Below are 288,358 nucleotides of genomic sequence, written 5' to 3' on the forward strand. Positions count from 1 at the left end.
TCTCTGGCCGGCCTCTCTTGGCCCTCTTCCTGCTCCTACCTGCAAGGCAAAAAACCTCGGGGTCATCTTCGACTCCACACTCTCCTTCTCTCCTCACATATCTGACGTCTCTAAGAAGTCACACTACCAGCTACACCTCCTCAGAGGTATCCTTCCTTTCCTCTCCTTCCCCCAAAAGCTCACTGTCTCTAGAGCCCTGGTTCTCTCGAAGCTGGACTACTGTAACAGCCTCTATCTAAATCTGCCTGCTTCTACTCTCCGCCCTTTACAACTCATCCAGAACAGGACTGCAAGACCTGTCCTTGGCCTCAAGCCCAGGGACCATATCTCTCCAGGACTGAAATCGCTACACTGGCTCTCAGTGGCTGCGAGGATTAAGTTCAAAACCCTCTGCATTGTCCACAAGGCCTTCTGGGGCCTTGGGCCAAACACCTTCAACTCTCTTTTCCAAAGTATCTTCCTTCTCGAGCTCTCCGCTCATCCGCCTCTAACTCTCTCAGGGTCAGCCGCTTCTCCAAGCAACGAGTTGGGGGTAGATCTCTCTCCGCAGCAGGGGCCTCCCTCTGGAACAGCCTTCCTGCCTCCCTTAAACTTGAGGAGAACCATCTCCGGTTCCGGAAGCACCTCAAAACCTTCCTCTTTGCCTCCGCTTTCTCTCCCCTTCTCCCCTGCTAAAATTACTGAAACTGCACTGAATCTGCTACTGGGCCACCCACCGAACTCGGTCCTTGGCCCAGCCACTCTCCCCTGCACTGCCTCCATGGCAACCCCTGCACTGTGGGACTGTGTCTGTATCCCTACAGCCCCCCTTCCCAGCACTTGTCTGCACTTACCTTGCACTTGCCACCAGCTGGTCCTTATTATTTATTTTTTGTTATTCTACTAACCATATACGGCACTTCCCCTCTCCCTTTCCCCCTTGCACTTTTTCCCCTCCCCTCTACCCTTGCACTTGCGCGATCTGAATGACACCTGGCCTAGTAGGATTGTTGTCTGTCTCCCCTTGTCCCCCCGCCTCGTCGCGCCTTGCAACACTTGTGTATAGGTGCGTTATAAATGCCATATCATATCATCATATCATATCATATCCCTTCACAGCACTCTTGCGAAAAAATAAATGCTTTATGTGGACTGAAGAAGCTGAAAATGCCTTCCAAGAGCTGAAAGCGAAATTCATGTCTGCACCTGTATTAAAGCACCCGAGCCCTGAACTTCCATACATAGTGGAAACTGATGCATCCAGTCTGTCCTGTCTCAAAATGACCCTGAAACTGGCCAGCTTCACCCAGTAGCGTTTTGGTCCAGAAAGTTCTCGGCATCCGAGTTAAACTGTGCGGTTACCGACAAGGAGTTATTAGCCATTAAATCCGCCTTCAAGGCTTGGCAGCACTATCTTCTCGGTGCCAGGCATACCATTAATGTGATCACCGATCATCGGAACTTACAGTATTTAAAACAGCCAAGGCCCAATCATCACGCCAACTCTGATGGGCATTGTTCTTTGCCGAGTTCGATTTCGTGATAACCTATCGACCAGGTTGTAAGAATGGTAAAGCAGACGCCTTATCCCAAATAGGGATGGGAGAGGCAGAAGTGAACCCAGAACCAGTACCTATAATTTCCGAACAAAGGATCCTTGGCATGACTACTCTACAGACACTAGAGGACATTCAGGTAAAGATCCAGCAACTCTTTGATCCTACAGCCCTGCAGGACTGGGTAAAGAAAGGCCCGGACTACTCAGTCACCAATAACCTGCCTTATTACCAAGGGCGGCTATTTCTGCCACACAAGGAACTACAAGAGCTAGTCATTTCCCGTTATCAAGATACCCTAATGGAGGGGCTTCCAGGTATTGCAAAAACTGAAGCTAAAATTAAGAGACAATTCTGGTGGCCCACCTGGCGAAAGGATATTAAATCACTTGTGGCATTTGTGCCCAAAACAAAAGTCAAAAGAAAAAACCAGCTGGACTTACAACCTTTAGACATTCCGCCTACACCATGGCACACCTTATTGTTAGACTTTATTACTGATCTACCCCCATGCAATGGATTTAACACCGTTCTAGTTATTGTGGATCTTTTTTCCAAGATGGCCCACTTTATTCCTTTAAAGGGATTACCTTACATGTTGTCAATTGGCGCAAATCGATGTGAGGTTAACGACCAGTCACCACCCCCAAACCGATGGTCAAATGGAGAGGACCAACCAGACTCTCGAACAATACCTGCGTTGTATGTTACATCAGAGTGAGAGTAATTGGAAAGACATTCTTTGGATCACCGAATATGCATACAATAATTCAGTACATTCTGGAACTGGACAAAGCCCCTTTTATACCTTATATGGGCACCATCCTCGAACCTCAGACATTGACTCACCCCAACACTTTGAAATGCCCACAGTGGACCATCTGCACACTACGATTACACAAGCCTTTAAGGAAGCAACTGCACATTTAAAACAGGCGAAAGAAAAATACAAGAAAGATGCTGATCGGCATAGAAGTGATACTCCACAATACCAGACAGGGGACCAAGTATGGTTAGCCACAAAACATATACCTCTAAAGGGAACACGGACCTTTAACCCCAGATATTTGGGACCTTACTCTATTAAGGCCATTATCAACCCGGTGGCGGTCAAGTTGGACTTACCTGCTGATATGCAAATTCACCCCGTCTTTCATGTGTCACTTTTGAAGCCAAAGCAACCAGGTACAAAACTAACCAAGCCACCAGACCCCATCCTTGTAGACGGGGAACCCGAATTTGAAGTTAAGAACATCCTGGACTCCAAGCTGATGAAGTCAAAACTTTTTTATTTAATTGACTGGAAAGGTTACGGACCACAGGAAAGATCATGGGAACCTAGTGACCACGTTCATGCACTCCGATTGGTGAAAAAATTCCACCGAAATTTCCCAGACAAACCGAAACCACAGGGAAGAACGACTTTAGGAGGGGCCTTGGGGGGGAGTGCTGTCATGGTGCCTACCCCCGGGGACCCAGACCAAGTCCAGCAACCCCGGAAGCAGGCATCAAATCATTCCAAGCAAGCCCAACAACCCCTGCTAGGGGCTATTTGGGTGCAGTCCTGGCGTCTATGGCGCCAGGCTCATATGGAGAGTCAGTCCTGGTGCAATAGGCGCCAGGCTCATAGATTAAAACTTACCTGATGCAGACCATGCTGCAAGAGCTCCAAGCCAAAAGAGGGACTACTTTACCTAGGGACTATTTTTTTACTCGGGTGGGGCTGGGAGGAATACTTACCTGGGACTACTTTGGAGGCTATTTAAACTACGCCCGAAGAGCAGCACACGCTTCCCGTTATTCTGCATCCAGCAGCGTAACGCTCACTGTTCCTGCAAGTCTGCATCCAGTCTTCTGCCACGCCCGCCTCGAGTCTGAGCTCCTAGAAAAAGGGAGAAAGAAGGAGAAAAGGTTAGAACAAGAGCAATACCTTTGATCCTTACCTGAATTCCCGATCCATCACGCCTTCGAGCTGAAGGAAGAAAGAAGTTATTTTATGTGCGTCGCCTCGCCTGCTGCAGCGCCGCGCTGAACTCTCCAGCCTTTGCAGCATTTTCACATTCCACCGCATCCTTCTGCATGTTCCCGCCTCACTCCGGCACCTAAGGGGAAGACAAGAACAGCAAGGTGAGCCAAGGGAATACACAGAGGCAATATTAGTTACCCCCCATAGACTTACCTGATTTTACCAGTGGGGTACTATTCCTCTTCACGGATCGGCACAGCTTCCACTGCATTCTCGCCGAACCCTGCCCCCTAAGGGGAAACAAAAGGACAGCAAGGTGAAACAAAGGGACAAACAAGGGGAAACCTCATCACCACAATGGACTTATCTGATTTTACTACCGGAGGCATTATTCCCCGAGACTTCATACTTTCTCTCAGCGCCTGAATAAGGGAGAAAGCAACAGGTTACATATTGACATTATTTTATCGAACTTTATTGGATAATACAAATCCTTACCTGAATATTACCGGTTGCCACGAGGAACTCTTCGCTAGGGTCAAGCTGCAACCTGCAAGGAATCGGACAAAGTGAAAGTCAGACATTTGAACTCTTACGAACTACATACTTACGGCATCGTGCCGGGAATCTCAGAGTCAATATTGTTCTGGAACTCACCAATTCCTTCGAGCCAGTGAAGCAACTGGTTATCTACGCGCCCCTGCGCTCAATGCAGGATGGAGAGCTCATTGTTTCAAACCATCAGATGAGACTATAAGAGGGGACATCAAAGTTGATCAGTGGGGAGATCAGCGGGAGTGGGGGGGTTAACACTCAACTCCACGGGTGGTTAATTCCCTTTCTCCATTTGCAGAAGAATATTTCTACGGGCCAAGCAAACAAAGCTAGGTGGACCAGTCCAGTCCATCATCTCGGCACTACGTGTCACATTGGTGGAGACCGCAGCTGTCCAGTTCAGATCGACGCCCCTGTGGGAGCCAGGTGAGTGTAACACTGCACTTACTTTTGACCTTGCCACCTGATGGCCATACTTTACCTATTGTTATTTATTCTATAATCCCATGTACCACACTGTTTCCCCCTCACTTTCCTCTTTCCCCTTCCCATGCACTTGCGCAATCTGAATGACACCTTGCCTAGTATGATCGTTGTCTGTCCTCCCTCAGCTTTCCCTCCCTTGCCTCGTCGCACCTTGAAACACTTGTGTCTAGGCACGTTATAAATGCCATATCATATCATATCATATCATGGGGAGAAGGCAGAAACACATTGGCTATTAAGAGTCAGTTAAGCACTGGAGCCAACGGAGGGGGTGGGTAGGTCATAGGCAGGAGACACCCAGTATATAAATGGAGTGAGTGAAGGGAAGAGTGCGGGTTACAAGAGTGAGGTCAGGAGGTGTGAAGGTGGACTGAGAAACCAGGCAGAGGACGGATGGGAGAGAAACTGAATGCAGAAGAGTTGGAGGCAGAGTTGAAGCAGAATGCAGAAGAGGTATTTTGTGTGAAGGAGTAGTGCCAGTTGTATGGGGTATAGTGTAGGGTGTGTTTGCGTATAAAAGGTGTATGAGAAAGAAAGACAGGTTGAGAGGGAGGAGTGTAGGGGAATAAGAGAGCAAGACAGACAGTATGGTAAAAGGTTGAGCAGAGCACCATATCCTTGGAAGAATTAGCAGGGCAGCACTATATCCCTGGGAGAGTTAGCTGGGCATTATAACAAAGGAAGGGTGAGCTAGGCAACACATCCCTGAGCACGGAGTGAGAGGAGGGGTGTGAGTGGTAGGGAGAAGAGAATATTTGCTTATTTATTTTTATGCATTCAAGACTAAAGAATATAATTTGTCTCCTCCTTTGCAGCCATTGAAATAATCATCAATAACAACTGAACCTACAAGTGAGGCTAATGTATGAATGATGTATAATGACATTGAGCCACTATTATGGGACCTTGGTGAAGGAATACATTAAAGGAATTTAAAGTGTCTGCAAAACTATTCCAACCATTAAAATGACTACAGATTGTACTATAAGGTACGAAAACAAATGACCCACTTGCCTGCTAAGAGGTTTCCAGAAACCCAGACCAGGAAGGTGTCCGTGCATTTGGAATTCCAATTGAAACCCAATATGATGCCTTGAAGGAAACAAAACCATCATTAGAGGACACTGATGATCAGGTTAAGATGATGCCTTTTCCACCCATGATGATAATCCAAGTAACAAAGTGCAGTCCTGCAATCCTACTGATAAGTGTTTCTTAAAAACGGGTTGTGGCAGTCAATTCAGCATTCCCATAATGATAATATCTGGCGATCGATGATTTTAGTGATACTGTTCCATAACTACTGAAAATAAACCCTTCAAGGATCAATTCACTCTGGACCAATTGCTTTGAATAAAGCCCAACAAATCCTTGCTACAGCTGAGTCTGATACTACTCCATTAATCGCAACAAATACCTATTTGTGCAGTAAAGTATGACCAGCTGTCTCATTAAATCAGATGAAGTGGATAGATTGGAAAAATGAGGTGTTTATACTATTAAGTTGAATAATTAACTGGTGTATATGAAGCACCTAAAGAAATCTCTTATCAATCAAAATATTGTAACCTGGGTAAACAACCATGCATTAAAATTGGATTATATTACTCAGCAGTAATCTAATAGTCTTAGATTTTGATATCTGATGCACCTGCTAAGGCGTATGTAACTACACATTCACTCACTGCTGCAATTGATAAACAAGCAGCTACAATCACAACTAGTATGTTTATATGTCAGAGAACCTGGAAATAGAGTAATTTATGTTATGTTATGTTATTTTGCATTTATATAGCGCCTTATATACCATTGGTATGGTCTGAAGGCGCTGGTAGGTTGAACGCCCTTGGGAACCGAAGTTCGGGTCAGTAATGAGAGTAGAGAGAGTCCAAAGGTGTGTGTGCGCACCAGGTATGTGTGCAGCTGGTGCGGAGTTCGTGTAGTAGCTGCTTCTTAGCGGTCGGTTTGGTGGTTGAGAGATCAGGAGTATGTGTTCGCTCTGACAGGATTTATCCAGACCGAGTGTGGTTGCGTTAGGCCTGAGGAGAACGCCTGGCTGGGGGGTGTGAAACCAGTGGTGTTTACTTAGAGTGATGGGGAGTGAGCGGGAGATATTGATATGAGAACAGTTATACCGAATGGTGTCATAGTATCTCTGTGTTCTAGTTGAGTGGTGGTGTAAAGAAGAGAGTAAGCGTGGGGTGTGGTATGATATATGCTCTTTCAAATGTTCACTGCATTCCAAAGCATATTATGTGCGTCACGCAATTCTATACAGTCAAGTCCGTTCTATGAACTTTTATTCATTTCAGGCGTTCAAGATTGCCCTACACACTCCTGTCAGCTCGACACACTCACGCACTCTAGTCCACCTTGCGTGCTCTACTCTATCCCTCGTTCTCCAGTGTGCCCCACGCATGCACTTCTGTATTCCATACGCATGCGTTCCTGTCTTCCCTGCGCATGCACTCCTGTCTACCCCGCGCATGCACTCCTGTCTGCCTGTGCACTCATCCGCTCTGTACACTCATCCGCTCTGTACACTCATCCGCTCTGTACGCTCATCCGCTCTGTACGCTCATCCGCTCTACACGCTCATTCGCTCTACACGGTCATCGATCTACACACTCATCCGGTCCACATACTCATCCGCTCAACATACTACTCATCCGCTCTACGTACTACTCATCCGCTCTACGTACTACTCATCCACTCTACGTACTCATCCGTTCAACACACTCATCTGCTCTACATACCCATCCGCTCCATACACTCATCCGTTCCGTTAAATCAACTAAACATTTCTAATCCTCCACCAGAGAGTATAAAAGGAAACGATTATGAATAAACAGCTAATGTTTTCTATAGGTGTCAGTCCCAGAGTTAAAACCGGAACATATGCATCTCCTGACATGCTGCTCAATCTGACCATTCATTAGATTAGAAGTGTATAGGGATGCCTGTCAAGTGATTTGGGCTTATATTTGTGGAGCTGAAAGATTTGATAACCATCTTCATAGCCAAAGATATTTTAGAAAACCCTTTTTGAGAGACCTATGGAAGATGGGCTCTTGAACATTATCACACTTTTTTCAACTAGTGGGTACTGACATGTACCTGCAAGCTTCATAACGTAATGACCACTCCTTTGTGGGTTCACAACACCTGTTAGCTGCTAGGTATTCATGTGTTTAATCTAATTGTAACCCATTAGTGGTTGGGCCTTTATCCCAGTTAAGGAGGACATTGACCTAGTCACCTTGGAACGACACTGGGCCCTCATTATGAGTCTTCCGGTAACCTGCCGGTAGAACCGGTGGATTACCGGCAGACCCACTTTAACGTTTGTGCACCAGATATCCCGGTCATACCAGGATATTATGGGTCCGGAAAGTTCCCATTCCTGTGGGGAATGGGAACACTGAAGCACCGGCACCATTAGTAACAGTGCCGGTGCTTCAGTGAAAATTCTGCCAGTAGGGGTCAGAACTATTGGCAGGTCAGGCCTGCCAGTAGTTAACAGCCACTACCGGCAGACTTGTTTGTCAGTCCAGAAAGGGTGGTGGTAACCGTTGTTACTGGCCCTTTTCAGGACCTGCAAACTTGTAATGAGGGTCCTAGTCTTTCCCCTAATAGAATTGGTTGCTGTGTGGGGAGAGGATGTTTTAAATATCGTATGACTATATATCTATACAAATGAGAGTGGTCCAACTAATACAGTACATGAAGCTAATGACGCTGGGATGTTGGGTAAATGATGAAGAGATTGTTGATTTTGTTGTAAAGAAAATTCATTTGATACTGGTACAGATTAAACCAGAAAGATTACTAAAGATAATTTAAAGATAAAAGGTGCATTTTGACTCATTTGATCACCAAAGAATATTGGGCCTCTTTACAAGTTTGGTGGTGTGCGAAAAAAGGAGGTGCAAATTCTGTTACTGCCTCTTTTACCACAATGCCAAAATATAATTTTTGGTGGATTTACTTCCGGCGCAATTACCACTCAGTAAATCTGCTGATTTTCATGGTAAAATTGGTGGATTCAACTCCAGCATGTTGCTGGAGGCACATTCTCCACTTTACCTCCAAAAACCGACAGATTTACTGCATGGTAACTCCACTGTAATATGCCAAAAATCCCCATAGAGTCCCAAGGACTCCAAAAATGGGGAATTACCACCAATTGTAATCATGTGGTAACTCCACTGGACCAAGTAGTGGTAACAGTAATTGAGTTTGGCAGTATGTTGATGGATGTACCACTGGAATACCACTAAACTCGTAATGAGGCCCACTTGTCCATACACGCACTACTCCCTCCAGCAGCAGGTAAGTGGCCATCCTAAAAGGGCATCCTGTGACTTGATTGGATGAATCAGTGTTACATGCTTCATTCTGATCCCCAATCATCCTACAATGGCCAGCCTGAATGTCCTCAGTTAAGTGCAATAAAGCTGTGGCGGACATCTATGGTACCTCTGCTTGAGCATGCTTTGAACATGGACTGAGGGCCTGCACTCATACCTCTCAGAGCAACCTATGCACGCCATGATGTTCCTTGCAGGCCTGAATACCTATCCAAATTCACACCTGCTCCAGTCTATTACCTTTCATTACAGAAAATAAAAACCAAAGCTTTAATCCAGGCAACTGCATACAAATAACCAACTGACATTTCTCTCCTCCACTGCCAAATACACCCATTGCATTCCTTTTGGATGCTCATTATGATTTTAATGCTATGCCTTTAGACATGTAGCTTGAATTGTGGATCTCATCACCAACAGCAATCCAAATATTCTATTTATCATGGAAATACAGGTTACAGCTGCTACATATGCCCTCTCTAATGATATTATCATGCACGTTTCCACCGATTTGCACCAGACTTACGCTCTCTTGATCCTGAGCACAAATGCAACACAAGGCCCTGCTGCAAAGGACCCTGCAACTGAGTCTGCACGTCTAATATGCCCAACACATGATAATGCAGCACCCAGAGAGACAGACGCAAGCAGAGTTGCCATCCTTACAACCTGTAGCTTCCTCCCTGTGGAGCTCTTGTATCATTAGGAAAATGTTTGGAGAATACAGTGTCAGTCATGGGGATCTTTGGGGCAGGTTATTGCACCTCTCTGATCTTGTGGGAGTTCCATAGTCCCTGTGGCCATCCTGTTTCATGATTCGTCTATACAAGGCCATGCACACTTTCTGAGCCCTGCTTAAGGATCTGGTCTATTCACGTGAATCCTTCTGCTTCAGTCCTAATCCAGATGCTAACTCGTATGCTCTGTAGCGATTCATATGGCCATTAGACAACATCAGACAATATTTGCCTTAATCACCAGGGCTGACTTTTGCTGTAGGACCACAGCCACTGAACCTGTGAAGAAGGAGATACACCGTTAAACCTCCACGCAGAGGTTTACTACTAATATTGTGAGGAAAAGAAAAGGTACTGATGCATGCAAGCTTGGGACATTGCTGCACACTTCTCATGGGACAAATAAGGCTAATACACAATTAGAGCATCCAAACAACCTTTGGACCATGCGCTATACTCCTTGGGACACCTGGACAGTAGAACCTGAAAACCTTATCCACAAAAGCCAGTGTAAGCAGGACTACACTTTTGAGCTGGCAAAGCCATTTGCTGCCCCTTATGCTGCTTCCAGCTGACCATTGCCAGATAAACCTCCATCTGTAGCCTGCCTTCACCACTTGACCCTACCCGGTATTTAGAGCAAACAGGGAAATGAGAAGGTCCAAGGGAGTACATTATCTCTTCAAGTGTGCAGGTACAGTAATAAGCATTCTCGCTTCTCGTTGCAGAACGTCTTCCGAGTTTATGACAACAGCATACACCAGATTCTGGAACACTGGTGGGTGTCAATCATCAGGAACAACACAAAGCCCCCGTTTTCCCCATTCGGTTTTCTCAACATTTTGTACCATATTACGTTGGGAAGAAATCCCATTAAAGGAATCGTGGGATCCATTTTGTCTGAGCAGGAAATCTCAGTTAAGGAATAACACAGATTTATGAAACAGATTGAGGCTTAACCATTACCCAAACAGCAACTCGAATGCTTACAACTCTCCGTTCCTTTTCCACCAAATAATCTAAAAGCTTGTCTTAAACTTTCATTCACGCAGCCTATCACCTTCAATAAGTATTTCAGTGACATATTTGCTGAATTCACACCGGTTGTCACTTTTATAAGCAACAGCAGAAGGGACCTATTATGAGTTTGGTGGTATTCTTGTGGTAAATCTGCCAAAATACCACCAAAATTGAATACTGTTACTGCCACTGGTCCCGCAGCATTACCACAGGATTACAAGTGGCGATAATTCCCCATTTGTAGAGTACAATGGACTCAATGGGGATTTTTGGAAGATTTACTGCTGGCAGAATTACTGTGCAGTAAATCCACACATTTTTGGAGGAAAAATGGAAGATTCAACTCCAGCAAAAAGGCAATTCCTCTTGTGGTGAATCTATTAACATGTATAATTTGGCAGTGTGGGGAAAACTCTGGTAATTCCATTACCACCCAAAAACCCTGGGGGTAACTGAATTACTGCCACTTTTTTGCCACATTGCCAAACTTGTGATGAGGTCCATATATATTGTAAAGTATTTTTACTGAATTTCAGGAGGGGTATGGTGATTTGATTTGCCTATATTTCGTTAGCCTCTTTAGCTAAACAACTTGCCTCATTATGTGTTTGTTGCAATTGGACACTTCCAAGCAGCCCCTGTCATCTCAATCACTTCCAAACAGGCTGTCTTTATCCATGTCCTTTGTCACAATGCATTGATGTGTGGTCATGCTATAAAACATGCTATAAAAATTTTACGTGAACGTTTTATTGATTTCCTTTTTCTTTTTCTTTAAGCCTGTTGGGAAAACCATCCCTGAGTTGAGCTACTTGCTACGAAAGGTGGTTTAATATTTAAAGATGATAAATGTATTTCTTTTCTTTTTCCTAACTTAACGGTAAAGTCCTGTGGTTTGATGGCTAAAAAGCGTGTCTATTCACTTAATGCCTGAAAATAATAATAACAATGATCAATTTCATGGTAATTTTCTTGTGTGGTGCTGCTTGAAATAAAAGCATGGACAAAGCCGTTTTTGATTATACTTTTCCTTTGCGTCGCACTGAATAATATGTGGACCTGCCTATTGTTAAAGGCTCATGTTTTATAAAGGAGCAATTAAGGAGATGAATTATAATTTGCTGTCTATTTAATTCAAAAAAAGCATCTGCTTTTAGGTAAAATGTTTTGTCTTCCACAAAATGAATTCAACCCAACAAGGCCGGGTAAATGGCAAAGGTCCCCTGTTCATACCAAATTAAACCTAACAAAAAATGTTTGAGGTTGCATGGAAATAGCTATTTTTCTTTAAAATAAATAAAATAACATGAATGCTGCGTATTGCAAAAAAAAGTAATTTGTGATAGTCCATAAAAGGGGTGCCTATTTATTTCTGGGTATATGCTTAGGTTACCTGGTATTGTGGTATCCAAATCCAAATGATTTCTTCTAAATCCAATTTCTAAAATATGTGTTTTTGTGCATCACCTACATTTGTATCATACAAGTTCCAGGACTCATTTTATTATCAAAACAGCACCCCAGATATGACAGTCTAAAAAAGGTTTATGTGTCCAAAGAGCTCTGCAAAACTCGCATTTAGCTCACTGAGCTATGATAGTGCTTTTGAATTGTGCTGCATTGTATTCTTCTCCGTCAAGGGCTTCCATTTTCACAAGATTTCAGTCCTGAAGTTCAATGATGCAGGCTCTAATAGTGCTACCAGCCCATTGCCCTCTCACTCATCTGAGGTGATGCTCCGTGTGTGCAGGGATTAAGTTTATCTTCCAGATACACGGCAGTGTTTTATTTTTATTTGGCTACAACACAAAACAAAGGGAATTTTAGCTGTGAAGCGAAAATCTCTGTAAATAGAGATGTTTATGTGCTGTGTTTATGCAGCGCAAACACATTTCTAAAGAAAAAGAGTGATGTGCTACAAAGGAATACATTAACAGAGTACAATAATATGGATACAATTAGACTCATAGAGCCTCATCACGGATTGGGTGGAGCAGTAAAAATGCAGCGGGTGGAGACCACCAGGGGGCGCGGACTGTGATGGCCGTGTGAAGCTGCTGCTCCGCTCGAGCCTCGTCACACTGGAGTTTGTTGGGCTCCACCCACGGCAGAATTAGCAGCAACGGGCAGTGTCTGAACCCCCCCCCCAGGGTTCTAGACGGGGCTAGGAGTCGAGATACCCCACACCTTAGCTGCCTTGAGCAGAGAAGCTAAGTGAATGCTGCAGCCGGACCCAATGTGTGCCAGAGCAGGAGTCCCACACCTCCCCCAAGGTGGAAGGAAAGCGGGTGAGAGTGGTGGAGGATCAGAGTCTGCGGCTGGTGGAGACCCCCCAAGGTGCTCGGGCCACGGAAGTAGTGGTGGACCCGGCACGAGGGAGAAAGAGGAACCCCGGAGATGATGAGGAGCAGTATTGGTGTGGCCCGGGACCGGGACACACAGCGGGAATCCAGCCACCCCACAATGAGAAAGGAGACGACACAGCTAGACGCGGACTAGATTGCAGGCAACAGGTGAGCATGAGGGTGGAGGAGATGCCGGGAGACACTCACCCATGTGCAGAGCGTAGCCTCTCCCTCAGCTGCACGCGGGGCGATAGGGAAGTCTTGGCATAGCAGCCCGCCCTCCCACTCCTGGTAGTACGGTGGCCTGGGGCCCAAAAGTACACGGAAGGACTGCAAAGCCGAGCCGGAGGGGCCCAGGCCCATCAGGATCCGGGCTCGTAATGGTGAAAATACGCCCCAACCTGTCAACAATAAAAAAAGAGGAGAAAAAAAGATGGAATAATAGCAGGAGAGGAGGGGAGAAAAAGGAGACCCACAGCAACAAGAAAACGGTGGTGCAGAGTGTGAGAGGAAATATAGCACACGCAGAGGCGACACTGGGCCCTGGTCCCAACCAGGGACATATACTGACCACGACAAGAAGTGAGGCACTGCCCTCACTGGAGGGTATAGGGAAGCCCTGGGGTGCTGGGACCCCAGTGGACTGTGGAACAGGGACCAGAGGAGACGCCCCAAAATTTGGCCTGTTGCAATGATGCAAGAAATGAAATGAAGTTAAATGAAATTATATTTTTTTATATCGCGCTCATGAATGAATGAGTGAGCTAGTACAGCGAGAGATATATATCTGATGGAAAAGATCACGGCTGTAATCCATGAAGGGAGGGCTGCGGTAGAGATGGAGTGGCAACAGTTCTCTAGTGTCTTTGGGGGAGGTGGGTAAGGGCAGAAGACTCAGGAAACGGGGCATGGCCCAGCTCGGACAAATATTAGTTGATGGACAGACAAGCGGAACGAGGATAAGTTGGGACTCACACCATAGAAACCAATTAGGCATTTTACTATTTGAGGGTGAATCTAAGAACTGGACTGGACCTTATGAATTCTATCTCGTCGGGCACATTTTTACACTGTTTATTGTTTCTGCTTTTACTGACTGGTGACCTTCATTGTAATACATTTTGCTCTACTACTCAGGAGCATACATTGTTATATCCCTTTGAATACTGGCTTGGGAACTCTGCTAGGCCAATGCACTTCGACCAATCAGTGTGCATTGTCCTGTCCTGTAGCACTTGGGTCTGCTATCTCTCTTGTTGCTCTTTCATGAGATCACTACTGCAACTCAAACACGGAAAATGGTTCGCTCCTTAGTCAATCACTACACAGCATTCAGTCTTTGACTTTGGGAAGTTGCAACTTGGAATGGTTGCTTCTTTGCAAAAGCCTGGCTAATGTTTTCTGCTGTGGGGGTGAGGATATGTATCCTTGTAAGGTGGCTAACTAGATTTTGAGGCCTTCATATACTGTGTGTTCAGTTTAGTGTAAAGTGTTGCTGTCATTTTTATATTATTATTATTATTATTATTATTATTATTAGTACTCTTTTACTGTTCTCTAACTAATGTTAAGTGCATCTGTTGTCACAACGGCACATGGTTATGTTCAGCTATAAAAATGAATGTGCAATGGGACACTAAAGCATTTATTTGTATTTATTTATTGTTTGCATTTATTTCAGCACAGAAAGCACTGAAGGATCTAGGCATTAGTTACAGAATGTGCATGGTATAGTGGTGAAATAGAAGAATAAACATATTGTGACAGAGATAAACATGGTGTGTGTATACACACTGGCAAAGCCTCACCTAATGTTACAAGGGGCTACATCAGGCAGCATAGGAGTCAGATACGTACAATTACATCTGACTGGCAGTCACATCTCATGTTACATGGGCAACATCAGGCAGCATGTGAGTCAAATAGCAGCGATTAGACAGACTGGCAAAGCCTTGCCTTATGTTACAGGGGCTACATCAGGCAGCATGTGAGTCAGATAGGTACGATTGCACAGACTGGAAAAGCCTTGCCTCATGTTACATGGGGCTACATCATGCAGCATATGAGTCAGATAGGTGTGATTACACAGACTGGCAAATACTCATATCATGTTACAGGGGGCTACATCAGGCAGCATATGAGACAGATAGGTATGATTACACAGACTGGCAAAACCTCGCCTCATGTGACAGGAGGCTACATCAAGCAGCATATGAGTCAAATGGGGGTGAGAACTTAGATTGGCAAAGCCTCACCTCATGTTACAGGGGACTACATCAGGGCAGCATATGAGTCAGATATGCACAATTACACAGACTTAGTTATCTATCTTTCACCATATGGGAAGAAACACACCGCGTTGACATAATATTTTGCAAATTCATCCATTGCTAACTCTTACCCTAGAGGTGATAGGTAGAAAAAAAACTAGAAAAAAACTCTTATGTGTCTAAAGCATTTTTCGATACTATAATTATAGAAACCTAATGAGGTAGAACTGTGTTTTACTTTTTGTGATACGAATAGAATGTATATACTATGAAATATGAATACATTGGTGTTGCATGGCTACCTGTTTTTTTGTAGATATGTGTAGATGTTATACAGAGAATAATGTTTGTGAAAAAATAATAAAAAGTAAAAACAAAAGATGAATAAGGAATAAAATACTTCATCTTGATTGTTTGAAAATCATTCATAAACAAGGTCTGGTCAAAAAAGAAGTTGACAAAGGTGTAAATTTCTGGGTGCACTTTGGTTTATGGTTATTATTTTCTCATTGCTACAGGAGTAGGAGGTAGCCTGGGTTCCCTTTCTCTCACATATGTCTATTACCATGATGTAACACAGACCTCCTGTTAAATAAAAAATAGGGTAAAACCTGTTGTATAGGCAATTACACAGACTGACAAAGCCTCACCTCATGTTACAGGGGGCTACATCAGGCCGCATATGAGTCAAATGTGTGTGATTACTCAGACTAGCAAAGCCTCACCTTATGTTATAGGGGACTACATCAGGCAGCATATGAGTCAAATAGGTACGATTACACAGAATGGCAGAGCCACACCTCTTGTTACGGGGGCTACATCAGGCAGCATACGAGTCAAATGGGTGCGATTACTAAATCTGGCAAAGCCTCACCTCATGCTACAGGCAGCTACATCAGGCAGCATATAAGTCAGATAGGTACAATTACACAGACTGGCAAAGCCTTACCTCATGTTACAAGGGGCTACATCAGGCAGCATATGAGCCAAATAGGTATGATTACAGAGTCTGACAGAGCCACACCTCACCGAGTGGGGGGTAACATCAGACAGGCACCCACACAGTCTGGACTCCGCGGGTACATGAAAATAAGCAGTGAGCATAGAGGGAAAGTCTCACCTACATGAAGGGCACTCTAAAGGATAAAGCATGTGAAACAGAAATGTCTGCACAGATGTAAAGTCTGCTGTGGATCCCAATCTATTGGACAACTATTGACCTATTTTTAATCTAACTTTGTTCAGTAATATCATGGAGGGTGTTATTACCTGCAAGCTCTGAAACCCTTTTGATTCTATTAATATCCTTCAGTTCGCACTGTGTGGATTCAGACCCAATATGAAGACAGACTGCACTATTGCCAACATCAGAGATGATCTGCTTTCATCACTTTACGCATGCCATCTGAAGGTCTTGATTCTTCTTGACTTTTCAGCAGCCACAACAATGTAGGTCACTAAATTCTAAAAGTCTGGAGCAGCACAAAGGTTTATCATACCTCCTGCATTGCCATACTCTCCAGCATTCTCATACCCCCCAACATTCCACTCTTTCATCCCATAAGGATGAATTTCTCTCTAAACTCTCTCTCATAATCTTCTTCCTCCCGTTGCCATACATAAACAATTCTAGGTATCCATATTTTACATGCATCTCTTAAGTCACCTTTACATATGGTATGATCCAGTGGGGTGCATTTAAGGAACTGGTTTTCCAATCTGATTTAGTGTTCATGTAGTAATTATCTGGGTCTGGTGGTGGTGACCAAAGGGCATCTGCTGGGCAACAATGCCTATTTGTTGGGTTCCCTCTTGTTTCTCCTACCTGTGGTTGCTTATCTGTTTGACTGTTTTCATCTTTCCAACGAGGAGTGACACTACCTGTCATAAGTGCAAGGAGGTTATGTTTATTTCCATGGGACACACAACACAGGTTATGATTATTTGATAAGGACACCAGAGTAGTATTAAAATAACAAGGATAGGAAACAAAACTCAGCAAAAGGTTATTAGTCACTGGGGCATCCATGATCTAAAAATCATTAACCAGTCATCATCCTTGACAATTCCTCCTGCTCTCTACATATCTATTGTTAACTTGATCATCTGTTTTATGGCAAGAGTCAAAGATCCAGTGTCTGCATCACTGAGAGGCACGTAGGTGCAGCAGGTGCTTCCTATGTTCCTGCGGACCCTGACCTCCATCGCTGTGAGTAGATCAAGAAACTTTCTATTTTGTAGTGCCACAAGCCTAAGGGTGCAAAGCTCTTCACGGACTGCATTGAGACCATTTTCTGTGGCATTGGATTGCTCCATCAAGTTTCAGCAGATAATCTGAATCCATTTTGAATTGCAAGCAGTCTGTATCTGTGGAGGTAACAGTCTTCGAAATGTACTAGTACCATGCTGGTACCTTCCCTAAGGCTTCATCAGCTTCTTTTGAAAAATATCCAGATATTTTCCACTTTGCACCTTGGGTGAGTTGATGTGTCCTACAACTGTTGGGGGCTGTTCATGGGACTGGGATTGTTCTTTGGGCAATTGTACATGCTTCTTGGACAAGCAAAGGTCATTTCAAGACAGTTTTAGGTAAAAGTAAGCCTTGGTTTCGTACTGCCATAAGAAGTCCATCATGGTGGCGGTGTCCTTGCTTAATGCTCGCATCTGGTATGTTTTTTGCAATTATTGTTGGTGCCAACAGACACACTCCATTTGCCTCTTAAACGAAATGAAGATCAAGTGAGTTTCTGTACTTTTACAGGTCGAACATGTTAATGCAGACTTGCCAATTTATTAACATACAATGCCCATACATGTATACAGCTTCCATCTGTTTACATTCATTCTTCTTCTGTAAATCACAGTAGTCCCTCAGCATTGAACACAGCCTGCCACTTTACCCATTTCTGGTTCCAAAATGTTGCACTATCTATAATCATCTGTGGTTTTGCACTTCCTCATATCTACCCATACCTTCACACTGATCTTTGGATCTCTTTTTCAGTTTTACTCGCACTGTGTACCCCTGAATTTACCCTTGAAGTCAGCAAATTATTAAATGTGCTAAGCACTGTGCGACTAAAGTCGGCAATTCCTAAAATAAGAATAGTCTGGTGGTGCCAACGGCATGTGGACTAAGCCCACATATATAAGATGATTCATTTACTTGGGCCCTGCTAATGGCTTTCATGAGGTTGTACCACACATTGATATCATCTGAATGATGTTCATCAAATATGTTATTAACCTCTTCACTCAGCTGTCATTTATGTCTGGTCACAAGGTTATTTCTAAGTGTGGGTACAGTCTCTATCTTTGTATTATTATGCTTAGTACCTCTATGTCCTACCTTTAATAGTTACATTAAAGAAAAGGAAAGAAGGAGAGAGAAAAATAGACAACATATCCCTATAAGTGTCACGATGCCTGCCCCCGGGAAACCAGGTTTGGCCCAGCTACCCCGGAAGCAGGCATCATGCCATTTAATGCAAGCCCATGAACCCCAATTAGGGGCTATTTGGGTGCAGTCCTGGCGCCTATGGCGCCAGGCTCATAAATTCAGAATCAGTCCTGGTGCCATGGGCGCCAGGCTCATGGTCAAGGACTTACCTGAAGCAGACCATGCTGCTAACTTACCTGAGGCAGACCATGCTGCCAGTGACCAGAAGTCAAATGAGGCCTAAGAGGGACTATTTTTCCCTACAAACTATTTTTTACTCGGGTGGGGCCGCGGAAGGATACTTACCTGGAACTACTTCCAAGGCTATTTAAACCACGCCCTGACAGCAACCCATGCTTCGCGTTATTCTGCACCTGCAGCGTAACGCTCACCGTGCCTGCAGCAGCTTCCAGTCTTCAGCCACGCCCGCCTGGATGCCGGAGCTCCTGAAAACCTGAAAGAAAGCAGAGGGAAGGTTAGAACCGGTGTTTTACCTGCAATCCTTACCTGAATCCTGAATCTTCTTGGCTCTGACCTAGAAGGAAGAAATCATAAGACGCGTGCCGCTTCGCATCCTGCAGCGCCGCGCGGGAACTCACCTGAAGCAATCCTCTGCCTTCCATCGCGCTTTTCAGCATCCAGCGGCCGCTCTCCAACACCTGTGGAAATAAAGACAATAAGGTGAGCAAGGGAGCATTCCCAGACAATAAAGGCAATCCCCAGGACTTACCTGATACCACAGGGGGTACTTACCTCATCTCGGGTCGGCGCGGCCTCCACAGCTTCTCCGCCGTACCCCGGCCCCAAAGGGGAAACAAAAGCAACACAAAAGCGCAAGTAGGGGAAACCGAATTCCGCTACAGACTTACCTGGTTACTGCCTGAGGCCGCAATCACCGGAATCTCCACTGATTCAGCGCCTGCAAAAGGAAAGGGTCACAGGTTAGACAAGGTCCTCATTATCGAACTGAACAGAATCCATAAACACTTACCAGCATCTTACTGGTTGCCACTTGGAACTCTTCTCAAGAACTATTAAGGCAACCTAGGGAATTTGGACAGAGTGAAGGACAGACATTTTTGAACTCTTTTTCAAACTATTTCCTTACGGAGTCAATACCGTTCTGCAACTCTCCAACATCCCACACCAGTGAAGTAACTGGTCATCTACGCGCCCCTGCGCTTGAGGCAGGATGGAGAGCTCCTCTTTCCAAACTATCAGGTGAGAACATAGCAAGAGTTCGGAAGTAATTTGTGGGAAGAGATCGCAGGAGTGGGGGAAGGTGGGGTTGGCGCCCAGTCCCCGCAGGTGGCTAATTCCCTTTTCTCCATTACAGAAGAATATTCATACGGGCAAAACAAGCTAAGCTGGGTGGTCCGGTCCAGTCCATCATTTCGGCGCCCCGTGTGTCGCTGGAAGAGGTAACAACAGCCCAGTTCAGATCGACGCCCCCGTGGACACCAGGTGAGCGTAACAATAAGCATATTCTTAACATGTCTACAATTATTTTCTTTTCTTTTTTGCATATCAATTGCTGCACTTGTTCTGTTGTGCCCAAAAGGCTTCATCCTTGTCTTATATTTATACTACAGTTTGATACTAATACTCAACTTTCATTATTGCTCTTTTCTGTGAGTCCCAATGTGTGTTGATCATCAATGTTGCAGTGCTATGCTGATGTCTTTGCACAGATCTGTAAGGTGAATCCAGGCGTCACGATATTTCAGCTTGGCTGCCGTTGCTGTTGCCTTTTCCACGTCGTAGGGACCAGTAAATTTAGGCTTGTTCCATCTTCTTACGTGCTGTATGGCATAGACTTGGTCTCGGGGTTGTAGCTGGAGAGGTTATTCTGTTGCTGTGTTGTGCTGATCAATTGGGGCCCTGTCGCTTGCTTTCATGTCTATCTGTGGAGAAATGAACTTTGCACAGGTTGACATATTCTTAAGATACACATTGAATTCCTCTCCCAATAGACCTGAACTTCGATGTGCATCAGACACTATTCGTGGGTGCACAGTTGGGGCATACATTCTTCTTCCGGTCGTGGGGTGGTCTTTACCAGGCTGATTACGCAGACTGAACAGGGCCAGGGGCAGGCAGTATAGCCTTCTCTTTTTGAGAGTGTCACATAGTTTAACTAGCTTTACTTTTAGCAAACAATTCATTCCTTCCACCACTCTATTTGCTTGTGGGTGGTAGGTGGTACTTAGCGTATGCCTTATTACCAACAGTCAGGAAACCTCTCCTAGCAACTTGTACCCAAAGTGAGGCTCATTATCAAATCTCAGAATCTTGCATATGCTCCACCTAGGGAATGCCTCCCTCACTAGAAACCTGGCAGTGGATTTAGCATCTGTGTTGACACAAGGTCCGGCCTCTATCCAGCGGGAATATGGGCATACTATCACTAGTACATACCTGTATGTAGTGCATCGATTCACCATATGGATATAATTGGTAAAGAGCTCCTTTACTGTCTCTGTGGACTGAGGCAATGTTGCCTTCAATGTCTTGAGTTTATGCCAAGGATTACATTTGTGGCATGTGGTGCAATTTGCCACAGACTTGTTGACTTGTTCAGCCAAATTAGGCACAAACCAATCCTCACTGATTTCAGAAGCAATGACCTGCTTAGGTGCATGTTTAGGAAAATGGAACTGTTCTAGGCCAATGTTCAGTAGCTCTATAGGCATTACTACCTTACCTGTGCAGTTTTGTCTCCATAAAATGTCTGTGGGTGACTGTGTACAACCTCTGTTTACCCATAATGCTTTCTCCTCTGCTAGAGCTCTCTCCTGAAACTCAATGATATTTTCCTTTGATAATGCACCATAAGCTTCGGGAAGTCCTCCTTGCTGCACTGCTGTGGCATTTGACTTTCCTCTGGAAAGGGAATATAAACTGCCTTCTTTGCAGCTGTGTTTCTGCATGAAACTAAATTGTTCCATTTGGAGTGTGCGGCGTACTTCACTATGGCTATGTGAAAAGGTCCATCCAATGCTTCAATTAGGCCAGCTAACTGGACTGCTTCATCCTTGTCTTATATTGTGCATGTGGAACTGGTGACCTATCTTCTCGCCTGTAACATCTTCGCTTCCACCTTGATAAACCTGAGTGCACTGTAGATGTCATGTAGGCAGAGTCGGTGTACATGGTAACATCTTCATAAGCAGATATGTCTAGGGCTTCTATGAGTACCTCAAGTTTTGCTATTTGTGCTGACTAATGTGTAGGTAATCGCTGTTGCATCACTATTTGGAATTATTGCTCTTTATCCTTTAAATATTTCACTACTGCTACTCCTGTATATCTCTGACCTCTCGCCTGATCTATGCTTGATGACCCATCTACATAATAAACATCTCCTATGTCAAGAGGGTCTTCACCCACTGCTGTATTCGTCTGGCTCTCCTTCATATACTGTACAGTCATGGACTTTGTCCTGAGGCTCAACTGGTGTGGCAACGTATGTTGCTGGATTAACTGTGTGACACCACACTATGATGATGACTGGATTTCTCAAGATTACCTCATACCCAACTTGGTCTCTTTGTGGTGAGTGTTGATTTATTGCCCTCTAAAATGGAAAGTACTGCATGCTTGACTTACAAAGTCATAACTATGGTGGCAGATTTCTGTACTACAAATGCTGCTGCAGCTAATGCTTGCTCACATGGGAAGTGGCCTTGCATTACTGGATCTAAAATACCGCTGTAGTATGCCAATGGCTTGTGTTTCTGTGATTATCGCTGTGCGAGTACTGCTGTCATGACCTGGCCATTTGAGTGTGAGAATAGGAAAAATGGTTTATTGTAATCTAGGGTTGCTAGTACTGGTGCACTGCTGATAGCTATTTTGAGATCCTAAAAGCATTCAGTCCTCTCTTCTGTCCATGCACAGGTGTGCCTTTAATTTGTTGTGCTCCTTTAAGTGCCTGCAGTATGGGTCTGACATATGTCGAGTAGTCAAATACCCATGTTCGGCAATAATTGCATAAGCCTAAGAATTGCTGCATCTCTCTGATTGTTTTAGGATGTGGTGTGTTCCTCGCTGCTGTGGCTCTGTCTTGGCTCATCTTTCCCCCTGCTGATATGATCTGTCCCAAGTACACCACTTCTTTCTGGCAGTATTGTAACTTGTCTCTGTCCACCTTGGACCCTTTATCTGCCAGTATTGTCAGTAGTTGTACTGTGTCCTTTCTGTTCTGTCCTTCTGTTGAGCTGCACACTAACAAGTCATCTATGTATTGTAGAACTGCCCTGGCCATGTTCATGTTTCCTAAGTCCATCTGAAGGACCCTGTTAAAAACACTGGGGGATTTGCAGTACCCTTTGAGAAAACAAGTGTGTTTGAAACCTTTTCTGCTATAAGAAAACGCTGTCAGGTATTTGGAGTCTGGATGCAGTGGTATGGTGAATAATGCATTCTTGAGATCTGTGACAGAGTGGGAAACTGCAACAGTGGGTATGCCACACAATATTGATGCAGGGTCTGGCACTAGCGTATATTTTGTGTCCACTATATTGTTCAGAAGGCAGAGATCTTGAATGAAACTCCATGATGATCCCTTTGCCTTCTTTAGGGGATATATGACTGAGTTTCATGGTGAGTCTGAAGGCACTATAATGCATTGGTCAAGTTGTGCTTTTGTGGTGTCATAAATTCCCTCATCAGCTTCTTTGGACAATGGGTACTGCTTTACTCTAGGGAGTATGGCGCCTGGTTTCAATTTGATTTCACTGCTCCAATGCTGGTCAGCAACCCTACTTTATGTGGGTCACTGCTCCATAATCGACTAGACACTTGGGCAAAATCCTTGTGTATCTGTGATGTTTTTGCTGCAGCTATCTGTATTGTTTGGGTTACTCCCTTATGCTGTATCATCATATGACAGGCTATGCTGATTTCAAACACTATTTCTCCGTCTGCATCCATGTTTGCAAACAGTTGTTCGTCTGTGATTGTGGGTTCTATGCATAGTACCGTTCTCCACTCCATTCCTTACTCGGCTGTGCCTAATATGATGACTGTGTCTTTCCTCATGATCACTGCCTAAATATGTAATGGGAAGACTGTTCCTCTGCTTCCTCATGTGGTACTGCTGGTCTAAAGAGAAATTATGTGGGCAGGCAAAATTATACATTTTGAACACCTGGTAATTTACCAATTAAAATAGTCACTGCATTATTTAATAGATCCTCATGTCATGGTAATGCTTGTATTGTGTTTGTGCTGCAAAGCACCTGTATGACTGTAGTTATTCTGTTGTAATGCATGTTTGGTGTTGAATACACAGTTCCCTTGTCAGTGAAAAGAAAAAGACATATTGAGCTTCTGCAGGAGCTCCCTCCTGAGTGAGTTCACTAACATTTCTGCACTGTAATATAATGGTGTGACTTTCTCTTGAGTTCCTATAGTGAGGGGTAAGTCTTCTGTGAAAGGAACCCTTACAGTTGCCCAGTAAATCCCAGAGTGTCCATACTGTTATTTGTCAAAGGAAACCATCCTTCCCTTATACAGGATGGGGAGGTTTTGGTGTATACCATAAAGGTGAACATTCTGTTCCCTATGTTCACCCCCACTTTGGGCTCCTTGTCTGTGTCTGAAGTGACTGAGAGAACTGGACACATCAGGGCTTGCTGTGGACTGTCCTATTGTGTGTGTATATATTGGACCCTTGTAGTGGGAAAGCATTGCTTCCTAAGACTCTAGCTCCAGTGTAGTGTGTTACAGTCCCATGTATGGTAGTGGCTTGTGCTGCAGTCTATTGGGTGACATTCTGCATCACATGTGGTTTTGGAAACTATATGGGCTGTCCTTGTGTAGGTGTGATCATTTGTAATTGGCCTATATTCTTGGGCTGTGCAAACCCTGATGCACACATTTGTACTGGGGCTGTGGCTTGCTGTGGGACATAAAATCCCTCTGTTGCCCCTTCTGCATATTACGAAGCTGGGGGTGCTCCTGGGTGATATTGCATGGGGGGTCTTTCTCGACAATCCTAAGGCATCTTTCCCATCTTCCTGTCCAGCATGCACCTAAAAATCGAGGTCATAGTCCCCCAAATCCTCCCCTCCTGTTCTGTGAGTTACCCCTTGCCCCTTGGACTCCTCCATTTTCTCACCTATTGCTATTATAATCCTATGTATTAGTCCATTCATGTGTTGATCGTGACTGCTGTTGCGCATCTGTAGAGTTACTACTGCTCCCTCCATACTGACTTTCACTAGTTTCTTTTTCACTAGTTTGCCTTCTGCATGCTGCACGTTTTCTTCTGCTGCTCTTTCATTATCATGCTTGTGCTTGCAAAAAGGCAATATGTGCACTGTATCTCACCCCACCCATTTTCTTCCATGCCTACAATTCTATCTGATGTCATTTGCACTTCAGTAGGAAGACCTTTTCGTAATACATGATAGAAGAATGGTATATTCTTTTCCGATGTTTTCCTTGTCTCTTCTCACCACATTTATTGCATGGACTGAGAATACAATGCAGTGTATTTGTCAGGTTTCATTGTGCATGCCATTACATCACCTACATCAGGTCTGTCAGGGTATGTGCTTTTTAATTTTACCTTCAGATTAGAACTTTTTTTTTACTGGGGTGGATATTATTATCTCGGAGTGTCCTTCACTCGGGAGGTTTCTTCTACCGCTGCGATTACAGCATGCTCTTGCTCTCTCTGCTGGAATATAAGGGGGGATATCAGCAAAAGATAAGCATATCTGGGCAACGGATGGGCCATGGGCCAATTAATTATGACAAAACAAAGACTTTTTCTCTCTCCGATCTAGGAGAGAGGCAGGCATTGTACGAATTAGCTACGCGCATGCTGAACTTTTCAAGTATGCCCCAACTCATTCTGTACTTTCTAGGGATATGCTGAAGGAAATCCGGAGACCTATAAATGCCTCTATAAATACTACCATTAAGGAAAGCCGGCTTAATACGTAGGAAGATGGCAATGACCCTGATGAGGATGCCCTTTTGGGTCTACTTGTTAATGCGAGATTTGCAGGAGCACACTGTAATAACATTTGTGATCTGTTGGAAGAAATGTCTCCTGATATTCTATGTATTACAGAGACCTGGTTTTCTGCCAGCTCTGATCCGGATGTTTGACGGATGCTGCCAGATTAAATAACCTAATCTGCCACCTGCGGGGTGGTGGCCTGGTTGTCATTCAGCAGGCCTAAGTGAAATGTTCTCTAATTCCCAGTGAACACTCCCTGCCTTTTGAACGTCTATTGGTGAGAATGCAGCCAACCCCCACCATATCTATCCATATTTTATTAATCTATCACGCAAGGTTTAGCCAATTTTGTTAATGACTTTTCGCAGTATACCATGGATTTGGCTTTGAAACATCTGAATCTGTTTCTTGTGGTTGACTTCAATGTCCACCCTAATGACCCTGCAGACTTCCATGCAGAAAATGTGGTGACTACCCTTGCTGGCGTTTTATGGATTTGCGTAATTATCTTCCCACACACTGGGGTAAAAATACGCTTCATATAATCTTTTTTTCTGAAAAAACACTTACTGCTACTTTTAGCCCACTCCCAATGGTATGGTCAGATCATTTCCTGATGCCATTTACTATTTGCTCACTAACTGGCCCCAGTAAGACGTCCAATGATCCTCATGAATGGCGGTTCTGGAGTAAAGTGGATCCCCTCATACTGGCAGAATGCTTCATGGCAACTACTAACCATTCTGTGGTGTATAATGATCAAGAACTGTGAAACGCCCTACTAAACGCCCTTACAGAAGTAGCTGATTTCTATCGTCCAGTAGAAACACGGTTTAGCCAGTTTAAGCCATCCTCACCCTGGTTCACTGCTAGCCTGCACTCCTGCAAACAATCATGCTGCCACCTTGAATGCAGGTGGCATACAGAGCATGATCAGGAGGAAGCGCGAATAGTCTACAATCAGTGATATGCTATCATAAAATGATTGGTGAGGCAAAATCAAGGTTTTATGCATATCATATTACCGATGCAGCATGCTCCACGTGGTAACTCTTCAAAATTGCCAAAGAACTTGCATCTCTCCCTCCAGTGAAAATGAATGCTTCTGGCTCACATATGAAATACAATGCTATCAATACTTTTTTCACTGAGAAGATTAGCTTAATTCGCCAAGCTATTGTTGATGAAAGTCAGACTTGTGCCGAGGATGCCCATGTGAATTTTGAACCGGTGGATGACACAATTGTGGCTAAGGCTCTGGGACAACATAAATCAGCATCCCTGAGTGATCGTGTACCATCATATATTCTTCAGGCACTCCCTCAGAAAGCCATTTCCCTGGTTACTTTAGCAACTTTTAACACTATTTCCCCTCAGGGACAATTCCTGCCCCATTGAAGCGCATGCTGGTCACATCTCTTCTAAAAAAGCCCCAATAGTTCCTTCTGCAGTGGGTAACTACTGGCTGATATCCTTACTGCCGACTCAAATGAAACTCATGGAGGCTATAATCACACCCTCTCTTTCTCATTTCTTGGAAACTAATGACTGTCTTCATCCCTACCAATTGGGGTTCAGGCCTTTGATGGGCACGGAGTCTGTCATGATTTCACTCATGGATGACTTAGCTATGCTTTGGGAGCATGGTGGGGTTGGAGTGCTGATCCTTCTTAACCTCTCTGAGGCCTTTGACGCTGTGGATCATGACATTCTCCTTGGCCATCTGGAACAGTTTGGATCTGGAAGGGTTTGCTTCTTTCCTTGCCAAACGTACACAAGCTGTCTCCTTCCAGGCCTGTGTTTCGCCTTCTTCCTCTCTTCCTTTTGGTGTACCCAAGGGTCGGGGCTGTCATCTTTTTTGTTTAATCACTACGTGCAACCTCTGGCTGACCTCATCTCAGAGTTTGGAGTTCACTTTTAGACTTACGTGGGCAACAACCACTCCACTCCCATATCTCAAACTTGCGGTGTTCCGCAAGGCTCTCTCCTGTCGCCGTTGAACTTGTATATCCAAACACTATTAGATCTTCTGAACAGCCTGGGTGTCTAGTATACGAACTACGCAGATAACACTCAGGTTGTCCTTCAGCTCAGTGGCCAATGCAAGAATGACGCCGAAACCCTCAATAACATCTACAGAGCCATCAAAAATTGGATGGCCTGTAACTCTCTGGTTCTCAACAACAATAAAACCGAGCTGATGATTGTCTCCACTAAGAACACTCGGAGCAAGCTAACATCAGACTACTCCAATTTCCTGATTGCAGACAATGTCATAACTGTCCTAAGGAAAGTGAAAACACTGGGTGTTAGCCCGGAGTATGAACCCGGAGTATGAAACATGAAGCTTCATGTTTCCAATACACAGTCATGCTGTGGACTCAATATATTCGACCTTTCATAGCTACTGACAACTGCGCTCTTCTGTCCACATCACTGATAAATTCCAGGCTGGACTATTGTAAAAGCCTGTTGACCAGCACCACTTCCACAAACACACAAGCACTCCATGTCACACAAAATAATGCTGTACACACTATCTTCAAACAATTGCGTCGCACCCACATCTCCTCCTTAAGGAAAAAGCTACACTCGCTTCCCCTAAAACAGAGAATAACACACAAAACGCTCACATTAGCACACAAATGCATGTCTCTATCAAGTCCCACATACCTATCAGAGCATATAAAGATCAAGCCAAAGAATAGAAACCTTTGTTCTACCCTAGCTATGGTATTTGTTCAGCCGAGATCCAAACGTACCAGGTTCAGAGGCACCAGTTTTGACTCTCAGGTCCCTATGCTTTTGAACTTACTTCCGGCTGCCATACGCAAAATTCAGAATTACTCTCAATTTAAAAAGGCCGTAAAAACGTATCTCTTTAACCTCGACTAAGAACATCTATCTTCACTCCTTTCTGCTTGGTTCATGTTTAGTATGTCTTGTCCCTTGTTCTGTGTGCGCCCTGAGGCCTGTGGGCATGTTGGCGCGTTACAAAAATTTAAATAAATATAAATATAAATAAAGAGATGCTGAGGCTCTGGCCTGGAAGTCCTGCTACCCTCATTACCGGGTACACACAGCAGGAGCTCTAGTACTCCCAAGAACCCTAGTCACTGTGGGAAACCAGGAGAGTGAGCTGTACTCCCTGCATCTTCTGCAAGGTATAGGCAAAGTTTGTGGAAGCCAGAAAGTGGAAAGAGGAGTAGTAAGAGTCCCATCGTGAGGGACAGCAAACAGAAGGGCACTGCCGTGTGCAACCGGTGAGTGGAAACCAGGGAAACACTATTACCGGGACTCTGAATACTGAACTTTGGATCAAGAAAGAAAGACTTTTGAAAACGAATATAAGATGTTGAAAAGCATTGCCCACAGTCAAAGGGGCGTCTATAAAGCTATAGAGTAACAGCAAGTAACTGTGAATATTGATCTGAATGACAACCATAGTGTTGAAAATAATGCTAACATTGGAAACTGTGTGCTTTGAGAAAACAAAAAATTAGCAAGACAAGAGCCATTGAGAACTGTGTGAAACGAGCACTGGGCAGAGCAATTGGAAACTGTGTGCTTTGAGAAAGCAAGGATTGGCAAGAGCCATAGAAGTGTGTGAAGTGGCTACAAATGAGAAGTAACCAAACAAGCAGTGGTAAAGCAATAAGGAAATTTAAAATACGAAGCATCCCTTAACATTTCAGGTGAGTAAACCAGGCACCACGATAGAAGTGAAGCAGTGGCATCGTGCTTACCTGAAACTGAAAAGACAAAACAAATAAAGTGTATCAGTTGTGTGACCTGTTATGGGTGGACCGTGTGGTCCAACAACTGCGCCCAGACCAGGCCACCCACCTACTGAAAAGACATGTAAGCCACTTGCTGAAAAACCTGTAATTGAATACAAAGGAAGTTTGATGTGAAACCGAAAGTAAGGAATTACATTGTGCAACATGTAAAGAATAGCCAAACCAGAGGAGCTGGGGAGTGTCCCTGGAAATTGTGTTGTGAAGAGCAACACGAAAGCTGGGGGAAGGGAACCCCTTGGCATTGTGAATGATCTTGAAACAAGGGGAAGGGAACCCCTTTTACAAGCCAGGAGCTGGAAGAAGTTGAGAGCTTTTCCTTTGAGCACTTATTCTTTTGACTTTGACAATCCCACAAAGTGTATATAAATAGAGATGAGGACAAGTGTAGGTTTTAGACGCACAGTTATCTTCTTTGGACTTCCTGACCCAGACTATCCTTAGTTTCATTTAGGTAAGTAAATCCCACCTTAGCACAGGGCAAGGTAGGCCTTTTTCCAACCCTTACCGAGAGTTAAAAAGAAACTTGTTACAAATTTTACTCTGTTGTCTGTGTCTAACTTCATGATGCCTTCACACTACCATGTTCGTTCCCAAATTGTGTTTGTCTGATTTCTGAGTGTGCTGGCTAATAGGCATTTCAGGTCTCCAATTGCTAAGGTAGCTTCTGCTGTAGGTTTTTCTTCTGCACTAATCCACTTACCTGCCCCCAATGTAACAGGTGGCAGCATTTTAACTACATTATTCTTGTTCACATGTGGCCATGGTACATATTGCGATCTTCCCACTCCCTTCTGTATTAATGGGAACGGTCTTCCCACTGTCATGGTTCTAGAGTGAGTCCTCTCTTCCTGATCCTCTTCAGTTTCAAAGTTCTCCTCACTTTCTTCCTGCTCGTCTTCACTTTCAATCACCTTCAGTTCATAGTCTACATCCAGGTGTTCTGGTTATTCATTTTCTACTTTTGTATCCTTAATTACCGCCTTCTGCAATTTCAATACTATTTCTCCCACTGCCCAGGTTTCTGCATCTACCATAGGGCAAGGCCACTCCCTTTTCCTTGTCGCTCTTCACAATTGCACTTCTGTCTTTGGTACTGCTGCTTATACATTTTTGCGTGCATTATTTTCTAATTTCACTATTGCCGGGTCTCGTCTGTCATGTGGTGCACTTGCTCCCCTGAATGGGTTTGTTTCTTAATACGCTGGTGTTTTATGCCAAGGGTTTGTATATCCTGCAGCTGGTTTTAAGGGATACTTTCCCATTACGGATGGGTCTGTTGGCTACACAGGTGCTGGAGCCTGTGTTAACTGGGTGCCTTTCTCTATGCTTGTCTGGGGTACTGACTATGCATGCTTTGAAGCCTGTGTAGTGTTTGTGCTGATTGACAGAGGTGGGTTAAGGCTATTTTCCTATCTTATTTCCCAACAGGATTTTAAACGTTGGCAAATTCGCTTCTTCATGAGTTTTTCTGAATAGCAGTAATTTATTCCATGTGATCCTTGCATTCAGGGTGGAGATCCCTACTTCATAAAGGACACAAGTAGTCGGCGTACTTTGGGGTATCTGAAAGATTTTCTTCCAAAAAAATCCTTCGCACCTGGACCATATCTTGTGGTCGCAGACAAACATGTTCTCCGCCCCGTAGGTTAGAATTGATGTAATGTTATTTTGATAACAATTTCTCACTGGCTCACACGTGAATTTCCCAAATTTCTTTTGCATTATGATTCCTTGTGAGTTTAGTTGTCTGCAGCTGTTTAAGATTTTTTTCACCAGCGGTTCGTCGTTTAAGCTGGAGGTGATCATTGTGCCCAGATATCTTGTATATTGCACTTTTTCCAGTTTCTTCTTCCCCACGAACCAACTTGTTCTGTACTTGAGTGACTTGCTTCCTCTTTTATTCTCCAGGACTAGGATTTCTGATTTAGCAGCATTTATCTCTAGTCCGAGATCTTCTGTATAGATCTTTAATACTGTCAGTTTTCTCTGTAAACCGATTTGTGTACGATCTAAGATCACCATATCATCAGCGTATAGAATGTGATGTAACTGGAATCCATTAATGCACGGCGGGAATGAAGTCACGTTTGCCAGGGCGTTTCCCACTTCTGAGATATAGAAGTTGAACAGGGTAGCCCCTAGTGGCCACCCCTGTTTTACACCTCTCTCTGTGGGTATTGGTTTTAACAAATTTCCTTCGCTGTCTAACCGTACTTGAATGTTGGTGGCGGAATAGAGTTCTTTGATGGCAGCAATTAAACTTTCGTGGCAGCCCCTCTCCTTTAATGTACACCACAGAATTTCTCTGTTTACTCCATCAAACGCTTTTGCCATATCAATAAATGCCAGCTAGATTTTCTGTAGATTTAGTATTAGGAGGTTCGTGCTACAACCCACTCCTTTAACAAACCCGGACTGGCGCTCATCATATATCTTTTCTTGGCTAATCCATGTTGTTAGTTGTTTGAGGAGCTGGGTTGTGAACACTTTTCCTACTACGTCGAGGAGGGCTATGGGCCAATAGTTAGCTGGGTCAGATCGCATTCCTTTCTTGAATATCGGAACAATGATCCCTGATTTCCAGGTTGCGGGGATCCTTCCTTTTTTTATTATTGCCTGGAATAGAATATCACAAAATTCCGACCATTCTTCGATATTTTATTTTAAATCGGCCTTGGACAGGCCATCGGGTCCTGCGGCTCTAGACGCACTACTCTTTAGTATTGAAGATCGAATGTCCACTCTATCTATTTCAATTTCCCATGGTACTTTTGGTTGGAACTCAATTGTACATGTGCTTTCCCTTCTTTTAAATAGATTTTTGTAGTGGCATTCCCAGTCGTTTTCTGTTACCATGTTGGTTATTATGGCCTTTTCTGAGTTAGTTGTTTCATTTATTATGGCCCAGAAGCCTCTGGAGTTCCTTTGATTCAGCGCCTTCAGAATAATTTCGGCATGTCATTGCTCCATCTTTGCTCTGTGTTGTTTACACCAATTATTATGTTGGTTTTTCGCTTTTTTTAACAAGCCTTGAATCATTGCACCTTTAGTCGCAAGAATTTCTCTTAAGGTTTTCCTTAGTTCTCTCTTCTTTTGCGCAACCTCCGGGTCGTACTTGTGTTTTAGATAATTTTAGTTCCTTGAAGAGATCTTCTTTTTGGTTTTATACATTTCTAGCAACTGCTGATATTCCATTGCCTCAGTTAGACCTTTTACCTGGGCTCGTTGCAGTTGTTCTGATACCACCTTGATATCAGTTTTCTTTAACCTTAATCTGTTTCTCCCTGGTTCCACTGAGATATCAAAACTCCACTGCTCCCTTTTCACAACTTTGTTCCATTTCCATTCCATCGATATAATATTGTGGTCACTTTGGTTATCTTTAATGACTCTAAAGGAGACTATTTCTTGCAGTAGGTTCTCAGAAACAAAGATGTAGTCTAATACAGACCGCTGGTTTCCTCTTTCCCATGTCGGCTTAGCTTGAATGTCTCCTCTTATTGCTCCATTAAGCATTGAGAGCTTCCTGAGTGACATTTCTTCTAGCCAATATTCGTTTTTGTATCTCTCACTACTGGTCTTCGTTGTATTCCGTTGCTCCAGTTCGATTAATTTCATATTAAAGTCTCCACACAACATAATTGAAGCCTTTGAGTCGTCTATTAGAATGGAATCTATGGCTTCAATAATGTCATCCTCAAGCTTCTGGTTGGATTTTGGTGTTGTGTTCCAGTATATATTTAGTATGTGCAATAGGTGGGGATACTTCTCTGATTGCTCCACTTGTTCTAAACAGACCACCTGAAGAAAGGATGACACATTTTGGGCTGATTTGATTCTTAGACCGCATGTTCTTTTGATTAGAATCAGTTGGCCCGACATTGGCCGCCCTTTTTTTTGTTTTATGGCTGGATTTATTGCTACTTCGAATCCGTCCACACATGGCATGTTAGTAACCCATGTCTCTTGCAAACATATCAAGTCAGCCTTTTTTAATATTTCTGGAGGGGCTCTCAGAAGATGTGAAAATCCTCTAGTGTTCCACAATGCTATCACCAAATTAGCTATCTCATTATGACCTTAGCTCTTCCTTGAAGTGTTTAGTGACTTTGCTAACCAGGTCCCCTTTTTCATCTCTTCTTCTCCCGCATTCAATTCTATGTCTTTGGGTCTCGCAGCACCTGCCTTTCCACGGTTTTCCACTGTTATTTTGATTTTCTTGTTTCTTATCTCATCAGGTGAGCATGGTGTTTCTGCATCACTGTCATCGCCTTTTGACTTGACATTAGTCTCGCGCTCCTGTTTTGAGCTTTTTTCGATTATTTTATTTGATAGTGGCTCTTTCTCCTTTGTTTTTGATTCTTTTGAATCTTTTGTTTTTCACAATCCTTGCCCCTTAATGTATTGTCTTCTTCGTACACTTGATATCCAACTTCCAGAAGCTGCCTCTCGCGCCTCATGATCAATTCTGCATCTTTCTTGTCATCGATGTGCAACAGCACAAATTTCTGGTTCATGTCAGCGATAATTTCCACGCGATTGATCCGTGGACTCTTTATCGCTCTTAACACCGGTATTTTTTGGAATATCTGTAGAATATTGTATCGATTCAGAGGAGTGTCGCTTTTTTTACTGTCAATGTTTTCGACTAGAATTCTGTACTGGTGATTCATTACTGCCGCTTTACTGACGACATTCATAGTGGTTTTTCGTGGCTTGACAGGCTCATCTGCGTTTTCCCTTGTCGCCCCTTCTTCTCTTGTTGGTTTCTTCCGATTCTCTTTCTGAAGTTCGACTTGCGACTGATTGTTCTCCCGCTCATCTGTTGAAGAGCCTTGTATTTCTTCCCTGTTCTTAAGGTTAGTTTTCAACTTCAGCATACTCTTTAACCTTTTCTCTTCCAAGGTGGGAAAGATGAGAGGGTCTTCAACCTTTTTCGCAGCTTTCTTTGATATAGGCAGGGCTTTTTTAGGTGTTTCCGGCCAAGAAATCACTCTTTTGCTTGGCGTTTCCTCCTCTCTCTCTTTCTCACATTCTTGTGTGGATAGTTTTGGAGTAATTACCTCTGGCTCGAGGACACCTTGCCCATTACAATTGGCGGCGTCTTTGGTTTTCCCCGCCCTGTTATCTTCCTTGTGCTCGTCAGCGTCAGATGTGCTGTAGATTGGCATATTCAACAGCTCCTCATCGTCACCTTCTACGTCCTCAGAGTCCAGCTCAACTACGCTCTCCATCTGCAGCCTATTGTCCCCGTTCTGAATTTCTGATTGAGTCTTTTCTCCCACATTTACGGGATCTTCGATCTTTTTTTTCCCCTTCGATGCCGATTGCTCAGATTTATTCACTGTTATATTCAATGCTTTAATATTCCTAAAGAAGTTTGCTGAACTCCGAGGGTTCTTACTCTTTTGGACTTGTTGATTCTTCATTTTTTTTTTACAATCGTTTTGTTTTGAATTGTCCCTCTTTGTTTTCATCCCTTTGCACATTCCCAATTGAGCTTTTGGGTGCTCAAATATATTGAACCACTCTCCATCATTCTTTTTTGATGTTATAGAAGCAGAACTGCTTCTTGTGGCCTTTATATTGGCGTCATTGGTTTTTTGCGCTGCGGGTAGGTCTGGGCGAGGGGGGGCTTTTTCATTGACAGCTTCTCGTTCATTTTGAGTTTTACTGAGTTCCTCCTCTTTTTCTGGCATTTTCATTGGTACCATCAGTGTGGGTGTCCTTGTTTTCTTTACTGTCTCGACGACCTGGGGATCTTTCTCTCCATAGTCACTATCGTCGGTACTAATTAATAGAACCTTGTCATAACAGCAGTTCTGTTGGGAGATCTTTTTCTCCTCCTCTCTCTTTTTCTCCTGAAGGTGTTTGTTTAGTCCGGATTTCTCTGACGTTTCTAGTAGTTCCGAGGTGCTCACTGTAATCGTGCTCGTTTGAACTTTCTTAGAGACTCGATTTTTGTTTAGGTCACTCTTACCTTCTCGTTCATTTTGTAGCAGCGTGAGAGCTTGTCTCGTCATTTCTGCTAGAAGTTTCTTGTCTTCAGAGTTATTTCTTAGCGTTTCCTTCAATGCTGTTAGCGAAATATCGTTCCCTCTTTTAGTCAGCAAGACCTCAGATGTCATTTCCTTTAGGTCTGTCTCTAATTTTATCATTTTAGAGTTTAATAAGGCAATCAGGGTTGTTTGGTCTCTGCAATACTCATTTAAGTTCTCATCCAGCTTCATCAGTGGGGCTACAGCTATCGATGTAGCTGACATCAGAATAGGGCTTAGCTTTGAGATTATAGTCTCGACACCAGACAGGATGCGTTGTAGGTTGTTTCTTTCCTTCTAAGGTATTTCATTAGGCTTCTGTGGACGTACTTTTCTCCAAATTATTCCGCCGTCCTCTTCCTCGGACTCTGAAGCTACGTTTTTGGAGGGACACCTTTTTGTTCTTTTGGGTGATAGCATCTCACCTGTTTTATTACTGCCAATTTTTCTCCTTGATGTTCTGCCTTTGAGTCGTTTGTTCAAGCTTCCCTCTTCGCTATCTGAACTTTCTCTTCTTCGACTCCTCTTTTGAGACACTGTGATCTCTTCATTTCTAGATTCAAATACTGGGGAGTTTGATTCAAGATTCATTACTTCATGAATGCTCTTATGCTTAGGATATTGTATCTCCGCTTGTCGTGGACTTCCCCCATTGAAGCTCAGTTGAGAGGCTCTTTGAGGTTGCATTGGGCTGGCATTCATCCTTGCTAGATCTTTTAGCACTTGGTCTGCTATCTCTAATGAGTTTCTTCTACCTCCTGGTTTAGTATTGTTTTGCGGTGCGATATTTGGCAATGCAGATCTTTTCATCCATTCTTCATGGGGTGACCATGTCTCTGCCGTTTCTTCCATTCTATCAGGGGCACTGAGGCTTTCTTTTGTTCTTGGGTAGACAAAGCATCCGCTCATCTCTTGCGTTGTCTTGGTAATTTGATCATCTCGTTTTCTCGACATAATCAGGGTTCCCTTTTTGTTTGCCTCTGGTTTGTGCATCTCGGCCACCTTTGCCCATGCCAATAATTTTAAAGAAGAGCTTGGCTTTATTTGCTTATCCATATTTTGAGCCTTCTGGTTGTTATTTGTGCCTCCATTCTTGCTTTATGTCATTTGCCCCAAGTCTTGTGTCTGGTCTTCATGCCTCGGCCTAAGGAGAGGGGATGTCAGGGAGGACCGAGCACTCTGGACCTGGTGAATCATTACAGCGCATACTTCTGCGCTCTTCTCTCCAGTCTGCTTGTCTTCCAACTCACTGCTCTCTCCGTGAGCGCCGCCCGCCTGTCCCCCTGCTCCCTTTTCCGGCGTCGAGATGGGTTTTGTTTTGTGTGACTCCAGGGTTCCCATTTGTTTGACCCCGATGTTCTTCCGCTCCTGACTCCTCATTTTCTTTCTCTCGGTCACGCCTCATTTCCTTCTCTTCGTCCTCATCCTGATCCTCATCGCATTCGCTCTCAGTGTCACTCCTTAAGTCTAGAGTTTCTATCGTATCATTAACATCCTTTTCTCTCCACAGCCAAGCCGTGCCCCCCTGGGAGACTACTGCCTCGGGCCGCTCGGGCGGCTCGTCGAGGAATTGCGTCCGCAAGGAGGAGGCAGCGGACACCGTCCCAGATCCACCATCCCAAGGAGCCGAGCTCTCAATGCCCACGGCGGCGGCATCAGAGGTATATTTTAAAGTTCTTGTATTTACGTTGAGATTTACTTTTGTGGTGCACACCGCGTTCAGCCTTTGCTTGGCTTGCGCACGTGTGTTTGCCTTGGTCGTAACAGCCCTCATTGTTGTTGATATTATTAGCACGGCGGACAGCACCTGTTCACGCGCGCTTGCGCAAGCTCTTACCGTGTTCCTTCTGTTGGTGTTGGCTCCGTCGCTTTTTCCCACGAATCCCACGGGACCACAGGATCACCGGTAACACAGGAAACACACTCCCTCACACTCCACTACGCTCCGTAGCAGTGGGAGTTTTTGTATGTTTGCTGCGCCTCCAGTCACAGCAATAGCAATGGCAAACAGACTTGCCAGTAACAGGAAACACACTCCCTCACACTCTGCTACGCTCCACTCCGTAGCAGTGGGAGTTTTTGGATGTTTGCTCCGCCTACAGTCACAGAAATAGCAATGGCAAACAGACTTGCCAGTAACAGGAAACACACTCCCTCACACTCCGCTATGCTCCACTCCGTAGCAGTGGGAGTTTTTGTATGTTTGCTCCGCCTCCAGTCACAGCAATAGCAATGGCAAACAGACTTGCCAGTAACAGGAAACACACTCCCTCACACTCCGCTACCTATGATTATTTACATTTCAACCAATCGCTATTTGAGGTGTGACAGTGTGACATTGAGATTGTAACCTAACATCCTCCCTCATTGACCTAAGAAGTTTGGCACCATTTTACCAGTCTCATCATTATGAACTGTTTATCTCCAGTACACGTTATGGCTCGTCATTGGAAACGTTATTTGCCTGGCTTCCTTTCTCATGATTTCATCTATTGACCTTTCATGGTGGGGCTTAGCTGCTTGCAAACCTGATTCCCTTACAATGATAAAGATATGTGTATATGTTTACATGCCTATATGTGTGTGTGTATCTAGATACCTTGTGATTTCATGAAGGTGTCTTCACTACTATTACTTATATGCTGCAAGGGTGTATGTTTGTAAAAATCACTGCCTCCCAATAAATTCTACTTCATGTGTAATATATGTGTTGCATGGCTTCTCACCTAGCAATTGGTGCTCTATTTGTGCAATTAATCCAACAAAGGGCAGTGCTGTACCTTTTCCATTCTATCTCGTCAGGCATGTTTTCACACTGTTCATTGTTCTGCTTTCACTGACTTGTGACCTGCATTAAAATACATTTTACTGTACCACTCAGGAACATACATTGTTATATCTCTTTGAATACTGGCTTGAGAACCCGGCTAAACCAATGCACTTTGACCAATCAGTGTGCATTAATCTGTCCTTTAGCTCTGGAGACTGCTATCTCTCCTGTTGATCTGATCTTTCATGACCTCACTACCGCAACTGAAAACCTCGGAACTGGTTTGCTCCCCTTGTCTTAGCCAATCACTACATGGCATTCGGTCTTTGACTTTGGTAAAATGCAACTTGGAATGGTTGCTTCTTTTCAAAGGTCTGGCTAATGTTTTCTGCTGTGAGGGGAAATTATTTTTATCCTTGTGAGGTGGCTAACTAGATAGTGAAGCCTTATTGTACTGTGTGTTCAGTTTAGTTTAAAGCATGGCTGTCATGATATTATTATTATTATTATTATTATTATTATTATTATTATTATTATTATTATTATTAATACTCTTTCATGTTTCCCTAACTAATGTTAAGTGCATCTGTTGTCACTACGTCACAGGGTTATTTTCAGCTACAAAATGAATGTGCTATGGGTCACTAAAGCATGGCTTCCCATGCTTTATTGGACCTATGCAAGTGAATCTCTTTGCATGTGTGTTGTTAAGGATTTCAATCTGGCAATAAACCCGGGTCTCGCCTAGCATGTAATGCACAAATGAAATACTTATTTATTGTGTTTATAGGTTCAATTTTCAGAGTGATATACCACTCATATAACACCCTCTGCAAAATACCCCCAGGTCACAATGGACCAGGAATCAGGCTGGTTGGTAAAGGTAAATATTTATTTATTTATTTAAAATTCAAATCAAACACAAATTAATATATGGGGAATCAATCACCAATGTGGTGACAAAACAATTCAGAAAGTAAGTAAGGCAATTGAATTCACTTGTAGCAATACAAAAGCAAAAACATAGGGAAAAGAACAGTTTTGGCTTGTTGAAAAGACAGCATTTAAGTTAGGGTTTCCTCCTCCAAAGTTCTAAATTGCCAAATGAGCAGTTCTACACAGATGTCAGTAAGCAGCAGGTATTCAGGAATGTAGAACAGTGTATAGAGTTTGAATGTAATCTTCCCTCCCTAAACAAGAGAGAGAAGCATTTTTGGAAATTTACACTTTAAAAATGACAGTTGAAAATGGCTTAGAAAAACAATGAAAAGTGTGCAAAAATCCTTGAATTGCTATAATTTTCTATGAGAGCAACACTAAACAGGTTCTAACAAACATGATCTACAAGATGAGCAAGAGAACACACTTTAAATCAGAATGGGAGTTTGGAAATACTTTGAATGGGAAAATAAACATGTAAAACATTTGCAAAATTGCGAATTCCCGTCTAAATTTCCCCATGCGATTTTTAATAAGAACTGGTCGAATACACTGTTTTGCGATGCATTCGTTGTGGATGTAGCTACAGGTTTTATGTTAAAGTGAGAGTTGAAATTAAGTCTCTAGCTATAAAATTGTAGAAGTTATTCAAGTTTGAATGAGAGGTGTTTTTGAAAATGAAGACGCAAAAATGAAAACAGAAATCAGTTTTTACAATGACAATTATGCTCTACACTAGGGTATTCAGGCTGTTTACCAGTTTGAAACATAGTAAGATCCAGAGTGGTGCACGGAAACCAACCCCAGCACCTCCCTGTACACCTTGGAGGACTCAGTCGGATTACTCGTGTGATGATTTTAAGGGTTTGGGATTTTCACAAGACAAAAAGGATTTTAAAGAAATTATACTATTACAAGAAATCAAAGCAAGGTTTTAAGACAGGTGTGACACTATTGCAAGTTCTTAGTTAAAGAGAGGATGGGTTGAGATTGGGGTAGGACCAGTGGCGTCATTAGGGGTGTGCCTGGGGGGCTGCCCCCCCTGTGAAACCCTGTGCCCCTCTTGTGCCCCCCCACCTAGGACGAGCAGTAACAATGTTCTCCCATTACTTTTGTCTGTGCCCCCCCTACTTTTGTCTTTGGCCCCTCTCTGCCCCTCCTAAATTTCATTCCTGGCAGCGCCACTGGGTAGGACAAGGCAAATATACTATGCGTTACTATGATCCCTGTTTATACTCACAGTCCACTATAAATTAAGATTGGACACTCAGGTTCTGATCATCACATATCGGGTCTACAGGCAGCAGGGCATTTCTGGCGGGATGGTCAGCTGGGCGGTTCTCGTCAATTGGACTGCACCTCAGATTGGATTGGATTGGATTGGCCCTTCTGGTCACTGGACACTGTAGATTAGCGGGATGGCAAGTTTCAGCAGGCAAGCAGAATGGTAGCAAGCCAAACGGGATCAGAATTATTTCCCTGAAGTTCTTTGGGATGGTTTCAGGATTTGGACCTAGTAGAAGAAGAGTTCAGCAAATGCTGGGCCTTGCTTTTGCAAAGTAGTCTGGATCAGGACAAGATGAAAAGTTCTGGAACAGGATGAAGAAGTCAGGAGCAGGGTGTCACACGGAAATCAGGATGTGGTCAGGAATCAGCGTGTGTGAGTGTTGTGAGGTTCCCATATTTATCATGCCAAGTGACATCACTAAGTTTATGGTAGGGGCAGAATTACAATCCACACCACTAAGGCTCTGAGTGGTCAAATGCACTTGCCTTTTTCTGGTTGGATGTGACTTGGGAACTCCCACAATTATTTGAACCACAATTCAACTTTCATACAAATACACATTTCTATAATTATGCCCTCTAATAAAATTAATAAAATCGGACACATGCATTACATATGTTGTGGGATATCTTTACATCCAATTCCCATGTCCCACGTCTTTCTGTGGAATTTTGTCAATTTTAATCATAAAGGTTTGGCCTAACAATTCCTAATTCAGTACATATCTGTGCAATCACCCCTACCACTCGGGTATATAATATTAGACTTACAGCATTAATAGGTTTGGCACAATCTGTGTTTCAGTATAACTTTGATTCCTTATTCAGTACCAGATTCACTCACGTCTTCAAATGTCTAGCTTGAGTTCAGATTCATAAGTATATATTTTTCACTCGTCTACTTATTTGGGTTGCCATGTTAAATGTCATGAAGTTCTGTGGCAAAATAAGCAAATTAACTCCAAAATCACAAGTCATGGTTTGTTTTTCTCTTTCTTCACAAGTGAGCAAATGGCCAGTCCTTTGAAGTTCACTGAGAAGCCTCGCCCACATCCTGCCCCTCCTCTCGGAGGATGGGGGTCCAAGCCTTCTGTTGTCTGTGCCTGAAGCAAAGACGAATGTATAATGAGGGTCTTTGTTCTGAGTATGCAACACCTCCCCATAGCAATTAGGCCTTTCCTGCTAGCAGTGAGGTGTTACCCATTCCCAGGCTGAAGCTGTCAAGCAGATTTGTAGTTACTCCAAACTGGGTTTTATTTTAATTTATTTGCCTACATCTTTCATTAAAACATATAAATGAACACAGTTTGTAGGTGGATTTTGACATTTAAAGAACTAGACCTTTCAACAGAAACATGCTTTTAAACAGGGGATTTTGCACTTTCTTCATGAAAAAGCACATTTTAACTGAGTCGTTTACATCAGATTTTCCTCTGCAGCACACACATTTTTAATTCAGCATTATTTCAGTCCTTGAGTGCTGGGATTTGTTTGCAATCTGGATGTAGGTATCCAGCCTTTGCTTGGAGTTCTCTCTGCACAGCTGAAATTGTTACATGTTGCCATTTTTAGCTGCATTTTTCCAATGGAACTGAAAACAATGTTTCTGGGCTGCCTTTTTCATGAAATACATTTCTTAGCTGCTGTCAGTCAATGAGACCCGGCTCATCTGAGCCCCTCTATCCAACACTGGATGATCTGTGACCCTTTTACTCTCAAGGATTCACTGGAAAGGAATGGATCTAGCACCAAAACAGCACTTTTAAGGTTGCAAAGCTGCATTTTAAAGGCATTTTTGGTTTTTAGCCCAATTCTGCGGTCTTGCTTCATGTTGAATGGATCAGAGCCCACTGGCATGCTCCTGCAGTGAGAATTCTGTTTCCACCCCCAGTTTGACTGTGTGGCAGGGGTGTGAAGCCTTTTGTGATTGTGACCCACAGGCAGTTTTTCAGATTTTTGCACGCACAGTGGTTAGCGCATCCATTTTTGGCTGTTTCTTTCCCAATTTGTAAAGTGGTGCAGTGGGGCATATCGGAATGGGTAAAAATATCCCACATAAGCCCTCTCCCGACTTCAGCTTGACTTCCAGTTGTGGGGAAGTCAGGCACGTTGGATTTTTCTTTCTGTCCATGTGGAGCACATAGGTTTCTTCGGGTGTATGTTCTTCTCCCATCAGCGATTGATGCAATGCACTCTCCTCGCCGGCTCTGGTTCGAATAGGAACGATACCCCCGTCTTCTCTCATGCTTTCTTTTCCAATGTGGAGCGACACTCTCGATATCTTTGGTTTTTCTTCCCGGGTCCCAAGGAGGTCCTCGTTGGTGATTAGGTACACTTAGTGCCAATACTAGAAAAAAGAACATTACCCAGTTATGAACATTTTCCCACTACTGTTCCAATGGGGATTTCAGCAGTGGGATAGACGCATGCATTCAGTGATAATTTACAATATTCCCTGCATGTATTTTATGATAATTTAACAATTTCCTAGGTTTCATCATTCTCTCCCTCTGGGTTTTCTGTAGACTCTTTGATTTGCTGCAAAACATGCCTGGGATGGTAACTGTTTAGCTGGTTTATGTGGACCATTTGTCTTTGAGCCAGCTAGTCACATCTGGGAATGCAGATTCTGTAGCTGAGGCCTGGGATGGTCACCTCTCCTCCATTTCTGAAATTCAATTTCCGACCGTAGCACTAGTGCTGACCGGAAGGCTTTCTTTAGGATTGCAAGGACCCTGAGATTTACTCTTCAGTTGGGACCGGGCTTGGCAATGACTGGCGTCCAAATTAATCTCAAGCTGGTTGAGGAGGTGACTGCTCATATAAAAGGTGAACGGAACATCTCGCACGACCCAACAATTATGTACTATGCTTTTCTTATCTCTAGAAATTTTGATCATGCAACTGCTAAGCAGAAGATGTTTGGAGCGGGGCATTTCCAGGCCCCATACCCATTGCTGCACTGACTCTATGGCGGGTAGGGTCTGGTATTTTGGGAGTTTCTTGAATAATACTTTGCTGATGAAGCTTGCTTCGCTATTCAAGTAAACTCAGGCGAGGACAGACTCCTTCCTGTCATTTAAGCTGTTCGCCATTCTTTAGAATGCCAGCTACACTTAGTGATGGTTTGATATCAATTTTGGCTATGGAATTAGGATTTTCTGATAGTGAATTAGTATAGAATTTCAAGGTATCTCCTTCCAGTGTGGAATGCCACTTGGGACTGGAAGGAAGGTTGATTTGCAGAAATGGAGAGGAGTTCGCATCACCAGTTTGTTGTCCCACAACTATGATGGTAATGTCGGGTATGTCATTGTTTTGAAGGTAAAACTTAATTTTGTCTGGTTGTTGTTCAACCATGTGGCATGTGCCATTTAGACTAACATGGTTGACACTTTGTTTTAATTTGATTGGCCTGTGAGTCTGGGTCCAAAGTACCTTATTCACACAGTCTTTAGGGGAGACAACCTTCGCAAGATGTCATTCCCTAACAGACAGTGGGTTCTCTCTGGCGCCACGACTATGACCAGGTGCTTCATTTTGTGTCGCCCAATTTTAATTTCCAGCTCTACAGACCCCTCGACAGGAATTTCCTTCCCATCGAAGTTCTGAAGTTGTCCAGCGGGGTGAGAGGGATCTGGTATCTCTCCCTCTTCCTGAATTTAGCTGTTCAAAGATCCTCTTTGACAGCAAAGTTGCTTGGGATCCAGTGTCCACCAGTGCTGGAATTGCACCTTGCCCTTGCACTTGGATGGAGGCGTAGAATCTACCTTCTTTCTCCTCCAATGGGCAAAGGTAATGGGCATTCTTGGTAAGCTGGATGGTCAATTTACGTATTTCTGACTCCGACACCGGGATAGTTGGGTCAAGAGATGGTTTTGGAGTTGGGGAATCTGACAAAGAATTTTGACACACCGCTCTTTGGGGAGTTTCGGGCTCCTCTTTTTCAGATTCTTGGCTGCCCTCCCCTTCTAGGAGTCGGTCCCCAGAATGAAGTTGGGTAGTTTGGGAATCCGAGCAGGAAATTTCACACTCGTTGATTCGAGGAGTCTCAGGCTCCTCCTTTTCTGACTCGGGGCTGTGCCCCCCTTTTTGGAGACAGTCCCCATGAATGGCTTTGGGGAGCTAGGGAATCTTCTTTCTCTGGTTCTGGGCCCTGAACCCTTTTTGGAGGCAGTTCCCAGAATAGGTTTGGACATGATTCTGTGTGGGATCTTGGGGATCTGCAAAAAAAAGGACAGTTGGATATTGGGGGAGTTTTGGGCTCCCCTGGTTCTGATTCTGGGCCGACCCCCCTTTTTGGAAGCAGTGCCCAGAATATGTTTGGGCAAGGTGGTTTTCTGGCTTATCCTTTTGGTGTTCAATGATGAGCGATTCTAACTCATCCCCCACATTTACCCATGCTTCCTTAGGATCTCTCGGGACCCATTTTTCTTCGGGAGGAGTTCCCCCATCTCTGAAGGAGAAGATCCTTTTCCCAGAGTCCTCTGAGGACCCCTCTCCTACAAATTGGATGACACTAACCTCCTCCACAAAATGGGTCTTTTTAGGTCCTTTATTTCTCCTACCCGCCCTCTGTTCCGTAAATTGCAGACTTTCGGGGGCAGGAGATTTTGGTTCCGATTCGTGGGTTTCCAGGGGCTTTTCACAAGTGGGGAAGGAAGCTTCCTCTAAGGCTTTACACCCCCCTACCCCCATGCCTCCTCCTTTGGAACCGGTGAGTTGTCAGAGTTCTCTCCCCGTCATTGCTCTGGAGTACAAGACCCTTGGTTTGTAGAGTTCTGAGCCTCAATGTTCATCTGAGGGTTCTGCTGAGCCCTCAACATGCAACCCAGATCCCGGGACAAGTTCCGGAACTGGCGCTCCATTAGGGACAACCGCTCTGGCTGGTTCGGGTGTCTCTGGTCCACCCTAGGTGGATCAGGGTAAGTGTAACTGTCCCTTCTCCCATAATACCCTGGGTTGGGATAGTTCTGGTAACCCTCAACCCTTGGCCTCCCCTCTCTCGGATTGGGCTGTCTGGGCTCAGGAAAGTGGGGAAAGAAAGGAGGGTTGTTTTGTGGGTTCAAGTTTTGTGGGTACCTCTGAAAGAAGCTCAGTCCGTCATTTGGGGGATTACTGCCCTCCTGGGGAAAGTTCGGAGGGAAGTTTCCTGGGGAGCTGCCTACCTGATTGGATCCTCCCCTTGGGCTTGGGGAGTCCACACATACCCTTGTAACTGGGGCTAATATAATCAGGGGAATTAGGGGTCCCATTTGTGGGATTACCTCCATGACTACCTGTCTGGGATTGGCCCGAGGGTCTTCTGGTTCTTTGGTTGTATAAGTTCTGTATAGGTGTATTTTTAGCCCCCCATCTCCAGATCTAAAATGGGGGCAACCTTCACCTCCGCCCCCTTAGCAGCAGCAGGGTTGTGGGCTGGTTTGGGGATTTTATTGGTATTTTTGTTCTCTACAGGTTTCTGCACTCCATAAATACGGGTCGCCCGTTCTATGACCTAGTCTAGTTATCTCTTCTTGTGAAAGTCCCTCACCAGCTGTGTGATGATGTATTTGGGGAGTGCATGGAAGAAGGTGTTAATGAGCTCCCTACTGTCTGTGCGCACCCTCCTGATGGTCTGTGCAAAGGCACGTTTAAGTACTTGCACAAATTCTTGTGGGGCCTGATCTTCCCCACACCGCAAATTGTAGGCTGCCTTTCGGGCCTCTTGGGGATTTCTATGGCCTGAGAAGTGTTTTAAGATGGCCTCCCTGTAGGTGGACCATCTTCTGTGGTTCTGATCCTCCAGCCCCACAAAGAAGCTGGAGTACTCATGGGAACATGTACATTTTACATATTGGATGCAACTCTGACTATCTTTCAGATGAAAAGTATCCATCATCTGTTTGTATAATTCCAGGTGTTCCCAGACTGAATACTTGGCATTTTTGTGATAGGGAGTTATAACAATCCTAATGGCCTTGATCTGCTTCAGGGGATCTTTTAGTAGAGCCTTCTTGATTTTGTTGGCGTTTTTGGTCTTAGTCCCTCGTGTCCACTCATCCTCTCACTCAGAGGCACTACTACAGGAGGTGGCTATTTGATCCTCTAGGCACACCCTGATTTTGTGAGCTTGAGAGGGGCTTGCAGTATGTAGGGGACTAGTTTCCCTATTCCTGTGGTGCTCATAAGAGTCTTCTAGCTCTCCCCTGTTTCCAGTATTGGCGGAGTGCCCCCCCCCCCCCACTGCCCTACCGGGAAGAGGTCTTGAGGATACTCTTTTTGGGCTTTATTTCCTGGAGTTCCCCACCAAATTTTACAAACTGATCCTTTGGTAGGGAGTATTTTTGAGGATCCAATTCCCTGACTCTCCCCTCACAGGAGTCTTCCTGATCAGAGAGAGGTTAGCCCTAACATTTGGTGATCTGTACAGAGACGCTCGCCCATCAATTTCTGGGAGGTGCTGATCTGTCAATCCCATGTTACCAATTCTGCTGAGGTCTACCATCCCCATGGCCCTTGGTTCATATGAGTCAGTGGACATGAAGGTGGCAGAGTTCATTGCATTGAAGGGGTTAGAGTCCCTGAGTACAGGGGTCCTGATGTGAGGATCATGGGTTTCGCTGTCCCTCACTATCTCTTCTCTTTCAGCCCTTATTCCCTGGTGATATGCCAAAATCTTAATCTTTTGATCCTCTATCAGGGCCTTACTGGTCTCAATAATTCAGTCTTGCATGGCGATCTGTTTGTGGAGCACATCATTATTTTCACAGAGAGCCTCATTGTCTCTCTGTGCTTCCTGCCTGGTTTGGAAATACTCTGCCAATTTCTGCTGCAGGAGACTCACCTCCTGAGTTTTATTATTGGTCTGGGTATTCTTTTCCAGAGCATCCTCCATCCGCTTGGTGTGCTCTAGTAGCTTCTCATATTCTGTTTTTGCTTCATGGAGCTCCCGGAGGGCCAGCTTTCTTTCCTCTAGCTTGGTTTTTAATTGGCTCACTTCTTGGTCTAAGGCATCACTCTCCTGACTTAGAGTGCCCCTCTGTTCGACCAGGTCATCCCTTTGTTTTTTTTAAATGCACTAGATTTCTGGCGCTCCTCATCCAATTCCTCTTGAGAGTGGATGTCTTTAATAATTAATTTATTATATTCCTATTTCAAATATTCTATGTGGTTCTGTAAGGTGACTATCTGTTCTGCGCGGACTCTATTATAATTGAATTGATGTGCCAGTTTCTGCATCTTTCAGTATTTGTAATTGGGTATCTTGCTCTGCCTTCTCTTGCTGTAGGAGAGCCAGATCTTCCTTTAGTTTTGTCAGATACTGCCTAACTTGTGTCTCTTCTGTAGCCTTTGCTCTGCAGAGTCCAGATCAGTCTGGGTTCTTTCTAGTGTTTCCACTTGATTCTTTGCCAGAACTATGTTTTCTGCATGCTTTTCCTGCATTACTCCTATGTGGAGGTACAGGTAGGCTGCTAAGTTGGCAATTTTATTCTGCTCCTTTTTTACTTTGGGGGCCATGTACATTTCACTAAGAGCTTGGTGTAATGGGCCCTTGTCCTGCCATATATCTAGGTCCATGGCAGTGACCTGTTCTTTGATTTCCTGCAGCCATACCTGTTCATTCTGTTCGGGCCACTCACCCCTGACAAACAGTTTGTGCAGGGGGTGTTCCCTAGCCATATTAATTTCTACTGGGATCGCCATTTTGGAAATATCAATTTCCTTATGACTTATTTTAGGATGAATTTACTTTTACAAACAGGCCTGATTTTGGAGAATTTATTTTGAGAGGTGCTTTTACAGTGTAGCACAGTACACCAACCACACAAGGTGTCTGTACCCTGCGAGCCCCCAAATCTGTTAAGTATTTCATTCTGGCAATGCACCCGGGTCTCGCCTAGCATGTAATGCACACATGAAATACTTATTCATTGTGTCCATATGTTCAATATTCTGAGTGATATACCACTCATATCACACCCTTCTCAAAATACCCCCAGGTCACAATGGACCAGGAATCAGGCTGCTTGGTAAAGGTAAATATTTATTTATTTATTTAAAATTCAAATCAAACACAAATTAATATATGGGGTAGCAATCACCAATGTAGTGGCAAAACAATTCAGAAAGTAAGTAAGTCAATTGAATTCACTTGTAGCAATGCAAAAGCGAAAACACAGGGAAAATAACAGTTTTGGCTTGTTGAAAAGATAGCGTTTAAGTTAGGGTTTCCCCCTGCAAAGTTCTTAATTCACAAATGAGCAGTTCTACACAGATGTCAGTAAGCAGCAGGTATTCAGGAATGTAGAACAGTGTATAGAGTTTGAATGCAATCTCACCTCCCCAAACAAGAGAGAAAATTGTTTTTGGAAATTTACACTTTAAAAATGACAGTTGAAAATGGCTAAGAAAAACAATGAAAAGTGTGCAAAAATCCTTAAATTGCTATAAATTCCTATGAGAGCAACACTAAACAGGTTCTAACAAACATAAGCTACAAGATGAGCAACATAACACACTTTAAATCAGAATAGGAGTTTGGAAATACTTTGAATGGGAAAATACACATGTAAAACGTTTGCAAAATTGCGAATTCCCGTCAAAATTTCCCTATGCGATTTTTAATAAAAACGGATTGAATACACTATTTCATGTTACCTTTAGTTGTGGATGTAGCTATGGGCTTAGGTTTAAGTGAGAATTTAAATTAAGTCTCTAACTATTGAATTGAAGAAGTTATGCAAGTTTGAATGAGAGGTGTTTTTGAAAATAAAGACGCGAAAATGAAAACAGAAATTAGTTTTTACAATGACAATTATGCTCTAAACTAGGATATTCAGGCTGGTTACAAGTTTGAAACACAGTAAGCTCCAGAGAGATCTGTGGGAACCAACCCCAGCACCTCCATGTCCGCCTTGAAGGATTCAGTCGGATTACCCGTGGGATGATTTTAAGGGTTTGGGATTTTCACAAGACAAAAAGGATTTTAAAGAAATGATTACTATTACAAGAAATCAAAGCAAGGTTTTAAGACTGGTGTGACACTATTACAAGTTCTTAGTTAAAGAGAGGATGGTTGAGATTGGGGTAGGACAAGGCAAATATAATATGGGTTACTATGATTCCTGTTTATACTTTACAGTCCACTGTAAATTAAGATTGGACCATCAGGTTCTGGTCATCACAGATTGGCTCTACAGGCAGCAGGGCAATTCTAGCGGGAGGGTCAGCTGGGGTGTTCTGGTCAATTGGACTGTACCTCAGATTGGATTGGATTTGCCCTTCTGGTCACTGGACACTGTAGATTAAGGGGGTGGTGAGTTTCAACAGGCAAGCATGAATAATAGCAAGCCAAACTGGATCAGAATTCTTTGGGATGGTTTCAGGATTTAGGCCTAACTGAAGAAGAGTTCAGCAAATGCTGGGCCTTGGTTTTGCAAAGTAGTCCGGATCAGGACAAGATGAAAAGTTCTGGAACAGGATGAAGAAGTCAGGAGCAGGGTGTCACGCGGAAATCAGGATGTGGTCAGGAATCAGTGTGTGTGAGTGTTGTGAGGTTCCCATATTTATCATGCCAAGTGACATCACTAGGTTTATGGAAGGGGCAGAATTATAATCCACACCCCAAGGCTATGAGTGGTCAGATGCACTTGCCTTTTTCTGGTTGGAAGACAGAAAGAGCTGTCATATTTTATGATGTGACTGTCACAGGTTTCCCCCCTTCTCACCTGTCAATGTTGTTTGTTGGAGTTCTTCGGTGGAGTCTTCTTCCGCACATTTTGGGTCTTGTACAACCCTGTGCATAGGTCCTCTGTTTCCAGCGTGTGTTCAGCGCCCCGTCTCCTGGGAACGTTCAGATATCCTGGAAACGGCGAAGAGCGCACTCGGAAAACGAGTGCATGGAGGTCCGGGATGCAAAAGAGTTAAAAAAAAGGGGAGGAATGATGGAGGAGGAAATTAGGGGAACCAGAAACCAGGAAACAAAGGATTTATCAAGCGAACTACGGAGCACACGTCTAGCCACGGCAATCGGTAGCGTTGAGACGCGTAGGGCCACGGTGGTGTGTCCGCTTTATAGAACGTAGTGCCTACAGTGCAGAAACTGGTAAACAGCGTTCCGCGTTCGACGGCCATGTTGGGAGTACTGCTGATTACAAGCCCCTATGGGTCAGGGACCAGGAAGTCCAGAAGGGGCACGTCCGATGGTTCATGACAGTGACTTGGGAACTCACACAATTATTTTAACCACAATTTAACTTTCCTACAAATACATATTTCTATAATTATGCCCTCTAATAAAATCGGACACATGCATTACATATTTTGTGGGTTATCTTTACATCCAATTCTCACGTTAGTGAGAACTGGCTTTGTCTTTCTATGGAATTTTGTCAATTTTAATCATAAGGTTTGGCCTAACAATTCCTAATTCACTAAATATCTGTGCAATCACCCCTAGCACACGGGCATACAATATTAGACTTACAGCATTAATAGATCTGGCGCAATCAGTGTTTCAATATAACTTTTATTCCTTATGCAGTACCAGGTTCACTCATGTCTTCAAATGTCTAGCTTGAGTTCAGATTCATAAGTATATATTTTTCACTTGTCTACTTATTTTGGCTGCCATGTTAAATGTCATGACGTTCTGTGGCAAAATAAGCAAATTAACTCCAAAATCGCAAGTCAGGTTTTTTTTCCTCTTTCTTCACAAGTGAGCAAATGGCCAGTCCATTGAAGTTCACTGAGAAGCTCCCCCACACCCTGCCCCTCCTCTGGGAGGATGGGGGTCCAAGCCTTCTGTTGCCTGTGCCTGAAGCAAAGACAAATATCTAATGAGGGTCTTTGTTCTGAGTATGCAAGGCCTCCTGATAACAATTAAGCCTTCCTGCTAGCAGTGAGCCATTCCCAGGCTGAAGCTGTCAAGCAGAATTGTAATTACTCCAAACTGGGTTTTACTTTAAGTTACCTACATCTTTCATTAAAACATATAAATGAACTCAGTTTGTAGGTGGATTTTGACATTTCAAGAATTAGGCCTTTCAACAAAAACATGGTTTTAAACAGGCATTTTTGCACTTTCTTCTTGGATAAGCACATTTAAACTGAGTCTTTTACATCAGATTTTCCTCTGCAGCACACACATTTTAATTCAGCATTATTTCTGTCCTTGAGTGCTGGGATTTGTTTACAATCTATATGTAGGTATCCAGCCTTTGCTTGGAGTTCTGCACAGCTGAAATTGTTACATGTTGCAATTTTTTGCATTTTTCCTGTGGAACTGAAAACAATGTCGCTGGGCTGCCATTTTCATGAAATACATTTCTTAGCTGCTGTCAGTCAGTGAGGCCTGGCTCCTTTGAGCCCCTCAATCCAACACTCGATGATCTGTAACCCTTTTACTCTCAAGGATTCACTGGAAATTAATGGATATTGAAGGTTGCAAAGCTGCATTTTAAAGGCATTTTTGGTTTTTAGCCCAATTCTGCGGGCTTGCTTCATGTTGAATGGAACAGAGCCCACTGCCATGCTCCTGCAGTGAGAATTCTGTTTTCACCCCCACTTTGACTGTGTGGCAGGGGTGTGCAGTTTTTCAGATTTTTGCGCGCACAGTGTTTAGCACATCCATTTTTAGCTGTTTCTTTCCCCATTTGTAAAGTGGTGCAGTGAGGCATATCGGAATGGGTAAAAATATCCCACAGTGTGTTGGTGCTGGCTTCCACAATGTGCGCTCATTCAAGATCATATACGATCATATACTTTCATCACTGGACGCATGCAATCTGAAGGTCTTGATCCTTCTTGACTTTTTTGCAGCCACACAACTGTAGATCACTAAATTCTCCTTAAAAGTATGGTGTGGCACGAACGTTTATCAGGTGTGTTCATTGAGATTGTAGCCAATAAATCAAAATTGTGACTGCAAGGCCATCTACTTTGTCACTAAAGCTAATTGGGTAAAACCCCTGACTTCCACTTCTGATTGGAAAAAAGTAAACAACTTTGTGTATAGTTAAGGTCACAGCACATCTAGAGGGCCCCTAAAAACATCAACTTGCAGCTTTAGGTAAACTGGAAGCCCTTCCATATACTTCAGACTAAACATTGCATGAAACTATGTAGAGACCCTGGAGAAACAGCTCCTGAAACTCTAAAACATCCAGAATCAATCATCCAGCTCGTGTTTGAGCATTAGGAAATCTGAGCTCATCACCCGGCCATTGGAACAGCCCCACTGACTTACAGTGTAGCTGAGAATTGCATTTAAAAACGTTTGCATTGTCTTCAGAGCATAAAAAGGGAACAGGGCCAGAATACTCCCAGAATCCATTCTATGACTTTTATCTCTGGCTGCAGTCTTCAAACAGGTAATTCAAACCTCATTGACCAGGCTATAACCAACGATAACAAAAGCAGTGGGACAACCATCAAAGTCATGAGGTCCTGTGACAAAATCAGTCCTCTACCTTTGTCCAAATGCTTGGTGGGGCCTCTGAAGCCAAGGAACACCACCCAACCTGGCAGTCTAGCCAGATCTGTGAGCATTCTGCAGGTGGTTCAGAGTGGGCACTGCAGAGTCTCAGCCCATCTTCCGGGTCAGACCCTGACTTAAGTGATGTACTTTCCAACTCTGAAGAAAGTGTTATACCTTTACCAGGTGGTCAAAAACTCTATTCCTTGGGATTAGGTGCAGGCCCAAGGGAGTGCATATTGAAGGTAAATTGCATGTGCTTTGCCATTGGTAGTGGCTCAGGAGGCTCGGAGGTCCACCTACTATCAAAGCCTGTGAAGGTTGTGGGATAGAGACTACCATCACGCAAAAGGAGTTCATCATCCCCTGAGAATGTTATAACTGCAGATGTAAGCCTGAAGTAATACATAAGAAAGTGCAGCCCCCCCGAGATGAAAGAGAGCGAGCATCCTCAGAAGGCAAGTGTCAGCAAGCACAAGCAAGTATGTATGCATGTATGTCTGGGTGTATCTGCTTGATTAAATATAGCATGTAACTAGCAGTGAAGCAATGGAGCACTGTACAAGTGTATACAAGTGGATACAGTGATATTACACAGCCACGCTAGTGGCTGTGTAGTTATGGTTAAGTTGCTGTTTCCATAGGAAGAGCACTTTTTGGGCAGCTTATAACTCCGCTCCCCCTGGACGCATCCACAACAAACTGTGCAGAAAAAAGTATATGGCCCACTGTGAATGTTTTTGCAAAGTTTGGTGATGTTTGGTCCATGGGGGGAAAAGTTATAGGGGGGTCCCAAAACGTCTTTTTGTCCCATAGACTGAATGGAGGGAAAACTTTGCGTACGCCTACAGCCCAAACCGCTGGACGGATTTTCACACATGTATGATGAAGGTTGGGTATTGATACGCATGTTCTGTTACGTTTTCTGACCAGCTACATTCTGCCGTACTGTGATTGCCATGGATTCCAAATGCCAAGTGATGGTTTCTTTCCACGCCAGATGCACGTACTCGTGACCGGCTGCCTAACCGTTACGGTTTTGTGTGACGACAGGCCCGGACCCATTTGTCCATATGCTGGAGTGGCCATTAGGAGTAACATAACATGTTTTATGGTGGTGTAGGCCGAAGTGCATGCCGACATCTTGGAAATCACTGTGCGACCGAAGCGGTTGCTTTATCGAAAGCAAAAACTTTGCGTATGCGAAAAGAACAACGTGTGCATCACGATTAACATTTTCGAAGACGACCCAGAAAACAAAGTTAATTGATTGAAAATGGGAATAGTCAGATGGTGTCGAATAGTTTATTGTGAAATAAAAGTACTTTACAAAATCTAAAATGTGAATGTTTTCTTTTACAAAGTAATTTATTATTTCAAAATGTAACGTGCTACGTTGTACGTTGCTGTGTGTTCATTTTCAGGTTGTGTGTCACGGCACATAGTTTTGCTTTTTGCAGGCTGCCATGGAAAGCGAAGAGGGGCCATGTATGGAACAACCGCCTTCCCTTTCTATGGTGGCCATCTTGGAAAAGGATTTTGTTTTGTAATACGGGACGCCACAGACTTCCCAAATTATAACACAAAATCCTATTTTTTAGTAGCACACGTTACTGCTTTGCAAATCTAGATTGTTAATTACAAATCTTATTGCGTCTATGTCCTTTACTGAGAAATATAAAGTAGATGGAGTACATGGGATTTTATTTTTAAATATGTGTACGCTGTGACAGGTGGTTCTTAAAGTACTTTACCAAATCTAAAATGTTAATATTTTCTTTTACAAAGCAGTTTATTATTTCAAAATATAATGTGCTACGTTGTATGTCGCTGTGTGTTCATTTTCAGGTTCTGCGTCACGGCACGTAATTTTGCTTTTTGCAGGCTGCAATGGAAAGCGAAGAGGGGCCATGTATGGAACAGCCGTCTTCCCTTTCTATGGTGGCCATCTAGGAAAAGGATTTTGTTTTGTAATACGGGACGCCACAGGCTTCCCGAATTATAACGCAAAATCATATTTTTTAGTAGCACACGTTACTGCTTTGCAAATCTAGATTGTTAATTACAAATCTTATTGCGTCTATGTCCTTTACTGAGAAATGTAGAGTAGATGGAGTGTATGGGACATTTTTATTTAAATATGTTTACACTTTGAAAAGTGGTTCTTACAGGAAAATGTACTTTGTTTACGGATGGCTTTTTTTTTTTTAAAGAACAGCTAATAAGGAAATTTGCAAACAGAAATGAGGAAAGAGGCACCAAACTGTAATATGGGGGGGTTGGTGGAGGGGGTAAAATGCTGTGTGTTTGTTATTTGTAAGGTAGGGGCAGTGTTTCTCATGCTCCTTTATTATAGCAGTGGTGCTGTTTTTTGGGGAGGAGGGATGGGCTTAGCTCATGTCATTTTCAAATAACTAGAACTTTTGCTAAAAGTATGTCATGTGTACTACATTGCTAATGGCTGACTACAAATAAGTGTTGGAACTGTGCAAGGGAAATGTTGAAGGTGGACGTTCCTACATCAATATAAGATGTATTTCCACACTGTCCACGAGGCATACATATTAGTGTTAAGTGTGTACGGATTCTCGGACACGTCACCGTCCTGTACGCCAGCATATGGTCATGTGGCATTCTCCGCAAGGTGTGCAATAAAGTCAGAAGTTACTTTACATTATGGTTACGTGCCATTGCTACAAAACAATGACCTTTAGCAAAAAAACGTTGTTAAAGGGACAGTATGGTTAAGTTGTGCTACTAAAAACCTGTGAAATTCAGTAAAAAACCTTTGGTAAAGGGACGTTATGGTTAAGATGCACTACTAAAATCCTATGAAATTCACTAAAAAAATTTGTTAACGGGACGTTATGGTTCTCAGTAAAATCGAAAAACCCCTGAAATTCACCAGTTATGGTAAGCTAAGCACCCATAACTCGCGCCACCACTGTGCACTGCTAAGACTAACACCAAGGAATATCAAAGATGACATCACAAATGTCATTGATGACATCGCTGATGACATCACATGTCTAGCTCCCTTTTTTTTGGTCACTGACATATCTAAGCCAGGTGGCTTTCTTCACTGTCAGTCAGGAAATAAAAAGTACTAGATTTGTAGACCTTAACCTTCTCATATGTTCTTACAATACTTCCTTAGGGTACAGTTACAACATATGATACATATACATAGGAGAAGGAGGATTCCTGAAACACAAGAATCTTTTCTGTGCATGAAGTTAAATAGTTTGGTCTGACATTAGGACTGAAGCTTGTGACCTGCAGGTTACACACAAATCTCTGCAGTTGGGCCGAAATTTGGGGATTCACCTCCAGCTGTGAGCTGGGGGGTAAATCCGCTGACTCTCCACCCATTTTTGGTGCAATTAGCAGTGCGCTATTAGCACTGTGCTAATTGCGCCGAAAATGCCCCATTGTCTCCAATGGACCCAATATAAATGGGGACTTACCGCCTCACTGGAAATTGGGATCCAGCGCTAATAGCGCCAGACCAAGTTGCGATAACGCTAATAGCATTGGGCAGTATCCCGGTGGAATTACTGCCGGGATACCGGCCACACATGATAAGGCCCATTGGCTTTACAGGTGCGTTTTTAAGAAATGAAAGAATCATGAGATCTTTTTAATAGTTGCTTTTCAATACAGTATCTGCCTTATTCTTCTGAAAGTGGTCTGTGGGTGGTTGCTAAGGAAAGTCAGTTCAACACAATTTGGAATTCATGTTCACGCTGGCAGCAGCCGCCGCATTTTGCAATTGAAAAACAATATGTAATTTCTGTTTCTATATAGAAACCACCTCCAATGGATTCATGTATTTATCTCCAGTACCTTGCCCAGTAAGAGCAAGAAAATAAATATGTAACTTAACAGATAAATTATATATCTGCTTAATCAATTTTGTATTTTACTGTATGTTTTGCTTGAAATAATGACTAACTTTGGTTCAGGTATGCTCACCCAACACGCTTACACGCCCTTATGTGCGACTACATAGCCATATGTGCCCTAATAACACACGTATGTCATGGGGGCAGATATGCTTTTCAGTATGTTGACTACAATGCATGGCTTGATTGCATTCTTTCCTCACAACGACAGAGTCCATAACATGTTACTGGGAACATTAATCCGATATGCGAATTCAATAAGCCTTGCTTTTTTACACAAAAACAAATCATTCAAAGGCATTTAATTAAAGGAAGCAAAGCCTTCTGTGCTGACACACCGAGGCAGCTTCCTCAGCAGGAAGCCGTTTGAGTAATTTTGGCACACGAAGCCCCGCAGAGAGATTCGGAAGAAAAACACACTTGCACTTTGAAGCACATTTCAGTTTAAATCGGCGTAAACAGGGCATTAACTAGGGGTTGTCTTCATGGATATGGCAGTAGCACTAGGCTTGCATGTGACTGCCTGTCTCCAGGACGCTTTATGTCTATTTGTGAACGCAAACTGATAGCGGCTGCCTTTATATGTCCCATTATTACATGGCCTGACAGTGACATTAAAGATGCAAAAAAAGAACATCTAAGGTTTGGTTACCGTGGACATCATTTAGGAGTTTCCAGGGGTATCAGCTGCTACCCCTGGCATTTCCCTTGCGCCCCCTGGCACTGCCTCTGGTACCCTTGTCCGCAGAGACCTTTCCACTGGCAGCAGGCCCAGTGCATTGCAAACGTCTGCAGTGCTTGTTCTCTGCTTGGCCAGCTGTTCATTACAAAAGAACAAGGGCGTTATTTTTTATATCCATCTCAGACGCCCCTTTCTTTCATTTGTGTATGCACTCCATGACTTCATGCAAGCACTATTTTCTGCAATATTAAATAATTATATGCACATGGAAATATAACACACACATGGAGTGTTGAGCTGAATAATCCATTTGCCAATTATCTGATTAATAAATACACTGTTGTATTGAGTGGTTGCATTAAGGGAACACTTATTGAAATACAGATCTTTACCCAGTATTTCAGCTCAGTACATCATCATGCATGCTTATCTGCATCCTTGGATGTTTATATCAGTGCTTGTATGTTCATTTTTTGTACGCTTCATACATCGGAGCACTAATAGGCATATAGTCGGGAGAATGTCTTTGCGCATGGTGGCACTATCTGGCATGTCATTATTTTTGTGCTGAGGCTGCACATAGCATACGTTCTCTGCTCCTGTGTCTATAAATATGTACCATTCAAATAAAGAAAATACTTGACTAAGGAGGCAGTACCTGGCACAGAAATGCCATTACTTCCGTATTCGAAGTTGCATTTGCCATATATTGATTACACCAGGCCATGTAAGACTCGAACGTGAATGTGATGGCTATATCTTGAATAGAAAGCTCTATCTGTATAGGATGACAGTATTAGGACATTTGGGACTACATTTGGCATATGATGGCTGTAACCAGGTATGTGAGGCTTCAACTGGCATGTGAGTCTATAATAAATAGAATATGTTATGTTAATCGGTCTTGAACCGCACACTGTTGCCACTTGTGTGGTCTCTTGGCACTCTGGCGGATCTGCAGTGGGAGGGGCTTGGGGGTTTGTTAGTGTGGTTTGAGAGGGAGAAGAGCAAGAGTGCTTTGACATGCTGTTGGCAGCTTCAGTTCGGAGAAACCGGTCACTAAGCGTTAGTGCGTTTTTCGGTCGGTAGCCATCATGTGGTGTTGAGGTCGGGCTTTGTATGGTTTGGTTTCATGTTCGGTGTTCTGAAGTTCATGCGGTTTGTGGTGCTATAGAGGTGTGGCTGTGTTTAGTTCAGAGGTTGAGGGCGAGTATGAACGTCATTGGGTATTTTAAGATGAAATTCTCATATGGTGGATCAACTGAGTATGTGAAGTTGTTCCATTCCTATGATGACTGCACCTGCAGTGTGAAACTCTAGCTGCCATAAAATGATAGTAAATGCCCATGTGAGGATGGACTGGCATACAGAAACAGTACCTCTTGTCTCTAGCTAAACTAAGTAACTAAACTTTTGCCTGCTTAAGTAACATTGTGTTTTTATCAATCATGGACAAATTGTACTTTCTGATTATGTCTGTGTTGTCCTTCCCTGTAATTAATCCTGTATGAATAAATGTGTCCAACCCTCAAATTACCAGAATTGTTACTGTATTTGAGTAAATAAGGTTTAGCTGCTATTTTACGGGATTTAGGTGAAAGATTTGGGTTAAGCTTATGACATTTCATGCTAATTAAATGTCGCTCTATATATGTTGTTTAGGAGGCCTGACCCTTTATACTGACAATACATACTCAAAGCAAACAAAAAATAAAGTTAATGGAATAGGTCCGAAGATCAAAACCTTTACTGCAAGGGATGCTCAAAGAAAGCAAAGTGTCTAAATGACTATACGGGGATTTTTCATTAACAGAGAAACCAAAATGTACTCTTTGTTTGCTGCTAACAAAGAAGTGTAATCTTTAAAAAAAAACACATGTACTGCAAAATTCACAAAAAGTAATTCAAATAAAAAATTTGCAGAGGAAGCATGTTTTTATTTGCATTACTTTGAGAAATGCACAGGTCACCTTATTCACAAAGGCTGTCTGCATATTTTCAGGTGGCTGTGCTGCAGCACAAATGATGCACTGGCGAGTGCCCTTGCATACATTAGTGTCAGGAGCATGCATGGCGCTTCCTACACCCATGGGTCCCTTACATATACGTGATATGTGTTTTTTTTCACCAAGAACAGACCTCAATACACTGAAATCCAACCTGACTAAATGGAAATACGTTAAACATTGTTAAAGACATTATACATGCTTCACATCTGTCTGACTCTGCTTCAGCCTAATTTGCCTTGCCATGCTAATGGACCTGAATCTATGGACTCTTCCTATGATCAAATACACAGCCTCTGTAGTCCTCATGGAAGCATAAACAGTAGGACCAAAGCTATTGCACCTCTAATGCATGACTAACTCTTCCCCAGCCCTTTAGGCTTTTCAGAGAACCATGTCTGTTATGAATTCCCTATATTGCAATATTATAAAACTAAATAATACACCATATGTCAAAATCTGAATGATGTAAAGCAGGCCCAGGAATGCCTGCCATGTTACCGACTCTGTGGTCTGACCTGCACCCTTACAATTACCTGCTTCAACTTTACTAATTTGATCAACTTTAGAAGGTTGAAAGCCTGAGTTATTCTGATCCAGAGTCAAACCTGGGATCTGCAGATCACACTTATATCCCTGCAGTGGGTGAATTAATTTACTGAGATATGTTACTGCAGCGTTTAATGTGCTGGCCTACTTGGATAACATTTAATGATTCAAAGGACTTGTTTTCTTCATGCTAACTCCCTCCCCCTCCTCCAACTTCATCCGATCCCTACATTTTCCCTAAATGGTCCCTCCTTTCCTGAAGCCTTTAAAGTTAATTTTGGTATTCTTTTCCCACAAATAAGCCTGGACCTGCCCACACCTCTCTCAAATTTCCCTGCTGATGTATGGCTCTTAACAGAGATTCAAACAGATTCGGGATGGAAGAAAAATCTGCGGGAACCGTCAAACCTACACAAATGTCACAGGGCAATTCACAGGAGCCTCACCTGTGGCGTCATCAGAGCCACACACCTTTTAAGATCTCTTATGGTAATACCTTAAGGGTCAAAAGCTCACATGATGCCACTTCCTGTATGTAATTTCACTACTGCTACCCCTGACATTTTGGTGAATTGATGTCCTGCTGTTTCCTCAACTGTAGGCAAATGTATTTACAGTACTTGTATTTTATTTAAAATATTTGTATAGTGTCACTGGTACATGGGATTAGCTGAGCGTTTTATACCAATTACCTCTTGTCATAGACAATTTGAAAATTTAAGTGCAATAGAGACATGATTCAAATACATATCGATGACTTAGAACATTGAAAACACCATTCTGGGGGTGTGGCTTGGCGCCAACGAGGATGGCCGCCTGAACTTTAAACTCCTGCCCATGTCCGCACTGACACTTCCCGTAATGCATTTTAGAATTTAATTTTTATCCATATTTAATCTTCCTTGCTGCACGTCTGCGCAGGAGTGTAGTGGTGAGGTCTTCTCTTGAATGTGTGCCTGGCAACAGGGACCATGGAGGCTCTAACCCTTGCAGCAGTCATCACTTTGGCATGTAACTGTCCTTGCTGAGGAAACACTCGGCTGCTTCCGTGACGCAATGTTGCGGCTCGTGGGAAGCGAGGCCTCACATCCATTTTCCCTGCCATCTAATGGACGAAAAAGAATAAGCAGAAGTAGGACATTATTTTCTTTATGAGGCAACACATTTCTTCACTCTATTGGCATGATACTATGATAGTACCTGGATTAAGGTGCCTAGGCCTCCATACCCTTACTACAGGCCTTTGTCTCGTATATGTTGCCCAAGTCAGCATATATATTTTGTGGCATCATTCACTATGGCCTCAGGCAAGGGTGGTCATAAGGCTTCACAAGTTACAGCAACGTCGTCCACCCTTAAAAGACCAAAAAGCCAGTGCCCTTCATTGCTCAGGCACTCAGACACTGGCATGGAGGTTCTTTTACAAGAAATAAGATTGCTTAAACCCTTCATTGAGGCCACAAATCAGAAATTGCAGCAGCTGGATGATAGGTGGAGTGCTTTCGAGAAAAGAATGATTGAAGTTGAAAGCAGAATTAGTGGTGTGGAAGACATATCACCAAGAGTGCTACAGATGGAAAATACTGTTAAAGATCAGCACAATGAAGAATTGGAAAACAGAGGGAGGCGCACTAATCTTTGCATATCAGGAAGGGAAATGATTCTATTACATTTCTACAAAAAATGCTTCCTGCTTTGCTTCATCTCCCATCTCATTTTGCTTTGAACATTCAACATGCACACCTCATTGGGCCCATGAAAGCTTCTCATTCATCCCATTCTACGCCACGCACTCTGATCTTCCTATTACTGGAGTACACTCAACTTCAGCTGATCATATCCAAAGCCAAAGACAAAAACAACCTTATCTGGCATGGTAGTAGAATTTTTATTTCCCAAGATGTGGCTTAAAGAACAGCTCAGCAAAGGAAGGAATTCCTGACATATCGATCGCCATTGAAACAACTCCATGCAAGATATGTTCTTTTTCATCCACGCACCTTTAAGGTTACTATTAAGGGAAGAACTGCGGTCTTTGATGACCCAGCTGACCTTAAGGCCTTTATCAGATCTCTCAAAACTGACAGTATGGGCACTCTGTTACCTTCTACTTCATCTGCTTCTGGCACTTAAGACCTCATGTGTACTCTTAATCTCTTGTTTTGCCTCTGAATTGCATTACAGTATTATTGATCCAAAACTAATTATTCACGTGTGTGGGGTACTGTTTGGGTGCCCCTCTTCTAGTGGATCCCTTTTTGGATCCCTTTTGGTGTTACCTAGTCCTCAGATTTGTTTTGTGATCTCCCCTTCTCTAATCTTGATGTTCTCTTCCATGTAGTGGCTGTTGTTCTACACTCCTCTTATCTGGTTTCTTATGTACTAGATTATTAATGTCAAGATTTTACTCCTCCTCATACTCCCTCTTGTTCTCTCCCTCTGTGTCAGTCCAAACTCCGAACAGGGTGCATTTCGCACTTGCAGGTAGCACAATATTTACAACTTTTCATCATCCTCATTTCATCATTATGGTTATTTATGCATTTATATATATTCTATACCTGTCTTTGAATTTGCATAATGGGATTAAATGTATGACATGGAATGTGAAAGGTATCAACAATCCAATTAAAAGATGTAAAATTATCACACATCTCAAAAGATTCAACCTCTTGGTCGCTTGTATTCAGGAGACCCAACTTTCTTTGGAAGAATCTGTGAAACTTAAAACACTATAGGTACAAGGTGTAATTGCTAGTCCTTCTTTAGGAAAACAAAATGGTATAACTATATTAATTATTATGGATCAACCTCATAAGATTTTGGGGCAGGGTAATGACAATGAGGGAAGATGGACCTGGGTTAAACTGCAAAATGGTCCTGATGTAATATCCATTATGAATATATATGGTCCAACCAGACCAGACTCTGGATTCTGGGATGTCATCTAACAAAATATATCACAATCTGATTTTACTAATCTTGTTGTATGTGGGGATCTTAATACTGTTTTAGAACCCTTCATGGATAGAAAATCCAAATGCATCTTCAAAGGCTCCAAATACCATGATTCATCTATCCGCTATATTAATCCATGAGGTTGGGATTATCTCTTCCAGGCTTTGCAATGGCATGGGCGTGGGAAGGTTTTCTGTACCTTGTTAAACTTCTGTATTCTGACCCCAATTAATGGTCAACCTTCAGCATTCTTTCCGCTTCAGAGGGGGACAAGACAAGGATGTCCCTTATTTCCAATTCTGTATGTTCTATCTCTTGAACCTCTTTTAGAACGTATCAGAAATGATATTCATATTCCAGGTGTAAAATGTGGTAAACATGAAACCAATATCGCAGCACATGCAGACAACATCCTTATTCTCCTAGAAAATCCTAAATACCTTATCCATAATTTGTTAAATGATTTCTCTTCCGTCTATGGGTACAAACTCAACAAAAGACAAATCTGAAATTTTACCCCTACATTCATTCTGCCTCAAACATGAAATTGACTCGTTTGGTTTCAAACGGTGTGAAACATCCTTCAAATATTTAGGACTTCTGTATGCCTCATCGATTAGTAGTACTATCAAAATAAACACAGATGCAATTCTGCATAGACTCAAAGAACTAACCTCTCTTTGGTCCCCTCTGTACTTGTCATGGTAGGGGTGTCTCAAAACTGTTAAGATAATGTTATCACCCATAGTTTTCTATTATATGCAAATGCTTCTGATCCCCCTTCACAATACTTTTTTTAAAGCCGTAAATTCTATTGTAATCAATTTCATATGGGGAAAGGGAAAGAATAAAAGGATTACCATTAGCAAATTGAGAGTTCCCTTTGAGGAGGGTGGTGTTAAAGTTCCTGATTTTAAGCTTTACTACAATGCTTTTTTACTCAGAAAAACACACACTTAGTTCACTCCATCTGATAGCAATGACCTTCTCTCGTGGTTCCACCTTGAAAAAGAATATGTTTCTCCCATTGACATCTGTGATTTGGTGTATATATTTTGACCCATTTCCGCTAGCTAACTGGTCCTATTAAAGCCTCCATTGCAGCTCTTAGGGCCTTCATTTTCCCTCTGTTAGATCTCCATCTAGGATGTTCTCACCATTTTTATGATATAATGATTCTATTATATTTAATGGGAGGCCCTTATATCGGAAGCTCTGGCTTAATAAAGGAACTAGATCTATTCATCAAATTTATCACAGCACCAATTGTAGATCATTTCATGATCTTAGACATGCCTTTGCCCTTCCTCTATCGGACTATAATTTTTACAATAAATTGGTTAATGCTGTATAGACAAATTCAACCACTTTACAAATAATGATCTCATTCCAGATCCAATTAGCATGCTATTTATGGCTAGAGCTTCCAATGTCAAGTCTGCTCAGTTTTATAGATTGCTGTGTATTATCAAACCTCCTAATATAAGATGGTCTACTCAATCTAACTGGGAAACTGACTGTGGTGGGGAGTTCGATGATGAGATTTTGGCAAATTATGGATCAAGGTCAAATGTATTTCTGCTTCGCCAAACACATCACCAAATCTATTCGTTTTTCTACATATAGCCTTCCTAACTCCTATGAAATTATTTAAAACTAAATATGGCCCAAATGGGCATTGTTGGTCCTGTGGAAATGGTCATGGCTCTTTTATGCATATGTTTTATGAGTGTCCATTAATCATTAATACATATATTTTGGCAAGGCATTTGGACTTTATTAGAAAGTATCTTTAGGATAAAACTCCCTCTTTCCATTTCCAATCTTCTGCTGGGCAGTGTCGCTATCAATAATGATGGATCTGATACCTCTTCCCTACTACGAACTGGAAATGCTCTAAAAATCTAACTTTTGAAGGCTGGTGGAATAATATCTGTGATATTCACAGACATGAGTATTGTTTGGATATACGCCTTAATATAACATCTAAACATGATGCTAATTGGAAATGTTTTACTATCTTGCCTTCCATAACATCACTACACATGGCTCGTAAATCTGTATCTTTTACTTGGATTTTTGTGGATGACTGTATATGTTCTGCAATGTTTTGCACCTAATTCACCATATATAAATGAAACAATCATAACACCTGCATCCTTGCCCCCTTGTCCCACTGTGTCGTGTCTGTTTTATGCCTCCTGTCTTTCCCCTGTTAGTTGTATTTCACATTGTTATTACCTAGTTAGATCATACATGCTAGTCGTTTACCATTTTGTATTTACGCAGTTGTATTATCTTCTATGCACACAGTACATGTTATACTCCTGCGCATATGATGCTGTTTCATTCATTAAGTTCTAGCTAATGTTGTTCTTTGTCCCCGTATTGGACTGATATACTGTTAGTTTTTGTCCTATCACATATGGTATATATTATCTGGGCTGTAATGATCTTTTTCTTTTCTACGCATTGTTAAATTTCAATAAAACGTATTGAACTGAAAACACCATTAAAAGTTAACATAATAATATAATAAGAAATAAGAACTGATATGGTTGTAGAGGTCTGTGGGAAAGCAGGAAAATCTAAGGTTCAAAAACATAAGAAGAAAAGCAAGTATAAACCGAGAAGTGCATTACATTTGAGGGGACAGTTAAAGAGAAGATATTGTAATTTTAAAACATATTAAATTTGAAATACCAATCAGATGGTGAGTTTTGCTCAGAGTGGAGTAATTGCCCTCTATGTGTTATTTTTCTACCAACTAAGAAGGACCAGAAGGAATTGACTTCAGAGTGATTGAGCATATTTTGCATTAGCACTCGGAAAGGGTGTATTAGAAAATAATCTTGTTTCATTTGCGGGCTGCATCTACTGGTACATGCCACATTCCAAGCAAACTGAGAGCCATTTCTGCAAACCCACACAGCCTGGCTGATGTGCTTTTCACCTCCCCCCTCATAACCCAAGAGGGTTAATTTTCCACTTACCTGAATAATGTTGGGATTTCTGCTCATCAGATGTTCCTCCTCTCGCACATTGTTACCACTGTGTAAAACAAAAAAGGACGAGGATGTGAGCTGTAGGGAACTACACTAAGCCCTGTAAATACAATAGTCCAAAGAAACTCTTACACACTGAAAGTTATAGTAAAAAATTATTTATTTTATATACGCAAGGTAGGTAAAACAATACTCTTATAGATTAAACAAAACACATAGGAAATATCAACAATACTTTCAATAGTGATTTCTTCTATAGTACTTGATGGTCACAGAAAATTACACTAATGACAGTTCTAACGTAACACTGTCCAATCACATACACTGACCAATTTGATTAGAGAAATTATACCCATCTCTAGACGGATGGGTCCCTGAGCTATAAAAGTCCAAACCCTTAGATTCTGGAAACATTCACCCATTCACTCACTCACTGACTGCATAACTGATGGAGGGGAAGAAGGAGGTAAAAGATAATTTATAACAATAGAGAATTGGATAGTTTGCTTTCATTTGGACCCATTTTTGGATTATAAGCAGAGCATTGCAAGAGAGAGTTAAAGTCCCAGGCCTTCCACAGTGGAAAATACAGCAGACAGACCTCATATTGATGGCTGATGCCCAACTGTCCATAGAGAGGGAGTCTAGACTTAGTCCTTAAGAGGGTGCCCATCTGCATGTGAGACAGCCAAAAGAAATTCCTATGTAAGTATAATGTCAAGGGGAAATATAACTCTGGTTGGAATAGGTTAAACCATGGCCGCTGTCATTTGAATGTACTCAGGGGCGGGGTCATAATCATTGACTATACATCCTGAGAAGTTAGGGAATATTTCAGAAGTGTATGTGCTTCGGGAATTATATATTTGATAGAATAGGTACTAAGGTGTGTAAACTTGTGAGATCTCCAGACTCCTTCTCAGTGTAATGATCAAACACAGAAGATGTAGTCTGGGGACCAAAAGGATATCACACTGTGTGCATACCTGGACAAATAAGATAATTTGAGTCATCTCCTGGTTACATTACCAAGCAGAGTCAAGTTACTGGTGCTGATCCATTCAAGACAAAGGGGAAAAGGTTATTAATTGTTAGCCATTTTCCATTGAAAATTAAAAATGAGCATGGTTACGTGGTAATGCAATAGACACACCACTGATAGAAATCTAGCCAACATATGTTTTCATTGTGTGAGTGATTCACTTGGAGGATTGTTAAGTAGTTTACAATTACATTTTCTAAAAGCTGTTAGAATTTCTGACCTGTCCATTGAGTGGGGGATGGTTACTTACAATGAATAAGAACTAGAGGGAATTAGATAGACAGGGATGTTCTGATTTAATTAGGTTTTTAACATGTGAACGCTTTATCCTCGACCCACATGCATTTTCCAACCAAGATGCATGTGTGCTCAGGGTAAACAAAAATGAATACATGGGGATGTTTGTGTGTTTACAAATGTCTGTTCAAATAAATGTACCATTAAAAATGTAGCTGATTGATACATTGATAATTCTTCATTCTATAGATGTGTGACGGTGCAGATAAGGTCAGCGATGCACAAGGCCACACCCTTCCTGTTCCCAAACCTGAACGAACAATTAGAATAAGAAAACTAGAATAAGTTAGTTTGTGTGTGCCACCACCATGTACAATGTAACACAGGTAGATAGAGTAAAGAGTTAGTTTTGCCACACTGTAGGGAGATAGTTTTCTACATTGTAGGGAGGAAACATGGTAACTGGTGGTATGCACTGTTAGGTAGGCTATATATGTAAATCAGTATAATACATGACAAGAGAAATGCAATTGTTTACTCTTTTAAGGCCGTGCACAGCACATGATTGAAGTTAAAATTGCTTAACAGAGATTTTTGTTGGTTCACAATGGCATCCAGACAATTGAAAGTGCCATGGCTGAGAGAAATGGAGGATAGCTGAAACTGCATGAGTAGGCCTTTCCCGTGGTTCCAGTTTAGATAACCAACAATTGAGTTACTTTTGTTGCAAGCACACATAAATGCACATAAATACACAAAGTTAATTGCCAGGTGCACACAGTAACCTTACCAATAACACACTAGCAAGATATACCCACAGCACCCCCAAAGCAGTTCAAAGCACGCACAAAGAACACATTAACAAGTTGAATACATTGACAGCAAGGGGTTTCATACACTGGCCTCACACTACAATGAATATGGTATGCACATCATGACCCAATTAGATCAAACACCTGCAAGCAGCAGTAAGTATCAATGGCAATACAGGACGAGCTGTCCAAAGTTGAGAAAACTGTTTGGGAGGTTGGGGCCAAACGTGGGACGATGAGATGGGAGTGAGTTTGCTAGTTCAATCTCTTCTTTCCCACCAAAAGTTAATTGGACTGTTGTAGGCAAGTGCAACATCTAAGGCCACATCAGTAACATGCACCAGTATTGTCAGCATGTTGAGTCTGAGCGGACAAAAAGATAATGATTATTCAATCAAAAGAAGAAATATATATAACAATGTAGGTTATTTTGGTTTAACAGCCAATAGTATTTTGTGGATATCGTATTTATGAATATGACAATGTAATATGTTTTAGTTATATTCCCTGGGCTATGAGGGAGTAATTTAGAACATCGATGGACCTTTACCGGCCACCTGGATTAAATTAAACAGTTTTCTCTGAGCACCTTGATTTGCTCCCTTATTTTGGTTGGTGTGGATTATTGGGGGCAGGTTTATGCTTGGAGGCCCAGCGAGATCCTCAGCATCCTAGGGAGGTCAACAGCTTCTAGCTGCACCTTTTGGGCAGTGGTGTTGTTCTGTTGAGACCATAAATACGTGTGCAAAATAACAATGTAGCATTTGCCAAGTTCTATGAGAGTCCTGCCCGATCTCGTGAACTGCATGCTGTACTGGGAGGATGTACAGGCAGTTGAGGGTGGTTCGACATCAGAGGAACTCAGGGATCTCAGAACTTGAGTATACCCATGCACGAAGAATGATAGCTGTATACATATGTATGATTTGTTGTTTGTGTAAGTGTTGAGCCCAAGAAGAAGATGAAAAAGAGATATTTCTGCTGAACTTGGGAGATATCCTGCTGATGTGATCCGGAAAGAATATGTGGTTGTAGAAGTAGAAATGATAAAGAGACATTAAAGAAGAGGATACACCTATTGTATTAAGGGAAGACAGCATTGCATAGATTTAGTATTGTGATGAAAGGAGGATATTCCTCGAGGGGGCAGGGCATGCTGAATAGTGTAGGACGGCCCCATATATGAGGAGAGGATCTGGTTATATACCACTGGTGTATTATTTGTATAGTTATTGATTATTGCGTTTTGGCAGAGTAGGATTGTTATTTTAAGGAGTTTTGAGGGTTGTGATTATGTATTGAGGTATATAAAAGCTGTGAGTGAATTGGAGCTTTGTTTTAAGTGCTTTTGTGGTACATAATAAAAAGGGGAGGGTTATTCGGGTAAGGAGAGCAAGATCTAGGTGATGAACGATGCTGGAACAGCATCAATAAATAAAATTGGTAAGTAGAGTGTATTATTGTGTATGATGGACAACCCACAGGCCCATATGTGGCAAACACTCCCCAATATCAGGAGGAAATAGTAACGTTTCATTCACAATATGTACAGGAAATGGCGAGTAAACTGTTTAAGCCATGGCCCAGGGAGGGAACACACACACACAGGAAATATTACAGCACATGAACATACATTTAACAGCCACGTATAAGGAAAAGAATTTAAAAAACTGACTAAGCATTCTCAAACTGTCGAAGATGTTTGAGGAAGAGGAGGAAATTAAGTCTGATTGTAGGAACATGAAGTGTAATGAAATAATTGTGTCGCCAACTGCTCCTCCTCCTCCACAATACTTTGCAGCATCAACTGTTCACGGACAGATCCCATTACAGGCAGCAGCAGGATATACCAATCCCCGATTTATGCCACCTGATGAAGACAGTGACAAAAGGACAGGATAGATAAAAGAGGACACATGAAAATGATTTGTGTTGTTGGTAGAGAATGATGCGTGGTAAAATAGAAGAGTAGGTGCGAGAAGCAAAGTAGGAATTAGAAAGAGAGAGGCAAGCAAGAAGAGAGGGGCATGGCATAGGGACAACTCCAGATAAATAGAGAGCAGGACAGATAATGTTCAAGATTGACAGCAGAGCTGTCAAGGACCCCCAAGTAAGACTGCCAGTGGAAGTAAATGCGCAGAGGCAAAGCTGTGTTTGCTAGAGATAGTAAATGACCAAACAAGGAGCAGAGAGGTTGCTTCGAGTGTGGAATGCACCCACAGTATGGATTATGATTTAGTGCAAGGGGACCAAGAAGAGGAATGGGAAGATGATGAAGATGAGTTTGACCATGTCCAGAGTGATAATCAGCAAACGGAAGAAGGGCTACCAGGGCCCCATTTCCTGTGCCCCAGTAAATGTAAGAAAATAATTAACAGGTAAAATGGTAAATAAGGTACCAACATGCATGGAGCAGAGTACACAGTTTCCCTAGTTACAGAAGGGAACAGATTTGGCTCAGTACATCCCATGGCCCCATACAGATAAGGCCAATTTAATAACTAAGTTGCTGTCCCTTACAGCAGGGACAGCCGAGTGGATTCATGAACTAGAAAAGAGAATGGAAGGAATAACTTTGGCCCTGGGAGATATGAAGAGTGTATTTGCTTTGATAGTAGAAGATCGGGTTGATGAGCTGTGGAAAAGGGCAGGATATGCAGGGGTAACAGCAAACAATAATCAGCATGATGGATCACCATTTAATATAATTGTAGGGCGAACATGTGGAAGGTCTTGAGGGTTATGTACCCAGATACATCAGACATGACATGCATAATGATGTGGAACATTGAAATAGATAAGTACCCAACACAGTATATCATGGAGATGAAAGAAAAGTGTCATTTAGAAACAAAGGAGGCATGGGACAAAAATATTCTTGTGTTTTGTCACATTGTATGCCAGGGCCTTCAAGAGAGCATGCAAACTAAATTACAAAAAGTATTAGAAATAGAGATGAAAACATGGCCCTAAATACAACTGCATATTGTCAATTTATGTAGGTTAAAACAGGACAAGGAAAGGAAGAAAGTAGAAGACAGAGTGAGAGAGGAAACAAAATGAGTGCAAAAGAAGTTGGCGAGAATAGCAGTAGAAGGGGAAGTGATTATAAATGCAGGACAGGAGCAATATCCTCAGGGCTACCAGCAGGCAGCACCAATGGGATTTAATGGAGGAATAAGAGAACAAATGTGTTATCCCAGATGGAGAGGGAACTCACAAAGGGGAAGGGTATGCAGAGTTGGACAAGCATATGGAGGAGGATCCTTTGAGGTAGACCTAGATTTGGTGGCTATGGGAATTTTGGAGGACAATGTGGGACATGTGGGATGACAGGACATTATGTAAGAGGATCTCAAAACAGAGGGATGACACCATATGGATTGGCACCTCAGGGTCACAGAGGAAGGGCAGCACAGGTTGCACCTACATACCCTCATAGCATCAGACACAGTTTCCTTATGATGCACCTCAAGCATAGCAGATGCCACTTGCCACAACAAGTGGCAACGGACAAAGCCATGAGTTCAACAACAGCAGCCAAATGCTTTGCAAACACAAGCAAAGCAAACAACACAACAGTGGGACCAAAGTTGTATACAAGCAGGTGTTGTCCTGATTTTTGGGAGGGCCTCAGAAACGGCAGGTAATCCCTTTTTTACCTACAGGCACAAGCATATATCCACAATAGGACAGCCCACAGGGGACTCTGATGTGTCTACTACTATTGGTAACTCCAGACCCAGAAGAGGAGCCGAGGGTGGTAGTGAGGAAAGGAAATAGGACATTATCTTTCTTGGTAGCCACAGGGGCGACTAGGTCCTGCATCACAGAGGGCGAGTTTCCATTGTCAGTCATGATTATGCATGCAGGAGGATTTTCTGGGGCTATAATAATGATTCCTTTTACAGAATATTTACAAGTTACGATTGGGTCACGTACCTTATCATTAGTTTCACTATACTCATGAAAAACAAACCAGTGAATATCTCAGGTAGAGATTAAATTAAATATGACCGTTTCATTTACAAGGCATCACACAGAACAACACAGGTTTGATCCCTGTATCCATACTTAGAAACCTCTGGGTATTAAGTATGCTAGAAATAACCAATTACATTACATAGTGTGTTCCACACCAAGTAACCATTACACGCATTACAAAACATTCATTCAAACATTTATTGGCCAGAGAGTTATAAGAGGAGTGCCACTTAATGCTGACTTGTTCTCCTATGAAGTGTAGGTATTGTAGGGTTGGGTCCCCTCAATAAAGTACAAGGTATTGTGGTAACCCACAGAGTATTTGTTTATATCCAAAGTAGCAGACATTTAATGTGGGGCAGACACTATGGTGCACTTGGAATCAGCAGTAGTGAGTGTGGACAGAGTGATTTTCCGTGCGATAGATGAAGAAGGTATTGATTGGCGTGCAGTTTGAGCCATTGATCCAGCGCTGCAACTGCCTGACATTGCCGACGAACAGTTGTTCCAAGATGAGGACAATGACAATGAGTTTATTTTTCAGACACGCATTCCAAAAGCACAGGAGCAGTTAGATTTACATTGAAGAAAGGAGCGCTATTAACCAGAGTAAAACAATACCCCATGTCAAGAGAGGCAGATGAAGGAATATACCAGACAATAGCTGTGCTGCTACAGCAAGGAATAATAGTACCATCAGAATCCCCATGTAACACGGCTGTGTACCTAGGGAAAAAAGCAAAGGGAGGGTCATGGAGAGTCATACAAGATTTACATCCCTTGAATAACATTGTGGAGTCAGAGTTTCCAATTGTTTGCAATTGTTTCCAATCCGGCCATAATTTTGTGTAACATATCTACTAGTGTCATGATTTTTACAGTGATTGATTTGAAAAATGCTTTCTTTTCCATTAAATTGCATACAGACTCAATACCTCATGTCGTTTATGTATAGAGCTAAACAATTTCAGCACACAGGGTTACCACAGGGGTACTGTGAATCCCCTAATGGTGTTTAACAGAGTGTTATAGACAGATTTGGCTAATATGCAGACTCAGAGCACAGTGATACAATATGTTGATGATCGGGTGGTGTGTAGCACCACGGAAGAGCAATATAGGAAGGATTCAGTGATGCTCCTAATGTTATTGTCAGAAAAGGGATACAAAGTTGACAAAGAGAAAGTACAATACTGTTATATAGTGTAAGGAACTCATGGTGACAACAGTAAAGACAGACACAAGTGATCACAGTTCAAGGGTGTTCATTGAACTATAAATGCAGGGTGGAAAAACCCCTAAACTAAACTTAAATCTAAGATGAGAGCAAGCGTTGACCATAAAATGAAAAATAAGCCATTCCTAGTGGTGTTGTGTCAAAATAAAAAGGACCTATACTAAGAAAAATCTATTGTCAATTCCTTACAACTAATTACAGAAAGAGTGTGGGATAGGGTATCAAAATAAAGAAGAAAGTGTTCACAAATAATAAGTCAGGATCTGATTGCCTCGAGGTCTCTCTTCCCCACGTTTTTAGCACGGGACAAGGTGGGACTTTGGAACACAGTACACACTGGAGCTTTCCCAGCATGAGCTAACAGTTCCATATCAGCTATAATGTTCTTCGATGGTTAAGTCTCTTTATAATGAAAAGTCTCTTGCCTTTGAGGCCTGATACTCTCAACAAACAAACACAAAGTTCTGTTCTACAAAACTTTGGGCGATGGTTTCACCCCTGGTCCACTCCTTCTGGGCGCTGATCCTTCAGAATACTTTGGGTGATGGCTTCACCCCTGGGACCCCTTTTCTGGGTACTGACCCTTCAGAATACTTGGGGTGATGGCTTCACCCCTAGGTCCCCCTCGCCTGGGCGCTGACCCTACAGACGTATTCCACAAATGAACAAGACAGTTCCTTTTTCAGCGAACTTTGGGTGGTAACTGTTCCACCCCTGGATCTCCCACGGCCAGGCTCGGGCCCCAGAAGACGAGGGGGGCACTTCCTTTTCCCTTTTCTTGCAATGTTCATGCTTTCATAAATCTAAATGTCCTTTTATCTAGGTTTTTCGGCCTTTGCCCCTGGTTGTCGGCTTCCCTCTGCCGGGGTTCACTCTCATTGACTTTTACCAACATTTCTCAAAGGACTTTTAGACTCCGTCCCTTTTTATTAGCATCCCTCACCCAGGTTCACTCTTGCTAATCCCATGAAACACAGTTCATGTGCTAATTTTTCAACAAGCAGGATTCACTTTCCTTATCTTTCACAGTTCTATGTTGGTCAAAGAATTTCAACAGTACAAAGGATTTGACAAGACCCCTGTATGACCACTTTGACTGTTCTTCATCTCTCCCGAAGGCCTTCTAGTTACGGTAGTCTTTTTACTGTTGGGTAATCACTCAGAGTTTCTTGTGTGAACACCCACGTTGTGCCAAACTACTCTGTATCTGGTTTTCACCCTTTTCCTCAATAGTATCCTTTTGCTTTTCAAAGTTCAATTTATCTTTCGACTACTTTTCATTCAATATAGTTTGGTTTGTTATTTACATTCCACTCCACTCACGGCTGTGATGAACTGGCTTTCTGATGTCTTGGAGTCAAGGTTTGTACCACTGAGACCAGCGTCTCTCCCCAGTTTGGTAATCAGCAGAGGAGGGTCTCGCGTACCGGGCCCATCTGTTGCAATACATGTTGGCTGTTGTCTGCAGACTTTTCGTTCCCGCTGTGGAGGTTCCATGGGCCTTGGTCGGAAAGGGCAAGGTCAACTCTCTCCTTGTCTCCCTCTCAGTCTGCGCCGTCTTTCTCCTCCTCTTGAGCTGCTGTGTTGAGTTAGCTCTTATGTCGTGTGGTCTGCCTTGCTCGTGCTCTTGTGCTGCACCTTTTATCCATGTGGGGAAAGTAAAGGTCCATCAGGTGTGTGTGATTCGGATTTAATTGCCTGACTCTGCCTGACCCTTGGTTTTGGACATGTCAGGTAAACAGTTTTAACATTAGTCATTTTTTCATCACACTGCTCAAAAGTGTTCGTATTGGAAAAGGTGGGGGTGAAATGAGCAATGATCTCCTTCGTCCTAGGGGTTTTAGTCAACTCAGGAGTGTTAGTTGGGTAGGGTTTGTGAAACCAGCAAAACTAACCAGAGTTTTTATCGTGATCTGAACAGGGCGAATTGTGGGAATGGTAGTGTGTTGTCTGAGCAGATTGAGAGTGCAGGGAATAATATTAAAAGGGATGGGAAGGAGAATGACTGGGAATATTGGGATAGAAAATCACTGGGAGAGAAGGATTCTGGGAGTTGTGGTTCTCAAGAGTAACAGGGTTTGGGCCCCTAAGATATTTGTCAGATTTGTAGGGGTTACAGAATTTGACTAAGAGAGCATCTCTGGAAAGAAGATAGGTAGATGTAGCATAACCAAGGAAAACCCCCGGGACTTTGTCCTCTTCACTATTCACTTCGGTATTATACCGCATTTAACCTTGGGTATTCCCCCAAGCAGAAGCTGGGCTCCCCTACCCAGGTGATCCTCCCTTGTGCTCTCCACCCCCAGGGTTAGGATCTGAGAGCACCAGCCCGTCACTGGCCACCTGAATAAGGGATTCCTTAGGTCTACCTGGGAGAATACCCTCAGGTTTCTCACAATAGTAATACTTGGATCTTGTGCGGATATAGAGATGTTAAGTTCAAAGGTGTAAATAAAAGTATATTTTATGCAAATGGGTAATTATTATGGTTTATCTAGGAAACATATTGATGCCAGTGTGTTCTACAACTGTAACTAATAAACATGTTTGGGTTAACTTACATAAACAAACAAGGTATGCCAACTAAAAAAAAAACATGTTTGTTAGCAGTTTAAATGATGTCCATAAACATGTGATGCAAGCTTTCATGGCCATACATGTTTTTGTTTACCTTGTTGCCCCACTCAGGTGCTCAAAACAAAATAAACTTGTTATTGGGTTCCCAGGGAAACCTATATCTCACCAAGTTCCCCCACCCTTCTCGCAAACGGGTGTTGCCTGTTTTGCTTGATTCTTCTACCACCCACTCCAGCCTACTTCTGCAGGAGTCTGTCCTGATACATTCTGGTTTCACCATCACCGTCTTGTGGCCAATGCTGGATTTGACTTTTATGGACTTCATTGATTCATGCTGTGTCAACCTTTCTCAACTCTCATACTGGACTTCCTTTGCATCTTGTACTCATGGTAGCCCTGAATCATGCTGTTCCCATCTTCATTTTGTATCCTGCAACATTATGGGCCTCATTATGACCTCGGCGGTAGCCATGCCGCTATTGGCGGCATGGCTGCCGCCGAATTCGCGTCCGGGTCCTCAGAATGAGAAATTACCGGGCCATTCTGAGTTCGGAAGGCCCGGTAATTCCTCCCTCCAAGGACCCGGACCCGGTCCTTCCCCATTCCCATTTCAGCCCCCATAGGGCTGAATGGCAATGGAAGAGGGAGCAAACAACGGGCCATTACGAGTTGGCCCGTTGTTTGCTCCCTCTTGCCCTCGCAGGACCCGGTTTGACCAGGCGTTGCTTCCTGGGTCCCGCAAGAGGACCTCGTAATGAGGCGGTACGGGGTAAACGGTGCCGGCACCTTTTACGGCACTGTTTACCCCGTACCGCCAGGGTCGTAATGAGGCCCAATGTGTTACTACTGACTTCTGCAATTGTATTCGCTCTCCCCTCTTGCTTCTCCACTTATTTTGACTGCTTACTCTCTGTTCTCTCCTCCTCTCCCTTTCCCCTTTTCCTATCTCCTCCCCCGTCCCCTTACTTTCTTCTATGCACTTACTCTATCAGAATTGTCCCTAGACCTAGTATTTTTCCTCCCCCCCAGCACTATCTGAAATGTCCTCAGGCCTAGTACTATAGTCGCTTGTTTTGTTCCTCCATTCCTTTTCTTCACCCCTCTCACTCACCTTTTGTTTTCTCCGGCTCTACCAGAAATGTCATCAGGCCTAGTACAGTAGTTGCCTGTCTGTTTCCATTTCCTTCCCACTCTCCCCCTCCCTTCCTTATCTATGTCTTAGCTCTTACACTATCTGAAATGTCATCAGGCAGAGTACGATAGTTAATTTCACATCCTTACTGTTCATGGCCTGTAAGAATATCATTGTATTTTCCCTTGTTCCCTCCCTTGCCTTGAAGTGCTTTGAAACACATTGTGTATAGGCGCTATACAAATAAACTATCATATCATCATATCAAATCAAGATTCCAATGAAGTGCATAAATACAGTTGTAATCCTGTTCAGATGAGAGATTCATCTTGGACAGGAGGGCCTATTTATTACCAATAAAGAAACGTATAAAATGCACATGTAGGCCTCTTCACCTCAGAATGGCAAAGAGTTGATCTGAACCCTGAGGCCCTCCTGATCGAGCCTTCTGCCAGCAACCATTTCAAGACTGGAACGGTTCTCCCTGCTCTGCATCCTGCTTTTGACTCTCCGCTCCCATTGGTGAGTGCCTGCAAAAACCAAACAATTTCTCGCACCACTTTGCGACTTCTTGGACTTCCAGCTCTCTCAGGCACAGCCTTCTGCCTGCTCCATGCCCCGGCAACTCTACGGGTTTTCAGAATCCTTCATGGGGCTTTGTTACTCGGGAAATCGTTGCTTCCAGCGTTAAGAAGCCCTGTCCTTTGATGCACACACTGCGTGCCTGCCCCTTGGCTGCCACTGTGACAACTACGCCGGCTCCCTGCCAACAAAAGTAGCCTATATCATCTTCATTGCCTTCACTTCAACACCACCAGGTATTCTGTGACAACTATGCCGGCTTCTTGTCGCCGCCGTATGCTACACCAATTTCTTTGTTACCTTCTCTTCTACGCCACCAGCGCAGTGCTTTGTCGGCCTCTCATGGAGCCCTCTCCTCGCTGGAGCACAGCTGCAACACTCCCCCTAGTGGCTTCTTGCCATGGCTGACCCCAGCTTGCTTCTTCTTCCCTGCTGACTGCTCCTACTTACTTGCCGGTAAGCAAGGGTACTGTTAAGAATTGATGTCAAGCAGGAAAGTAACATCAATATGGTTTATTAAGTCAGAGACACGGTGACAGCAGGCACTGCCCTCAGCAGCAGGCACCAACTGACTCCACATGGAATCCCCTCAAAGAGCAACACTCCAAAAAGGATTCATGACATCATAAAAGATAAGCACAGATATTAAACCAGTATGTAAAGGATTTCATGCATGGGTGCATATTAAACAAATGTAAACTGCTTGATAAATTAAATGAGTAAAGCAACATCCCAACACATCTCCTCCCATACAATGTTGAAAATCATTCAAGATAATAATCTCTTAACCAGAGAGGTTTCCTCTCCAAATTCACATTCACATTGTTATCCTCCAATACACTTTTGTTTGCATTTGAATTAGATGAATGATCATCATCATTGCTATCTTCAATACTTATGCGGTCCTCAACCAGACCATTGTTGTTATATTTCACCAACCTTGACATGGACCAACACTCTCCTCCCTCCATGATAGCTACATTACCTCTCACTACGGAAATTCTTTTTGGTCCAATGAATTTACTCTCAATGCACTTAGGAGACAATCTGGGATTTTTGACATAAACCATATCACCTTCCCTCCAAACTATGGCCTTGGACTTTCTTTCAGAATTCGCCCTCTCCTTGTATTCATCCTGAGCTTCTCTGATTAGTGTCATAATCTTAGTTCTGTCTACATACACACTCTTCGCCAAATCCAACCATCCGGGACATAGTTTCGTCCCTGGTTGCCTACGCTTGAGGGACATAAAGGGAGAGACTCTGGTAACAGTATGTGGGGTCATGCAATAATTCCACACCATTTCCCTTAAAGCTGTCTGCCATTTCAAGCCTGATGCCATGGCTAACTGTAGCCCCCCTTTTATAAACCTGTTCGCCCTCTCCACCAAACCATTTGCCCTAGGTTGGTAGAGAGCCGTTCTGTAATGCCTGATACCAAACCTCCTGAGAAAGTCCACCATTCTGTCAGAACAGAAATGAACACCATTGTCCGATACTAGTTCTGTGGGAAATCCCTCCCTATAAAATACCTCTTCAAAAAATGTAATCATTTGAGAGGTGGTAGCTTCTCGAATCGCCTTCCACTCAATCCACTTCGAGTGGTAATCAACAAGAACAATCAGGTATTTAAGGTCGTCTCCTAAATCTTGCAGAGGACGCACTAAGTCTACCGCAACTTTTTTCCAAGGCTCCCTTGGAACACTCACAGGTCTTATGGGAGTCTCTCTAATGACCTTACTCTTGTCACTCTTTTCACATTCTCTGCAACATCTCACACACTTCTCAACTTCGCTGTCAATTCCTGGCCACCAAAAGGATTGTCTAAGATGCCTTTTTGTGCCCCCATACCCAGATGACCTTGGTGTGCGATGTTCACCAACTTGGATCTAATATTACAGGGGGAACCACCTGCACACAGTAACCTTACCAATAACACACTAGCAAGATATACCCACAGCACCCCCAAAGCAGTTCAAAGCACGCACAAAGAACACATTAACAAGTTGAATACATTGACAGCAAGGAGTTTCATACACTGGCCTCACACTACAATGAATATGGTATGCACATCATGACCCAATTAGATCAAACACCTGCAAGCAGCAGTAAGTATCAATGGGAATACAGGACGAGCTGTCCAAAGTTGAGCAAACTGTTTGGGAGGTTGGGGCCAAACGTGGGACGATGAGATGGGAGTGAGTTTGCTAGTTCAATCTCTTCTTTCCCACCAAAAGTTAATTGGACTGTTGTAGGCAAGTGCAACATCTAAGGCCACATCAGTAACATGCACCAGTATTGTCAGCATGTTGAGTCTGAGCGGGCTCAAAGATAATGATTATTCAATCAAAAGAAGAAATATAAATAACAATGTAGGTTATTTTGGTTTAACAGCCAATAGTATTTTGTGGATATCGTATTTATGAATATGACAATGTAATATGTTTTAGTTATATTCCCTGGGCTATGAGGGAGTAATTTAGAACATCGATGGACCTTTACAGGCCACCTGGATTAAATTAAACAGTTTTCTCTGAGCACCTTGATTTGCTCCCTTATTTTGGTTGGTGTGGATTATTGGGGGCAGGTTAATGCTTGTAGGCCCAGCGAGATCCTCAGCATCCTAGGGAGGTCAACAGCTTCTAGCTGCACCTGTTGGGCAGTGGTGTTGTTCTGTTGAGACCATAAATACGTGTGCAAAATAACAATGTAGCATTTGCCAAGTTCTATGAGAGTCCTGCCCGATCTCGTGAACTGCATGCTGTACTGGGAGGATGTACAGGCAGTTGAGGGTGGTTCGACATCAGAGGAACTCAGGGATCTCAGAACTTGAGTATACCCATGCACGAAGAATGATAGCTGTATACATATGCATGATTTGTTGTTTGTGTAAGTGTTGAGCCCAAGAAGAAGATGAAAAAGAGATATTTCTGCTGAACTTGGGAGATATCCTGCTGATGTGATCCGGAAAGAATACGTGGTTGTAGAAGTAGAAATGATAAAGAGACATTAAAGAAGAGGATACACCTATTGTATTAAGGGAAGACAGCATTGCATAGATTTAGTATTGTGATGAAAGGAGGATATTCCTCGAGGGGGCAGGGCATGCTGAATAGTGTAGGACGGTCCCATATATGAGGAGAGGATCTGGTTATATACCACTGGTGTATTATTTGTATAGTTATTGATTATTGCGTTTTGGCAGAGTAGGATTGTTATTTTAAGGAGTTTTGAGGGTTGCGATTATGTATTGAGGTATATAAAAGCTGTGAGTGAATTGGAGCTTTGTTTTAAGTGCTTTTGTGGTACATAATAAAAAGGGGAGGGTTATTCGGGTAAGGAGAGCAAGATCTAGGTGATGAACGATGCTGGAACAGCATCAATAAATAAAATTGGTAAGTAGAGTGTATTATTGTGTATGATGGACAACCCACAGGCCCATATGTGGCAAACACTCCCCAATATCAGGAGGAAATAGTAACGTTTCATTCACAATATGTACAGGAAATGGCGAGTAAACTGTTTAAGCCATGGCCCAGGGAGGGAACACACACACACAGGAGATATTACAGCACATGAACATACATTTAACAGCCACGTATAAGGAAAAGAATTTAAAAAACTGACTAAGCATTCTCAAACTGTCGAAGATGTTTGAGGAAGAGGAGGAAATTAAGTCTGATTGTAGGAACATGAAGTGTAATGAAATAATTGTGTCGCCAACTGCTCCTCCTCCTCCACAATACTTTGCAGCATCAACTGTTCACGGACAGATCCCATTACAGGCAGCAGCAGGATATACCAATCCCCGATTTATGCCACCTGATGAAGACAGTGACAAAAGGACATGATAGATAAAAGAGGACACATGAAAATGATTTGTGATGTTGGTAGAGAATGATGCGTGGTAAAATAGAAGAGTAGGTGCGAGAAGCAAAGTAGGAATTAGAAAGAGAGAGGCAAGCAAGAAGAGAGGGGCATGGCATAGGGACAACTCCAGATAAATAGAGAGCAGGACAGATAATGTTCAAGATTGACAGCAGAGCTGTCAAGGACCCCCAAGTAAGACTGCCAGTGGAAGTAAATGCGCAGAGGCAAAGCTGTGTTTGCTAGAGATAGTAAATGACCAAACAAGGAGCAGAGAGGTTGCTTCGAGTGTGGAATGCACCCACAGTATGGATTATGATTTAGTGCAAGGGGACCAAGAAGAGGAATGGGAAGATGATGAAGATGAGTTTGACCATGTCCAGAGTGATAATCAGCAAACGGAAGAAGGACTACCAGGGCCCCATTTCCTGTGCCCCGGTAAATGTAAGAAAATAATTAACAGGTAAAATGGTAAATAAGGTACCAACATGCATGAAGCAGAGTACACAGTTTCCCTAGTTACAGAAGGGAACAGATTTGGCTCAGTACATCCCATGGCCCCATACAGATAAGGCCAATTTACTAACTAAGTTGCTGTCCCTTACAGCAGGGACAGCCGAGTGGATTCATGAACTAGAAAAGAGAATGGAAGGAATAACTTTGGCCCTGGGAGATATGAAGAGTGTATTTGCTGTGATAGTAGAAGATCGGGTTGATGAGCTGTGGAAAAGGGCAGGATATGCAGGGGTAACAGCAAACAATAATCAGCATGATGGATCACCATTTAATATAATTGTAGGGCGAACATGTGGAAGGTCTTGAGGGTTATGTACCCAGATACATCAGACATGACATGCATAATGATGTGGAACATTGAAATAGATAAGTACCCAACACAGTATATCAAGGAGATGAAATAAAAGTGTCATTTAGAAACAAAGGAGGCATGGGACAAAAATATTCTTGTGTTTTGTCACATTGTATGCCAGGGCCTTCAAGACAGCATGCAAACTAAATTACAAAAGGTATTAGAAATAGAGATGAAAACATGGCCCTAAATACAACTGCATATTGTCAATTTATGTAGGTTAAAACAGGACAAGGAAAGGAAGAAAGTAGAAGACAGAGTGAGAGAGGAAACAAAATGAGTGCAAAAGAAGTTGGCGAGAATAGCAGTAGAAGGGGAAGTGATTATAAATGCAGGACAGGAACAATATCCTCAGGGCTACCAGCAGGCAGCACCAATGGGATTTAATGGAGGAATCAGAGAACAAATGTGTTATCCCAGATGGAGAGGGAACTCACAAAGGGGAAGGGTATGCAGAGTTGGACAAGCATATGGAGGAGGATCCTTTGAGGTAGACCTAGATTTGGTGGCTATGGGAATTTTGGAGGACAATGTGGGACATGTGGGATGATAGGACATTATGTAAGAGGATCTCAAAACAGAGGGATGACACCATATGGATTGGCACCTCAGGGTCACAGAGGAAGGGCAGCACAGGTTGCACCTACATACCCTCATAGCATCAGACACAGTTTCCTTATGATGCACCTTAAGCATAGCAGATGCCACTTGCCACAACAAGTGGCAACGGACAAAGCCATGAGTTCAACAACAGCAGCCAAATGCTTTGCAAACACAAGCAAAGCAAACAACACAACAGTGGGACCAAAGTTGTATACAAGCAGGTGTTGTCCTGATTTTTGGGAGGGCCTCAGAAACGGCAGGTAATCCCTTTTTTACCTACAGGCACAAGCATATATCCACAATAGGACAGCCCACAGGGGACTCTGATGTGTCTACTACTATTGGTAACTCCAGACCCAGAAGAGGAGCCGAGGGTGGTAGTGAGGAAAGGAAATAGGACATTATCTTTCTTGGTAGCCACAGGGGCGTCTAGGTCCTGCATCACAGAGGGCGAGTTTCCATTGTCAGTCATGATTATGCATGCAGGAGGATTTTCTGGGGCTATAATTATGATTCCTTTTACAGAATATTTACAAGTTACGATTGGGTCACGTACCTTATCATTAGTTTCACTCTACTCATGAAAAACAAACCAGTGAATATCTCAGGTAGAGATTAAATTAAATATGACCGTTTCATTTACAGGGCATCACACAGACAACACAGGTTTGATCCCTGTATCCATACTTAGAAACCTCTGGGTATTAAGTATGCTAGAAATAACCAATTACATTACATAGTGTGTTCCACACCAAGTAACCATTACACGCATTACAAAACATTCATTCAAACATTTATTGGCCAGAGAGTTATAAGAGGAGTGCCACTTAATGCTGACTTGTTCTCCTATGAAGTGTAGGTATTGTAGGGTTGGGTCCCCTCAATAAAGTACAAGGTATTGTGGTAACTGTAAAGAAGACCGGTGGGGGGGTCTGTACTTCTGCTCTCTATATGGTAGAGGGGAGGCACAGAGGACCCCAGCCAAGATTCTCTAATACGGTAGCGATGGACGAGCAATCAAGGCCTAGCTTCTCAGGAGGTGATGCAGGCTGGTTCTTAAGTACAGTGTATCCCCAAGCCCCCACAAAGGAATGTCCACACACTGTATTACTGAAAACACAGTCTTTATATAATTAATATTCAAGGGTTATGTACACTTATCACAATAACGCACTTTGTGCTCAGGAAAATCAGCAATGGTAAATATCTACAATTCTAAAGTGGTACCACTAATATTAGACCTCATTAAAGTGCATTCACAATACTGTAGAAATGGCACACAGATCAATAAGAAGGAAACCAGCAATAGAGAGAGGAGAGATAACAGAGGGTTGAAACAATAGGCAGAATACTGGCCCTTGCTACTGGACACAGTTCTGTGTGGAGATCCCCCCACCTGGGCAACCTGCAAAATAAAGAGATATAACCCCAGCCCAGTCCAGATATTGTTCAATAGTCTATTTTTCTCCTATAATGTTTTTACCCCCCCAATGTACCTGGTGGAGTCGAGTTCCTCGAAAAGGCGTCGACAAGCGTCGAGGGACTCGCTGTTCGGCGACGGGGAATCGACGGCCCTTCTTGAATGCCTTCCTTTTCAGGCGGGAGGCACGGGGCGTCGAACGTCCGTCGACGAACGAGGCCGAACGTTGTCGAAGAGGCGGCAGCTCCGTCCGAGCGGTGCTCGTCGGCGTCGGGGCGTCGGCGTCCTGCAAGGCGGAGGTGTGCGGGGCACCTCGATGACAATAGTTCTGGACCGCAAAGATTGTAGAGACGGGAGCCCAGCAAGGGCGTCGAGTCGTCCGAGTCTTTGGGGTCGTCGGGTGGCGGGAAACCCACCGGCAGGTTTCTCCTCGGCGCGTTGGTCGTCCTCGACTTTCTCCGGCAGGATAAGCGGTCGACGATGCGGTCGAGAGAGTCCTTCGATTGAATGTTCTTAGGCAATGGAGCGGACGGCTCCGATCGTCGGCGGCACGGCGTCAAGTGGTTCCCACGGCTGGGCAACACAACTTCGACGGGCCTCCAGCGGTTACACAGACCTGCGAACCCTGGTCGACGGCAATGGACTTCGACAGCGTCGATGTCCGGGTGCTTCACTTCGATCTCCTCGGCGGTCCCGTCTCGGGTCGGCAGCCTTTCGAGGGTCTGACTTCCAGGGCGCTTCGGCGAAGATTCAGCGGTGCTCGATGGTCCCTCGGAGCACGGGAAGAGGGCGCCTTACCAGGTCCTCTCTCGGGTCAGTCCTCGACGATTTCGACAACCTTCAGTTCCGTCGAAGCAAATGCCACAGCAAGTCTTCTTCTTCCAGCTGGACGTCGAGGATCAGCAAATCCAGTTACTCTTGAGTGGAGACTCAGCTTCTGAATGCTTCTGAACAATTTCCAGTGGTGAGAGGTCCCCAGATATACTATTCTGTCTCTCATCCACACTGCTGGCACACACACAGCAGCCAATCACACAGAAGGGCATTCATGCAGTCAGTCAGCCAATCAGGCACACAGTGCATTCAGGCCACACTCCTCCCTTTCAGACACTCACAACAAGGAATGTGGATTGGGACAAGTACCCAGCCATTCAACACTACACACTGCATTCAGGCCAGTTTCGGGCAGGGCTGTCTCAGTTTTTGTCTCTCATGCCAGAAACCAGACAACCACAACAAGGAGTGTATATTGGTCACACACTCCATTCACCCAGGTCCCACCCACAGGAGGTACCCACAACATACAGTCACTGGGAAGGCTCCAGTCAGTCTAGCTGGGCCTTCACAACAACACCATATATGGAACTTCCACCCAACAGCCAGTCAGGGGGAAGGGACAGAGTCAGGGCATCCCAGGACTTTGGGAAAACAAGACAACAGGCAATAGAAAGCAAGAGGCCACAGGGGCCATCTTGTTTCTATCAGGAATCAACTGATCCCAATGGCAGGGCCTGGGTATCCCAAAATGGAGGACACCCAGAGCACCTGTCCAATTCAGCATGGAGCTGCCACCAGCCCATACCCTGCTCTGTGGGCCACCCACAGGTGCCCAAAAACATACACTAGGGGCACAGGGTTGTACCCCCCCACCCATGGGTGCCATAAGGGTATCCCAGGGGTCTGTTCACCAAACCAAAAGAGAGAGCTGCACTGCCAGGAGTCCCAAATGGATTCCTGGGCAGAAAACATAACAGAACACACGATAAAAGGCAGAAGAGGACAAGGATTCAGAGGCCCTGTCCCTCTGATACATTTCCAGCATCACAGTCGCCCCCCCCAGACTGAGGTGGAGGGTGCCTAATCTCCCACGGGATAGACACCCTCATCCAGACGGTCAACATACCTTCTGGAAAGGCCATCTGCATTATCGTGACTCTTCCCTGGTCTGTGCTCTATGGTGAAGTCTAGCCCTTGTAGGCTAATCGACCACCTGAGCAATTTCGGATTCTCACCCTTCATCTGCATAAGCCACTTCAGGGGCTTATGATCTGTTTGGACCTTGAAGGTGGACCCCGTAAGGTAGGGCCTAAAACGCCTAAGGCTCCAAACTATACTAAAACATTCCTTTTCAACAGTAGCCCACCTAAGTTCTCTACCCTTGAGTTGTCTACTGATGAATATGATAGGATGTTCTCTCCCTTTGTCATCTAACTGGGACAAGACAGCTCCAATTCCGGTGTCGCAGGCATCCGTCTGGACGATAAAGGGTCGGCTGTAGTCAGGCGCACTCAACACAGGTGCCCTACACAGACTTTCTTTCAAGCCATCAAAGGCCCTCTGACAGTCTTCAGTCCAATTAACCTTCCTAGGCTGTTTGGGTGAAGTTAGAGCTGTCAGGGGTGCAGCTATGGTTCCATAGTCTGCCATGAAATTGCGATAGTACCCAGTGAGGCCCAAAAAGGCTCTCACCTGGGTTTGAGTAGTGGGAGTCTCCCAGTTCTGTACGTCCTGTACTTTACTGGAGAGAGGTTGGATTTGACCCCCTCCTACCTCATGACCAAGATAGGTAACTTTCCCCTGAGCTATCTGGCACTTGGTGGCCTTGATAGTGAGGTTAGCCCTTTTCAAGGCCTGCAACACCTTATCCAGATGTGTCAAATGCTCTTCCCAGGTGGAACTGTAGACGGCAATGTCGTCTAAGTAAGCCACACAAAAGGCTTCCAGCCCACTGAGCGCATGGTTGACCAATCTCTGGAAGGTGGCAGGGGCATTCTTCAACCCAAAGGGCATGACCCTAAACTGGTAGAGTCCCTCAGGTGTGGAGAATGCCGTCTTTTCCTTGGCATGGTCCGTCAGAGCTATTTGCCAATAGCCTGAGGTAAGGTCAAAGGTGCTCACAAATTTGGCAGCACCTATAGTGTCCACGAGCTCATCAGCCCTGGGCAATGGGTGCGCGTCAGTTTTGGTGACGGCATTGACTCCTCGGTAGTCCACACAGAACCTCCAATCCTTGGTACCCGCCGGGGAACTTGCCTTGGGGACAAGGACCACTGGACTGGACCAGGGACTGGTGGAGGGTTCAATAACACCCAGATCCAACATCTTGGCGACCTCAGCCTGGATGTGGTTTTTGACGGTATCTGACATACGATAGCTCCTGCTTTTGACAGGCACACTGTCACCAGTGTCAATTTCGTGCTTACACCACGGTGTAAGGCCCGGTGTCAGTGAAAACAGAGGGGCATACTGCTGGAGCAAAGCCCGGCAGGCCCTCTGCTGCTCTGTTGTCAAATCGGGAGAGAGTTGTACTCCCTCCACTGAGCCATCCTGAGGGTTGCTATGCAGCAAATCAGGAAGGGGCTCACTCTCATCCTCTTCTTGCCCTGAAGCTAGCAAGAGACATGAGACTTCTGCTCGCCTGTGGAAAGGCTTGAGCCTGTTGACATGGAATACCTGGGGGGCTACCCCAGAGGCTCCCATGTCCACCAGATAATTGACTTCGCCCATCTTGGAGATGATCCTGAAGGGTCCAGTCCACTTGTCTGCCAAAGCTCTAGGCTTGGTAGGCTCCATCACAAGGATTTCCTGTCCCGGAGTCCAATCCACTTGCGAAGCTTTCAGGTCATGCCAGTACTTATTCAATTCCTGGCTGGCCTTGAGATTTGCTGTTGCCTGACCCATCATTTGTGTCATCCTCCGCCTGAGGCCTAACACATAGTCCCCCACTTGCTTGGCGGGACCTGGAGGGGTGGCTTCCAAGCCTTCTCGGATCAAGGCGAGGGGCCCCCTCACGGGATGTCCAAAGAGTAACTCAAAGGGGCTGAAACCAACACCCTCTTGAGGTACCTCTCTGTAAGCAAACAGCAGGCATGGCAGGAGGAGATCCCATTTCCTCCTTAGGGGCTCTTCCAAAGCACCTAGCATGCCCTTGAGAGTTTTGTTAAATCTCTCAACCAGACCATTGGTCTGGGGGTGGTAAGAGGTGGAGAACTTGTAGGTTACCCCGCACTCTTTCCACATGGTTTTCATGTAACTAGACATGAAGTTGGATCCTCGGTCAGAGACAACCTCCTTGGGGAATCCAACACGGGTGAAAATGCCCAGGAGAGCCCTGGCAACCACCTTGGCAGTAACAGTCCGAAGGGGTATTGCCTCAGGGTACCTGGTGGCATGATCTACCAAGACCAGGATGAACCGATGTCCACCTGAAGTGGGAGGGTCAAGGGGACCGACGATGTCGATGCCCACCCTCTCAAATGGGGTGCCAACCACTGGTAATGGCTGCAGTGGGGCAATGACCCTGCCTCCAGTCTTGCCAGACAACTGACAAGTTGGGCAGGTCCTGCAGTGGGACTCCACCTCTACTCCCATCCGTGGCCAGTAGAAATGGGCAGAGAGCCTCTGCTTAGTCTTCTTGGTCCCAAGATGACCAGCCAAGGGCACCTCATGCGCCAACTGCAGTAGGAAGGGCCTGTAAACCTGGGGTACCACCAACCTCTTGCGGGCACCAGGTTCGGGCTTAGTGGGCTCACTAACAAGGAGCTCACCCTCCCAATAAATCTTGAATGTCCTAGGCACTTCACCTTGTGCCTGGGACAGGGCCTGTTTCCTCAGGCCCTCGAGAGAGTGGCACTCTCTCTGTCCCTTACAGAAGTCTGCCCGGGAGGGTCCCCCTTCAGCTAACAAGCATTGAAGGTCGGGATGATCCTCCGGGTTGAGAACCTCTCCCACAGGAGAGTCTTCTGTCTCTTCTCCCACAGGAGTTGAGTTTGGGTTTTCCGCTGGACCCAGCCCGTCCGGAGCATGGATCCCATTGGGTGCTGTCGGAACAGCAGGAAGAGAAGGTGTTCCCTCCACAGAGGTGGCCTTCTTGGTCTTCCTTCTTCTTGCCTTAGGCCTCGCCTTTGGCTCGGATACCTGACTCACAGCCAGACCCGGTGTCACCTGTGACCTAGTGACTGCAGCAGCAGTCATGGGAAGACCATCCGAGATCAACCCCAACTCTACTAGATCGTTTCCTAACAGAATGTTAGCAGGGACATTGTCCTGAACCAGGACAGGAAGCTTTGCTGTCTTGTCTCCAATCATGAGTGTGACTAGGGTTACAGGCGATAATTTGGGAGGCCCACCAGCTAACCTGGTGGTTCTCAGAGGAGCACCTACATAGTCCTCTGGCTTGAGCAGGGTCCTGTCCACCACTGTCATGCTTGCCCCAGTGTCTCTCAAACCAGTAGAAGGCTGGCCATTCAAGAGGACACTTCTCAAAAACCTACGGGTGTTCTGCGGGATAGTCGCCAGTACTTCTGCGTACTGGTCCCAGGCCCCAAGGGACACTAAGGAAATCTCTACTGGAGCACCAAATGTGATTCCTGTAGAGGAGGGGAGGACAGTGGCCTCCACCTCAGACACGGGGTAAGGGTAGGTCAGGCTGACAGCCTGTACTCCAAGTGCCTTACCTTTACACTTGGGGTCACCCCTTTTGTGATCCAGAGCCCCACAATCCCAACAAGTGCCAGGAGTGCGGGGTACGGTACTGGAACCACTGGGAGCCTGCTTTGCAGCAGGTGGACCACTACTCTTATTCCCACCCACAGAGGACTTATCCCCACTAGATTTTTGGGTCTTAGGAGAGGAAGGTTTTGGTTTACCCGACTGTGACTGCTTTTGGGACTCCTCAGCTTTCTGAGAGGCCCCCTTTTCTTTGTCCTTGTCCTTCCCACTGGAGTCCTTAGGGGACACCCGGTGGGAGACCCACTTGTCAGCCAACCTAGCCAGCTTAAAGGGGTCCAAAATGTTCTGGTCAGCCACATACTGACGCAGCTCTGGTGAACAGGCTTCAGAAAAATGCTCAAAAAACAAGAGGTGGGACAACTCAACAAAAGTTTTCACCTTGTATCCATCAATCCACCCCATCATGTTCATGTGCGCAGTACTCACCCAGTCAACCCAAGACACATTCTCTCTTTTCTTAAATTCCCTGAACCTTTTAAGGTATTGGGCAGGTGTCTTGCCAAACTTGGCAATCAAAGCAGACTTCATACACTCATACTGACCCCTTTCTTCCACACTCAGCTTCAGAATACAGTCATATCCAGTTTGAGGCACTCTGCTTAACAAACACTTAGCCCAATCTCTTTTATCTACATCATGAATTGCACAAGCCATTTCAAACGCTTCAATCCATTGGAGGATATCTGAACCCTCCACAAACACACCAACCAAATCTTTCATAAACTTGGTGGCTGGGGACCTGACACTCTCACTGGATCTAGCTGAAGTCTCCACTCTGGCTTTCTCTAGCTGGATTCTCTGACATTCAGTGTCCTGGCTTTTGAGTTCAAGGTCCTTATTTCTGAGTTCAAGATCCCTATTCTTGAGTTCCACTTGCTGTGCCAGCTCCTCTTTCTTAAGCTCAGCTTCTATTTCCAACTTGCGATATTCAAAGGCTAACTTCATCCTCAATAACTCAAGTTCCATGGAATTGCTGGGGTTTGGAACAGAGGCAGCAGGAATGGTGGCATTCCCAGAAACAGATTCAGCGACAACCCCAGGGGCAGAGTCCTCACTGGTTGCATCCCCCCCTTCCTCAAGAGTTTCACCATCAGTCTGGTAATCCACCAGGGCAGCTATCAGCTCAGCCCTAGACTTATCCACAAAGTCTAACTCCCTGGCTTCACAAGCACTCTGGAGAGCCTCTAAGCTCATCCGAGTCAATTTACCATTTGCAATGGCCTCCATTGCTTGTAATGCAGTTATTTGGTACACACCCAAACCTTAATCTAATAAAAGTGCGGATATTTTGTAAGTGGCACGGTTATACACTGAGTCTTAAAACCATAAGCATCCCACCGCTGCCACCAGCTTTGTAAAGAAGACCGGTGGGGGGGTCTGTACTTCTGCTCTCTATATGGTAGAGGGGAGGCACAGAGGACCCCAGCCAAGATTCTCTAATACGGTAGCGATGGACGAGCAATCAAGGCCTAGCTTCTCAGGAGGTGATGCAGGCTGGTTCTTAAGTACAGTGTATCCCCAAGCCCCCACAAAGGAATGTCCACACACTGTATTACTGAAAACACAGTCTTTATATAATTAATATTCAAGGGTTATGTACACTTATCACAATAACGCACTTTGTGCTCAGGAAAATCAGCAATGGTAAATATCTACAATTCTAAAGTGGTACCACTAATATTAGACCTCATTAAAGTGCATTCACAATACTGTAGAAATGGCACACAGATCAATAAGAAGGAAACCAGCAATAGAGAGAGGAGAGATAACAGAGGGTTGAAACAATAGGCAGAATACTGGCCCTTGCTACTGGACACAGTTCTGTGTGGAGATCCCCCCACCTGGGCAACCTGCAAAATAAAGAGATATAACCCCAGCCCAGTCCAGATATTGTTCAATAGTCTATTTTTCTCCTATAATGTTTTTACCCCCCCAATGTACCTGGTGGAGTCGAGTTCCTCGAAAAGGCGTCGACAAGCGTCGAGGGACTCGCTGTTCGGCGACGGGGAATCGACGGCCCTTCTTGAATGCCTTCCTTTTCAGGCGGGAGGCACGGGGCGTCGAACGTCCGTCGACGAACGAGGCCGAACGTTGTCGAAGAGGCGGCAGCTCCGTCCGAGCGGTGCTCGTCGGCGTCGGGGCGTCGGCGTCCTGCAAGGCGGAGGTGTGCGGGGCACCTCGATGACAATAGTTCTGGACCGCAAAGATTGTAGAGACGGGAGCCCAGCAAGGGCGTCGAGTCGTCCGAGTCTTTGGGGTCGTCGGGTGGCGGGAAACCCACCGGCAGGTTTCTCCTCGGCGCGTTGGTCGTCCTCGACTTTCTCCGGCAGGATAAGCGGTCGACGATGCGGTCGAGAGAGTCCTTCGATTGAATGTTCTTAGGCAATGGAGCGGACGGCTCCGATCGTCGGCGGCACGGCGTCAAGTGGTTCCCACGGCTGGGCAACACAACTTCGACGGGCCTCCAGCGGTTACACAGACCTGCGAACCCTGGTCGACGGCAATGGACTTCGACAGCGTCGATGTCCGGGTGCTTCACTTCGATCTCCTCGGCGGTCCCGTCTCGGGTCGGCAGCCTTTCGAGGGTCTGACTTCCAGGGCGCTTCGGCGAAGATTCAGCGGTGCTCGATGGTCCCTCGGAGCACGGGAAGAGGGCGCCTTACCAGGTCCTCTCTCGGGTCAGTCCTCGACGATTTCGACAACCTTCAGTTCCGTCGAAGCAAATGCCACAGCAAGTCTTCTTCTTCCAGCTGGACGTCGAGGATCAGCAAATCCAGTTACTCTTGAGTGGAGACTCAGCTTCTGAATGCTTCTGAACAATTTCCAGTGGTGAGAGGTCCCCAGATATACTATTCTGTCTCTCATCCACACTGCTGGCACACACACAGCAGCCAATCACACAGAAGGGCATTCATGCAGTCAGTCAGCCAATCAGGCACACAGTGCATTCAGGCCACACTCCTCCCTTTCAGACACTCACAACAAGGAATGTGGATTGGGACAAGTACCCAGCCATTCAACACTACACACTGCATTCAGGCCAGTTTCGGGCAGGGCTGTCTCAGTTTTTGTCTCTCATGCCAGAAACCAGACAACCACAACAAGGAGTGTATATTGGTCACACACTCCATTCACCCAGGTCCCACCCACAGGAGGTACCCACAACATACAGTCACTGGGAAGGCTCCAGTCAGTCTAGCTGGGCCTTCACAACAACACCATATATGGAACTTCCACCCAACAGCCAGTCAGGGGGAAGGGACAGAGTCAGGGCATCCCAGGACTTTGGGAAAACAAGACAACAGGCAATAGAAAGCAAGAGGCCACAGGGGCCATCTTGTTTCTATCAGGAATCAACTGATCCCAATGGCAGGGCCTGGGTATCCCAAAATGGAGGACACCCAGAGCACCTGTCCAATTCAGCATGGAGCTGCCACCAGCCCATACCCTGCTCTGTGGGCCACCCACAGGTGCCCAAAAACATACACTAGGGGCACAGGGTTGTACCCCCCCACCCATGGGTGCCATAAGGGTATCCCAGGGGTCTGTTCACCAAACCAAAAGAGAGAGCTGCACTGCCAGGAGTCCCAAATGGATTCCTGGGCAGAAAACATAACAGAACACACGATAAAAGGCAGAAGAGGACAAGGATTCAGAGGCCCTGTCCCTCTGATACATTTCCAGCATCACAGTAACCCACAGAGTATTTGTTTATATCCAAAGTAGCAGACATTTAATGTGGGGCAGACACTATGGTGCACTTGGAATCAGCAGTAGTGAGTGTGGACAGAGTGATTTTCCGTGCGATAGATGAAGAAGGTATTGATTGGCGTGCAGTTTGAGCCATTGATCCAGCGCTGCAACTCCCTGACATTGCCGACGAACAGTTGTTCCAAGTTGAGGACAATGACAATGAGTTTATTTTTCAGACACGCATTCCAAAAGCACAGGAGCAGTTAGATTTACATTGAAGAAAGGAGCGCTATTAACCAGAGTAAAACAATACCCCATGTCAAGAGAGGCAGATGAAGGAATGTACCAGACAATAGCTGTGCTGCTACAGCAAGGAATAATAGTACCATCAGAATCCACATGTAACACGGCTGTGTACCTAGGGAAAAAAGCAAAGGGAGGGTCATGGAGAGTCATACAAGATTTACATCCCTTGAATAACATTGTGGAGTCAGAGTTTCCAATTGTTTGCAATTGTTTCCAATCCGGCCATAATTTTGTGTAACATACCTACTAGTGTCATGATTTTTACAGTGATTGATTTGAAAAATGCTTTCTTTTCCATTAAATTGCATACAGACTCAATACCTCATGTCGTTTATGTATAGAGCTAAACAATTTCAGCACACAGGGTTACCACAGGGGTACTGTGAATCCCCTAATGGTGTTTAACAGAGTGTTATAGACAGATTTGGTTAATATGCAGACTCAGAGCACAGTGATACAATATGTTGATGATCGGTTGGTGTGTAGCACCACGGAAGAGCAATATAGGAAGGATTCAGTGATGCTCCTAATGTTATTGTCAGAAAAGGGATACAAAGTTGACAAAGAGAAAGTACAATACTGTTATATAGTGTAAGGAACTCATGGTGACAACAGTAAAGACAGACACAAGTGATCACAGTTCAAGGGTGTTCATTGAACTATAAATGCAGGGTGGAAAAACACCTAAACTAAACTTAAATCTAAGATGAGAGCAAGCGTTGACCATAAAATGAAAAATAAGCCATTCCTAGTGGTGTTGTGTCAAAATAAAAAGGACCTATACTAAGAAAAATCTATTGTCAATTCCTTACAACTAATTACAGAAAGAGTGTGGGATAGGGTATCAAAATAAAGAAGAAAGTGTTCACAAATAATAAGTCAGGATCTGATTGCCTCTAGGTCTCTCTTCCCCACGTTTTTAGCACGGGACAAGGTGGGTCTTTGGAACACAGTACACACTGGAGCTTTCCCAGCATGAGCTAACAGTTCCATATCAGCTATAATGTTCTTCGATGGTTAAGTCTCTTTATAATGAAAAGTCTCTTGCCTTTGAGGCCTGATACTCTCAACAAACAAACACAAAGTTCTGTTCTACAAAACTTTGGGCGATGGTTTCACCCCTGGTCCACTCCTTCTGGGCGCTGATCCTTCAGAATACTTTGGGTGATGGCTTCACCCCTGGGACCCCTTTTATGGGTACTGACCCTTCAGACTACTTGGGGTGATGGCTTCACCCCTAGGTCCCCCTCTTCTGGGCGCTGACCCTACAGACGTATTCTACAAATGAACAAGACAGTTCCTTTTTCAGCGAACTTTGGGTGGTAACTGTTCCACCCCTGGATCTCCCACGGCCAGGCTCGGGCCCCAGAAGACGAGGGGGGCACTTCCTTTTCCCTTTTCTTGCAATGTTCATGCTTTCATAAATCTAAATGTCCTTTTATCTAGGTTTTTCGGCCTTTGCCCCTGGTTGTCGGCTTCCCTCTGCCGGGTTCACTCTCATTGACTTTTACCAACATTTCTCAAAGGACTTTTAGACTCCGTCCCTTTTTATTAGCATCCCTCACCCAGGTTCACTCTTGCTAATCCCATGAAACACAGTTCATGTGCTAATTTTTCAACAAGCAGGATTCACTTTCCTTATCTTTCACAGTTCTATGTTGGTCAAAGAATTTCAACAGTACAAAGGATTTTACAAGACCCCTGTATGACCACTTTGACTGTTCTTCATCTCTCCCGAAGGCCTTCTAGTTACGGTAGTCTTTTTACTGTTGGGTAATCACTCAGAGTTTCTTGTGTGAACACCCACGTGGTGCCAAACTACTCTGTATCTGGTTTTCACCCTTTTCTTCAATAGTATCCTTTTGCTTTTCAAAGTTCAATTTATCTTTCGACTACTTTTCATTCAATATAGTTTGGTTTGTTATTTACATTCCACTCCACTCACGGCTGTGATGAACTGGCTTTCTGATGTCTTGGAGTCAAGGTTTGTACCACTGAGACCAGCGTCTCTCCCCAGTTTGGTAATCAGCAGAGGAGGGTCTCGCGTACCGGGCCCATCTGTTGCAATACACGTTGGCTGTTGTCTGCAGACTTTTCGTTCCCGCTGTGGAGGTTCCACGGGCCTTGGTCGGAAAGGGCAAGGTCAACTCTCTCCTTGTCTCCCTCTCAGTCTGCGCCGTCTTTCTCCTCCTCTTGAGCTGCTGTGTTGAGTTAGCTCTTATGTCGTGTGGTCTGCCTTGCTCATGTTCTTGTGCTGCACCTTTTATCCATGTGGGGAAAGTAAAGGTCCATCAGGTGTGTGTGATTCGGATTTAATTGCCTGACTCTGCCTGACCCTTGGTTTTGGACATGTCAGGTAAACAGTTTTAACATTAGTCATTTTTTCATCACACTGCTCAAAAGTGTTCGTATTGGAAAAGGTGGGGGTGAAATGAGCAATGATCTCCTTCGTCCTAGGGATTTTAGTCAACTCAGGAGTGTTAGATGGGTAGGGTTTGTGAAACCAGCAAAACTAACCAGAGTTTTTATCGTGATCTTAACAGGGCGAATTGTGGGAATGGTAGTGTGTTGTCTGAGCAGATTGAGAGTGCAGGGAATAATATTAAAAGGGATGGGAAGGAGAATGACTGGGAATATTGGGATAGAAAATCACTGGGAGACAAGGATTCTGGGAGTTGTGGTTCTCAAGAGTAACAGGGTTTGGGCCCCTAAGAGATTTGTCAGATTTGTAGGGGTTACAGAATTTGACTAAGAGAGCATCTCTGGAAAGAAGATAGGTAGATGTAGCATAACCAAGGAAAACCCCCGGGACTTTGTCCTCTTCACTATTCACTTCGGTATTATACCGCATTTAACCTTGGGTATTCCCCCAAGCAGAAGCTGGGCTCCCCTACCCAGGTGATCCTCCCTTGTGCTCTACACCCCCAGGGTTAGGATCTGAGAGCACCAGCCCGTCACTGGCCACCTGAATAAGGGATTCCTTAGGTCTACCTGGGAGAATACCCTCAGGTTTCTCACAATAGTAATACTTAGATCTTGTGCGGATATAGAGATGTTAAGTTCAAAGGTGTAAATAAAAGTATATTTTATGCAAATGGGTAATTATTATGGTTTATCTAGGAAACTTATTGATGCCAGTGTGTTCTACAACTGTAACTAATAAACATGTTTGGGTTAACTTACATAAACAAACAAGGTATGCCAACTAAAAAAAAAACATGTTTGTTAGCAGTTTAAATGATGTCCATAAACATGTGATGCAAGCTTTCATGGCCATACATGTTTTTGTTTACCTTGTTGCCCCACTCAGGTGGTCAAAACAAAATAAACTTGTTATTGGGTTCCGAGGGAAACCTATATCTCACCAAGTTCCCCCACCCTTCTCGCAAACAGGTGTTGCCTGTTTTGCTTGATTCTTCTACCACCCCCCCCACCACCCACCCACTCCAGCCTACTTCTGCAGGAGTCTGTCCTGATACATTCTGGTTTCACCATCACCGTCTTGTGGCCAATGCTGGATTTGACTTTTATGGACTTCATTGATTCATGCTGTGTCAACCTTTCTCAACTCTCATACTAGACTTCCTTTGCATCTTGTACTCATGGTAGCCCTGAATCATGCTGTTCCCATCTTCATTTTGTATCCTGCAACATTATGGGCCTCATTACGACCTCGGCGGTAGCCATGCCGCTATTGGCGGCATGGCTGCCGCCGAAATCGCGCCTGGGTCCTCAGAATGAGAAATTACCGGGCCATTCTGAGTTCGGAAGGCCCGGTAATTCCTCCCTCCAAGGACCCGGACCCGGTCCTTCCCCATTCCCATTTCAGCCCCCATAGGGCTGAATGGCAATGGAAGAGGGAGCAAACAACGGGCCATTACGAGTTGGCCCGTTGTTTGCTCCCTCTTGCCCTCGCAGGACCCGGTTTGACCAGGCGTTGCTTCCTGGGTCCCGCGAGGGGACCTCGCAATGAGGCTGTACGGGGTAAACGGCGCCGGCACCTTTTACGGCGCTGTTTACCCCGTACCGCCAGGGTCGTAATGAGGCCCAATGTGTTACTACTGACTTCTGCAATTGTATTCGCTCTCCCCTCTTGCTTCTCCACTTATTTTGACTGCTTACTCTCTGTTCTCTCGTCCTCTCCCTTTCCCCTTTTCCTATCTCCTCCCCCGTCCCCTTACTTTCTTCTATGCACTTACTCTATCAGAATTGTCCCTAGACCTAGTATTTTTCCTCCCCCCCAGCACTATCTGAAATGTCCTCAGGCCTAGTACGATAGTCGCTTGTTTTGTTCCTCCATTCCTTTTCTTCACCCCTCTCACTCACCTTTTGTTTTCTCCGGCTCTACCAGAAATGTCATCAGGCCTAGTACAGTAGTTGCCTGTCTGTTTCCATTTCCTTCCCACTCTCCCCCTCCCTTCCTTATCTATGTCTTAGCTCTTACACTATCTGAAATGTCATCAGGCAGAGTACGATAGTTAATTTCACATCCTTACTGTTCATGGCCTGTAAGAATATCATTGTATTTTCCCTTGTTCCCTCCCTTGCCTTGAAGTGCTTTGAAACACATTGTGTATAGGCGCTATATAAATAAACTATCATATCATCATATCAAATCAAGATTCCAATGAAGTGCATAAATACAGTTGTAATCCTGTTCAGATGAGAGATTCATCTTGGACAGGAGGGCCTATTTATTACCAATAAAGAAACGTATAAAATGCACATGTAGGCCTCTTCACCTCAGAATGGCAAAGAGTTGATCTGAACCCTGAGGCCCTCCTGATCGAGCCTTCTGCCAGCAACCATTTCAAGACTGGAACGGTTCTCCCTGCTCTGCATCCTGCTTTTGACTCTCCGCTCCCATTGGTGAGTGCATGCAAAAACCAAACAATTGCTCGCACCACTTTGCGACTTCTTGGACTTCCAGCTCTCTCAGGCACAGTCTTCTGCCTGCTCCATGCCCCGGCAACTCTACGGGTTTTCAGAATCCTTCATGGGGCTTTGTTACTCGGGAAATCGTTGCTTCCAGCGTTAAGAAGCCCTGTCCTTTGATGCACACACTGCGTGCCTGCCCCTTGGCTGCCACTGTGACAACTACGCCGGCTCCCTGCCAACAAAAGAAGCCTATATCATCTTCATTGCCTTCACTTCAACACCACCAGGTATTCTGTGACAACTATGCCGGCTTCTTGTCGCCGCCGTATGCTACACCAATTTCTTTGTTAACTTCTCTTCTACGCCACCAGCGCAGTGCTTTGTCGGCCTCTCATGGAGCCCTCTCCTCGCTGGAGCACAGCTGCAACACTCCCCCTAGTGGCTTCTTGCCATGGCTGACCCCAGCTTGCTTCTTCTTCCCTGCTGACTGCTCCTACTTACTTGCCGGTAAGCAAGGGTACTGTTAAGAATTGATGTCAAGCAGGAAAGTAACATCAATATGGTTTATTAAGTCAGAGACACGGTGACAGCAGGCACTGCCCTCAGCAGCAGGCACCAACTGACTCCACATGGAATCCCCTCAAAGAGCAACACTCCAAAAAGGATTCATGACATCATAAAAGATAAGCACAGATATTAAACCAGTATGTAAAGGATTTCATGCATAGGTGCATATTAAACAAATGTAAACTGCTTGATAAATTAAATGAGTAAAGCAACATCCCAACACATCTCCTCCCATACAATGTTGAAAATCATTCAAGATAATAATCTCTTAACCAGAGAGGTTTCCTCTCCAAATTCACATTCACATTGTTATCCTCCAATACACTTTTGTTTGCATTTGAATTAGATGAATGATCATCATCATTGCTATCTTCAATACTTATGCGGTCCTCAACCAGACCATTGTTGTTATATTTCACCAACCTTGACATGGACCAACACTCTCCTCCCTCCATGATAGCTACATTACCTCTCACTACGGAAATTCTTTTTGGTCCAATGAATTTACTCTCAATGCACTTAGGAGACAATCTGGGATTTTTGACATAAACCATATCACCTTCCCTCCAAACTATGGCCTTGGACTTTCTTTCAGAATTCGCCCTCTCCTTGTATTCATCCTGAGCTTCTCTGATTAGTGTCATAATCTTAGTTCTGTCTACATACACACTCTTCGCCAAATCCAACCATCCGGGACATAGTTTCATCCCTGGTTGCCTACGCTTGAGGGACATAAAGGGAGAGACTCTGGTAACAGTATGTGGGGTCGTGCAATAATTCCACACCATTTCCCTTAAAGCTGTCTGCCATTTCAAGCCTGATGCCATGGCTAACTGTAGCCCCCCTTTTATAAACCAGTTCGCCCTCTCCACCAAACCATTTGCCCTAGGTTGGTAGAGAGCCGTTCTGTAATGCCTGATACCAAACCTCCTGAGAAAGTCCACCATTCTGTCAGAACAGAAATGAACACCATTGTCCGATACTAGTTCTGTGGGAAATCCCTCCCTATGAAATACCTCTTCAAAAAATGTAATCATTTGAGAGGTGGTAGCTTCTCGAATCGCCTTCCACTCAATCCACTTCGAGTGGTAATCAACAAGAACAATCAGGTATTTAAGGTCGTCTCCTAAATCTTGCAGAGGACGCACTAAGTCTACCGCAACTTTTTTCCAAGGCTCCCTTGGAACACTCACAGGTCTTATGGGAGTCTCTCTAATGACCTTACTCTTGTCACTCTTTTCACATTCTCTGCAACATCTCACACACTTCTCAACTTCGCTGTCAATTCCTGGCCACCAAAAGTATTGTCTAAAATGCCTTTTTGTGCCCCCATACCCAGATGACCTTGGTGTGCGATGTTCACCAACTTGGATCTAATATTACAGGGGGAACCACCCTCACTCCCTTCCTGAGCTGAAGCCCATCCTCTGACAAACGTAATTCCTCCTTTATGCCATAGTAACACTCATATTTCTTCTCAATGAGATCCTTCCTGGGCCAACCTGTTTTACTCCACAATTTAACTTGTTTTAACACTTCATCTGCATCATCAGCAAGTTTCCACTCATCTCTTCCTATGGCTTCATATTCAACCTCACAAATACTCAAACCATGTTCAGGGTTCACCTCCCTTGAATCCTTGTCTTGTTCAGGTAGCCTTGACAGACAGTCTGCCACAACATTGTCCTTACCGGGTATATACACAACTCTAAAATCATAGGCTAGTAGATCAACCATCCATCTTGATATCCTAGGAGAACCTTTGGCCCATTCCACGCTACCCAACAATTGAACTAATGGTTTGTGATCTGTTCTTACAGTAAAGGTCTGACCCCAGAGATAAAACTTGAAATGTGCAACAGCCCATGAGACTGCTAAGGCCTCTCTTTCCACAACAGAATAATTGTCTTCTGCCCCTCTCAAAGGTCGAGAGGCAAAGGCAATAACATGTTCCACCTTGCCAGCATCATACTGGGAGAGAGCAGCACCAAGGCCCAGGGTACTTGCATCCACTACCAAAACAGTTTTCCTACCAGCAAACCCCCCCCCCCCCAAAGAGGACGCTCTCACAATACATTATTTTGTCCTTAGAAAAGCGTCCTGACACTCATCAGACCACACATACTTTGTTCCCTTTTTGAGCAATTCTCTCAATGGAGAGGACATGGCGGCAAAACCATCAACAAACTTGTGATAGTACTCCGCCAACCCATGAATGAGCATAACTGCTCCTTGTCTTGTGGTTGGGGAGCACATCTAATACTGTCCACAAGAGATTTCTTAGGAGAAATACCAGCACATGAAATTCTATGGCCTAAATAGTCCACCTCCTTGTCAGCAATTTTACACTTCTCCCTCTGAACTGTCAAGCCAGCTTCTTTGAGTCTGACTAACACAGTTCTCAACATTTCATCATGTTCAAGTTCATTCTCAGCAAAAATAAGAATGTCATCTTGGAAGACAGTGATTTTTCTTAAACCTTTGAGTACTTCCTCCATGACCCTCTGAAAAACAGACGCCGCGGAGGCCAAGCCAAATGGCATGCGGTTATACTTAAAAACACCCTTGGGGGTGATGAAGGCAGTAAGGTGCTGGCAATCCTTGGACAACAGAACCTGATGATAGGCTGATGAAAGATCAATAATGGAAAACAACTTTGGCTCCCCCAAGGTAGAAAGAGTTTCCGAAATGTTCAGCAAGGATGCCTCTCAATAACTATGTTCTGGTTTAGGCTGCACAAGTCAACACAGAATCTCAGCTTCCCATTCACTTTAGCTACCAGTACAATAGGTGACAACCATTCAGTGGCCATCACGGATTCAGTCACACCCTTGCTGACCAAGTTATTCAACTCCTCCCTAAGTTGATCTCTCACTTTCAATGGTACTTGCCGTACTTTGTGCACAACAGGCTGTGCATTACTTCTAAGTTTTATGTAATGTTCAAATTTCTTGAGTTTACCCAATTTTTCGGAAAACACTTCAGGAAATTCCTTAGTCCAGATATCTTCAACTTCTGCAATAGTGACTGGATTAGGTGCACTAGCCTGCACTCGCACACCTAAATTCTTTTGCTCCTCCCAACCTAACAAGGAGGTACCTTTCTTTGCTACAAGGACAATAGCTTGACAACCTCTTTCCTTGTAAAGTATTCTTGCCGAAAATTCACCCACACGAATTATTGCACCACTCTTCTTCAAAACACCCACTAAGGTGTCTCGGGATATAATAGTCCAAGGAGAACAGGTGTCTACCTTCATGATGAGTTCACACCCATCAATAAGAAAAGTGTCCACTGGTCCCTTCGTCTCCCCAGAAATGGCCGATATTTCAAAAACATACTTGGGGTTTGATTCTTGCACATCCGACGCTTCCTGTATGTCATATCCCCTTCTAATGTTTTCCTCCTTGTTGCCTCCCGCCCTGAGTTCGACAAAGTTGACAGAAGTTGCCTTACAGACATTGGCAAAATGCCTCCTGCCTTTGCATTTGAAACATTCGGCGAACCAAGCAGGACAAGATGGGAAATTGGCGCCATGTCTAAGGCTCCCACAGCGAGGACAAGAGCTTCTCGTGTTCCAGTTCCCTTTCTTTCCCGTGGGAAAGTTTGTTTTCTTCCTTTGATCAATGGCGCACACAGCCACCGATGGAACAACAGGTTTATCCACCCTAAGTTCTTTGATGTACTGCGACGCCACATCAATATGGTTTATTAAGTCAGAGACACAGTGACAGCAGGCACTACCCTCAGCAGCAGGCACCAACTGACTCCACATGGAATCCCCTCAAAGAGCAACACTCCAAAAAGGATTCATGACATCATAAAAGATAAGCACAGATATTAAACTAGTATGTAAAGGATTTCATGCATGGGTGCATATTAAACAAATGTAAACTGCTTGATAAATTAAATGAGTAAAGCAACATCCCAACAGGTACCTCTGAAATTCTCCTTTGAGAGGCAAAAACAAACGTTTTGGGAACTTCTAATCTTCTGTGACTTCGGGACTAAATGTGCACTGGTAAACAACTTGTGAGACGTATATTCAACAACTTTCATCTTTCAGGAAATGAATCATATTCCTGTGACTTTATTGGTATTACAAAAATTGATTTTACAGCTGTTGGTCTGAGGTCTTCGATACATTCTGTGTACTGCATTTTTTGGTGTCTGTCTGTCCTTGCCTCACTACTGTTCATCTTTTTACTTAATAATTTGACTTCTCCAACATGTCTAACTTGCCTCATTTCCTCCAATCCTCTGGTGAGCCCATTGTCCCATGGGACACGTGGAGGGAGGATTTTATTGACAATGTCATGGCCATTCATGGGCAAAATTTCAACATGGAGAGATGCAGAGCTCTCTTAATGCACTGATTGGGATATGAGGGCAGACACATACTAAAATGTCCCCCTGAACTTCCCATAACCTCCCAAGCTGCTGGTGAGGGTGTGGTCCCTCTTTCTTCACAAGGGCACAGAATGTTGGTGACCCGCAGAAGCTGATTTTGGCCCAGGAGTGCCTCCGTCGCATAGCTGCTACAGGCCACGCCCCTTCCACCTACATGGATACCCCGTGACCCTTAAGGGTGAAGGTCGCAGGGACAAGGGTGTGGGGTGTTGGTGACCCGCAGCACCTGATTTTGGCCCAGGAGGGTCTCTGTCACATCGCCTCCACAGGCCATGCCCCCCCACCTATATGGACCCCTGCCCTGCCCTGCAATGGTGAAGCCTGCAGATACAAGGGTGGAGGGTGCTGGCGATCCGAAGCACCTGATTTTGGCCCAGGAGAGCCTCCGTTGCATTGCCGCCACAGGCCATGCCCCTCCACCTATATGGACCCCAGCCCTGTCCCACAAGGGTGAAGCCCACGGGGACAGGAGCATGGAATGTTGGCGATCCGCAGCACCTGATTTTGGCCCAGGAGGGCCTCCATCGCATCACATCCACAGGCCACGCCTCCTCCATCTATATGAAGACCTGCCGGGCCCAGCAAGGGTGAAGCTGGCGGGGAAAAGGGCACAGGGTGTGGCAACCTGCAGCACCTGATTTTGTCCAGGGAGGGCCTCTGTTGCATCACCACCACAGGCCACACCCTGTGCCCCTATATGGTCCCCCACCCTGCCCAGCAAGAGTGAATCCCAACAAGGACAAGGGCGCAAGGAATTGGTGACCAACAGGGGTCTTAGCGGACCCACAGGGGCCACTTGGAAGGTTTGGAATGCCCACCCACCTTCATCTAATCTTGCGGTGAGAGCAAGGAGAAGCTGGTATTCGGTTGGGGGGGATTGTGGCCCATCATTCCATTGTGGAGGGTGTTTGACGCCTAAAAGACTCTGGACTTTGTTCCCATCAGGACCTGTAGGGTTTCTGGATTTCGTGGAGTACCAAAATAATCCGCTATTTGCCCCCCATTAATGTTCCTCGGGGGGGCTCTGATAAACCCTGATATTTCGTAATCGCAAAGTGCGGGAGCAGGATTCGAAACCCTATTGTTCTGCTTTGTCTTGTTTCCAAGACAGAAGCGTTGTCTATTGGAACTCTCAAATGATTATCCACTATTGCCACCTTGTAACAGAAGGTCGAATGTACTGCCTAGTCACAACATGGACCTTACATCACAAATTGCAATGATGGGGAATCCGAAAAACTCTGGTTTCAGCTTCAGCCTTGAGCTCTGTGTGCCGCACCCAGCTTTGTCATTGTTCCTGGGAAGGAACCATTTGCAGGCCTGCAGGGGGCATGCTCCTGTTGCTGGTGTTTGCATCTTTATGGAGGGGGGCCTAATGTGCCCCCTCCAGCCATGACCTGTGAGGCCTGCATAAATAATTAGGCTACACATTTGCCCGCGAAATCCCACCCCCACATAAGCAGGTTCACTTGGTTGGAACCATTCTATGCTCCCTGAACATGCTGAACCTGCTGGATGGTATTTTCAAGTGTTTCCGACACTTTTTCCCACTTGGACCGGTTAGACCCCTTTGTAAGTAAAGGCTGCCTGTAACTTTGTGCGTGTAGTGGTGCCAATGTCGGGTGTAAGCCTCAAAAACAATAGAAGTAACATGAGATTATCTTGCTGTACACAGCAGAACAAAACGAAACTAAACTTCTTTCCATTTCCGTTTTTTTTTTTAATGGAGTAGAAGTGCCAGAGAGAGCCCCGATACCCCGAATCCCCCCAAAAACAGTTGTGGTTCTGCATCTTTGCACGCGCTCCCAGCACCCTGCTAACTCCTCCCCCTGGGCACCACAAATACCAGAATGCAAGGGGCACATAGGGTTGTGGACAGCGTTTTGTGCCTAGGTGTTTTGGGTGTTGTCCGTGCAATACGAGTTCAATTCAGCCCATGTTGTGTCGGTCATTGAAGTTGTGTCATTTGAACCGTTGTTTGTTTCGGAACGCCTCAGTGCTGTGAGGAAACCTGCATCTGTGGCAGTGAGTTGTGGGTGGATCAGTTGTGAGGGATGGAGTAGAGCGGGCAGGCTGTCGCAGGGAGCTGGGGATATCCTGCCAGCTGGCGACTTGACTCATTACTCTGTGTAGTGTTTTACGTTTTCCCATGTTACATGGGATGGGGGGCAGGGTACGCTCGGTAGGGCCTCTCTATGGAAATGAAAACAATAATTGCTGCATCAAAATGTCATAGTCATCACACAACATGCTGGTACTAGCGCCCGTAGATATGAGTGTGGCGTTGGCCCTTTAAGGGTACACACGCGACGGGGTGACGTTCACTCCGTCGCGTGCGCAGTTAAATAAACAGGGCGTTCCCGGTGACGACACAATCACCGGGGAGCCCACACTGGTAACACCGCTGTCTCCGTGTCTCTGTGTCACGGGGGGTGGGGGGCTCACGGACGGCGGCATCCGGAGACCGCCAACAGTGGCGACGAGTGCCGGGATCACTTCCTGGAACAGGCGGAGACATTCGCTGGGAGCGTAGATGATCCTACATGAAAGCTCCAGCGAATTCTGACCGCGGAGAAGGAAGAGATACACGCGGCCGGCGGCCATCTTGATGAATAGGCCTCGGAGACTCACGGCTTCATAACGAAGCGTCGGTGAGCCATCCGGACATAATTTTGGGATATTTCAGCGGCGGACAGTCGCTGGAGACAACAAGTGTCCATTTCAGAATGATTCATTGACATTTTCACTGTTTTTCACCGAGTAGATGGGTAAGACTCTATGGAAGCCTGCTGAATGCACTAGGGGTCTTCCCCCCTGCTCAATTTTTGGACACTTCATTGTCTGCTTGCTGGCTGGAGTGATACATCTGCGTGGAGTGCGCCTGGTGAGAGGCAGAATTCAAACCATCTCTGGAGGCTGACTGCTGGTGGTGAGTTGCGGCCCCATCAATTATATCTTCTGGGGTGCCTGTGCGCCATCCACCATGAGTCAAGCTGCTGCTGCTGCGCCTCCGCCTGCTCCCCTGCTGAAACCACCTGGGTCCCTACAGCAAATGCCTGAGTTTGATACCTCGGGTGCTCCATCAAGCCTGGGACAGAGGTGGAAGATGTGGATGGATAGGCTTGAGATGTACTTCAGGGCCACGATGGAGACAAGCGATGACAGCAAGCTGGCCACTCTCCTGTACTCTGCTGGCCCAGCAGTGCATGAGATATTTTTGTCCCTGCAGCCGGCAGATGGGTCGTTTGCGGCGGCAAAGGATGCACTCCATAATCATTTTCTGCCAATGGCCAACGCAGATTATGAACGTTTTCTCATGGGAACGGCTCGACAGAAGGATGACGAGACTCTGGATGTGTTCTATGGGCGGCTGCGGAGACTGGCGGCGCCATGTGCGTGGAACGACCCTGAAGTAATGATTCGCAACCAACTCATTCAGGGGTGTGTCTCTGGGAAACTGAGGTGCCAGATATTGCGCGAGCCTGGCATCACCCTTCCTCGCATCCTAGAACTGGGAAGGTGCCACGAAGTGTCGCAATTGCGGGCGACCAGAATGGAAGCTGGTGCCCGCCCAGGCAAGGTGGAGGAGGTCTGCGCGGTCGGAAGAGGCTGTGGAGCGAGGCGCCCCATGAACACTCAGAGCCCGCAACCGCCTGGGACCACTTCCTCGTGCCCAAAGTGTGGGTACAATCTACCGCACCCAGCTGAATGCCCTGCTACTGGGGTTAAGTGCGGTAGGTGCGGAGGCGCGGACCACTTCGCCAGGATGTGCAGATCTGCAGCTCCCAAGGTAGTGCCTAGGGGGCCTGTTCGAGCCGGTTTCTTCCGACCCCAAAGGACATCCAACGTTGTTCAGGTGGACCAGGGTGACGAAGGGGCCCCTCAGGAAGGGGAGGAGGAGGAAGAGGACGAGGAAAACGTCTTCTTCGTGTCCAGTGTGAGCATGCTGAAATCCCGCTCCAAGAGACAGCCCAGGTGCAACGTGTTTGTCAATGGGGACTCTGTACCAATGCTAGTGGACACCGGTGCGTCCGTGAATGTGATGGCCAGACAGCATTATGATACCATGCAGGCCCCGCCCACGCTGAGCGCACCGAGAGCACGCATATTCGCTTTCGGCGGCGATCAGCCCCTTCCTCTGGACGGCGTATTCGTGGCTGATGTTCAATATGGTGACTCACACATCCGGGCCAGATTCTATGTCACACCGGTGAGCGACAACACCCTGCTTTGCTGTGCGGCGACTGAGGCGCTGGGAATTGTCACATTCGCATACTCGGTGTACTTAGACGACAGTCAGGTACTCCTGGCCAAACACAGCTCTCTGTTTGAAGGCATTGGACAGTTGGTGGGTGAGCCCGTCCGGCTCCACATCGATGAGTCGATCCAACCAGTGGCACTGAAGCACCGGCGAGTTCCTTTTCATCTCAGGGATCTGGTGGATCGAGAAATTGACAATCTGGTGGGGCTGGACATCATTGAAAAGGTTGAGGGCCCCACCCCGTGGGTGTCTCCCATTGTCATCGCGCGCAAGCCTAAACAGCCAGATGCGGTGAGGATCTGTGTGGACATGCGACTCCCCAATTAGGCCATAAAGAGGGAGCGACACTTGACCCCTACCATCGATGACATCATAGCAGAACTGCAAGGGGCGAGGTTCTTTTCCAAACTGGACCTGAGAGCAGGCTATCATCAGGTGGTCCTGCACCCCGAGTCCCGCTACATCACAACCTTTACCACTCATCGAGGTCTTTACCGATACAAGAGGTTGAGTTTTGGGGTGTCTTCCGCGGCAGAGGTGTTCCAAAACATCATAAGAGGGGCACTAGCGGATCTGGATGGAGTCCTTAATATTAGCAACGACATCTTGGTGTATGCCAGGTCGGAGACGGAGCATCTGGCACGCCTGGCCAAGACCTTTGAACGCCTGCGCTCGCTGAGACTCACCCTGCACAAGGACAAGTGTGAATTTCTGAAAACAACGATCGAATTCTTTGGGTTCGTGTTTAAGGTGGATGGGGTGTTGCCGGACCCCCGCAAAGTGAGGGACATAAAGGAGGCGCGTCCGCCAGAGAATGTTGCGGAGGTGAGGAGCTTCTTGGGCATGGTCACTTACTGTGGCCGTTTCATCAGGAGCCTGGCGTCCCGCTCAGAGCCGTTGAGATCGCTCACAAAGAAGGACACCACCTGGCAGTGGGGCCCCCTTGAGCAGGCGGCATTCGATGACATCAGGGGTGGCTTGGCGGCACACGACACCATGGCGTTCTTCGATCCGAGCCTGCAGACAGAGATCGTGGTGGACGCCAGCCCATATGGACTAGGGGCAGTGCTTACACAAGTGGGGAATGACCAGGAGATTCGACCCATAGCATACGCCAGCAAGGCGCTCTCCGACACCGAGCAAAGGTACTCCCAGATTGAGAGGGAAGCCCTGGCGGTGCTGTGGGGTTGCAGACAATTTCGCCTCTACATTCTGGGGCGCCCCGTGACTGTGGTCACGGACCACAAGCCGTTGTTGCCGATCATGGCGGGCTCATCATCCCGTCCACCAGTGAGAATAGAGCGCTGGATGCTCGCCCTGCTCGAGTATGGAGTGTCGTTGACATATCGTCCAGGGGCTAACAACGTGGCAGACTACCTATCTTGACACCCAAGAGGGGACTCGCAGGAGTCTGCATCAGCGGAAGAGGCCGACGAACATGTCCGCCTGGTCGTGGAGACGGCCACCCCAAACTCCAGGCAGGTGGAAGAACTCGAGGTTGCATCAAAAGGCGACGAATGTTTCGCCATACTGAGGGAAGCCATGCAGAGGGGTACCTGGAAGACGGTACTGGAGGCCGTGGAACACAGGAAGTGCGAAGCCAGAGTGGCCCTCGAGCAGTTATGGAGAGTGAGAGAAGAGCTGACATTCTCAGAGTCGAGCTGCTGCTGAGGGGTGAGAGGATCGTGGTGCCCCAGGCCAAAGTTGCACAGGTCATCGCCTTGGCGCACCAGGGTCACCAAGGGGCGCCCAAAACCAAAGCTCGCCTCCGCCAGAAGGTATGGTTCCCGGAACTCGAGCGGAAGGTGAAAGCATTTGTAGCGTCGTGCGTATGGTGCCAGGCTGCGGCACCGGCCCAGCGAGAACCGTCCATTGAAGCGATGCCCAGAGGGACCCGGCCATGGGAAGTAGTGCACGCAGACTCCGGGTCCATGTCGAGAGGTACTCACTTCCTAGTTGTGGTGGACGAGTGGTCTCGATACCCGGAGGTCGAGTTCATAGAGTCTGTCGCATTTGAGAACGTGGTGGTGGCGCTGGAGAAGATTTTCGCCACCCATGGCCTGCCCTCTGTGCTGTGCTCCGACAACGGGGCACCATTCCAAGGCGAGAGCTTTGCCGAGCTCATGAGGGAGTATGGCATTCAACACCGGCGGGTAACCCCACTGTGGCCCCGGGCCAACGGGGAGGCAGAGCACATGATGTGCACCCTCAACAAAGTGTTCAGGATCGCCCATGGAAAGGGCGAGTGCTTGCAGAGGGCCCTGTACGTCTTCCTGCGGGGATATCGAACTACACCTCACTCCTCAATGGGTGTGGCCCCGGCGGAGGCTCTCTTCCAGAGATGCCCGAGAGACGTCATACCAGAGGTGGGGGACAGGGACCCTGCCGTCATTGACAATGAACAGGTCGAAGAGGACAGACGAGTCAGGACGCAGATGGAAAACATCCGGAGGGGCCTGAGGCCCCCACACATCGCGCTGGGAGATGAGGTGCTGGTGAGGAATCGCCACCCCCAAGGAAAGTTGTCCCTCACGTATGAACCCGCTCCTCTAGATGTCGTGGCGGTCAAGGGTTCTATGGTGACAGCCTCTGACGGGACGTCGTCTGTAACAAGGAATGCTTCATTCTTCAGGAGAATCGGCGACCCGAGAGTGGACAGCCCGGACAACCGAGAGGGTCTCTCTCCGGCTCGAGGCAGACCCGGTCAAGAGACACCGGCCAGGGACGTTGGCAGGAGGTACCCCCTGAGAACAGGACGTGGGAAACCTGCCCGTCTCACAGACTATGTGATGGACTAGGCTGGGGAGGCTGACCGGGGGGCGAATGGTCAGGCCGTGACAGGTACCCGCGGGGGATCCAGGGTGGTTTGGAAATGGGGGTTTTTGGAATTGACAAAGTTGTGTGCTTTATAAATGTGTGATAGTTAGTCCCTCCTGTTTCCAATTTGTTGTTATGGAAAAGGAGGAGTGTGGCGTTGGCCCTTTAAGGGTACGCACGCGACGGGGTGACGTTCACTCCGTCGCGTGCGCAGTTAAATAAACGGGGCGTTCCCGGTGACGACACAATCACCGGGGAGCCCACACTGGTAACACCGCTGTCTCCGTGTCTCTGTGTCACGGGGGGTGGGGGGCTCACGGACGGCGGCATCCGGAGACCGCCAACAATGAGCATGCCACTTTCCACGTGTTACAAAGTGTGAAAATGCAAGGTTCAAAACAACTTGGAATGGCTTTACGATTTCCACGGGAGGCGAAGGCTATGGCGTATCCTCAGGAGCGCACGATGGGGAGGCAGAATACGCAGGCACTTGGCTTGTGGGGGAGAGGGTTCGGATGGAGAGCTTGGTTAATTTGTGGCACAGCATGCAATGGTATTATCGTTGGTATTTATTGTTAAGTCACGTTTACACATGCACACTTTCTGGGGGCTGTTCATGTAACCATGCTTGCGCCGGGTGTATGTGTGCAGGCATGGAAGCGCACTCAGATTTCTGTACTTTATTAAGTGTGCAAGCATGGCATGTATTGGAGTAGAAGAGGCATTTTAGGTGCACCGGACATCAATCAAGTGTTCAGAGTGGAGTGGTTGGGCTGAGTAATGCAATTGCACCTTTGAAGCATAAGGGTTATCTAACTGGGATGCCAAGACTAACATGCTTGACAAGCTTCTAAAGGTCCCACAATGTGGCCTGGTAAATAATGAAATATAGAAACAGTTTAGCATACATTCATATAAGTATCATGAGTCATGTTCCCAGAGTCTGGCAAATGAATGAACCATGCTTTGCCAGGTGCAGTTTCCAAATTCGTTACTGGGTTTTGCCGCCACACGTGTTGCACCTTGATGGTTAATGTTCTCTTACCTTGTATTCGAGGGCAGCCTCCATCATGGGCAGCACAGTGTGTAGGTTACAAACTCTCTCAAGGAGCCATGGTCGCTCTCTGCACTCACTGCTAGGCATTCAAGGAGCTAGGATCGCTCTCTGTGCTCACGGCTAGGTACTCACGGAGCCATGGTCGCACTCTGCGCTCACTGCTAAGCATTCAAGGAGGACAGGGTCGCTCACTGCGGTCACTGCTAAGCATTCAAGGAGCCATGGGCGCTCTCTGCGCTCACTGCTGGGCATTCAAGGAGCCAGGGTTGCTCTCTGCTGGGCATTGAAGGAGCCATGGTTGCTCTCTGCAGGGCAGTCAAGGAGCAATGGTCGCTCTCTGCTTGGCATTCAAGGAGCCATGGTCGCTCTGTACGCTCATTGCTAGGGATTCAAGGAGCCATGGACGCTCTCTGCGCTCACTTCTAGGCATTCAAGGAGCCATGGTCGCTCTCTGCTGGGCATTCCAGGAGCCATGGTCGCTCTCTGCTGGGCATCCCATGAGCCATGGTCGCTCTCTGCTGGGCATTCAAGGAGCCATGGTCGCTCTCTGCGCTCACTGCTAGGCATTCAAGAAACCATGGACGCTCACTGCTGGGCATTGAAGGAGCCATGGTCACTCACTCCACTCACTGGTAGGCATTGTTTTAACCCTCAACACAAATATTCAAATTGTGAGGTTTAAAAGGGGGGCACCTTTTACACTTTGCCAGTATAGTTATTGAAAATTGTCCTCCCTCTGATTTTTTTCCAGGTTGATTAATTTTCTTGAAGGGCACATGCTAATTTGTCTTGTACACTTTCTTCTAAGGCAGTGGCCTGAAACCTTTGGGTCTCGAAATTTTGTGGACCACAAATCCCAAAAGTCCTAGTCCAAAACGTCTAGAGAGCTGCAGGTTGCAGACCTCTGTTCTAGGGGAAAAGGTCAATTGAACTACATGTGTATATTTCACTTTAAGATATGTTCACTCACTGCGCATTTATTAATGTGTGGCAGCTTTTGATTTTCGCTACGGGCCGAGACTCTCACACTGAGTGACGCGAGCGAGCTATACCCATCTAGGGAAGACTATGTTGAGCCATGTAGACAGTTTGCTATACTGGGACTCTTCACAACCTGCCAGTGTTATGTTAATATGGTTGTTGCCTTGCAGCCAACAAAACTGGATTTGAGAAGGTTAGCACCATCAAGCAATCACCATAGCAGTCACTGGCCTGAAAAAGCCAAACAGTAGCCACCTGAATTCACCCAAGGTAAGTTTACACGTTAGTTTGTCCAGCCATATTTTCTTAACCAAGCACTTGCTGTTGTGCTGTTGTGATATAGTTTGCTGTTATCTACATTACTGCATGGCATCTCTTCTCTAGCCATTAAAGACAGGAGTCAAATAATGAACATTATTTGCTTCACGTGTCATCACCAGGTGACATTATGTAGTTAGATGAGGTCGACTGATGTTTTTTGAAAATTCATTTTATTTAATTATTTATAGAAATCACAGGGAAAGCAATGCACTTTTGGTACAAAAAACCTACAAAATTTAACATAGCGCAGGGCATAGGTCCTTGACAATGGGGTGTGAGAACATGACTTGAAGACCAGATGTTACAGGGGAAGGTACTGAGTCTGAATTTGAAGGACAAAGTTAATGTCATGCATCTTCTAAGTTTAAGTAGTCTCCTCTTGTAATTGTTCTAATAGGCTTCTCTGACATCGAGCAATGCCCCGCAAAACCAAGACCGCTGAGGATTATGCGAGGGGACACAAAGATTTTACAGTAGAAGAACACAATGGAAATAAATTGTGAATTTGCAAGGCTTGCAGAGTAACAATTTCATTATTAAATGAAAATACTTCAAGCCGAATTGCTGAGCATGTTTCGTCAAAGACCCACTTAAGGTTGGAAGATCCACCAAAATTTGAAAGTGGTCAGTGCTAAATGTCCTTTACGGAGACACTGATGCATTTTTAAAGAAAACCTGGTGAGGAAAAAGATGTGGCACGTGAATTTGCACGCACCATAGTGCAGGCAGGAACCAGCTTGCACCAGGCAGATGGCCCAATTGGTAATCTTTTCCGCAGATGAGCCCCAGCAGCCACAACATTACCCAGATCCACTCAAATATATGAGAAATATCTACCAGAGGTTTTTATGACAGACATTGCCCACATCAAAGATTTAGTCCAAGGCAATGTGAACATTTCAATCACTGTCCATGAAATGCCCGAGATGCATGGTGATCCAGCAGTGGCAGTCCTCTTCACTTTTGGTGACCCAACAAGTGGATGTATGCGCCGTACTATCATGGAAGAGGTGGTTGAAACTTGCAATGCAGTTTCAGTTGCGGCATTACTCCAGAAAGTCCTTAGCAAGTATGGGAAGGACTGGTGAGATGCATTTTGCACATTGTATGGCATGAAAGAAAATGTTTTCCCAACTGTCTCCTTTAGCCGGTGGTTCTCTGTATTAGAGGCAATGAACGCCATACTATTGATGCAGCAACCTTTTACCAATTATCTCCTTAGTGATTATGCCTCGGGAAATAAATGTGAGGATCTGAGGGCGCACATTGATAGTGAGACGAAGAAAAGCACAGTCTACTGTGTTCTCAGATTTTTGCAAGAGAACATGACCGCTGTAGTTGATGTAATGAAGAGGTTGGATTCAGAAAACACATATGTTTACCAAGTGTACAATGTCATTGGTGTGGAGGTCAAACTCCTATTTGAAAGAAAGCTGGGTGACACTTTCAGAGATTTTGGTCCTGTAACATGTGCACTTTTGGAATGTCTGCCACTTGGCAAACAAAGGACTGTTGAGGAGAAGTTTAGGATAGTCTATGCTACAAAGCAATGCTGTGTCGAAACATCCCATCAGCCACCATGTCATTCGAAGTGAGTGAAGCCTTGTTGTGGTATGCCATGCAAGTATATTATCCCTTCCGCAAAAAAGAATTTAGTCCAAACTTTGAAAAGTATGCAATTATTTTTCACCATTTTAAAGACACTGAGACTGTGTGCACCCAGTTTAATGCCTCTGCCTGAGAATCTGTATCTTCAGGTACATGAGTATTGGATGGGAAAGCACCAACAGTGGTCATATTTATCAGCTTGTGTGTTGGATATTTTGACCCTGCCATGTCCAATGCCTATGTGGAAAGGTTGTTTTCCCAAATTAAAGTCTTTATGGGAAGAAAAGAAAGGGCAAGGATGGACAAAGAGTCCTTGAAGGAGTATTGTATAATGTATTACAATATTTTTGAGTTTTAGAACTGGAACAGATTACTGGATTAACATGAAAGTGATTAGAACATCTTGCACTGAGAGATTCCCCTACATATGCAAGCAATGTAACAATAAAAGAACATTTCTGTGTTTACACTTGAAAAAACAGTTGTCTGCGATTTTTTGAAAGGGGATGAAACAGGAAAACACTGATAGACACAGATTCTGAATTGTTTTAAAAATACTGGAAAAACACCCCCGGAAGGAAAAATAAAAAAAAAAACCTTAAATCAGGAAACCATAATAATGGAAGTGGAAGAGCTCCCGCCCCTTTTCCCCCTTAGTATCTATGCAAGTTGGCTCTGTTATCTAACCTGCGAACCCACCCAGAGCCTTAGTCCAAATCCCAATGTAAGATCCTGGTAGTGCGAAGGAAAGGACCGGAGCATCCAATGAGTCTTGGCAGCGGTTGTGGTACTGACATTGCGCCCGGATGTGTTTGGGGCTTGCTTGCCCTTGACACTAACTTTGTCCCTAGGGGATGCAGGGAGTCACCCTAAGTGAAACCAAGCTATTCTTTTAATCCCAAGGGGTAGCCTACCCCCCAACAAATGAGGTTCATCAATTCCAAGGGTCTATCCCCGTTGCAGTGGGTGAGAAAACAACCGCCCCAGGAGTCCACTTTGGGGGGAAACCATCCAGGAACTTGCCTCATTCTCCTGTTCGGAGTCTCAAAGGAATTCCCCCAAGCCTGAACCAAGGAGAAACAGCCATTAACGAAATCCAGCCTGCCATCACCTTGTTTTCGGTGACTATATCTGGCATTGGAACTGAGCGGGTTTGTGATGCATCAGCCCACCCATTGGTACCCCTGGCACCTTTTGTGCCCGCTTGCCCCTTACTGAATTTGTCCTGCTGTGAGCCAATGCGTAGCCCCTGTTCTCCTGCATATTCTGGGAGCTACTCTCGACCTCCTTCTACCAGTCACTGCATCCACTGCTTTGGACCCAATGGACACAGAGACGGATGGAGCAATCAAAGACAAGCTCTTGCCCAGTCCCATTTGGAGTTCGTGTGGCGTGAAGATGCTTGCAACAATCTCGGGGACTAGTTCCTTTCTTCGCCTAACCTCCTTTAGGGCCTTAAAGCTCTCTATTCTAGGCAGTCACCCCTCCTCTGTCCTACCACACAAGGAGGTGCATACTGTTGAAAGTTGCTCCTGTGCACAGGTGCTCTCCGAATTGGCAGCCATAAAAAATCGGATCTTGGTACTGATCGATGGCCAAGGGAGGAGTGGGGAGAGGAAGGGAGGAGAGAGTCTGAGGGGGGACTCTACCAGCATGCCTCCTGTTGCCAAGGGGTCCCACCCATCATGTCAACCTTTGAACATTGCACCCTGTGAAAGGATAGATCAAGCATCGATGTGCCAGCCTCGGGCTGAGCAGCTGATGCTTCCCAATGCAGACAGGGAACCTTTCACCCAGTCCATTAAGCCAACCTTGCAGGCAGAACACTCCCCAAGGCCGCTGAGAATCAATTCCCCTAGGAAGAGAGGGATTAGTGCACATAGCCATCATCCAAGTGTGTGTATGCCCAAGCGCCATGTATATAAGGGTAAAATAACTACCACTGTTTTCCTTCATGGGGTACCTAAGTTGCTGCTGGGCAGGCGAGAACCAAGGGATCCCCCTTCAAACAAATGTCTCCACTGGCTTTGTACAGTTGGGAATTGTCCTTTCGTGGCCAAGGAAGCAATACTGGGGTGTCTTAAAATAGCTAGAGAGGGCACATACACCTTGGACTCTGTTAAACTGGTTTTCAGGAATGAGCAAATGGTCAGGGATGTCCTGGGAAGATCTGGGGACCATGGGTGTTTCCCGAATAGTGGGATTGTAATTAGCACATGCCCCTATCTGGGAGCTGTTGCCCCCCCCTGGAATTGTTACAAACAACAATGTCCTGCCTGGAGCAAACTGTATCCCCCTGGTAAAAAGGCCATCTGGGAACTAAAGTGGTCACATGAACATATAGCTGTAAAATGGTGTTTGTTATTCCGTCTGCGTTCCCATCCTCCTACTTAGGTCGAAATGATATATTGGCAATTTTAGAAAAGTGTTTACGATGTACTTTGATGGACTATGACTGAATAAAGATACTTTGACTGCATATGATATTATTCATAAAAAGTTAGACAAACGTTATGAAAAGAAATTGAGTATCATTCGACAGTGTTATCCTTTCAGTACCAGGGAACATGCAAAAGATGAAATTGTTTATTACTGCCTTGTGCCTTGTGAGAACTTACTAATTCTGGTCCCTCTTATGATGAGCGCCTTTACACGCAGTTCATGTTAAAAGTAAAAGAGCCCAAAATTAGAGATCTGGACAAAGGGTGACCCTAGTCTGGATGAGGGTCTAGAAATTGCTAGAAGAGTGGAACACATGTTGACATGCGTAAAAGTGCTAGATGCTAAAGAATTTCATTAACCTAAAGTCAACACTGTGTTGGTACAAAATTCCAGGAAATCAACAAAAAAGAAAATTTTAGAGAAAATGCCCAAGAATATTTCGAAAAGAGATGAGACATTCTCTAAGTGTGATAAGAAAGGGTCCTCTGGTAAGACCAACTCTTTCTCAACTCACAGAAAATATTTTAGGTGTCGGAACTCATCACATTTGTCTAACAATCGTACATGTCCCAGTCATAAGACACAGTGGAAAATTGTGGCAGGAAGGGACACTATACTAAATGTTGCCACGCCATGTTTCAAAAAGGTGTTAAAGAAATCTACGATGAATCCGACCATGAATGCTCTGAGGAGGTTCTATCTAACAATGGAGCCTCAGGTGTTTCTTGGTCTGTGTGTGAGGTCGGTCCCTCTAGGAGAATGGATGAAAAACCACATGCAGTGGTGCTTAATGATGACATTGGAGTAAAAATGCTTATTGATTCTGCTTCCATCATTAATAGGGACACTTGGCAATTTAGCAACATATATTTTCAAAAACTAGTCTGAGACCCTCATATATGCATGCACGTGTGTATGGTGGTTCAATAAGATCAATGTTAGGGTGTTTTCTAGCCAACCTAGTTTGCAAGAATAAGACCATGAAAGCCAGAGAATAAGTTGCTGATAAGGGTGGATGCCTAATAGCCTGGTATCAGCAGAGAGATGGGTCTAACAATCAACCCCTGAATTCCGGCTAGTGTTGCCACCATTATATCCTCCCCAGTGAACAACACCTCTGATGTGTTTTGTGAAAAACATGAGTGCTTAATAGGGAGGTGTCACAAAATCAGACAAGAAAAGATGCCATTCCTGTAAATGCCAAATTGGGATGCATCCCACTTGCTTTAAGGGATGAGGTATCTAAGGAGATCTAAACGTTGATTGCTGATGATATCATTGAGACAGTTGAAGCTGCTGAATGATGCTCCCCAGTGGTGGTGGTCAGCAAACACCATGGAAGTGTCCATCTGTGTGTGGACCTCAGGGCATTGAACATGTGTGTTGTGGTGGATAGGTTTCCCTGCTAACAAAGGAGAATTAATCAGTCTCACATCTCACATTTGGTGCCAAAGTATTTTCCACGCTGGACCAAACATCATCTTACCACCAAATAAAACTTCACCCAGAGTACAGAGATCTCACCACATTTATCACACTAGAAGTCACTTTCAGATAAAAAAGAATACTGTTTGCCTTAATATCAGCAGCTGCATTCTTTCAGAGAGTGATAAGCGATATTCTTGGTGACATTGATGGTATATTTTATTATCAGGAAGACATTCCGGTAAGGGGATTCTCAATAGTGGATCATGATGGCAAATTGAAAAAAGGTTTTACATCGAATAAACAAGGCTGGACTAAGCTTGCAAAAATGGAATTGTTGCTTTAGGACATCTGAGATTGATTATTTGGGTCACCACCTGTCTGCTGAAAGCATGTCCTCCAGGGAGGGCTTAGTCAAAGCTATTAGTGATGCTAAGCCTCCCAAAGATAAACATGAGGTAATGTAGGAGTGGTGAAATACTATTCTAAGTTCATCAAGAATATTGCTGACAAGTGTGTCAGCATAATGTCACTATACAACAAAGGCACTACATTTGAGTGGACAGACGAGTGTGAACATGAATTCTTAAGTATTAAACAGGTAATTTTCAAGCCCCAATATTAGTGCCCTTTGACACTTCCAAAGAAACTATTGTAATGGCAGATACCAGTGGTACTGGATTAGGGACAGTACTCATGCAAAAAGATTGTGCTAGCAATCACAGCATTACATTTGCCTAAAGATATCTCAAAGACGCGGAATGCAGATACTCGGTCAGTGAGAAAGAGGCACTGTCTGTGGTTTGGGCAGTTAGGAAATTTAAAACTTTTATCTTGGGCAGAACATTTTCAGTATTAACTGATCACAAACCATTAGTAGCAGGCTTCACTTCCAGAGGTTTGGATGGGTATCCAGATGCATCATCAATTGAGTTACCTCGATACAGGGTCACAATTTAGAAATTAATCACATTGTGGGTAAATCGAATGTTATTGTAGACTATCTATCTAGGGATTCAATGGGTACCGTGATGAGGACATTGAAAGGCCTGTTCAAGAATTATGTGTGGTTTTTGAGGAATCCATATCACACAATGAATGGAACAGAGCTCTCGATGAAGACCAAGAACTACTTAACATTGAAGATGTTGTATTAAAGGATTGGACAAGTTGGACACCTGAATTGGGACTATGGTTATTTCAAAAAGTGAGAGACGATCTAGGCATGGAAGATGACCGCATTGTAAGAGCAGGCTGCATTATTCCACCTTCAGGTGAAAGGCAGAGTTTACTTGAGCTTGCACACAACAGTCACTCAGGTATTTCCAAAACTAAGGGCAGACTCTGTGCTGATTATTGGTGGCCAGGTCTGGATACACATGTGGAAAACCTAATCAAATTGTGTACTGCATGTACAGTATCTGATAAGGTAATCAAAACGCACACCCTACCACTCACACCGATAGAATTCCCAAATCTACTATGGGAATACGTAGCCATGGACATTTTGGGCCCTTTGAACAGCAGAGAAATAAAGTGCTGGTATTAGTGACCTATTTTCAAAATTGGTGGAAGTGAAATGTGTGTGTAAGGCAGACTCCAGAGCTGTGGTGCAATTAATGGACCATTTATTTCAGAGGGATGGCTTTCCGAAAAAATCTAGGGGTGGAACATCACAAAACGGCTCTTTTCATTCCTCCACCAATGGAATTGTGGAAAGATTTAACAACACCCTGTTGCAGAATATTCATATATGCATACAGGAGGATTGTATTGAAAAATTGGTTGCACACATTCAACCACGGGTCTTATTCCTTTTGAGGCGCTCGAGAGAAGGAAGGGCACCTCTTCAGTGTGTCCAGCATGGCTAGGGAGGATGCGATATTTGGAGCGGGATGAGATGGTATTAATAGAAAGAGTAAGAATTAAGAATGAAGAAGAATAAAGTAGCATGACAGTAAATTCAAAGCTAGACTCACAAAAGGTGATGGGGTGATACGGTATGGGTACACACACCAACTGGAATTATGAAAAGCGAGAGCAAATAAATGGGACCATTAAGAGTGAATAAAGTATTTGTTAATGCTGTTGTTCTGAGTGACCACGTCTCATGGAACAAGGGAAAAGTAGCAACAAGACTTGTGATGCGTCAGCAATGACTGTCCTTCACCGGTACAGAGGGAGAGGTGTGTTATATAGTCATACTTAGATCTTGTGAGAATATAGAGATGCTACATACAAAGGTGTAAATACAAGTATATTTCATGCAAATGGGTAAATATTATGGTTTTCTAAGAAACATATTGATGCCAGTTTCTTCTCTAACTGTAACTAATAAATATGTGTTTGCTCAACTGAAATAAACAAACAAGTTATGGCAACTGACATAAATAAACATTTTTGCTAGCAGTTTAAATGATGTCTGTAAACATATTATGCAAGTTGGTATGGCCATACATGTTTTTGTTTACCTTGTTGTCACTCAGGTGATCCATACAAAATAAACTTGTTATTGGGTTCACAGGGCAACCTAGAACTCACCAAGATTCCAATGAAGTGCATAAATTCAGTTGTAATCTTGCTCAGATGAAAGATTCATCTTAGACAGGAGGGCTTTTTATTACCAATAAAGAAACACATAAAACATAACTGCAGGCCTCTTCACTTCAAATATTGTCAAAAATAGGTGATTTATTTGAGACAAATAATGTTGTTAGAAGGAATGAAAGTAACACCGGAAAGAACAGAAGTTAATCATAATATGTTCCGCCCACACACAGTGAGGGAAATGCAACAGTTTTTAGGATTGCGCAAAGATTGTCAATCCTGCCTTTTGATTATACCACATATATCAGACCATTGTTGCAAGCATTAAAAGAGGAAGAGAAAGAGCAATATGCACTTAGCTGGACAGAAGGGATGGTCGAAGCATTTAATGAATTGAAGGGTACTATTACACATGCCCCAGTTTTAGCAATACAAAATTATGCAGAAGAATTGTTCTTGCTTTCCCATTCAAATGCATATGTAATGACAGCTGTCCTCACACAGAAATATTTGATGGAGTATAAACCCCTGGCATATTACAGTGGACTATTAGATCCATTCATGAAGGGACATTTCCCATGTGAAGCAAGCATTGGCTGCAGCAGCCTTTGCTATTGAGAAATCAGTGACAATAACGATGGGCTGTGCAGTAACCCTCTATGTAGAGCACGCCCTGTTTGCAATCTTTCAGAAACTTAAAAGTAAACTCACTACACAGCATGTGTCTCACTATGAAGTGGTTATATCCAATCCTGCAGTGTCATGACTACTGTGAGGGGGGCACAAGTTGTGCCACAAGCAGGCTCCCACCAGAACTCCGAGGGCCTTAAAACCACTGCAAAAGGGCTCCTGGAACCAGTCCTGGCGCCTTTGGCACCAGGCTCATATGTAGGAAGGAAGGGCTGTTCAAACGAGATCCCATTTATGTACATGAGCCTTTAAATCCAACATGGAAGCACCCACACAGGCTAGTTCTAAGGACCAAGCCATGCGGTCTAGTGTTTTGGGTGTGGCAGGCCTGAAACTACTTTCCCTGGTACTACTTTACCTGGGCTATATAAACCACACTCTGACTGCAGAACATGCTTCGTGTTATTCTGCAACCAGCAGCGTGATGCTCACCATGTCCAGCTCCTGGTCTTCAGCATCTTCCTGTAATCCTGCAAGAACAAGAACAAGAACAAGATTATTCTGTTTTACCTGAGAAAACACCATCCAGCACTCAGCATCTCAACTGGGCTGCAATCTGTGGAAACCAACAGAAGAAGAAACATCACTCACCTGTGAGTGCTATCTTAAGGACTTCCGGCGAACCGCTACCACAGCTGCTGTTCGGACATTGCGACCTGCAATAACGAGAAAGGGAAAAACAATATTAGAACGCGCGCTTCCAAAACATCGAATTCCAACAGTCTTACCTGAATTCCATCGCGCTACGCCACACTTCCATCCGGAGCACCACAGCAACATCTGCAAAGGAAAAGAGACACATTCAGGTTCGCTTTCAATATTAAACAACCACACAGCGCTGTACTACCTTAACGGATTCCGGGTGCCTGTTTTTCATCGTGCTCTCATCCACTCGCAGCACCACAGTGGCCTGTGAGGTGAAGAAGAAGAAGCGCTGTGCTTCACGCTTTCCCTTACCTAGAAACGTGCCTCTCCATCCGGCACGCCAGCATCAAGACCTTCGCACCAGAAAAGAAGGTGATAAAGACATGAATGAATTCCCACCATAAACAGAACAAAGACTTACAATTAACAAACCTACATGCCTACCAGCAGATTTGGGGTCACAGCAGGTCTGGGCCCAAGGTAGGCGTACTGCACCAGTGAAGCAACTCGGGCAGCTCGCTAACAAACGTCAAGCGCCCCTGCACAAGAAACGCAGGACGGATATCTCACCCTACAAATAACTAAGATTCATTATTCAGCACTAGGCAACTATGCATCCAGGGTTCCAGATCTCAGAGCCTTCTAGACGCCCCCGGGGATATCAGGTGAGCGTAACAGAACACAAAGACTTTAAACCTTATCCACCTGGGCATCATGGAGACATCTGAAACTGATCAGTTAGCCCATCTTTTGGGACAATTAGGTGAGCGTAACAGCAGTTAAAATTGTAAGGTGCTGCACTGTCAATTTGGCAACCATTATCGCCAAACCAGTGGAGAAAAGCGAGTATGTACGTGATTGCTCCACATATACTGATGCATATGATGATATACCCCAGTTTTATGAAAATAAACTTGCGGGGGAGAGCTTGCCTTTGCTGATGGTTCATCGAAGATTGATCAGAGCCCGGGATTGAGGCACAGAGGTGCAGCAGTGTACATAGTACAGATGGAGACTTTGAGGTAGTAGCGAGAAGGAGATTGCCTCTACAAAACTCAGAACAAGCAGTAGAATTAGTCGCATTAATAACAGCCCTACAATTGTATGCTAACTGAGAAGTGATGATGTACTCTGATTCATTGTGACATCCACTGTACATGTGGGGATGTCCCACTGAAAATGAAGGGGATCCCAGTGATCAGATGGTGTGACAGTGCGGCATGCCGCATTGTTGTCCAAATTGATTGATGCGCTCTCACTGCCTATTTTAGTAGCAGTTGTGAAGTGCTCCGCCCAGTATAATGGTACAGATTTGATATCACGTGGCAATGACACAGAAGATTTGGCTGCCAAAGAAGCAGCATATATGATGGATGTGTTGGTATCAAGTGATGAGAAGACACATCAGAAGCAAATAGCGGAACCAAATAATACATTACCCCTGATACAGATTTTACAATTACAAGGACATGCTTCACAGGTAGAGCAGGAATTATGGACTAAAAGGGACTAAAAGAGGCTGTTCATTGTACCATCCAGACTTGATATGGTGGCAAAATATCACAGGAAAGGCCATATTTCTGCTAGAATTGGTAACAGTAGCATTAGACACCCTACTGCATGCATGCATCCAGAGCACACATTGCTGCAGAACTGTATGAGCAGTGGTTTATCCCCAATTTGCAAGAGCATGTTGTAGGGGAGGCATGGTATCACAAGTATGACACAGACACAAAGGGTACAATTTGTAAAAACCTTTATTGAACTTTCTGGGGTTGGAAAACTCATACTCTGCCCAATAACTAAGATGGGAGTAGTCTCGTCCATCAAATGTTAAACAAAACAGTCCTAGTAGTGTCTGTCAAATCAAAATTGCCTATGCTAACAAAAACCTGATGCCTGCCCTATCTCTTGTACAAAAAGTATATAAAGGGGAAATGTATGCAAAGGAACAATCAGTTTTTAAATGAATAAAGGTAACTAAATCAGCTCTCTTTCCCACGTTAGACCCCACAAAGCAAGCCGGTCTTTGTAGGCAGAATGACACACTCTGGCTTGGCTTCTCGGCACAATAAACAGTTCCAAAACATGGAGCGAGGCCCGCCTGGCTTTCCATGTTAATGTATTTCCTTCAGACCTCTAGAATACTGTTTCAGCACAAAGGTTATGTAGGTCCCCATCTGTTTATTAGTATTGGTGTACCCCAACCTGAAACAAAATAAAGCTAATTACAAGAATATCCCACATTTCTTTATGGATGTCTGATATAATATTCTATTTTCCAGACTCCTTATTTGCACCAGCCTAATTGAGCTGATGGAGGAAATCTGTCAGGCTCAGACCTCTTCAAACACAAGGTTCACATAGGTCCCCCTCTGTCGGGCTCAGACCTCTTCAGCATACGGTTCAACAAAACTTGCAAACGGGCTCCCTTCCCCAAGGTTATTACTTCGGGTCTCCCTCAGCTGAGCTCAGATCACTTTCAGGCATCAAAGTCTTTCAAATGTGTGTGGTTTTCTTTACAGACCTCAGCAGGACCACTAAGACTTATAGTTCAAAATTAAACTTCCACTTTCCCCTTCTCTAGGAGGCACTTCACCTTACTTTATAATCAAACAAGGGGTGAAGTACTGCTACCAGGGGGTTTTACCCATGTTGGTGATATTTAATCCAGACTTAATTGGGGACCCTCAGTATTACTGATCGAATTAATCCCAAAAATCCAAATGTTTGTCCGAAATCAACCACATAGATAAGCTGAGGAGTAAGTTCAAGTAGTTATATTTGAAAGGTGGAGTTGATTTTCACAAATAACAATACATGGTTGAAAAAATATATTGACACCCCTAAAGGTGAAATTGCTTCTAAATTAAATCTAGTGTACCAGAAAAATCATAATGAAAAAGAACTACTGTGAAAGAGTACAAGTAATACATAGACATAAAAACCAATATCTAATTGGATATGGTTACCAAAAAATGACAGTTAGAATTCACAGACAATAAATCACAAAGCACCTAAGTTTTAACCCTTAAGTGTTCCCCAAAGCTGTTGCATGAATCACAGAGAGCACACATAGAACATGGAGTGCAGACTAGGTTTGCATCTACCCATTGAATAGGAGTTCTGCAAGTGTTATGCCACTAGGTTATCCAACTGACAATGATCCTACCAAACCGTTGACATAAACATTCGATATTTCATACTCTGGAGTGAGCAGTGGTATCTGTTGATTGTTTTCACCAAAAGACACTCTTTGCCGATGCTGCAGGGGGTAAGACTGGATAAGTCCAGTAGATAAATGCTGACAGTGTCTCCCGAGAGTCCAACATTCTTAGCCTTAGAGCTATATCGTGAATTCCCCCTTGCTCAATGTCCATTTTGGCGGCAGATAGACAACAGTCCAAGTAGAAAAAATGCAATTTGCGAGTGTTCGTAATAGCCGCCTTCTTCAGGGTGAGGTAAATGAACCCATGGAAATCCTAGAAGTGTTCTTCACAAGAAAACTCCCCCTGGAATGCTGCTCTTATCTCGGGCTGCCTCAGTTCATAAACTTTTGGTTGTTCAGAAACAAGATCCTCTGCCTCTTCGCCTGTTGGTTCAGGCATTTCGCGAAGAAAGTCTATGAAGTATGGTTCGGGATGGAGATCAGCTGCTGCTTCTGGGTCAATATTTTCTTCTACTAGGCGTGTATTGGCTTTATCAAACCACACTTGGTCCTCAAAGTTTACAAATCTCTTCAGTAGGTGGTGATGCTTCAGCATGGATCTTTCATTTTTAATTTGCTAGTGCAATTAGTTCACTTCCAATATTTTTTAAAGTTCATAAGTAGTTGAACATTATGGAGAATTAGTCCATCCCTCCATCTCTCCCGCCTTACTTTGCCTTTGTACTACATTCACTTTACCGTTACAAACAATGTACCTTTCACCGACACTTTCCCGTGGGCTACTTGCTTTCGCTGCACCACTCCGTTACTCGATATCGCTGATTCTAAAGCTGTCTTTTACTTCAAAGTTCATTCACAGGTCTGCCTTTCTTCACCTCTTAGCCACATGCGTGCAGCCTTCACTTGGATATAATGTTACCACTTTAAACTTTCTTTAACACACACCGGTCTCTCAGGTCGCTTGCCAACTCACCGGCTGTGTGCGTTTCCTTCATGGCTTTATGATTTCGAATTCGATTTAAGGTTGGTACCACAGGCTTGGCCTCACCTCCGCAACTCTGACATTCACCCGGGAGGATCACTGGCATCCTTGAAACATAATGCAATCATTACTTGCAGAATTTGGCCTTCTCCACGTGTCTTCTGTGGCCTGTCAGAGGCAACAACCTCCAGTAGGAAACTCTTAGGGTTTTCGACATGCTGCTCTCATCCCTTGGTCCATCGCTCTGCTCCAGACAATTTGCAATTGCCCCGCAAGTCCTGCTCATATCATGTTCTGCCTTGCTCAGAGTGTTTCTTTAGGTGTTGCCATTTATCTGTGTGAGGAGAGCTAATTAGTATCAAGTGTATGCAGTCAAGTGCCTGACTTCGCCTGACCCGATTAACGGGACATGTCCAATAGGATGTATGAGAGTTTGTTTTGTTACTCTCAGTCACCCTCTTCCTCAGCCCAGTGTTTGTGAAAAAAGGGGGTGGAGTTGGGATCTCAGAGTATCTTAACATAGAGGATGGGTTAGATGAACAAAAAAGGGGGAATACCAGGTTTCACCATCCGCTGCTTCACCCCCATTCCTTAAAGACCCTCGCCCAGGTTATTATCTCTGACTGGTCCACCCCCAAGGTCTTGATCTAAAAGTGACGGCTGTGCCCTGGCCACCTGAGAGAGAGATCCTCAGGGACTAGAGGGTTTTTTTCTTAACTATGCAGCTTACCAGAAATGTACTGCTGTCAAACATTGAGAATGGTGATGGCAACATTACTTCACCCTTTGGGGCCATTTCAGCACCTCCACATTGATTATGTTGATATGACACAACAATGTAATGGCTATCATTATATGATTGTCGTGATTTGTCCCTTTTCACGCTGAATAGTGGCAAGTTTGTGTGCTCAACCAGATGCCATATCTGCAACCTAATTCCTTGTATGTGAGGTGTTTCCACGCTGAGGAGTATGTGAAGTGCTACGATACGATAATGGACAAGTTGAGAGGCAGAGGAATGCATCATTTGTAGCTTCTATGCCACCCCCGTCCCATGGCGCAATACCACACAGTTGAGAAACATTACTCATGGAGGCAACCATACCACCCATTTACCAGGCAGGTGCAGCAGGACATAGAGACAATTTAGGGTCAAGATGGCAAAAGCAGTCAAAGTACTGTTGTAACAATACAAGTGCATGCATAAGACATGAAACACACGTGCACTCAACATGAAGAACCTTAATACTATGCATTTTGGTTCCATGGCCTACGAATGAGGTATGGTGAATTCTTTAATTAAACGGGCCTCTCTCCCCCACTATCTATCTGGCTCATGTCCTGTCGACCTGTCCGTTGTCCAAGGTTAGTCAGCAAGGAATTACCCTATCAAAACCCTCAGTGTTATGTCGCCCATGAAGTAAGGTCCCAACCAATTACTTGTTTAAAAATGACAGGTTTGGTTGGCATCCCTTAAAAATACAGGGATAGTCTCAGGAAGAGTCATCAGACAAGTAGGAACAATTAAATGTTTGAACATATAGAGGGTGTATGTAGCCACCACCACCAACCAATCCTTATCCCCCATAGGTTTTTGTAAAGTGACAACATGTGATGATGTCATTTATTGCGAAGTTGTATTACTTAAATTGTTGTTTGTAATGTATCTTCCGATAGTGGCAAGATTGTAATGCTTGCATAATGTCCCTGCTTTATTTGGATGATAATAAAGCTGGATTTTGCCCTGAACTTTGTCTACTCTATTTTTGAATCCGGCTTGTATTGACTCTAAGTCCTCTGGGTTTTTGGGACTTCCCTGGGCTGTCTTAACAGATGGTAGCAGAGGTGATGCTTTGCTAAGCATCGTCGGACTGTCGAGGGGTCCCCGTCAGGTCCCCCGAAGGCTGCAGAGGCAACCTGTGAAGAACGGGATTACACACAACAGATAGTGGATGACAGGAGCCCCTTTGGAGAAAGTCCTGTCCGGTTCCTGCAGGCCACCCCGTAGGGTATGGTTGGACGGGCGACTGTTAGGGGAGACTCAATGCCAAAGACCTTCAGCAGATCCACGGATGTAAGTATGACATAGGCAAGGCAACATTGGGAAAAGGGTTTTTTTGTATATTGTGGACCTGTGAAGAAATAAGACTTGAGAGGAGATAACTTCCGACAATGCTTGGGAAAGATCACATGAAAAGCCTTGTTTGGGGCAGTAATAACAAAAGAGATGGGTTACCTTGCCAGGAGTCGAGAAGACATCTGTACTGTATTTATTGTGTAGTAATTGCTGCCACCAGCCTCATGTGGTAAGATAGCTTAGGCCTTGTAAAGGTGGATTTATATGTATTTGTTGAGAACGAAAAGTGGCGGTGTGGACTGAGGAGTGTGGTCTGGTGTGGGAGCAGCGAGGTAGGGCTTCTGAGAGTGTAAGTGGCAGTTGTGGTGCCACTTAAAAGGGTTGAGAGGAGCAGCGAGGTGGTGCTGCTCAGAGCATGAGTGGCATTTGTGGTGTCACTCTGAAGAATTGGGTTGTCGCCTCAGAGGGAGATGCAGAATTACTAATTGTGAAAAAGTATTGTTGGGGAGGGGTGCAAAAAACAGAAAGGGTGAGTGAGAATTGAAATATATTTTGGTAAGTATTGGTAAATTGTAGTGTGAAGCATTATCATGGGAGACACCCCGATAATCCACTTATGTAAGTCATTGCCATGATTTAAGGACAAACTAAATAAAAATCACACGCAATGGGTTTGAGACACTGCGGGCAAGATGTTTATGCCATGGCCACAAGAAGACACTAATTCAAAAACAATACTACAAAACATATGTACCTATTTGCCAAATCAGAAGGGTTGGCAAGTATCCCAAGGAATTGTGTTGTTTTGCCGTTGTTGAAAGACTTGAAAGCTTGGGGAAGGTAACTCCTTTTCGCACTTTGAACTATTTGAATCTTGGGGAAGGGAAACCCTTTGAAAACCTGGAAGAAGCTCTAAAATGTTATTTGAACACATCATTTTGATGCTGACATCCCTACACATTGTATACAACTAGATGTGAGGGCAAGTATAGGTTTTGGACACAGACATTTGCTTTGGACTTCCTGACACAGACTATCCTTAGTGTTATTTGGGTAGGGAAAATCCCACCTTAGCATAGGGCATGTTAGGCCTTTTCCAACCTCTGTTCTGTTTAAATAACAGTTTATATGCCAAACTTTAATTCAGTTGTCTGTGTGTACTTCATGAAGCTGTCACACCACTCACCCATAATATATCTCTCATGTGTTAGTGGAGGGGTTCTGAGAGTAAGGCACCCACTGAATGATACATAGTATGACACTCTCACCAACACACACACACTCAGCCTGAACACATATACACATTATCTACACACATTTAATCATGCCCAAACAAACATAAATGTACATTTATAGAGTGTGATGAATCTGACAACTTTGTCACTGATTCTCTGGAAGGAAGACTTTTTTTCACGGCCAGGGAAAGGAAGAAACCACCTGACTCTGGCTCTGGGGATGACTATCTGTGGAACCCCACGTGGGAGAGGACAAGCTCTAGGGAGACAGAAAAAGACTTAGGGCCTCATCACGAGGTTGGTGGTAACCCTTAAATGCGGCTGTAATGCTATTACCGCTGCATTTCAGGGTCTGTCAAATCACAGGCTTGGCGGATTTACCCCCAGCTCTGAGCTGGGGACAAATCTGCCACAATTTTGCCGATTTTCAGCGCTAATAGCGCTGAACATTCCCGATTGGGCCCAATGGGGAATGGGAAATTCCTGAATGGGTCCAATGGGGAATGGGGACTTACTGTTCTGCAAACTCGTGATCCGGTGCTAATAGTACCGGGGTGTTAGGCGGTAGGGCTAATAGCCCTGATGGTAATACTACCAGGGTTAGCGCCCAACTCGTGATGAGGCCCTAAATCAAGATAACCATTTAGTTATACCTTTCAGTGATAACCGGTACCTTTGCAACATTCAAACATGGCCTATTGTAATATAGACACTGATTACACAAGTTATTCTAGCCCAAAACCTCAGCCACCCCTTTTTGGGTACTGAGATGAGGAAGAGATATGGAGTAATGAGGATGACTGGCATGGTAAAGCCACGCCGTGTTTTACTCATTGGTGACTACAGAGAACGACTGGGAAATTTGAAAGCAACACAGGTGAACAAAAGTCAGGAGATTGGGAGAGCTGGAAATTGGAGAGGCACATGACTTGTGCTGACACTGAGGAGAATGCCGAAGGCAAGCAGAATCCAGAGTGAAGTGCAGAGGCCAACGGGCACAGTGTGCAGATGAGCCAGACCAGGAGAAGTTCACTGCATTTGACAATGAGCAGACGGAGCTGCCAAAATCTGAGGAAGGTGAAGCTGGAAGCGAATAAACCACCATATTCAAGACCAATCAATGGGCCAGGAACGCAGATCCTCAGCAGACATGAGGAATCCTAAAGTCAGCATCTACCATAGGTAGGTCCAGAGAGAGTGAGCAGGTTACCGAGATGCGTTTAAGTGAATGCTGTGTACTGCATACTATGCTAGAGAGACCGAGAGTGAATATTACCAATACAACATTGTTAAAGGAACGAGTCTTAATAAAGACAGAATGAAATGTAACGATATGAACATTGTTAAAGGAACAAGCCTAAGTAAAGGCGAAGTGAATATTTCTGATATGAACATTGTTAAAGGAACAAACCCAAGTGAAGGCAGTGTAAGTATTACCACTGCAAACTTTGTTGAGAGAAAGAGCCTAAATAAAGGCGGTGTAGGTATTACCAGTGCTAACATTGTTGCGAGAAAGAGCCTAAGGAAAGTCAATGCAAGTATTACTGATATAAACCTTGTTGACAGAAAGAACCTGAGTGAAGACAGTGAAATCACTGCTATTTCGAACACATAACATAACAGGCGCATTTGTGAAGCGAACCTTCACCCCCGAAGGGGCATCTTGGCACAAATAATAGATGTTTATTGTTACCCAACTTAATGGTACTCATTTTATCAACTCGGAAGGATGAAGGGCTGAGTGGATCTGCCAGGATTCAAACCTGTGACCATGAGGTCAAACACAGGCCCCTGTAGTGGATGCATTAGTCCACTGAGCCAAAGACCCAACTCGACGAACAGTGTTGTAACGATTTATTGGACAATCACCCTGAACACAGAGTTCCTTCCCTCCCCACTTAAGGCCTTGCTCAAAAATCCGCTGAACGGATTCCTATTTGGGTCGATTCCCGACTGTATAATGCCACCCATCTCCCTCCCCCTGTACCACCAATGACCCAGGAACCAGGTTGGTGTATAGAAAATTATATAGAGAGATTTATTTAAATTGTCGGATTAATAAACAATACACTGAAAATAACACAAGTCACCAACCCTGTGGCACAACACAATAGCTGAAGCACATAGATAACTTTCTTGTGATAATGAACTAGCAGGTATTTCCAAATAACATTTCAATTGCAACAAACACAGGTTTACATTTAAACCAAATCACACATGGCATTTGCAGGGCTTTACACATGAGGTTTATCTGTACATTAACACAGTGGCAATTTTGAAAACACACAGTCAATCAGAATGCATCCTGTATGCAGCACCCTGGTTCCTTCTTTACCCCAAAGCAGTATCAAACCTTTCTGCTATGAGTGTCACCTGATCAATCCCAGGAGAGAGTGTATATCTTTTAACTGGAGAATCATGCTTGGTTTAATTTATTTGGCAAAATACTCTTTTCTCCCTGTATCCAACCCAGACATCAGCTATATTTGACACCCCTTGAATTAAAGGAAACGTTTAGGTAGTGGGAATATATTGGGAATTTCCTTTTTACTTTGAAAGGCAAGGTTTGGGTCCATGGAATGGATTGAGATTTTTGATTTGGGACAATGGCACATTCAAATGAAAGGCAGGGTTATGGGAAATGGAATCGATGGGAAATTCGTTTTGGGACACAGCACGTGCAAATAAAAGGCAGGATTTGAGGATTTTGGAATGGATAGGGATTTTTGTTTTGGGACAATGGCACTTTCAAATGAAAGGCCCAGTTTTGGGATTCTGTCAAGAAGTCTGGGGATACAAGGAAAATGGGGTTACCCAATAACTTTATAGGCTATACTGGCTAAAGTACACTAGGAATGAGATTTGTTCATTTTTTATTTTAACAAGAATCATCCTGTGATCTTTTCTATGAGGAAATTAATTACTTATTTGTAATCACATGTGATAAGGGTCTACACATTCAATATAATTGGGATATGTTTACTTACATGGGAAATGTCTGTTATTACCTCAGAAGGCCAGCCAGGTATTAGGACCCTCTTTTGGGAGCAGGTAGGTGTCAGCTCATACCTCAGGCATAGATAGCTCAGGTATTTACAGCAGGGCCGGCCCAGTCAGATTTAAGGCTGTCTCCCTCAAATGATACTCCCAGTCTTCCAAATGAAAGTCTCCAGCAAAAAGACTTTGGCCAACTCCAGCAAGCTTCCAACCTGTTAAGTGACTTCAATTCAGCAATCCCACTAAGTCAGTGCCTCGTCTGGGACGCCCAAGGGAAGCCCTTATTTATATATTTTTATGACAAGTTATAATCTGGATGATAAACCCTTATATAACGCCCCTCTCTTTGAATCCCCCTGACCTCACTGAGCCAAGAAGTAGGTTTGTTTTGCAATTTAAAAGATTTATTGAGAAAGTAAACAATATATATATATATATATATATATATATATATCACTTTTATGAATAAATTATTATTTGATAGCACACTTAGGCATATGACAGTGATCAACAATGGATAATATCACACTAGCACACTGATTTAATTACTTAGGAGTTCGTATAGGGAGGATAAGGTAGCTGAGAATACTTTTATGATTTCGAGGAAATGCAATGATGAATAAAATGCAGTACAGAAATAAACTGATCGGGTTTCACAAGAAATAATATGTTCACTTTTTCCCTTGTGGCAATTCACTCCCCCCCCTATGCAATATAAGGAGATGGAAGTAAAGCACACAGTTTTCAGGGATACAATCACAATACAATACGAATTTCAGTTCCCCCCTAGCAAGCTTAGAGAAACAGGGATGGTTTTAAACACAGGAAAAAGTACTTTTAAATGTGGTATGCAAAGAAGGGAAAAATATGCTAAATATTATTTTAATTCCCTGTAGGAGGTTCAGGGTAGGTGATAGCTATTTAAGATTAGTTCAAGTCACACTGGCAATAATTCAGGAATGATTATCAGAGGAAAAACGGATTTGAGCAGTTGCGAGCAAAAGACAGCTATTTTTCTTTTTTTTGTTGACGGGAGCTAATTTTTCAATTCGCGGCAATTTCTCCGAATGCGTTGAGCGTGATTACAGACAAACTATAAGGAGTAAAAAGTCGGTTTAGGGTTGGTTGGAAAGCTTAGATTCTTAGCTTTAAAACTCACTCCTAATTCTGGAAGGAATGGGCCTCGTCACAGATCTGGTCAACAGGTTGGACTGACTTCTGGCGGCTTCTGGTACTGGTTCTGCTCACAGCGGTCTGATCTGGGTCTGCTAGCGCCACTTCACAGCGGTCTGGTCTCTGGTTCTGGCAAAAGTTCTTGGCACTGCACAGCGGTCTGTTCTCTGGTTCTGGATACAGCTCTGCTTTCTGGGTGTTTCTGGTACAGTTCTAGGCCAAAATCAAACAGTTCGCCCAGCTGTTGAATAGTTTTGTTAGGGTGCTGGGTTCTGAAGGCCTGCTGAGAAGAGTTCTGGATCTATCTGGAGTTAAGTTCTGGATCTCTGGATATTGTCTGGATTTGAAGTCGTCTGGCAAAATGCTTTCGCAAGAAAGTGGAAAGTGAATGTCTTGCCTGTCCAAAGCAGTCTCTTTTTATGTGTTTTGAAAATGGGTGTGTGCGTGGGCATAACTAAGCCTGCCCCTCACAACTTATCATTGGCCAGGTCCTCCTCTCGCCCTTGATTGGGGGAAGGAATGGAGTATCATCGTGATGAGGTATGTTTTATGGGTCAGAGGATCCTCCCCTTTGGTTCACATAGAAAAATCAATTTTACCCAAAACACATATTTCCCAGATACACAGTTTGTTGAAATTACATGTACACATTGCAGATGAATTAAGGTACATTCTTGCCCAACTCTAATCTTCCTAAGAGCTTGGGTTCAGAAATGACAACTTATTTTCATTTTTGATTGGTTTTCCAATATTGGACTTTTACCCAAATTTACACAAAGGTACACCCCCGTTCTGGGCATATTACAGTAATTTACTATGTCTCTAGCATAAACACATTGTCTACAATATTCGTAATTCCCGCGGTTTTGCCTCAGAACATCACAGAGCGACCAGCTGAGTCTTGAACCGTGAGTAAAATTGTCATTTTAAGAATCTCAAAGTAGTTCTGTCATCTGGTTACAATTAGTTATCAGTATTTTTATAAAACATATATTTGCCTTCAATTCAATTCACAAAAGTGTCTGGGTCTGCCCCCAGAAGCTTGGTGAATCAGATGGTCACATGGCCTGTTTCCTGCCAGAGCACTGTTTACAGTTAACACCCAAATCAGCATATCCTATTCAATTGAAAGAGTCTATTGTGTTGTGTCCTGCAGGCTGCAGGGAAGTCCCCTCCCTCCCAATCAACAGGGCCATGTGATAGCCTGGGCTGTTGCTGGGAAGGGCAGGTGTGAATGTTTCCCATGGACAGGCAAGTCTTTTGAACGTTTAATTACATAAGACTACCTTCTGATCAATGCGCAGTTCTGCAAGACGGTTCTCCTGTCAGGATTTATAGAGCACCAGCACCGTTCAGTGGCGTGCAATGGTACTGCACCCATTTTTGACAGCTGTCTTGAATTAATGTCTTCCAAAAAGGACATTTAGCTTGACAGCATATGATTTTAGCTGACATCGTTTTGATGGGGATCCTCAGCAGAGTAAAGTAGAACACTCAACCAGAGTTGGATTTTTGTTTGGTGATTTCGTGCCCATGATCTTGGCAATTTTTGACATTAATAAAAACAGATTTTGAACAGAACCATCTTTCTTTGCACTGGTGGATGGCAGGTCATTAGACCATTTTGGTGTGCGCAAAAACTGCACGGTTTTCCTGGATTCTGGCACAGTGTGGGCTTTTTGGCCATATTGGATTTTCTAAGCCAACAGCACCAAATGTTGTAGCCTAATAATTCAAACATGGGTCAAGACACCCGACAAGCCCCCCCGCCCGACTGCACTGTGATTTCGAGTCGAGGGGGGGTCGGGTGCAAAGGATGTTTTGATCCACGCTCTGGGATGTACGCATCATCTTCTTCCAATTCCGTAGATGGCAAAGTTCAGCATCTTTTCCTCCATCAAGGTGGATCGATCGGTTCTCCTCGCCGGTCCTGATGGGAGTATTGGGCGGTACCCTGGGTCCCTCGGATCTTTGCTCCCGGTCCCTGGGTCGTCCTCCTTGGTCAGTTGCCATGGTTTTTCTCTCCTAGATGACAAAGCAAAGCGGCAATACCTATTCGTAGACATTTCTCCCCCACTATTGATATAGTGGGGCGGCATATACATTTTATGAATCAAGAGACATTTGCATTCTTATTTTAAAAACAAGATATATTCCGGAGACATTTGCATTCTTGTTACTATATTTTTGATATGTGGAATATTTTAGGGTTGGAGTTTTTATTGATCTGGAGCGGCCCCCTCTGGGATTCCAGAGGATTTCTCCAGTTGTTGCAGAGTGTGCTTGGGATGGCAACACTTTAGCTGATTAATATGGACCCACTTATCTTCCTCCTCTGCCAAACTGCCTTTGGGGATGCAGATCTTGTAGGCGACTGGGGAGATCTTGTCTACAATTTCAAAAGGTCCCTTCCATGTAGGCAGAAACTTTCACTATTTGGCCTGGTTCCTTTGGAAATTGTATAGATAGACCCGGTCTCCCACATTGTATTCTTTCCTGGTAGTCTTCAGGTCATAGTGAATTTTCGTACTCTCTGCTGATCTTTCTAGATTCCGCTGAGCATAGGCAAAAGCATATTGAAGGTGTTTCCTTAAATTCTCCACATACTCATGAGTTGTGGAGGCATTTATCAATGTCTGCTCTTGGGTCCTGTAGAGTAAATGCTGGGGAAGCACCATCTTACGTCCAGTCATCAGCTCAAATGGTGACATTTTAGTTGCAGATGAAGGGGTAGATCTGATGGCCATTAGGACAAGAGGTAATCAGATATCCCAACTTGGCCCAGAATCTGCCACAAACTTTTTTAAGATGCTCACAATGGTTCTGTTGTATCTCTCCACTGCACCAGAAGAGGCTGGCCGGTAAGCAATATGTAGCTTCCTTTTAACCCCCAGTATCTCCCACATCTTAGTCATTACTTCACTGGTAAAATGGCTACCTCTGTCTGACTCAATCCTTTGGGGTAGACCAAAACGCGAAAAGATGTGGTTGATCATCAGGGCAGCTGCTGTTTCTGCCTTGCAGTTTGGGGCCGGGAGACATTCCACCCATTTAGTAAATAAGCATGTCACTGTCAACATGTACTTATTCCCCCTAGAGGAGCGAATCACGGGCCCAATAAGGCTGACTTGCAAATCTGACCATGGAGTGTCATCCCCCTCTTTTGGAGAGGCGCACGGTGTGTGAGGGATGTTGGCTGAAATTGTGCACACACAAGACACCCCTTCAAGTATTGGTCGAGGTCCTGCCCCATGTGTGGCCAGTATGCAACCTCTCTTAAGATCTCAAGTGTTGTGTGAAACGCCCTATGACCGGCGGTGGCTGCATCATTGGCGTGACTTAACATCAGGCTTCGGAATGAGGTAGGAACCACCCACTGATCAATGCCAGCTTGGGATTTCCTTACCAACAACCTGTCTTGGATTGGTAACATTTTTGGACATTTCATCAACACTCTTAGGTCCTCTTTCCCAATGTAATCGGTATCCGTCAGGGGAAAGTTCTCAGGGTCCTCAATGTGTTGGTAAAACTTACCAATTATTGGATCCCCTTTCTGAGCCGTAATCAAATCAGCATCTCGGGTCTCCTTACTCCATTGTGCAGTTGAAAGATCATTGTGAGCATTTGTCTGAGACCTAGTGATAGCAGTGACCTGGATTTCATTTCCCCCAACAGGGACTCTATTAGATCCCCTTGGATGGCCCCGGTTATGGCCAGCTGATCAGCTAAGTAATTTCCAGTTTTGTCTGGTCCCTCTACTTTGGAATGACCCTTGATCTTTTTCCAATAGATGGTCATCCCATTCACGGTGACCAGATCATCAATGTTTTGAATTAACTTCCCATGTTTCAAGGGTTTGTTATTAGCACATAACATGCCTCTGGTTTTCCAATTAACCAGGTGCTCCACGAACCCGTTCCGTACATAATCTGAATCTGTGATTATGACCAGTTTGTGGAGTTGATGTTGGACAGCAGTGGCGATGGCTTGATACACAGCCATCAATTCTGCCACTTGACTACTTCGGGGACCAATTTTGTATCCAGCGGAGGGTTCTGGGGACTCATTCACCCATGCATTCCCTACGCCGGCCACAAGTTCTTTTTCCCCATTGTTGTCAACATGGTAAGAGCATCCATCCACATAGACAGTGGGCATTCCCTCACACTTGTCTCCTTCAAAGACTTTGTGTGGGGAATTAAGTGTCCTTGATTTTTAGACTTTCGTCCTCGAGACAGTTTTCTCTGGCACAATCATGCAAGTCAGCCAGACCTTGCGCAAGGGGACTCTTCGTGTTTTGGCCATATCTGACCTCCACAGGAAAGCCTTGCATTGACAGAATCCAGTTAGTAATTTGGGAATTACTCACATTTCCGGCTCGGATTCTGTCACTTTGGAGGTATTGCAGAGGCTGGTGTGGAGTCTCCACTATGATGTGTTCCCCCTGGATAAACGGGTGGTAATTCTTCAATGCCAACACCGTTGCCAGCAGTGCCTTCTCACAATCGTTGAATTTTTCCTCCACAGAGGATAAAGTTTTGTTCGCATAGGAGATTACTTTATTGACCTTGTCATGCGTTTGATATAATACTGCAGTCAAGCATGCACTAGAGAACCCTGTCTCCAAGAAAAACTCCTTGTTTCTTACAGGGTAAGCTAGGCAGGGCGCTTGTGAGAGGCTTCTTTTGAGCTGTCTTACTGCCTCGGCTTGTTCTGGACCCCATTCCCACTTGACCCCCCCTTCAGGAGATGAATCAGGGGTCTGGTGATCTCTGCGTAGACCTCAATGAACTTTCTGCTGTAATTTATCAGTCCAAGGAGGCTCCTTAGTTCCCGCAGAGTTGTGGGGTCTTTCAGTTTTTGAAGTGCTTCCACTTTCTTTTCTTGGGGACAGAGACCCTGAGGAGTAATCTCGTGCCCCAAGAAATTAACACGGGTTCTACACCACTGTGCTTTCTGAAAGGAAAGTTTTGCTCCGGCGGCCCTCAACTGGGTCAGAACATAATGGATCTCCGCTATATGTTCCTCCACAGTTGAACTTTTGATGAGGGCATCATCTACATAAGCCAGGTTACCCCTCGCACCCAGGTAGGGCATGGCCTTGTGTAGGAAAAAGTTGAACTCATTGCCGGAGTTGAGGTATCCGAAGGGAGTCCGGGTCCATGTGTACTGCTGGCCCCCAAAGGTAAAAGCCAGTTTGTATTGGTCCTCCCTACTGACAGGCACGGTCCAGTATCCATTGGTCAGGTCTATTGCAGTGAATACCTGTGATCCCTGAATCTGGACCAGCCCTTGGTCAATGTAGGGCAGAGGCCATCGGGAAGTATGGACCCATTTGTTGAGCTCCCTAAGGTCGGCGCAGAGTCTCCACTGGCCGTTTGGCTTCAATATTCCCAGCACCGGATTATTGAAGGTGCTGTGTACTGGACGGATTATCCCCCAGGACTCAAAGTTCTTGATTATTTCAGTAAGGTACTCCATGGATGCGAGAGGCAAACGATATTGCTTCACAAACACTGGAGTCATGCCAGGGTCCGTGGGAATTGATGTTGTGTGGATGTCGGTGCGACCACAGTCATATGAGTCTACCGCAAAGAGATCTTGCAAATCCAAGAAAACTTGTTTCAACTTTTGCTTCTGTTCCAGAGTCACGCAGGCATCAGCTAGGTTGACTCTCTCTTCCACCATCTGCCTGAAGCCTGGAAAGACTTCTGGTTTTGCTATCTCAGCAGCCTCCTCCATCTGGGTGGAGAAGTCCCTGGTCAGAGTGCTGATTTGGACTGGAGGATTCAGGTGGGAAAGGCAGCCCTCATGGACCTGGAAAATCACCTTATCCCTCCTGAAGTCACAAGTCACATCTTCCTTACCATAAGGGCAGGAAGTGTACACCAGGAAGTTCCCCGCATGCCGGGTAAAGAGCCTGTCTGGTGTTGTATTTTCATCACTGTCACTGTCAAAACAGTCCTTGGGGATTGGTCCTAACAGTTCATTTCCTAAATCAATGGAAAAATGTCGGTCATCAACCGCCAGTCCAATAATGGTGCCTGCGGCTAGAGTGATACTCTTTAAGTCGCTGTTATCCACCTCTATTGGAATGGTGTCATGTTCTATGTTGACTAATGGTGTTGGGTTTACTCCCAACCCTTGCTGTTGGAGAGAAGCATTTAGATGAATATAAGCATCAGGGTTTTTCGATGTTTGTCCTCTTTTAACTTTCACTTCCAGCGAGAATTGTCGGGTCCTTTCTGGGATGATGACTTCCTCTTTAACCTGAATTTCAACTGCATAAGGTAGCAATTGAGCTGACCTAAATGCTTTTTCTGGATCATCAAACCCCATGGGATTACCCGCTAATCGGTACCACGCTTTGAAGTTTATTAGATCCAAACTAATGGCAAAGCGATTGAGAATGTCACTGCCTAAGTAAAAGGCGGCAGTGACGTCTCGCACGACCCAACTATTATGGACTATGCTCTTGTTGCCAATGGAGATTTTGAGCATACACCTGCTTGGCAGGAGATGTTTGGAATTGGGTGCTTCCAGGTCCATTTCCCATTTGTATATCAGTTTGAATGTGGGAATGGCTGGATCTTTTTGGAGTTGGCGGAACATGGCTTCGCTGATGAAGCTCTTACCGTTGTTCACACACACTCGGGCGAGGACAGAGTCCTTCCCATCATTTAACTGAACAGGGATGAACAACTGCTCTCCAATTTGCTGAACATCAGCCAGGCTCTGAGCCGATTTCACATCTTTCTGGACTATAGGAGTGGGAGTTTCTGATTGTGGATTAGTAAAGAATTTCAGAGTATTTCCTTCCAGTGTGGAATACCACCTTAAACTGCAGGGAAGGTTGATTTTCAGAAATAGAGAGGACCCCCATCACCAGTCTGTTGCCCTATTGCTATTACTATCACATCTGGAATTTGTTTGTTCTGGAAGTGAAATTCTACTTGGTCAGATTTTTGTTCAACCATGTGGCAGGTGCCGTTTAAACTAACATGGTTGACGCTCTGTTTTAATTTTATTGGTCGGCTAGTTTGGGTCCAGAGGACCTTGTTTACGCAATCAATTAGGGGTGACAACCTTCTCAGGAGGTCATTCCCTAGTAAACAAGGGGTGCCCTCTGGAGTCACTAATATGACCAGGTGTTTCACCTTGTGTCGCCCAATTTTGATGTCTAAATCTGCAGCCGCCTTGACAGGAATTTCCTTCCCGTCAATGTTCTGAAGTTGTCCAGGAAGAGAGGTGAGAGGAATTCAGTAATAGTCCCCCCTTCCTGCATTTAGTTCGTCAAAGGCCCTTTTGGACAGAAGGGTAGCTTGGGATCCAGTGTCCACCAGTGCCAAAACTCTACCCTGCCCCTGTACTTGTACCAGGGCATAGTATCTTCCCTCCTTCTCCTCAAGGGGGCACAGATAATGCACATTTTTGGACAACTGGTGGGCTAATTTTCTGGTTTTGGACATTGAGAGAGAAGAGGTCTGGGAATCTGCAAGAAAAAGTTGGCAACTGGATATTGATGCGGTTTTGGGTTCCCCTGGTTCCGGTTCTGGGCCGCCCCCCCTTTTTGGAGGCAGTCACCAGGATGGGTTTGAACCAGGGGTTTTCGATATTGTTGGTTCTGGGATAGAATGATGGGCGGTGACAGCTCAATCCCCACATCTACTCAGTCTATGGATGCGGTTTTGGGTTCCCCTGGTTCCGGTTCTGGGCCGCCCCCCCCTTTTTGGAGGAAGCCACCAGAATGGGTTTGAACCAGGGGTTTTCGGTATTGTTAGTTCTGGGATAGAATGATGGGCGGCGACAGATCAATCCCCACATCTACCCAGTCTGGGTTGGAAACCCTTGGGACCCATTTTTCCTTGGGAGGAGTTCCCCCATCTCTGAAGGAGAAGATCCTTTTCCCAGGATCCTCTGAGGATCCTTCTCCCTCAACTTGGAAGACCTGTACCTCCTCCACAAAATGGGTCTGTTTGGGTCCTTTGTTTCTCCTACAACCTCTCTGCTCCTTGGGTGGCAGACTTTCAGGGGTAGGAGATTTTGTTTCAGGTTCCTGGGTTTTCAGGGGCTGTTTACAAGTGGGGAAGGAAGCTTCCTCCAAGGCTTTACACCCCCTTCCCCTTGTGCCTCCTCCCTGGTAACCGGTGGGTTATCGGGGTGCCGCCCCGTCATTGTTCTGGAGCACCAGGCCCAGAGTTTGGTGCATTCTGTGCCGGCATGCCCATCTGAGGGTTCTGCTGAGTGCTTAGCACGCGACCCAGCTCCTGTGCCATATTCTGGACCTGCCGCTCAAGTTGGGAAACCCGCTCAGGCTGATACAGGGTTCTGTTTTCTCCCCTAGGCTGATCCCGGGAAGGGTAGCTATCCCTTCTCTGGTAGTACCCCGGTTTGGGACGATTTGGGTACCCCTCCACCCTTGGCCTCCCCTCTCCCGGATTAGGTGGTCTGGGCTCAGGGAAGTGGGGAAAGAAAGATGGATGATTTTAGGGCTGGAAGTTGGGTGGATACCTGGGGAACAAGTTCTGCCCAGGATTTGGGGAATTTCTGGCCTCGTGTGGGAAGTTAGGAGGGAAGTTCCCTGGGTCGGTGCTTGGCTGGATCCCCCCCCCTTGGGCTGGAGGAGTCCACACATAACCCAGGATGGGTCGGTTTCCCTTGTAAAGGGGACTTACATAATCAGGGGAGTGAGGGACCCCATTTGTGGGACTACCTCCTTGACTCCCTGTCTGTGACTGGCCCGAGGGCCTTCTGGGCTTAGAATTATTTGGTGCAGGCACGTTTTTAGGTCCCCCTATCTCCAAATCTAAAACGGGGGCTTCCTTTACCTCTGCCACCTTGGCAGAAGCAGGGGTGCTGTTGGTTTTGGGGTTTTTGGGCTGATTCTTATTTCCACCGGTTTCTGCACCTCATAGATGTGGGTGGCTTGCTCAATGACCCAGTCTAAAGATCTTTTCTCGTGAAAATCTCTCACAAGCTGGGTCATTATGTATTTGGGTAAGGCATGGAAAAACGTATTAACAAATTCTTTACTGTCCGTGCGTTCCCTTTTTGTAGTCTGCGCAAAAGCACGCTTTAACTCCTGCACAAATTCTTGTGGGGCCTGATCCTCCCCACATTGCAAATTGTAGGCTGCCTTGCGAGCCTCTTGGGGATTTCTGTGAACAGAAAAATGTTTCAAGATGGCCACCCTGTAGGTGGACCATCTTGAATGATTTTGGTCCTCCAGCCCCGCAAAGAAACTGGAGTATTCTGGGGAGAATGTCCATTTTACATACTGAATGCAGCTACTGCTGTCTTCCAAATGGAAAGTCTCCATCATTTGCTCATAAAGCTCCAAGTGTTCCCAAACAGAATACTTGGTGTTCTTGTGATAAGGCGTGATGACACTCCTTATTGCCTTAATCTGTTTTAAGGGGTCCTTAAACAAGGCCCTTTTTTGCCTTATTGGCCTTTTTGGTTCGGGTAACCCTGGTCCATTCGTCCTCTGACTCAGAAGCACTGCTCCCAAAGGTGCCCTTCTGATCTTGCCGGTTTCCCTGGATTCTGCGAGCCTGGGAATGGCTGGCAGAATGTGGGGACCTGGTCTCCTGTGTCCTGTGACGTTCAGAGGAGTCTTCAGATTCCTCCTTGCTGCCAGGATTTGATGGGTACCCTCCCACTGACCTAACTGGGCAGAGGTTTTCAGGATGCCCTTAGTGGGCCTACTCTCCTGGGGTTCCCCACTAAATTGCACTGTACTTAGGTGCCCATACCCGGATGCCTGCCCATCCATTCCTGGGTGGTACTGGCCTATGAGCCCCATAGTTTTGACTGGATAGTAATCTGCCATCCCTGTGGCCCTGTGCTCATGTGCAAGGACTGGGAGAGATGAAGGCCTCTGGTACTAGGGCTCCTGAGGTTATGCTCCGGTGTTTCCCTTTCCCAGCAAACTTCATCTCTGTCAGCCCCTGCTCCCTGTTGCAATGCAAGAGCCTGCACTTTCAGTTCCTGAGTTAAGGCCTTAATAGACTCTCTCAGTCTCTCCTGCGTGGCTCCCTGTTGCTGGAGCCTATCATCTGCGCTTCCTGGTTGGTCCTGGAATACTGGTCCAGTCTTTGCTGCAGGAGGGTTACCTCCTGAGTCCCATCCCTACTGGCCTGTTCCTTGCCAGAGCATCTCCCACCCTCCTGGTGTGCTTTAACAAGTTCTGATGCTCCTTTTGGAGGTCACGCAGTCCCTGGAGGGCCAAGTGATTTTCTTCATTTTTTTCTTTTAATTGGCAGACTTTCTCACCTAAGGTGTCCCTTTCCTGACTAAGAGCCTGCATCTGTGCCGCCAGGTCGTCCCTCTGCCTTTGAAAGGCACCAGCTTTCTGGCGCTCTTCCTCAAATTCTGTCTGGGCATCCAGGTCTTTCAGAATCAGTTTATTGCTCTCCACTTTTTCTCTATCCAATTGGCTTTGCAGGGTGGCTACCTGCTTTGTGCTTGTCCTGTTGAAATCTATCTGTTGCTCCTGCTTTTTCTGGCTCTGCAGTAGGGAGTCCAAACCTTCTTGGTACTCCTTCTGCAAGGCCAGAAATCTGGTATCCTGGTCAGACTTTTTCTGTTGCAGGATACCCATATCCTCTTTTATTTTATTAATATACTGCCTACTATCATTTTCTGACTCCTGGCTCCTCTGCAGCCTCTGCTCAAAAGAGACCAGGTCAGATTGGGCCTTCTCTAATGCCATCAGTTGCCTATTTGCCATATCTTGGCCTTCAGCACATTTGTCCTGTGTGGCTCCCATATATAAATATAAATATGCCGCTATCCTGACAATCTTGTTGTGCTCATCCTTGGCCTTAGGGGCCATATATAGTTCACTCAGGGCCACATGTAAGGGACCCTGATCTCTCCATATGTCTGACCCTGTTTCAGTGATCTGGGGTGCGATTGCCTGCAACCAGACCGCCTGGTCCTGATGAGCCCACTCACCTCTCACAAATAGCTTATGTAAGAGGTGTTCTCTGGCTATTTTGATATCTACCAAGGTCGTCATTCTGGAAATTGATTTCCTTCCTGACTTACAGAAGTTTGTATTTTATTTTGCAAACAATATATATCTATCACACTTTTATGAATAAATTAATATTTGATTCCACACTTGGGCATATGACAGTGATCAACAATGGATGATATTACACTAGCACACTGATTTAATTACTTAGGAGTTAGTATAGGGAGGATAAGGTATCTGAGAATACTTGCATGATTTCAAGGAAATTCAATGATGAATAAAATGCAGTACAGAAATAAACTGATCGGTTTCACAAGAAATAATATGTTCACTTTTCCCCTTGTTGCAATTCACTCCCCCCTATGCAATATAAGGAGATGGAAGTAAAGCACACAGTTTTCAGGAATACAATCACAATACAATACAAATTTCAGTTCCCCCCTAGCAAGCTTAGAGAAACAGGGATGGTTTTAAACACAGGCAAAAGTACTTTTAAATGTGGTATGCAAAGAAGGGAAAAATATGCTAAAAATGATTTTAATTCCATGTAGGAGGTTCAGGGTAGGTGATAGCTATTTAAGATTAGTTCAAGTCACACTGGCAATAATTCAGGAATGATTATCAGAGGGAAAACGGATTTCAGCAGTTGCGAGCAAAAGACAGCTATTTTCTTTTTTTTTTGACAGGAGCTAATCTTTCAATTTGCGGCAATTTTTCTGAATGCGTCGAGCGCGATTACAGACAAACTATAAGAAGTAGAAAGTCAGTTTAGGGTTTGTTGGAAAGCTTAGATTCTTAGCTATAAAATGCGAAAGTTAAATCTCGTTCCTAGCACCCGCTGTTCCAAAGATACAGACAATTTTGTGGAGGTAGTTTCTCGAAATTAAAGTAAACTTCAGAATGACAAAATGACACTTTTACAGCTTTGAAATGACAGAATGAACACACGATTCCTATGATGCAGTTCTGGACAGGTTCAAATGTTTTGAATCAGATTATTTTAAACTAAGAGATGGGTTCTGCACAGGCCTCAGAATACTCATTCCTAATTTTGGAAGGAATGGGCCTCGTCATGGATCTGGTCAACAGGTTGGACTGGACTTCTGGCGGCTTCTGGTACAGGTTCTGCTCACAGCGGTCTAGTCTGGGTCTGCTAGCGGCACTTCACAGCGGTCTGGTCTCTGGTTCTAGCAAAAGCTCTTAGCACTGCACAGCGGTCTTGTCTCTGGTTCTGGATACAGCTCTGCTTTCTGGGTGTTTCTGGCACAGTTCTAGGCCAGAATCAAACAGCTCACCTGGCTGTTGAATAGTTTGGTTAGGTTGCTGGGTTCTGAAGGCCTGCTGAGAAGGGTTCAGCTGTTCGGGTTAGGCCTCTCTGCTTTAAGTTCTGGCTTGGTTCTGGATCTATCTGGAGTTAAGTTCTGGATCTCTGGATATTGTCTGGATTTGAAGTCGTCCGGCAAAATGCTTCGCAAGAAAGTAGAAAGTGAATGTCTTGCCTGCCCAAAGCACTCTCTTTTTATGTGTTTTGAAAATGGGTGTGTGCGTGGGCATAACTAAGCCTGCCCCTCACAACTTATCATTGGCCAAGTCCTCCTCTCTCCCTTGATTGGGGGAAGGAATGGAGTGTCATCGTGATGAGGTATGTTTTATGGGTCAGAGGATCCTCCCCTTTGGTTTCACTTAGAAAAATCAATCTTACTCAAAACACATATTTCCCAGATACACAGTTTGTAGAAATTACATGTACACATTGCAGATGAATTAAAGTACATTATTGCCCAACTCTGATCTTCCTAAGAGCTTGGGTTCAGAAATGACAACTTATTTTCATTTTTAATTGGTTTTCCAATATTGGACTTTTACCCAATTTTACACAGAGGTACACCCCCCTTCTGGGCATATTACAGTAATTTACTATGTCTCTAGAATAAACACAGTGTCTACAATATTTGTAATTCCCGGATTTTGCCTCAGAACATCACAGAGCGACCAGCTGAGTCTTGAACCGTGAGTAAAATTGTCATTTTAAGAATCTCAAAGTTGTTCTGTCATCTGGTTACAATTAGTTATCAGTATTTTTATAAAACATATATTTGCCTTCAATTCAATTCACAAAAGTGTCTGGGTCCGCCCCCAGAAGCTTGGTGAGTCAGATGGTCACATGGCCTGTTTCCTGCCATAGCACTGTTTACAGTTAACACCCAAATCAGCATATCCTATTCAATTGAGTCTATTGTGTTGTGTGCTGCAGGGAATTCCCCTCCCTCCCAATTAACAGGGCCATGTGATATCCTGGGCTGTTGCTGGGAAGGGCAGGTGTGAATGTTTCCCATGGACAGGCAAGTCTTTTGAACTTTTAATTACATAAGACCACCTTCTGATCAATGCAAAGTTCTGCAAGACGGCTCTCGTGTCAGGATTTATAGAGCGCCAGCACCGTTCAGTGGCGTGCAATGGTACTGCACCCATTTTTGACAACTGTCTTGAATTAATGTCTTTCAAAAAGGGGATTTAGCTTGACAGCATATGATTTTAGCTGACATCGTTTTGATGGGGGTCCTCAGTAGAGTAAAGTAGAACACTCAACCAGAGTTGGATTTTTGTTTGGTGGTTTCGTGCCCAGGATCTTAGCAATTTTTGACATTAATAAATACAGATTTTGAACAGAACCATCTTTCTTTGCAATGGTGGGTGGCAGGTCAGGTGACCATTTTGGTGTGCGCATAAACTGCACGGTTTTCCTGGATTCTGGCGCAATGTGGGCTTTTCGGCCATCTTGGATTTTCTAAGCCCACAGCACCAAATATTGTAGCCTAATATATCAAACCTGGGTCAAGACACCCGACAAACCCCAGTGTAATATGGGATTCACCATACATAGCCCCTATGACACCATTCATATTATGATACTTTTGCAATGCGAACCCATTTTCCCTCACCTCGGATCGAACATTCATTTTCCCCTCCCTCCAAAAGTCTGGCCTTTGCCAGCCGATTGGGCAAGGGGTTTAGGACCTCTAGATTATGGATAATGAAGGCAGGAGAGAGAGGATTTTCTATAATGTCCATTTTTAAACTTACACTTTAGGAAATCCAAAAAGTCACTGCATGCCAACTTTTTGTCACTTACAATTAAACACAATAATATATATATATATGTATATATATATATATATATATATATATATATATACATATATATATATATTACATGGCCGCGGTAGCCGCCATGTAGTTATGGTTAAGTTGGTGTTTCCATAGGAAGAGCACTTTTTGGGAGGCTTATAACTTCGCTCCCCCTGGACGAATCCTCACCAACCTTTGCAAAAACAGTATATGGCCCACTCTGAATATTTTTGCAAAGTTTGGTGAGGATTCGTCCAGGGGGGGAAAAGTTATAGGGGGGTCCCAAAACTATTTTTTTCCCATAGACTGAATGGGAAAAAACTTTGCGCACGGCTACAGCCCGAACCGCTGGACGGATTTACACCAAATTTGCAGCAGGAGCGGCGGCCTGGTCCCAAAAGCGTGCTTTTGCAAATTTGGTGTAAAAATTCCTCCAGTAGTTTTTTAAAAAATGACCAAAATGTAAGGCAAAAAAATTAGTGATATCTGTGTTCGCTTCGCGGACAGTCTTCCCTGTTCGCTCCGCGGACAGAACCCCGATTGGCCCAGTGGCTTTCGTCATGTCCGCGGACATGCAACGTGTTCGCTGATTGGGCGGCGTGGTGCGTGATGTGCGTCAGATTTTCTGTTGCGCTCGCCATCTTGCATTTGCGGACGTCCGCGGACAGCGCGGTGAAAGTTTGTTCAAAATGTGTATTTAGTAGAGTGTGTTGGTGTGTAGAAGTCTTTGGGGAGGATGGGGGAGTATGAGATAGGTTCAAAGTTGTATTTTATTTATGTGCTAGACGCTTTTGTTGTGTTCGATTTGTCCGCGGAGAACACGGCTGTTCTGACATTTTGTAAATAAACTAAATGGTGGGGTGTTTAGAGGACGGAGTATGTGTCATTTTTGTTCGCAAGGAAGGTAAAAATGAGCTATGAACACTCGCAGTGTACTTAATTGTTCGTAAATACACAAACTGGGGGTGTCCTCAGGACGCTGTCCATATTGTAATCTGTCTAGTTGAAAGTGTTCTAAGAACACTCGCAGTGTCCCGAAATGGTTGCAATTACACAAAATGGGGGTGTTCTGAGAACGTTGTTTGTATTGTTCGTTGTCAGGGTGAAAGTGTTTTAAGACCACTCCTTTTGTCCGCTAATAGTACAATTTCCTATGGGCGTCAACCGACTTTTTGTCCACTAAAGAAACGATAAATCCGGCTGGTGTGCGCCGACATTATGAGATAATCCTATGACTGGCGCTATTGACCTGGCTGACTTGCTTTTGCGACACTAAATCATATCTCCCGCCCCCAAGCCTGATATTATCAAAGCATTCATATTCCCTGCCTCTCTCCGTGTCGTTACAGGGTGCGTCATCAAACGCGCCCAGTCCTCTCCAGTCCTAAGTGACTTTACACAGAACCCGGAAGACAACACATATTATGTCACAACACAGCGCGCCACAATTCGGAATATGAAACAGTGATTTAAAAGCAAACAGCAAGATTGTAAATTTTGTAAAGTACATTTATTTGACATCAAATGTTTAGAGAATATTCAGCAATTTGCATTTGTCTTTGTTGTCGATCCACAAAAGTTCATGTTGAGGCACGCGATGTTCCTTTGCGGTACAGAGGGTGTTAGATCAGCTTAGAACACAGTGCGCCACAATTCGGAATATGAAACTGTGGTTTAAAAGTAAACAGCAGGATTGTACATTTGGTAAAGTACATTTATTTCACATAAAATGTTTAGTGAATATTCAGCGATTTGTTATTGTCTCTGCTGTCGATCAGCAAAAGTTTATTTGGAGCCACGCGTTGTTCCTTTGCGGTAGATAGGCTGTTGGTTTATGATAAAAGCAGTAAATTGTCGCTCTGATAATCAGAAGGTTGCTCCAAAAACGAGCCATTAGACCACCCTATTGGTTGGTATGTTGTTTGTAGCCGTTAGTACTGCGTAAGGGCATATTGGTCCTTGGCGATTGTCCCATAAAATGGTGAGGGTCATGAAGTTGCATATTTGGACCTGCACCTGGCAGTTGAAGACCTCATCAGCTGGACTCTGTAAATCGTGACATAGTCAAAATGGGGCCGCATACCTGTTTTAAAAAACATAAATTAGTCTCACCAGCCGATCTTCATTAAAAATCATCATTTTATTTATTAGGGCGTGAAACTATTTGCTATCGAAGATAGTGCAACGGAGTATGTTAATAATAAAATAATAATATTTTCCCATTGATATAGCGCTAAGAACCGTGAGGTATCTAAGCGGTGCTTATTATTAACCACGGTGTGTGGTGCTCATTTATCGACCACGGAAGGATGAAAGGCTGAGTTTGGCCTTGCCGGGATTCGAACTTGCGTTAGCAAGCTGTGCACGGATGTCAAAGCGAGCGTTGTACTCGCTGTGCCATTTGACAGGCTACAGTGAAGTGGCACAGCGAGTAGAGCGCTTGACCGCCTATAGACCGGTTAAATTATTTGTATTAACCCACCCTGTGTCGTCTGCCTTTTTCAGAGCCCTCTAAACAACAGGGGATCAATTCGGCGGTGATAGTGCGCGGTAGAAAACATTATGCCACTTTCAACGAACAAGTTCAACTTGAGCGGTCTTTAATGCTAAGCTATTGTAATTATATTTGGTATAAAATAATCTAAAGGGTTACTTACAGTACAATTGCAATTTCCATTTTCTACGAGTGGTGCAGTCCCAAAATACGACTCCGCGTGTGCCAACGATCTTTTGCATAGTGATATAATATATAAAAGTGGTTTCGTTTCATAAATTTCATCCTTATCTTCTCTTACGTTTTAGCAACACTCCTTCAAGAGAAGTCTTTCATCACAATCTCTGTCTGTCAAGGTCAAAACACAATACAACCTTATAGTCCGCTTCGTGAGCCTCTCCGGGGCCCGAGAAAAAAATGGAAGCAGCTGACTTTCACTGTGAACGAGCATAAATTCTTACTTTGCAACATTTTGTGTAAAGCCATCTGTGAGAAGTTGGTTTTTGCACGCCATGTTTGTATATTTTTTGCGTGATATTAAAAAAAGTTTGTTTAAAGGACGTTATGGTTTTAAGTACAGCCGAAAGACCCCTGAAAATCGCAAGTTATGGTAAGCTATGAAAAATAACTCGCGCCACCACCGTGCACTGCTAAGACTAACACCCAGGACATCAAAGATGACATTGCAAATGTCATTGATGAAATCACTGATGACATCACATGTGTACGTACTTTTCATGGAATTTGTGTACTAGGGATTTTTATTATAATGTTGCGAAAAAAGTGTCAAGGATATTGCAATAAATATCATACCGTTATTAGTGCTTTGAACGATGCATTGATATAAATAGCTGTTACGCTCACCTGGTTCCCACGGGGGCGTCGACCGGAACTGGGCCGCTGTTGTTTCCACCAGTGTGACGTGTAGCGCCGAGATGACTGACTGGACTGGCCCGCTCAGCCTAGTTTGTCTGGCTCGCAGGAATATTCTTCTGCAAAGGAGAAGGGGAATTAACCACCCGTGGAATTGAGTGTCAACCCACCTTCCCCACTCCCGTTGTCTTCCCACAGATCACTCTTGATGTCCCCTCCTTAGTCTCACCTGATGGTTTGGAAGGATGAGCTCTCCATCCTGCGTCGACCGCAGGGGCGCGTTGATGACCAGTTACTTCACTGGCGTAGAGGAATTGGTGAGTTCCAGTATTGACTCTAAAGTCCAATTGTTCATAAGAGTTCAAATGTCTGATCTTCACTCTGTCCGATTCCTTGCAGGTTGCCGATTAATCGACTCAAAGATTTCCAAATGGCAATTGGTAAGATTCAGGTAAGTCTATTGTGGTTTTGCCCTTAGGGGCCGGGGTACGGCGATGAAGCAGAGTTGACTGCGCCGACCCGAGATGAGGTGAGACCCCCGTGGTAAATCAGGTAAGTTTTGTGGGGGGTAACTTGTATTGTCTTTGCTTTCTCCCCTTAGGGGCCGGGGTACGGCGATGAAGCAGAGTTGACTGCGCCGACCCGAGATGAGGTGAGTACCCCCCGTGGTAAATCAGGTAAGTCCTTGGGGGTAGCTTGTATAGCCTTAGAGAGACCCCCTTGCTCACCTTGCTGTCTTTGTCTCCTTAGGTGTCGGAGGGCGGCCGCGAGATGGAGAGAGCATGATGGAATGCTGAAGTACCGCCAAGCAGGTGAGTTCAGCGCGGCGCCGTAGGAATGCGAAGCAATGCTTCAAAGACTTCTGTCTTTCAGCTCCGTGGCGAAATGGATCAGGATTCAGGTAAGGATTAAAGTTAAAACTCCTGTTCTAACCTTTATCCTTCTTTTCTTCTTGTTTCAGGAGTCCCAGGACTGAAGCGGGCGTGGCTGAAGACTGGAGCTGCTGAAAACACGGTGAGTGTTACGCTGCAGCAAGCAGAATAACGCGAAGCACGTGTGGCTGTCCGGGCATGGTTTAAATAGCCTTGGAAGAAGTTCCAGGTAAGTATTCTTCCACAGCCCCACCCAAGTAACAAAATAGTCCCTTCAGTAAAATAATCCCTCCTAAGCCTCATTTGGCTTGAGTCTTCATGCAGCATGGTCTGCCTCAGGTGAGTATGCAGCATGGTCTGCTTCAGGTAAGTTATCAATAATGAGCCTGGCGCCCATGGCGCCAGGACTGACTTTATCTTTATGAGCCTGGCGCCATAGGCGCCAGGACTGCACCCAAACAGCCCCTAACTGGGGCTTTTGGGCATGCTCCAAGTGGCATGATGCCTGCTTCCGGGGCTGCTGGGCCTGGTCTGGTCTTCCGGGGGCAGGCATCATGACAGGACTCCCCCTCAAGGCCCCTCCTAAAGTCGTTCTCCCCCTTGGCCGTGGTTTGTCTGGAAATTCCTGATGGAACCTCTTCACTAAACGAGGTGCATGCATGTGGTCACTAGGTTCCCAAGACCTTTCCTGCGGACCATAACCTTTCCAGTCAATTAGGTAAAAGAGTTTTGATCTCACTCTTTTTGAGTCCAAAATATTCTTGACTTCAAACTCGGGCTCCCCGTCTATGAGGATAGGTTCAGGTGGAGTGGTTAGCCTAGTTCCTGGTTGCACTGGCTTCAAAAGAGACACGTGGCAGACGGGATGGATTCGCATATGAGCAGGTAGGTCCAACTTGACGGCCACTGGGTTAATAATTGCCTTGACAGAAAAAGGTCCCAAATACCTGGGGTTAAAGGTCCGAGTCCCCTTGAGTGGTAAGTGCTTAGTGGCTAACCATACTTGGTCCCCTATTTGGTATTGAGGAGCTTCACTTCTGTGCTGATCCGCATCCTTTTTGTATTTTTCCTTAGCCTTTTGCAAATGGATTGTTGCTTCTTTAAAGGCTTGTGTAATAACAGCGTGGAGATGGTCCACTGCGGGCATCTCTAAATGCTGGGGTGAGTCCAAATCCGAGGTTCGAGGATGGTGCCCATAAATGGTAAAAAAAGGACTTTGTCCAGTTCCTGAGTGTACGGAATTATTGTACGCATACTCTGTGATCCACAGAATATCTTTCCAATTCCGCTCAGACTGATGTAGCATACAACGGAGGTACTGTTCAAGAGTCTGGTTGGTCCTCTCCGTTTGACCGTCGGTCTGAGGGTGGTGACTGGTCGAAAGCCTAACATCAATTTGTGCCAGTTGGCAGCATTTCCTCCAAAAATGTGAAATTAATTGACTGCCCCGATCTGAAATTAACACTGAAGGAAAGCCATGCAGGCGGACAACATTTTCAAGGAATTCCTTGGCCAGGATTGAAGCTGAAGGCATCCCTTTTAAAGGAATAAAGTGGGCCATTTTAGAAAAAAGATCTACAATAACTAGAATGGTATTGTAACCTTGGTACGGGGGTAAATCTGTGATAAAGTCTAATGACCAGCTATGCCAAGGGGTAGGTGGTATGTCTAATGGTTGCAATAATCCAGCAGGTTTTTTCTTTTGCCCTTTATTTTGTGCGCAAATGCCACAAGACATGACAAATTACTTGACATCCTTTCGACAGGTGGGCCACCAAAATTGCTTCCTAATTTTAGCTTTGGTTTTTGCAATACCCGGATGCCCTTCTATTAAGGTGTCATGGTAATGGGAAATGACAAGTTCCTGTAGTTCTTTTTGCGGTAAAAATAGCCGGCCTTGGTAATAAGGTAAATCATCGATGACAGAGTACTCTGGACCTTTCTTTGCCCAGTCCTGTAGGGCAACGGAATCAAAGAGTTGGTGGATCTTGTTTTGAATGTCCTCCAGCGTCTGTATGGATGTCAGGCCAAGGATTCTCTGTTCTGGAATTATGGGTACGGGTTCTAAAGTTATTTCTGCTTCTCCCATTCCAATCCGGGACAAGGCGTCTGCTTTACCATTCTTACAACCTGGTCGATAGGTTATTACAAAATGAAACTCGGCGAAGAACAATGCCCAACGGAGTTGGCGCGAAGATTGGGCTTTGGCTGTCTTTAGGTATTGTAAGTTGCGGTGATCGGTGATGACCGTGATGGTATGTCTGGCACCCAGTAGATAGTGCCGGCAAGCCTTGAAGGCGGACTTGATGGCCAGCAGCTCCTTGTCGGTTATAGCATAGTTTAATTCGGGGGCTAAACATTTTCTTGACCAAAACGCCACTGGGTGAAGCTGGTTAGTTTCAGGATCCTTTTGGGAAAGGACTGCTCCCATGGCTGAACTGGATGCATCTGTTTCCACTATGTAGGGAAGCTTGGGGCGCGGGTGTCTTAATATGGGAGCAGATGTGAATTTAGCTTTTAACTCTTGGAAGGCGTTCTCGGCTTCCTCTGTCCACACAAAGCGTTTGTTTTTTCGCAATAGCGTTGTAATGGGATGTACAATGTGCGAGAAGTCCGGGATAAACCTGCGGTAGAAATTGGCAAAGCCAAGCATGCTTTGAACTCCTTTGATTGAACTTGGCGAAGGCCAATTAAGAATGGCATCCACTTTTCGTGTATGCATCCGGATTCCTCTCGGGGTCAGAATAAATCCAAGGAATTCCACTTTCGTAGTGTGGAAGATGCACTTTTCCAGTTTAGCATATAATTTATGCTGGCGTAACTTCTCTAGGACTGCTCGGATGTGTTTTACATACTCAGATTCTGATAAAGAGTATAATAGGATGTCGTCGATGTAAACGACCACACAAACGTCGATAAGATCTCGGAGGACATCATTCATGAAGAACTGGAAGGCTGCTGGTGCATTGCATAGTCCGAAGGGCATCACCTGGTACTCGAATCTGTACTTGGTGCGAAAAGCAGTCTTCCATTCGTCACCCTCTTTGACACGTACCAGATGATATGCCCCCCGAAGGTCTAGTTTCGTGTATATACAAGCGTCCTTCACCTGGTCTAGTAGTTCTGGGATCAAAGGCAGTGGGTATCGATTCTTGATAGTTATCTGATTCAGTGCGCGGTAGTCTATACATGTTCTAAGGTCGCCTTCCTTTTTCGGTACGAAGAACAAAGCTGAAGATGCAGGGGACTTGGACGGGCAAATGAAGCCATTAGCAAGGTACTGGTCTAGGTACTGGTGCAAATGGAGATTTCCAGGTTCCGTAAGGGCATAGATTCTGCTGCAAGGTGGTTGTGCTCCAGGTACAAGATCTATTTGACAATCATACGATCTGTGAGGTGGTAAGGTGTTTGCCTGTTCCTTTTGGAAGACATCCTGAAAGTCTTGGTATTCAACAGGTAATTGTATGGCTACTGGAATTACTGGGGCCAGGACTGAGTTTTGAGTTTTCCTTGGGTAGCAGGTGTGAGCACATTCTGGGAAGGTTAGTCTCTTCTCTCGCCAATCAATACAGGGATTATGTTTTTCCAACCAAGTTATCCCCAGTATCAGCTGAAACTGTGGGGCCTTGATTAAGTCAAACACCATAGCCTCTCGATGCCCATCTTGACTCAGCAATGTCTTCTCTGCAGTGGAATGAGTTACGGGTCCAGAGGCAATTTCCGTTCCATCTACAGTGGTGACAACATTGTCCGTGGTCTTGCGGGTGAGAGACAGATTCATCCTGGTAGCCAATTCCCAGTCCAAGTAATTTCCTATGGCTCCACTGTCTACGTACGCCTTTACCGCGTGCGTGCATGCATGATGGCTGCTCTGGATCTACAAGGACCATGGGTATGGTGAAATGCGAGGTCAGAGTGTCCTTCTTTAAGCTCGGCAAGCGGACCTCTACGCTTGCCGGACGTGGTCGTTTCCAGAGTCAGATTTCACATGGTTTTCATCTGCTGCTCCTATAACTTTCTTGGGTGGTTTTAAAGGGCAGTTCCGAAGAAAATGACCAGTAGTTCCGCAATATAAACATAATTGCAGTTGCCGTCTTCTATCTCTTTCCTTCTGGGTTAAGGGTCCTTTAACCCCCCCGATTTGCATAGGTTCTGAGACATCTACTCCCTTGGAGCTTACGTGGGTTTTAACCAACACCCTGTTCTCAAACTTGGTTCGGTCAGCCTTCCTGGTTTGAAGTCTGTGATCGAGCTGGACCACTAGATCTATATATTCAGCACAGTCTTGAGGCCGGTTCACGATTTGGGCCAAAACATCTTTGAGTTCTCCTCGAAGTCCTCGATGGAATAATGTGATTCGCTTGGCTTCAGGCCATTCGGTTTCCACTACTAATCTATTGAAAGTTGCAATGCAAGATAGAAGATCCTGGTTACCTTGCCGTAGGGATAAAAGTTTGTTGTCCAAAGCCTGTCCTCGGGAGTGTCGGGCGAATAGTCTTTCCATGCTTGTTCGAAAACCCTGGAAATCTCAAAGAATCGGGTCATCCTGGTTAACTAGTGGAATGGACCAATCCGCCGCACTGCCGCTGAGATATGACAGTACAAAGGGTACCTTGGCCTGATCGTTTGGGAAAGCTCCAGGTCTACATAAAAAGTGCAAGCTGCATTGATTCATGAATGTTGCAAACCCTTTTGGGTCTCCGGCAAAGTGTTCAGGCGGAGCCAAAGAAACGGCTCCAGGTAAATTTATCTGGACCGGGTTATCGATGGTACAGGAGCTGGACTTGCCCCAAATTCTGGTAGAGGTGTTTGTCCAGCCTGGCTCTGTAATAGTTGTCTGGCCAACTCATCAGTTCGTTCTTTTGACACTATCAGTTCCCTCCTGAGGGCATTGGTTTCTTGGCGGGCGGAATGCACTTCGGCCCTTAATTCCCCTAATAATTGGGCCAACTGATCAGTTTCCGAGGTCTTCATGGCGCCCAGGTGGGTATTTGTGGGTAGGCTTCGCGTTCTGTTACGCTCACCTGGTTCCCACGGGGGCGTCGAACGGAACTGGGCCGCTGTTGTTTCCACCAGCGTGACGTGTAGCGCTGAGATGACTGACTGGACTGGCCCGCTCAGCCTAGTTTGTCTGGCTCGCAGGAATATTCTTCTGCAAAGGAGAAGGGGAATTAACCACCCGTGGAATTGAGTGTCAACCCACCTTCCCCACTCTCGTTGTCTTCCCACAGATCACTCTTGATGTCCCCTCCTTAGTCTCACCTGATGGTTTGGAAGGATGAGCTCTCCATCCTGCGTCGACCGCAGGGGCGCGTTGATGACCAGTTACTTCACTGGCGTAGAGGAATTGGTGAGTTCCAGTATTGACTCTAAAGTCCAATTGTTCATAAGAGTTCAAATGTCTGATCTTCACTCTGTCCGATTCCTTGCAGGTTGCCGATTAATCGACTCAAAGATTTCCAAATGGCAATTGGTAAGATTCAGGTAAGTCTATTGTGGTTTTGCCCTTATGGGCCAAGGTATGGCGATGAAGCAGAGTTGACTGCGCCGACCCGAGATGAGGTGAGACCCCCGTGGTAAATCAGGTAAGTTTTGTGGGGGGGTAACTAGTATTGTCTTTGCTTTCTCCCCTTAGGGGCTGGGGTACGGCGATGAAGCAGAGTTGACTGCGCCGACCCGAGATGAGGTGAGTACCCCCCATGGTAAATCAGGTAAGTCCTTGGGGGTAGCTTGTATAGCCTCAGAGAGTCCCCTTGCTCACCTTGCTGTCTTTGTCTCCTTAGGTGTCGGAGGGCGGCCGCGAGATGGAGAGAGCATGATGGAATGCTGAAATACCGCCAAGCAGGTGAGTTCAGCGCAGCGCCGTAGCAATGCGAAGCGATGCTTCAAAGACTTCTGTCTTTCAGCTCAGTGGCGAAATGGATCAGGATTCAGGTAAGGATTAAAGTTAAAACTCCTGTTCTAACCTTTATCCTTCTTTTCTTCTTGTTTCAGGAGTCCCAGGACTGAAGCGGGCGTGGCTGAAGACTGGAGCTGCTGAAAACACATTGAGCGTTACGCTGCAGCAAGCAGAATAACGCGAAACATGTGTGGCTGTCCGGGCATGGTTTAAATAGCCTTGGACGAAGTTCCAGGTAAGTATTCTTCCACAGCCCCACCCAAGTAACAAAATAGTCCCTTCAGTAAAATAGTCCCTCCTAAGCCTCATTTGGCTTGAGTCTTCATGCAGCATGGTCTGCCTCAGGTGAGTATTCAGCATGGTCTGCTTCAGGTAAATTATCAATAATGAGCCTGGCGCCCATGGCACCAGGACTGACTTTATCTTTATGAGCCTGGCGCCATAGGCGCCAGGACTGCACCCAAACAGCCCCTAACTGGGGCTTTTGGGCATGCTCTAAGTGGCATGATGACTGCTTCCGGGGCTGCTGGGCCTGGTCTGGTCTTCCGGGGGCAGGCATCATGACAATAGCATTGTATAATGGGATTATATCTAGTATACTGAGCTACTAATGGAGAAACATAGCATTGTGTGCAGAGTACAAGATGAAAGTATAATATGTGTAATGTTAATATGTTGAATAAAGAAATGATAATTGTCCTGAAATGTTTGAAAATTCACAAAATGGGGGTGTTCTGAGGACGTTATTCGTATTGTGTGATTGCTTAGCTGTATGCAATGAGGGAATGGCACAGAGAGTAAAGTGGACGCCGTCCGCGGACACTGCGGCTGTTCGTGGACAGGGCGTGCTACATCTGGGTTTTTCCAGGAAATCCAACATGGAAAGAAGACTGTACGGATCAGCCAATCAGATGTCGAGGTTGTGGATTTGTGTTGAAAGAGACTGTGTGTGGTGAAGATGGCAGAAGTGGAGAAAGTCAGGGTGTTGGTGCTCGGAGATATGTTTGTGCATGGTTTACAGCAGTATGCTGAATGCAGGCATATTGCAAAGAACTTTGATGTGAAAGGAGTGGAGGTGGTGTGGAGCAATGTGCCTGATTGCAATGTACAGGGAATTGTACAAGTTTGTGAGGATATGGCCACGATGAACAGTCCGCATGTGGTAGTTTTGCACTATGGTGCTTTCCATTTGGGCAACGTCAGTGCCCCTACTTTGTTGGCTGATTTGGAACGCTTGGTTCAAGCCGTAATGAAGATCCTTCCAAATGCGAAAGTAATTTTTTCTGGATTACTATCTAGGGCAATATGGGACAATAGTTCAGTTTTTTGTCCTCAGCAAAACATTGCTAGGTGTGTCATCAACCGAGGCATGTGTGCCTTCATGCTTAGAGCTGGTATGTTCTTCTGTAACAATGAGAATATTGATGCCAGTAATGCTGTTAATTTTAAAGAAGATGGCATTTCTTTATCTTTTACGGGAAATGCCTTCCTATTTTGGAATGTAAGGGTTGCTTTGGAGAAGGTTATGTAAAGATTTTAGGAGTAAAGTAAGAAAAAAAAACAAGAAAAAAATACAAAATAACAAGTGTCTGTCAAGCGTCTGTAAAAAAAAAAAAAAACAACAGCTCTTTTCAGTGCCAACTTCAAAGGGGAAATGGAGCACAATATTTAAATTTACATTCACCACGCTCAGATTTTCGATGTGTCCGCGGACACCGCGGCTGTTCGTGGACAGGGCGTGCTACATCCGGGTTTTTCCAGGAAATCCAACATGGAAAGAAGACTGTACGGATCAGCCAATCAGATGTCGAGGTTGTGGATTTGTGTTGAAAGAGACTGTGTGTGGTGAAGATGGCAGAAGTGGAGAAAGTCAGGGTGTTGGTGCTTGGAGATATGTTTGTGCATGGTTTACAGCAGTACGCTGAATGCAGGCATGTTGCAAAGAACTTTGATGTGAAAGGAGTGGACGTGGTGTGGAGCACTGTGCATGATTGCAATGTACAGGCAATTGTACAAGTTTGTGAGGATATGGCCACGATGAACAGTCTGCATGTGGTAGTTTTGCACAATGGTGCTTTCCATTTGGGCAACGTCAGTGCCCCTACTTTGTTGGCTGATTTGGAACGCTTGGTTCAAGCCATAATGAAGATCCTTCCAAATGCGAAAGTAATTTTTTCTGGATTACTACCGAGGGCAATATGGGACAATAGTTCAGTTTTTTGTCCTCAGCAAAACATTGCTAGGTGTGTCATCAACCGAGGCATGTGTGCCTTCATGCTTAGAGCTGGTATGTTCTTCTGTAACAATGAGAATATTGATGCCAGTAATGCTGTTAATTTTAAAGAAGATGGCGTTTCTTTATCTTTTACGGGAAATGCCTTTCTATTTTGGAATGTAAGGGTTGCTTTGGAGAAGGTTATGTAAAGATTTTAGGAGTACAGTAAGAAAAAAAAACAAGAAAAAAATACAAAATAACAGGTGTCTGTCAAGCATCTGTAAACAAAAAAAACAACGGCTCTTTTCAGAGCCAACTTCAAAGGGGAAATGGGGCAAAATATTTAAATTTACAATCACCACGCTAGGATGTTTGATGTGTCCGCGGACATGGCGGCAGTCCGCGGACATGAAAATCACTACGAGGGGGTTAGTATGTTCTATGTTACATGTATATGAAGTCAATGATATTATGGTTAAGTTGTGCTACTAAAAACCTATGAAATTCAGTGAAAAAACTTTGTTAAAGGGACTTTATGGTTAAGTTGCGCTACTAAAAAGCTATGAAATTCAGTAAAAAAATCTTTGTTAAAGGGACGTTATGGTTAAGTTGCGCTACTAAAAACTTATGAAATTCAGTGAAAAAACTTTGTTAAAGGGACGTTATGGTTCAAAGTAAACCCAAAAAACCCTGAAATTCGGCAGTTATGGTAACATAAGCAACCATAACTCGCGTCACTGTGCACTGCTAACACTAAAACCCAGGACATCAAAGATGACATCACAAATGCGTTCTGTCCAGGAAGAATGTGTGTTTTTTAAAACTGGTTCCCTGAACTGTGCACAAGCTGCACAAGTACTTTTTCACCTCCCAGTGGCACTGCGAGCGAGTCACGCTCTTGCTACTGGTCATGTGTTTGCAGGAGGAGGCAGGACCCGTGTCGCTCACGTGTTCAATCACGTGACTTTGGAACACCATTTGAGCCGGCGGAAGGCGCCCAAATGGTGCATTGCATTCTGTCCAGGAAGAACGTGTGTTTTTTAAAACTGGTTCCCTGAACTGTGCACAAGCTGCACAAGTACTTTTTCACCTCCCAGTGGCACTGCGAGCGAGTCGCGCTCTTGCTACTGGTCACGTGTTTGCAGGAGAAGGCAGGACCCGTGTCGCTCACGTGTTCAATCACGTGACTTTGGAACACCATTTGAGCCGGCAGAAGGCGCCCGAGCGGTGCATTGCGTTCTGTCCAGGAAGAACGTGTGTTTTTTAAAACTGGTTCCCTGAACTGTGCACAAGCTGCACAAGTACTTTTTCACCTCCCAGTGGCACTGCGAGCGAGTCGCGCTCTTGCTACTGGTCACATGTTTGCAGGAGGAGGCAGGACCCGTGTCGCCTACGTGTTCAATCACGTGACTTTGGAACACCATTTGAACCAGCTGAAGGGACCCTTGCGGCGATAAGCCCTGTGGCGTCAAGTCCACTGGCTGTTGAGCGGCTGTTTGGCGGATGGTGGCATTATACCACCCTGACTCAGGTACTGTTTATTGCCGCTGCACCTACTAACATTAATCGCTTACATTCCGAATTGATGTGTGGTTGAAATTTTATCAGCATTTATTGCTATGTGAGTTGGTGCCCTGCATTTTTATCAAAGGAGAAAATTACATCGCCTTTTAACGTTTTGTAATAAATCATTCCATGTTTACCCTGAAAACAGGCATGCCATCGGAGATCACCAGAGACCCTATGGTTACTTCTCCAAGTTCTATGCCTAGTTCATCGGATCTAGCCTTGCTTTCAAAGACACCTGTGAACCAAAATATCCCAAAATCACAGGAAAAGACCAAAAGTCGAACTCGTTTTTCTAAGAAAAATATCATTTTAACCCCAATTAATAAAACTCCCACTCAACCTGACATTCGTAAGTTCTATGAGACAAAGTCAGATGGTATAGCAATGTCTGATCCAATTAACTTGGCATCTCTTGTTAAGATTGCTTCGAATCCACAGCTTCCTAATTAGTGTCCAGGTAGTGAACCTCCAAATCAATATTCCACCATTAACAACGAGGCTTCTACTTGCCCTTTGAGTTCTACTATTTCGGATCAAACTTTATTAACTGTACCCCATTTTCCTATTAAACCTATCAGATCCATTCAAACCTTTGCTACTGTTTTAGAAGAGTCGACTCTTCATATTGAAGACACGACAATCGAAAGCCATAATGTAGCACGTGATATTTTGACCAAGAACGTCTCGCTGGCCTCAGTAATTATTGAAGACGTGGGATATGCCAGTCCAAATAAATCCACATCTCCTCCCTGTCAAAATTCTCCTGATTGCAGGGACTTAGAAAGCTCAGGAGCTTCTATAATGACTAACTATGCACAACCGTGCTCCATGGACTCAATAAGACTCGACGAGGAGGTGTCTTTCTTGCATCCGACCCCCCGCCGCTGTCAAACTACTGACAGGAAACAACAATCTTTTGCTACCTCGGCTAATCCTGCCTTATTAGAAATTACTTTGGAGGCCATTAACACTACTATGTCCACTCTATTTAAGCTTTTCAACTCTTTAGATCAGAAGATAGCTGTTCAAACTGTTAAACTAGACCATATAAGTGATTGGATGAAGGACACCTCACTTAAATGTGCTAAAAGTCTTTCATTAGGAAATCTGGAACAAAGAGTAGTTCATCTAGAATCTCATATATTATCCCATCAAGGTTCAAATGAATACTCTGGGGTACCCATTACACAACGTCTCTCACATCTAGAAAATTTGACTCGAAACCCTTTGACTATTACCCCAGTATTGCCAACATTTTCTAAAATTATCCGTCCGATTGAATGTGTGGAGGAAATTGTGACCTCAAAAAATAATGAGTCCTGGATCAGTGTGGCTTCTCCTGTGAAGAGTGATGTTCAATCTGCCGCCAGTAAACAAAAGGGGGGCGTCAACCAAAACCTACGAAAAATTGGGTCTTCACTAGTGAACAACAAAAAGACAAAATCTGTCTCATCCAAAGCTACACAAAGAAATAAAAAAACTTTGGCGGTGATAGAAATTGCTGTTCACAGTGCTACTGCCCCTATAGATAGTCGCGATGTGGTCACGAATAGCAAATTAGCCGCTATAGCCGAAAATTCTCCTGTTGTTAAAGCTATGCCAGCCAACTTTCCATCTTCTCAAGCTGCTTTAAAGGAAGTCTCAAGGTTGCCTCCTATGTATGATCCCTTGAATGAGTTGGTACATCTGTTAACATTTAAGCCTGATAATATACAAATAAAACAATCCCTTCCTGTTTTACAAACATCATTACCTACTCAATGTGATGTCATTAACACAGTTGCTAATAAGTTACCTCCCTCTGTTGCTTCTACAGTGGGAGTTGAAGACCGTTTAAGCTCCTTAAGAGCTCCTGTAGACTCCTATCTACTAAAAAAAATGTCTGAGGTGTTGCCCGAAGTTTCACATACCATTGATCAACCCCTTCAAACATATAACCCCTCTCATAATACCCAAAATGAAGCTTCACTTCTTTCAAGCAGATCAGATATTTGTATGAATTCTAAACCTTCTCATTGTAATAGGAATTGTCCTCAAGATCTTTCAAAACAAAACAATAAGAGATATTCTGATTCACGTAATGATGGCACCAAACCTTACATAAATGATGATAACATTGCATTTTCAAAGAAACTTAATCAATTCCACACTTTAATTTTGAAGTGTCGCGATGGGTCCTTTCCAAAATACGACTTATGTCGTGCTAGTGTTCTAAATATATTTGGAGATATTGAGGGGTTAGATGCCATCTCTTCCACTGATTTGGATCAAGTTGAGTTTCTGTGTGACAAAAACCTTTCCATCGTTAGACTCTGGATAAAGTCTGGAATTGTTCGTAATACTTTGTGGAACGCCAGAATGGATCTATTCAATCTTGGCTTTTTACTAGCCCAAGATCCAGCACGTCAGCAATCTAAGGAGATTGATGGTAACAAATCTGTCGTAGGTACCACCCTTGCACCATCTTGTGCCCGCAATTTTTGCACTAAAGACTCTTCATCAGACCCCAGAGCATCTTGTAATTCTCGCTTATAACCACGAGCAGTTATGCCCACTACTGATCTTTCACTTGCTAGCTGGAATACCAGAGGCTATTCTCACCTGCAGTGGACTATAAACAATGAATTGAACACTTATGATATAGTGGCATTGCAAGAAACGTGGTTAGTAAATCCCCCTATATGGGATGACCATGAGATTAGTCTGCTACCAGCAGTTCAAGCTGATAAAGGTAGACCTACAGCTGGACTGTTAGTTGCAGTGAAAGTGAGTAGGGGTCTAAAGATATCTCCCTGGAAAGCACCAAATAAATGTATGCAATTGGTTAAAATCTCCTTTAATTCACACATATACGCACTTATTAATCTTTACAGAAATCCGGTAGGAATCAATGATGACTGTTTTTATGATACGCTTTCTCTTTTCTTCGAGTACATTTCTGCACAAAAAAATATCTCTGGAATCCTACTTATGGGTGATCTGAACCTTTCTTGTTTTGATTCGCACACTAGAAAGTTGAATCGTGAGGGTGCAAAATGGATCTCCTATATGGAAGATCACGATTTAAAGATGGCAAATGGTGCGATTATAGGTGACATTCCCCCAATGAACACCTGGGAGAGAGGCAACTCAAAATCTACAATTGATTACATCTGTATGTCCAATAGCATTTTTACGAATACCACCAAATTTATCATAGTAAAACAGTCATCTAGCGATCACCATCTTTTAGCACTATTTTGGGCGGCCGAAATTGAAAATCATTCGAAAACTGCATCTTACTATAATCAATCTGTATCTGTTAATAATGGTAAAAACCGCTTCAAATGGTCGGTTAATAAATTACTAGCCCTGAATGGTGCTATTCTAGACAACCAATTTTGCTGCATCGAGATATCGAAATTGGGTTCGCATGAGGCGAGCAACTATGTATCAAATAGACAGCGAACACTTTTTGGTAGCTTGTCGTAGCCAAAACTCTGCATTGGTTTGGGATTTGTTGAACAAATGTAATACATCACCCCAAGGTCATATACAACTCAATGGAGTTTCTGAATCAGTGTGGGTCACACATTTTGCTACTCTATATGATGACTCCAAGATGACTGGCTATAGGTACAACAGTAGCTCTATAAATGGGTGGGCTCTGTACTGTACAAGATCTATTATTCAAGATTTTATCAAATCATCTTCTTCATCTAGAGCAGCAGGCCTGGATGGTCTTACTAATTTAATGCTCAAACAAAATATAACAGAATGGGCACTAATTTTGAACAATGCTTTCCACCACATCATACAAACCAAAAATATTCCTGATTCATGGCGCTCTTCTGTAATCATTCCGATCTATAAAAAAGGTGATCGAATGGACCCGAAAAGCTATCGTCCAATAACGTTACTGGATGTTCCAGGCAAAATATTCTCTAGGTTGGTATTAAGAGATTTTAATGCTTGGTCAAATAAAGCAAATCAACGTGACCCAGCACAAACTGGTTTTGTTGCAGGTTGAGGTACTGGCATCAATTTAATTACTTTAAATGCTATAAGACAACAAGCAGTTAATAAGAGACAAGCCAGATATTTTGCGTTTATAGATCTCCACTTCGCTTTTGACTCGGTCTCAAGACCAAAACTCATAGATAAGTTACTCAAAGCGGAGTGTCCTCCAACTCTTATTGATATTATTTTTGCCCTCCATTCATACACTAAGGTCTATGTGAGATTGAATTCTGAGGGTCTGCTCGCATCCCCAGTTCCAACATCTAGAGGGTTGAAACAGGGGTGCACTTTAGCATCCGCCCTGTTTAATTTTTTTATTAACGACGTACGCTGGATCTTTAGCAAAATAACAACTGATGCTCCTAAACTGAACGGTGTAAAAATTTGTGCCTTGTGGTATGCGGATGATCTTGTTTTAGTGTCTAAAACTCCCAGTGGTTTACGTAATCTTTTGTCAGCACTATGCTCATATTTTAAAGAAAATGAACTAGTAGTAAACACTGGAAAAACACAAATTGTCACGTATGTCCCGAAAGGGTTACGTAAACACTTGTTAGAATGGCAAATTGAGGAAATACCCATAATGATGGTACCAAATTATGTTTACTTGGGCCTAACTTTTGATGGTTGTCCAACGCTAGACTCACATTTGAATAAAATTAAACATAAGCTAGTCACGGCAATCTGTCAAACTCGAGTAATTGTTTCTAAATATGGCAAATTGTCTATCAAAGCTGCCATCACAAATTGGAATCAGAATGTTGTAGCAACTATCCTTTATGGTTTAGAAATGTTAATTGTTCCCCCAGGTTTTCTCAATTTACTAGAAGCCAAGTTTTGGCGTGCAACTTTACATCTTCCACAGTGTATCCCTGGTGTGCTGATACGCTATGAATTGGGATTAACCTCTCTAACTGCCATATATAACTGGCGTCTATGTGCCCTATTTCGCAAATGTTTGTTAGCCCAATGTGATAACTCCACACTATCTTCCATTTCTAGCTATTTGCTTAGCTACGCAGAAAAATTTCCGAGACATTGGTCTTCAAAAATCTTATCAATTATGGTGAACGCTGACATATCACTTGAGTTTCTTGTACTTCATCCAGAGCAAGCCAAGAAGAAGGTGTACATGATAGACTGGATTGATACAAGAACTCAGTGCTTAACCTACAAAGACTTTGACTCTGCAATCTTTGGTCCCAAGCGTTATAAAGACATAGCTGCTTATTTACGTTTGGCACCATCTGCTGCTATAAGAACAGCCATTCTTCGGTTGCGGTTTAACATCTGGCCCACCTGTGAGGTTAAAACAAAAAGAAAGCAAATCCCCTCTGACCTTAACTGGTGTAGGTTTTGCAAAAATATAACGATTGTCGAAACTTTACAACATTTATTACTGAACTGTCCTGCGCTATCTACTTTAAGAAAATTGCACTTTGTTAACCACTTTGCGTATTTTGCACAAATTGATCCTAGAAATAGATGGATCGCCATGGCAGCCACTGAATGCATGAGTATAAGAATTGCAACCATCAATTTTTTAAAAGCCTTGAATATGGAATGAAATTAAGAGTTCTTTGCTTATCCCTTTCTGAAAAAAAATTTGTATGATGATATTTTAGCATTTTGTAATCTTTTATGAATATTTGTGTTATTTGGATTTGATGTTTATGGATTTTTCTATTTCTTATAAATTGAAAAAGTTGATGTTATTTCAACTATATTCAATAAAAAAAAAATAAAAAAAAAATAATGCTGCTGTTTTTCATTACATGAAGTCAGCATTTTCAGAAGCTCATGTTTTTAGAATCCATTGGGCACAATCTGCTGTATTCATGTTTTAAGGCACGCCTTCCTTCACCTGTCTGCCTTTCCATTTTGGTAATGTTCAGTGAGGCTCACTTTTCAGATTCACTGGCCCTCAGTACTGTATCAAGGTTAGAGTGGAGGCCTTGCTTCACCTTTCAGTTCATTTCATTCTTGGGCTGAATTTACACACCACAGTGTTAAAAGCAAAAGCCTAGGCTCAGGCCATGGAAGTAAGAAAGGATCGCTCACCCGATATTGGAACATTGTTTTAAGCTGGATAACACAGAAAGTGAAGCAAAGAGTGGAGAAGCCTTGGCAGGTTAGTGAACCAGGCAACCAGTGACTCTGGGACGCATACCCAAGCAAGAAAGTGACGACACCCTGGCAGGAGAATAAACCAGGGGAAACAAGGATAAAGGATAAAAAGGGAAGCTTTGTCCCCCTTTTACAGGAGCAAGGAACAATACCCTGGCAGGAGAGTGCACCAGGGAAAGGAAGAAGGATTTAAAGAGCCCAAGAGCTCAACACCGCTATATGTGAAAGTGTGTATCAGATAAGGGAAGACTCGTGCCACTTTGAGGATTCAAGAGAACTACACGAGAACTGTGAGAAAACATTATCAAGATCACTAGAAGAAATTAGGGAAAGCTAGGATTTACCCAATCTCTCTTATTATTTTGATAACATAGGTTTATAACCAAAACCTAAGATGCCACTCTGTCAGAGCCCGACTACTGACTCCTAACAAGAGATTCATAAAAATGCAAACCTAGCTTGTGAGCAACAGAGCACTGTAAAATGTACAATTTGAGATATCAAAAGGTCTGGGTTGGGGCATGGTTGCTCAGAGGTTAGTGAGGTATTATCTGAAAAGAAGGATTTTCAGTTCTTTCCAAAATGTAGGATGAAGAGTGGGTGTCTTATATGGGTTGACCGAAAGTAACAGATCATTAGCGCACAGTGGGATGGAACCTGTTTGCATTTCATTTCTCTTGCATTTTTTTTATTTTGAGTCTGGAAGAGTCTTGTCTTTGTGTATTGCATACGTCACTCAGACATGTAGAGTGGGGAGCTGACTTCATTGACTTGAAGGTGAGACATGCTGCAGAGAAGGAAACGTGTTCTTTTCGTGGGAGCCAATGTAGTTATTTTAGGTCTCTCATTATGTGGTTGAAATTCTTTGTACTACTGTGAGATGGATGGCTTTGGGAGGAATTAGGTGGATACTGGGAGGCCTGTAAAAAGAGGGCATTACCAATGTCTATGTTAAAAATGACTACGGCATGGACAGACATTCTAAAGTTATCTGAGCTGAGCAGAGACTTGATCTTGGAAAAATGTTTCAGCCGTTACCATATAGTATGGGTTTTCATTGTAAGATGCAAATGCAATGAGTGGGTCCTGGTGTTGGTGAAGCTAAGGTGTTCTATGTTAAGTGCAAGGATAATATAAAAACATGTTTAATAGCATTTCTGTCAGCCTTGTCTGGATTTGTACTTGCATGAGGATTTTGCAGAGGAGAATGAATTCAGGCTTGGTTGGGTGAAATTTGAGCTATATGCTTGACATTCAGGCTTGAATGAGACACAAGCAGTGCTGGAGGTAGACGATGTTATTGACAGAGGGGCTTTTCAGGTACAGTTTAGTGTCATCTACATATTGGTGGATTTTGATGTTAATGTTGATAGGATTTCCCCTATTGGTCCCATGTAGAGATAGGAGAGGATGGATGAGAGTAATGATCCTTGGGATATTTATTTATTTATTTATTTATGCATTTGTTGCAGCTCACTGAAACCTTGTGTATCTACGCATAGTTACATTGTGAGACAAGAATAAAATACAGAGTACAGCGAATGCAAGAACCAAACGAGAAAATACGACAGAGCGGGAGGGGTGTCATGGTGTCTTAAAAGTCTTGGTTCGAGGAGAAGTGGTGGAGGAGAGGGTGACAGGTATTTGAATGTCTTAGTTAGCTCAGGGCATCTGTTAGGCAAAAAGCTAAAATTTTAGTTTTCTTCTGAAGGTCCAGTAGGAGGGTTCCTTTCTCAGGGTGATGGGGAGATTGTTCCAGAGCTTGGCGGCCATGACAGGAAAGCTCTGTCCTCCTGCGGTCTTTCTGGTGAAGGTGGGCACTCTGAGGAGATGGCTGTTCGTGGATCTTAGAGGGCGAGGGGGGAGTATTTCTCCTCCCACTGAGCTAGGTAGGCCGGGGCAGTGTTAGGAATCAACCCATTATAGTTCACAATCACTGAAGCTCATGCTGGTGGAAGGAATGTTGAGAAGGGTGGTATAGTTGACTGTATCAAGCAGGGCAGGCAGAACAAACACTATCAGTAGACATGAATGTTCTTTCGTAAATGATGTGGAGTTCTTTCTTCATCAGTGACCTTGAAAGTGGCTGTTCCATTGTTGCATCTTGGAAAGACATATATCTTGTGTTTCTAAAAGAGGTTAATTCAGCGATTCGCTCATGCAGCTGTAAGGTGGTTGCTTTTTCCAGTGATTTTGCCGAAGAAGTGCCAGTGGATGACCCGTCTGTAGTTTTCCAGTTCATCTGAATTGGTAGAAGAGGAAGTCTGCCTTCACTGGTTCTTTGTGATTTTACCAAACAAAAAAATAGAGAATTAAATTTTACCAAAACATAAATAATGAAAAAATATCAATTTTGTTTTTGTTTTTTTGGGAGGTCCCCCCAAACTCCCTGTTTCCCAATGTTTAAAACTCCACCCCAAGTCCCTACCCACCTGATTTAACCCCTTACCACACCCCCACATATATTTATTTGTAAAAATGTGGTATCTTTTCATTATTTTGCATTCGTTAAAATTCCATTCTCTGTTTTTTATTCGGTATAATCACTGGATACCACCTTCACAGTGCTGGAAATATGTCTTATGGATTGAAACCATGTTTACCGAATGGCACCTTCACCAAATTTGTTTTGGCACTTTTTGTAATGTTTTTTTTTACCACAAACAGGTAGATGCTAAGTTGCGTAAGGTACACAGTAGGGAGTCTAATGGGATTGCGGCGGGTCTCCCTTCTGTTTATGGTAGAGGAAAGCAGCAAAAACAGGTGTAAAATATTCGTCGAATTTGCCATTCGGCAAAATAAATCAGCAAACATTCATAGAAAACATTCATAGAAAACATTCATAGAACCCTCTTATGTGAGTGAGGCATTGATGATGTGGGGGAGCAGACTGAGAGCTTCCTCTGAAATGGATTTAACAAGTGGTGCAGGGAGGATGTATGTATGAAGTTTATTGGCTGGAGGTAAGGATAGTAGACACTTGGCACGTGGGAATTTAGTGGGGAGATTGCTTTTGCTGATGTGCTATTTGATTTTTGAAATTGTGTTATTAATGAAGTAATGGATTGCATCATGTTTCTCTGTGGATTGCATTGTTGTGGGTTGGATTAGGTTAGATGACTGAAGTAATGCTTGTTAGTCTTGAGGAGGGTTGGCTTAGGCTTGTAGCTACAGAGGTATCAGATGAATAAAAGGCTGTTTTACCTGGAGGGATCTGTTTCTGGACCATGTATGGAGATTTCATTTGTGTGAGGTTGTTGTCTGATTTACGTGTTTGCTGTGTTTTGTTTTGGTTTTGGATAGCTTTTTTTCCCGATGATGAGCTATGTTAAGACTAGGACGCCAATGGCTCATACATATTTTAGTTGTCATCTTGCCCCATTTTATAGCAGCCTAACCACTCTCACGTTGGCTCAAGCTTTTGCGTTTGCCCTGGCCTCGCGGATCAATTACCCCTCTGCCTGGTACTTAGTGCCATACAAGTCCATGGGCAAGCCTGCTTGACTGATGATTGACACACAACTATATTGCAAGCACAGATACCATGAACACAAACGTATTGAGGCAGAGATACCCCAGAGATGTCCTATGACAGCGAGATGCCCACCACCCTGTGCCCGCAGACAGCCACATAATGTATTTGAAAGCGTTCCATAGTGGGTCAACAAGTGGATCAAATTAATATTGCACTTTGTGTTTCCTATACAGATGTAAGAAACACATGTTGAAACACTATTTAAATACGAAAGATCACTTTTTTTTGTAATAGAAGGTTTTCAACCTTTAAATAGAACAAAAAAATTCTGGGCTGGTTCCCCATTTTGCAGAGCAAATGTGGAAAACGAGACTAAGGGGCCGATTAATGGAATAATTGTGCACCGAAATGGGTGGCGCAAGTGAGAAAAATCCAGCGCATGCGTGCAAATCACACTCAAGCGATTCATGGAAGTCTGTGCGCGTGTTTTCCTGGGAGCTCTGCCGAAATACGTGTGGCGCACACGTCACTGCGATATCCTGAACACTGTGCACGACGCGCTCAGCGAAAGCACACAACGTGTAGCGCACACACCAAAAAGTGGGTGGAACACGTGGAATGGGGAACAACGGGTGAAAATGAGGGCATAACTGGGGAAGTACTGCTGGGAAATACATGGAACGCCCACACGCGTGAAAACAACACGTATTCATGGAATTGAATAGGGGAAACCCGCGCACAACAAAAGACACGCACAGGCGTAAACACGCCTGCCACACGAAGGCAGGCGGAAGCAGACCCGCGCAGAATAAAAGTGTGCACAAACAACAAACACGCATATACAGCTATGATGAATGTCCCATTTCTCACAGCAGTGATCGTGGGACAACGCAGGAGGAGGAGAATAGCCAGGCCCCGTATTTTTTACCCCAGGACCAGCTTTTATGGGATGCCTGATGACGTGGTCTATGACAGGTATAGGTTTCCACCTCATATCATCCTAGACCTGGTCACTGAGTGGGAGGATGACCTCACATCTTGAAAAAGGTGCTCAATGTTCTGCATTTTTTGGCCACTGGGTCATTTCAGCAGACAACTGCCATAGTTGGGGGTGTCTCACAGCCCACGCAGTCACGCTGCCTACACTAGGTGTTGGCAATCATGACTGTGTGCCCCTCAGTCTGCAGGCACATATACATGCCCAGAACACACACAAGGCCAGGACTTTTACAGGGTGGCACACTTCCCCAAAGTGCTCAGTGCCATAGATTGCACCCACCCATGTGGCCCTGCGTCCACCTAAGGCCACTGAGCACATCTACTGCATCCGCAAGCATTGGGATTCCATCAACGTACAGGTTGCATGGGATGCCCATGGAATCATCACCTCTGTCAATGCAAACTATCCTGGGTCTACCCATGACAGTTTCATATACGGAATGTCCGCCCTTAGCCGGGACCTGGAAGCTGGGAAGCATGGCAACACATGGCTCATTGGTGAGTAGAAATGTCTGTGCACATGCATGCATGTCACACACAGACAAATACACATACCCAACTAATGACAACCATCATCACCTCCACAGGCGACAGTGCTTACCCTCTGAGCACCCACATGATGACGCCAATACGGAACCCCACCACACTACCCCAGGAAAGATACAACACAGCCCATATTGCAACCAGGGCCATAGTGGAGCGCACGTTCGGAGTGCTTAAGTCACGTTTCCGCTCCCTTGACCGCTCTGGCGGGCAGCTACTATATGCACCCCCAGTAGTGTGCAGGATCACTGTGGCAGCAGGTGTCCTGCACAATGTTGCAACATGGCGGGGCGTACCGGTGGACATGGTGGTGCCCCCACATCCCCAACCACACGCACAGGTGCTGCTCATGGGAGGGGAAAGGGAACGTGGCAAGGCAGCCCAGACCCAGTTTGTGGCCACATTTTTCACCTAAACTCCCACCCCTGTGGAGTGCACACAGGCCTGGCACATACCAGGTGACAATCAATGATGACAAAGAGACAGTCAACTGTCACAACATTACCACCCTGAGAATGTTTCCATGGAAGTGCTACATTGTGTGCATCCCTAGCTACTTAAACATAACAAATCCAGTTCATAGCCAACCACCCTCCTGCAAAACAGGCCATAAAAATCACTGCTATGTCACCCAAACCCTCCCAACCCCCATGATCCCTGTCCTCCATGCCCAGCCACGTGCCCGACCACTCCCAACACTGGCAGGACGCCCAGCTGAGCCCTTCTTAACCTTTGGTGGCCACCCAACCATGGCACAGATGTATTAATGCCAATGGGAGGTGCACTGAACAATTGTCCTGGGCAATTGGGGTGAAGGGGGCAGGGGACGTGATGGTAGATTCACCCCTGTGCTCCTGCAAGGCTGCCTGTGGACCGTGGGGATAAATGACAGTAACGCAACACTCAGGCACCCCGAAAATACAAGGAAAATGTATACGCAACCCCTATAGCCCACGTGCGTGTAAAAAAACTCACGCAGTACGCAGTGGCACCCAGGAACACAAAAAAAGCATACGCGATTAACACGCAGGCTACAATGAACTCAATAAATGGGGTACGTGACAAACAGGGGCACCGGCAGTGGGAAAAATAGCGTGCAATAGCGTGCACGACTCGCCGTCTGCCTTGCGTGGAAAAGAAATATGCATAGGCACTGTAACCGCGGTGAAGTAATCGCGTGTGAACCCCAAAGTAGGAAAAACACACGCATCAGTATCCATGTAATCCACGTACCCCGCTCGCACCAGCGAAATCCTGTGTAAAGCTCACTCGCGTACCCAAGAATCCATGCACACCGCTCGCACCAGCGAAATCGCATGTAAAGTTCACTTGTGTACCCCGGAATCCAGGTACCCCGCTCGTGCCAGCGAAATCGTGTGTAAAACTCACTTGCGTACCCTGGAATACACGTACCCAGCTCGCACTAGCGAAATCACGTGTAAAGCTCACTCACATGCCCCCAGATTCGCGCACCAGTGTGGTGAGGAGCCATATGCACTCCCTGCAGGCAGCTCGCACTACAGGGGTTCACCCTACACCCCTGACCATGCCCCGCAGGCAGCCCAACACCCCTGGGCATGCCCCGCATGCAGCCCATCCACCCTGACCATGCCCCGCAGGCAGTCCACACCAGAGTGGGGACTTTTTCCAGGCTATTTGCCTGGCGCAGGTGGGTTCGCGTATTCCGCAGGGTGAGCAAAGAGTTTTACAAGCGATTGGGCTGGCACGCACGCGGTACACATATTCTGAGGGGTGTGCGATGAGTTTTACATGCGATTGGGCTGGCTCGAGTGGGGTACGCGTATAAAGAGGGGTGCACAAGGAGTTTTACACGCGATTGAGCTGCCGCGAGTGGGGTGAGTGGTGTTTTTAACGAGATTTCGGCCATGTAGGGGATTTGTGCGGCTGTTTTTTGGCGCATGGGGCAGGGTTGGGGGCGTAACTGGTGCTGCTGCAGGGTCACCGAGACACGCTGCACCACGGCTGGATATGGCTGGGGCACACAGCTGCTGCAAGCTGGTGCACGCTCCCTCTGTGCGCCAGCCGCGTGTGCCACATCTGCACTTGATTACTTGAATTACCCCTAAGTTTGTCAATATATAAAGGGCCTCATTCCGAGTATGGCGGTAAGGGATACCGGTCACCGTTAACGAGACCGGTGCCGGTAATCCCTTACCGCCACATTCCGAGTTCCCTTTGCGCCCTCGTCCTTAACGCCTGCTTTTTAGGGGCTTTTTAGCCAATAACGGTGACCGTAAAATCCGGTCACCGTTATTTGAAATTTCCCCATTCCCATTGAGTCCAATGGGCGCTCATTTGGGAATGGGGAAGAGCCCTGGGGAATGGGAAATTACCGCCCTGGTCAACTCGGAACAGGGCGGTAATTTCCCATTCCACCAGGGCGGTGCCGGTACGGGTCCGGTGCCGACCAAGGCGCTACTACCGCCATTGGTTAGCGCCAGACTTGGAATGAGGCCCAATGTGTTCATGTTTTAAAAGAGTTATTTATTACTTGAGCAGTCTAAATAATGCAACAAACGTTTGCTGTTTTCTCGCTCACGTATTTTACTCCTGCAATATGCATACATGTGCTTTGTTTCTGAATGAATTATATATATATTTATTTACATAGGCCCCATTTCACATATAGTGACCGCCTCTTCTCTGCCTCCAGTGAAGAATCACAGTGGCATGACCTTGTGCCATTTTGCTCTAACGTTTGTTTGTGCGTGCTTTAGACAGTTCACTTATTGAACATGTTTCTGCAGCAATATGGGGCACATTGCATGCTTGCCCTTGTCATTCCATATTCAAGATGACACATCAGCTCACCGTCACACAACCTTCTACTATCACAGGCTGCCGAGAAGTCACCTTTTAAACAGACACAAGATAACAGCAGTGAAACATGCAGGGGAGCATTTAATAAAATAGCAGTCCCTTTCCGAACAAAGATGCAAAATGACGATTTCATTATGACCTTTAATGAGATTTGCAAGAGTGATTGCTGTGCACGAGGAGAGAATCTATTTCGGCAGCGGATCTCCAGAGAAATCACTTGCGCCTAACTCGGGAAGTTCAATGATTTCTTCCAAGCCCCGAGGCACAGAGCTTTAGAAGCCTCCGGGCACACCGAATGGATATGGTTTAGAAACTAAACGTCAGGCAGAATGGTTTAACTATGCCTTTGCCCAGTAGGAGGCTGGCGTATACTAAAAGTAATTGAAGGTCAATTGCAGCTTGTCAAACTTGGAATCTTGGGGACATGAGAAGCCAACAACACTCGTTACTAATGCAGCTGGTCAACTGATCAATATGATTAAACATTAAACAACGTTCATATTAATGTATTTCCTATACAGTAAGGAAAAAGAAATCTGTTCACCCACGAAAATGAGAGCTAATGCAGTGCCATTTGCTGTAGTAGCCATCACCAGGGAGGTGCTGACATCTGTGCATCTAAAGAGGACGCTTTCATTTTTAAAGATGTTCAATTGTCTACCAGAATTCACAAAAAATGAAAGGCAAATTTGGAAAGTATTGCTACTGGAAAAAGCAACATTTTTATAAGATCCAATTCATGGTTATACCGCTCCATGAAAAGCCACCATAATCGGTATAACAGAGATTGTAAGAAAATTAAAACTATTATTAAAAGCTATAAAGGATCGAATTACAAATAAGGACAAACTGGGACTAATTAATAAATGGACAATAACACAAGCAAAAAAACACATGGCAGTATGAGGCTTGGCAAAACCTAGAAGCCATTACTAGAAACAAAAATAAAAGCGAGTTCTGGAAGATTGTATCCAGTGGGTATGATGATAAAGTTAAGCCATCGGTTGAAATATGGGTTAATCATTTGGGGCCCAATTCATCGAATCCAGCGCAGAAGCAGAGCAAGCGCCGCACGGTGAGAAAGAGCGAGCGCCACACGTGCGCCAGCTTGGCGCAAACCAGCAATTGTGTGGCATGCGTATTCATGGATATCCCGAGGCATCAGTAGCCGTGGTGCAATGAACTGCAAGCAGCGCCAGTAACGCACCCAACATGGCTCTGTGCTCAGGAAAAAGCCAGTGAAATGCCCAATATGGCACAAGGCCCCACGCCATCCATGGGCCAGCACACAGCCCCCCTCTCGTAATAGCGTGAAAAATCGGAGCATGCACCGCTCATGCCAGCCAAATCACGTGGAAAGGCCCGCACATACCCTGTCCGCACCCCAGTGAAATCACGTACCCCGCTCGCGCCAGTGAAATCGCGTGGAAAGGCCAGTGTGTACCCCTACCGGACCCCAACGAAATTGCGTACCCCGCTCCTGCCGGCCAAATCGTGTGGAAAGGACTGCGCGTACCCCATCCCAACCCCAGCAAAATTGCATACCCCGCTCGTGCCAGCCAAAGCTCGTGGAAAGGCCCACGCGTACCCTGTCCGCATCCCAGCAAAATCATGTACCCTGCTCGTGCCAGCCATATCGAGTGGAAAGGGCCGCGCGTACCACTGACACACCCCAGCGAAATTGCGTACCCCGCTCGTGGCAGCCAAAGCATGTGGAAAGGTCTGTGCATGCCCCGTCCACACCCCAGCAAAATCGCCAAACCAGCTTGCGTCAGCCAAATCATGTGGAAAGGCCTGCGCATACCCCCAGTCGCACACCAGTTAAATCGCGTACCTTGCTCATGCCAGCCAAACCATGTGGAAATGCCCACACATACCCCATCAGCACCCCAGCGAAATCGCATAACCCGCTTGCGCCAGCCAAATTGTGTGGAAAGGCCCGTGCATACCCCTGGCACACCCCAGCATACCTCACGTGCGCCAGCCAAACTGTGCGGAAAGGCCTGCACGTACCCCGTCCGCACCCCAGCAAAATCACATACCCCGCTCGCACCAGCCAAATCGCGTGGAAAGGCCAATGCATGCTGCCATTAGCCACAAACACACCCCGCAGGCAGCCCACACCACATGGTATCCCCCCAGCACCTGTGACCATACCTCGCATGCAGCCCACATGGGACCATACCCCGCAGGCAACTCACACCATATGGGACCCCCATCACCTGTGATCATACCCCGCAGGCAGCCCACACCACATGGGACCCCCCAAAACCTGTGACCATACCCCACAGGCAGCCCACATGGGACCATACCCCACAGGCAGGCTCTGACTCATGTCCCCCTCACCAGTGACAGCAACCTGCAGGCAGGCCCCGACTCATTGTCCCCCCCACCAGTGATGGCAACCTGCAGGCAGGCCCCAACTCATGTCCCCACCACCACTACCAGTGACAGCAACCTGCAGGCAGGCCCCAACTCATGTTCCCACCACCACCACTACCACCACCAGTGATGGCAACCTGAAGGCAGGCACCGCTCATGTGGCACCACACACCCCAAAACACATTGGACCAACATACAATCATGCATCACATGCCAACAAAAAGTGCCACCACACGCTGCACACCCCCGGAGCAGCTCAACGCCCATCAATTGGTCATGCCCCCCAGCACATGCCCCATGGCATGTGAATCCTGATATCACACATGCATACATGTGTGCACAAACATGAACCACATTGGTGAACAGCAGGGACACACAAATGAGTCAAGGAAGAGTGAAACATGCAATAAACCATTGAGACTAGACACCACTTAGATTTCAAAGGCCAAAAATGTAATGGAAAACATGTATCAAAGTCACACACAGTGAAAACATCAATCAAAACATGCATGAACCAAAGCAAAAAAACATTAGAAAGTGAAAATCAAAACTACTGGGTTGCAAAAAATGAAAAAGTTCAAAATATGGTCCATCTCCATCAATGTATGTCCAAAAAAAACACAAATCATAAGAAAACCATTCCTTCATGGTGAAAAAAGTAGTTCCTATAAATCCCCAAACTAATTACAATGATCCAGGGTCCATGGTACCAACACATCATAAAAATCCAATAAAAATATTAACTATATACAAGATGCGGCGCAAAGTCCATGAACTCCCCAAACAATTTTAAACAAATTCAATCTACTCCTAAAGAATTATATACAAAGGCAGGGGGCTAGTCCTATGACTCACCATTTCCCACAAGAGTTTCGGCCAGGGCATCATCGAACTCTGAGTCAATTTTCCTGAGGCGGGCCTGTGCTCTCCCCTTAAGGGCCTGCAGGGACTCCATCGTTCTCCTCTCAAACTGCCAGCGAGACTCCTCGAGGGACTCGGCCCACCTCTCTGCAAGATTCAGGGTGTTCTCCGCCTTGGCGATGGTGAGTCATGCCCCCTGTGCCCGCTGCCATTCTGCTCTGATCTGCTGGCCTATTCGCTCCAACACGGAAGACATCCTTGGCCGATACCTGACCCGAGTCCTGCCGCCTCCTACGTCAAGCCTGCTGCTGCCGAAAAGCCTGGTGCCTGTGTCTCTAGGACAGCCTCTGGGATGATGACAACCCCCAGGGCTGCCGTGCACGTGTCCTGCTGCTTGGTGCCTGCACTTCCTCCATTGCCATTGGTCATGTTGCTGCACTGACCACCTCTGCTGATCCTCTGTCAACTCCCAACTGTGGCAGGGATGTGGTCTCCACCAGACTGGCTGTCGGGGTTGGGACAGGTACATAGGGGGCCCTGGTGGTATGTGGGCCTGAAGACGGCAGGGAGGACAACATCGCGCAAAGGGGAGGAAGAGGAGGAGGTGGTCGCAGCAGTGGCCATCACACGTTCCACATTCGTGATCATGAACTGTGCTAGCCAGTTAGTGAGGCTACAGACCTCATTGTGATGATGTGTTATGTTATGTTATGTTATGTTAGTGATTCTTATAAAGCGCACAGTCGCCCGAAGGCATCATGGCGCTAGGACAGATGGAGACAGCCCCATGACATTCAAAATAGGTATGTTTTAACCCGCCTTCTAAACTCCAGATAGTTGGGGGTTTTATTTATGAGTGGAAGATTATTCCACAAAACTTCTGCAGCAATAGAAAAGGCCCAGCCGCCAACCCGATCTCTGTTGTGCTTTTGAACAACCAGTTGTTCGGAGGTGGCTGAGCGAAGGTGGCGAGTAGGATGATAGCGCATGAACTTGGCTTGAAGGTATTCTGCTGACCATGAATGGCACGGTGTACAATACACAAGGTCTTGAATTCAACCTGTTAAGCCACAGGGAGCCTGTGCAGGTTGCGTAACACAGGGGAGATGTGCGCTCCAAAGGGGGAACCTGTGCCTACCCTTGTGGCCAAATTTTGAAGCCACTGCAGCCGTTTAATCAAGCTTTTGGGTTTGGCTAAATAGAAAGGGTTGCAATAGTCTATTTGTGATAGAACCATAGCAGCAACCATAGGAGGATGCAATGGGGCTGGGATCAGAGGTAATACTCTTCTCAGAATTTTCAGCTGATAATGACCAGCCTGACAGACCGTAGAGACTTGTTGGTCCATAGACAAGAATGCAGATAGAACCACACCCATGTTTTTCACTTTCTTAACTGGAATCGGTAGGTATACCAGGGAGGAGGGCCAGAAGGAGGACACCTAAAGTGTAGGATTGGGGGGATAACCCACCACCATAACCTCAGTCTTGTCCCTGTTCAGTTTGACCCCATTGTGTTTCATCCAATCTCCAACCGCAGTAAACCACCCCCACAAGCACAACGACACCTAAGTCTGATCAAGGTCTAGTCTGATCAGTATCTGGGTGTCGTCGGAATAGGAGTAGCACCTGATGCCGAAGGAGCGGACGAGACACACAAGGGCACATATGTAGATGTTAAACAAAATAGGCGACAGGGAAGAGACTTGGAGCACTCCACAACTGAGGAGCAGAAAGAAAAGGAGGTATTGAGAGGGTCTGAGTACGATACGCAAGGAATGACCTGAACTAAGCTAGTACCTATCCAGATATACCAAACTGGGGAGGCGGGATAACAGGATGGAGTGGTCGACAGTGTTGAAGGCCGCTGATAGATTTAACAAAATTGGGGCACCCACTCCACCTGCATCCACCAGTCTGGTCATATTGTCCAAAACAGCAACCAAGACACTCTCCGTGCACAACTGGGATGAAACCCAGACTGAACGGGGTGCAGCAGATTGGAAGATTCTAGAAAGGTAGATAGGAGGGGGGTCACCAGTGATTCTAAAAGTTTAGCCAGAAAAAGGAGAAGCGAGATAGGACGGAAATTAGATGGGATAGTAGGGTCCAAGGTAGGTTTTTTCAGAAGAGGGATCACCCTGGCAGACTTCAAATCCAGAGGTACAGATCCCCTTTGAAAGGAGTCATTAAGAGCTTTAGTAATCTCTGATAGCAAATCAGGGGCAATGTCTTTCATGACCCGTAAAGAGATAGCATTTGAGGGAGAGCATGACTTGATTTTTACAATAGCCGTTAGGATGGTTTCTTCAGTATAAGTCGGAAAGATGGACCAAGTATTAACAATGTTAGGATCAGAGACAGTGGAGAAAGGGGTAGTGTTGTCGGTGGGCCCAGCCCTTGTCACTGCCAGAGCAATGGTTTGTCTGACAGCGTCAATCTTCGAAATAAAGAAGTGAGATAGAACATCACAAAGCTCCTGAGTGGGTGTGACAATGTGCAAGCCCCCGATTGGAAGCCTGCACATCATCACAAATGCTGCCTCTATGCCTTGCATTACCGGCTAGCACTGGTTCCACCCAGTCACGCATTGCTTCATCCGCAGGTAGTGGAAGATCCGTTTCCGTGGATACATGCACCACCTGTGGACGGGTACAGCATGGGGCATGCCCGCAAGTGCATACTGCTGCAGTCGCAGTACCAGGGACAGGATTAGGCACAGGCACCTCCACGGTGACCTGCACTGCCTCTGGCCCGAGACCCTGGACTGCAGCAGTCACACCTACATCATCACCCTGCTGTGCCCCATGGGCTGGGCTGATGTGGCCTCCTCCTCCACCACCACCAACCTGGATGACTCCCCACTGTCTTCCGCATCGGATCGCCCCTGTGTGGGTCTCACCTATCCCTCCCACTGCCGAGGAGCCCACAACCAACTTCGCCCTCTAGGGCCTTCCCTCAGCAGCTGTGGCCGTTGTCACAGACGCAGCACCAGTCTCCTCACTTCCAGAAGATGACAGTCCCTCGGAGGATGACTGGGCCCTGCGTCTGTGCCTGGTGGAGGCATCCCTGCTGCAGTGCTCCACAGCCCTCTTTTCCCATCGTCGCTGTGGGTAAGGAAACACAGAACACAAACATCAGGCTACTGAACATATGTGTGTGTGTGTTTGTCACAATGCAAATGTACATCAGTAGCACTGACAAAGGTCATGACCATCATCACCCTCCACTACACACAGGGAAGTGCCATTCACTCACATTCACAAACATGTCTGTCATTCACAACACACATTCACATCCTTGGACCAGGTACTGACACAAGATCACAATTGTGTGTTCAGCTCACACACATCATGGGACATACACATCTCATTCACACGCATCACCTGACAGTCATGAGGCAGGCCATGGAGATATCACGTCACAGTGCACTCGAGGGCAAATTGGCAGCGTGAGGAAATCACAAATAAAGAACTCAAGTAACATAAATCCCAGAGTGTTGGGCAGTCACACACTCACTACTCAGATACACGCACATGTACACCATGCATGTCCATGATGGTGACATAAGTACCCATGTGTCACACCTCTCGCATGCCCCAGTCCAGACACAGGTATGCAAATATGTGCACATCGTTACATGCCAGTGCGCACCATGCATTGCAACACAGACACCATTGTTAGGAAAGATTTAATAATTTTATGTAATTTTACCTCCATGTGGCAACCCCCAAACATTTTGCTGTTGTTTTACATCCTGATCTAGACTTTGGCAGAGAAGCGCAGCCTTCCGCCGCACTCCTCTGGGCTTTCGCTCAATTCTTATGGGGAAACTGACATGCCCTTAAGACAGTCAGTACTGGGAGACTTCGTTTCCCTTAGTCCTTTCCTCATGTTGAAGCTTTTGTGCAACATGAAACAATAGTGCACCGTAACTTACATTACTGTGCTCTTGGGTCTCTAGTCATTCCAAAGGCCCTAGAAACTCTCGCTGGACTTATTATGAACTGTGCAAGTTTGTCACGGACGGGACTGGTGGCAGCTATAGTTTCTCTTGTGTTTTGAATCCTTTTTCGCCATGTTATCCGCACTTACCGTGTCTGGCACAAATGAGTGGCCTGGCTCCAAAATGGCCATGTCAAGAGGTTCTTTGTCCTGTCCGCTGACCGTCTTGCCCCTTCACCTTCCCCCAGGTCGAGCCGAACTGGGGCAGTCCTTATTTGGTCATGCACTTTCCCGCGAAACCCCAAAGCTTTCGCGGGCTTCTGCATGCCTTGTGTGTGCCTCCAGGATGTGGGCTGGGATGTCTGGTCCCAATACACATCCTGGGTGCCAGGGAGTCTGGAGTGTCCTAAATACCTGGGACCACCGTGGTCCGTGATAGGTCCACGTATGGTGTGAGTGTTTGTGAGCAGATCTTGCATTGGGTCCTCTCCGTTTTGGCGCAAAGGGAACTTTAGATAAGAGGAGGCTGAAAACACCACTACCATGTCGATCTCCTGAGTTCGCACCGAACAAGGGATAAGGATCCAAGTATCCTGCAACAAGAAGCTGAGTCAAGGAACCGCTGGTGACCCGCTGAAGGTTTGGCACCCTGAACTGCTGTCGTCCTGCGAGACCCCTCTGCATCTGATCGTCCTAGAAGGTCTGTGAAGGCGCTTCAACCCATTGGAATAGTGGGATCAACTATTCCCGGCACCTTCATCAAACCCTGCAAGTAAGCCTCTTCGGAAGTGTCTCTGGGCCAACCAGTGGGCTGACCAACTTATGCAGGACGCTTTGCTCTGTCACCGCCGTCGTTTCGGGGAAGTCCTCAAAACTTGGTTTACTGCTTGCTCTGCGTCCACGGCACCCTCACACCGAATTTCGTACACTTGGCATTCCCAGGTCTGAAGTGAGACGAGTGCGCCCAGACCAGAGTAAACACGGTTGCCGTGTTGCCCTGCTGTGTTTACAACCTGTGCACGTCCGCTGCATTTGGGACACCCTCGACCCTGCATCCTGCTACGCAGAATCTACATGGTGTCAAGACGTCCTGATCATCGCAGCTGAACCTGCCAGCAATGTGAACTGAACTGGAGAAGTCTGGGTCTGCCTGCATCGGGGACCGGTGAGTAGTCCATACCCCAACCGGTGGCCCCTCGCGCAGGAGCCCGTTTCTTTTCTACCGCTGTTGCGAAATAGTGACTCTATCACGTACTCTCACACTGCCTCTGCCCACAAGTGGAGGCCTTGCTTGAGTAGTGGGGACTTGTTCTGCATCGCTTCATTCACCTTCCTGAACAGCCTGATATCCTCGAAGAGGCCCTCTTTTGTCCATTGGCACCAGCGCGTGCAGGTACTTTTGAGCATAAGGCTCCTCTCTTCTTAGGGCTCGGACTTCCTCCTAGTTAGGTGTATTTCAGATGTCGAACTGGGTCTAATGATTACTTGCACTGCCTGTTTTCCTCCCCATCTAGGTATTTTACATATTACGTGCTCCTAACTCCTTAGACCCCTCGGTCTTGTATATATATTGTATTGATTGTGATGCATTGGTTTACTTTAGTATTATTGTGATTCTTTGCTATGGTTGATGTTACAAAGGCCTTGTAATAAATGTGTCTATATTTTTAATATAACACCTGTCTGGAGTTATTTGTAAGTGTCCTTGCTTTGTGTGCTCATTGAGGTCTTTCTGTCACCCTTACCCCTCTTGAAACTTAGTCTTGACCGCCGCCATCGCTACCCTGATTGGACTGGCTTGTCCAGAGGTTACCCTGTTCCAAGAAACTAGGCTGGCCTTCTGAACCTCTGCCCCTCCAGGTCCGAGTTCAGAAATCCATTTTAACAACCATTGATGTGGGACACACTTGAATGGACGAACATGCAGCACTGTCAGGGACATGCACACAGACATCTGTACAGGAGGCATGCCAGACATAAGGCCAAGGTGCACACTCCAGCCACAGGTCAACATGCATATGCACTATGGTGGACAAGGACACATGAACACTTACCAGTTGACTCCAGGCGGAGGACCAACTCCAAGACCTGGGGGTACAGCGCTGGGTAGAAGGTCTCCAGGACCCTCATCTCATCAGTGGACAACCGGCCCCAAGCCTCGCTCAATCATCAACAGCCTTGAGGAGGTTCCGGGTCTTGTTGTGGGTCCTGGGCTTGAAGTCTTCCGAGTGCTTGTGGACATGTTGGTAGTCACGGGGTGCCACCCCCTCCGCGTTGATGGCACCCACTATGTCCTCCCAGATCTTCTTCCGTCCTTCATTGCCGACTTGCGATGGGCCATGGAAGAGGGCTTCATTATGCCCCAGGATTTGCTCCACCAGGATTTCAACTTCCCTGGATGAGAAGCTGACAGCCCTCTGCCTCTCTGCCGGGGGAGTTGTCACTTGCCTCAGATGGTGTTGGGTCGGGAATGGCAAACCCTGAGGCAGGTGTGGATGGGCAAGGTGGTCCTGGGGTTAGGCTGTGGAGCAGTGGTATGGCAGTCGGGAGTCTTCAGGATCAGCAGAGGTGGTCACAACAACAGGATCACTGGCAATGGCTTCAGAGCAGGCACCAAAATACAGGGCATGTGGGCAGCAGGCACACAGAGTGGGTTGGCAGGAGCAGATGGCTCGTAGGAGGCAGCTCATGGCAGTTGGAGGCAGGTAAATGGCTTTGTAGGCAGGAGGGTGGGTCTTACGTGTTCTTTCGTGTGGCCAGCTGGAAACAGAGTGACTCTACACATGCGGAAACAGCGCATTAGCGTGTAATCAGAGGAAAGGCCCTAAGCACGTATGTTAAGTGACGCGCGCTGGATGTTGGGTGTTGCCGTTCAGTATGTGATAAAGGTGTGCTTAGGACGACAGTACAATGTATGTTATTTTCGTGGGGACGGACACGTGAATTTAATATTTTTGTGGGTTCACATGCGATTAGTTCACTACTGTGGCAGTGCATACTTCTTGTTTTGGCAGCGGAGTGACCTATTTTTTTCATTCTACAAGGCAGATGGTGAGTCATGCACGCATTTTTCCCACTGTGGTTGCCCCTTTTTGTCACGTACCCCAGTTTTGAAGTCATAGTAGCCTACGTGTTCCTTGCGTATGCATTTTTTGTGTTGCTGGGTGACTGCGGGATGTATTTTACTCAAACGTGGGCCACAGAGGGGTAGCGTACACATTGATTTTTGATTTTTGGGGTGCCTGAGCGTTGCCCGACCTGTTATTTTTTCACCAGGGGTCACATAGAGTCTTGCTGGAGCACAGTGGTACGTTTTCCATCACATACCCTGCCTCCTCACTCCAATTGCCCAGGACAATTGTTGGCTGCACCTCCCATTGCGCTAGTCCATCAGTGCCATGACTGGGAGGGCAATAAGTGGGAAGGGAGTGTTAGGGAGAATTCTCCAGAATGGCTAATTTCCCTTACCTACTGAGTCCCTCAGCAGCTTTGCTGGATTTCTAGGATTTTTTTTTCACCTGGTAAGAGTATGAGCCTTTTTTCCCACTCTCACATGTGTTTTGCTGTGTGTTTTACATTTTTGTGTTCATAGACTGTGAAGTCTCACCTACTCCATAGGCATCATCGTTTTACTGTGTGCCACACAGCACCTTTAGTGCAGTGACACAGGGTTGTCTTTTTAGACTTCCCACTTTAAACTCCATTTTCTGAGACTGACTACTTTCTCCCAGAACATGTAAAGTTGCCATTGACTTTAATAGTCTTTTTAAATTCACAGACCCAGTACAAACTATCTTCCATAGAGTACTGGAAAGGGTTAATAGTTATCCCTTTTTGTCTGTTTATCATGGAACATTATTTTGTTCCCCTTTCTCTAAGATTTGGCTGGTGGCAGTGGCATCTACAATTTGTTTGCTACTGCGGACTATGAAAATAGCCTTTGTACTGTTAGAGGCTATGTTGGTAGCCTCAAACTTTAATACACTGGACCCCTTTTAATTGTATTTGGTTCCGGTTGGGTTTATTCACCATTTCTTTTTGTAAAGGTCTTTATCGTGCTTTACTCTGCGTGCCAAACCAGGTTTGGTTCCTTTGTTCGCCGTCCTTAGGCGGGCTCCAGCACAGAAGCCCTCCTTAGGCACCTGAGTGTCTAAGTGGACAAGATGTGAGGGAGGGGTTTTAGGCCCCCTGCACAGGGTCTCCTTGGAGACCCAAGTCGCACTCTAGTTTGATAAGCTAGGTGGCTGTCCTTCGAGGACAGCCACCCTGCTATATGATTGACAGCCAGGCTGTGTGAATGGCGGAAAACTGCATAAAAAGCAGGTCGCTGGGACTTGGAAGGCAGAGTCACCACTGGATCGAGAGAACCGAAGAGAAGCTCAAGGAAGAGGACTACTGCAATTACTGAACCTCCCGGTGAAGCCCTGCTGCGGCTCCGAATCGCCTGAAACTTATACGACAGGAAGATCTGCAAGGAATCTTCTCCCTTTGAGCTGGTGGGACCAACCAGTTTGCCAAACGCCAAGCAAGGCCTCCTTCTCCTGGTCGAATTTGCTGTTCATCACTGCAGTGAACCGGATAGCCAGGAGGATCGTACCCTGTTTGGGTTTTAAGGAGCGCACCTTTTATTCATCGCTTTGCTCTGCTGCTGGTTTCTTCCCTGGGCAGTGCAGGACCCTTCAGTCCTCCTCCTTCTTGTCAGTCCGACACTCCCGTCAGGAACTGTGAGCCTGCAGGACCTGCCAGGAACTTCTGCCTCAGCTACAGCATTCTTCTTCTACTAAGGTACTGTTCCAATCCGGTCATTCGTTCCGTCCAACCGCGGTGAAAGTGTTTTAAATCTTTCACTAATCTGAGGTCTTGTCCTTCTCTACTCTTTTAAATAACTTTTCTTCTAATCAACTTTGGTTCGAACTCTTGGCAAAGACTTAACCGCGAACTACTCTGAACTGTGTGATCCTCTGCAAAGACACTGAACCACTAACATTGGCCCAGGCATATTGATTTGAATCCTAGTTGTAGCAAGCCTTTTCTAGATTACCCAGCCTATTACTTGTTGGTGCTGCTTGATTTTCAATAACCTTGTCTTTCCCTCCCTTTTTAAATTGCTGGAGTGCCATTTTGCTCACACTTCATTTTGAGTTTAACCTGTCCAGAATTGATTGGGGGTGTGTAGTGTATTAAGATTGTGATTTTCTGCTGCTTTATATTAGTGAACTGTTTTATAACTGATGGTGTAAATAAATGTACATTCTTTTACTCAGAAACCTTGAATCAGTGTTTATTCGAATCATAGTAATTGTTGTCCTTTGTGTAACTTCTGATACTGCTCACTTCACTCTTGAGATAAGTCTGGCTGCTCAGCCATCGCTACCACTTTACTGTGTAGTACAGGCTTGTACCAAAGGTGAATTTGTACTTACACTTGTAGTCTTAATTGTGTGTGGTGTTCCCAAAAGGTACTGCATATGATTCTGCCTAACAGGGAGGCAAAGTTGGGTGACCTTCCAGAGGTGGCCAAGGTGGGCGATGTGGCCAGGGTGGTCAGTCTAGCCAAAGTGGGTGATGTGGCCAGGGTGGTCAAGCTGGCCAAGGTGGTGCACGTGGGCAAGGTGTCCAGGTCCATGCAGGGATAGCTATGCCCCTCACCCAACCGGGACAGGGAGATGCAGCTGCTGATGACATCCCCAGCACCCGTGGTCCTGGACAAGCAGTGCCGTCTGCTGTCCAGAGCGGCCAGGGTGTGGAAGCTGCAGGGGCAGCTGCGGCTACCACCACCCAGGCTCAGGGTCAGCCATCCCAGACTGTAGTGTTCCCAACCCAGGCACGGGGTGACTCACTGGCCGATTTCCATGTCCTGAAGGCCAAGACACATGCAGTGCAGGGTCCTAGCAACAGCACCCAACTACCAATACCTGAAAGCCAACCTTCTGTAGTAACATCAGTGGCTGATTCCATAGGCCTGTCCACCTGTACTCCAGCCCCTACTGACCAGAGTGGTACAAGCCACTCAGGGTCTTCACCACCTCGCAAGAGGCAGAGGCATGCTCCAGCGGTACAGGTTGGGACCCCAGACACGGCACAGCAGTCAGAAACATTGAGAAAGAGTAGTTTCTGTGATGAGGAACTGGACACGTTCGTGGACTACGTTTTGGATCACGGCCGTGCCATGCTGGTGCAGGCAGGGAGCTTACATAAGCCTGCTCAGCGTATGGCCCATTGGCAGTGCCTCGTGGACCGTATTAGCGCCTTGGTTCATGAGAGGCACACAGCTGGTGATGTCGTGAAACACTAGAATGACCTCCGACACCGAGCAAAAGACAAGCTGGCTGCGAAGTTTGCCTCTACTCAGGTGACTGGCGGTGGGTCAGCACCAGAGGACGATGAACTCACTGGCCATGAGGAGATAGCTAGTGATTTCATTGCAGTGGAGCAGGTCCAAGGCGTAGAAGACCTGCAATTTATGAGCCAATATCCAGTGAGTGGTGATGTGTGTGTGTCTAGACATGTGTATATTGCTTGAGTGATGTGTTATGATTTTCTGCCAGTTCAGGCTACATTGACATGACTGCCATGTGTGACCCATGTGATGTTTGACTAATAAGTGCTTGTTGTCATGCAGACTGCATACAAACCATGTCATGCACACAGAGGCAATCCTCATCACCACACCTGCTCCCTCCTTCCATGACACTCTCTGTCCAGCCTCTCTTGGCCCTAGTCTTGATCCAACCTGTGGTCACGGATAGCCTGTGATGATCTTCTACTCAACACTCGCTTTCTATCGTCACATGACCGATGTCTCTGTGAGGTCACCCTGCATGCTGCTCCTCCTCAGAGGCATTCTTCCTTTCCTCTCCATCCCCAAGCATCTCATTGTCTCCAGAGGACTGGTAATTTCTATAGTGAACTACTGCAACAGGTTTTACCAGGATTTGTGTGATTCTACACTCTTCCCTCTGCAACTCTGCCAGACCCGGACTGCGTGGAAAGTCCTTTAGGCTTGGTGCAAGGTATCTGCCTAGGACTGTGATGATGGCACAGGCTCACAGTGGCTATGAGTGTTCATTACTGAACCCTGTGCATTCTCAGCAAGTCCCTATAGGTCCTGGGCCAGCAATTCCATCTACTCCATCTCCAGTATTTACTTCTTTCTGATGGTCTTTGATCATCCCTTTCATGCTCCCTCAGGGCCAGTTGCTCCTCATGGAAATTAGTTTGTGGTTCTCGTCTGTGTTGAGCTGGGGCCTCCCTCTGGTACAGCCTCCCTGTCTCTATATAACTTTTTATTTTTTATATTTGTTTATAGTTACATAGTAACTTTTACAAAAATATCTTTATACATACGACAATTTCTCGATACAAAATTCACATTAACCACATACACTTTCAATTCTTACAACACTAAACATTTTAAAAGAAGAGAAATAAAATTCATTTACCCAGATTCTAATTTTCCCTCACAGCACGTCTGGATACTTCCAAATCCTAAAAAAGTAGCACTAGATACTCATTCATTTTACCTTGTAGAATAGACCATTTTCCCCTTTATTTAGAGATGACAATAGTTCTTCAAAAACCTAACTACAGCAATCTGTAGTTTGACTCGTTTACCGTGCAACATGTCAACCCAAGGGGATCCAAATCTATGTATTCAGTAATTAGTACGTGCTTACTAAAATGGCTAATACGTTCACTTCTTAATCCATTGCACCCGGTCAGTAAATGCTCCAAGGTCTCCATGTTTTCCTTTTGCTTACAAAATCTACAAAAGGAGAGCCCCCTGATGTCTACTATTTGTCCCATGCATAGCACGTTAAAACGGAATCTCATATATTCCTGTCTACAGGCTCTATCAGGAAATTTAATTAGGTATGATGCAAACTCCCCCATCTTTCTACAGTCAAAAATAATATGATTATATAAATGGGTCATCTTAACCTCTTGGACTGTTAAATTCCAGTCGGAGTGAAGCAAGAATTTTTTTACTTTCATTGGGTTTGTGATAAGTATATCTCTAGGGATCCCCAGTTTATCTAGAACTTCATTTGCTTCCTACAGCATGTCCCTGAGATACTTAGATGTCGGAGCACCACTCCTGATGCCCCTACCCATAATATCATATAAGGTTGCATCCTTGCTGGTTATCAACTTTCTGTATAAGGCCATTCCTCCGCATTCTATTGTACTCCTAATGAATTGCAAACCAAGCTCATATCTTACTGCCACCAAAGGCACACATTTCGGCAAACATCACATCATGGTTTTTACAATTTTGGATTTGTATACTGCGACTTTCATCCTACACCATAGTGGTGCTAGTTCTAGTCCATAGCATAGTTGGGGCACAATTCTGTTTTTATACAGTCGGATACAAGGCAATAACGAAAATGTACTATATTTTACATCAACTTTACATAATTGAGCTATCATAGGGCCGATTTTTGCTTCCATTAAGGCCCGAAAATTTGCCTTGTTTTTGGTTCCAAAAACTGGGTAGCCTAGGTATCTTATTGCCGACCTCGTCGGTAATTTCTCGTGATTTAGGAAAAGTGCATTCATTTTTTGTTTTTTCTTATGCGTCAGGCATACAATCACTGTTTTTGAATAGTTAATTTTTAGTGCATTTGTGATAATGTATTCTTTAAAAGCAGTTAATAGTCGTTGGAATCACATCGTCTGCATAGGCAGTTCACTGGATCTTAGTGCCCTCAACTTTAGGTGAATTTGTGATCAACTTTTTGAAGCTCTCTCCCATGTCAGAGAAGTATAAATTAAATATTGTCGGAGCATATATGCACCCCTGCAGTAGGCCATTTTTTACCCTGATTTCTTGCGACAAATTTCCTTCCATGCTTAGGCGGACCTTTAATCTAGAGTCTTGGTGCATATTATATACAATTGACAACAGAGAAGCCGGCATCCCAAGGTTTGCTAATTTTGTCCACAATATTGATCTATCGACTAGATCAAAAGTGAATGTTAAGTCAATTGATGCTAGGTAAATAGGCAGATTTCCAGGGGTCCATGCCGCTCTTTTCATGATATTGGTTAATAGACCTCCTGCATCTGTGACTACGTTCTATCTAAAACCAAACTGAAAAGGTGACAGGATATTACATTGATCCATCCAGCTCCGAATGTGCTCTAGAACAAGGCTTGCGAATATTTTGGAGTCAACTTCCAACAGGTCTATTGGTCTATAGCTGGTTGGTAGAGCCCTATCCCCTTTCTTATAGATTGGAACTATATAAGACATTCTCCAATTATTTAGAAGAAGATGTACCTTTATAATGTCTTTGAAAAGAAGAAATAGCACTTTGGCCCATAAGTTAGCGTTCCCCTTCATAGCCCTGTTACAGAGCAGATTCGGTACAGGAGCCCTGGATGGGGAGCTTTTCACAATAATATCTTTGATTTATTTTACACAAAATGGGATATTCCATGTGGCGTTTTCAATGTCTGGTGACGGAATCAATGTCACACTTGGGGGGCAGTACAGGCTACTAAAGTTATTTCCCATTTCTCTGAGTTGAAGCATGTTGTTTGAGCTTTAGTTTGAACTTGCCCTCCCTTATTAACCAAAGCCCAAAATGTGCGGGTATTAACATCATACAACGATTTTAGCATATCCTCTGCATCTCCCCGATAGAGCTTTGCATGCATGCACCTTAACTTGTTTTTCCATTTGTCTTTTATTGCGTGAATTTCCCGAGCTTCTGCCTCTGTAAGGGAGCCTATATGATGCCTACGAAAACCACAAATTTCACGATTTCTCCCTTTTTAAAATTTTTTAATTTCTTCAGAGTATGCATGCTTGTGCCATTCTTTACTTTTTACCTTTTTCTTAATTCCCACTTTGCGTCTGATTACAAATTCGATGTAATTCACAAAGGAATCGTGGGAATACATCTTTTCTTTTTGGGCATACACATTATTTTCAAAATCTGCCTGGAAAAGTATGTTGACTTTATCAATATTCGTTTTATGCCAGGAGATTCTGTTCAATTGGGTATTCACTGCTACTCTTATGTTGTAGTTTTGGTCCTCACCCCCATCCATGTCTACCAGCAGTGTCATTTTTAGCATTTTGTGGTCACTCTCCTTTGTATCGATCAGGGCAAAATCCTGGAAAAGGTTAAAAGTATTGGTACAAACAAAGATATAATCTATGGTGGATAACCATTTTCCATTAGACCAAGTTGATTTATCCATTGAGTCTTCCATTAGATCATGTATGCCTTGCATGCCCCAACCTCCCAAAAAAAGAGCCCATATGTCCCCCTGTTGACTTTTCCGTGAGTCGACTCTTTCGCCAATCAACCGTCCAGACATGTAATCATTCATACCTTCTTCCAAGCATATTTCAGAATTGTAATCCCCACACATAATAATATGTAGTTCCTTATTCATGTCCTGACATTCTCGAATTACAGTATCTATTTCATAAATGCCTTTAGGTCGCATTCTGGTTTCCAGTATATATTTATAATTAAAAGGTATATGGGTAGTTTCCTGCAACCTATTTTCACTAAGGTATCTATGCATCCTTTACTTATATTAAAATGTTTTAGGGTTGTATACTCCATATTGTTCTTAATTGCGATTAAGAGTCCTCCCGACGGTCTGCCCTTTGAGTTTTTTTGGGCTGGTTCCTGAAAAACAGTAAAGCCATCTAGTACTATCGGGATCTCCGCCCACGTTTCTTGTATACATAGGAATGAATAAACAGAGAATGCCAAGCATGCATCATAAGAATACAGTAGAGTTTGCGATCCCCTAGAGTTCCATGATAAGAAACTGAGCTTCGCAGTACTCTAGGTTGAATCTTTCATGCATTGAATCTTGGAGATTGATTCTCTCAGGGTCGATGCCAACCATCTGGGCTCAGCCACCTCAGTTAAATGTGTCTCTACAGTGGTGTCTCTTGCTCCTTCTCAATTGTTTCTCCCCTGTCTCTCACTGGGGTACCCTCCCATCTCCCCTCCCTGTTTTTTCCCCAAACCCTGACTGAAGTTTACTATGTTGTACCCAAATTGTTGCAGTGCCACTCCTTCAGTAAGCGCCAGTTCATATGTAGCTCTTGACTAGAACACAATCCTTACACAGTCATATCTTGTTGGATCTATGTAGTCAATGAGCTTAATGTCACTAGATGTGATTAGGGAGAGCCGAGGTATCTCATTGAACAGGGAGAGGGTATTCCCTCTGTTCAATGAGGGGGTCCTCCTATTGTGAGCATGAAATTTAATATGATGCTAGGATCGTCCACAAATTTCGGCTCCCTCCATTCTCTTCGATCTTCAGGCCAGGCGCTATATAAGATTGGCTCTTGCCCCTCTACCCTCGGATGTCTACTTGTTTCCTACTCCCTATTCTCATCTCTTTCGTTGTCCCTCTTTCCTTCCTTATCATGATTATAATCTCTGTCTTGTTCAAGGCCCTGCTTTATGTTCCACATTTCAGCTATCTCCCTGATCCGGTCTTCAAAATCCTTGGCCTCGTTTCGAGATTTATTTGCTGTTGATCCCCCATCCTTACGTTCCTCTCACCTTCCAGTGTATTTATCAGAACCGTCCCTTGTTTCTGTGCGGTCTCCAGTCTGTCTAGTCCAGCTTCAATCGTTAGGGCCATTGGGTCCTGTTCATTCGTTTTTTTGTTTTCTTCCACTATCTTGTGCAAGGGAATCCTCTGCTGTTGTCCCTCATACCCTTTTTGATCCGATAATAATAATCTAGATGGTAAAGTGGTTTCAAACTTGGAGGGATTTTGAAATATTTTAATAAGAGCCTCTTGTACCAGTTTATTAATATCTTCACTAGGTATCACTGCCGATTCTCTACTATTTTGATCCTCCATATCTTGCCCTCCCACAGGTTCAATCCCCTCAGGCTCTCTAGAGCTGATATGGTCATTTGGGCTGTCTACTGTCTTAGAGACTATTGTGTCTTCTTCTGCTTTTTCTACCATTTCAGGCACTGGGCCTCATTACGAGTCCGGCGGTAACCGCAGCAGTAAAACCGTCCGGTTACCGCCAGACTCGTATTACCATTCCGCCTCCGTGATTCCCGGAATTATCGGGACAGTACAACCCCGGTTTTCCGGGAATCACGGAGGCGGAATGGTGTTAATCCCCATTCCCATCGAGTCCTATGGGACTCGATGGGAATGGGGATCATGGAAAAGCCGGCAGCATCTTGTAATGCTGCCGGTGTTTCCTCGTCCGCCTGCAGGCAGGCGGTGTTAAACCCGCCAGGTCAGACCTGGCGGGAACCTCACCTCCGGCCTGCAGGAGTCGGGATCAGGCGGTCCGGAAACAACGGTGGCGGAGGGTTTACCGCCACCGTTATTTCCGGACCGCCTCAGTTATAATGAGGCCCACCCTGTCTACTATTGGCTTTTGCTTACTTTTTACACCAAAACATTGCTGAATGCTCCTTTCCTCCTTATGTCCTTCGCATTTACTTCCATTCAGTTTCTTTTGATCTTTTTTTTGTTTACTTCTGTTACTTTATTTTTAAGATTTGCTTTGCCCATTTTTTCTTTGTGGTTCAGAGCTTCTGATAGGGTATTCTTGGCTTCTCCATATTTCTTACCATTTTTCTTCAGTACGCTTCCCACAGTGCTGACTATAACTTCCTTCTTGATTAATTCCTGTCTATCCAGTGCTTCCTTCACCTCCAAAGCTATTTTGCTTTCTTCATTTAGCTGGGTGAAGTCTACATGTCCTCCCTCTTCTGATAGGCTGCATATATCTTTAATGTTTATATTAGTATTTTTCATCTTGGGGGACGGTTGGTTTTTCAATTTTTTAGTCGCCATTATGTTCCCCCCCTTCTCGCTCTTTGCTCTTCTCTTAAGGGCCCTTGCTCGCATTTTCTTTTCTCTGCGTGTAATAACATACACGTACGGGGTATCTTCTTCCTGATTTAAATCTCCCCCAATTTTCTGCTTCTGTGCTTGCATTTGGGCCTCCTCATCCTCCATCACCCTCAATAATACTGATGGACTGTCCGGCTTATTTCCTGCTGTCTGATCTGAGGTGTTTGTTGTATTATTATCTGTTTTTCCCAGCATCCTTTCACTTTGGTTTTCCACAATTTAAATTTTTTCTTGATTCATTTTTATCATTCTTTATAATTCATTCGCATCTTCCCAAGTTATTTTCCCCTTACTTTCATTCTCACATGGTTCATTCTCTGTTTGGGAGCCTTTATTAAGGATCATCTTATTTTCCTTTGGAGGGTTTATAGAAGTTTCTGTTTTGCTCATATTTAGGGTGTGTACAAACCCTTCCAGCCTACTTAGTCTGTGTATTCTACCATCATGTATCTTAGTTCCTGTATCTCCCCGTTTGTCCTTTCATGCCCCTTATCCAGGAGATTGAGAATCCTGGTTAGGACTGGAAAGGACTGGGATTCTAACATGTTTTCATCCACATCAGGTTCCTTGCTGGGCTGGTTGTACATCAGTTCCACAGACTCTCGACTCCTGGGGGGGATAGGATTGGTCGGACTAAAGCATTTATTTGAAATTAGTTTACCATCTCCCATTTCCTCACCTGCAAAGGTGCCCGTCATTTGACCCATTATGTTCTCAGGGGTCTCGTACTCCTCCATTCTTCCAGAAATGGATTTATGTAGGTGCACGTTTTCAAGATCCCCTCCCCTAGCCCTTGCTGAGGTAGAAGGGCCAGTTGAAAGCCTGACCCTTCTATCCAGCTCAGCAGTCATTACTGGGGCCAGGACGGACGTGTCCAACTGAGATGTAGAAAACATGGAGTCATCCATGTTTAAGGCCGAGGGTCTTACCAGTATTTCTTGTATGCTTAAAAAGCTTTTCTGTGCTGTCTGTTCAGGAAGATCTGTTTTCTTAAATGATTCTATTTGGGCCTTTATCCAATCACTGACTACATTTGGTAAAGGCAGGAAATCATTTCCACTTAATTCCCATTTGTCCATCTCAGCCACCCCCAGCACACCCCTGGTGTCTTCATCGTTCATTTTAGTGGGATGGGGGCTTGTCTCTAAGGGATTGATTGTCTGTGTGAATACAAAAGTCCCACTTGCGATGATTGTATTTTGCCTCACAGATTTGCCTCTTATGTTTTGCCTCTCAACTTTTTTTTGTGTCCCACACAACTTTGGTGTCTTGCTACTCCTTAGTGTTATCACCATGCTCCACGTGCGGGCAGCCCTCTCTCTTGGACACCACTTTGCTTTTGCAACTATTACCTCCCCGTTGTATCCTTTTCACCCACTCAGGTCACTTATACAATATTCACTTAAATGCACCTTTCTATGCACAGAAGGAGACCTCCCGCCTGTGTATTTTTCCCTTACTTGGGTTACCAAAATTATTATCCCTTGAGGATGGTGTATTATATCACATGGATGGGGTTCTGCCCTTTCTGCGCAGTCCAATACAGGGTGACTAGGTTACAAAACACCCTGCAGTGTAAGTCCTTATGTCATTTGATGTTTTACAGAATAAATGACAAATCGGACCCTTCAACCACACACAAAATACAGATGATGCTCTGTTTGTGCGGTTGTAAAGAGTAGCGCATGTAAGGCCCTGCCATTACTGCACACAGTCCCTACGTGATGGCTCTATTACGAAGTACCAAACAATATTAGACACTAGAACTTCAAGATCTACTAAAAAAAGAAGAAGAAAAAAAGAAAAAAGATGAAAAGAAAAAAGAAGGGCACAGGTCTTTCGAATCTGTACGACGCTGCCCTTAATGTTCTTAAAATTGAACCACACTAGAGGACCAAATACAAGGTGCACTTCAAAATAAACACTGTAACTTACGTGACCTGCTGAGTGGACACGGGTATTCCGGACCGCCCACTTTCTTGCCGGCTGTCTGTCAGAACCTGCAGCCACGTGCAGGTTATGGTTCCTTATTTATACCAGGACAGTGTGTGACACGTGTAAAGTACTGCCCTTAGAGCTCCATAATAGGTGACACAGTTCCTAGGTACCCGTCAATTTGCCACTGAAACAACGTGGTCAACAAATTGGACGCAGGGCTTTAAAACCGCTGACTTACTATGCAGCGTTCTAGGAAAGCCTTCAGACAGTGCCTAAATTATGTTAAAGTTAAAGTGTTTCTATGATTTACCTTCTGTCATACCACTATTTCAACACTGGTAGTTACCCCTCTCACTCCACTCGAGGCTCGTGTTACGCGTGCAGCGTTCCGTGCACTCGAGCCCCCGGCCGCAGGACAAACAGGTGAAGCAGGCACTTCTGGGCACTTCTCGGTGCGCGTGTGCTGGTGCGCACGGCCGTGCCTCTTTGGCAGAATTTCTGGGTTGGTGGGCGGGGCTTATGTCTAAAATAAATATAAATGGATATTTAAGGTATTTAGTATATGATTGGGAAGTATATATGGGTAAATATACTCAAACACTATGTAAGCTCACCCTTGGCAACAAAGAGCTTCAATTAAAGTTCAAAAGAATGTCCACAGGATTGAAGCATTCTCAAATACGGCGGGTTCTCTCCAGGCGAAACAGGCACTTCCGGGCACTTCTTTATATAACTGGAGGTGTAGCTTCTCTGGGTCTGGAGGCACTTCTGATGGTTCCTCGTGTGTCGTGCTTTCTGTCCTCCTCTCCCCTGCTGTAGTTCCAGATGACTGACACAATGCACTTGCCACCTGCCCACACTGTCTGCTACAACACGGTCTGACATGCATTGTACATGGCTCATGGACAGTAGTATTCAACTTCCATCTGAGGCTGGTTGACTGTTCTGGCATGGCTATGCTATGTGCCATCTGTGTATTGGCATCAGTCATCTTTGTGGAAGTACTTTGCCAGTGACACACTTGTGTGTGATGCAGGTGCTATGCATCATGCAGTACATGTTTTGTTTGTTTGTTTATTAATTTGTATAGCGCACCTGACCCAAAGGTATATGGGCGCTTAATCTTCGAGTTACAGGCAAGGTAGGGTACAATTATACAGTGATGAAGCAAAGGTATACAAGACAGGATAGCATGTGTTTTTTTGCCCTTTGACATGCATCCATGTCTGCTTTCAGGCTCCCCTTCCATTTCATTAACACTGCGTATGTGCCTGAGTTTGTGACATGTGTGACATGGAAGGTTAATGTGTTGGCTGACAACATTGTAATGCCTGTGTGTGGCCTATGCTATTGACATGTGTATTCATGTCTCTTTTTTGCATTTGTACAGGTGATGAGGCACTGAATACAGTGGAGGAGGAAGTGAAGGAGGAGGAGATGGTGGAGGAGGAAATGTATTCTGAGCCCCAACCAGGCACCATTGGAGGACGTGGTGTGGTAGCCCCTGAGAATCCATTGGTTCTACAGACCATCCTGGCCAAGGGTGTCTCTGAGTACACCTCTGAGGACACCTCTGCCTCTGGTTCTGAATCGGACATGGAACCATCATTGCTGTTGCAGGTGAGTGATTCTACTGTGGATGCTGTTCTATCCCAAACACCTGCAGGGGGTTAGACCCCTCATGGGGCCAGTCAGTGTGTTTATGTCCGTCTGTGGTGGTTACGGCTGCAGGGTCACGCTCCACAGTATTGGCTGCTGTTCCTGGGGCAGCTGATCAAGGGAGGAATGCAGTCCTGCAGCCACAGGCAGCGCCAGCGCAGCAAGGGCCAGGTATCCTTGGGTCTGGCGGGTCTGGGGTCCAGCAACGCAGTGGCCATGTGCCACCCAGAAATACTGTATGGGAGAAATCCATGTATACTATTGCACAGCAACAGGGGGCATCATGTGAGATGTTGGCACAGGGCATGGAGGGTGGCCAATTCCATGCTCCCCCTGAAAGACAGATGGAACTCCAGCAGCAGGCATTGCAGTCCACATGCCGCTTGCAAAGGCTGGACATGTCAGCCAGCAACAGGGACCGATGGGCTGAACTGGCGGCTCGGTACACAGCCAAAGCTGCTGAGGCTGAGGCCCACTGGGCTGCCCTGAGAGAAGAGAATACCTCCCTCAGATCTACTCTGGCTGCACGCAAGTTGGACCGCAGTAGACAGGCAGAACAGCAGATGGAGCAAGTGACACACAACGTCTCTGTCAAACTCTGTGCATCCCGTGAGGTCTTGCAAGCGGAGATCCGTGCATCCCTTGACATCTTGCAGGCAGAACTCTGTGCATCACGTGAGGTGCTGCATGTGGACCTCCGGGCAATCATGATGCAGAATCAGACCTTTCAGGCCTGCATGCTCGCTGCCATTGAGGAGCAGACCATGGCTATACGTGGTCAGCCTCCCTTACCACGCATACCCCCTAACGCTACACCAGACGGTGACGAGAGCATCAACAGCTCTCCCACTCTATGCCAGCTGTGCAGGCCATGAACCCAAGGAGGTGTTTTATTTTTTTTTCTCAACATCCACACATGTGGGTGTTGAGGTGCACCCTGCACCTCCTCCCTCCTGGGTGCCACCCCGGACCTCCTCTCAGTCCACCAGGCCATTTTTGATTATTTTATTTAACTTTATTTTTTGTATATTGTGCATTCATGTGACATTGTGTTGCTTTGTGTGGCATCCGAAGGCATCCACTGTGTGTTCCGGCTGTGGTACACTCCTTGTTTGTTCCTTAGAGTCCAGACACATATGCCACTCCTGATTCCCCTTTCCATGTGCTTGCAAGGAGGGCAGCATGTGAAAGTAACTTACACAAAGGCATTGGCCTTCCATCAGTTCTGTGGTCAGCCTGAAGTCCAACCTGTGTATACACACCTAGTGGGGATTCATGATTGTTTGTCCAGTGCATGGTTAGCATACCTTTTTGGTTGGTCATTGGTTAATGTGCATTTTTTCATTTTACATCTTCATGTATTACCTTGACTGTCTCCATTATTGATTCCCTTCCTGCTGTATGTGTTACCCTGCCCTCTTTAGCTAGCAGAGACACACTCAAGATAGAAGGGGTCCATGTGGTAGCTTTGTCACTTTGAGGCAATTGTGCTATTGTGATTGGTCACTGTATGACATTGTCAATGTTGGGTCCTGTGTTTGTGATATGTTATGCTGGAAGATGGATGTTCCTGTGTACAATTTCATTTTGATGTGTCAGAGTGAGTTATTTCTGACCTAGTTCCATTTGTCGAAGTGCACTTTGTGACATTAGCGTTATGTGTTGCCTATTTATTTGCCACTTTTGACATTGCATTCCATGGCATGATATGGCAACCGGGTGACATGGGAGGGTTTAGTTGACATGCCAGGATTTAGATGTGCTGTTTTCCATGGGGTTAGTAGCATACTGCATTTTCAATGTGTGCCTTTTGTTCACACGGGATTGGGTTAGTTTAAATAGCTAGGGATGCACATAATGTAGCACTTCCAAGGACACATTCTCAGGGTGGTAAGGTTGGGACAGTTGATTGTCCCTTTGACATCATCGATTCGATTGTCACCTGGAAAGTGCCAGGGGTGTGTGCACTCCGCAGGGGTGGGATTTTAGGTGAAAAATTGCGCCACAAGCTGGGTACGAGTTGCCTTGCCATTTGTGGTTTCCCCTCCACATGCTGCCACAATGATCCTGCACACAACTGGTGGTGCATGTAGTAGCTGTCCACCGGAGTGGTCAAGGGAGCGGAAGCGTGACTTTAGCACTCTGAATGTGCGCTCCACTATGGCCAAAGTTGCAATATAGGATGCGTTGTGTCTTACCAGGGGTGGTGTGGTGGGGTTCCGTATTGGCATCATCATGTAGCTGCTCAGAGGGTAGGCACTGTCCCCTGGGGAGGTGGGAATGGTTGTCATTAGTTGGCTTTGTTATTTGTTTGTGTCTAACATGCATGTATGTGCACAGGCATTTATACTCACCAATGAGCCATGTGTTGCCATGCCTCACAGCTTCTAGGTCCCGGTGTTAGGGTGACATTCTGAATATGAAACTATCATGGGTGGATCCTGGATAGTTGGCATATACAAAGGTAATGATTCCCTTGACATCACAGACAACTTGCACGTTGATGGAATGCCATTGCCTGCGATGCCAATAGATGTGCTCTGTGGCCCTAGCTGGACGTAGGGCCACCCTCGGAGGGGGACACTATACGGCGAGGTACAATCAGATTGATACAAACTCACCTGAGGAATTACGTTCAGAGTGCAGAATCCCACAGATTTCTTTTCCTTTCTCCTCCGGCCACCATGGAAAGTGTGAAGGGACAGCATGTAGTCCTTTCTGCCATTCCATGGTGGCCATTTTGTTTTTAACATTTGTTTTCTATTTTTTTAATGGCCACCATGGAAAGGGAGAAGGGACTACATGTAGTTCAACTCCTTTTCTCAGCTCAAATAAAAAATGCTATTAGTACCCTGGTATGACGTGCTGGGGTACTAATAGCAATAGAACCCTCGGAGGGGGACATTACCAGTCTGGTAATGCCCATGGGGCTACCTTAAAGCCCTTGCCTCACTTGGGCTTGTAACTATCGACCGGTAATGTCACCCCTCCTCGGTTTCTATTGCTTCAGTTATACAATTCCTAGTAGCTGAAGGGAGTCTGTAATTATACCCTTCTTAAGAAAGGTCATAGACTGGAACAACAATGTTACCATCCAATCTCGTTAATTGGCTCCTCAGCAAAATGGCTGGGTAGGATTGTTTATAATTATATTAATGAAGGGGCATATGCGAGTAATATCATTGCTGAGAAACAAATTGGATTCAGAGAAGGAGTGGGGACTGTCAAGCAGGTCCTTAACCTCAGGGTGATTCTGGACAAATACGTCCTGGGATATGGATGGGGTTCATGGACCTGAGGTCAGCATTTGAAAGTGAATTGGCAAAAATGTTGGCTCACTTAGCAACAGCTTGATTTGCCTTGGCCTCTTTTAAATCTGCTAATATCATTATATAACAACCTTACTGCTAAGGTGTGGCTGGATAACAAGGCAAATATGAACTCATCATTCCGTGTTTTGCACGGAGTGAGGCAAGGTTGCATGCTACTGTTCAATATTTATGTCAATACATTAATGCTTGACCTTAGCAAACAACAAAGGATACACCCAAAATAGCTGGCAGAAAAATCTCTGTCCTGTCTTACATGGGTGATGTTGTCTTTTTGGCCTGCAACCCATATATGCTGCAGAAACGTGTGCATAGATATGACAGATTTATGGATGCAAGATATTTTATTTTGTATTAATTTTTTATAGTTCATTACAAACTTTTAAAATATAAAAAACAGTATCCATTTTATCTATCACCAAATCTTTCACAACAAAAACAAAAAGTCTACAAACAGTCCAAGAAAGATAAAGCAAAAGAAGGAAGAGAACACATTCATCATACTCATCTATTAGCCTCTGTTTTGTTCTTCTCCTAAACTATTTAATTTATCTTTTACATTGACATCTCTGAGGTAATCGTATCAGCAGCTATCCTATAAATCCTTCAGTGTCATTAAAAAGAATAAAAAGTAGTGCCTACTTCGCCGAGATCAGAATCTCCCATTGTTCCAAATAAAATGTCTATGCAAGAATCAATTATTTATCTGATCCCACGGCCATCTGGCTCCACCAGTCATCTCCACTTAAACTCGGCTTCTTTGAAACTATCTTGCCCAAGTGTGCTGTTCTTAGGTCTCGTAGCTTGGTGCAAAATAAAGTCAGATGTTTGAAAGATTCCGGTTCTCTTTCACAGAATCTACACTCACAGTCCATCAATTCATTTTTTGATCTTAGACTCATTATTACTTTAGTTTGTAATAGATTTAAATGGAATTTCATGTATAACTTCCTTTTTTAATGCACAGGAAGATTTGTAGATATTCTGGCAAGGTGTTTACAGCTCTTGATTCCGGCACTGCTTCAGCCATGCATCTATGGTGTATCCTCTGTTCAGAATTTTCACACCAATCTTGCATCCATAGTTTTTTTTAACTGCATTTGGATTTTGCTTCAAGAGCTCTTTGTTGACTTGTAATTAGGTCAGAATTGTTTCACATTTCTGTCTCCATTTGTTCAATATAGTTACAGCTGGAGGATTTGGGGGCGCTAGTTGACAACATTTTAAATTGGATAGGTTTTCAGCTCTGCTCGCTTCTCTATATAGGGAAAGCATCTGCCACATTACTTTGGCATTTATGGACGTTAGTCTGAGCTCGAATCTGATACAGACCGTAGGAGTACTTCTTGGGATCTGCAAAATATATGTCCATTATGTGTTTTGCACCAGGACCATATGGCATAGGGACAGCCCAACATGGCTTCTCCACCAAATACCAATGATGGTATCACCTTTGTTTCAAAGAACTCCAAGACTGGCTTTATGGTGAAGTTCCCATACTTTTTGTTTATTTCCGCTCCTTGTCCAATTAAGAATTTAAATTTTTGTTTGATTTTTGGAATCATTGGGTCATGATTTAAATGTGAGTTTATCAATACACCCAAATATCGGACCTCCAAAGTCATCTTGAGTCCTGCCCTATCGTCCAATTGAATCTTTTTCTTGTCTGTCTTTTTGTACCTACTAGGTTTTGTAGGGGTAAGATCTCTGTTTTTGTAGGGTTAATTTTCAGATCATTTATATCTGTGTATTCTCTTAGGGCTTGACGTTTTCTTTGGAGCCCAATTGGAGTCATATCTGCCAAAACAATGTCATCTGCATAAATCAGATGATTTACTCTCTTCCCATTGATCTTTGGTGGAAACGATCAGACTTCAACTAACGGCATCCACACATCAGCAAAGAACAGATTGAATAAAGTTGTCCCAAGTGGGCATCCTTGTTTAATGCCTCTTGAGGTTCTGATTGTTGATGATAAGGTTCCGTTTCGGTCTAGTCTCACTACTATTTCTATATTTGAATATAGTTCTCTAATGGATGACAGAAAGCTAGGCATGCAATTTAACGATTTCTTCTTCGTCCATTGGAGCTCACGATCAATGCAATCAAAGGCTTGGGCTAAATCCACAAATGCTAAATACATTTTAGATCTTTTATCTATTGGCTCCATTTTAAGCAAGTTGCTGACAAAAATGTTTAGACCACAGCTAACGCCCTTTGCAAAGCCTGTTTGAAGTATATTAATTTTGTCATTTTATTTTATCCAATTTGTCAGCCTTTGGAGTAGTTGTAAGGCAAAAAATGTCCCCACAACATCTAACAAGGCTATGGCCCTATAATTTAATGGATCCGTGTGTGAGCCTTTTTTAAATATAGGCACTATTGTAGCTCTTTTCCAGGATCTGGGGATCCTTTTCTCCATCGCGATGTTATTAAATAGTTTCATGCAGAAGTTGGCCCATTCTTCAGGATGTTTTTTTAGAGTTTCGTTCGTGAAACCATCGGTTCCCGTAGCCCTAGAAAAGCTCAATTTCATGATGTTCTCTAAGATTTCTTCTTCAGTGAAGAGGAGTTCCCAAGGGCCCGTTTCTTCTGTCACATTATATTCTGTTGCCATTTTTTCATAAATAGCAATTTATCATGACCTTTCCATTGAGCTTCGGGTACCATGTTAGTTTGAATAGCATGTTGTGTAGACTCCATGTTGTTAATTAACTCCCAAAAGGACTGGCGGTTCTTTTGCTTCAAGATCTCAAGCATTTTTTCTGAGTCTCTCTGAAATATAAGGATTTTATGAAATTGCATCCACCTTTTGTATTTAGCTTTGATTTTCTTAGTTTCCATTTTATAGTTACATTCAGGATTCCTCTTCAATATCCTGATTGTTTTCCTTAATTCTCTTTTCTTAACAACAATTTCAAAGTCATAAACATGTTTGTTCTTAAAATGGCTGTCCTTATGTGGTCTTTTAGTTTCCACTTATTGCTGTAGGATACCTGGATATTCAATTCAATCTTTGATTTTACATGATCTTGCTCCAAAGAGATCTCCTCTAAATTCTATGATGCTGTGTTTATTTAATCTAAGACGATTCCTCCCAGGCATTATGTTGAACAAGTGATCCCATTTTTTGTTCTCATTATTTTTTTTATCAAATTATGATCGCTGTGTGTCATCGGCACTATTTGCAAACTTTGAATTTTTCCTCTTAAATTTTCTTAGACACAAGCTATTTGGTCTTTAATCCACAAACGTCCAATTTAATGTGTATAGCAAGCCTACTCGTAATGTACCCTGAATCTCGGCATCTGGTTGCAAATTAAAGTGGGTTAACAATTGTACATATCTTGGAATAGTACTTAATAATGTTTTGAACTGGAAACAGCATAGCAATTGCTCTACTACTAAATTTGTCCAAGCTAGCTGTGCTATTATTAACTTTGTTTGGGGCATTGGTAGTTTGACTTTTGATTAAATTGTTTATGTTTACCATGCTAAGTCAACTGCAATCAGTGCTTTTGGTGCTGAAGTCTGCAGGTTTTCTCCTGTGTGCCCGATCCAAATGAAAGAAAATACATTTCTATGCAGCATTTTTCAAAGTGGCTAAAGGTGCCCAATCGTATTTGTTACACTTGGACGCTGGTTTAAGCTATGTACGTGATCTAATTAGTCTTAAACCATTACAATTCTTAATCAAGATTTTGGTCAAACACAAGCCTACATCGGACACATTTCATTATTAAGGAATTGCTCAATTCTGATGTTTGTACTAAATGTTCTTGACTAAACTATTTAAAAGCAGGAATTTAGTTCCCTAGGTCTTTCTGAATTGTTTGTATCTTCCCCTAATGTATCTAAAATAGACAACAAATTAGTATATTCCGTATGACCCATAAGTTGCATTAGAGTGAGAATAAAGAAATTATAGATAATTGTATAAAGAGCACCCTATGTCTGATGAGACTGGTTTTGGAGAAACCTCTCTGTGGACATGAAAGAGGAACCTTCTCAGAAGAGTTGTTCATGCCTTCTCAAAACATGTGCTTAGTTCCTGCAATAATTATCATAAGTAAAGCTCTGTTGCAAGGCACCTTTGAAAAATAAAAACAAATATACAATATTTCTTATGGAAAATACTAAGCAATCTGAGAATGTTATTAATTCACTAACACATGGCAACTTGCATAAAATGTATATAGAATCCAATGCAGAAATGAAAATATCCCATAAAGGCACTCATTTGGAATTTCTTTTTTTTTTAAACTTTATTTATTATTGCACACAGGTATAGCACATACACAGTTATTCAGAATATGTGTCATTACATCATTCCCAATTGCATTCAATTTGAGTCTGGGTCTTCAGTTTCGGCTTTGTCTGATAGGTACTGTTTATATCTAGCCCATATGTTTCTGGGTCTGGAAGTGGGTAGTACCGAGTCTATATATAGCTCCTCTGTATAATTTGTCCATAACATATCCCTGTCCCAGTCTGCCTTGGTTGGCGGCATGGTGCTTTTCCACTTCAATAATATTGCCTATTGCCCTTTCGGCTATCAACAGACTCAAGTTCAAAAGTTTCTGCCATATCGGGTTCATCTTTCCCACTTCACCCAGACGACACAGCCGAGGCGTCCATTCCATGGGCTGGTCAACCATTTCGCCCAAGGCTGTGCAGATCCCTGCCCAGTAGTCTTTCAATTTTTTACATGCCCAGAACATATGGAAGATGTCTGCATCTTCGGTTTGGCACCTCGGGAGGTTCCTGAAGCTGCGGGATAAATGCTTTTGAGTCTCGCAGGGGTATAGTGTGTCCTGTGTACTATTTTATAATGTATTAGTTTGTATCTAGCATTACATGATATGTATTTAGTCAATGTGCATATCTGTGTCAATTCGTGATCTTCTATTTGATGTTCCAGATCCTGTTCCCACTTATTTCTAGCGTTGTGGATCACTGCTGGGCGTGTATTGTAAATTATGTGTGGTTGTATTCCCCACTATATCCTTAAGGTCTTCCCATGTCACAAAACGATTGTCCGGGAATAGCTGTGCCCATTGAACGATACCCCTAGTACTCCAGTGTGTGGCTATCTCCCCCTCCAGGGTGAATGGCATATGGGGGTCACCCCAAATTGGCATACTTGGATGGTATAATTTGTCTGGGTCAAATATATCTGCAATTTGTGGCCCAAGCCGTGATCGTTACCTGCGTAGGGTCAATGGAGTTATGGTGCTTGGGACGTGATCTCGTCATTTTGTGAAGCATTATGGTGAATTCTTTTACGTGCTGTTCTTGGGGTGAACTTCCCGGTTCAAGGAAGTTCGTGGCCGACTGGGCAGCGTAATGTGCCTGTGCTGCTAGGTATTAGAGTTCTAGATCTGGTGCCATCAAGCCACCCCGTGGGTATGTGTCCGTTAATGTCCTCCAGCTTAGTCTGGGATGTCCTCCCCACACAAACAAAATGCAGGCGCTTTTCATTTTTGTGAACAGCGCTCGACCTGGCCAGACTGGTACTTTGTTGAATAGATAGAACAGTTTTGGAAGTATTATCATTTTGAAAAGGGCAATTGATCCCATCATTGAGATAGGCAGGGCGCTCCACCGCTTTATTTTCGCGCATAGGGTATCAGCTAATGTATTGTAATTCAAGGCTCGGGATAGTCGGCCCTTTCGAGCCACGTATGTTCCTAGATATTGAATATGTATCGGACTCCAAATAAGACCATGTAGGTTTTGGGGCACTACTGTGGTTTTTGTGAGTGGGAACATTTCAGATTTATTCGCATTGAGCCTTAGGCCAGAGAATTTGTCAAATTTCTTAACTTCTGCCAGGACTCTGCCTAGCGCACGATCTGGATTCTTCAGATACAGAAGAATATCATCAGCATATAGGGTTATAATTTGTAGTTTACCCTCAATCCACAGTCCGTGTGAGCTATAGCGGGCACTGAGGACGTCTGCCAATGGTTCTATCACTAGAGCGAATAGCAGTGGTGACAGCGGACAACCTTGTCGGGTGCCTCCCAGTAATTCTAGTATGCCCGTTAAGGTGCCGTTCACTCTTATCTTGGCGTAGGGGTGCGTGTATAGAGATCTGGAGGATTGCCACCTGGTAGTAATACTGATAACGCTTCAGTAATTACAGTGGTTATATTGGGATTGCAATATACTTATGGCCATCAATGTAGTAAAACATATAAAGGATGTAGTAATAAACGTGAGAAATATTGTGGAATCAGGTCCTCTTCCAGCGCAGCAGACATTTTGTACGCCTGACTCAAAATCCATTGGCATCCAAACTTCCTTCAATTCATACAAACGAAACTGCATTGGAATATAGAAGTCAAAACAACTGAGAAAAACTGCACACCCAAACCTGCTCCCACTGAAGCACCCACTGACAAAATCCCAATGATCTAGCCCTCAGCTGCTCCTATAGAGAGGTGATGTGCTGCAGGATGCAGAGTGGGGCATGAACTTGTCAGTGACACCACTCTAGCATTGTCTATCTAAAAATAGATCTTGTGTCCCTCACTGATGTAAAGATTAACATTCAGGTGCACAAAGGGCAGCAGCTCACTTGTGCCGATAGAAGGCAGCGTATTCAAGGGTGCATAGAGAGTAGTTGACAGGGTGTGGCCTGAGCAGCAAGGCCCACCCCCTTTTTCCCCACGGCCTGACTGACATTCTAGGAGGCTCCAGCAAAGCACACAATAATCTTCCACCCTGGACCTAGGTGTATATGGTGCTCACCCACTCACAAGGTCATGAAATCTTGGCTACACTACTGGGCACAGATACGCGCCAGCCTCTGCAGAGGCATATTCCAACATCACTACATGTTTGGGGGACTTGCTATATCAGTAGGCTCTCTTTAGGCCAGGGCTGTCCAACTCCAGGCCTCGAGGGCTGGATCCATGTCGGGTTTTCAGGATACCCATCATTAATCTTCATGAGAAAAATGTGCATTCAATGATTCTAAATGTGTGCACATTTTTCCTCATGAATATTAATGAGGAATATCCTGAAAACCCACCAGGATCACAGCCCTTGAGGCCTGGAGTTGGACAACCCTGCTCTAGGCTAATGCAGAAACTCCATTGTGATTTTTACAAAAGTGTATCAGATTCTAAGGCTATAACTTGTGTAACCTTATGGATTATAGAAAGGCTACGCATTGCATTTTGATCAATGTTATAACAACACACAAGAAATGATGGACGCACCCACCAATAACTTCTTTTTGTATGCACATGACTTGTCCCACAATGATAATATTGCAAACCTTGGCAAACAGCCTGATATCATAAGGGATACAGAAACAAAATACTAAGTTACTTGATAAGATACAGTGCATGACGCCACTTATTTACACTCTCTGTTGCAAATTAATTTATTCCTCATTGATTATGATCTGACTACTTTTTTAGCATTTTTTCTCCACCTCTCCTCTCATCGGATTCTTGCCTCTCTCCAATCACTCTCCCCTTGCCTTTCTGTCACATGACAGCATTACTAATATTGTTTTAGCACAGTATGATTTGGACACTTGTCTTGAAAAAGCTCAGATGGGCGAAACTCGAGGCCATGTAGTTCTATTAATTGTGGCAGTGGCAGTTTCTTTTTGTATTTGTGTCAGTCTTTATTTTAATGTATGAATGTGATATGCACACAATATGATTTGATGTTCAGTTATTACAAGTTACTTACTATCAATTTCAGTGGAGAGTTATGCACGCTGAAGTAATCCTTGCCAGTTTATGGCGATAGTACATTTGCTGCATTATATGTAAGCTTTAATATGTTTTTGTAAATGGAGCGCCTGCATTTGGGGTGTTTTTCATGGCATTTGCACTTTGGTATACGTAGCATGCTATTCCCTCCCCACAGCTCCATAGCACTTCAAACACTCTTAATCAGGCGCAGCCCTATTGTCTGACAACCACTGCTAGTTTGAATCTTACATCATGTGAAGATTGGCCGAATCTAGGTACGTGCCACGGAGCAGATACCATCATCCTAGTCCATCATCCTAGTATGGATCAAGTAATTGTCAGTTTAGCTCTTGTTGCCTGATATCTTTGGTCAATGACACAAGCTCACAACCCGAGGAGGCACCTGTACCTCAGGACTTAGTCCAGCATGAAAGAGTGGCATCCCCCCTGTAAAAGGCACAGACGTGTAGTATACTTAAATATGAATCCAGAAATAGAATCAGTCTAAAATATTAAATCAGTGAAGTCTTCAAAGCAGAGGGTGAGATTCAGTATGGTGTATACTGAGATTCAGTGCAGGGCACCTGGAAAGCATTGCAGAGACAGAGCTTCTGATGACGGAATCTGCGAGGCAAGGGGAACAAGAGGGGTCAATTGCAACAAAAGAAACAGTTGCGTGGCTATGATACGAAGTTACCCTTTTCTTTCATAGGCTGATGTTGAGTGTGTGAGCTGGGGAATGATGCTGGGAAAATCCTGCTAACTATGAGCACACCCCGGGGGCCTTTCCTTCTGGCTCATATTCTGTGCCTCTCCATGGACATGTCTCCATGTGCCTGGCACCATTTCACCCTTTAACACTAGGTTACAAAGGCCATCAAGTCCAGCGGACCTTGATGCCTTAGACCTCATTATACAAGTCACTAGGTCAGCCCCCCTAGTATGCCTATTTACCAGGGAATCAGCCATGGGTCTTCCTGCTCTCCCCCCATTAATTCCCCCTCTCGTCCATAAAGCGTTTCTCTTTGTTGGGACCATTCCTCGTCTGAAATGCCCACCTGTTCCTTGGCTTCCATACCCTCCCCATAACTCTGAATGAGGTGCCAACCTTTTTTTGTATCATGGGTTTTTATGTGGCGGTTTATACATTTCCAACCTTCATTGTGAACTGAATAACCTCAGCCCTTTAAGATGAGTAGCAATTACCCTGGAGATGGATCGGGATGCAGATTTTATTCATACATCAATAATCAAAAGGACTCCCGTAGTTGGCAAAAAAGGATAACTGTTTTATTATCAAGTATCTAAACGGTGAGTACAACGAACATCAGCAAATTTGCTCGATCCTCTTACTCAACTAGTTTCATAAAAAACTGAGCTTATATATCAAAAACTCGTCATCATTGACATTGACCTACGTTACTACCAACGTCATCCTACATGGCAAACTATAAAAACCTAGCGGCAATTGTGATTGGGTCTAAGGAACTATCTAAGTGTAGACTCTATACTAGTATGCAATAATGAGTGAAAGTGATAGGCTTCTTAACCTCCGTTGAGGCAACTAAGCCCTCCTCTCAAAATGGCCACTATGAACGTCACTAAATACACAGCATCACATTGGCTACACAAACTATAGGACCCTTAATTACGCAGTCCCCTACAATTGGTTGGCACTCCAACCTTCATCAGTACTTTTCCACCCACGTCGAGCAGCACGCAGACTGGCCTTTCAGGTGCTGGTGAGCTCATCTTAACCATAGCTTCCCACCAATTAGCATATCAATCCATCATCACCTCAGTGGTCTGCTCAGTCAATTAGGCTTTGAAGCTCGGCCTTGAATTTGTTCTGTACCGTGGAGAATTCAGAGCAGTGAAGGCATAATCTGCCCTTATGTGTAGGTGTGAGCATCTTGCTCGTTCAACTCCATCCTTCCACATGACTGAAGACCATGATTTCGAGCTTTCACTGTCTTTAAAATACTATTTGTTAATAGACCTCTGACGTCTTCCTTGTGTGTTCATGTCTTTTGAACAGGAGTTTTGTTCTTTCAAACGATTTGTATCCAATGTTAGTTAACTTCAACCTGATAAGACCTTGGCTTCTTGGCTTGGCTTCATGGTTCTTTGAACCTCGCCTTTTCGAGATTCACTTTGTTATTAAAATTTTTGTTAGCTGCGACACACTAGAAATGTGATCTTCTTTCTAGAGTCCAGCACTGCTACAGCACATAGTGGAAACATTCATTCTTTGCTTGATTCTATATATGTATATATTGGCGCTTGCACAATCTTTTAATCATAAAGCTACCCTCAAGAATACTTTGTCTGCTTGCATTTCTTTTGCATCTGTACACGTGTAAACTGACTTGATATCGGGGGGCGTGGCTTGGCGGCCATGCAAGCATGAGCTGATTCAGAGGAGCTCCCACTCGATCCGACAACTGATCCTGATATAAGGCTGAAATAATCGTTGATAGACCGAACACACACTCGGAAGAGGCACCAGAGAGCCCAGAGCACGTACGGGGGAAGACCGAAAATAATCGGAAGCCGGAAGAGTGAAAACAGAGAAAGCGAAGTGCGCAAGACTCGTGGAGCCGTCAACAAAATGGCGGGCGCGTCTCACTGAAACCACCGCCCGCACCCTGCGATGCGAAGAAGCGCTGACGGCGGAAGGCAGAGCCTGGAGGGACTGACAACCAGCATCCAGCCCAGGCAAGGCTAGGAAACCACCCTGGAGGCGGAGGCGTGGGGTGTGGGCTCCAGCGGAAGAGGATAGAAGGCCGCGACAGCACTAAGTGCCGCCGCGCTGAGCCAGGGCGCTGAGCCGAGGCGGGCGACGACGTGGTGACCCGCGGCCGTGAGGAACGGGAGGCGGCCCGCGGATCAGACCGGAGAGGGGCCCGCGAGAGCCTGGGGAGCCCCCCTCCCACCAGCGCGATTGAGAGCAGCTGCACCGGAGCGGAGGCCAATGACCAGAGCATCACGAGGACCCAGCGGAACAGCGAGACTGAGAGGCGAGGCGGACGACCAGGGCGTCAGGCCCCAGACCCGGAGGCAAAGCGGAGGACTACTGAGCTTGGGAGGTGAGACACAATCCAACAGGGCAGCGCCTGGACGGCCAGCGCCGACCGCCAAGCAAGGGAAGCAGGAATCCACGGACGGCACCGCGGGGGGTGACACTGCCTCATGGGTGGCCAGCCTCCTCCTTGAAAATACCGAGACGGGTGGTGGTCATCAACAGAGCGGCTGGAGAGGGAGCCAGGGAAGGCATACACAGAGTCAGACCCCAGCCCAGTCAGCTGCTCCGGGGATCAAAGGACAATCAATGGGAGAATATAACCCACTCAAGCAGCACCCAGGTCGTTAATAAAAGGCCTCCTATAGATGCCACGAACCACACAACTAGGCTGTAACACGATCGAGGAAAGGGCTCCCATGGGCGGCTAGCCTCCTCCTACAACATCAAGGCAGGAGCAATAGCCAGGGGGAAAATTACCCAACGGTGAGACAGGCAGCAATGCACCCATGAGTACGTGTGATAGCAGTACCGCAGAGACACGGCGGTTGAATAACGCTGAGAGAAGACGGGGAGAGACCGCCCATCAGAGGTCAGCACAAGCAGGAAACTGTGGGAGGGAGCACAACCAAAAGGGAAAACCTGCGAACAAACCCGCTGAAGCGCAAAGTAGACCCGGAGCAAGCAAGATCCACACACAGGCACGGAGCAGCTGGTGTCGATATGCCAGACAGGCAAAAAGGTGGTAGAGGGAGGCAGACAGTCATGGAGTCATTCGCCCGCAAATGTGATGAGCAGCAGCCAGAGACAGGCGAGAAGGATGCGCCAGAGCCATACGCCATGCAAGGAGAGATCAGACAGGTGGAAGGCAGTATACTAGAGGCCATAGAAGCACTGAAGACATCGATAGAAGGCAAGCTGGATGCAGTGATTGTGGATGTGGGGCTCCTCAGACAGGACACGAGGAACTTGGCGAGAGGATGACAACGGTGGAACAACAAGTACAGAGCAATACGGCGGGCATGACCACCTCTCGATCGCAAATGTCAGAGGCGCTGGAGAGAATCGCTACACTAGAACGCAGAGCCGAGGACGCGGAAGGCAGGGCTTGGTGCAACAATGTACGTATAGTGGGGCTGCCGGAAGGGGAGGAAGGCAGAGACCCCATGAACTATATAGAGAACCTCCTGATCCAAGAGGTCGGATCAGGGACCCTGTCTCAGGGTTTTACAGTAGAGAGGGCACACCGAGCGCTAACTAAGAAACCCCGCCCGGGGGCACCACCGAGACCAGTGATTGCAAAGATCATGAACTTTAAAGACAGGGAAAACATCCTGACGTTTTCAAGAGAAGGTGGAGACATAACGCGAAATGGGGCCAGGATAACAATATACCCAGATTACACGGCACTCGTGCAAAGACAGAGAGCCCAGTTCTGGCAGACCAAAGAGCGCCTCTGGGCTGCGGGTGTGAAGTTTATGCTGCTGTACCCAGCCAAACTTAAAGTCCTGCAAGACGGGAAGACACAGATTTTTGAGACAACGGCTGATGCCCAAGAGTGGATGGACCAACGGGGGATCCCGCAGCTGAGGGAGGCGAATGAGCGGAACAGGAACGCCCCCCGGCGTGGTAGAGAGTGAGACTAAGTACGATATTCATGCCCAAAACCGCAGCAACAAGACAACAGAGACACCCTGCTAAGACGTGACGGAGCAGGAAAATCAACAGCCGAAAAGTTCAAAGGCCTAAACTAGAGACTTGAAATGGGAGCGCAAGACTTTGGGAAGCGGAACCACCAAGACCCACAGTAGAAACCCCAGTAGAGACAATGTTTGCAGTGTCAGTTTTGAGACACTACACCGCGACAAGTACGCCGGAGGAGAGGAAGGCGGTACCTGGAGTGTGGTGGGGCCCGAGCAGGGGGAGGGAGGCTGGGCGTTTGTTGTTGTTGTGGTTAACAGTTGAAGCAGTTCGAAGGTTAAGGTTAAGCGCGCAGGAAGAAGGCACAGGAGGAAGTGGACATAACAGTTGGCGTAAACAAGGAGGAGGCACGACAGATAATCACATGGGGCAGTACCCAAACGCAGGGGACTGGCAGAGAGCACGGGGAAAGGCTGTCAACAGCAAAATGAAGCCAATAGCAGCAAGAGCAACTTGGGAAGGAGGACAAACTAACCATTTAAAATTCAGCAAGCAGGGGACGGGATATAAATCCCCAAAAGTGGTATACCAGGAGAATATGACAGTAAGCAGACCCATGGGAAAGAACAGGCCGCAAGCGCTAACCTCCACAAAGACCGAGATGACCTGAGGATCGTCACGTGGAATGTAAGAGGGCTGAACGCATATGTTAAGAGGCTGAGGATTTATACATGGTTGAACAAAACGAGAACCCACATTGCAATGTTGCAAGAGACACACCTGATGGCTGGTAAACAAGCCAAGGTAACAAAAAAATGGGGAGGTCAGATGTATAGTTCAACATACTCCAATTACGCAAGAGGGGTGACGACCTGGATTGCTCCTGGCATCCCATTCCAACTCATCAATCAAGAAACGGACGCCGAGGGTAGGGTCCTGATTGTCCATGGGATGTTGGAGAATCGGGAGGTGTGCCTGGTGAACACCTACACCCCCAACCATGACGCGACGGCCTTCTTTAGGTCGCTCCCACCCCGGCTGGCCCCATACAGGAACGCTACGATAATCTGGGCCGGAGATCATAATTGCACATTGGACCCCCGGCTGGACAGGTCGGACGACAAGCATAAAACAGCAGTGCCACCAGCAAGGGCGCTACGGCAGTTGCTGGACCAGCTCGAGCTCGAGGACATCTGGAGAAAGGTACATGGGGAAGAAAGGGGATACACGCATTACAGTGCTCCACACAGGACATTCACACAGATAGATTACCTTCTTACGGGCAAGGAAACACTGGGGGAATTCACGGAGGCACATATACACGCACAAACCCTATCTGACCACGCCCCCTGAGAGTTACATGGGTACATACACACAGGGGAGCCCCCATACCCACGTGGAGGCTGAGGGCAGAAGCACTACTTGACGGGGACTTCCAGGAATACATCCAAAACACAATGGATCATTACTTCGAGCAAAACATGGGTAGTGTGGATAGCACGGGGACGGTCTGGGAGGCCTTCAAGGTTGTAGTCAGGGTAGAGGCAATGGGGAAGATGGGAGGACTCAGGCGGGAAACCCTAGCACAACTGGACGAGCTAGAAAGGAAAATTGAGAAAGCCGAGGGGCAGGCGGGGGAGAGAGGGGCAGAACAGGGCAACCTTACCACTCTGCGACAACAATGTGCATAGACCTGGGAAAGACTAGGGCATTTTGACTATGGGAAATATATACAGAAGCTGCACACAGAGGGGGATAAGCCCAGCAGAATCCTGGCCAGGCCAACCAAACAGGAGACCAAGCGGGAACCGATCAATGCAATTCAGAACAGTCAAGGGGAGGTGATAAGTTCCCAGGAGGATATAAATGAGGTGTTCTCGCAATTTTACGAGGACTTATACTCCAGAGTCCAGGAAGCGGAGGAGGGGGACCTGGAGGATGCCCTTGCGGAAATTAGGCTCCCACAACTAACGGAGGAGCAGGCTCGAATGTTGGACGCTCCCCTTACTGTAGAGGAATTAGCAGAAGTGATCACCCAACTGCCGACAGGGAAGTCTCCGGGGCCCGACGGGTTGCCGGGGGAATTTTATAAACAGTACAGGGATGTCCTGGCCCCGAGGCTGCTGGAAACATTGGAGGAGGCATATGAGACGGGAAGGCTCCCGAACAGCATGTCGGAGTCTATAATAGTCCCGATCCTCAAACCAGGTAAACTACCTCTCGAATGTGGGTCTTACAGACCGATCTCCCTGATAAATCAGGACTCCAAGATCCTGACAGAGGCGTTAGCTAGCCGCCTTAAGAGGCTGATACCCACTCTGATCCATACGGACCAGACAGGGTACGTACCGGAACTAAATACGTCATGGAACCTTCGAAGACTCCACTATGTCATCGATAGGACGAACCAGGAGAAGGGGGAGTGCGCTGTAGCTTCATTAGATGCAAATTAAAGCATTCGATCTGGTGGGTTGGGAATGGCTCCTGTGGGCGCTCGCCCATTTTGGGATAGGACAGGGGTTTCTACGATGGATAAAGATACTCTACAAAGACCCGAGACCAAGGGTCAAGACAGGTAGACATGTTTCCAGGGAATGGGGCATAGCACGAAGCAGGGGTGCCCCCTGTCCCCAATGTTATATAGGGGGCCTTCCTAAGAATGGACTACAAAGACACGGGCATAGAGATAGACGGGGAAACACACCAGATATCAATATATGCGGACGATATATTGTTTTACGTGCAAGACCCACGCACCCACCTGCAGGACCTGCTAGAGGCGCTGAGCGCGTTTGGTAGGTTATCAGGAATTGTGGTTAACAGAAAAATCCTCACTGTTCCCCCTGGCCGGCCTGCGCACAGTGCCGGCAGACCAATTGCCACGCCTGGGCATCAAATGGACCCCGACCACCTTCAGATACCTGGGAGTGGACATTTATCACGACACCACGGAAACACATATAGGCAACACGCAGGCAGCCCTGGACAAAATTGGGAACGCCATGAAATTTTGGCAGACTTTACTGTTTGGTATGATAGGCCGAGCAGCCTTATTAAAGATGACGGTCCTGCCCCGACTCCTATATTACTTCACAAACATCCCTTACATCATACCAGGTGCCTTCTTTAAACACCTGCACACCATGGCGAGAACCTTCTTGTGGGGAGGGGGGAGAAACAGGGTGGCACTAAACACACTACAAAGGGGCTATGAGTGGGGGGCATCAAGGTCCCGGACTTTGAGTACTATTACTTAGCAGCACAGCTCCAATTTGTGGTACGATGGCTGGGGAAGAGATTTCCATAGATGCAATACTTTTCCGGCCAACACTCCAGCAATACTACCTGAGAGAACTCCTATGGTTAAATGCCGCCCAAGCCAAAGACCTTCCCAACATGGCCCAGTTAGGCCGGACATTGTGCAAAAGAGCCTGGAAGGCACAAGGCACGCAAGACCCTTGCTCAAGTCAGATCCCCCTGGCGGGATTAGTTGATACCCGAGTGGCGAGCCTGACCACGTATAGAACACAATGGGAAGACAAAGGAGTAGCCCAAATAGGGGACTTGTGGCATTAAGGACAATGGATCGAATTCCAGTCCCTGGTGGACGAACAGGATGTACACAAAGGCCAATTCATCCTGCACAATAGCCTGGTGCAAGCAATAAAGAAAAGGTGGGACACCATGCCAGAGGCAGAGGACACCGAAGGAGCGTTGGATGCATGGTACGATGTCTCTGAAGGGGGACACACCGTGTCCAGACTCTATGAGCAACTACTGGGAACCACCAACAAAAAGACACTGAAAGCACAAGCGAAATGGGAGGAGGAACTTAGACAACCCTTCAAAGATGAGGAATGGAACAGGATCCTCCAGTACACGAAAAAAGTCTCCAGGAACGCTAGGTTCAGGCAGCTGCAAATCTATATAGTACATAGAGCATACCTAAGTCACAAGAGAATGTCGAGAATGGGAGATGGACAGACCCGGTGCTGCCCGCGCTGCAAAGAAGAACAAGCTGACATGCTGCACATGTTCTGGTCGTGCCCGAAGATAATAGACTTCTGGAACATGGTAAAGGAAAGGGCGATGACAGCGGAAATTCACATGCCAGCTGGGTCGCCGGCGTCTTATATTCTGGGCCTGTTCCCGAGGGGAGACCGGCAGATGTCGCACGTGGCAAAAATGAAAGACTTGATGACAATATTGGTGAAGCGCCGCATAGCGATGGCATGGAACAAGAGCGAAGGCCCCTCGAAGGAGGGCTAGTGGGCCGACCTTCAAAAATGGGCAGTAGCAGAAACAGCAGTCTGGACGAAGGCCACGCAGAGGGGAGAAGGCAACAGCGGGGCCAGACTATTGGCATGGAACACCCTGGTGCAAGACCTGTTCCGAAACAGAGACGAAAACAACACGAGCGACCCAGACGACTCAGGAAAAGAAGAAGTTGACCCGCTCGCACTCGGGGGCAATATATAGACCAGAGAAGGGCAAAAGACCGCAAAGGAGAAGGCCTGGCCGTGACCAGTGCGGACCATGGACAACGCAGATTTCACTTGGAAATGCCAGCATATATACTCATGGACAAAGGAAAAGACACCCCCAGTGAAGAGAAGGGGGTAGCTGGAAGGGCGGTTTCTCCACCATAAACTTGACAACTGTTGTGAACCGGTCCGAGGAGATGATTGACCACGGACATACTGCTGCTGCCTTCGGGGGAGGGAGGTGGGTTGCGGGGGGGGGGAGTTGGGTAATAGTTCTTTTTCTTTCCTTTGCCTTTTCTCTCTTGGTTCTTTTTTCTCCTTGTTGTAAAACCAATAAAAAGAAGTTAAAAAAAAACTGACTTGATCCATTTTGTAGCATAAGCTTTTTCACCTTGATCCCAAGATGCCACTTATCCTTGACACTTTCTTGATGCCTATAGAATATCTTCATCCTCTAATCTCTGCATCTTTTCCATATACATCAGCTCAGCTCTGTGTAACGTCACCATTAATCTGTGTCATTCATTTGCTCTGCTTCTACCAGCATTTCATTCAAATGGCCATCATATTTTCTTGTATGCAGGTATGGTGTTCTCAATGGGACCCTTTCCTCCAGGATTCTCCTAGATATTGGTATTCCCACTGGTACTGCACAGTTGTCGCATTCAGACTCCCAACATATATGCAATATGGGTGAGATATTGAGGTGGGAGTACTTGGCTCCTCCTCTACAATTGTCTAACGAGAATCTGTCCCCTTTCAGCCTGTTCTTATAACTAGCCCTAACTGTTGCAATGGACTGAGCTTTTTTGGTCCCGGTCAAGCAGTTATTTCTCTTTAACCTTCGCACAACCCCCATTCAATTATTTTTTCTGTTTATAAATGACAGGATCAAAGACACTCCCTGTTTGGTTCTGTTGGTTATGCTTAAGGATGTGTCTGTGGTCATCAGGACAAACAGGGGGCCATGGCTCAACAAATCCCCCTTGCATTTCAACAAAATGTCCTGTGAGTCCTAACCATAATGACCCGAGGGCATGTTAAAGTTTTCAATGCTACCCGCTGACCATCGTAGCTTGTTCCCCTGGATGTGTACGGATGGATTGCATGTTAGCCTAGCTGTTGCAGGTCTAAACGGACCCTCACAGCTCAGAAAGAGCATGGCATGCTCTCTGGCAACCATGGGCTTCATCCGCAGCTTGGGGGCATGAGTGGTCAAATTAGGATTTGTGAAAATAAAATCAATATAACCATTATAGTGGCCATTGGACCATGTATACTCATTTATGCCCTCTTTGGGTTTCAGTGGCAGTAACTCAAACTCTACCAGAGCAGCCCTCCAAGGTGCCCCCCCTGAAACTGGTTTCCCCCCCACTCCCTCCTCAGGTGTATCCAACCTGAGGTCAGTGTTGAAGTCCCCTGTCAAAATTATTGAGCTTCTGCGGAATTGTGATCTCCAACAACGGAAGGTCTCAACCACAGCCTCAATCAACACATTTGTAATTTCCCCTCCTGGAGCATCATACAATGTGGCTACCAAGATTTCCTTGCCTTGCCAGAGGCTCTTAACATGGACAGCCAAAAAATGTCCATGCAGTCTATTGGGTACATATTAAGAGGGGTCAGAATTCATTTAAACCCCTATACACAATCCTCCCGTTGGGCGGGCTCTTGGTGGCGTGAGAGACAGATGGAAGAAAAGTGAAAAACCATCTTGGTTGAATGAAGAACATAATCAAGTTTCTTGGAGACAAAAACATTCAACACTCCTTAGGGCCACCAGGTGAGTAGAATTTTTCAGAAAAGAATTATGCCCCCTGGAGTTCCAAGACAACAAGCTAAAATTCTCTGCCCTCTCCTGGGTAGGGTGTCAGTATGATTTAAAGCCCACCTGAAGCCATTGCCCCTGTTGCCTCTTAGGGGCCAAACAACCACATGGGAGAGCCACCCGCTGTGGCAGAAGTAGGCCCTGAGAGTTATATCTTTGTTGGATGCTTTGTCTTGCTGGATGGAATACCCCGATTTCAAAACCTTGGTGGTGCAGGGATTCAAAAATTTTGCAGAGTCACTCTACCACCACTGAGGAGGTGAAAGTTACCAAGGAACAATTGTTTGCACTCTCCACAGATGGTAATTCTAATTTGAGAATGCCTCTAGATGAAATAGTCTGTAGGTCTGGGATAAAATGTAAGAGATGTTGGCCATCGGATTTAGCTCCACAATGTTAACATGGAACAAGTCTTTAAATGCCTCCACGTCCTGCTCTACAGCCTTATTAGTCACATTTCTTGGCCCCAAAATGTCCACTTTCTCGAGCCACTTATTTTGCGTGGCTGTAAGTTTGGTCGGCAGCACCCACATTCACTCCCTACTTGGATCTTCAGGTTGTGTGCGTAAAAGGACACCGATCTAGTTCCCTGGATCCTCCACTGGGATTCTCTTGCAGGCACACACGGCCATTTGTGCGTGTTGGGGGTGATCAGTCACAGTGATTTTAGGGGGCATGACAATAGGAGGGAGTGATAATAGAAGGGCCTTGTTTGAGAATCCCAATGGTGGGCGCAGCAACGGAGGCGGCTGATGACTTTGATGAATGGGGCAAGGGACCGTAGTACGGACTGTAGCCCAGCCATAGGTCGCTGATTTAATAGGTATTTCCTTCACTTTCGTAGGCTGGGCTAGCCATCCATACATCGAGCCTGGCAGGTTTACCCTTCTCACCTCTCCATTACCCATTTCCTTTGAAACAGTTCTTCCCCTTTCTTGTCACATGTGTGCCTGAGGAGGACCCTTGAGGAGCATCTTACTCTTGGTAGCTTAAGTCTTTAAATTCTGATGGGGCTGGGACCTTTTTTTACACAATTTGAATTTGAGCTTTGGAGACGGGGTGGTGATGGGGGAATGATTAAGCATTGAGAGTTCTGCACAAATTGCCGCCAGTGCACCACTTTCTGAATCGGCCACCACACAAGCTGCTTTTTCCGATGAAATTCCCCCACGGGGCGAGGACATAGCCCTTAATACAGGGGGAACCAAGGGCAGAGATCTTGGGGCCTAATAAAACCAGCAGACTTCTAGCAAAAGTCAATTTGAGGAGGTCTGGCGGAGGACTCTGTCCACTAGTTACCCCCTTTTTTCCTACCAAAGGCGACACTGCAGGGCCGATAATAGTTGTCAACTGAGTCAGCACCTCCAAGACTTTTGTCATGCTTTCCTTTAAGTAATGCTGTACCTCAGCCAAGTTTGCACATCGTTAGAATAAGGCCTCAACGTTAGCTTCCAGAGCAACAGGTGGTGTTTCTCGGTGTATATGTAGATTGTGCAAGTCTATGGGACGTAGCTCATTTGAAGACACTGAGTCCTCCTCATCATCACTTTCCCCAGTAGAAGATTCTGTAGAGGTTAAAAACATTTCTATATCAGGAGTGCAAGAAAGATTTGAAGGCAAAGCATTGTCATGCACAAAATCTTCTGGCGCCATTGAATTTGTTTGGATACCCTAGCACAGTTTCAACAGGGACCCATTGTTATCAATTGAGATATTTCAGTCAATAACTACATCAACTCTGTTAGTAGACGATTTGGCCATGGGGGCCATGCTTGCATGGGTCTGTATGGGTGGAGGTATAGCTCCAAAAAAAGATTTTATTTTAGTTTTCCCCGAATCCAACTTCTGTGCTTCAAATTTGGAGGTTTACTTGTTGCGTGGTGCGGCACCAAACCGACTATAACTAATTGGAGGGCTACTGGTTCACTTAGAACGTGCTCTAGTGTCATTTCAGAGCGTGGCCCGTTGGGCCTTGTTAATCCTCATTAGAGAGCACTGTGGATTCATGGGTCTTAATTGGCCTCAATTTAGACCATATATTTACAAACTGAAATTACCTGAGGGCTAGTGTGACCATTCAGGTTTCCATCCAACGTCAGAAGCACAGAAAGTAATGTAGTATGACCTCCCAGGGAGGACTCAAAGACTCACGAGTTGCCACACACCACCCTGATGGATTTGTTATAGACAGAGAGCCCGGCCTCCAAATATGTTTTTGGTAAGGTCCACTTCTCAGGCTCCTCTTAGATCACAGACAGTCATGAGGGGGAAGAGAAAGATGATTTTTCAGGGACACAAACGGGGCACTTAGACACTTACCACCAGATGTGTTCCAGGCTGGGCGTCTTTTTTCCGGTCCCTCGTCCCATGTCATCACAGACCACAGACAACTTCGCTCCGCTTCTGTGTGCGCTCCCTGCTGGAAGTGAGATTAAATAGGATAATCAGGTCCTTCCTTGTTGCTACGTCTCCCCACAGTCAGATTTAAAGAGGAAGTGCTCCCGATAGGTATGCTGCCACCAACATTGCAAACAGCAAAGTTCGCTGCAAGAAAGCACAACAGATCGGGACTAGGGTCTGACACAGGTACCACAGACCACTTTGCTCCACTTCCACGAGCGCTCCACGCCATAAGTGAGATTAAATAGGATAACTTTCTTGTTGCTCTGTCTCCCCACAGTCAGATTGAAAGGGAAGTGCTCCCAATAGGTATGCTGCCACCAATGTTGCAAACAGCAAAATTCGCTATAAGAAAGTTCTGTCACAGGTACCACAGACCACTTTGCTCCACTCCCGCTTCCACTTTCATTGAATCCAATAATGCAGTTATTGGATTTATTCAACACAAGTATCTGTCTATTTTATACACAGATGGTGCAGGCTTGTGGCCTATCCAAAGTTTACCTGGTGAATATATCGAAGCCTGGGATTTCGCATTTGACATGTCATATCTGCATGTGTCATTCAAGCCATCTGTGAAAAATGTCATAGTGCCTGCAGACAATACTCTGGATTTTTATAGACATTACCACTACCAGATCATTATTATTTTTAGTGTGTACATAACATCAACTTTTTTTAAAATGTATTTTTATTCAAATATTTTACTTTCAATAACAAATATGTGTATCTAATAATTTGGCATTGTTTATATTTGAATTATTTTAGGTTTGTCTACTGCATTTCAAGTTTTTAGCTTTCCTTGTAAATTTCACGTTTTCTCATCTGTTCCCCTAACATATAACAAGACAAAAACCCTGAAGTCAAAATACCCAAGAATCAGTACTTGCATTGTAAGCAGAGTTGTATTTCCTATTCGTATTATTTCTTCACATGTTACCTCTTTGCTTCAAGTATTCTAAATGTAATTATATTCTATTTAGAAATACACAAGTCTTTTATCAAATGTTAACAGTCTTAGGAAATAAAAGCAATGAAGTTATATGATTTCAAGTGAATGAAAGTGATTATCCAAGTCACCAATACCACCAAGTATTACTATTCAAAAACAGAATGCTATACCATCAAGATAACAGGTTATTGTTACTGCCATGAAAACCTTTTTAATATCAATCGCACTCAATCATAATCATTCAAACACTTCTCCCGTATGTGAGGGGTTAGAAATGTGAACCATGTTGTGAAGTTTTCTCAACAAATGCCATTTTATTATATAAAAAGGTTGAACTAATGAATGACTCACTATCGTTACCCTAACTAGGATTTCCCTTGCAAAAATAGTCTAAAGAAAACACTCTAACAAAGGATTTCTGTCCATACATAAAACAAATAAATAAGTAAATGCATGGCATTTCAAAACAATAATGATTGAATTCAAAATGTAACCACAGTCTCTCTTCATAACCTGTGCAAACTCCTCTTCCCCAGGTTTAAACGTGATTCTGCTTCACAGTTCAAACAAAGAACAAAAGGAAATCCTGGATTGCAACAAAGTTCCAATACAGTTCGAGGCAACTTCAACTTGACAACAGAAAGTTCCAACACAGAATATATTAGACTCTTTGTCTTCTTTAAACACATTCTCAGTTCCTCAACAGGAACAATGATTGTCTTGGTCAGGATGATTTGTCACTCTGAAAACTCAAAGAAATACAACTTCTTTGCTTCAGCCTTGCACGGCTCTGCCTTTAACACCATAACAACATAAAGTGTCTCTGTCAGGACCGCCTTGTAGCACTTCTTCAACTTCCACTTGGCTTACTTCCATGCCAGGTCTACAATCTCCAAAGGTTTTCCATCTGGGAATACTCCCCTGCCCGAACTGCATCTCACAACAACAGGTACTTTTGTGTTTAAGAGCAACTGACAAGAGGTTCACAACAGCTTCACAGCATTCAACAAATTTCAGCTTGAAAATGCTCCAAAAACTTTCAGGAAAAACAAGATTCACATCGGTGCTCTATGATACTCTGATTCGATACCGCTTTGAGGCGAGAATCTCTCAGTGAGTAGCTGAATTTATATCTTAGTTACACAACCGTAACATAATCTTGGGCTTGTGTGCCCATATGTCTTTATTGTCTCAGTTGCTCATATGTTGACAAGTGTTTTGACCGTGCTTAGTTTTTTTCCAAAATTGGACTTGTTTTTCTCTTAACTGGAAATTGAGGAACTCCTCACAAATAGAAATGTATAGCATACATTCCTTTGAAACCTTAGACACGTGTTTACACCGTGCTTAGGCCTTTTTCAAAACTGAGCTAATGTTATCAAACACATCAAATTTTAACAACAATATTTTGAAGTCACAAAAGTAAATTTAAACCAACAGCCATTAAAGGCCAAGATACACCATATACAGAAAGGTTAGCAAGTGTTAAGAAAACCAGTAAATTGTTGAGAAATTAGTAAGATAAGGATGTTATGATAAACACAAAAATAATTGTAATGACAACAATGTAAAATAAAGATTAAAAAGTAATAAATGAAAACTCAAAAGTAAAAGAACAAAAGGGTGACATAGGGTTGGCATGGGGAGGATTGTTGCGGAAAAAGAAGTATGAAAAATATGAATCAGTGCATGATGGTAAAAGGAATGAACAACAGGTAAATGCTTGCCATTACAACATACAGTGTTTAGTGTCAGTAAGTGCAAAAAACACATACACACCCATAGTTCCTTTTTTAGTTTCAATGTCATAGTGACTCTGTGCAATATGGTGATTAGGAGGTAATGATAAGCTTCCTAGGGTCATGCATTAGAATTGGCATCTATTTAGTCATTGATATCTGTATTCAGCCACGTGCACGCTCACCTCGTTTTCCTCTTAACTGAAAATTGAGAAACTCCTCATGAAGAGAAATGTATGGGATACATTCCCTTGAAACCTGAAATTATATTTAATATATTCTATCACTCTTTAGATTGTAGTATACTTTGTGTCCTTCACGTGCTGGCAAGTGACTTTTCCTATTTGTATGGTTGTAATCTGTTTCTAGATTACTCTGTTGGCCAATCTATTAATGTTTTGTGATTAATTATTGTTATGCTCTAGTGCATCAAGATATGTAGCAAATGAGACTAGTGCGCAGGGGTCAGGGTAGGTAGGCTCTGGTCACCCTGTGTAATGATAACATGGTTTGTGTGTCAGTCCGTTTCTTGATGCCTGAGTCAAAAAATGAATACATATTATCCCTTACTATTATGATCATGTATGGAAGTCTCCTCTTGGTAGAGTTGTATTTAATATTCATGGTTAGGTCTAGTCTCCACGTGTTAGTTACACGCCTTATTCCATCAAATGCAAAAATATCTAAGTAGGTCATTCAACTTTTAAGTCCTGTAGTACAAACATAGCAAGGGCTATGTTAAAGTAGACTAGTCTTCCCCTAACCTCGGGAGGATAGCTCAGGGGCAACGTGCTCACCTTGGAAGCAAGACGACATGGAGCACCACAGGTTCGATCCCTGGGTCCACGCTTAGAAACCTCTGGGTATTAAGTGCATGATAAATAACCTATCATATCATATCTAACACAGTTGCATGTAATATTCATGGTTAGGTCAATCCCCAATGCAGGTTCTTATGCCATGTTCCTCTAATTACAACTTGTCTTGTTCAGTCATTCAGCATCTTTGTTTTGTTATATAATACATAGTCATAATTCAAAATACATGATTTTCACAAGAAAGACCCCATCTTGTGATCTGTTTAGTCCGAATTGAGTTGATTGCATATTACATATCAGTCTCAATTCTGTTTGTCTAATTTTGCATTCTTTGTCACCTCCCCTCTTTCCAAGAGTGACTTTCTGCAGTCCAATAAATCTCAAATCTCTTTTGTCTTCCATTTGGTGCATTGCTTGCCAGTGGATGGTGTGAGAAACCTGAAGGTGTCTCACCTGCTAGACCCCGGGGTTCTGTCATCCAGGTGGCCAGGACACTGTCTTTGCTTTTGGATCCAATTCCTGGGGGTGGACCAGTGCGGGAGTATCACCTGAGTTAGGGGTCCTCAGGGAGTGTAAGTGGGACTCCTTCCCTGTAACACCTTTACCACATCCTACCAGGTAGGTTACTTAGGAACTCAACCTCCACCCCTTTAACAACACTAACACTTTCTCACGGACAGGTCATGGTAGAGAAAATGGACTAACACCTGAGCCGTATATCTGACATGTCTCAATACAATGGTCAGGCAATCACTGACCATAACACACACCTGACTTCCATCACACTTCCCCACGTGGATAAAAGGCAGAGCATGAAAGCACCTCTGAGCAAGGCAAAGCACATGAGGAAACAGCAGTTCCAAGATGGCAGTTGGAAAAAGATGTCAAAACTGAAGAGGATTGCAAGGAGGGAAGAGCCCTTGACCTTTTCAATGAAAGACCATTACTTTCATGAATATTTGAGAATAGGAAACGTAACACCAGGAATTGAGGCTGAAGAATGAGACAATGTGTGTTGGGGGTACCTGGGGCTCTCGTGAGTCGATAGTCAAGGCAGGGAGAAACATTTGCCACTGTGGTACTGTGCTTGGCTCCTACAACAAAGCAGCGCCAGTAAAGTCAGCACAGCCGGTGAGTTGGGGAGACTGATACCAGACCGGTCTGTGTTGTAGCCAAGGTTGCAAGTGGCAACATTGTATAATGAAAACTGAAGAGAACAGTGTGTGAATTGTATGTGGCAAACAACGAGAACACAATTAATCAGCAGATGATTGAGTGAACTTGGAAGCTAAAATACGATACCGTAGACAGAGTGGTCTGGCACCACATGAGTGCTCAATCGAAAGTCTCTGTTAGCTAGCCATCTGACAGGTGGCAAAAGTGAAGAGTGATAAACAATGGTGAAATCGAAGTGGTCCTGCAATGGGTTAAGCGAAAACCCTGTGCACATTAAAAAGTCTTCGATAGTTGATGAAATCGTATAAGAAGGTGGTCCGGCCTGGCAGAGGGAGATCAGCTAAAAGCTTTTAGTTAAAGCAAGCTTGTGTAAAGTTATGAACATTGTGTTAAAAGGAATCTGAGCCTGACCGAGGGGGATCCAAGATCTGAGCCCGACCAAGGGGGATCCGGGTTGAACCATGAGCCACCCAAGAAAGAATACCCTATGAAAAATTAGATGCATAACTAATGTATGACCATTGTGGTGAATGTGTCTGAGCCCGGCTAATGGGGATCCAAGGTGAATATCGAATCACCTAAAACTTGAGAACTTGTGACAATCTGACAGAGGAAAATAACCTATTGTTTGTTCTGTTGGATCAGGCCCTCTGAATGAAGAGACTTTGAAAGGTACAAGAGACTTGGGCAAGGAAGGTCCTGATGCTAAGGATTGAACTGCATCCTCGTGCTAGAGAAGCCAGAGACTGTGATAAGCTCGAGTGTACTGCCTTGTCCTGTGCTGAAAACATGGGGAAGGAAGGACAATGGCCTGAACATCCTGACATATCATTTTGTGAACACTTGTTCCTTTTTTGTAACATTATTTCCCACACTATTTGTATTTAGAGGTATAGATTGGCAATAAGTTTATTAATATAGACCCTTCCTTTTGACAAGACACTACAAGGAGTGCAGTATTATTATTTGATGGTCGTAGCTTGGTCTCACCTGTAGATGTGGGATTAGATAGGTGTTTTCAAACCCCTTTTGAAGTTCAATAAACACCCTTGGACTGTGGTCACTTGTGTCTGTCTTACTTTTTGATGCCATGCCTTCTGCAATGGCTAGAGGGAATTTTGGTTCCTGGCTTCCAATGATCATTATATGCTCTCAAATCCTTATTCCTAGCTCTCTTATTTTGCTTCTAATGTGCAGGTGAAGGACAGAAAGTATACTACAATCTAAGTAGTAATATATATATTAAATGTTCTTTCAGATTTCAGGGGAATTTATCCCATACCCTTCTGTTCGTGAGGAGTTCCTCAATTTTCAGTTAAGAGGAAAACACAGTGATAGTGCACATGACTGAATACAGATATCAATGACTAAATAGATGACTATTCAAAAGCATGACCATAGGGAGCTTATCATTAGCTCTTAATCACCATATTGCAAAATGAGTCACTATGACATGGAAACCAAAAAAGGAACTATGGGTGTGCATGTGTTTTTGCAGTTACTGACACTGAACACTGGATGTTATAATCCCAAGCATGTACCTGTTATTCATCCCTTTTACCAACATGTACAGCCTGAATTTTTTCCTACCTCTCTTTCCACAACAATCCTCCCCATGCCAACCCTGTCATCCTTTTGTTTTGTATTACTTTGATTTTTCATGTATTACTTGTTATTCTTTATTTTACAGTTCTTGTCATTACAATAATGTTTTTGTTGTGTTTTTGTAACATCCTTATCTTATTAATTTCTCAACAATTTACTGTTTTTTTTAACACTTGCAAACTTTTCTGTATACGGTGTACATTGGCCTTCAATGGGTTTTGGTTTAAATATACGTTTGTCACCTCAAATTATTTTAGTTAAAAATTGATGTGGTTGATCACATTAGCCCAGTTTTGAAGGTCGGTCGAAACACGTGTCTAAGGTTTCAACTACATTTATCCCATACATTTCTGTTTGTGAGGAGTGCCAATTTTCAGTTAAGAGGAAAACAAACCTAAATTATTTTCTTTTTTGCAATTTTTTTATTTGATATCCTGAGCATAAAACAATGCCCTCTTGTATTGTTTCGGGGTGCCCTAATATCAACCATCCCAAACTAAAGGGAAATTACAAATGTGGAAAAATGTTCAATATGCCAATACTCAATCAATGGCAAAAAAGAAATTTCTTTACCAAATGGCAGAACCCTATCAATAGCGCATTTCAGCAATTGCAACTCTAGAAATCTTGTTTACGCAATACAATGTATTTGCCAAAAAATGTATGTGGGAAGTACTACGAGACCACTCAAACATCGAATCCAGGAACATCTGCGTAATATAAAACAGGAAGACATTAAATTCCCACTAGGATTTCATGCACAACAGAACCATCAAGGAGAACCTAAAGAAGCCATTAAATTCTATGGAATAGAGAAAGTCACACCACCACCACGAGGTGGCAACATTGAAAAAATACTAAGATCGAGGGAGGCAAAATGGATTTGTCTTTTGGACTGTTGCTATACCGGTCTAAACATGGACACAGCATTATCAAATATATTATAGCTCTATAACTGTTAGAGCCTTCGTAAAGATTCTAAACATTAAATGCTAATCTCATCAACTATTCTAAATTATGACTCACATTATATGTTAATTTCTTGAGCTCTCCTTTTTATCTATTCAGAAAAATAAGCCTCTAACATACAAAAAACAAAAAGACTGAAAACCTTTTCTGGCCATCTATTGAATATTTTTCAATCCTTAGATCCCGCCTCCACCTGTAATGCACAAGCTAGCATTTATGTATTCATTGAGAATAATTATGAATCAAACTTTTCTATTATCTAATACATAAGACTAATGTCTAATGAAGAATAATTGATCTAAACTTTTCCAAATTAATGATTTCATAACAAGTACAAGTGCATATCATGCTCCCCAATCATGTCAGTCTAAAACCGGCAAAATAGCCCAATCCAAAATGGCCGCTACGTGATGATGTTGTAGTGACGAATGATGCGACGGTGTATTCACGCTGGTATGAATACGGTGGCCATTTTAAATCTAATGTACCTCCAGGTTAGCATGCCTTTTCACTCCAATGCAGAATAACGGATTAAAAACAAACAAAAATAACATCCAAGGTAAGCAAACTTTGCATCTGAAATAGATAAATTAGACCTTTAGCTAGAGAACTGAAGAGGCTAGAAAATAAACTTTTAAGTAAATTTAAGGTAATAAATGCCCATTTATAATTAATTTTAGGGTTTACAAACCGGGCAAAACAAAGCCACATCAGCACAGGGGCCACTTCCCCTCTTACATCCTGTTTCAAGTAAGTTATCTACATTCTATTTTTCTCTATGAATCACTAATGCAATCACACCTAATGAATGCCTTTTTAGAGCAATAAATAACTAGCTCTAGTATTCTTTTGTTCATTATACCTACAGAGTTTAGGGATTCATACCTATTTCCTCCTGAAGAACTGCTGCAATTTTCAGTGGGGAAACACGTGTTGAGGATCATTTAAGGACTTTGGCAATCATAAGGACAGTTTAAATCTGCCAAAGAGGAACATTTGAAGACTCTGTGAATCATAAGGACAGTACAATTCTGCCAAAATATTTGAGGACATTGTAAGATTAAGTTAACCAATAATTGGGCAAAGAAGATTTTCGGGGGACTTTATACACTTTAAAGGACAGAAAAACTTTGCTAAGATATTCAAAAGAACTTCACTCCCTCTATGCAGTCAAATAGAGAGAATTAAAAGGACCTAATCTGCTAAGAGCAACCTCTATGAAATACAATAGAGGACACACCATCAAGAATTGCACTAGCTGTTACTTACTATGTATTCAATTTGAATGTCAAATTACTAAACTCTTTGTTGACTAAATTATCACTGGCACAATTTCCTGGATCTCCACTCACTTTTTGTTATGAACCATGATAAGACTCCTGGTACAGCGATGCACATTTTCCCCAAGGATATGTTGTTGATACGAATATGGTTGCTCACTTGTGGTTTTCCAGTATCAAATATTGACAACTGAGCCAATGATGTCCAATGATGTCTTGGAGAACGGGGGGATCATCAATTAATTTCTCAGAAGATATGTATGAAACATCAAAGTTCACCAAAAGTGTCCCCCAGACTCTCCCCAACTGGTCATAGGCTGCACTACAAGGGGCGCAAAGTTAAGTTGGCTTTAGCTGAATTGCAGGGGTTTTGTTGTGTTAAATTCTCATCTTAACGTCCCTGCAAATGAAGTTTTTTCCTTGAATATACATGTGAGGAATTATTGATCTTGACATATGTGTGGTTTTGTCACCTTATTCCTTTACTATCCCCACTATATACTTTCTGCCCAAAATTCATAAAAACTTGATTAGCCCACAGGGCAGACCTATTGTGACTTTGTCTGGATATTTGCTAGAGAATCTCTCAAAATGTGTTGATCAGTATTTGTTTTGTAGCCAATGTACCATTGTATTTGCGAGACACCCAGGATTTCCTAAAACATATCAGTGAGATACCTTGGGAGCCTGGCCTTGTGATGGCTGCACTTGATGTGATCTCTTTGTATACTTCTATCGAACATGATGTTGGTATGAAAGCATGTAAATACTTGTTGAGCCAACGCTCCCTTAATTTTCTTTCCCACCATGATATGTTAATGTTAATGTTCATGTTAATGTTAAGGGATATCTGTACCGCGCACTATCACCACCAGAGTGGTCTCCTGTTGCTCTGGTGGATCTGAAACAAAAGGGAGGTAGGTTAGGGAGTGTTAGTAGGACAAACTTTGGAGAAGAGCAAGGGAGCTGTGAAGTACTGTTGACAGCGTCAGTTCAGTTAACACCGTTCGCCAAGCTTATTGGTGTGAGATTCGGGCCTCAGTCCATTGTGTGCTGTTTTGTGGGGATCTATGTGGTGTGTTTGGTGTTGCGGTGTGGTAAAGTGTGTGCGGGTTGCTGCTGTTTTAAGAGGTGTGGTTGTGTTTGGTTATAGTGTGTGCGGTGTGTGAGAAGTGGTGAGGTTTATAGAAGCTTTTTGGGGTTGGTTAGTGGCCTTGTTGTTAGGAGAAATGCACAATCCTATTGAGTCTCCTTGTGATTTAGAGAACTTTGTCTTCCTTTCATTGATTAAGTTTCAGCATGATAAGTCTGTCTCATCCCTCTGTTTTATGCTAAATCCGCTACTTTTGAGTTTCTAGCTTTGCATTTGGCCACCCCCTATATCCTAGTTTGTCATTGTTGCAACCTAGTCCTTTCGGATCGATTTAGTTCGGACCTACACCTGTACCCTCTGCCGTTTCTGGTTGGCTAAGTTTGGTGGTAGTACCTTTGTGTTAGGCATGTTTGCTATAGTTCTGTCCTCATGGGGTTGTTGTTCGTGTTCTGTTCCACCTAGCATTGTCCCTCTTGTTTTTGTAGGAGCTTCCCTTGGTCAGTCCTAGGTGTTATCTGTGCTGTCATACATTCTGTCTGTCTGTTCTTTTGAGTTTCCTGTTTGATTGTTTCATTTGTTTCCGTTTGGTTCCGAGATGAAGAGCGATATTATTAGAAGTTTTCTAAATTTCAGGTGGTCTCTTCTGGATTGTTTGAGGAGGAGTCTAGCTGCTGCATTTTGGATGCATGGTAATTTCTTCAGGAGGTGTTCCAGCATCCCGAGGTAGAGGCTGTTTGCGTAGTCGATTCTTGACATGATGAGGGTGACGACTGTCAGTGTTTTGTGGGTGAAGGAGAGGAAAGGTAGGATTCTTCTTGTTGAGTGAAGGAGGAAGAGGCATTTCTTAATTATCGCGTTTACTTGTGGTTCTAAGGTTAGAGCGTTGTCCATTAGGACTCCCAGGTTTTTACTACCTCAGACGGTGTGGGCGCAGTTCCCAGTTCTGTCGGCCAGGGAATGTAGGTGTTGTTCTCTTGGTGTTTGGATATAATCATGATTTCCATCTTTCCTGGGTTGTTGTTGGTTTTCATTGGTGATATAATCATTGAAATGTTGAAATTCTGTCGTACTAACAATGTGTTCCTTTTCAATGTAGTCTTTTTACACCAAATGCGAGGTCCCGCAATGGGCAGTACTTTTGCCGTTCCTATTCTAATTTGGCAATGGGGGGGGGCAGAAGAAACAATTGTCTTTGAGTCTAGTAATGTGTGCACCGACCAGCTGGTCTCCTGGTGGCGATACATAGACGATCTGTTAATCATTTGGAAGGGCAGTTGTACTGTTTGGTGTACATTTGTTGAACAACTTAATGTCAATAAGATCAATTTGCATTTCACAGAAAGCCATAGTGAAACACAATTCATATTTTTGGATTAAACGGTCAACCTGGACATCACAGTTTGTCATACTTCCCCATATTTTAAACCCACCAGCTATGGCATTCCCCTCCATGCTTCCGGTAATCGTTTCTAGAAGATTTGTATATGTTGTGCTCCAAGGCTGCTTCTAACTATCCCTCTATGCGAGCCCTCTGTGCGCGCGTGCGAGCAGAGGGATTCAACTCTAGGAAGCTTTTCTTTTGATTGGAACACAATGAATTCTGGCATATTTGGAATCTGCCAAAGACCTTTCACTGATTGTCTCACTTTGAAATGATCTAAAGGGCATACATGCACAGACATGAACCTTCATTCTTTTGGAGCTTTACTCGTGTTGACTTTATCGGGTCAAATTTATCCAACCAACTTTACTAAACCAAATTGGGTATTGAACATTGGATCTCTGCCTTGAAAACAATGCACGTCAAACATGTGTCGGCTGACATCCTTTGGAATAAAGACACTGATCATATCATAATATCACTTGTATTGACATTTTCAAGGATTTCAACTTTCTATCTTGAACTATTTATGGTGTAAGGGCATAAGCGCGATACGCCTGTCATACATCAATAACAATAGTATTTGGTAATGTTTTAATGTTGATCTTCTGCCTTGATTTTGCTGCCTTCTAATATATGATATGATATGATATGATATGGCTTTTATAATGCGCCTATACACAGGTGTTTCAAGGCATGACGAGGCAAGGGAGGGGGACAGGGGTAAGACAGAGACAATGATCTTACTAGGCCGGGTGACATTGAGATTGTGCAAGTGCAGGGTAGGGTGCAAGGGGAAAAGTTCAAGGGAAAAGGGGAGGGGAAGTGCAGTACATAGGATTAATAGTAAATAAATAAAAACAATAAATAAGAACAATAAATAAGAAGTGCAGCCAGCTGGTGGCAGGTGCAAGGGTGCAGACATCAGGTGTCAAATGCTGGTAGGGGGCTGTGGTGGATACAGAAACAGCCCCAGAGTGCAAGGGTTGCCAGGGGGGCAGTACAGGTGTGCCACTGACGGGAAGGGACCTGGACCCAAGAACAGAGGGTAGCCAGGTGACCAGTGCAGTTTCAGTTTCAGTCAGGAGTTCAGCAGGGGAGAGGGGGAGAGAAAGCAGAAACAAAGAGGTAGGTCTTGAGGTCCTTCCGGAACCAGAGATGGCTCTCCTCAATGTTCAGAGAGGCAGGGAGGCCCCAGCCGGAGAACGAGATCTACCACCAACTTGTTGCTTGGAGAAGCGACTGACCCTGAGGGAGTTGGAGGTGGAAGAGCGAAGAGCTTGAGAAGGAAGATATTTAGGAAGAGAGAGTTGAAGGTATTGAGGCCCTAGGCTCCAGAAGGCCTTGTAGACAAGGCAGAGGGTTTTGAAATTAATCCTTGCAGCCACTGGGAGCCAGTGCAGAGATTTCAGTCCTGGAGAGATACGATCCCTGAGCTTGAGGCCAAGGGCAAGTCTCGCAGTCCAGTTTTGGATGAGTTGCACAGGGCGGAAAGTAGAGGCAGGTAGATTTAGAAAGAGGTGGTTGCAGTAGTCCAGACTAGAGAGAACCAGGGCTCTGGAGACAGTGAGCTTCTGGGGGAAGGAGAAGAAAGGAAGAATACCTCTGAGGAGGTGCAGCTGGTAGTGTGACTTCTTAGAGACGTCAGAGATGTGAGGAGAGAAGGAGAGAGTGGAGTCGAAGATGACCCTGAGGTTTGTAGCCTCACAGGTGGGAGAAGGAAGAGGGCCAAGAGAGGCTGGCCAGAGAGCAACAGGAAAGGAGGGAGCAGGTGTGCCGATAAGGAGAATCTCAGTCCTACTGGCATTAAGGCATTAAGGCAGAGATCGTTGGCAGCACACCACTCCTGGATAGCGGACAGACATTCAGAGATGAGAGAAGGAGAAGAGTTGGCGGAAGGGGGCATGAAAATGAGCTGATTGTCATCCGCATAGCACTGAAAGTTGGAGCAGAGAGCGGCAATGGGGTGGGCAAGAAGTGCCAGGTATTGGTTGAACAGCCAGGGAGAGAGGTTAGACCCCTGGGGAACACCACAAGTAAAGATGGAGATAGAGGAGAGGAAGGACCCAAGTTGGACCTGGGAGGGAAGGAGGTAGGGAGCGAAGGCCGATCAGAGAGGAAAGAGGTCAGCCAAGCCAGAGCCTGATCAGTCATGCCCAGGTTATCACAGAGACAGTTGAACAGGATGGCATGGTTGGCCGTGTCAAAGGCATAAGAGAGATCAAGTAAGATGAGGACACAGGGGGTATTGGAGTCAAGGTGTGAGAGAAGGTCTTCACCTATGTTCAGGAGAGCAGTTTCCGTGCTTCTGGCAGCTCTGAAGCCAGACTGATGGTCATGGAGACAACCAACCAATTCAGTGTGAAGATTAAGCTAGGAGATGGCCAGCTTTTCCAAGAGTTTTACCAGGAAAGGAGTGATGGAGATTGTGCGGTAGTTAGCAGGGCAGGAGGGGTCAGCTGAGGTTTTCTTAAGAAGAGGGTGCACAAGGGAGTGCTTCAAGGGAGAAGGGAAGACTCCAATGGCAAAGGAGTGGGTGCAGAAGTCAGCCAAAGCAGGAACCAGGTGTCAATGTGGTCCTTGATGGTTTTGGAGGAACAGGGGAGAACCTGTTTTGACAAGACTTTCATATATCGGACTTGTCTAGAAACCTCGTCTGGGGAGAACTGGGGAAAGGCAGAGAAAGAGGGAGGAGTGGTGGCCACAGGAGGCCAGAGGAAGAGAGGGGAGTAGAGGAAGGAGGAGGAGGAGGAGGAGCGGAAGAGAGAGAGGACAGGATGTCCTGAGTTTTAGATATGAAATGAGAAGCTAGGGCTGTGCAGAGGGCCTCGGAGTGGATAGGAGAGGTAGAGACTGCAGGAGGATTGGCCATCCCCTTGCAGATTTTAAAAAGTTTGGCCAAGTTGTTGGATGCCACAGAGACACGTGCTTGGATGAGGTTTCTCTTCTTGGTGCGGACAGAGAGACGGTAGTGCCTTTGGAGCAGGCGGCAGGCCATTTTGTCAGAGGGTGTACAGGAAGCACGCCATTTTCTCTCAGCCACCCTGTGCTTGAATTTAAGGGTGACGAGGTCTGAGTCGTACCAGGAGTTGCACTTAGCTTTGGGCTTCAAGCAGATCCTCATGACAGGTACAAGAACATCAAGAGTATCAGATATAGCAGAGTGGAGCATAGAAAGGGCTGTGTGGGGGTGTGAGTCAGCCGAAGGAGGGGCTGGGGTGAGAAAGTGACGGCGAAAGCCTCAACTGACACACGCTTCATGGGCCGGATAACCGAGAAGGTAGATGGCAGTGCTGGAGTTGGCTTGTCCTGAGGGGTGGAGAGAGTGAGCTGGGAGGAGAGGAGAAAGTGATCACTCCAGGAGAGAGGAGTAGTAAGAAGGATAGGAAGGGGAAGGTCTGTAGAGATCAGAACATCCAGAGTGTGACCTTCAGAGTGAGTCAGGCCAGCGGGGAGGATAGAGAGTGAGAGAGAGTCGCTGAGGTCACGAAAGAGTCCAGAGGAAGGACAGGAAGCATCCAGGCGGATGTTGAAGCCTCCAAAAAGGAGGAGTTGAGTGATTGAGACCAGGAGGGAAGAGGGGAGGTCCGCCCACTCAGAAAGGAAGGAGGAAATCTGACCAGGTGGCTGATAGATGGTGGCCACAATGAGGGAGTGGCTGGGAGAGAGAGAGAGGCTGCAGATGAGGCATTCAAAAGAGGAATAGGCCTGCATAGGCATGAGGAAGAAATCCACTCAGGGAAAATCAGGGCTACACCTCGTCTGGAACGTTTGGACCTGGTGCAGAGAGGATCTTGTAGCCGTCAGGTAGGAGAGTGTAAAAGCTCATGACAGAGCTAGCCGTGAACCATGTCTCAGTGAGACTCAGGAAATCGAGGTCAAGTTCTTCAAGGAGGCAGCAGATGTCAGAGGAGTGTTTGACAGCAGAGTGAGACTTGAGAGTGGCAATATAAGAAGGTTACCATCCTTGAAAGACTTCCAGGGAGGGGTACAAATCAGAGGTACACCCTGCAGAGATGTAGAAGAAGCCTGAGGGGGGACAATGGATGTGTCTTTGAGATAGAAGGTCCAACATGCTCAATCAGTGACTCAGTGATGCAAAGCAGGATTCATTCAGGTTTCCAGATTGATGGAGCAGTGTCACAGCAGCAGTGTCCTTAAAGGAAATTGCATTATGGGCTCAGTCAAACAGTTTGATGGTGAGAAGTGTGGCCTGATAACTCAGGCAGTAGTCCATTGCATTGGACATTCAGGAATGACTGGCAGTTCAACAGCAACTGGATGGCCAAGGATGCCTCACCTGTTCTTTTGGGTGCTGGATTTTCTCACAAAAAAAACATCCCACCCATTACCTGACTCCCAGGAATAAAGGACACTGGCTGTAAATGTGAATTGCCTGCTATGGGCGCAGGCCAACATTTGGCGGCCCCCTTCTCCCACAGAGAATAAGTGTATCACTTTGCAGGACAAAGGTCCTTTTTTGGTTGCGCAATCAGTGAATTCTGAGAGGTTCACATTTATTTCTGTTCAAGCGAATGCTGCATTAACTTTGTTTCTATTTGTAACAACGTTATCCTTTGGCAATATATCACTGAGTATTTAAGAGCATACATCATTCAATATATTGGTTTTGTAGGGCGGTGCCACCAAGTATAACAGAACGTGGAAATGCCAATAGAATTTTAAAGTGTGTACTATTAATGTTTATTTGAATACAATTCATCAAACATGCAACCGTTCCATAAAAACAGTGTACCCATATTACACAAATAAATGAATACAACCAAATACATTGCAATAGAAACAATTTAGATGGGCACATTCTCAAAGCTGCTGGGATGTGTTCCAATGTGGAAAACATCTTAAAATAATTAGCTAACATAAAAAAAGAATAATACACTGGTCTACTTTGCCTAACATTAAGAAGCTGCAATAAGGGGATAAGGCAATTTCTTTTGTGGTATTCAGTACCAGTGGCAAACAAAATGCATCTTGGTTTTCAATGACAATTAGGGTTACTAACACATGCCCATGTATTATAATTTGCAGCTAATGGTAGTTGATAAAACCATGAATGCATAATCTATACCCAGCCTGACTATCAAAAACTCACAATAGAGCAACATTATTTAGCAGCAAATTAAGACTTTTGTAGAGCAGGATCTTCTAACCTACAGGAGAAATGATTTAATAAAACTCAAATTACCATTGGTTTAGTTGCAAGTGAAGTTCAGGATTTATCCCTACATAATGATAGACATGTTATTCAACAAAGGTCTTCCTAGCTAACATCAAAGGTCAAGGTGAGTGTTTTTGAGCCTCTAAACACAAAATATCATTAGTGGTCACTTGGAACAACTTCATTTCATCATTATTCCAAAGAGATAGCCATGATAAAATGGAGGCCATCTGAATACTAAAAGCCATTGAAATATTATTAATTCGCAAAATACTGAAGTTGATTGGTGGTACCCGGTTAGACACCCAATGGTGCTGTAACCTAAGTTTTTCCTTTTTTCACTGTTTGTTAAATGGGTGTAACCACAGACACCAGCAGTATAAAGAGTGATGTGTTTTGGGAGTCTAAGCCTTTAGAGTTGGACCCACACCATCTCCAACATAATCACTTGAAAACCGCTCAATTCCACTATGAGTTGTATCATTAAAACTGAGCCTTTGTCAACACGTCCACCCCTTTTGTTTTTACCTTGGAATGTTACCCCCAGGAAATCAAACATTCCAACTGTCTGAGGTTGGTTTCCTTTATGAAACGATCAATTATATTTATTAGTTCTATTACATATCATAACAAATGATTTCATGACATTACATCATTACTCACAAATATATTAACTCCGTGTGCCCTTTTTTCAAGTATTGTAAAGAAGATGGTATCCATGCAATAAAAGCAACATCATTTGCATGCATCAAATTTGACACAGGGTTTAAAAAAAGTGACACATGAGTTGTTAAATCTAATAATGTGTCCTCCAGACCATTAACTTGATTATTAAAAAGAAGGAGGGCATCACACATCCCTGATGAATCCCCCATTCCATTATGGCATTTTCTGTGCATTCACATTTGTCCCATATCTTACACAAGCCCTAGTTCAAGAGAAAAGGTTGCATATCAATGCTCAGCAATGACCCCTCAGTGTCATAAAATTGCAGCACATACCATAATGTACATCTATCAACCCTATAAATGGACACTGACAAATCCAGGAAAGCCAAATACAAGGCTCCCTTTTTAATTTTACAGTACTTGTCAATGTCTAGAAATGGGCTCAAACTGAAACAACCTGCAAATGCTCAACAGTACTTGTCTATAATGATCGAACCACTGATACTCTTGTATGACAGCCAATAAGAAATTATCAAGGGTGTCATAGGCTGTGCCATAGGCCACCCACTTCCAGAAAGCTTAAAGGTCTGCAAGGTACTCGCTTCCCAGATCTTCTCTGATGCCTCATATTTATAAGAAGCTCATACCTTTTGAATTAACTTGAGACCATTGTCTGTGTTCTAATGTGGAACCGCATCTCAGAAGGTTCTAAGTGATATTCTCTTTGACTCCCGACAGCCTTTGTAATACCATATGCTCTGATAAGGTAAAATTTAGCAGGTTTGTTAGCATATCAAAAACATCAATTACCTTTTTAAAGTTTTCAAATGCAGTAATATTAAAAGATTAGCCAGAATTTATCCAGAGACAATTATTAGTTATACTTGCCCCTTTTTGCAAAGTTTGATCTACAAGTACAGGCATGTTTTGCATTGTCCTATTTCAGACATTTTTTCAATGTATTCAGATTTCAATAGATAGCATACACAATTTTGAGTTTAAGTGATGCATTATTCACATAACATTTAAAAATGACAGGGTAATGATCACTTTCTGGTCATTTCTTATCTCCATATCTCTCTCCCTCCACTAAAACATATGTCCTTTTATAAAGTAATCAATTGGCCCTTTTGAGGATCTGCTAAATGTTCCAGTTCTTGTAAAATCAGAAGAGGTTCTTTTGTCACTTATTGCATAAATATACATGAGATTGAACATCTTACAAACAGAGGCAAAGTATGTATCAAAGTGTATATGCCTGGAACCTATGTGCATTAATACCTTTTTACTTTGGCAATTTTACACAAAACAAAGAGATATGCATATATGTGAGTTCCAACCTATTGACATGTATTACTTGCAAATAAAAGTAACATACACAAAAACATTAAACCCTTTTCAATTGTATTTGAAGCTAATTGAACTAAACCTCATACCTGATTCAAGTGACATAGAAAGTGCTAAACTAGTTAGAAAAGCTTTGTTACATTTTAAATATCTTGTGTGCAGACTGCACAGAGCACAAAGACCTATCAAAGGGTAAATATAGATCTTGTATTACTTACACATCACTTTGTGAAAATATTGCTCAATGTATATGCCAAAATTAGTGTGTGTTGAATTAATGTTATCAACTTTGCTGACTTTATTATGAAACACAAAGCAACATTCAAAAACATAATAAGGCTACTTGTTAAACACAAATGTGTTTTTGAGAGTATCCATTGGACACTGTAAGGAAACATGTATTGACATTCTCTCACAGAACACAATCTTGAAAACTGTAACATGGGCATTTAAGTTAAATAATTCTAACTATGTAAACTTAATGTAAATGTGAATCTCGAAAATCCACCAGCTTGAAATTCTGATGGCATGAAAGAAAAAATGCTTAATGTGAATGTCAGTCACAAGAAAGTAGATGCTAACTGGCTGCAGCTATAATGAGCAGGTGTATACGTTCTAATCTGAAGTTTATATTTTGGTAAATCCCATATTGTTCAAGAGGGCACAGGCGTCACAGTGAATGTAGCCTGGTTAAGGACAGCGTATTCCAGTTGGCAGTGGGATGGCAATGTTACTTGAAGGCATTGCCAATATAGACAATATTTCAAATGCAAACATTCTGCAAATCACATGTTGTTCAAACAGGACACAGACATCACAGTGAAGTCCTGCTGATTAAAGCTAGTGATTAAATGAACGACACCTAATAGTGAGGATTGGCTGGCAAGGAAACACGGGTTGTTCAGATAGGCCTGAGAGGGTGGGCTTATACGTTATATAACTAGCTGCTCAGAAAAGCAGGGACACACAGATCGCAGAAGTAACCAGAGTAAAGGTTTCTGAAGAATCCATATGGGGTGCAGAGTTGGAGGACACAGCTGATGGGTAAGACAAAGCTAGCAGCTAATTAAATGCATGGACCTTGACAGTAGTTTGTCTATGGGCCTAGAGTTGGCATCATGCCAATTCTTCCAAATATTAACTATTAAGGCTTGCTTCAATAATTTGGAGGCAAAACTAAATTATAAGGCTGAACTGCTTTCGAAATAAGAAGCGAACAACATTCAGATGCCTTCACCATAATATGCCATAGGTAAAAATGCTCATGGGCCTAAAACTTGGCACTTTGCCCATTTGGCAACATTCTAATGTTTGACTGCTGCAAGCTGCAATATTTTGGGATATAAAATGCACAAGGTTTGCAACATATATTTTCCTTTACCATGTTTGCACCATTAAGAGACACATTGATTTATTTTTGTTAAGTAAGCCTTTCAACTACCCCTGTGCTGGTAAAACGCGGAGTTTATTTTGATAATGAGTTTAGTTTCAGCACAGCGTATATAACAGCAGTATGTGCTTCTCCTTGAATTTCTATGGCCAGGATAAGTGGATTGATGTAAGTATAGTGGGCAGAAGAGAAGATTCCTTTGCAGGGGAATTTGAAATGCCTTAGTTCGCTTTTACGATGTTCTAAATTAACTGCCCTTAAAAGCCATGGACTTTTGACAGAGACTTTTAACTATTTCCATATAATGGATTTTACCGGGGTTGCTTTCAATATCTCCACATGTTTCCTAGATTGTCAATCATAGGAACAATTGTATGTTTTAAACAAGCGAGTGAGAGCATTCTTAATGTGTTTTCATTTATGAGTATTAAAGACACTAAAGTGTAAGATTAAATGCATGTCCGTTTAGTGTTAACTGTGTAAGAAAGATACTGATAAGTTATAATATTCATCATGCACACAAGGGCAATATGAATTGGTTCCTAGATACTCTATGAAGTAGACCCATGATGATATTGCCATACAATAGTAATCCTGTCAGGAGCTCAGGGGTAGTGGTTTTGTTTGCACTAAGTGCATTGATCCAACTCTCTCCAGAGCCTTGCATCAGTACAGCATTATTATCTGCTGCAAACCCTGCCAAATCCAAGGGTGCAGGGTGTTTACATGTCATTTGCAGCAGAGGTTAAGATCTTACATGTAGGTTATGATACAAATGATTATAGTTCCATTTGCCACACAGAAGGATTGATACATAATTCACTCCATCACGTCTACTCCCTTATTATTTCTCAACCTAGTTTCGAAAAACATATGGAATACCCCAAATGTAAACATTGATGGCCCCCTCCAGCTCCAACCTAGCAATAGACCTAATCCAGACATAAATCCAATCTCCTATCAAAAGAAAGTAGTCATTGCTAGCAAAATACCACCAACTATCACTATATTACTGTATTTCAGGACAAGTGAATCCAACTGGTGAGGAAGGATATGTCAGGTTTTTGTTTGCCATCATCAACTGAAAGGGAACTGACTTTACTTGGAGATCTGACAGGGTTGCATCCATAACTGATTTGTAAAAAGAGGAGGAATAAAATAACCAAATGGGATCATCAATGTTAAATTCTAAAAAAGAAAATGTTTAACTAAGACTGCATTTCTAAATGTCAAAACAATACAATCACCTTTACAATTGTTTTCTGGAGACCCTACACAAGAAACTCTAAGTGCCATAAGAAGGTCAAATGACTGAATAAATGTCCATCCTCTTGGGATAGTTAGCCAGTAAATTCTCATCCTACTGCTGAAAGGGCAATATATGTTCCTTGTTTTAGCCACACCTAATTCTAAGTTACTCAAAACCGTTTGGCTCCCATGGTATCCAGATTGTCTTTTTTTTCTTGCTCAATGCAAAAATTGACAGCTTTTCCGCCATATGTTGTAGAGCGGATAGTATCCCCCATGATACAGTCTCAACTCTTGAGCTCTTGGGCTCAGTGTGCAAATACGTACAGTAGGTATTGAACGCTCCTCTATGATATCAGAAACATTACTCCTGACTATTGTGGCAGATGGTAACACATTTTGTTTCCAAACTAGACACTTCAGACATTAATAATAACGGTCCAAACATATTTTTCTAGTTCACTATGTTCTACTATTTGAAATTCAATGCCCACATCTGACAGAATACTACTGCCACATCTTCAAATGTGTATAGGTGTCAGCTGATACCAAAACATTCCTTGCTGCCTTTGTTGTAGACTCCATGGAAAATTCAGCAATAACTGTATCTGATTGATCGTTGTTTTGACTAGATGGGCCACACTTTAAAACAACAGCTTCAGATTTGTCTTCACTCACATCTATACCATGAAACATAAGTGCTGATTGTTTTCATTTTTACCACCTTCCTTGTGTTCTTCAGTAAAAAAGATACCAGCATCAATATGATCTCCATAATCATTCTTCAATAAAGTACTATTGTTTGACACTTGTTACATATGAATAATGTGGTTGTCATTATCAAAAACTCACAATTTTTCTGAATCCCCAGAAAAAACACTTTACAATTGTTCAATGTAATCAATTAAATATTCACTTCAATTACTGGGTTAGCAGATTTGGCTGATTTGTGATACTGAGTAGCGTTAGGGAGGGCCTTGTGCATTCCTCCGTTTTGCCATTTTCCAGACACTGGCAAATACGATAATCACTTTGTACAACTGAAAGATACAAATCAACCAGAAGGTCACAATGTTCCAGACAACAGAAATATTAATCAACAAACATTGGGCTTGCACTGTAAATACCTGAGCATAAACCAATATTTTCAATATCCACATAGGTTGGTCCTCAAACAATTGTTTACTTCCAAAGTGTCTTTTTGCAGGCAGAGCCCATGTTTGGTTAAATGCCATAAGGCAATATGATGTGCTAAAACGCCCAAGCTGCTTTCAGTTTGTTATAAACACACATGAACTTAACATTGCTTAACAAAATAACTATGTGCCTTAGATATGTTTCTCACAGTAAAATCAAGTCTTTGGAATGCTATAGTAGGCCATAACCATTGGCAGCCCTCATCACACAGCAGTTGACGGCACTGCTACCCATGCCTAACCTGGGGCTGAACTGTAGAAGCATGTAGTGGTGTGCTCTCCGATAGAGCACTATTTTTCCAGGTCAAAATCTTCTGATAATATCACTGGGGGGCTTCCCTCTGGTGAATAAAAGCAGTACATTGTAAAAGGTTCATCCAGGTTTCCACAGACGCAAGCTCTAAGATACACAGTGACAGTCTGCAGGAGATTGTGCTTCTGTGCCTTCATTATTTTCAGAAGTCCTGAGTTATATGTTTTCTATGACCAGTAATTGTTGGTATTGATAAGGTCAGGAATGCAAATGGACATCTGTACAATATGACATTATGTTCCAAAGGACAATGAGTTTTCCAAAAGAAGGTTATAATAGGAAGCTGATAGGATGTTGCCTATTGACAAATCACAGGCTGCGTGCAACATTTTTTCAGGAAGGTTAACATTTTGCTCTTCAGCTGATGGTGTGGTTTTGAACTGTGTACAGCAGGGGTGTAAATGTATCTCCTACAAGGATACCAGTGATATAATTACTCATGAGCTTTTTTTAAATTGTGATACAGATTATCAAAAACACTTCACAAAAAGAAATTACAATAATGAACAATTTCATAATGAAATACATCAATTATTAAAACACATTAAGATTATTAAAATATCCAATTGCTACATTAGATCTTCTCTTGTAATATTCCATATATAATTATAATAAATCTTATCAGTGCAAATAAAAGTACATTTTGATTACATTCCAGAAGACTCTGCCAAAGAAAGTCAGTGCAAATCGAGTGGGGATTATGTGAACATTTCGAAATAGCTTATTCCTGAAACAATACTATTTTCACCTTCTAAAATCTATTTTTTTTGTGCTTCTGTGCATAGATGTTTGGAACACAGCCCCTATTTTCTTTGGATATATTTCTCCATGGTCACAAAATCATTAATGTCTCAAGGAGATGAAATCTAAAATGTATAAAGATCTATAACTTCTATATGGGAAAGATAGAAATATACTTAAGAAATTCAATATAGTACCTAGAAATGTTTACATATTCCTTGTAGAAGGAATATTTTCAAATCTGATTCCTCTGTACACACCAATCATATTCTCTGACCTTTTTCTTAACTTTGATAGGATTATTTTTTAGGATTTTCTGATTAAAACCTATTCATATAGTGTTTCATCACAAACAGAGCAAACATCACTCAGAGCATTAGAAGAGCCTTTATGTAGAGATTGGTGAAGATCATCATATAAAGATGACTCAGTGGGTCCAAAACCTTTATTTGAAAAGGCAGGAGTTTCTTACACATTAGTACCCGGTGAGAGAAAATTAGAGTGCAACAAGCATTCTGATTGGCTCTCGCGGGTCATTACCCGGCCGAGAATCCTTCGATTCTCGGCCGGGATTCCAGCCGCCTTGTCCTCGGCGGGGGCGTGGCAGCCCCTCAGCCAATGAGGAGGCTCGAAGCGGGGCCATCCCCACTCCGAGCCTTCCCACGACTGAGAAGCTGCCTTCACCCCCCGCCGTGACTCGGGTAAGCTTTTTCTTTTTCCTTCCCTCCTTCCCTCCTCCCTACCACACTTACCTTTTTGCTCCTGCGTCCCCGCTGGGCAACGATAGCAGGCTCCAGCAGTGTGGAGACTCAGAGTGGGCCATCCCTGCTCCTCGCCTCCACACGGCTGGAGGCTTCCATCGTCCCCCAGCGGGGACGCAGGTACGTTTTTTTTTTTCTTCCCCTCCCTTCCACCCTCCCAACCCCACTTACCTTCTGCTTCTTTTTTTTCTTTTTTTTTCGGGAGCGGACGCGCTGGGAACACTTGTGTTCGAAGCGCATTCGCTCCCGATGGCCGCCATGGAAAGAGAAAACGGACTCCGTTTTCCCTTACCCGGCGGGTATTTTTTTCTTTTTTTTTTCTGTTTTGAAACGCGTCGAAACAGAAAAAGAAATGCCATTAGCACCCCGATCCAACAGACCGGGGTGCTAATGGCAATAAGACAATCGGCGGCGGGCCAATACCGCCCCAGGTAATGCACGGGGGCTTTGTTAATGCCCTCACTACGCTCAGGCCTATAACTACGGCCCCAAGCATTACCTGGGGCGGTATTGGCCTGCCGCCTCGGGTCTTATTGCCACAGTAACTCTGAACACAGCGACTGTAAGCCTACCTCCTGCCCAAATACTACTGTCAAGCAAGTAGGTAAGCCTAGAACGTTTTTCTACAGAGTCCCTTCTATATAATCAAACTTTTTTTAAATCAAAATGAGTCATCAATTACATACCATACATTAGAGATGTGAACATTTTACCTTTATAAAATGGTCAACAGATTGATGGTAAAATTATGATATTTTGATTTAAATGTCTTCATTCGGCACATCAAGGAGATAAGTATAATTTTCACCTGATGAAAGGGTCTGTTGTCCTTGGTGTGTCATAAATAGGAAGATCAAGGTATGTGAAATGATGTTTAACCACTAACCGTTCACCATGAAAGTTGTATTCTTGGTCCTTTTTGTCATGTTTGGTTATCAATGCAGCTTTTTTGCCGTATCTAGCAAAAGATTTTTCCTTATGATAGGTCTGTAGGTCCAGAGAGGTACTTTGGAGGCCTAATTACTCAGATAGTGCTATGATGTTTAGATGTCCAATTTTCAGGGGAAATACTCTTACTTTACTAATCTCTATGAATAAATCTGATGAATATAAATTTCAAATACATGACGCAAGTACGCAGTCCTGGCATGAGCCATTTTTTCGAGGGGGTGCCGTAGCATTCAGTTGTATTTGGATAGATGTATTCTTATGGAATTCTTTCTTCTTAATTGTTTTAATAGCCCTTCAGAATACCCCAATTCTACAGCTTGTCCCAAAGCCTTTGTTTTTCAGCACAATCAAAAGCAGATGTCAAATCTACACATGTAGCATACAGTGAAGAAGATCCTTTAAACCAGGTATGAATTTGCAATAACTTTAGGATAAGACAACTCAAAGCGGTATAATTATTTTTGGAATCCTGTCTGAAATTTAGAGAGTCCTATCACCCATTTCTCTAGATAATTGAGTAGTAAAGCTGCAAAAATCTTACTTGTAATATCAAGCAGTGCAATTGGTCAATAAATGTCAGGTACATGTGATCTCCTTTTTTTAAATGCACACCACATAACATTTTTGTGAAGTTCAAGGAAGGAAAGCTAAGGATGATGTCCCAAAAAATGGAAGACAAAAATTCCATTTCATAACTTGAGTTGTGCATATGGTGAGCCAGAAAGAAGCCGGGGTTTAACTGTTGAGACCACTTGCTAAATACAGAGCCTATGTGAAAGTGTGTGTGTCTATAGAAAACACTTTCCTGTAGAACTCTCCTTCACTTTGTTCCCACATCTGAAATTTACTTAAGAAAGTATGCCTCTCATTTGGAATTCTATCACAGTGTCCAGCAAATTAATTCAGGTACAATACAAACACCTAACTTGGCACTTCTAGCATGGGCACCACCTTCTGACAACTGCAGGCTGCACTTCTGATATGCATTTGGTATACATACACTTTAAAACACTAATATTACCACTGCTATGCACCATGGTACTGCATATGTGCCTGCTAAATTAACAACTGTATTACTGAATACAAACTAGAAGGATAAAATGTACTGTGCAGCCTCTTAACAGAATCCAAGGTATATATACTCCCTTGTATGATCACAAATTCAGTCTTGCAATGTCGTTTGCACTGCCTGTGGAATTGTATACCTCCTGTCTACCACCAAGACATATATTGATTTGCAGTGTGAAGTATAGAAATAAACACAACCTGTTATAAACTAAGGAAGAAATTAACACAAATGAAAGAATGGTTGAAGAACTGAATGTCACAATGTTTGGAAGGTGAGATATGTGACTTCTAAGCATTAAAACACATGCATGTGAGCAGGAAATAAACTAAAAGGTGAAATGTATCTCACTTCAAGACAGTGGCCCTCATTACAACACCAGCGCTAAACCATGGCGCTATTAGCACCATGGTTGGTGCTGGTGTTGTAACGGGTCCGCCATGGTTCAATGGGGAATTACCACACAATTCCAAGGTTGGTGGGGCGGTAATTCCCAATTGAACCATGGCCCTTCCCATTCCCATTTTCGCCCCATAGGGCTCTATGGGAATGGGGAAGGCGCTAAGTACGGTACCGCAAATTGCAGTACCGTACTTAGCACCAAGGTCCCTTTGCAGGTCCCTACTTTAACGGCTTGTTTAGACCAGCTGTTAAGGTCGAGTCCCGCAAAGGGACCTCATAGTAAGGCGCTAAGTGTTTAACGGCGCCGCAGCCTTTTACGGTGCCGTTAAACACTTAGCGCCATGGTCGAAATGAGGCCCAGTGTTTCTGATTTCAGCAATTATGGTGTTGTAGACTCATAATCAGCAGCAACCAGTAGTCATTAAAACCTACAGATGGAGGGAAGAGTCATGAGCTGAAGAACAATAGGAAAATTAATGATTTTAGGCTGCTGCTCAAGACAAATTGTTTGTTTGTTTACGTGGAATGAGGTCTAGACCAGAGATTGGAATCTTCATTCCAAGAATTTTGATTGCTTGACAGGGGGTCTTTAATGGAATCCATGTGCTAATTAAATATTATAGACTGACAAAGGGGGTCAGGATCATAAGATATAGGTTTGGTCAGGGTCATTATCTCAAACAATCATAAACCCACACAGGGTCTATAAGGTTATTAGAACATGGAGATCTGAAATTTTACCATTTAAAAGGAAAGTGAATAATTTTAAGCTCTTGATCAGGTTAGAATGTTTGGGCAAGGTCTTTACTAAATAATATAGGCTGCATTCCAAGTATTCTGGTTGGCTGAGAGGAGGTCTTTAGTGGAACCCACGTGTTCTTTATAGAACACCCACATAAATCCTTGAACTTTAAGAACACTCACTGGAATCCCCGGTGGCACAGATCCACTTTAATTCTGAGGCCTCCTATGCTATCCAGAAAGGTTGCATGTCATTTCTCACTGACACAAGTCGATGGCAGAAACCCTAAAGAGCAAACCCTACTGATTCAGTAAAGTTTTGAAAAGGTCCAAAAAACACTATCTTTAAACTTCATGATTAACTGTAAATGTAAATAGGAGCTATTTCTATTTTTTACAAAACACAGTCCATGTTCATAAATGTTTTTCATGTTCAGTGCTAAGATATTTGCAGACATTGTTTAACCTGTGCATATAATAATAGAAACGTGGCTTGTTAGGTTTTTCCTTCTGTAAATATATATATATATATATATTCAGTAAAAAAAACTTTGTTAAAGGGACGTTATGGTTAAGTTGCGCTACTATAAACCTATGAAATTCAGTGAAAAAACGTTGTTAAAGGGACGTTATGGTTCCATTAAAACCGAAAACCCCCTGAAATTCGCCAGTTATGGTAAGCTAAGCAACCATAACTCGCGCCACCACCGTGCACTGCTAAGACTAACACCCACGACATCAAAGATGACATCACAAATGTCATTGATGACATCACTGATGACATCACATATGAATTTACTTTTCATGAAATGTCTGTATAAGGGATTCTTATTATAATGTTGAGAAAAAAGTGTCAAGGACCATTGGAATAAATATCATGAGCTAATTAGTGCATTAAGCAATGCATTGATATAAATAGCATTCTATTATGAAGTTCTATCCAGTATACTAAGCTACTCATGCAGAAACCTAGGCATTGTGTGCAGCATACATGAGGAAGCTATAATATTCATAATGTTGAAATGTTGAATAATGAAATGATAACTGTTTTCTTATTAGAGTTTTGTGTACTGTGAAATATGTAATAAGTAGCTAATTAAACCCACGTATTACATAATTGCATTATTACAGACAAAACACAAAGACACAATAATGCATACAAATATGTGCATATACAGGGAAAGTGAATTAAGCAAAAAAGCAGAAGTAGTAGCAGAAGCAATTCATAACCTAATTGATTATCTTTATGCTAATAAATGATTGCTCTGTTGCAAAGCTGCTATTTATCCTATGTATATGTATCACATGATGTGACTGGACCCTAAGGAAATTAGTGTGAGTACAATGTATACAAATATGAACATATAGAGGCAAATTATAGTATAGTAATAAAAAAACAACAGAACTATCAGAAAGTGCTGATAACTCTACTGATTATTTTCATGCACAGAAAGGATTGATGTCTTTCAAGCTTGTGTCTTCCCCTATGCATATGTTTCATATGATATGACTGGACCCTAAGAGAATTACTGTAAGAACATACTGGAAGGATAAGTCTACAAATACAGTACATTTACAATTTTTAGTTCCTGACTGTTACTGAAGAAAACCATGTGGCCTAGATGTGTCAGTAAAGGAAAAAAAGAGGGAGACAGACATGTGATGTCATCAGTGATGTCATCAATGACATTTGTGATGTCATCTTTGATGTCGTGGGTGTTAGTCTTAGCAGTGCACGGTGATGGGGCGAGTTATGGTTGCTTAGCTTACCATAACTGGCGAATTTCAGGGGGTTTTCGGTTTTACTTGGAACCATAACGTCCCTTTAACAAAGTTTTTTCACTGAATTTCGTAGGTTTTTAGTAGCGCAACTTAACCATAACATCCCTTTAACAAAGTTTTTTTACTGAATTTCATAGGTTTTTAGTAGCGCAACTTAACAATAATAACTCTGACTTTATGTACAAGTAACATAGAACATACTGAACCCCCTCTACTGAATGTGATGTCCGTGAACTCTTTTAATGGTCGCAGACATATGCGGACAACAGCACCACTACCCAAAAAGTCTGGGGGGTATGTTTAATTGTTATATCATAACATATGAACATTTTACAAATTCACAAACTAGCACACATACATATTATATGTAGTAATAAATAAGAATTGTAACCCATATATATAACACACAAGCCATTCATTTAAATACAATATGTTCTAAAATGGAATATACCAAAAGAAGAAAGATAGGCTTCCAACATGATTACCTCACAGAAACTCCACAACTGAGAGAAACAGCAGATCTACAGACCACTCAGAACACACCTTACCAGAAGCTCGTAAGTGTACTGCATTTTACTCATATATTTCTAAACGTTCTGTATTACATACAAAAAAAAAATATATTATTTATTTCTCTCACAGAAATGTCTAGTACTCTGGAGTGGCTAGAGGAGCATATCCCACGTGAGGAAATGTCAGAAGATAGTGAACCTAATGGTAGACACTTTACGATATAAACCAATTAATAAATATTATTTTATATACATTTAACATATATATATATATTTTTTGTGCAGACCATACAAAAATTGAAAATGCTAATGAAAAAGCAGTATTGGACAAGACTCTTCAGCACATAGAAGAAAAAATGGACCTACTCTTGGCAAATTTTAATAATTTAAAAAACTTTGTGGAGGATCACTTGAAACAAACAACTACATACCATTGTCCCACATGTACCTGTCCCCCCTCACCATATCCCACTCAATTATCCCCAAGCCCTCTTCATGAACCAAAACGTTTTGATGAGACTTCCATCCCTTCTTCACCTCATATAAATCCTATTGAAACCCCCAATTCTCCTGCCTGTTTTTGTTTCAGTTTCTGCCTCACCTTCTCTGTCATAAATTTAACATACATGTAAAATAAAGTAAAATTATTATATTGTGCCCTAATTCATTTCTTGTCTTTTTTTTAAAAGCAGTTCAGGTGTCCGCGGACAGCGCAGGGTGTCCGGAATGTCCATGAAGAAACGTAAATGGAGGTGTCCTAAGAACACTATATCTGTCCGTACTGTTCGCTAGCAAGTTAAAACTGTTCTAAGAGTACAGGCTGTGTCCTGAAATGTTCGTAAATAAACAAAATGGGGGTGTCCTGAGGACACTATACCTGCCCTTATTGTTCGTAGACAGGTTGAAACTGTTCTAAGAACACATCAAGTGTCCTGGGATGTTCGTAAATAAGCAAAATGGGGGTGTCCTGAGGACACTATGCCTGTCCGTATTGTTCGCAGGCAAGTTGAAACTGCTCTAAGAACACAGGCTGTGTCCTAAAATGTTCGTAAATAAAGAAAATGGGAGTGTCCTGAGGATGCTATGCCTGTCCGTACTGTTCGTAGGCAGGTTGAAACTGTTCTAAGAAAACATCAAGTGTCCCAGGATGTTCGTAAATAAACACAATGGGGGTGTCCTGAGGACGCTATGCCTGTCCGTATTGTTCGCAGGCAAGTTGAAACTGTTCTAAGAACAAACGCATGTCCGTAACTGTTCGTTGTGACGCACTTTTAATCACTTCAGGACCCGAACAGTGTCCGTAGAACACCAACGCGCATGCGCTAAACAGTTTCAGTCATGTTCGCAAACCTCTCATGTGACCGCGCCCATGATCAGAGTATTTTCTGATTGCGAACACTGTTCGTGTCCCCGAACAATTTAAAACTACATTTTCAAGTAATCTACAATATTTTTCAATACAAACTCACCATAGAACAAGTCCCACATAGTAATCCTGAGTTTCTAAATGCTTTTTGTGACTTTTTGAGCCCTTTTTTCTGTTCGATCGGTCTGCGGACAGCGCGCATGTCCACGAACCGCGCACAAGCACCCCTATAAAAGACCACGCCCTAGAGCTCATTCTCATTGTGTTTCTGGCTATCCTACAGAACACAGTGAATTCTGCTGCCAATTTGCAGATTTTCAACTCCAAGCTGATGGCTTCCATGGCTCCACTCATGCCACCTGGTGCTGCATCTGCCTCAGCACCACCCCCAACCCTTCCACCACCACCACCTCCCCAAGGGCCTGAAGAGGGGAACAGGAGTGAGGAAGCACAGGAGGATGAAGAGGATGACGAGAATGAGGTAGTGGAAGTCCCTACTACCAGCACTCGGTGTGAGTCTTGGGTATGGCGGTTATTTACCATTCGTGGTAATGGTCCTAAGGCGCGTGCGTGCGAACCAAGTCACCTGCAATGAGTGCAAAATGGTACTCAGTCGCGGGATGCATGGTTCATACAGCTTTGGGACAACTACCATGAAGCGACACCTAAAGTCATTCCACACTGGGGCCATTCACAAGGTTGTACCTTGCGAGGAGCGTAGCAGGTTGACTTCCTCTACTTCATCCTCAGTTTCCGATCCTGTCACCACAAGGAACACTCATGTGGGACAGCGTATTCCTCAAGCTGCCTCATAGGCCATACGCAATACTGATGACCCTTACCTTTCGAGGGTCACAGTTGTGTGTATGTACTGCGACGCAGTACTGTGCAGGGGGAGAGACTTCGTAGTGCTTTTGAGGCTATCGCTCAGAGCACGAGAAGGTCTGCTCACTACCCAAGTAAAACCCACTCTACATCTTCCTATCTCAGCTCGCCCTTTCTTATCCCCGTGGTTGGTGTCCCACCTTACCCTCCTTTCCCCTCCTCTCCTAGTGTGTCTTGTATAAAAAACTAAAAAAGTATAAAACAACAAGATTTAAAAAAAGGTTCTTTTCAGAGCCGCCTTTCACAGTTAAAAAATAGAAGTGAAAATAAATGAAGCAGGGCCCTGTGTATTTTTTAGAAGTCCGCGGACAGTCCGCAGACATCTAAAATGTTGGGGTGCTACCCTATCATAACCATTGCAGTTTTATCTGGGAGGAAGTGGTGGCTCTGAATAGAGCCTTTTGGTGGTGTTTGTTTGTGTTTGAAAAATTTGAAATGCTCAACACCTACTACAAAATGGATGCTGTAATTTCAAAAAAGGTTGCAATGTATTTTGTACATTTCTCAGAAAAATCTGATTACCAGCATAAGATGGACTCCATCTCTGTGAAAAAATGAATGTACTATGAAACATAATATTTTCATTGTGAAAAGGGGACATGCCAAAATCTCTTAGAAAGGCACAAACAGCCTTATTAACATTGTGCCTTGCTTTTTCCATTTGTGGACCAAATGAAGAAGAACGAAGCCACATTTGTCTCTGCGCAATCCGTGAAAAAATTACTTGAGAATTTGGAAACATGTCCATGACCTTCCCAAGTCCTTCTTTCATTGCAAATTGCAAAGAAATTCCAGACACATCTCCTAAACTGTTCCCTCCACAATGAATTACAATTATGTCTGGATTATGTCTCCAAAGTAGCACAGAGTGGTAGCAAGTCCAACCGCTTCATTCCATGTACTCCATGCCAGTGCACTTCCACATGTGGGAATCCAAGATCTACAGCTACTCCACAGCTTTCTGCATGCACCTTCAACCAATGTATCCACCAATCTCCCAAAATCCAAACAATCTGTTTTCTGAAACACACAGCCATAGCTACCTGTTCGTCTCTCAGCAAAAAGAGTATCTGAGAAACTATCTCCTGGCACAACACACCTACTAAACTTTCCTGACCAATCCCTTTCTCTGCTCATTCTCATTTGCATGGCTCCCAAACCCCAAATCCCCGGATGTAACACCTGATGTCCGCGGACTACCGCCATGTCCGCAGACATATCGTAACATGGACAGTCCTTCTACCATTTCCATTTCACTTTCTGTGCTATTCCCTCATTGGAAATAGCTAAGAAGTCACATGAACATCCACCAATCACATCCAAGACCTCTACATCTAACTGCATCATCATAGATCAGCACTTTAAATGTACTGTTAATCTCTCTGAGTACAAGTGTCATATGATTGGAAAGCACCTTCTACCAGAAATACTGTACAAGTCTCCAAGATTTCTACTTGCAGCTGCATAGATATCCATATGCATGAACACAAACTACAGGTATGCATATTTTCTGTATAGTACATGTACAATTCTTATAGATTCATATAAACAGATTAACTAACTTTTAGCTTGTATAAACTATAAAATGAATTTACTGCAATTTTTTCCATCTCCTAAAATCAACTGTCACTTCCAAAACTATCTGCTATTCAATTTCTTTTTACACACACATTTTCAAAGCATGTTGAACTAACATATTTAAAGAACAATATGAAGAGTTAACATACTCAAACAAAATTGCATGCACACATTATGTTCAAATATCAAACAACAAACAACAATACTTGTACAAAAACATAAACATTTATTTACTTATATTTATATACTGCGCAAGCAGCCCATGGCATTGAGGCGCTGTTACTTACAAGAGCTTAGTTACAGAAATAGTGGTATTCAGTGGCATTCCACAAGGCATACAAATGATATTTTGGTTGGTACAGTTAGTCATTACAATACAGTTTATGCATTAAGAACATATGATATGTATTCGACTGGTGCGACGCATCTTATGTGAATAAGATAGTTTTCATGATTTTAGGAAGGCGCTGAGGGTTAATGTCAATTAAAAAAATCAATGGCCCTCATTACAACCTTGGCGGAGGACCATGGTGCTATTAGCACCATGGTCCATGCCGCTAAGGTTACGATTCCGCCATGGTGGATGGCGGAATTACCGCCCCATTCCAAGGTGAGTGGGGCGGTAATTCCCCATTTGCCCTTCCCCATTCCCATTTTTGCCCCCATAGGGCATAATGGGAATGGGGAAGGCGCTAATTACGGCACCGTAAATTACGGTGCCGTAATTAGCTCCAAAGTCCCTTTGCGGGTTGGATTTTTAACGCCTGCTAAAAGCAGGTGTTAAACACCAACCCCCAAATGGACACTTGTAACCAGGCGTTAAGGGTTAACGGCACCGACGGCGCCGTTAAACCCTTAACGCCTGAGTTGTAATGAGGGCCAATGTCTAAATTAAAAACAGTGCTATATACAAACAAAATTACTAATTTGTTTCCTTTACAATTGCAGTGAAGACCATTCTCCTGAAAAGAAGCAGCCGAATTTGAAGTACAAAGAACAACTAAGAAGAAACCTGCTCATTTCAGAAAAAAAGTAAGTTGAATACGACCATATTATTTGTACTATTATTCAAACACACTGTAAGGTTAATTCATGTTATTTCTGTGCCTAAAAATAGAGATTGTGCACATTCTGTCTACAAATCCCCATTTCTTAAACAGACATTTACAGGCAGAATGGCGCACAATTTCATATTTTTCGACACACAAATGACCCAACTCAGCCCCTAGAATTTTGATATTATAGAACAAACAACTGTTTTAATTGTATACCATTAGATTTACTATTTCTGCTTCTCCACACCACCAGCTTAATTTCTACTGTCATCTGAACCCCAGTTTAGTAGCACATAAATTCAAGAATACCCATCCCAACTAGTTGTAGTTGCCCAATGAACAATCACACACTATTGCATACATCTTTATCATCTTACTCAGACACTCATGCACACAGCACACATACATTAAGAACCCCCAACCCATACCTTCTGTATTTTTTTCAACAGACCCTAAAGAATGCCTACCAAAAATCAAGTCCGTAGAAAGCAACGGAGAAGCAGAGCAAATGAAAATAGAAGTGTCCAAAACAAGCATCCATCTCTAGCAGAATTTGTAAAAAAAAAGTAAAACAAAACATCTAATACAGTAATTTAGTGAAACAAAACAAGCTTCAACTACAGAAAGTTTGCCTCCTCTATCAAAATGTAAAACGAACCACAAAACAATTAACAAAAAATCAGCTACCACTACAGATAAAACTGCTCCTATAAATCTTGATATAGTGCAAAGTAAGCATACCAAAAAAAGTATTTTATCAAAAATGTTCTGTCACAGAGTCCTTCAAAATCTTATAAAAACAGGAGAGAAATCAGGCTCAACCCTTAAAACCTATCGTAGGAAATTAATTTTAGAAGCGTTGATAGACAGTGCAATCCTTCTCAAAAGAAAGTTATTTATTTTAGTGTTAAACAAAATGAAACCATTCAAAGCTAATGACTAAATTACAAAAAAGACTTCTCAATAAACGAAATGTCAACAGAAATAACTTCTTAAGTATCTGTGGAGGTGAACAGAGTCACACTACGAGCACATAACCATACTTTAATGAAGAAGCATACAAACAAAAACAAACAAATGCAATTGCCATACATAGCAGTGGATGAGGTTATGAAAAAGTTAATAATACCATAATCGAACATGAAATACTGCTTACAAAAATAACTCCAGAAAAATTAGAATTACCTCTCCATTCAACTGAATCAGAACGTCTAGTATACAAATGGCCATGCACGTCAATGTATAACATTCCCAAAAAATCTTTCAAGTCTTTAAACCAATTCCTCAATCAATATGTGAAAGGCAAAGACAAAATCAAAATTAAACTACTGCAAAAGATGGATACATGTCCAGTGCGCAAGTACACAGGACTACAAGGACATTCATTGGCCTGCATTTCAGGACCTACTTGCAAAACCACCTTCCATTATATCAAAATGATATCAACACATCATTCAACTATAAGAAATCTAGTCTATAAACTGTACTATGCTAAAAGTCCTGCTTTAGCACTAGCCAATTTGAATAACATCCTTCTACAGGGTACAGCAAAAGACCTACTTGAAGAAATCGACTATATCCAGAAAAAAATATTTTGGAAGTGAAAGCCACTTACAGAATGAAATAGCTTTAAAGCAAATTAGCAACAGTTCTATGCATGGCAACCTTCTACTACACACATACAAAAAAGAAATACTGAAATTTAAAAGTACATCTGCTGAAATACCAAACCATGTGTGTGTATGTTGCCGCAGAACTTTTTATAAAAGTAACACAAAAGCTGTAGACCTAACATACAAAATAGAAGACAATGACGATTCTAAATGGTTTGAATTAGCTTTCTACCTTATAGCAGAAAGCAAATACGAAATAACTGACCCTTTCAAAACTTGACAAAAAACCAAACTACTTCACGTGCTATCACAAATAATTTGGAATTATTTCCACAACCAAAACCCCTACAACAACTCAATTTATATGAGAGCATCATAATTCAAACAGTGCACCCATTTCAAGCAATAATGTGCCTTCAACCAAAAACAGCAAAATTACCTCCCTCTGAATTAGTGAAAGGTATTCAGGGAAAAGTAGTGTATTTACCATTAGATCTAAAAGAAAATCTAAAAGAAAATGTGGAGTGTAACGTCCAATGGAGCAATCTTTAATTATCTTAGTAAATGGTGTACTTACAAAAGACAAAAAATAAATTGGCAACAACTAATAGATTTACATAAAGTTAGACAAGCCTTGCAATATCTGAAAGACAATAATGAATACTACAAAGAAATTAATATTGAAGAAAACTTGAAGGATACCACTGAAATAATTCAAGAGACACAAGAAGCGGTCAATTTGAGCTCCTAGATCCTTCTACAATATCCAATACTTTAGACCATTATACAATTCACCCATTGCACTCTAATGACACCGTAGAAGATGCACTAGAAACATGCCAAATGCTTCAAACAAAAGAATCACCAATCAACATATGGGAAAAAGTATAGAAGCACGTGCTTTTCCTCTATTCTTTCCTGCTGGAAAAGGAGGAAGGTACGATGATAGACCTATTCAAATAACAGCATCAGAATACCGCTCATTACGGATGTATTCTGAAGATCCCAGATTTAGACAAAATGTGGAATACATATTCCACCTACTCTTTGAAAGAGAAATAGCATTTTTATGTTACGGAGTTGCACACACATTACAATCTGGATCCCACTTTCAAAATATGTCAGCTACACAATTATTACAAAAAGTGCAACAAAAAGATGAGGTTTTATAATCAAATATTACAAATCTACTAGCAAATATACTTGGTACTAAAGAGTACTGGTTTCGACGTCATGGAGATGTACATTGTATGATAAGAAACCTTGGCCCACCCACTTGGTTTGTTACATTAAGTTGTACAGAATATGCATGGGAAGATTTACATGATTTCCTATGCATATCAAACAAAAACAAAACAAACATAGATATACTAACACCTGGAGAACATTGTTCTCTAGATCCTGTTAATGTTTCAAGATATTTTCACCATCGCTTCATTGCTATGCTACACTTTATTTGTAATAAAACTGCTCCTCCCCTCGGAGAAGTGCAACACTTCTTTTGGAGAAAACCATACCAAGCCAGAGGAGCACCACATATCCACATGCTTTTATGGATTATAGATGCTCCTAAATTTGGTCAAGACAGTGATGCCACTGTTTTACAGTTTATTGAAAAATATGTCACTTGTGAAATTCCATCAGAAGCAACAAATAGTGATCTTCATGCACACATTTTACAATTTCAAAGACACAAATGTGGCAAATATTGTCGTCGCAAATACAAAAACAAAGAGAAATACTACACCAAATGCCGCTTTGATTTCCCTAGACCGGTTACAAAAACAGGTCAAGTGAACAACTTCATGTCTTCAGTTAGACATAGTGTTAAAGGTAAATCACCTAAAAATACATATTACATAAAAAGAACAGAAGAAGAAAAATATATCAATGATTACAATGCAATCATTGCCCACTTATGGAATGCAAACATAGATGTGCAGTGCATTGCAGACAATCCCACTGCAGTTGCACGATATGTTACAGCATACTTAACAAAAGCAGAAAAAACAGAGCTCCAAGACCTTTGGAATGACCTGTCATCAGACAAAACACTGTCTCAGAAATTATACAGCTTAGGCATAAAAATGCTCTCCCATAGAGAATGTGGCTCCTATGAAGCAGGAGATTGTTTAACTGGTACTGCTTTGTATGGAAAATCTGAAAATATAGTATGGCTAAGTCTTGGTCCTGCTAAATCTAGAAAAAGAGTTCTAAAATCATACGAACATATAGAAACAATAGCCAAACATGATCCCAACAGCCAAGACATTTTAAAAAACAATTTACTGGACACATACTACCCAACCAGAAGTACCAGTTTGGAAATCATGTGTCTATATCACATAGTCCAAAACCTCACATACAAAAATAATATTAAACCCAATGAAAAAAAAGGTAAATACAGAGTGACAAATTGTGAAGGCAGCTTAGTTAAACTCACCAAACGAAATGTAATTAATCATATCAAATTGTCATTAAAGACTCCTCAACATGAATAACTATATTACATGTCCCTGCTACAACTCTTTAAACCATGAAGAAAAGAAGAATACATACTAGATGACCATGACTCATATGAAGACGCTTTCAAAGCAAATGAAAGCACTATAACTGATGTAAACTTTACACAGTACAAAACATTGTTGCACAATGAACAGCAACATGAAGAAGAACTCCAGGCTCAACTAGATAAGGACACTCCTGACAGTAGTCAACCTTCTGTAACAGGAAGCCAAGAACGACTGGGAGAGCCACTAATAACAAATGAGGCAGAATTAACTATGACAGAAGTAGAAAACACCATGTGTCAGTATGAAGATAAAGAAGACTTAACTATACTACAATCAAAACTAAACAATGAGCAATGTAGCATTTTTCAAGAAGTAACAAAAGACATTTCACATGGTGTACAACATGAAAACAAAGAATGCATCTGTCAAAATTACAAACCTATACTACTGTACGTCAGTGGTGAAGCTGGTTCTGGCAAAACATTCTTAATCAAAATCATCAGTAAGTTCCTTCAACAATTGACAAACAACAAACTGTTAGCTGTTGTCACTGCCCCCACAGGTTTAGCTGCCTACAACATGGGCGGTGTCACTTTACACCGATTACTACTCCTGCCAGTAGAACACCAAAACAATGTGAAACTTTCTACAGAAGCTGTAATAGAACAACGCAGAGTATTAAAACAAATGAAAATGCTACTAATAGATGAAGTGAGCATGGTCTCCAACCTAATGTTGGCTTTGATTCACCTCAGATTACAAGAAGTACTCAAAACAGACTACAAAGAGCTCTTTGCAGGAAAACACATTATTGTTTTCGGAGATCTTCTTCAACTGACACCAGTGAAAGCTGAGCCTATTTTTAATACCTTAGGACACAAACTCTGCCGTAAAACTGTTGGCAGCATAGGAAATATCAACCTTTGGCAACATTTCCAATACAGAGAATTAACAGAAAGCATGCGGCAATCTGCAGATCTCACTTATGCCAACATCTTAAAAAGTATTAGAGTTGGTATACTATCTCAAGAAGCACAATCAATATTGAAAACTTGGCACATTCATGCACTTTATGGCGATAATGCATGTGCTACGGATGTTATGGAACAATTAGCTCACAAAAACGTCAATTGTATGGCCTTAATGCCAACTCTTGCAAGCTGTTTCAAATTCAATGAAACAATGTTAAAAAAAGAAATGCAACCAATATGGGAAATTAGCGCCACAGACAAACTAGATGTACATGGTATGACACTACCCATGTGTGAACAAGCCACAACAAGACTAAATAGTTTAGAAAATTCAATCTCCAACACAGCTGGATTGGAAAAAATATTAAAATTATCCTTAAATTGCAGACTAATGCTTAAACGTAACCTTGACTTGGACCAAGGACTAGTTATTGGAGCACTGGGTACAGTTGTTGGCTTTCAAACATACCCACGTGACAACATTCAGTTTGTCAATATTCTCTTTGACAAACTTTCAGAAGTAAAAAGGATAGAATGCTCAACAGCTCGATTCCTTCTCTTCAAAGACATGTATGTATGCAGAGAACAATTTTCTCTAACTCTTGCATACGCAGTCACCATTCATAAATCACAAGGTCTTACCCTAGACAAAGCATTAATAGACATTGGTAACACAGTCTTTAAAGAAGGCATGAGCTACGTAGCACTATCACGCTTACCTACACTTGACGGTCTATTTCTAGATGCTGATATTCCTTGCATTTTAGAATACAATAGACTTCGTTCACTATACACCCCATCTAAAAACATATCCTGTTCCACAAAAAGTAAAACATTGTAAAAGAAAGCTAAATCAAACAGAAATACAACAGGATATCACTGCAAATCCTCCAAAGAGAGTAAAAGAAACTAATACTTCATCAAGTACCACAAGCAAAAAAGAACCATTTAGGGAAAGTAAACCAGGTACTTCGTCAAAGAAGGAAGACAAACTCCAAAAAAATCACTCAGATACAGAATTACCTGGTCCATTTAAACTCTCATAATTGGTGTAAGTTGCTACGCAAATGTAGCAATGAATATTCTATTTCAATTAGCACCAATTGTTGACAACATATACTTACACAGTACAGACCAATTGTGTTTGCAAATGTTAGTGCTTCATAGAAATGCAACAAACAATCCTAATAACACATATGTAGGGTAATTCATAGAATTTCGTACAAAAGTGGCACACGCGGCTGGCGCACAGTGTGCGCGTGCAAATGTCTGCGCCAGCCGCGTGCGCTAAAATTGATTTCCGCGCACAGCGTATTCATGGATTTTAGCCTCCAAAACCAGCCGTGGCGCAGATTGGCACAGCAACCCTGCAGCAGCGCCAGTTATGCCGCCAAGAACGCCCTCGCGCAAGGAAAAGCCATCAAAATTACCAATTCAGCGCAAAGGGCTGCGCTAACCCTGGACCAGTTTACAGGGCTGCCAAACAGCAAACGCCAAGCGGGGAACGTGTATTACTGGGGTGCGTGTGAAGTTTCACATGCGAAAGGGCCTGTGTGAGTGGGGTACGTGTATTACTGGGGTTCACGGGAAGTTTCACATGCGATTTCAGCAGGGTACGTGTATTACGGGGTTCGCGGGAACTTTCATACGCGAAAGGGCCTGTGCGAGTGGGGTATGTGTATTACGGGGGTGCGCGGGAAGTTTCACACACGATTGGCCTGGGTACATGTATTTCAGGGGTGCGCGGGAAGTTTCACACGCGATTGGCCTGAGTACGTGTATTTCAGGGGTGCACAGGAAGTTTCACATGCAATTGGCCTGGGTACGTGTATTTCGGGGGTGCGCAGGAAGTTTCACACGCAATTGGCCTGGGTACGTGTATTTCGGGGGTGCGCGGGAAGTTTCACACGCGATTGGGCATGGTAGTGTATTTCAGGGGTGCGCGGGAAGTTTCACATGCGATTGGGCTGGGTACGTGTATTTCAGAGGTGCGCGGAAAGTTTCACACGCGATTGGCCTGGGTACGTGTATTTCAGGGGTGCGCGGGAAGTTTCACATGCGATTGGCCTGGGTACGTGTATTACAGGGGTGCCCGGGAAGTTTCACATGTGATTGGCCTGGGTACGTGTATTTCAGGGGTGTGCGGGAAGTTTCACACACAATTGGCCTGGGTACGTGTATTTCAGGGGTGCGCGGGAAGTTTCACACGCGATTGGTCTGGGTACGTGTATTTCAGGGGTGCCCGGGAAGTTTCACATGCGATTGGCCTGTGTAAGTGTATTTCAGGGGTGTGCGGGATGTTTCACACGCGATTGGGCTGGGTACGTGTATTTCAGGGGTGCGCGGGAAGTTTCACACACGATTGGCCTGGGTACGTGCATTTCAGAGGTGCGTGGGAAGTTTTACACGCGATTGGCCTGTGTACGTGTATTTCAGGGGTGCGCGGGAAGTTTCACACGCGATTGGCCTGGGTACGTGTATTTCAGGGGTGCGCGGGAAGTTTCACACGCGATTGGCCTGGGTACGTGTATTTTGGGGGTGCGCAGGAAGTTTCACATGCAATTGGGCTTGGTAGTGTATTTTAGGGGTGCGCGGGAAGTTTCACACGCGATTGGGCTGGATACGTGTATTTCAGGGGTGCGCGGGAAGTTTCACACGCGATTGGCCTGGGTACGTGTATTTCAGGGGTGCGTGGGAAGTTTTACACGCGATTGGCCTGGGTACATATATTTCAGGGGTGCGCGGGAAGTTTCACACGCGATTGGCCTGGGTACGTGTATTTCAGGGGTGTGCGGGAAGTTTCACACGCAATTGGAGTAGGGTACGTCTATTACCGGGCTGCGCATGAAGTTTCACACGCGATTTTGCTGTCAGAGCGGGGAACGCATATTTCGGGGGTGCACGGGGAGTCCTACACATGAATTGGCAGTGTGGGTCCTCCCAAGTGTCCCCTCTACCCCCTCCATGGCCCCTGCAGGCAGCCCACACCACAGGGGACTACCCCGCACCCCTGGTCATGTCCCACAGGCAGCCCGTCCACCATGGGCATGCCCCCCAGCCAAGCCACATGTCACGTTGCAATATGATCACCAACTCATCCCTCCCAGCACCCCCACCCCCCAGCAGTGAAGGGCACCTGCCAGCAGGCCCCCACACATGTCCCCCAGCACCCCCACCCGCCAGCAGTCAGGGGCACCTGCCAGCAGGCCCCCACACATGCCCCACACATGTCCCTCTGCACCCCTACCCCCCAGCAGTCAGGGGCACCTGCCAGCAGGCCCCCACACATGTCCCCCTGCATTCCCACCCCCCATCAGTCAGGGGCACCTGCCAGAAGGCCCCCACACATGTCCCCCAGCACCCCCAACCCCCCAGCAGTCAGGGGCACCTGCCAGCAGGACCCAACTCATGTCCCACACATGTCCCCCTGCACCCCCACCCCCCAGCAGTCAGGGGCACCTGCCAGCAGGCCCCCACACATGTCCCACATATGTCCCCCTGCACCCCCACCCCCCAGCAGTCAGGGGCACCTGCCAGCAGGCCCCACACATGTCCCCCTGCACCCCCACCCCCCAGCAGTCAGGGGCACCTGCCAGCAGGCCCCCACACATGTCCCCCAGCACCCCACCCCCCAGCAGTCAGGGGCACCTGCCAGCAGGCCCCCACACATGTCCCACACATGTCCCCCTGCATCTCCACCTCCCAGCAGTCAGGGGCACCTGCCAGCAGGCCCCCACACATGTCCCCCAGCACCCCCACCCCCCAGCATTCAGGGGCACCTGCCAGCAGGCCCCCACACATGTCCCCCTGCACCCCCACCCCCCAGCAGAGAGGGGCACCTGCCAGCAGGCCCCCACACATGTCCCCCTGACCCCACCCCCCAGCAGTCAGGGGCACCTGCCAGCAGGCCCCCACACATGTCCCCCAGCACCTCCACCCCCCAGCAGTCAGGGGCACCTGCCAGCAGGCCCCCACACATGTCCCCCAGCACCCCCACCCCCCAGCAGTCAGGGGCACCTGCCAGCAGGCCCCCACACATGTCCCACCCATGTCTCCCTGCACCCCCACACCCCCATCATTGACAGGCACCTGCCAGCAGGCCTTGGCACATGTCCCCAGCCAACACGTCATCACAATCCAGATCCCTGGCTCTTATGGCCACACAAATCCCACCCCACAGCACCACAGTCCAAACACCCAACCAAGCTTTACATCCACTCCAAATTGAAATCCCCATTACATGATAGATCACAAATAAGCAGTATGCGCATGAGTACAAGTCTGTCCGACCCACACAATGGCAACACATGACTGAGAAATCCCATATTGTGACATGCATCAAACCAATGAAAGAAGACCACACATTGAAGTAAGAAACAAAAATGTAATCAAGTCAAAATGAAGGGAATGAAATAAAAACACACAATAATGCCAATAATAATGAAAATGCAGCATGTCCCAAAAAATGAGAAATAAAAAAAATGAGAATCCAAATTAATCCAAATGAAAATGTGTCCAAAGTCACCGTCCAACAAAGCAAATCCAAAGGGAAAGAAAAGCGTAATATCCATTGCTACATGGTGAAGAAAAATAAAGATGAAGGAGAAAAATCCACTGTAAAACTATGTACAAATAGCAAATCCAGGGTCCATGAGCCCAACGACATAAATGAAACCTACAATGAAACCTACCTAATTACTAACTATATACAAAAATGTGGGGCATAATCCATGCGCCCCAAATGAAAGAAAAAAGAAATTAAACTTAACACTAATGAACTATATACAATGGCGGCGGGCAAGTCCAACGGCTCACTTGTTGATGTCATGGACCAGGGCATCATCGAACTCCTGTTCAATGTCTTGGAGGCGGGCCTGTTCTCTGGCCCCGAGGTCTCGCAGGGATAACGCCATGTCCACCTCCAACTCCCTGCAAATTCCCTTGAGGCACTCAGCCCGCCTCAGCGCCCTGCACATGGAGTTCTTCGCCCTAACCATCGTGAGCCGTGCCTCCTCTGCCCGCCGCCGCTCCGCACCTATCTGCTGGCCCAACCACTGCCACACGGAAGACACTCCCATTCCAGGGTCCTCCTGCCCTCCGGCCGATACCTGCCCCTCTGATGTAGACTGCCCCCAGCCATGATGCCTCCCACGTTGAGCCTGCCGCTGCCTCCGACGCAACTGCCTCTGCCAGCATGACGGCATCCAGGCTGATGGAATCCACCAACGCTGTTGTGCACGTGCCCTGCTCGATGATGTCAGCACATCCTCCATCTTCTGGGGTCCAGTTGCTGTGGTGTCCACCCCTGCTGGACCTCCGATTCCCGACTGTGGCAGGGATGGGATCCCCACCGAGCTGGCTGCGTTGGTCAGGGCAGGTCCACAGGGGGCCCTGGTGGCATCTGGGCTGGAAGACGGCATGGAGAACGACTGGCGCATAGTCTCCACAGAGGAGGCGAGGGTCGCCAAAGTGGCCGACACATGTACAAAACCCCCGACCATGGACACTCCCAACTGGGCCACGTTGGCACGCTGCTCTTCGTGATAGCCTGCATGCTCCCCCCGGGAAGCATGCACGTCATCACGAATGTCACGCGTGCGCAACGCGACACCAATCAGGACCTTTTCCATACGCCCAGGGGTCCCCTCGTCCGCAGGTAGAGGAGTGTCAGATGACATGGACATCCCCCCTACCTGCGGACGGGCCTGGGATGGGGCATCCCTGCTGGTGCATGGTGGTGCAGTCACAGGGTCAGGGGCAGTGACATGCACAGGCCCCTCCGCGGTGACCTGTGCTGCCTCCTGCCCCTAGCCCTGGACTGCACCACTTGCACCAGTGGTACCACCCCCACCAGGCCCCATGTGCGGCTCAGTAGCAGCCTCCTCCTCCTCTGTGGAAACCACCAACCTGGATGGCTCCACACCGTCTTCTGCCATTGTAAGCCCCTGTGGGGGCTCACCCACCCCTTCCGCTGCAGTGGTAGTGACAGACGCAGCACCAGCCCCCTCACTCCCGGACGATGGTAAATTCTGGGAGGGTGACTGGGCCGTGTGTCGCCGGCCGGTGGGAGCATCCCTGCCGCTTTGCTCCACAGCACCGTCTCCGCCCTCTTCATCACTTGCCGCTGTGTAGAGGAAGACATAGAACACAAGCATCAGGGTACTGAACAATGGTCGCCTAGACAGGAAGCAATAGCAGATGAGGGGCACTGTCAAACATCACTTCCATCATGTCCCTCCACAACACATGGGTCAGTGCAGGCAAAACACATGCAGTAACAGGCATGGCGCATGCTATGAACATTAGCATACATGTCCAAGGGACTCTTGAAACATACAATGCTGGTTTGAAACTCACATGCGTCATGGGTCATGCCCATCACATGCACACACTTCACCCTAGTTTCATCCATCTGGCCTTGTACACCCCAGACACAGTGGATACAAGGAAGAGTAGGCTGCATCAGTGAATCTGAACATTGTCACAGACATGTGTCATGCATCCATGGCATTTCTAAGTCACAGACACGCAAGTCAGACACACAGACATGGACACCATACATGTCCATGACAGCAGCACCCATCTCTCACACCCCATCCATGTCCAATAACAGAGACAGGCATGCATTAATGTGTGCATTCTCCATGCTGCTCCGCATGTTGCATTGTAACACATGCATCAACCATGTGGTTCACACACTACTCGTCTCACATGCATGACCATGATGTCCCTGCACACACACATACGTGCAAGGCCTATGTCACACATACAGGCAAGTATCTGACAACCAGCACCCTGCAACATGCCCTTTCTCATACAGCATTGCTTGGCCACTTACTGCTCAACTCCGGACGGGTCTGCCTCTGAAGGATCTGGGCGTGGAGCGATGGTGGTCCTACGCGTTCCAGGACCATCATCTGGATGGTACTCATGCTGCCCCGGCCCCCCTCCACGAGGCGCCGGGCCTTGTTGAGGGTCCTGGACCTCAAGTCCTCACAGCACTTCTTGACATGTTGGTAGTTGCAGGTTGCCACCCCCTCCGCGTTGATGGCAACCACTGCGTCATCCCAGATCCTCTCCCGTCCTTCCTTGTTGGCACGTCTTGTTCCGAAGAGGGCATCATAATGCCTCAGGACATGCTCCACCAGGACACCAACTTCAGTGGCAGTGAAGTTGGTGGCCCTCTTCCTCTCTTGGTGGGGGTTGCCAGTGGTGCCAGATGGAGATGTGCCCGACATGGCAACCCCAGAGGCAGGAGTGGGTGGGCAACTGGGTCCTGGGGCTGGGCTGTGGAGCGATGGAATCCCAGTCGGGAGTCTTCTGTTCCAGCAGGGGTGGACACAGCAACTGGACCCCTGCAGATGGCTGACGTGCAGGTACCAAATAGCAGGGCACGTGAGCAGCAGGCAGGCAGCAGCAGATGGCTGGTGGGAGCGTGCCCGGGGCTCTTGGGGGCAGGAAAATGGCCATCAGGGCAGGAGCGTGGTCTTCCGTGTGTGCACGCGTGGCCAGCTTGATACAGAGTGATTTGGCACGTGAAAATCTTGCACGTCAGCGTGTAATTCGAGGAAAGGCCCTTAGCGCGTAAGCGTGTCAGCACACGTACGCGATATCATTGGACCAAAGGCCCTTAGCGCGTAAGTGCGGCTATGACGTATTATGCACGGGCATTGCCCTTTCGCGTGTAAAACTTGCCGTGCCCCCCTGAAATAAACGTACTCCGCTCGAACAGGGCCCTTTCGCATGTGAAACTTCACACGAACCCCATAATACACGTACCCTGCTGAAATCGCGGGTGAAACTTCCCGCGAACCCCAGGAATACACGTACCCTGCTGAAATCGCGGGTGAAACTTCCCGCGACCCCCAGGAATACACGTACTCCGCTCAACAGGGCCCTTTCGCGTGTAAAACTTCACGATGTACCCCAGAACTACACGTACCCCGCTCGCTCGCACAGGACCAATATTTCTGGGGTGCGCGTGAAGTTTCACACGCGATAGGCCCTGTGCGAGTGGGGTACGTGTATTACTGGGGTTCACGGCAAGTTTTACATGCAATAGGCCCTGTGCGAGTGGGGTACGTGTATTACTGGGGTTCGTGTGAAGTATCACACGCGATAGGCCCTGTGCGAGTGGGGTACGTGTATTACTGGGGTTCGCGTGAAGTATCACACGCGATAGGTCCTTGCGAGTGGGGTATGTGTATTACTGGGGTTCCCGTGAAGTTTCACATGCAATAGGCCCTGTGCGAGTGGGGTACGTGTATTACTGGGGTTCCCGTGAAGTTTCACACATGATAGCCCCTGTGCTAGTGGGGTGCATGTATTACTGGGGTTCACAGGAAGTTTCACACGTGATTTTGCTGTCAGAGCGGGGTACGTGAATTTTGGGGGGGCGCGGGGAGTCCTACACGTGAATTGGCAGTGTGGGTTCTCCCAGGTGTTCCCTCTACACCCTCCACGGCCCCTGCAGGCAGACCACACCACAGGGGACTACACCGCACCCCTGGTCATGTCCCGCATGCAGCCCATCCACCATGGGCATGCACCCCAACCAAGCCACCTGTCCGCTTGCACCACTGATCACCAACTCATGTCCCCTTGCACCCCCACCCCCCAGAAGTGCGGGGCACCTGCCAGCAGGCCCCCACTCATGTCCCACTCATGTCCCCCTGCACCCCCACCCCCCAGCAGTCAGGGGCACCTGCCAGCAGGCCCCCACTCATGTCCGACTCATGTCCCCCTGCACCCCCACGCCCCAGCAGCACGGGGCACCTGCCAGCAGGCCCCCACTCATGTCCCACTCATGTCCCCCTGCACCCCCACCCCCCAGCAGTGCGGGGCACCTGCCAGCAGGCCCCCACTCATGTCCCCCTGCACCCCCAACCCCCAGCAGTGCGGGGCACCTGCCAGCAGGCCCCCACTCATGTCCCACTCATGTCTGCCTGCACCCCCACCCCCCAGCAGTGCGGGGCACCTGCCAGCAGGCCCCCACTCATGTCCCACTCATGTCCCCCTGCACTCCCACCCCCCAGCAGTGCGGGGCACCTGCCAGCAGACCCCCACTCATGTCCCCCACAACATGTCATCACGATCCACAATCATGGGCCTAATAGCCACCCAAATCCCACCCCACACCACCCCACCCCAGTCGAAACACACAACCAAGTATTACATACACCCCACATTGAAATCCCCATCACATGAAACATCCCAAATGGCAAGTATGCACATCAATACATGTCCATCACAGACACACAATGGGTGCAAGTGAATGAGAAAACATGTATCGTGACATGCAGGAAACCAAGGAAAGCATACCACACAATGAAGTATCAAATAAAAATGTATTACACACAAAAGCAAGGGAATGAAATGAAATCACACAATAATGTAAATAATAAATAAAAAGCTGCATGTCCAAAATATGAAAAAGAAGATGTGTAAAACCAGAATAAAGATCAATCCAAAAGCAAATGGGTCCAAAGAGTCTGTCAGTCAAATCAAATCCAAAGTGAAAAAAAAGAAAAATCCATTGATCCATGGTTAAAAAAAAAGGCAAATGAGGTGAAATCCATTGTGGAACTATATACAAAGTACAAATCCAGGGTCCATGAGCCCAACCATTGAAGGGAAACCTACAAAAACCCTACATAATGAACAACTATATACAAAAAGGTGGGGCATTGTCCAACTGCCCCAAATGAAAAAAAAAACAAAAGGAAACCTAACACTATATAACTATTTACAATGGCAGCGGGCTAGTCCAACGGCTCACTTTCTGATTTCCCGGGCCAGGGCATCATCGAACTCCTGCTCGATGTCCCGGAGGCGGTCCTCTTCCATGGCCCCGAGTGTTCGCAGGGACGATGACATCTGGACCTCCAGGTCCCTGCGAATGGCCTCGAGGCACTCGGCCCGCCTCTGGGCCCTACGCATGGAGTTCTCTGCCCTGACCATCGTGAGCCGTGCCTCTTCCGCCCACTGCCGCTCCGCATCTATAGCATGGCCCAACCGCTGCCACATGGGAGACACTTCCCATCCTGGGTCCTCCTGCCCTCTGGCCGATGCCTGCCCCTCCGATGTTGAAGGCCCGAGCCATCATGGCTCCCACCTTGTTGCTGCTGCTGCTGTGCCTCTGCCTGTGCCCTGGCTCCTGCTGCCTGCACATCCTCCTCTGGCTGGGGTACATTTGTTGAGGTGGCCACCCCTGCTGGGCGTCCGACTCCCGACTGTGGCAGGGATGTGTCCTCCACCAGCCTGGCCGCAGTGTCAGAGGCAGCTCCACAGGGCACCCAGGTGACACATGGGTGGGAAGATGGCAGGGAGGACGACTGGCGCAAAGGGGGTTCAGTTGAGGAGGGGGTCGGAACAAGGTCCAGAAAACGGAGGAATCCGGCCCTGGTGAGCTGTCCCAGTGGGTCAACGCAGTCAACGAGCCATGCGAGAAGACGTGCAGTCTCCTCAATAAAAGACTGCAGGGCAGCTTGCATGGCACGTTGACGCAACGCCACCCCACCCAGGACAGGCTCAACCCGGTGCCGGATAGCCACATCCGCAGGGAGAGGAAGGCCAGTTGGTGTAAGCCGATCCCCTCCCTGAGAACGGGTCTGGACGTACCATCCCTGCTGGTGCGGGATGATGCAGTGACAGGATCGGGGACAGGATTACACACAGGCACCTCCGCGGCGGCCTGTGCTGCCTCCTGTCCCTGCCCCTGCACTGCACCACTAGCACCAGTGGAATCCCCACCTCCAGACCCCGTCTCTGTCCCTTGCATGGCCTCCTCCTCCACCAAACCCCCCACCAACCTGGATGACTCCATGCCATCTTCCTCTGTCGGACCCTGTGGGGTCTCAGCTGCCCCTTCTGCTGCCGAGGAGTCCAACTCTGACCTCCGCCTCTTGGACCTACCCTCGGCAGCTGCGGCCTGGGACGCGGCACCGGACTCCTCACTCCCCGACGAGATCACAACCTGGGAGGGGAGCTGGGCCTTGCGTCTCCGGCTGGCGGTGCGATCTCTGCCGCTGGGCTCCACAGCACCCTCTACGCCCTCTTCATCAGTTGATGCTGCAGACAGGGAGAGATAGGAAACAGGCATCAGGGCACTGTACAATGGACTGATGCACACATGACAGTTCCACATGAGTGGCAGTGTCAAACTTCAGACATGGCATCACAATCCCCAACACACGTCATTTGAAATCACACACATGAGCTATTCCACAGCCATATCACAACGGCTAGTACCATCCATACACGTACAACAGCATGATCAGCCAAAGATGAGCCAGACCTCACATGAAACACAGGGAGTGCACTAGACATGCACACACGCCACCACACTTACATGCATGTGTACACCTCCACCAACTGTCACAGTGATGAGATCGGCATCCATGTCACATCTGGCAATCAGCCTTCTACATATCAGTGTCACATGCATCCATGTTGCATCACTGTTGCACCCTTGTCAAATACACACACATGCACATGTACACGGTGCAGATACATGCATCTGGAACCAACATCCATGTGTGACACCACTACCATGCCAATTTACATACACAGTCATTCAAACATGTGTGCTCACACATATTCATTTAGCCTGCATGCTTACCCACACATACACCATCCATGGGCCTCATTACACGGACGGTGGTAAGGGTTAACGGTCACCGTTAATGGCAACGGTGACCGTTAACCCTTACCGCCGTACTACGAGGTCCCTTTGCGGGTTGGAGGATTTAACGCCTGCTTCTTGCAGGCGTTAAAATCCAACCCGCTAAGGGACCTCGGAGCTAATTACGGCACCGCAAAATTGCGGTGCCGTAATTAGCGCCTTCCCCATTTCCATAGAGCCCTATGGGGCAGAAATGGGAATGGGGAAGTGCAATGGCGGAAAGGGGATTTACCGCCCCTCCAACCTTGGAATGGGGCGGTAAATCCCCGATATTTTACCGGCATGAGCCATGGCGCTAAAAGCGCCATGGCTCACCGCCTTCCGTGTAATGAGGCCCCATGTGTCTCACACATGAGAGGACTCACATGTGTTAGCCTCACGGCCCTATACATACACATCCATTCATGGCCCTACAAAACCACATGTGCAACCTGCACACTACTGGCACACCACCACACGTACAGCTTCCAATCATTATGCATGTACACTCACCGCTCGACTCCAGACGGGCCTGCCTCTCAAGGACCTGGATGTGGAGCGTAGGCATATGCGTTCCAGGACCCTCATCTGGTGTTCGACAGGTGGCCCCGGCGCCCCTTAGCATCCGCTGCCTTCAAGAGGCGCCGGGCCTTGTTGAGGGTCCTGGACCTGAAGTCCTCCCAGCGCTTCTTGACATGTTGGAATTTGCGGACTGCCACCCCCTCCACGTTGATGGCAGTCACAATGTCCGTCCAGATCCTGGTCCGTCCTTCCTTGTCGGCGCGCAAACTTCCGAAGAGGGTATCATACTGCCCCAGGACTTGCTCCACCAGGACACCAACTTCGGTGGCAGTGAAGCTGGTGGCCCTCTGCTTCTCTGGCTGGGGGTTGCCAGTGGTCTCAGATGGTGGTGTGCCCGACATGGCAACCCCAGAGGCAGGTGTGGGTGGGCAACTGGGTCCTGGGGCTGGGCTGTGGAGCGATGGTATCCCAGTCGGGAGTCTTCAGTTCCAGCAGGGGTGGTCACAGCAACTGCACCCCTGGCCGATGTGCAGGCAGCAAATAGCAGGGCACGTGGGCAGCAGGCAGGCAGGCAGCAGCAGATGGCAGGTGGGAGCATGCTCGGGGCTCTTGGGGGCAGGAAAAGGGCCTCCAGGGCAGGAGCGTGGTCTTCCGTGTGTTTTCACGTGGCCAGTTTGATACGGAGTGATTTGGCACGTGAAAATCTTGCACGTCAGTGTGTAATTCGAGGAAAGGCCCTTAGCGCGTAAGCGCGTCAGCACACGCACGCGATTCCATTGGATGAAAGGCCTTAGCGCGTAGACGCGTAAGTTACATTACGCACATGGGTGTTTCACTCATAGCACGTGATGACGGAGCATACGTGGAAAAACTGCACCTCCGAGTGTCATCGCGTGTAATTGGATGAAAGCGCCCGCCTGCGCGCGTCTCTGACGTGTATGTGTGGGCCGGTTTAAAAGCTGCGTGTAGGACGCCATTTCCTTGTATGTGCTTTTCGTGGAGAGCGAGTGGGTGAAATCTGTACTTCTTGTCGGTTCACACGCGATTACTTCACAGCGTTTCTAGTTCGTACTCCCTGTTACCTCTGACAGCTATTTTCTGTTTATTTCTTGGGCCTGTTTCCTCAAACAGAGTTCACTTCTCCTTTTGTCCTGTCTCCTCAGACAGCGTACAATTCTTCTTTTGGCGGGGGTGTTGCCAACGCGCACACGCGCGTATTTTTTCACATTCTTTTTCCAGGCAGACGGTGAGTTCCACACGTACTTAGCAACTGTGCTTGCCCCGTGTGTCGCCTTCCCCTTCAGAGGTCATTGTAGGCTGTGTGTATTACGCGTACACTTTTTTTTGTGTTTCTGGGTGCCACAGCGTAGTGCGGGTTCATTTTTTCACGCACGTGGTCTACGAGGGGTTGTGTGCACGTTTATTTTTGATTTTGGGCTGCCTGTGCGTTGCGTGACACATCATATTCCCCCAGGGGTCACAGACAGCCTTGTTAGTGCACTAGGGTACGAATTCCATCTGGTATCCTACCCCTTTGACCCCCAATTGCCCAGGACAATAGTTTACTGCAACTCCCATACGCACAACAACATCAGTGCCATGGCTGGGAGGCGAGCAAGCGGTAAGGGAGGCAAAGGTGGCCGACCCTCAAAAGGTGGGCGTGGTGGGTGCGGTAGGGGACGTGGCCGGGATTTGCAGGGTGCCCCTATGCCCCCATGTGTGGAGGAACAATCAGGGACACCCATGCCCCCCCCATGGTTGAGGGAAACGTGGCTGACACCATCCAAGCTCAGTCCCTGTTGGACCAGACCATTGTGGCACCTGACCTGGCACAGGATGACTCCCTGGCTGACTTCCAGGTCAGCAAGTCGAGGCCACGTGTGGCGGTGCAAGTTGTTGTCACCAATCCACGTGTATGTGGGGCAGCTATATCATCTGCTGCCCCAAGTATGCAGGGTGGGGAGGCTGCAGGGGCAGCTGCAGCTCCATCCGCCCCAGCTCTGACTCTCCCAGCCAGGACAGTGTCAGTCCCAGTCCATCAAACTGACGTTCCCCCTGCCAACATTACCCTGCAACCAATTCCTGCATCAAGGACTATGGTCATTGTGCATTCCCACACTCCTACTACCCAGTCCACCGGTGATTCTGCCCCTACTGACCAGAGCGGCGTAAGCCACTCTGGCTCTGCTCCACCTTTAAAGAAGAGGAAGAAGGGTGCTCTGGCATGACAGGCTGAGACTCCAGGCACGGCTACACACTCCAGTACCTCAAGGAAGCCTTGCTTCAATGATTCGGAACTTGATGCACTTTTGAGCTATGTTTTGGCACATAGCCACGAAATGGTGGTGACTGCAGGGCCCAAGACCACACCTGGTCAACGTAAGGCACACTGGCAGACCATCGCCAACCACATAAGCGCCCTTGGATTTGTGAGACGCTCAGCTGATGATTGCTACAAGCGGTGGAACGACCTGAAAGGCAGAGCAAAGAACAAGCTGGCCTCAAATCATGCCGCTACTCTGGTGACTGGTGGTGGGTCTCCACAAGAGGACAACAAACTCACTGAACATGAGTCTGTTGCTGGGACCTTCGTCACAGAGGAACAGATCCGAGGTGTGGGAGAACTACCCGATTATGACACATTGTCCGGTGAGTGCCCATGCGTGTGTGTGTAATGCATGTGTATGTTTGGGTGACGGGTTCTGATTGAGTGGCAGGTGAGGGTGTGTGTGACTGAGTAGTATGGGTCACCCATGTGCTTCATCCAAAACATTCTGCGGCCTTGAATTTGGGTGTGACAGTATCCCTTCTGTCCACAGTAGTAATTTAGCGCAACATTACGGCAGTTGCCCTTGAGGTGGCATCATGCAACAACATTGTTTGTATTTTTCAGTCTTCTTTCAGGCTGATTGTTGCAATTCTCCCACTTTTGCAACACATTCCTCAGCCCTATTGTGACATATGTGACATGCTTCTGTCATTGAAGAACCCCACATTGGCCCACATGTGTCACCTTGGTAGTTGAATGATTTGACCATTCAGGCTGAATGAGTATTGTCCTGATCACATGATGTTTTTGGGCCTGTTTGAATGTGGAACATGCTAGTTGTTTCCTGTCATGTTGAAGTGCACAACCATTGATGTGTACATGGCCCTGCAATCACTGTATTTTTGTACACTGGATGTGTTGCAGTGTGTGGCACATGGCGTATCTTTTCACACTATGTGGCATTTTTCATCTCTTCATGTCTATCTCACATGGATGGGTGACAGTACTCATTCACTGACATATGGATGTACTTGTGGAATGTACCATGGCTATGGTACATGCCATCTGTGTGATGCATGTGTCATTTATGTGTATAGGACATGCCACTCACAGGTCAATGTGTGATGGCAGTGCTACCCATCTTGGTGTCATCAGTGTCTGACTTTTGCCTCCCCTTCCAACTCTGTGACAGTGCATGCATGGAAGGGTTATAGTCATGTGGGACATGTGTAAATCAAGTACTGGTTCTGTAGCCTGTCAGGCCTATTTGTGTGCTATGGTGCTAATGCCTGTTTCCATTTTTTGTCTTTCATGTTTTTGCAGGGGATGACGCACTTGATGCTGTTGAGGTTGAGGAGATGGTGCAGACCCAGGAGGAATCTGAGGCACAACTGGCCACCATTGGGGGACGTGGTGTGGTGGTGGGTGAGAACCCACTCTTGCTGCAGACGATTCTGTCAAGGGGTGTCTCTGGATGCACCTCCCCAGACCTCTATTCAGGTGCTGATTCGGATGATGAGACCTATGTGGCGTCGCAGGTAAGTGTTTCTGGAAGGGGTTCATTTCTGTCCAACCCACCTGCACCAGGGGTAGAAACCTCTATGGGGATGTTAGTGTTGGTTAGTCAGCCTTTGGCGGTTACAGGTGCAGGGTCACACTCCACAACATCTGATCCTGTTCCTGGGCCAGCAGATCAGAGGGGGAATGCAGTCCTGCAGCCTCAGGCAGTGCCGGCACAGCAAGGCGCAGATCGCCTTGCCCCAAACAGGTGTGGTGCCCACTGACGTGGTGGCCGTACGCCACCAGGCAATACCGCATGGGAACAATCCATGTATGGTATGGCAGCCCAACAGGCAGCATCAGTTGAGATGATGGCTCAAGCAATGGAGAGGGTGGCCACTTCCATTGTCCCCCCTGAAAGGCAGATGGAGCAACTACAGCAGGCAACATACTCCATTTGCCAATCACACAGGGAGGACATGTTGGCATCCAACAGGGACAGACGGGCGGCACTGGAGACTCTACGCCAATGGATATCAATAGAGTCCCCGGGCCACAGGGAAGCCCTGAGGGTAGAACTCCATCACCTCAGGGAGACTCTTGTTGACCTTGAGACTTCCACTAACTTGAGGACAGAACAGCAGCTGGAGCGGCTCACACGTTCGCTCTCAGCTGAGATGCAGGCAACTCGGGAGGAGATCCGGGCATCACGTCAGGTGCTGCATGGGGATCTCTGCACTATAATCCTCCAGAACGAGACCTTCCACACCTGCATGCTTGCTACCATGGAGGACCATACCAGGGCTTTGCGTGAGCTGCCTCCCATAGCACCACCACCTCCTGTGGCAGCAGCAGAGGGTGTTCAGAGCGACAGCAGCAGTTCTCCCACATTGGCATAGCCGTGCAGGCCATGAGCCCATGGAGGTGTTTTTTGTTCCCAAAATCCACACAGGCGGCTGTTGGTGCGCACCCTGTCCTCAGACGTCCTGGGTGGCCTCCCCACCACCCCCGGCCCCCACATGGCCATTTTGGATTTTTGATTATTTTTTGACAGTGTGTTGCCTTGTGTGGCTCCCGTGGGCATCCACTGTATTCCGGCTGGGCACATGCAGGCTTGTCCTGAGTTTTGGTTCGATGCTTGGGTTCGTGAGACACACACCCCTCCTGCTTCCCATTTCCATGGGCTGGCAAAGGGTGTGACCTGTAACGCTCACCTGATTCCCGTAGAGGCGCCAGTCTTGACTGGGCGTATACCGTATCTTCAAAGGTGATGTGTAACACACGGCTGGCTCATTGGGCTGGACCTCTGTGCACTGTATGTCTGACTCGAAGGGTAAGATGTCTGCAGATAGAAAATATGGGATTAATGAACTGGGTTATTGAATGTCTCTCTCTTCTTCCCTTTCTCTTCTCCTGTAGAACCCCAAAGGTTAACGCCCTCACCTTAGGTAAGTGAACGCCGTGCTCTCCATCTGCCTCGGGGCAGGGTGCTGTAACCAGTTTCTTCACTGGATAAGGGGAGCAGGCCTCTTGACTTCAGAGGACTGCTGTCCGTCGTTTACTGCACGAAGGGTAAGTTTCGAGTAATTCTAATGTCTTTAAAAGTCTTTAGTAATGATGTCTCTTGTTTTTGCAGGGTTCCGGCGATGGCGGATGACGGGCTGAAGTGAGTTGAAGATGGAGCCCGTGTGATGAATGGAAGCGCCTGGAAGCACGTAAGTAAGCGCTTGTTGCCTGCTTCACGATGCGCTCTAACTGTCTTTTTATTTTGCCGGTACAAGTTCGGAGCGGCTGCAGGGTGCCGGATTACCCACTGGGTTAGATGTGGAAAGGAGTAATGGCACGTGAGTATTAAAGTTCTCCAATGTCTTTAAACGCACCTTTGTTTTGTCTTTCAGATGCGGGATGCAGCGCCGAAGGCCACCGGAGCGTGCGAAGAGTTGGTAAGCTTTTGTCTTTCAGATGCCGTAATGCAGTGCGAAGACCTCCGGAGCGCACGAAGAGTAGGTAAGCCTTTGTCTTTCAGATGCCGGAATGCAGCGCGAGGCGTTGGTGACAGCCGATGGACCAGGTAAGTGAAGCGCTGTCACTGAAGACCGTAATGCTAACCTGTTCTTTCTTGTCTTTATAGGTGTTGCTGAAGACTGGATTCAGGATGGTAAGCCTTTTTCCTTAGGCCCAGCATCAGATGCAGAAGACACGATGAGCGTTCTGCTGCAGATGATGCAGAATGACGCAAAGCAAGATTCATCCATCGGGTGTGGTTTAAATAGCCTCCTGTAGTGCTTAGGTGTCTCCTTCCACAGCCACGCCTAGGTAAGAAAAGAGTTCCTGCTTTCCAGAAGAGTTCCAGTGTTCTGAACCTAGGGAGTGGCTCCTGCCCCACCCAACAGGAAAAGTAGTTCCAAACAGAAGAGGATCTGAGGCTCAACTGGCAGGCAAGTAAGCAGCATGGTCTGCTGCAGGTAAGTCCACCCAAGCATTATGAGCCCGGCGCTTCCAGCGCTGGGACTGGGCGTATTTATGAGCCTGGTGCCACTGGCGCCAGGACTGGGTCCAAAAGGTCCCAATTGGGACTGGTTGGCACTCGGAACCTGGGTTATGGATCTGCTTCCAAGGGAGTTGGGAAAACCCTGACCTTTTGGAAGCAGAGATCATGACAGACCAAGTGACAGTGATGTACACAGTGATGTTAGGCTCCCATAAGCTGTGTGGGCAGTCTGTAGTCAATACTGTGTAGACATTCCTTGTGTATATTGTTGTTGTATTGTACACTGCATGTTGTAATTATGTATGCTTCTGCTTCCATGTCTCCCTCTAAATTTGCAGGTTCGTTCCTCATGTCTTCACAAGGCCGTCTACTTTGGAGATGGAGTTCATGTTGTATGCAATACACAGACAAGTTTTGAAGCCTGCAAGACTACAGTTGGAAGGGGGCGATGTGGTGGCATATTCAGATTGTAAGACTACGACTACTTTAACTTAGTACTGTCATGTTTTAGTTATGTTTGAGCTTGTGTAGCTGCATTGTATTGTTGGTAAGTATTTGGTCATGTGTGTTGTTAGTTCAACATTATTGGGAGCATATTGTGTGTGGCCAGTTTCCATTAGGAACACTGTACTTTATGACACTTGTGTCAGCTTTTCGGGATTGCTTTGTTTGCTCTCACATAGCATGACATGCCATGGTGTGTTGGGTGGTGGTGCTGGGGAGGGGTTGGGTGACATGGCATTGTTCTCATGTTGTATTTTGCAAGGGGGTAATGCATTTAGCAGCATATGTGTCTTTTGATGACACAGCATTGGTGGTGTTTCTGTAGGTAGGGATGCACACATTGTGACACTTCCAGGTGACCAATCTCCGGCTGGTATGGTTGTGACAGTTGACTGTCCCTTATGTCATCATCATTGATTGTCAGCTGGTATGTGGCAGGGCTGTGTGCACTCCACAGGGGTGTGATTTTATGTGAAGTAATTAGCCACCAGCTGCGTTCGGGCTGCCTCACCCCGTGCCCTTTCCCCCCCCATGCGCAGCAGGCATGCATGTGGTTGGGGATGTGGGGGCACCACCATGTCCACCGGCAGGCCCCGGCGTGTTGCAACGTTGTGCAGGACACATGCTGCCACTATGATCCTGCACACTACTCGGGGAGCGTATAACAGCTGTCCGCCAGAACGGTCAAGGGAGCGAAAGCGTGACTTGAGCACTCCGAATGTGCGCTCCACTATGCCCCGGGTTGCAATATGGGCTGTGTTGCATCTTACCTCGGGTGGCGTGGTGGGGTTCTGAATTGGCGTCATCATGTGGGTGCTCAGAGGGTAGGCACTGTCCCTTGGGGAGGTGGTGATGGGTATCATTAGTAGGGTTCTGACATTACTCAGTATCTGGCATGCATGCATGTGCTGTGGCATTTATACTCACCAAGCAGCCATGTATCGCCATGCCGCCCAGCTTCTAGGTCCCGGTTTAGGGTTGACATTCTGTAAATGAAACTGTCGTGGGTGGACCCTGGATAGTTGGCATATACTGAGGTGATGATTCCCTTGGCATCACATACTACCTGCACGTTGATGGAATGCCAGTGCTTGCGGTTTCTATAGATGTGCTCTGATGCCCTGGTGGGACTTAGAGCCATATGGGTGCAATCAATGGCACCTAGGATTTTGGGGAATTGTGCCACCCCATAGAAATCCTGGACGGCAGCCTGCCTTTCTGCAGGTGTTCTGGGCAGGTATATGTGCCTGCGGACTGATGGGCGTGCAGTCATGATGGCCAAGACCTGGTGTAGGCAGCGTGTCTGCGTGGCCTGTGACACCTCCCCCACTATGGCACTTGTCCGCTGAAATGATCCGGTGTCCAAAAGTGCAGTACATTGAGGACCTTCTCCAGGGGGCTGAGTGCTTGGGAGCAGAGGGTGGGTGATGTGAGGTCATCCTCCCTCTCACTGACCAGGTTGAGTATTATGTGAGGTGGAAACCTGTACCTCCCATACACCTGGTCATCAGTGTTAGGGAGAATTCTCTGTGTAGGGTGAATTTCCTAACCTAGTGAGTCCCCCAGCAGCTTTGCTGGATTTCTGGAGTTTGTTTTTTCCATCCTGCCAAGAGTGAGACTCTTTTTCTCCCACTCTTGGACATGAATGTGGTTAATTCCTTTGAATGTCAATGTATTCTATGGGCTATGGGGTCTTTTACTCCTTAGGGTCTCATATGTTTTTCTATGTGTGTTACACCGCACCCTCCGTGCCGTAACACTGGGGCGTCCTAGAGGATCCCCACCATAGACTCCACACCCTGGGATGGACTACTGTCTGCCAGGGCATGTAAAGTCACCATTGGCTTTACTATAACTAAATCTACTAACAAAACTAGTACAAACCATCCTATTGTGGAGGTACTAGTAGGGGTAATTCGATTTCTTGTTAATCTCTAACATACCACCGGTTTATTTATCTTAAATAAATCTATCGGTTGGTATTTTCTGCCAGAACTCGGTTTTTAAAATGGCGTCTGTGTTCGTCTCTGTGACTCCTAAACCAAAGGTTGAGCCCTTTGTTCCACTTTTGGCGGGCTTCTGCACAGAGGCCCTCCAAAGTGGTGCCATTCTGTCTGGGTACCACAGGGGGTGTGGGCGGGGATTTAGGCACCCTGGACTGAGTTGCCTTGCCAACTCAAGTCGCACTCTGGTGTGATTGGCCCAAGTGGTGAGCCACCCCGCTCACCACTTAGCGTGTTTTGATTGAAGGCTAGGCTGAATGAATGGGGGTTTTCTGCATAAAAGCAGGGCTTTTGGGACTGGATCTTCAGAAGTCGCCACAGGACCTAAGAATCCGATGAGGGTAAAGCTGAGCCGACCTGCAACGACGACACCTCTGGTGGAGCCCTGCTGAACCGACTCACCACTTCCCAACGACAGAGGAGATCTCCCGGCTGGAGAGTCTTCTTCCCCTGACTGATGGGAACAACCAGTCCCCTTTGCTTTTTCTTCGCTTCCAGGGCGTAGTGGTCAAATTGCCTGTGCTGAGCACCACGGCAACCGGATAGCCACTAACCCGTACCGCGATCAAAAGGTGGTGCCTTGTGACGGAGCACTCCGCGGCTGGTCTCTTCCCTGGTGGTGCAACGATCTTCAACTTTCCTTCGACGACAAGAGCATCTCTTCTCTTGGCAAAGCCCCGACTTGCATCCACCACCAGGAACAACTGCCCCCGCCGGAGCTGTCTCTCCACATACAAGGTACCATGTCCGCCTGGCTTCCCTTGTGACGGTTTGCGTGAGGTGTCTTAATCCTCGCCTCTCCATTGGGTCGCCTCCAAGCCTTCTTAACTTTCTGTTCTGAACTGGTCCAATCTTTCTGTAACAATCATGGGCTCCAGAACATCACAGGTTATGAGTTGCTTACCTGGTTGTTCTCTAGGCTCGCCCCTGTTGCAACTGATGTAGTAATGGAGTTGGGGGAGAAGGATAGGAAAGAGTATGAAAGTGTGAAACTAGCTTTGATAGCTAGGTTCGGGAAGACCCCTTCCCAGTATCTGAAGAGGTTTAGAACCCTCAAAAAGCATGATGGTACCCCTTGGGCTACCTGGGTGAGTGAAGGGTTGAAAAACTTAGAGCGATGGATTAAGGGTTACAAAGTGAACACTTATGAGGGTATGAAGAATCTTGTTATGTTGGAGTCTATTTATGATGCCTGTTCTCCTGAGCTCAGGCAGCACTTGGCTGATTCGAAGGAATTGGATTCCAGGAAGCTAGCTAAGGCTGCTGACTTGTGGGTTGCCAACAGGGCTACTCATAAGGATTCTGGGGCAACTCAGAAAAAGGAGGAGGGAAAACAGCCTAAGAAAGACTCAAAAGAGAATTCTAATAACTCAAATTCCAAAGAGGGCCCCAAACAAAAGCATAAGGGTAAGCCACAAGGGAATCCGCAGCAGAATAGTGTGCCTTCTGGTGCCAAACTGGAAGGAGGCCAGAACAAGCCACCATTCCAGAAAGCATTCGGTAAATGCTTTGTTTGTGGCTCGACTGACCACGTGAAAGGAGATCCCAGATGTAAGGGTAAACCTTCAGGGGTCCAGCTTTTCTACTGCTGGCTGATGAACCCATTGGAGTCTCAGCCAGTGTTTCTTTAGTGTCTGTGGGTTTGTGGGAACAACAGAATTTAGATGTCTATAACTCCATCCCCGATAATACTAAAGAGTATTATAAGGACAGTGTCCAGGTGAATGGTCAGGAGACTCCTGCCATTAGGGACACTGGGGCCAGCATAACTGTGGTGGATACATCTTTTTTTCAGGCTGAGGATGTTGCTAAGGCACCCAAACACCTCACCAAATTAGCTGGAGGGCCTGTACAGATGCTTCCCCAATTACCAGTTCTCATCCAGTGTAATGACATGACTGTGAAGATACCTGTCAGCATACAGAGTGAGGTACCAGGGCGCGTTCCGTTGGGTAACGACTTAAAATCTCTCGGAGTTGTGTCGCATACCCCCAGACCTCCTAGTAAACGGTTACAGGAGCTAACCAGACCTGCCAGGGAGAGAACCATGCGAGGTACTCTCCAGGAGATGAAGAAAGATATCACTCCTGCTACACTGGAATTGTCAGCTGCTGTCTCAAAGAAATCAGAAGCGAAAGGGAAACCTAAGACTTCTATACCGAAACCAGCCACCGGCATTTCAGTGCAGCCAACAAGGACTTCCCTGCGGTTGTCCAAAGTTGCACCCGTAACTCCCCCTCCAGCTGAGGCTGATAGGGAGGTACAACCCTGTGTGGTAGAATTAGACTCTGAAGAAGAGCTAATGGAAGGCCGGGAACTCATTGGAGATCTGGATCCTGTTGACCATCCTGAGCTGCAGTCTTTACTGGCAGAAGGTGGACCCAGCAGGGCAGATTCAGTAAGGGACAGAGGGAATGTCCAACTCTGGAAGATCTTCGCCACCAGGCAGAAGCTCAGGCTGAAGGGCAAGAGCCTGCGAAATACAGGTTGCACTGGGAAGATGGCCTCTTCTACAGTGAACCGACCGAGTCTGCACCTGGAGACTACAAACGACTTGTAGTACCCCAAGAGAACAGACCACAGTTCTTGCAGTTAGCCCACGAGATTCCTTTGGCTGGTCACCTGAGTTTCAAGAAGACTAAGGAAAGGCTCTCTCTCTATTTTTATTGGCCGAAGATGGGGGCCGAAGTAGAAAAACACTGCAGGAGCTGTCACACCTGCCAGACCTCTGGTAAGGTTGGCTCCAAGAATGTGGCACCTTTAGTGCCTCTCCCAGTTGTGGGAGTCCCATTTGAGAGAGTAGGGATTGACATTGTTGGTCCCCTTGATCCTCCAACCTCCTCAGGCAACAGGTTTATACTTGTTGTAGTAGACCATGCTACTAGGTATCCTGAGGCAATTCCTATGAGGACTGTTACAGCTCCGGCTGTGGCTAAGGCCCTCCTTGGTATTTTTACCAGGGTCGGGTTTCCTAAGGAAGTAATCTCTGACAGGGGGTCAAACTTTATGTCCCACTACATGAAAGCCATGTGGAAAACCTGTGGTGTTACAAGTTCTCAACAGCCTACCACCCCCAAACCAATGGGTTGGTAGAACGGTTCAACCGAACCATGAAGAGCATGATAGGTGCTTTAGAAGAACCCCTTAAGCGTAAGTGGGACCTTCTACTGCCATGCCTTCTCTTTGCATATAGAGAAGTCCCTCAGGAGGGAGTAGGTTATTCTTCCTTTGAGCTTCTCTATGGTCATCCCATCAGAGGTCCATTGGCCCTGATTAAGGAGGGGTTGGAGAGTGCTCCTTCCCCCAAGCCAGTCAGAGTGACTATGTGATAGGTCTCCGGAGGAGAATGTCGCACATGATGACAGAAGCAAGCGATAACTTGAAAGCTGGACAAGCATTGGTCAAGCACTGGCATGATCAAAAGGCTAACATGGTTGAGTTCGCTCAAGACCAGCTCGTTCTCGTTATAATCCCAACAAGGCAGAGGGCCTTGCAAGACAAATGGATGGGACCCTTCAGAGTTGTGTGTAAACTCGGAGAGGTCAACTATCTGGTGGACTTGGGCAATCCCAAGGAGGCTCCGACAGTCTTCCACACCAACCGACTCAAAGCGTATGTCTCAAGACCTGATGTAGGAGCGTTGCTTCCAGCATCATCAGAGGAAGAAGAAGAGAGTGAAGCTCTTCTGGATCTCCTCAGAGGCTTACCTTTAGACGAAAAAATTGAAGGAGTAAATCTCTCTTCAAATCTGACACCAGAGCAAC

The sequence above is a fragment of the Ambystoma mexicanum genome, chromosome 4q (genome assembly GCF_040938575.1).
Source record: "Ambystoma mexicanum isolate Mex_15411 chromosome 4q, UKY_AmexF1_1, whole genome shotgun sequence".
Taxonomy (NCBI): Eukaryota; Metazoa; Chordata; class Amphibia; order Caudata; family Ambystomatidae; genus Ambystoma; species Ambystoma mexicanum.